Source organism: Neofelis nebulosa, assembly GCF_028018385.1.
Source record: "Neofelis nebulosa isolate mNeoNeb1 chromosome Y unlocalized genomic scaffold, mNeoNeb1.pri SUPER_Y_unloc_1, whole genome shotgun sequence".
NCBI classification, from domain to species: Eukaryota; Metazoa; Chordata; class Mammalia; order Carnivora; family Felidae; genus Neofelis; species Neofelis nebulosa.
Genome location: NW_026691917.1, coordinates 371,627 through 659,984, shown reverse-complemented (window position 1 = coordinate 659,984; position 288,358 = coordinate 371,627). Strand labels below are relative to the sequence as shown.

The following is a 288,358-nucleotide window of genomic DNA, read 5'->3' as shown; positions in this document are numbered from 1 at the left end:
TTTTTGCAAAGTGTTGCCTTTGGTGGAAACTCAGTAAAGGGTACACGGGGCTTCTCTGTATTATTTCTGACAACTGTGTTATTTCTTACAATCTCAAATGTACATGTATCTCAAATACAATTTTTAATTTAAAAAGATATATTGGGCTTTATCAGAATTAAGAACATTGCTTTCATAAGACACTATTAGGAAAATAAAATGTAAGCCAACCCACAGAGTAGGAGGAAGGATTTTCAAAACATTTACCTGACAAATTATTTGTTTCCAGAATACGTAAAGAATACTTACAATTCAATAATAACAAGATTAAACAAGCAATAAAGGACCCAAACAGGTAATTCACCAAAGAACATGTATATTGTTAAAGACACAGCTAAAAGAACATTCAACAGAATTGATCACTAGAGATAGGGAAAATGAAAACCACAATGAGATACCAGTGCACAACTAACATAAGAGCACCAAACAAAAAGACTGAGAATTCCGGATTTTGTAGAGTGTTGGAATACATGAAATTCTTAAATGTTGCCAGTGGAATGGAAAGCATGTCAGCTATGTTAGAAAATTCCTTGTCAATTTAGTATAAACATGCATTCAACCAATGACCCAACAATTCCATTTCTAGGTTTTTAAGAAAAATGAAACTGTGTGTCCACATAAAGAGTTCTACATAAATGCTTTATTCCTTAGAGTCAAAACTGTTCAGCAACCCAAATAGATGAATAAATTGTGGTTTATGTACACAATGAAAAACTACTCAGCAATAGGAAACTATTGACATGTGCAACACAGGAAGAATTTCAAATGCATATCATTAAGTAAAAGAATCTAATTTCGAAATGCTATATAGTGAATTATTCCATTTATATAATTTTTAAATGTATACATTTCAAAAGAATTAAATCATATAGTGTAGTTCTCTAACCACACTGGAATGAGGTTAGAAATTAATGTCAATCATGGATAAAGATGTGGTTTATATACACAAAGGAATACGACTTGGCAATGAGAAAGAATGAAATCCTGCCATTTGCAGCCACGTGGATGGAAGTGGAGGGTATGATGCTGAGTGAAATAAGTCAGTCACAGAAAGCAGCATATGTTTTCACTCATGTGTGGAACTTGAGAAACCTAACAGAAAACCATGGGGGAGGGAAGGGGAAAAATAATTTCAAACGGAGGGAGGCAAACCATAAGAGACTCTTAAATACAGAGAACAAACTGAGGGTTGCTGGGGAGTGGGGGAGAAAGGGAGAAATGGGTGATGGGCATTGAGGAGGGCACTTGTTGGGATGAGCACTGGGTGTTGTACGTAAGCAACGAATCATGGGAATCTACTCCCGAAGCCAAGAGCACACTGTATATACACTGTATGCTAGCCTAATTGACAATAAATTATATTTAAAACAGAAATTAATGTCAATCAATAACCTGATAAAAACTCTAAAATCTTATAAATTGGAGAACACACTTTGAAGCAAGCCAGAGATCAAGGAATAAATCACAAGTGAAACAGAGTATTTTGAATGATATAACACTCTACACCCACTAGGATGGCTAAAATGAAGAAGACAACATCACAAGCTTGGCCAAGGATATGGAAAAATTGGAACGATCAGACTTTGCTAAGTGATTGTAAAATGGAACCGCTGCCATCTTGGAAAACATTTTGACATTTTTCTCAAAATGTTAATCATAGAGTTCCTAAAGACACAAGCAATTAATTGCACTCCCAAGTATGTCTGAGAAAACTGAAAACGTATTTCCACACAAAAACTTGTACACAAATTTTCCTAGATGCATTACTCATGATCGCCAAAAAGTGGAAACAATCTGAGATGTCCATCAACATATCAGAAGATAGAGTGTGATTTCCATACAGTGGAACATAAAAAGAAATGAAGGGCTAATGAAGGAATGCAGGGCTACAACAACATGGATGGACCCTGAAAAAAGTATGTAAAAGAAAAGGCCACAGTTTGTATGACTATCATATGAAATGTCCAGAATAAGAAAATCCACAGAAACAGAAAGTAGATTGATTAGTGGCTGCCAAGGGCTGGTGGGAGGGGACCCATGGGGAGTAATTAAGGAAATCAATTGACTTACCTGAGGAAATTATAAGTAGGACAGCAATAATTAGTAAAATAGGAAATAGACAAAAGCAGAAAGAATTTTAACAAATTCAAAAGTTTTTCTTTGGAAAGAGTAATAAAATTGCTAGACCCCCCTATTAATACTGTATTAATTTATTTTAATTTAACTTTTATTTATTTAGTTTTTACTTTTAGAGAGAGAAACAGAGCATGAGTGCAGGACGGGGGAGACGAGAGAGGAGAGAGAAAGAAAACCTTAAGCAGGCTCCAGGCTCAGTGTGGAGCTCACTACAGGTCTTGATCCCACGACCCTGGGATCATGACCCAAGCCAAAATCAAGACTCGGATGCTCACCGACTTACCCACCCAAGTGCCCAATACTGTGTTAATTTTAAAAAGAGAGAGAGAAAGAGAACATAAGTTATTGACATAAGGAATAAAAATATGTACATCCTTACAGACCCTACAGACATTGAAAGGACAAGGAAAGAGTCCAAATATCCATCGATGGATGAATGGATAAAGAAGAAGTGGTATATATACACAATGGAGCATTACTTGACAGTCAAAAAGAGTGACATCTTGCCATCTGCAACTACGTGGATGGAACTGGAGGATATTATGCTAAGTGAAATTAGTCAGAGAAAGACAAAAATCACATGACTTCAATCATATGAGGACTTTAAGAGACAAAAGAGATGAACATAAGGGAAGGGAAACAAAAATAATATAAAAACAGGGAGGGGGACAAAACCGAAGAGATTCATAAATATGGAGAACAAACAGGGTTACTGGAGGGGCAGTGGGAGGGGGGATGGGCTAAATAGGTAAGGGGTGCTAAGGAATCTACTCCTGAAATCATTGTTGCACTATATGCTAACTAATTTGGATGTAAATTTAAAAAAATAAAAATAAAAAATAAAACACGTCAATAAAATAAATGAATGAATGAATGAATGAATGAATAAACAAACAAATAAATAAATAAATAAATAAATGGACAAGGAAATGTTTAAGTGGTTTTATACCAATAAATTTGACAACTTAGATGAAAAAGAAAACACAACCTACCAAATCTGTCACAAGTAGAAACAGAACGTCTGAATAGTCCAGCAGGACAGCAGTGCTACTTTTCCATCCAGAGGACCTGCGATTCCTCCCATTGAAGGTTTCTACCCAGCAGTGTTGTCAGAGCTGTGCGTTTGAATATCCTGGGAAGCTTTCGAAGATACCGAATGTGCGTGTCACCCTTAAAAATTCTGATGCAATTGAGCAGACTGGGCCCAGACATGGGAATTTTTAAAACATTCCAAGGTAATTCTCATGTGCAGCCAGGGTTCAGAACTCAAGTGTACAAAAACTTCCATCTCCTAAACAGTTCTGGGTCCCGGCCCGGCTCTGCCACTAATCACCTGTGATACTGACAACCTCCCTTTCCCTGTTCCCTCGGTTACTCTTCTGTATAAAACAAGGGAGGTGGATTCCATCCCTTTACAAAGTTGTTTGTGCAGTGAGACATGAAAACATCATGCCCAGGGGACCCCATCGTGGAGGGAGCTAAATTAAGAGTGTCTGTGATTGAGCAGAAACAGCCAGGAACACCCGTCCTCCCCCAATGCTCCCTGGAGGCACTTGTGCAGAGTTCTGGGGCCTTGGGCAAGTCATGGGCTTCGTGCCTCTGATGTGCCCTGTAGCCCCACTGTAAGTCTCCGCCCACCGATGGGGTTGACATTGTGGAATGCGCAGGCACCTCCAGCGCTCTCCACACTGCCATCTGCACCTGTCCATAGTGAGACCTTCTGACGCCTCCTTGTAGCTACTTAACTGATGGTCAAAGGGGGTTCCTCTCTTTTTCTTCCAGCGGCGCCCACAAGCCATGCTCAGAGGGTGCTTTTATTTATTTACTTACTTATTTGTTTGTTTGTTTGTTTATTTGTTTGTTTATTTTTAACATTTTGTTTACTTTTGACACAGGGAGAGACAGAGCCTGAACGGGATGGTCAGAGAGAGGGAGACACAGAATCCAAAACAGGCTCCAAGGCTCTGAGCTGTCATCACAGAGCCCGATGCGGGGCTGGAACTCACCGACAGCAAGATCATGACCTGAGCTGAAGCCAGACGCTCAACCCACGGAGCCACCCAGGCGCCCCTCAGAGGGTGCATTAAAAAAAAAAAGTTTTTGAGGGGCACCCGGATGTCACAGTCCGTCAGGCATCCGACTTTGCCTCAGGTCATGATCTCCAGGTTCCTGGGTTCGAGCCTTGCGTCCAGCTCTGTGCCAACAGCTCGGAGCCTGGAGCCTGTTTCGGATTCTGTGTCTCCTTGTCTCTCTGCCCCTCCCCCACTTTCCCTCTCTCTCTCTCTCTCTCTTGCTCTCTCTCTCTCACTGTTTTTCTCTTTCTCTCTCTCAAAAATACATAAACATTAAAAAAAATTAAAAATTGATAAAACAAATTGTTCACTAGAATGTCCTGGAAGAACAAGACGATGAGGTTTCAGGCCAGTGGGGAAATTTGGTTTGGCTCTGGCCAGCAGGGGTCAGGATGAGCTGTTCCACAGGGGCCCAGTGAGGATCCTGGTAAGTCCTGTGTGCTTCTGCTGCGTCCGGAGAAAGTGCGGGCTTTTAGTCAGCAGCTCGGTGTCCAGTCATCTGTCATGCGGAACGCTCACACAAGTGTGCGAAAGACAGAGAGGCAGGGATGCTCAGGCAGCCTCTGCCGCTATGCCCCTCCCATCGCCATCACCCACACGACCATGACCTTTCCCACCCTCAGCCTCCACTGGTTCTTGGCTGGAGAGCTCTTCTCATTCCTCATCCAGAGAGCATGTGTCACTTCCTCCAGGAAGCCCTCCCTGATATCCCCGACGAGGCCGTATCCACAGACACATCTAGCCTACAGACAATAGTGGAAGCATTAATATGCGACTCCCCTTCTGGGTAGAGGATTAGGAAGGATGCTGCCTCTGGCCAAACATAGCCCTGGGGACTTATGGCTTGGGGAGGGATGGTGGTGCCCCCAGTGGGTGGATACAGCCCTACATTAGGGCGCAGGGTTTGGTCAGCAAAGTGTGGGCTAGATTTCAGTCCCCTCTCATTATACCCTCTTGAGAAAGCCCTTGGTCAGTACACAGACCACACAACGGTGCAGGTGGCCCCCTTCAGAGCTTCCGTGATTCATTCCCATAGCACGCTTTTTGCGTGTGCTATGAACACCTATTTGCAGCGTCTTTGCAGGCAGAGACGTGTTTAATTTTGCTCATATTCTATTCCTAGCCTAGTTCTCGATTCTTAGTAAGTGCTCAAAGATGTACACTGGACAATCAGCAGACAGAAGGAGATTTGGAACACGAGGCATGTGGTAGTCTTGTCTGAACGAGCCTCTAACTTGTGGAGGCTGAATGATTTTCAAACCCAAAGGACAGGCTGTGTCCCAGAGGGAAGCCTCCTAAAGGAGAGCCTTTTCCTTCAAATATGGAGACAGGCAACAATCTACTCCATTTTGCTTCCAAAGCCTGCATAGCTCCTCCTTGTAAAAAATACCGACAGAAAGAGCTTCCGGGGAATCTCCTCACTGAGCGTGCACATGGCTTCACATCAGCCCCAACCATCCCCACGATCTCTGCCATCGGAGAGGTGACTTTAAATTACCTAAGAAAACTGGACATTCTTACGTTATTACAAGAAAGTAGTGAAAATTTGGAGGGGCTGGCTGGCTGGCTTAGTCGGCTAAGCATCTGACTTTGGCTCAGGCCACTATGTCACGGTTCGTGGGTTTGAGCCCCGCTTCAGGCTGTGTGCTGACAGCTCAGAGCCTGGAGCCTGCCTCGGATTCCGTGTCTCCCTCCCTCTCTGCCCCTCTCCCACTCGCACTCTGTCTCTGTCTCGCTCACAGAAATAAGTAAATAATAACAATTTTTTTAAAGTAGTGGAAATTTAAACAAAAGGATGAGTACCCCCAGCAGCTTTTCAAACATGCAAACGTCCCTTGTTTTCTTTCACAAAGTGATGGGGCTTGGTGATATTCCTGTATTGGCATAAATGCTTTTGCCTCATCACGGAGAGCTTACTTATTTGTACTTATTCATCTCATTTGACCTGGACTTGCCCAGTCTCCTGTGCATGGGGGTGGGGGGGGGCATGGTGGTGGCTATTACAACCGTGCTACGATAAACATCGTTGGCTACCCATCTTTGCATACATACGTAAGTATCCCTTTAGGACACATAACTGGAAGTAGAATTTCTGCATCTAACTGTGCAGATACCTTTACATTTGAAGCAATAGTAGGCAAGATCTACGGCTTTAAAGCACTAGCTTGACGCATACAATTATGCCGTGTGTGTCTGTGGGTGTCTGTGCATACGTGCTCACGCACCTACCTATTTACACACACAGTCTCCTTCCTCCTCCCCATCACAGGGCCTGATGCAGGCACCTGACCCCAGCACACTAACAATAGACACTGCCTCTCAGAAATGGGGATGGTGGCCTCTTTCCCTGGGCTCAGGGGACCCGTTTCCGCCTTCCTAAATGGTCGTAGGCAGCATCCTTCTGCCGTCTCAATCTCCACGGCCTCCATGTCTTCAAAAGTCACCCTCATTCTTCACAGACATTCTTGATCTTCAGCTCTCCTGCCCACCTTTACTCCACAGGGTTCACGCTCCAAAGGAGAACAATGTCTCTGCGGGAGAAATGCTATAAGCAGTTCAGAAGGGAGCAGGTGGAGAGGAGAGGGAAGCCCCAGGGGGCGTCCACTTCAGAGAGCAGGAAAGGGGGGACAGGGGGCGGGCCTAGAGGCACAGCCAGGGCAGGGCTGGGCTTCCAGCACAGGGGAAGGCTGAGCTATTCAAGGCAGAGGGAGGACACAGGAAGAGGGTCTCCAACCCACCAGTGCAGGGGACACGCAGGCACACCTGGGCACAGCTCCCAGGCCGATTTCGGTCTTCCCTCAGGAAAGAGCTCAACTCCACTCTCCTGGGAAGGCCCCTTGACTCCCTTGGCTGGAACCTGCGAGCTCTGATTGAACTTTGTGCATTCATTCACTCATTCACTCATTCAGTCCTTCACTCATCCTACCAATGCCCACTGAGCACCTCCTGTTTTCTGGGTGTCGACATCATAGATTGAAAACACAAGTGTATAAATGTGAGGGATTCTTACTCCAGGTGCAGCTGCACTCCAGCTGCACCTTCTAGAAGGGAAGAAGGGCAGGGGTGGAGCGGGCAGTGGGAGGAGCCAGGGATTGGGAATCACAAATAACGGTGTCCCCCTTTCTCCTTCCTCAGGCACTAAGCAGCACCCACTCACTGCCAGGCACGGTCTGGACACTGAGGACCCGGACGTGAACAAGCAATTTGCCCTTCCCCACCCTGCATGGTGTTCCAGTAGCTGACATGTGCAAAACCAAGAAAGCCTGTGTACCTGCAAGGACAGATACAGTCAAAGGTTAACAGAGCCGGAGAGTGATGGAGTGAGAGTGTCCCACGGAAAATAATAAGTAGGGAGGGCTTCCATGAGGGGTGCCTTTTGAGGTGAGAACAGAATAACTAGAGAGAAAATAACATCTGGGAAAAACATGCTAGTTAGAGAAGAGCCAACGCAAAGGCCCTGGGGCAGGAGGAAGCCCCAGGACAAAGTGCTCAAGGAGCTGAGTGGAGAGGAGGAGAGGGCTGGGCAGCAGTGAGACAGGGGAGAGAGCAGAGAGGTAGAGGATGGGGGGGGGAAGGAGGAGGAGCTGGTAGGGAAGGGGACAATGTGGGCCCTGCAGGCTGGCATAAGAATGTGGTTTTTGCTCTGAGTGATATCCAGCAGCCGGTGGTTTTAAGCACACAAGTGACGTGGTCCAACCCATTCTGAAGGACACTCAGGCTGCTATGTTGAAATCAGATCACAGGGCAGGTCAAGGATGTACCAAGTTCCTGCCTCCAGGGTGTTCTCAGGCTATGAATGGTGTTGGGTGGTTCCTTACATCCCCCCTTTCCAGACAGAGACATCCAAGACAGCCCCGTTTGTCCCAGGCTCCTGGCCCTCTGCACAGTGTTGGGTGAATCCGGGGTAAGTTTTGCTGAGGGAGCCGGGGAGGAGGAAAGGAAGGAGGTGACAGTTCCGCAGTCAGAAGGGGGCCGAGTCCGTAACATCACATTTATTTCCTAGATTCTGTTCAGATCTGCCTCCTGGTTTATCTTGCTTATTTTGCACATGACAAGCTGATAGCCATTTAGCAAACACTCTGCTCTATTTTGGGTGAGACCAGCATATGGCAGCAGGAACAACTGTGCCCAGAACCAGCTCCTGGAAGCCAAGCTCTGGCAAGGTCATGGAGACTCTGTTCCACAAAGAGCCAGGTGCTGAGAAACCACAGCTAAGAGCAGACGCAGTCATGGCCCTTTCCGTCAAAGCTCATGACTCCATGGCGGGGGATCGGGGAAATGCAGCTGCTACAACTCTCTCAGAGCGTCGACCCACGTCCACTGGCCAGACACACCAGTGGTGCAAACTTCAGGACAGAGAGCATGTCTTCTGTTAGAGAGTCACGGTTGTGGGGGGTCACTTACTTACCTACTGTTTTTGATATGAGTGTGTTTGGATGGGGGACAGAGGGACAGTCAGTGGGAATTCATCAGGGATTCTAAAGGATCTGAAAAAGTTTTTGACTCTCCATTAATATCTCTCTCTCTCTCTCTCTCTCTCTCTCTCTTTCTATCTCTATCGCTATCTCTATCTCTATCATCATCTATCTCCATCATCTCCATCTATATCTATATCTATATCTATCTATATCTATATCTATATCTATATCTATATCTATATCTATATCTATATCTATATCTATCTATATCTATCTATCTATCTATATCTATCTATGTCTATCTATGTCTATATCTGTCTATATCATCTATATCTATATCTATCTATATCTATCATCTATATCTATATCTATATCTATATCTATATCTATATCTATATCTATCTATATCTATCTATATATCTCTATATATCTCTATATATATCTATATATCTATATATCTATATCTATATCTATATCTATATCTATATCTATGTCTATCTATGTCTATATCTGTCTATATCATCTATATCTATATCTATCTATATCTATCATCTATATCTATATCTCTATATCTATATCTATATCTATATCTATATCATCTATATCTATATCTATCTATCTATATATCTCTATATATCTCTATATATATATCTATATATCTATATCTATATATCTATATCTATATCTATATCTATATCTATATCATCTATATCTATATCTATCTATCTATCTATCTATCTATATATCTCTATATATCTCTATATATATATCTATATATCTATATATCTATATCTATATCTATATCTATATCTATATCTATATCTATATCTATATCTATATCTATATCTATATCTATATCTATATCTATCTATGTCTATGTCTATATCTGTCTATATCATCTATATCTATATCTATCTATATCTATCATCTATATCTATATCTATATCTATCTATCTATATCTATCTATCTATCTATCTGTCTATCTATCTATCTATAACGAACACAGAGCTTGCATAAAAATTCAGAAAGTTCCTGAAGCCCTTGCATGATTCTCTGGAGAAGAACTCAGGCCTTCAGGACACCATCCAAGGCAGAAACCCACAACAGTCAACAAAATCCATGGTGCGAGATGTGGGAACGCGGTGTTTTCCAGCGGGACCTGGGAGAACTTATATGCCTTTGCTAAACCGATCAGCAAATATCAAGTGTGGCTTTGGCTTTATCGTTGCTTTGGAGGGCTGGCCTCTTTGTTTAATGGAGAAATCCTCCCGCTCCCCACTGGACAGGCTAGAGCACACACCTTACCGGCAGGGTGGAGGTCCCTGGGCGTGGCTGTCTAAATTTCAGCTGCTAAGCTGTGGGCAGGTGAGTACTGTGTGCACACTCTGATGGGCAGAGTGAATGGTCCACGGTGTAAATGGTCAGCAAAGGGAGAGTTCACAGCTCAGATCTGCTGGGGCCAAATTTAAAGCATGGGGAGGCTCAATTTCTATACTGCACACCTGGAAAGATGAGAAGATTTATTTCTGATTCACATGAGGACGGAGTCCGGAGAGCACAGAAGGACCAAGAGACACATCTCTACAAGGAAGTCCCTCCATGTCTGGACCCTTTGTTCTTGTTAGGACGTCCACAAGAGCCCCTTTGATAACCCTCATGTTAAAAGGTGGGGGTAATTCCTGTCTCCTTAAGCAAGGGGTGTACTTAGTGGCTTGCTTGTAATGAACAGAATGTGCTAGAATGTGGATCCTCCTGGAGGTGGCTGTGCGGTGAGGACTGGAGATGTTCAACTATCTGGAATCTCCTCCTTCTTGAGACACAGGCTCAGCAAACATTCACTGTGTACTGATCGTGTTCCAGGGATGTGCTCTAGGGACACAGAATCATGTGAGGCGAGGTCCCCGTGAGATGGGCAGGGAGACATGAGACAGACGCTGTCACTGGGCTAACCCTCTGGGTCTACTGGGGTTGCATTAGTCGGTGAAACTCCCCTGCTTGTCCCCCTTTTTCCAGGAGCAACACACAAGGACAGCCCAGAAGCAAACACTGGGCGCAAAGGGGACTTTGCCCTCAGGAGCTGGGGGACAACTCCGCATTAGGACCACTTACCAAGTAACAAGTCCCCTGGTTCCTGCTTGGGGAAAGGCCGGTCCTGACACAGAGAAGGCGGCCAACTCCTAAGATCCCAATTGGAAAAGACACTCCACTTGGTGGGAGAAGATCCCCACCTGAGCATTTGGGGCAGAACAGCCCCAAGGGGAACTTTCCAGCATCCACAGACACACAAGCAGAGGCCAGGTGACTGCCTGGCAGAGAAGACTTGATGCCATTCTTGCGGGGAAGAGGGAACAACTCTATAGTTGTCCTTTATGGGACACGACGGGATCCATGGCCACTGACCTTGAGGAGTGGAGCACTGGAAAAGGTCATGGCAACTGGTGACCTGGAGTTCTTTTGAGCCCCAACATTCTATTGAGATAACGTGGACCTGTGAGTCCACAAGTGGCTGGAGGTGTGCGGGGTGGCTTCGTGCAGAGCGCAGGAAGCAAGAGGAAGGAGGAACACAGGGTCAGTGCATGGGGACGGGGAGGGAAGGGAGGTGTACTTCGAGCAGGGATGGAGGGCCAGTTGGGGAGGCATGGACTATGTCTAGGACATGACGTATAGGGATGAGACTGCGCCGCATGTCCCCAGCACGCCTCTGGAGTGCCCCCGCCTCCCCCAACATGGCACTGCTCTCGGGGATTTTCTCAGTGAGCCCTCCACACACTAGTCCATGTAGCCACTGTACCCAAAGTGCTGAAACCCAAAACCTGGACGTCACGCTTGCAGGCTCTTCCCGCAGACTCGAAACCCATCAAATGCTGAGTCCAAGAATTCTGACTCCCAGAAGTCTGGGAAATGTGCCTCTTCTCACCCCCTGCCCCCCTCTCCCCCCCCGCCACGGCCACCTTCCAATCCAGAGGACCATCACGTCCTCCCCAACGGCACCCAACTTGTGCCTAGCTTCAATCCAGCCCCTGTGAAGCACCCAGGAAGTTTTCAGTCATGGGTTTGTCATGTCCCTCTGCTGCAGAAACTCCACTGTGCCCTTGCTTGTGGGATCTGAAGAGTGCCATCTGTGGGAGGAAGGGATTAGTGAGGTAGGACAACAAGTCAACATGGGGCTCTCCTCTGATGGAGAAAACCCTGGTCCATCATATCCTGGATGGAGATGCTCGTCAGTGGCGTTGGCCTGTGGCAGCCCAGTAGGGGATTCTGCTCTCGCCAGCCTCACCTCCCACACAGTGGTCTCCTCCCCTGACTCCTCCAGGTCTCCTGGCCAATCCCCTTCATGGCCACACACTCAGGCCAGGCCCCCATGAGCTCACTGCATCAGACCATAGTCACCTGTAGCTATAGCACCTGCCCTTCTCCATAGCACTTTGTCCAATTATCATTTTTTACATGAATTTGCGTGATTTCCTCAAAATTAATCCTTTCCCTTGCTCTGGACTGTATACCTCAGAAAGATGGGAGCTGGATCTAATTTGCAACTGGATCCCTGGGCCCCAAATGGACTGGCCAAGGGTCTGGAACGTCACAGAGGGTCTGGGTTGAGCTTTGGAGCCCTGACGTACCCACACACCTGCAGAAGGCTGTGGGTACATGGACGCTGAAGGCACGACAGTCAGGGGAACGGGGCGGGGGTTGTGGGGGCTCAGTCACGAGGTCCCTTCTCTTTCTCTCTCCAGCAGGAGGCCGGCTCAGACCTAGAGGGGAAGGCTGTGTGTCTGGGGCTGGGGGACAGCCCCCTGAGGTCTGAGGACAAAGTGCGACAGCACAGTCCTTAACCAAATGGTGTGATCTCAGAGGTGTGCACATAAAAGAATCTGAGGGGCAGCCTGCAGCAGTGATCATGACAGGCATCCGGAGGAGGCACCCAGGACCCCAGTGGGGGGAGACATTGATAATCCTTATCTCTAACCTGTGCCTCCTTCAGGCCCAGAGCCTTTCCAAAGGCCAATAAACCTTTTACATTCTCACTTCAACTCCAATGTGGGGGCATGTACTCCTTTTCTTTGGCTTTTCAAAGGGAGAAGGACAAGGCTTAAGATAAGGCTGTGGAAGCTGTGAACTTCCTCCAGGGTTAGCAATGACCAGCAGTATTTACTGAGCACTTACTAGGAGCCCACCCAGGAGTTACTTTCAGCTCCTGTGGCCACACAGGCATTGCAATTTTCCCAAGGAGGAAAGGGAGGGGTGAGAGTTTAAGCTTTCAGGATGCATGCACAGCTGGTAGGCGGCAGGACAGAAGCTGGAGCTGCCAAGCGGCTCCCACAGAACCTGCAGACGTGTGATTGGCCGCTTCCATGTTACCTGCCATGCTGTCCACGAGGATCTTGCCGTCCAGTGAGGGACACAAAAGAAGAAGGGTCACTGAGATTTCACACCAGATGATTCTCTGTCCTGGGGGTTGGGGGCGGGGCAGGGGGAGACTGTCACCATCCTGGGCACTACAGGGTGGTTATCAGCATCCCTGGTCTTTACCCACTAGATGCCAGGACCACCTCCCTTCCAGTTATGACCACCGGAAAGTGTCTCCAGACACTGTCACACATCCCCTGGGGCAGGGGCAGGGGCAGAGTCACACCCCGCTGACAGCCCCTGACACTGGGGACATGTGAGTTTTGCAAAGTAGAGACAAACTTGTAGAATGTTGTGCAAAGGAAGGCCCTGCCTTCTCATAATGGTGTGCAACAGCACACATTTTAAGAACCCTGAAACCTGAGCTCTCCATGCCGTCCTGGAAATTGACATGAGGGAACAGGATTTGGGGTAAAGAGAGTTGTTCAAAACGCAGATTAGTTTTCTCTCTCTGCAACCACATTCCTAGGGACTACTCCACGCCCTAAATAATTCAAGGTGTGCCCTCCGTCTGTTCCTTGGGGTCTCTTCCCATAATATGACTCCCATATTTAGGTGCCCACGTGTATTTCTTATCAATCCTGGGATTATGTATGCACGCAGGTACCTGTGGGCTTAATGTCTGTCTCTTCTCTCAAATGGAAAATCCATTGGGAAGAGCCCTGTGTCAAATCCTTTGTGGCCCACGGTCAAGCCTTGCACTGATCAGCTCCTCAGTAATATTGTTGAGTAGATCTCTGGGCATTGATTCTTTCAAATTCTTCCCCAAATCATCAGCATAAGTTAGAAATATCCAAGTGTACACACTCACAAGTCACAATGTGGTGAGTATTTGCAGAGAATTGGGTAAGAACCTCACACATGTAAAACCTGGGTAAATTTAGCTCCAACCTAATGGCGGTGTCATTGATTTTTGTCACACTTCACATCTTCTATTTTAGAAATAATAGTCATCAGCTCCTGTAATCAAAAGTCTCCCTGTAAACTTACTGATTTGGGGGGTACTTTTTGTTTTTGAAATAACACCTGCAGAGCAATCATTAGAACCTTGATTAATTCTGTGCGACACAAGGAAAAATAATGAAATACATCTTTTAAAAAGCTGCAGGGTTTTTGGTGTGAATACTTTTCAGAGAATATTCTAAGAAGGGAATATTCTGCTAAGTAGGAAACAGTACAAATATTAGAAGAGGTGGTGCATGCACTTGTGTGGGGGGTGCTGTGCGTATATAATGTGTAAATGTACGTGTTCACAAAAAAGTAGAGAAACTATTGCGGAGAAAAATCGGAAAACTCTTGGTATCTTGCAGAAGATGATCAGGTTGACGTCGGTTTAAACATTCCCCCAATTCAACAAGATGGTGGAGGAAAAACAAGAATGCCCAGGCCTTATGTTTAGATATGACAGAGAATTTGAATTTACTTTGTTCCTTCCAGCTTCTTAAGAAATACCCCAAAGCTAGGAATTAAAGTCATAAGGAGACTCTGTGTACAAAAGAAGTGGAGTCTTGAGTGTTGGCTCCATCGGGGAAGCCAGACCATCCCCTGCATAACCACAGGTGAAGGGGCGTCCCGGAGAGCCCCCACACGGAGGGAAGACCCCCTCTCCCTCAGGAGGCTGCCCGGAGTGGGGGCTGTCAATTATGCGCCAAATGTGTGTGGAGAGCACTCCTGGCGAGGTGGGAGCACTTCACACTACATGCTCCTGCTGGATACACACACACACACACACACACACACACACACACACACACACACACACACTTTTACTTTGGGTCTATTTTGGTCACTGTAATATTAACAAACTGACAAACTGGGAGAGAAAATCGGAGAGTGATTTCTCAGGACCTCTCTTCCACTGAAGCCCTCCCAACCCATTTCACGATGTGCCAGGGATTTCATCAAAGTTAATGAAGAAGCAGCATGAAGGGCCAGCTGGCTTCCGGACTTGGCTTCCACTCCTATCCAAGGAGCTTCAGCCTCTTAAGATCCGAAGGGAATCCTGTTTGGAGCATCCGACGGGCTGTAGGGCTGCACAGAGATTCAGCTTAATTAAGCCACATTCAGGTTCAATCACAACACCCCTTCTTTACCCATTTCACACACTTTAGAAAAGAAGCTTCTTGGGGCGCCTGGGTGGCGCAGTCGGTTAAGCGTCCGACTTCAGCCAGGTCACGATCTCGCGGTCCGCGAGTTCGAGCCCCGCGTCAGGCTCTGGGCTGATGGCTCGGAGCCTGGAGCCTGTTTCCGATTCTGTGTCTCCCTCTCTCTCTGCCCCTCCCCCGTTCATGCTCTGTCTCTCTCTGTCCCAAAAATAAATAAAAAATGTTGAAAAAAAATTTTTAAAAAGAAAAGAAGCTTCTTTTTTAATCACCAGAGGAAGGCTGCACAGAACCAGGGTATGCCTGAAGCATAGAACCTGCTCCCATCTCAGGTGTGACTAGGAGATTTGGGCAACAATGGGGCAGATTCAACACGAGGAGAGCATGTGGCCTCCCTGGTGAGAGGTCATGTGTTTACTTACCTGGAATGAGTTTACACCCCAGCCTGAGCAAGCGGTGTGATGCTCACCCCCATCAGGGACTCCGACTGTTATCCCCTCGTCAGGCAGATTCCCAGGGTCTGAGCCTCTTAGGTGGGAACAACGGACACTTTGTTCGTCTGTCCGGTAAGTTAATATTCCACAAAATGAACGTGGGAAATTAGGCCATCTCGCGGGTATTTTAGAAACCTGCCATGCCATGGCTCCGCACTCTTTCCAGTTCGTTCTGGTGCTAACTCAGGGTTTCCCTGCCACGGAGGGAATGCGTCTGTCACAGTGACAGCACTGCTAGCTGTGTCCTCTCACTCTGCAAGCCTCAGGGTGCTCCTGCGACCCACGGACTGTCCTCCCCGCCACCCCACACTTGCTCACAGCGTCGTGTTCCCCAACTCACCCTCGGAGTCCATCCAGGCCGACAAACGATGTCAGACGTGGGGATGGCTGCTCCCAAGCTACAGGGATTTGAGTCCCTGATGCTCAAGGACCTCTCCTCCTCCTCCTCCTACTCTGCCTTCTTTTTAAGAATCCACATGTAGGTGATACCATGCAGTATCCATCTTTCTTTTTCTGGCTTATTTCACCGATCATAATGCCTCCAGGTTCATCCATGTGGTCACACACGGCAGGATTTCCTTCCCTGTTATGGCTCCGCAAGATTCCATTGTGCATAATGGAATATTACATATGTCATATACAAAGAAATATTATATATCTGGAGATGCCCATTCATTCAACAGACACAGGTGGTTCCCTATGCATCCCAACCGCTGTGCATACATATTATCACAGAAACAGAGATTGACTGGTGGTTACAAGGGACCAGGGTGAGGGCGATGGGGAGAGGCCGGACAAAGGGTGCAGAGGAGTAAGTTCTGGGGTCGACTGCAGTTAACAATACCATATCCTATACTTGACACTTGTTAACAGAGTAGACCGTAAGCATCCCCATAAAGACAATGCTATGTGAGGGAGGTGATGGATGTGTTTGTTCACACAATAGGTTGTGGTGAATGTTTCTCAGGACGGAACACAGTCATGGATGTTAATGTTAAGAAAGGGCTATCCCCTCCCTGGAAGAAACAACCGCAATGGGATAGAAAGTCGTGTCCCCGCCCCGCCCTTGCCGTCTGTCGCCTACCTCTCTTCTCTCTTCTTTGATGTAAACCTGGGTGCATGAAGCTCTTCCTGGAGTAGGCACAGGGTGCCTGCTGCTAACTGACTAATCTGAATCAGCTACTCCAGGAGAGGAAAACAGTGGGTCAGCGCTCCCAGCGGTGGCGCAGGGACCAAGCCCCTGTGCACAGACCCTGCTCCTGAACCTGTCCCTTCCAAGGCTGGATGACACCCTGATCCAAAAGAAGCAGTGGGCCACAAATGGCCAACTGTGAGTGCAAACAGCACGAAGATCAGAGCTGGATGCAGGGCTTGAACCCATGAACCGTGAGCCGAAGTCAGATGCTTAACTGACTAAGCCCCCCTGGTGCCCCAGGCCTTGGCTCATTTTTAAGCACATGACATCAGAGTCCAGAATGCTACTAAAGACAACTGCACAGTGAAAGTTCCAAAACAGAAGAAACTTCTAGAGCCAGGCCTGGTGAGGAGGGCCCTGTTACAGATGAGAAGCTGGAGCGAGCCACTCTTCCTGGTATCTGTGGGCACAGTTCATCTGCACGTTCAGCCAGCAGACGCTCACTGACACGCCCCACCCGGCTAGGTCCTCGGCTCTGTGCAGTGGGAGGGACAAAGATGAATGTGACTTAGTGCCAGCCTTAAGGTGCCCCCCATCTAACTCGGCAGACACATCCTCAGGGTTCATGAAACCCTTGCATTAAACTACTCCTTTCTGTGGAGAACGATTTAAATGCTTACTCTATGTGTGTGTGGCATCCCTGTCTACTGGCTGTCATCTGAAGAGCTCACCTTTCTAGAAGAGCCCACTGTGAAGAGTAATGTGGGTGGGTTTCATTATTCCTATTATATCCCTCCCCAACTTCCCCTCCACCAACAGAATTGTGTTCTGGACACTGATGCTTGGAGAAGCATGACTTTGACACAGCCTGCCCACCAATGTGCAATCAATCCCCATGTTTCCAAGAGACTGGACATTGGGCCTGGGTGGAGCTGTGGCAGGGGGCTATCTTGAGCTACTTTATTGTTTTTTTAAAAAATATATCATCAAGTTAGCTAACATACAGCATATACAGTGTGCTTTTGGTTGGGGGGGTAGATTCCCATGATTCATCACTTACATACAACACCCAGTGCTTATCCCAACAAGCGCCATCCTCAATGCCCATCACCCATTTCCCCCCTCCCCCGCCCTCCCTTCATACTTCAATACCACCTCTCACCAGTCAGAGTGGCTAAAATGAGCAAATCAGGAGACTCTAGATGCTGGAGAGGACGTGAAGAAATGGCAACCCTCCTGCACTGCTGGTGGGAATGCAAACTGGATCACCCACTCTGGAAAACAGTGTGGAGGTTCCTCAAAAAATTAAAAATAGAACCACCCTACAACCTAGTAATAGCACTACTAAGAATTTACCCGAGGGATACAGGAGTGCTGATGCACAGGGGCACATGTACCCCAAAGTTTAGAGCAGCACTTTCAACAACACCCAAATTATGGGAAGAGCTCAAATGTCCATCAACTGATGAGTGGATAAGGAAGATGTGGTTTATATATACAATGGAATAATACTACTTGGCAATGAGGAAGAAAGAGCTGCTTTAAACAAAGCCTGGTCTTCAGTGTGTGTGAGTTGTTCTCTGGGACAGGAGGTGTGTAAACGTGGCCTCTGGCCAGACTCCAGCCTCGAGGCAATGAACACCCTACGGGGTTCCCAGAAGCCCACCAGGCTGTCACAAATGGCTACAGAAAATTAAGTGGTTCTAGATCTCCCAGAGGTTCTCCTTGTGGGTATACAAGAGAAATCAAGTGAAGATAATGTTGTTGTTTTTTTCCCCCAGAGATACATCGTTAGTAGAAATATTCCCTACATTTAATTTTTTAACTTAAATAGTTATTTCATGGCCATCAAAGGCTTCTCAAGCACTTTTTAGAGATGATTTTGTCTCAGAACGGAATTTCATGCCCCATTATCTTGCAATGATTGTAACTTTTACATGATCAGTATTCACTTTTTTTTTTAATGGGGGCATTGGGACACAGGCAGCATTGTGAAAACACTAAGTTGTTTGCCTTACAGATGGGTTCAGGGTTGAGTGCTGCTGAAGGTGCACCTATCCTGTTTCCAATGCTGGTAATGAGAATATTGTTAAATAAAGGTAGAAATTAGAAATTCAGAATATATTTTACATAATTAGTATTGTAAACTTGTGTGATTTATGCACCATTTTAAAGAATGCTTTGCCATACTGTAATTCCCACCATAAATCTCGCCCGTAATATATACATTAAAGTACTCTGAGATTGCTCTAGAATGTGAATCACTAAGTGTTGATGAATAATTTTGAATAATGTGACTGCTTTCACCATTGAGTGGAAAATTAAGATTGTGGTATTGGTCTATTTAGAAATGATTGCTTTTGGGGCGCCTGGGTGGCGCAGTCGGTTGAGCGTCCGACTTCAGCCAGGTCACGATCTCGCGGTCCGTGAGTTCAAGCCCCGCGTCAGGCTCTGGGCTGATGGCTCGGAGCCTGGAGCCTGTTTCCGATTCTGTGTCTCCCTCTCTCTGCCCCTCCCCCGTTCATGCTCTGTCTCTCTCTGTCCCAAAAATAAATAAAAAACGTTGAGAAAAAAAAAATTTAATAAAAAAAAAAAAAGAAATGATTGCTTTGCAAGAGTGAAACTCACAGCTGTTGGCCTCCTCTAAATGATGGTGCTTCCTTCCAGAACAGAGGAGTAGAAACTAAGACTCGCTTGCAGGGTTTATCACGCTAAAATGTTCCTACGGCAAAATAAAGTTTCCTTCTAGGTGCCCAGACGACCAGTAAATCTTGGACATCTCCAGGGGAAGGCTGGAGAGCCCTTGGCATGGTGTGTGAGGGTGTGTTTGGGGGGGCATATCCATGGGTGCCTGCCCACATGAACTCCATGATGATTCTCTCTGGTTTGTGATGACAGGCGGTGGGCACTAAAGCGAGGGCATGGCCTCGCATGACCCAGGGCTCCACTCTGGTCCAATGGAGTGCTTTCCCAGGACAGAGAGCTTTCCTGGGACCCCAGACTTTCAGTGCTAAAACCAGAGAAGAGTCTGGGCCCAGCAGGGACTACTGGTCACCCTAGATGACGATGATGATGTTCGTGCCAAAGACAACAGCACAATGATGGTTTTAATAATACTAGCGACAGCAACTGCTAATACGTGCTCTGGCTATGGGCTGGCCCTGTTCTAACATTCCAGAATGTTAACTGCTTCGACCCTCACAACGATCTCATGCAACACATATGACTGTTTCTCACTTTACCAATGAGGACACTGGGGTTCAGGGAAATTAGGTAACTTCTCTAAAGTTACACTTAATAAATGAAGGGGACTTGGTGCAAACTCTGATGGTCTGGGTCTAATGTCCAGGCTCTTGATCACTTTCTGATATATACATATATATGAATATATATATATATATATATATATATATATATATATATATATATATATATATATATATACACATATGAATATATATATGTATATATATATATCTTTTTTTAATGTTTATTTTTGAGAGAGAGAGAGAGAGAGAGTGAGAGAGAGAGAGAGAGAGAGAGAGAGACAGAGAATCTAAAGCAGGCTCCAGGCTCTGAGCTGTCAGCACAGAGCCTGACGCAGAGCTCAAATTCACAAGCAGTGAGATCATGACCTGAGTCATAGTCAGATGCTCAAGCAACTGAGTCACCCAGGCACCCCTCCCTTTGTTAATTTTAAACCAGCAAGAACCACCACTTCTCAACTGTTTCATATGAATCTGGTTCTTTGCTGGATATTTGATATGCTTTGCATGCTTAATGTTCACAAATGTTGTGTAAGGTGCAAATTTACGTCTCAGCATAGAAAGATGTGCCCAAGGTCACACTCTTGGTGAGTGAGGCCAAGACTGGACTCACACCTCATGGACTCTAACCAGAGGTGATCTGATGTGGCAGGGGCCACTCCTGATTGCACTGCCAGCAATCACTCCACATTGCCACATACTCACCGTGCAATGGCACACACAGCTGGTGTCTCTTGAAAATGTTCTTGAGAAAGGAGTAGAGATGATTAGTTTGGGGGTATATTAACTTTATGATATCTCAAAACTTGACTACATACCCTTTTGCTGCCCATGTGACAGAAAGTACTTCTGGAACACATCTGCAGCAATGGCAGCTGTCTAAGAAAACACATTTGTGTGATTGTGTGAATTGCTAATTAAACCGATGCCTTTTTGGAGACCACTATTCTTACCTGAAAAACAAAACAAACAAAAAAAAATGACTGAGAGACAAATTGTGGTGTTTCAGACCTAGGTCTATGGAACCGATATCAAAATTAGAATTTGGAACATGTTGGGGCACCTGGGTAGCTCAGCTGGTTAAGCGACCAACTTCGGCTCAGGTCATGATCTCGTGGTTCATGAGTTCAAGCCCTGCATCAGGCTCTGTGCTGACAGCTTAGAGCCTAGAGCCTGCTTCGGATTCTGTGTCTCCCTCTCTCTGCCCCTCCCCTACTCACATTCTGTTTCTTTCTCTCTCTCAAAAATAAATAAAAATGTAACAAATGAAAAAGTGAAGAATTTGGAAAACTTCCATTTTTCTCCATGAACTTTACAGCTTCTCAATACTGAATGATTTTTCTGAATAAGTCAGTGGTGATATTGGTGAATATGAGATTTTGATATTGCATAATGGTCCATGTCCACATTTGGGAGATCTGCCCCAAAACTCACCAGCACTAACGCACACAGAGTCCGACAGACATCAGCATGTTTAAATATGCCAGGGTACACTTGTGGGTTCATTACAACACCCGAGGTCATCAGTTTGGACACAGTTTGGGAATTGCAAAACCATCGAAATACATAAATGCATACTAGAAGATACGAGCAGCATTAGCGAACACCTTGACTTCATGGATCGTACAGAACACCACACTCAACAACCGCAGAAGGCATGTTCTTTACAAGGGCATGCAGTGAGCTCCCCGAGACAGACCCCACACTGGGCCACAGATTAAGTATCAGTTAACTTAAAAGTACTGAGATATACTGAGTATGTTCTCTGACTCCAACAGAATTAAATTAAAAATGGGGCGCCTGGGTGGCGCAGTCGGTTAAGCGTCCGACTTCAGCCAGGTCACGATCTCGTGGTCCGTGAGTTCGAGCCCCGCGTCGGGCTCTGGGCTGATGGCTCAGAGCCTGGAGCCTGTTTCCGATTCTGTGTCTCCCTCTCTCTCTGCCCCTCCCCCGTTCATGCTATGTCTCTCTCTGTCCCAAAAATAAATAAAAAACGTTGAAAAAAACAAAAATTTAAAAAAAAAATGAATAACAAGATTCCTAGAAAACACATTTCCATATTTGGAAATTTAACAACACACCTCTAATTAATCCATGGGTCAAGGGAAAAATTAGGAAGTATTTCAAAATCAAATGGAAACAAACATACAACCTATCAGATAAGGTGGTACTTGAGGGAAATGGATAGCCTTAAATGTTTATATTGGAAAAGAAGAAAGGTCTAAAATTGATGACCTAAATTTTCCACCTGGGGATACCCAGAAAACAGAGTGCTGGGCAAATATAGGAATTATAAGGATAACAATAAAAATCCAGGACGCAGGAACCAGATGAGCAATAGAGACATTTCATAGTGCCCAAATGTTGTTCTTTGAAAAGGTGAACAAAACTGGTCTTACCTAAACTGGTCCACAGAGAAAGAGAGAGACACACGCTCCTGATACCAGAGATACAGGGAGTGCCATCCTCACTTGTATTCTACAAGTGTACACGGGAAATACGGAATACTGGAAGTAACATTGCATGAATCAAATCTGAAAGCTTAGACGAATTGGACAAAGTCCCTGAAAATGCAAATTTAGCACAATTGAGGCAAGATGCAGCAGAAACTCTGGGTAGATCTCTGTCTTTTAAAAGGAACTGAATTTGTTAGCAAAACCATGTGTGAAAAGAAAACCTCAAGACCACATGGTTTCACTGGTGAATTTCATCAAATATTTAAAGAAGAGGGGTGCCCGGGTGGCTCAGTCAGGTAAGTGCCTGACTTCAGCTCAGGTCGTGATCTCACGGTTCGTGAGTTTGAGCCCCGTGTCAAGCTCTATGCTGACAGTTCAGAGCCTGGAGCCTGCTTTGGATTCTGTGTCTCCCTCTCTCTCTGCCCCTCCCCTGCTCGCACTCTGTGTGTGTGTGTGTGTGTGTGTGTGTGTGTGTGTGTGTCTATCTCTCTCTGTCTCAAAAATAAATAAACACTTGAAAAAGGTTAAGGGAGAGATAGCACAATTTGTACATAATTCTTATAGAAAATAATAATGTGAGGATATTAATTTCCAAATCATGTTATGAGGATAGCACAGCCCTGACATCAAAAATTGACGAAGATGATATAAACAAGGGAAATTACAGACCGATATCCCTCGTGAACTAACACTCCTTGGCCAACATGAACACCCTGAATGCAGAAATACACAAACTGGGAAGCATGTCACAACTAAATCCCTGGATCAAAATTACATGTTCACATTCCAATGTCAACATAATTTACCCTATCAGTACGATAAAGAACAAAACTTTTGTCAAAATTCAGTGCTTATTTACAATTGAGAAATGTCAGCAACCTGTCAGAAACAGAAAGGAGTCTCCTTGATCTACTGAAGAGCATCTCAGAAACCCTACTGCTAACATCATACCTGTGAGCTATGAAAGGCTAGCACACCTGAGATCAGGAGCAAGGCAGACATACCCACTTCTGCCAACTCTGCTCTACATGAGATGGCAGTGTTGGGCCAGGGAGTGGGACAAAGACTGCTTCAGAGACAATCCTAAGGAATCTACAAAACAACAACAACAACAACAACAACAACAACAACAACAAACCCAAACAAACCATTAGACCTAATAAGACAATTTAGCAGAATCACAGGATACAAGGTCACTACAAAAATAAATAAATAAATAAATAAATAAATAAATAAATAAATAATAAATAAAATCCATTGTACTTAGCAAACAAGTAGAATATTAAGTTTAAAACTTTAAATAACAAACTCACAATATTCCATTTACAATAGAAACATGATTAGAAATAAATTTGATGAAATCCACATGACATATGCACTGATAGCTTTCACATATAGCTGACAGAAATGAAGTAAGTCCTAAATAAATGAAAATGTATACCATGCACATGTACCTTGGAAGACTTGAGAATGTTAAGATATCAATTCTTTGTAAACTGATCTATAAATTCAACAAGATTTCAAGCATATTTAGAAGAATTTCTGAGACACTGACCAGCTTATTTAAAAATGTGTGTGCTTGGGGCGCCTGGGTGGCGCAGTCGGTTAAGCGTCCGACTTCAGCCAGGTCACGATCTCGCGGTCCGTGAGTTCGAGCCCCGCGTCAGGCTCTGGGCCGATGGCTCGGAGCCTGGAGCCTGCTTCCGATTCTGTGTCTCCCTCTCTCTCTGCCCCTCCCCCGTTCATGCTCTGTCTCTCTCTGTCCCAAAAATAAATAAAAAACATTGAAAAAAAAATTTATAAAAAAAAAAAAATGTGTGTGCAGATATGAATAATTTAGAATCACCAAAGCAATCTCAAAAAATAAGAACAAAATTGAAAGTCACCTGACTTCAAGGCTTATTATTATGAAAAACACAAGAAATAACGTGTTGGTGAAGATATGGAGGAAAGAGAGCTTCGTGCACTATTGGTGGGAATGCAAACTGGTGCAGCCACTGTGGCAAACAGCATGGAGGTTCCTTGAACAATTAAAAGTAGAACTACCGTGGAGTGCCTGGGTAGCTCAGTCGGTTGAGTGTCTGACTGGCTCAGGTTTGTGAGTTCGAGCCCCACATCGGGCTCTGTGCAGACAGCGCAGAGCCTGGAGGCTGCTTCGGATTCTGTGTCTCCCTCTCTCACTGCCCCTGCTCACACTCTGTGTCTCTTTCTCTGTCTCTCTCAAGAATAAATAAATATTAAAGAAAAATAAAAATAAAATAGAACTACCATATGATCTAGTAAATTCTACTGCTGGATATGTACCCAAAGAAAATGAAAAAGATACATGTTTATTGCAGCATTTACAATAGCCAAGATACAGAAGCAGACCAAGTGTCCATCAATAGATGAGTGGATACAGAAGACTTGGTCTATGTACATATATGTATACATGGATATATGTGTATATGATATATATACATACACATAGAATGGAACTTTACTCAGCCATAAAAAGAATGGAATCTTGCCATTTGCAACAACATGGATGGCGCTAGAAAGTATAATGCTAAGTGAAGTCACTCAGAGAAAGACAAATACCATATGATTCCACTCATGTGGAGTTTAAGAAAAAAACGAACAAAGAAAAAAAGAGACAAACAAGAAAACCAGACTCTTAACTTTAGACAACAAACTGACAGTCACCAGAGAGGATGCAGGGAATGGGATTGGTGAGACAGGTGATGGGGATGGAGAGTAAACTTATGATGAGCACGGAGTCATGTACAGAGATGTGAATCACTCACTCTATAGTACACCTGAAACTCCAATGGGAAAAGACCACACCCTCTCGAAATGACTACCACTGAAAGAATGGCAACATTACATGTCGATGTGTGTGTCGAAGGACTGGGGCTCTCACACGTTGTTGGTCAGTGTTTCATCCATCTCTCTCTCTCTCTCTCTCTCTCTCTTAAAATAAACTTTATATAAATTTTACTTTATATAACTTTATATAAAGTTATATAACTTTATATACACTTTATATACTTTATATACAAACTTTATATATAAACTTTATATACAAACTTTATATATAAAGTTTATATATAAACTTTATAAGCTTTATAAACTTTATAAACTTTATATAAACTTTACTATATATAGTAAATAAGTATATAAGTTTATATATATAAATTATATATATATTATATATATATTATATATATTAATTATATATAATAATATATATAATATATTTATATATTTATATATAATATATATATATTTATATGCATATTTATATAATAATATAAATTATATATATATAATATATATATTTATAATATATATAATTTATAATATATAACATGTTTATATATATATATTAAGTTTATATATATAAAATTTATATATAAAGTTTATTTTACTTATTTTGAGAGAGAGAGAGAGCACATGAGCAGGGGAGGGACAGAGAAACATGGAGACAGAGGACCCAAAGTCGGCTATGCCCTGAACAGCAGAGAGCTCGACGCAGGGCTCAAACTCAAGAACTGAGAGATCATGACTTGAGCCCAAGTCAGATGCGTCACCGACTGAGCCCTCTGGTGCCCCAACTGTCAGTCAGTGTTTCTAAAGAAGCTACACATGTACAGCATGACCTGGCAATTCTGCCGCCCAGGCGTTTTCCCAAGGAAAAATAAAAACAGGTGTCCACAAAAGACTTACAAACCCCATAGCTTTATTCACCGGAGCCAAAAACTAAAAATAATCTTGACATCAGTGAATGGGAGAATGGATAAACAATCTGTGTGTCTATCTACACAATGACTGGGGCTCAGTAACTTAATCGAACAGAGTAGGGACATAACCTGACTGAATCCTGAAAATCATTATGCCAAGTGAAACAAGTCTACAGAAAACAGCACGCAGTATGGTACCATTTATCCAAAGTTCTAGAACAGGCAAAAACAATCCACGGTGGAAAATAACCAGCAAGCGGCTGTTTCTGGGGAGTGGGAAGGGAGCGGGAGGTGATGGGAGATGGGCAGAAGGGAACGTTCTGTGGTGAGGGGGATGTTCAGCGTCTCGCCAGGAGTCTGGGTTACTTATACACGTGCATTTGTCAGAGCGAAATGGGATGATTCACTTAAAATGTGTGCGTTTAGTGTTATGCAAATTGTACCTTAAAAGAAAAAAATCTAAATCAATACGAAACTCTAGTTTATGACACGTATGTTGAAGAACCCAGGGAAATGTGCACTGACTTCCACAAGTGACTCCGAAATACATAAAAAGCATATGATGGTTTGATGCTTGGAGGGGATAGAGAGATGGATGAAGCTGTGATAAAACAAGAATAGTAAAAGCTACATGGAGGAATCTCATGCAGGCCTTCACTGTAAAATTCCGTCAGCTCTTCCGTACGTGTGAAGTTTGTACGGTGGAACGTTGGAGGGGAAACAAAGTAGTGGCTGAGTGCACACTGGGCTCAGGCACTTGTGTCCCACTCTGCTGGATGCAGCTGGCTCTGCAGACGGTGGCCCTGAGCCCTGAGCCCACCAGAGATGCCGTGTGGCTAGGCCACCTGCTCGGTGCTCCCTGGCCGTCATCCTCCCTCAGAGGGGTGCACAGGCACGGCAGGCAGGTGGGGTCCAGCCCGGACGCCAAGTCATGAGAACATGGGCTCTGAAATCTGATCTCTGGGGTGTGGACTTAGTTCCATTTCTGATGAGCTATTCAATCTCAAGCCGGTGATGTAAACCCTCTGTGCCAGAGTTTCACTGTCTGCAACGTGTGGGTAATACAGCGCCCTCCTCCTCAGGTTGTCACGAAAAACATACCAAACCCATGCTTTTAAGTGACTAAGAACAGTGAGTAGCACCATCGTCATTGTCACTGTCGCTCTGTGACTCTCATATCCTCTCTGTTCACCTCCGACACAAGGACATACAAGCACTCCCCAACTCCTTCAGCCAACATCCTAATTCCCCATAAAAGTAACCTCAGAAAATGGATGCCTGTCCCAGTAGCCAGCCCACCTCTGCCCTCAACATGCTCAAGCCACAGCATTTATGAAGACACTGGGTATAGCTCCTGGCTTCTCTCTTCCAGTAACCTCACCCTCCATGCCTCAGTCACCCATCCCCATGGCTCTCTCCTGACCCTGTGGCTGGTGAAGACACACCACCTCCATACAATCACGTCGAGCACAGCACTCTCAAAACACCACATGTATTTAGACACGTATCAGAGCGACTCACCCGCTCTGGTCATTTTACAGCCAAACCCCAGCCATTTCTGAGAGTCTCTGAGATGCAGATCTGGGGGCCTGTCTGGGGTCCCGCGCCTTCCTTCCTCATGCAGCTTGATCCCTCCTGAGCAGTCAACCCCCTTGGCCTCTGCCCACATGGCCTATGTCCCCAGAAGACCCTGCCCTGATTAACTCAAACGCTCTGCCTATGTGTGCCTGCACCCACCCAGCTGACCGTGGCAGTAGGCCAGCACAGACATGTGTCCAGGTCGCTCCAGGACTCAAGGCCACCCATCTTGCAAGGGCCGGGGGCTGCTGGCCTCCCCTCTCCCCATGACGGCCTTCCCTCCCAGATCACCAAGGGAGACAGAAGCAACAAGAAAGAGACACAGGTCCTCCCAGCCATCGCTCGCCTGGCACCCATGTCCCCATGTCTCCTCCGCCTGCTCACTCCTGCAAACACACACCCGTGTGCCCTGCAGAGGCTGGGGACCCTGTGTGGACACCAGAGCGCTGGGCCCCTCACAACTTCAAGGACACCTCTCAATCACGGTCATCTTGTCTTTCGTTACCAACTCTCCTCTCTACAGAATTCCTTCTGGCCACAGATGTGCCAAAAATACCTCCCACCTTGAACAAACCACGTAAGCTCCCTTCTCCCACAGCAGGTACCTCACTCTCTTCTCCCCTTTATGGAAAAGGTCTCAGAGGCTGTACCATACTCAATGTCATCACCTCTGTTCCTCCCATTTTCCCTGAAACCTTCCCACAGAAGGGCGTTCACATCCCCTACTCCCATCACCTCCTCCAGCAAGACCCGAGGGATCCCATCACCAAATCTCACAGTCAGACTGTCACCAGGGTGGCACCCTGCATGTTCTTTCCTCCGCCCCCAGGGCTCACGCTCACCTGGGACACCTCCTACCCTGACAGTCACTGTTCCATCCTCTTCTTGCACCACTGCTCATTCCCAGGTGAGCTCGCTCAGGCTACCGGCACCAGCTATGTGTCCATCTCTGTCCTACAGCTCTACCTGCAGCCCACATCACCGACGCCGTCAGACAAACATCCGGGGCACACTTGGCTGTCCCATTTTATTCCTCCTTTCAATTATACAACACAGACGGATTTAGTACCTACCACGTGCCCCACATTCTTCTGCACGCTAGACATGTATCAGAGAATAAAACAAACACAACTCCCCACTAATATTCTAGCAGGAGATTCTGTTCTGCTATGAAAGACAATTAACAGTGCAAATGACTAGGTTACACGATATGTTAGCGGATAACAAGTAGTACTGAAAACATACCGTGGCCATGGGGCAGGGAGCTGGGGGAGAGGGCAGTAGGATGTAGTTCTTTAGAGGATGGTTCAAGGAGCCCTCGGCAGAAGGTTACACTTTTTAAAAAATTTTATTAATTTAATGTTTATTTATTTTTGAGAGAGAAAGAGAGAGAAAGGGAGAGAAAGAGAGCGGGAGCAGGGGAGGGGCAGAGAGAGAGGGAGACACAGAATCCAAACCAGGCTCCAGGCTCTGAGCTGTCAGCCCAGTGCCCAACGTGGGGCTCGAACCCACCAGCCATGAGATCATGAATGACCTGAGTTAAAGTTGGACACTTATCCCACTGAGCCACCCAGATGCCCCATTTTACATTTTAGAAGAGACTAGTGAGCTGGCAGGAAGCTGGCTGGGGAGGAGTGTCGGGGGCAGCTGGAGGCTGCAGGGCAGGGAGGGGTATGGTGCAGAGGTCCAGGAGACTCATGGTCAGGATGTGGAGAGGATTGTAGGGACCCTGACTTCTGCTTGGGGTGACATGAGAGTCCACGGACGGGCTCTGTGCTGAGATACAATGTGGCCCTCGCTGCTCTGCAGGCTGATGGGACATGATCTTGGGTACAGGGGGCACAGTGAGGATGGCTGGCTGCCATAACCCAGGCAGGAGTGATGTTGGTGGCCCAGGCCAGAGGGGTGGCGCTGTGTGGGGACAGCACGGGGTTCTGGTCCAACCAGATGCGTTGAAGAATCAGCCATGGGAACCTCAGGGGCGTGTTTATTCTCAGCGTCCCGGTCAGCATCCTCGATCGCCCCTGATTGGCCCATATTGTCTCCAATCCAAATATCTGCCTTTATCCATCAATCGAGATTAATTTCACAAAAATATTCTACCCCCAAAAAAGAAAACTGCAGAACAACAGAGGATTCCATGTGTGTAAAAGAAAATATTGAGTTTTGGGGTGGGGGGAGTTGTATGCATATGTGATGAATTATAAGAAAAGCAAAGAGGGGCGCCTGGGTGGCTCAGTCCGTTAAACGTCCGACTTCGGCTCAGGTCACGATCTTGCGCTCCGTGAGTTCGAGCCCCGTGTCGGGCTCTGGGCTGATGGCTCAGAGCCTGGAGCCTGCTTCCGATTCTGTGTCTCCCTCTCTCTCTCCCCCTCCCCCGTTCATGCTCTCTCTCTCTCTGTCTCAAAAATAAATAAAACGTTAAAAAAAATTTAAAAAAAAGAAAAGCAAAGAAATAATTATAGCATTTGGGGTAACAGGAGAAGGGGTACAGTTGATGGGTGTTCATGGGCTTCCTTGTGTTACCTGAGTAGGGTAAAGAATCCACTCATTGCCATTCTTTAAGGAATGTACCCAGTATATGTACTCTTCTGTACATATGAAATATTCAAGATCGGATAAGGAAAAAGGTGCATTTAGAATGGGAAACGTTCATCTAAATCAGGCTTCTCAAATGTGCATATGTGTACATATGGAGATGCCTTATAAGTACCATAGAGATGTATTATATAGATGACATTGTGGTAAATGCATACATATTTCTATAAAGGTACATAAGAAATAAAGTAGCTAGCAGCTAAAAATACTACTTCTAGAAAATAAACTTACATGGCTTCTCAGCCTTGTGGCTAAGATCAAGTGTAGAAAATGAGTACACAGTGGAAGGTCAAGTGTAGAAAACAAGCACACAGTGGAAGGGGTGGAGAGAACCCTAACTTAGGCTTCTACATCCTCCCCATCTTTGAGATCCTACTTAGAACGGTAGAAACCACTCCTGTGTGTAGCATCTGTCTTCTACCTTCTTCTCTACATTTGACTTTGTAAAAGTCATATGTTGTATATATTACCTTTATAATATTTTTAAATAGTGGTGAAAAATGCCACACTAGGGCGCCTGGGAAGCTCAGTCAGTTAAGCGTCCAACTTCGACTCAGGTCCATCTCACGGTTTGTGAGTTGGAGCCCCACATCTGGCTCCGTGCTGACAGCTGGGAGCCTGGAGCCTGCTTCAGATTCTGTGTCTCCCTCTCTCTCTGCCCCTCCCCCACTTGCTCTCTGTCTCTCTCTCAAAAATAAATAAACATTAATTGTTTTTTAAATGCTACACTCAGCAACCTGAAGATTCTGCATCAATAATCACAATGAAAGTAAAGGTATTTGAAATTCCTTGGCCCCAAACCCTGCCAAAACCAAGAATCATCTCATCAATACCCCAGTGCTGGAGTAGAGCCTGTGAGCTGTCCCCTCTCATCAGCAACCATTGTGTGGGAGGGACAGCCTGTGGTCACTGCATCCCCAGACATAAAGTGTCAGGAGGCGTGTTCAGGCAGCTGTCCGTGGTACTGCACTGCTGGCCCCTTCCCAGACCTCAGATAAGGGCCGTCAGGGTCTCTTTATGTCCAATGTGCTATAAAGGCCAATGCTGAGACGGAACTTGGCATCCAGGTCACATTTGGCACAACAAATGAGACCTCGGGCCAGAAGCACCTGACTCCACTCATTTGTTGCAAAGAGGAGTGGGGACACATGAAAATGGCCATTTCAGATCACAAGTGTCATGAATACAAATGAAAAATAAACTCACAGTGTCTGTGGGTCGTGAAGCCTGTCATGCTTGGCAACTAGGAGGCAGGACTGAATTTAAAACCATAATCAGACCTGCTAATTGTTCACTCACTGCCAACCGTCTGAGAAAACAAACATATTAATATGGCTTTGACTTTTGATGAGTACTTGTGCGCATCGCCAGATGGGAGAGTACACAGAGATGAGAACACGGGAGGAGAGAAGTAAGGCAGTTTGGAAAACATCAGATGATGTATTGGTTTTGTACATAACATTTCCTACCTCTCAAAGAGGGCTGCTGGACTTTCACAGAGATTCCCAAATTTTTCATTAGAAAAACTTTTCAGGGGGGCACCTGGGTGACTCAGTCAGTTAAGCATCTGACCCTTGATTTTGGCTCAGTTCATGATCTCAGGGTTCGTGAGATCCCAAGGTTCAAGCCCCATGTAGGGCTCTGTGCTGACAATGCAGAACCTGCTTGGGATTTTCTCTTCCTCTCTCTCTGCACCTCTACTGCGTGCTCTCTCTCTGTCTCTCTTTCCCTTTCTCTATCTCTCTCTCCCTTTCTCTCTCTGTCTCTCTGTCTCTCTCTCTCTCTCTGTCTCAAAATAAACATTAAAAAAAAAAAGAAGACAAAAACTTGGGGCACCTGGGTGGCTCAGTCGGGTGAATGTCTGACTTTGGCTCAGGTCATGATCTCATGGTCCATGAGTTCCAGCCCCACATTGGGCTCTGTGCTGACAGCTCAGAGCCTAGAGCCTGCTTCAGATTCTGTGTCTCCCTCTTTCTCTGTCCCTTCCCCACTCACCGTCTCTCTCTCTATCTCTCTTTCTCTCTCTCTCTCTCTCTCAAAAAATTTTTAAAAAGTTAAATTTTTTTTAAAGTAAGACTTTTCTTAACACCTGCTGGCCTATAAAGAAGAGGGAATAATACAAATATTTTTAAGGATGCTGAACTTTTTTACAAAGCTTAATTTTTTAATTATTGGCTGCTTTGAGGAGCCTTCATAGGGCATATCAATTGGATCAGTAATTGTATAGCACCCTGAAAAAGTCGTTGCCTCAGAGTACTAATGTCAGAACAAATGATTTCCAACTCATTAGAACTCAACAGAGACCAGAAGAGTGTAAGAATGAACTCTCAGGAGCTGTGAGGCATTTACGTACAGCATGCCCAGTCTTAGACAACCCCACAGGTTGATTTCTCAGGGCGTATTTCCAGATGAAGGAGTCAGGGAAGTCAGCCAAGTTCTTGGAATATCTCAACTAGTAAGTGACCAACTTGGATTCAAACTCAGGTCAGCCTGTGCCCATCCCAGAAGTCCACACTTCCTTTCAAGCACAGTCTCCCAACATCTTTTTTCTCTTTATGAAACATTCCAGAATTGATGCAGATTCCTTTTGTCCCACAGTTCAATCAGTGCCAGCCCACAGAGTGATGGATTTCCTTAAGACACTAGAGCCCAAGATTCATCTTCTGGTTCAAAAAATAAAGTTTATGTGCTTCTAAAGCCCAGTGTGTATACTGGTAAGTGAGCTAGGTTGAACAGACTTGACTCTGACCCTCATCTTCCTCGTCCTTCAGTTCATGGCACCCTTGCCCGCCCATCCCACGCCTGGACCAGTTTGGGACCCTTGTGCTGCCACCTCTGAACTGTATCCACAGTGTTCACTTTAAACGTAAACCAGATGTGCGGGCAGAACAGTGCTCCCCACAAAGATGGCTCATCTGTGGACCGCAGGATATGGAGAGTACCCTGGGTCACCCAAGTGGGTCAGCCCTGAAGGTGGGAAAGGGAGCAGAGAAAGACTGACGGGTGCACCGTCATGGGTCTTAACCACCGAGCAGGCGGACTCCAGCCCACGAGGGCCGCTAGCGGCTGGAAGAGGCCAGGAGGTGGGAGTCTCCCTGGGAGCCTCCAAGACGAATGCGGCATGTGGGCATCATGACTTCAGCCCCGTGAGACCACAGGTGAGCCCGGAGCTGGGAAGAACAGTGTTGCTTGAAGCCACTGTTTACCGTCATGTACATCAGCTGATGCCACTCCCTGCTTAACAGGCCACAGCACTTTCTCACTGCTGTTGCAAAAATCTCAGCTCCTTGCTGAGCTCAGTGGCCCCAGGTTGGGGGACCTACCTGACACCAAATCCCCTGTGTGTCACGTCCCTCCTCCCCTCTCACTGGACGCCAGCCTCGGGGCCCCTGGTATTATGATCGGGTTGTTCCTACCTCGGGGACTTTGCCCTCGATGCCCCTCCCTGAAATACTCTGCCCCCTTCCTCTCCTCCAGGCCTCAATTTCCACGTCCCCTCCTCAGAGTGTCTTATGCACCGGCAGAAGCATCTCCAGGGATTGCTGCAAATGCACACTCTCAAACCCCGTGGCACGCCTGCCTGATCAGAGACTCTGGAGATGGTGGGTCCCAGGTGCACTTGTTGACTGAGCCTCCTTTCCTCCCCTCGTTCCCCAGGGGGTGTCAGCCTCAACTATCTCCATCTCTGGTACCTAGAATGAGGCAAGCTGCACAGCAGGAGCTCAGTAAATATTTGTGGGATGGATTACTGAAAGTATTTTCTAGAAGCCGCCAAGAAGGCACCATGCTATGTATAAAAAGATCAAAACAGCATGGCTCTGCCCTGCAGAACTTACAGTGGAGTGGAAAAGGTCTTTTCTCATACAGCGTGGTGCACACCATGACAAATGCCTATGACAGCCCGAATGAGGGCCCCTGAACCCATGTGTCGCCTGGCTTGTGCCAAGCACAGGACAGATTGTGTGTGATGCCTGTCCTCATCCATGAAACGTATACCGTCTCCCCTGCTTAGAACATGAGTCCCCCATATGGCTCGTTCAGAGACACACCTATACCTGGTGCCTCCCATCCAGAGGAAGTCATCAAAAAAATGGGTTGGGCGTGGGATGCCTGGGTGGCTCAGTCGGTTGGGAGTCCAGCTCTTGATATCGGCTCAGGTTGTGATCTCACGGTTCATAGGTTCGAGCTCTGTGTGGGGCTCTGCACTGACAGCGTGGAGCCTGCTTGGGTTTCCCCCTCTTTGCCTCATCCCCACTCATGTGCACTCTGATTGCTCGCTCTTGCTCTCTCCCTCTCTCTCAAAATAAATAAACTTTAAAAAATATGTGTCGGGGTACCTGGGTGGCTCAATCAGTTGTGTGACTTCAGGTTAGTTCATAATCTCATGGTTTCTGAGTTCGAGCCCCGCATCAGGCTGTGTGCTGTCAGCTCAGAGCCTGGAGCTTGCTTCCAATTCTGTGTCTCCCTCTCTCTCTCTGCCCCTCCCTGCTAGTGCTCTCTCTCTCTCTCTGTCTGTCTCTCTCTCTCTCAAAAATAAACGTTATAAGTATATGAATGAATGAATGAATGAATGGTCATAGATTCAGAAGGTAAAAAAGTCTTAGAGGAATGTGGACAAGGCAACCAGGCTTGGGGTGTTCCAGCTAAAAGGTGCAGTCAGAGCAAAAGCCCTGAGGGGTGGGCAGCTTGAAGAAAGGCCAGAGGGGTGGTGGTGGGGGCGCCTCCAGTGACCGTGGCGTCGGCAAAGCTGTGGTCCCAGCTGAGGCACGCTGACCCACACCAGGCAGAAGCCTGCGGCGGGTGGGGGAGAGGGCTTTACCACAACCCCCTCGGAGAGTATTCCTGTCCAGGATTCTCTACCCAGGTAGTGGTCCCCGGTACAGGATGGGGTCCTATAGCAGAGGAGTCACTGGCCGACCCAGCCTCGGGGGGCACACGGACTGTCTTCCCCACCCAGCAGCTGAAGACGCTGCTGGAAGGGGAGAAGAGACTCAGCCCAGAAGGCAAGTGGAAACTTCCCACCTGAACTCTGAAAATAAGGAATGGGTGGTTTGAACTCTGCTTGAAACTATGCATTGGGAGACACTTAGTCCTTTCAAGGCCATGGGCTAAATAATCTGAGGCATTTTCACAGAGCAGTGACTCATCTGAGATAGATTCACCACTTCACCTCATAGCTGGCCTTGTGGGGACTAATTTGATGACGTGTTTCCCTTTAGTGAATTTCCAAGAAAGTGTTTTGTGCGCCTCTATTTATTTAAGATGAAAAACACAATAAAGCTCTTTATTATCAAACCTATCCTGATTCAGTTGAAGCCCCACAGGTAAAATCTTCACGTGCCCCTGTGTGTAAACAAACACGGACACTGTGCACGGGGACAGGCACTTCTGCACACACAGGACACTGAGCACGCAACGTCGGCATATATAAAATTACACCAAAACCCAGGGTACTTTTTTTCTCCTTATCAAAAGTGTACTGGGCCATAGCTCTGTGAATATACTTGGTGATCTAAGCTATTCATTAAAGGTAATAGAACAGAAAAATAACTTTTGATACACAGCCACTCCAACATGTTATGTTTTAGAGTCTTTGCTAAATCACATTGTCAGAGTTCACTTAATTTTACTATTGAGTCAATGTGAAAGAATGAACCCTCTCTCTCAGAAATGTCTCTCCTTAATGCTCAGGACCTGCTCTGCTAAGTTTAATACACTGACAGTTCCAGGCTTAATTTACTCCTTGGAACAAGCCATTAAGTATGCATTGCAGCTCTGTGCCTGCTCTGTGAACTGTCCCCTTTTCTTAAATACACAGCCACGTAGTAAAGGTCCCCCAGGAGGGGATTTGAACTAGGTTTGGTAGTTAGCAGAAAATCAGTCTTAATGTGCACACATCCAGAATCTTTCATGTGACATCAGGAATTTTTCAATCATCATCAAGAATCATAAAATACTGAGGAATAAGCCTAACCAAAGATGTAAAGGATCTGTACACTAAAAACTATACAAAGCTTATGAAGGAAATGGAAAAAAAAAAAACAAATGGAAAAACATTCCATGCTCATGGATTGGAAGAGTAAGTACTGCTAAAATGTCAATACTACCCAAATCAATCTACACGTTCAACGCAATCCCAATCAAAATTGCACCAGCATTCTTCTAGAAGCTAGAACAATCAATCCTAAAATTCATATGGAACCACAAAAGACTTCAAATAGCCAAAGTAATATTGAAGAACAAGACCAAAGTAGGAGGCATCACAATGCCAGACTTTGGCCTTTACTACAAAGTTGTAATCATCAAGACAGCATAGTATTGGCACAAAAACAGACACATAGACCAATGGAATAGAATAGAGACTCCAGAATTGGACCCACACAAGTATGGCCAAGTAACCTTTGACAAAGCAGGAAAGAATATCCAATGGAAAAAAGATAATCTCTTTAACAAAGGGTGCTGGGAGAACTGGACAGCAACATGCAAAAGAATGAAACGAGGCCATTTTCTTACACCATTCACAAAAATAAACTCAAAATGGATAAAGGACCTGAATGTGAGACAGCAAACCGTCAATCCCTAGAGGAGAAACCAGGAGAAAACCTCTCTGACCTCAGCTGCAGCAATTTCTTACTTGACACATCTCCAAAAGCGAGGGGATTAAAAGCAAAAATGAACTATTGGGACCTCATCAAGATAAAAAGCTTCTGCACTGCAAAGGAAACAATCAACAAAACTAAAAGGCAACCGACAGAATGGGAAAAGATATTTGCAAATGACATATCGAAAGGGCTAGTATCCAAAATCTATGAAGAACTCACCAAACTCCACACCCAAAAAACAAATAAACCAGTGAAGAAATGGGCAGAAGACATGAATAGACACTTTCTGAAAGAAGACATCCAGATGGCCAACAGGCACATGAAAAGATGCTCCGCATCACTCCTCATCAGGGAAGTACAAATTAAAACCACACTGATATATAACCTCACGCTGGTCAAAGTGGCTAAAAATGAACAAATCAGGAGACTCTAGATGCTGGCGAGGATGTGGAGAAACAGGAACCCTCTCACACTGCTGGTGGGAATGCAAACTGGTGCATCTGCTCTGGAAAACAGTGTGGAGGTTCCTCAAAAAAACAAAAATAGAACTACCCTACAACCTAGCAAGAGCACTACTAGGAATTTACCCAAGGGATACAGGAGTGCTGATGCATAGGGACCCTTGTATCCCAATGTTTATAGCAGCACTTTCAACAATAGCCAAATTATGGAAAGAGCCTAAATGTCCATTGACTGATGAATGGATAAAGACATTGTGGTTTATATACACAATGGAATACTACTTGGCAATGAGAAATCTGGCCTTTTGTAGCAACGTGGATGGAACTGGAGGGTATTATGTTAAGTGAAATAAGTCAGGCAGAGAAAGACAGATATCATATGTTTTCACTCATATGTGGATCCAGAGAAACTTAACAGAAGACCATGGGGGAGGGGAAGGAAAAAAAAAAAGAGGGAGAGAACCAAACCATAAGAGACTCTTAAAAACTTAGAATAAACTGAGGGTTGATGGGGGTGGGGGGGGAGAGGAAGGTGGGTGATGGGCATTGAGGAGACCACCTGTTGGGATGAGCACTGGGTGTTGCATGGAAACCAATTTGACAATAAATTTCCTAAAAGAAAAAAAAAGGAATTTTGCAGTCATTAAAAAGTCAACCGTATGGGGGCGCCTGGGTGACTCGCTTGATTAAGTGTCTGACTTCAGCTCAGGTCATGATCTCATGGTTTATGGGTTTGAGTTTCGTGTCAGGCTCTGTGCTGACAGCTCAGAGCCTGGGTCCTGCTTCTATTCTGTGTTTCCCTCTTAGCGCCCCCGCCCACTTACGCTCTGTCTCTCTCTTTCTCTCTCTAAAAATAAATAAACATTATTTTTTTTAAGTCAACCATATGCCTGTTCAGGTATTTTCTCCTGCATAGATGGACGGAGAATTAATAACAGTGACTACATTATTTAACAGACTCAGTAAAGAGATCATCACCATGTGAGGACCATCACTGCCACCAACGGCTTCCCCAGCCAGATATGGGGACATATGGTGCCTTCTGAGAATGTGCAAATGCAGAGTATACTGTGCATACTGGGGCATACTGGGGCATACTGGGGGCAGACACAGGCTGGCAACTCTCATTCAACTTTGCAAACAACGAACCTGTGCGTTCTGACTCCAGGAATGCCTGGAATACAGACTGGCTCTAATTAACAACCGAGAGAAACGCAGTCATATAAAATTGATAGAAGAAATGGAAAACTGATCAAATGAATAATGATTAAATGGAAAAGCTATCTGTAACTCCCAGCAAATTATATTTTATGGCATCAAAAACATGTATTTTTTTTTCCCTGAAGAAAGGATCTAGAATTTCCAAGGTAAAGAAATTTGGCATAAAATATGAGAGGAAGAGGGTATTGAATTTAGAAGCATGTCAGGCCCAAGAGGCACAGATGCTAAACTAAACAGTCAGGAAAGGCCTCAAATCCCAAATCAGAGCACCCCCTCCAGCATGCTAAGGGCAGAGGCGCAACAGCGTGAGCTTCGGCCACCCGGCTAGCTTTCCTTCCTTCCTTCCTTCCTTCCTTCCTTCCTTCCTTCCTTCCTTCCTTCCTTCCTTCCCTCCTTCCTTCCTTCCTTCCTTCTTTCTTTCCCTAAATGCCCCTGCGACAGGACCTGTGACAGATGGCAGGATTCTGTCTTGAGGATGTAAGAGGCAGTCTCTATTCCCAGCGGGAATCGTGGCTCAAAGACAAAGTAACACCCCACCTCAGTGCGGTTTCCCCAACTCAAAACGCAGCCAGAATTCGTCAGTGCCCATGGGGTGAGATCCAGGGTCCCCAGCCCTCCTCTCTGGCACTCCCCCACCTGCCCCACCCCCGATCTTCCTTCTGGGCTCCCAACCAGCTTCACTCTAGCCTCAGGGCCTGCACCTGTGCCCTCCACCTGAAATGCTCTTGTGCTCCATCACTGAGTGGCCGGCTCTCTGTCTGTCACCTGCCCCTCCTTGACTTCACGCCAGGTGAGCTCCAGTCAAGGCAAACAGACAGCCTCATAGACAGAGGCGTCCAAGCAACTGCAGGACACGTATAGTGAGGGCAGTGGTCTGAGGAGGAGGTTTCGGCGAGCCCCGGCTCTGTCCACCCCTTGGGTGGCACTGCTGGTGCTCAAGGTCACCCAGAGTTGCAGAGCAGGAGCGATATGGGGAAAGTCAGAATTCTCACCATTCTTAACAAAATTCAACTGCTTTTCCTTGAAACAACAACGGAAAACCAGAACACAGAAAAACTTATGTTCCTGGAAGACTTTGATTAATTTCTAGAGTTGTGGAAAAGCTTCTTCTGACCATTTCGGCCATCTTTTCTTAGTGGGAGAGTGACATTCAGAGGTCGTTACTCTGTTGTTTCCCTTCTCTCTCTCCTCTCTCTCTCTCTCTCTCTCTCTCTCTCTCTCTCTCTCTCTGTCTCTCTCTCTCTCTCTGTCTCTCTCTCTCTTTCACATTTAAACTCCCCTCTTGGCTGCATCCACCTGTATGCAGCTTCAGTACTTCCCTTTGAAAACTCCTTCCACTTCTCTCGAGTGCTCCCCCAGCTACAGACTCTGGAGGCATCTGAGGGTGCCAGACCAGCTTCTCAGGTCATCCACTGCTGCATCCACTCCACACTGCTCCTACCCCTCAGCTGGCCCGGGAACCTCCCCAGGGTCTCCTGAGGCCTCCACCCGCCCACACCCAACCGCCATCCTCCATACCCTTGCTGGACCTCCCAGCACCGACTTCCTTCCAGAAACACTCCTCCCCTGGCTACAGTCTCCAGTGTCCTTCCCACTGCTCCTCAGCCTGCTGGTAAGGCATAGTCTCTTCTACCCAGCTGGCAGCCATGGCATTAATCAGAGACAGAAGAGGGGAGAGAGAGGAGAGACAGAGGGAGACAAAAGAGAGAGAGAGAGGCAGAAGACAGAGACATGGAGAGACAGGGGGGAGACAGAAACAGAGAGAAGAGTGGAGTGAGAGACAGAGAGATGGTGGGCCTCACTCCCTCATGGGTGACATCCTCACTGTTGCTCTGGAACCTCACCCAGGCCCTGGCCTCAGCCGCACAGGAATGTGTGATTTTCACATGATTTTCTCCAGTCCAGCCCCCTCCTCTGATCTGCAGCTGGCATCTCCCACTGTGCCCCTGACCCATCCTCTAAACACAGAACCAGGGTGTCCCCAGTAAGTACTGACCTCCTGAAAGCATTGACACATGACCTGGGCTGACAGACCGTCCACTCAGTCCCTGAGACCCTCTGGGACTGCTAGTGCCTACAACTTTTTCCAAATCCCCTGTAATTCCCCTTGGGGTGTGTCTGTGAGCAGTTGCAACATCCATCCCATTCGAAAGACAGGACCCCGGCAATAATCCCCGGAACACTGCTCACCTACACTGTCCTTGCCAGGCCCTTGCAACATGCTACCTGCTGACCATCCTGTCAGGGCACCTGCTCAGAACTGCTGACCATCCCAGTGGGTCACCTGCTCACACCTGCTGACCATCCTGACAGAGTCCTGCTCACACCAGCCCCCTGGAGCTGGCTGGGCACAATTTGTCTGAATCTGCTATCAGTGAAGTCAGCCTGTAGTTGAAAGGAGCAAACACTACAACCACTGTTGTTACACCTGAGAAGAGGTAGTTGGCACTTCCCAGTTGCCATCATTCCCCAAGCACCTTCAAATGTAAAGATGCTTCCTCGCGCTGACATAGCCATGCGGAGCACCTGCCTGGTTTCAACTCTGGAAGTCAGTCAGGAGAACCTCCCCTCTCTCTCATCTGGAAGTCAGTCAGGAGACCCTCCCCTCTCTGGTCCAGAAGTCAGTCAGGAGAAACTCCCCACTCTCTCATCCAGAAGTAAGACAGGAGAACCTCCCCTGTCCGGTCAAGAAATCAGTCAGGAGAACCTCCCCTCTCTCTCTCCTGGATGTCAGTCAGGAGAATCTCCCCTCTCTCTCCTGCAAGAGAACCTCCACTCTCTGATCCAGAATTCAGTCAGGAGTACCTCCCCTCTCTCATCCAGAAGTCAGTCAGGAGATCCTCCCCTCTCTCTCATCTGGAAGTCAGTCAGCAGAACATCCACTCTCTGGTCCAGAAGTCAGTCAGGAGAACCTCCGTCTCTCTCATCTGGAGGTCATTCAAGAGAGCCTCCCCTCTCTCTCATTCAAGAACCTTCCCTCTCTGGTCCAGAAGACATTCAGGAGAACCTCCCTTCTCCCTCATCCAGAAGTAAGACAGGAGAAACTCTCTGTCTGGTCCGGAAATCAGTCAGGAGAACTTCCCCTCTCTCTCGCCTCGAAGTCAGTCAGGAAAATGTCCTGTCTCTCTCATCCTACATCGGTCAGGAGAACCTCCACTCTCTGGTCGGAAGTCAGTCAGAAGAACCTCCGCTGTCTCTTATCTGGAAGTCTGTCGGGGGAAACTCCCCTCTCTCTCGTCCGAAAGTCATTCAGGAGAACTTCCCCTCTCTCTCGTTCAAGAACCTCCCCTCTCTGGTCCAGAAGTCATTCAGGGAAAACTCCCCTGTCTCTCATTCGGAAGTCCGTCAGGAGAACCTCCCCTCTCTCATCCAGAAGTCAGTCAGGAGAACCTCCCCTCTCTCATCCAGAAGTCAGTCAGGAGAACCTCCCCTCTCTCTTGTCCAGAAGTTAGACAGGAGAACCCTCCGTGTCTGGTCCAGAAATCAGCCAAGAGAACCTCCCCTCTCTCTCATCCAGAAGTCAGTCAGGAAAACCTCCCCTCTCTCTTGTTCAAGAACCTCCCCTCTCTGGTCCAGAAGTCACTCAGGAGAACCTCTCCTCTCTGCTGTCCAGAAGTCAGTCAGCAAAACCTCCCTTCTCTGTCATTCATGAGAACTTCCACTATCTTGTCCAGAAGTCAGTCAGGAGAAACTCCCATCTCTCTCACTCAATCAAGATTGTCCACTCTCTGGCCCGGAAGTCGGTCAGGAGAAACTCCAGTCTCTCACCCAGAAGTCACTCAGGAGAACTTCCCCTGTCTCGTCCAGAAGTCAGTCAGGAGAACCTCCCCTCTCTCGTCCAGAAGTCAGTCAGGAGAACCTCCCCTCTCTCGTCCAGAAGTCAGTCAGGAGAACCTCCCCTCTCTCGTCCAGAAGTCAGTCAGGAGAACCTCCCCTCTCTCTCATCTGGACTGTGGTCAGCAGAACCTCCCCTCTCTCGTCCAGAAATCATTCAGGAGAACCTCCAGTGTCTCTCATTCAAGAACCTCCACTCTCTGGTTGAGAAGCCAGTCAGGAAAACCTCCGCTTGCTCCCGTCCAAAAGTCAGTCAGGAAAACCTCCCCTCTCTCATCCAGATGTCAGTCAGGAGAATCTCCCCTCTCTCTCATCCAGAAGTCAGTCAGCAGAACCTCCACTCTGTGGTCCAGATGTCAGTCAGGAGAATCTCCCATCTCTCAACCAGAAGTCAGGCAGGAAAACCTCCACTCTCTCTCATCCAGAAGTCAGTCTGGAGAACCTCCCCTCTCTCTCTCATCTGGAAGTTGGTCAGGAGAACCTCCCATCTCTGGCGCAGAATTCATTCAGAAGAAGCTCCCCTCCCTCTCGTCCAGAAGTAAGACAGGAGAACCTCCCCTGTCTGGTCCAGAAATCAGTCAAGCGAACGTCCCCCCTCTCTCGCCTGGAAGTCAGTCATGAGAATCACCCCTCTGTCTCCTGCCAGAAACCCCCCCCCCCTCATCCAGAAGTCGGTCAGCAGAACCTCCCCTCTCTCATCCAGAAGTCAGTCAGGAGAACCTCCCCTCCGTCTTGTTCAAGACCCTCCTCTCTCTGGTCCAGTAGTCAGTAAGGAAAACCTCCCCTCTCTCTCATCCAAAAGTCAGTCAGCAGAAACTCCCCTCTCTCATCCAGAAGTCATTCAGGACCACCTCCCCTCTCTCACATCTGGAAGTCGATCAGGAGAAACTCCCCTCTCTCATCCAGAAGTCAGTCAGGAAACCCTCCCATCTCTCTGTCCAGAATTAAGACAGCAGAACATCCCAGCACTCGTCCAGAAATCAGTCAGGAGAATATTCCCTCTCTCTCATCTGGAAGACTGTCAGCAGAACCTGTACTCTCTGGTCCAGAAGTCAGTCAGGAGAGCCTCCCCTCTGTCGTCCAGAAGTCATTCAGGAGAACCTCCGCACTCTGTCATCCGCAAGTCGGTCAGCAGAACATCCCATCTCTGGTCCACAAGTCAGTCAGGAGAAGCTCCAGTCTCTCGTCCATAAGTCACTCAGGAGAACCTCCCCTCTCTCATCCAGAAGTCAGTCAGGAGAACCTCCCCTCTCTCCTCCAGAAGTCAGTTAGAGAACCTCCCCTCTCTCTCGTTGGGAAGTCATTCAGGAGAACCTCCCCTCTCTCTCGTTCAAGAACCTCCCCTCTCTGGTCCAGAAGTCATTCAGGAGAACCTCTCCTCTCTCTTGTCCAGAAGTAAGACAGGAGAACCTCCCCTGTCTGGTCAAGAAATCAGTCAGGGGAACCTCCCCTCTCTCTCGCCTGGAAGTCAGCCAGGACAATCACCCCTGTCTCCCCTCAAGAGAGCCTCCACTCTGTGGTCCAGAAGTCAGTCAGGAGAACCTCCATTCTCTCATCCAGAGAGAATCTTGTCAATCAGGGGAACATCCCTGTCACTCATCCGGAAGTCGGTCAGCAGAACCTCCGGTCTCTGGTCCAGATGTCAGCCAGGAGAATCTCCCCTCTCTCTCATCTGGAAGGTGGTCACCAGAACCTCCAGTCTCTGGTCCAGGAGTCAGTCAGCAGAACTTCCCCTCTCTCGTTCAGAAGTCATTCAGGAGAACCTCCCATCTCTCATCCAGAAGTCAGGCAGGAAAATCCCTCTCTCTCGCCCAGAAGTCAGTCAGGAGAGCCCTCCCTCTCTCTCATCTGGAAGTTGGTCAGGAATGCCTCCCCTCTCTGGTCCAGAAGACCAGAATCTTTTGGGTTTCCCATATCGAGTATCATGTCATCTGTGAAGAGTGAAAGTTTGACCTCCTCCTGGCTGATTTGGGTGCCTTTTATTTCTTTGTGTTGCCTGATTGCAGAGGCTAAGACTTCCAGTTAATTCTATGATGAATAATAGTGGAGATAGTGAACATCTCTGTCTTGTACCTGACTTTAGGGGAAAAGTTCTCAGTTTTTCCCTCTTGAGGATGATATTAGCGTTGGGTCGTTCAATATGGCTTTTATGATCTCGAGTTAGGCTCCTTCTATCCCTACTTTCTTGAGAGCTTTTATCAAGAAACGTTGCTGTATTTATTCAAATGCTTTCTCTGCACCTATTGAGAAGATCATATGGTTCTTGTCCTTTCTTTTATTGATGTGATGAATCACGTTAATTATTTTGTGGATATTGAACCAGCCTTGCATCCCAGGTATAAATCACACTTGGTTGTGGTGAATAATTTTTTTTTTAAATATTGTTGGATCGGGTTGGCTAATACCTTGTTGAGGAACTTTGCATCCATGTTCATCAGGGAATTTGGTCTATAGTTCTCTTTGTTAGTGGAGTCTCTGTCTGGTTTTGGAATCAAGGTAATGCTGGCTTCATAGAAAGAGTTTGGAAGTTTTCTGTCCATTTCTGTTTTTTTTGGAACAGTTTCAAGAGAATAGGTGTTAACTCTTCTTTAAGTGTTTGGTAGAATTCCTCTGGAAAACCATCTGGCCCTGGAATCGTGTTTTTTTGGCAGATTTTTTTATTACTAATTCGATTTCCTTACTGATTATGGGTTTGTTCACATTTTCTATTTATTCCTGTTTCAGCTTTGGTAGTGTATATATTTCTAGGAATTTGTCCGTTTCTTCCAGGTAGTCCATTTTAGAGGCATATAATTGTTCATAATATTCTCTTATTATTGTTTGTATTTCTGTTGTGTTGGTTGTGATTTCACCTCTTTCGTTCTTGATTTTGCTTATTTGGTTCCTTTCCTTTTTCTTCTTGATCAAACTGACTAGTGGTTTATCAATTTTGTTAATTCTTTCAAAGAACCAGCTTCTGGTTTCATTGATGTGTTCTACTGTTTTGTTTTGTTTGTTTGTTTGTTTTTGGTTTTGATAACATTAATTTCTGCTCTAATGTTTGTCATTTCCTGTCTTCTGGTGTTTTTGGGTTTTATTTGCTGTTGTCTTCCAGCTCCTTAAGGCATAAAGTTAGGTTGTGTCTCTGAGATCTTTCTTCCTTTTTTAGGAAGCCCTGCGTTGCTACATACGTTCCTCTTATGACCACCTTTGCTGCATCGCAGATGTTTTCGGTTGTGGTGCTATCATTTTCTTTGAATTCCATATACTTAACTTCCTCTTTCCCTTCTGTGTTAGCCCATTCAATTTTTGGTAGGATGTTCTTCAGTCTCCAAGAATGTGTTATCTTTACAAATTGTTTCTTGTGATTGATTTGAGTTTCATACCATTGTGGTCTGAGAATATGCACGGTATGATCTTGATCATTTTGTACTTACTTAGGGCAGATTTGTTTCCCAGTATATGGTCTATTCTGGAGAATGTTCCATGTGCACTGGACAAGAATGTATTTTCTGAAGCTTTAGGATGAGATATTCTGAATATATCTGTGAAGTCCATCTGGTCCAGAGTGTCATTCAAAGCCTTTGTTTCTGTGTTGATTTTTTGATTAGATGATCTGTCCATTGTTGCTAGTGGGGTGTTAAAGACTCCTCCTATTGTGATATTACTGTTGATTCGTTTCTTTATGTTTGTTTTTAATTGATTTATATATTTGGATGGTCCCACATTTGGCACATAAATGTTTACAATTTTTAGGTCTTCTTGGTGGATAGACTCCTTGATTATGATATAATGCCCTTCTGCATCTCTTGATACAGTCTTTATTTTAAAGTCTAGATGGTCTGATAGACGTATGGCTATTCCTGCCTTCTCCACCTCCTTATTTTAAATCTTAAGATATCTTTCAGTCTAAAGGGGGTCCTTTGTAAGTAACATATAGATAGATCTTGTTTTCTTTTTTTTTTTTTTATTTATTTTTGGGACAGAGAGAGACAGAGCATGAACGGGGGAGGGGCAGAGAGAGAGGGAGACACAGAATCGGAAACAGGCTCCAGGCTCCGAGCCATCAGCCCAGAGCCTGACGCGGGGCTCGAACTCACAGACCGCGAGATCGTGACCTGGCTGAAGTCGGACGCTTAACCGACTGCGCCACCCAGGCGCCCCAATAGATCTTGTTTTCTTATCCATCATATCTTTTGATTGGAGCATTGAGTCCATTGTGTGTTTAGAGTCAGTACTGAAAGATATGCATTTATTGCCATTATGATGCTTGTAGAGTTGGAGTATCTGGTGTTCTATGGTCCTTTCTAGTCTTTTGTTCCTTTTGGTATACACACACACACACACACACACACACACACACACACACACTAGCTGGCATTGAAAAGAGATGAGAATCACTTTCTTTGGAGATAAAAGAAGTAAAAGCTAGTTAGTATGAAATCAAAATGCTATATAACTCAGCTGCAATCTTGAATGGATGCCACCAAAGCAAAGATGGATGAGGCAGAACAGTGAATCAGCAATATAGAGGACAAACGTATGGAGAAAAATGGAGCAGAAAAAAAGAGAGATACTAAGGCAAAAGAGCATAATTTAAGAATTAGATAAATCAGTGACTCATTAACAAGGAATAACAACATAATCGTAGGGGTCCCAGAAGATACAGAGAGAGAAAAGGGGGTAGAAGAGTTATGTGAGCAAATCATAGCAGAAAAAGTTACTAATCTGGGGAAAGACACAGACATCAAAATCCAGGAAGCACAGAGAATCCCCATTAGATTCAACAAAACCCAACCATCCACAAGGCATACCAAAGTCAAATACACAAAATACCCAGGCAAGGAAAGAATCATGAAAGTAGCAAGTGGGGGAAAAAAAGTCCTTAACATACAGGGAAGACAGTTCAGGTTTGCAGCAGACCTATCCACAGAAATTTGGCAGGCCAGAAAGGAGTGGCAGGATATATTCAATGTGCTGAATTGGAAAAATATGCAGCCAAAAATTCTTTATCCAGTAAGCCTGTCATTCAAAAAATAGGAGATATAGTTTCCCAGACAAACAAAAATTAATGGAGTTCATGACCACTAAATCAGTCTTGCAAGAAATTTTAAGGGGGACTCTCTGAGGGGAGAAAACACCAAAATAAAAAGACCAAAAAAAAAAAAAAAAAAAAAAAAAGACCAAAAGCAACAAAGACTAGAAAGGGAAAGGACCAGAGATCATCACCAAAAACTCCAGCTCTACAGGTAACATAAGGGCAATAAATTTATATCTTTCAGTACTCACTCTAAACGTCAATGGATTCAATGCTCCAATCAAAAGACATAGGGTAACAGAATGGATAAGAAAACAATATCCATCTATATGCTGTTTACAAGACCCACTTTAGACCTAAAAACACCTTCATATTGAAAATAAGGGGATGGAAAACCATCTATCATGCTAATGGTCAACAAAAGAAAGATGGAGTAACCATACTTATATCAGACAATCTAGACTTTAAAATAAAGTCTGTAACAAGAGATGAAAAGGGGCATTATATCATAACTAAGGGGTCTATCTACCAAGAAGACCTAACAATTTTAACATTTATGCTCCAAATGTGGAAGTACCCAAATATATAAATCAATCAAAAACATAAAGAAACTCATTGATACTAATACCATAATAGTAGTGGACTCCAACATCCACTTACACCAATGGACAGATCATATAAACAGAAAAACAAAAGGAAACAATGGCTTTGAATGACACACTGGACCAGATGGACTTAACAGATAGATTCAGAACATTTCATCCTAAAGCATCAGAATACACATTCTTCTCCAGTGCACATGGAATGCTCTCCAGAATAGATCACATACTGGGACACGAATCAACCCTCAACAAATACAAAAAGATTGAGATCATACCGTGCATATTTTCATACCACAATGCTGTGAAATTATAAATCAACCACAAGAAAAAATTTGGAAAGATAACAAATACTTGGAGACTAAAGAACATCCTATTATCGAATGAATGAGCTAACCAGGAAGTTAAAGAGGAAATTAAAAAGTACATGAAAACCAATGCAAATTATAATACCACAGTCCAAAACCTCTGAGCGACAGCAAAGGTGGTCAATGAGGAAAGTATGTAGCAATCCAGGCCTTCCTAAAGAAGGAAGGAAGTTCTCAGATTAGCAATCTAACCTTACACCTTAATGAACTGGAAAAAGAACAGCAAATAAAACCCAAAACCAGCAGAAGATAGGAAATAATAAAGATCAGAGCAGAAATCAATGCTATTGAAACCAAAAAAAACCAGTAGAACAGATCAATGAAACCAGAAGCTGGTTCTTTGAAAGAATTGACAAAATTGATAAACCTCTTGCCAGTTTGATAAAAAAGAAAAAGGAAAGGACCCAAAAAGATAAAATGAAGAATGAAAGAAGAGAGATCACAATCAACACAGCAGAAATAAAACGGTAATTAGAGAATATTATGAGCAATTATAAGCCAATAAAATGGGCAAACGAGAAGAAAAGGACAAATTTCTAGAAACATACACTACCAAAACTGAAACAGGAAGAAATAGAAAATGTGAATAGACCCATAACCAGTAAAGAAATCGAATCAGTAATCAAAAATCTGCCAAAGAGGGGTGCCTGGGTGGCGCAGTCGGTTAAGCGTCCGACTTCAGCCAGGTCACGATCTCGCGGTCCGTGAGTTCGAGCCCCGCGTCAGGCTCTGGGCTGATGGCTCGGAGCCTGGAGCCTGTTTCCGATTCTGTGTCTCCCTCTCTCTCTGACCCTCCCCCGTTCATGCTCTGTCTCTCTCTGTCCCAAAAATAAATTTAAACCATTGAAAAAAAATTTTTTAAAAAAAATCTGCCAAAGAAAGAAGATTGCAGGGCCAGATGGCTTTCCAGGGGAGTGCCAGCAAACATTTAAGGAAGAGTTAACACTTATTCTCTTGAAGCTGTTCCCAAAATAGAAATGGAAGGAAAACTTCCAAACTCCTTTTATGAAGCCAGCGTTACCTTGATTCCAAAACCAGACAAACATTCCACTAAAAAGGAGAAAAATAGACCAATTTCCCTGATGGACATGAATGCAAAAATCCTCAACAAGATATTTGCCCATCTGATCCACCAATACATTAAAAAATTATTCACCACGACCAAGTGGGATTTATTCCTGGGATGCAGGGCTGGTTCAATATCCACAAAACAATCAATATGATTCATCACATCAATAAATAAAAGGGCAAGAACCACATGACCCTCTCAATAGATGCAGAGAAAGCATTTGACAAACACAGCATCCCTTCAACAAAGTAGGGATAGAGGATCACACCTCAGATCATAAAAGCCATATATGAACGACCCAATGCTAATATCATCCTCCGTGGGGAAAAACTGACAGCTTTCCCCCTAAGGTCAGGAACAAAACAGGGATGTCCACTCTCACCACTGTTATTCAACATAGTATTGGAAGTCTTAGCCTCAGCAATCAGACAACACAAAGAAATAAAAGGCATCCAAATCAGCCAGGAAGAGGTCAAACTGTCACTCTTTGCAGATGACACGATACTCTACATGGAAAAACCCAAAAGATCCCACCAAAAAACTTCTAGAACTCATCCATGAATTCAGCAAAGTTGCCAGGTATAAAATCAATGCACAGAAATGAGATGCATTCCTATTCACCATAATGAAACAACAGAAAGAGAAATCAAAGAATCAATCCCATTTACATTTGCACCAAAAACCATAAAATGCCTAGGAATAAATCTAACCAAAGAGATGAAAAATCTCTACACTGAAAACTATAGAAAGTTGATGAAAGAGGGGCGCCTGGGTGGCGCAGTCGGTTAAGCGTCCGACTTCAGCCAGGTCACGATCTCGCGGTCCGTGAGTTCGAGCCCCGCGTCAGGCTCTGGGCTGATGGCTCGGAGCCTGGAGCCTGTTTCCGATTCTGTGTCTCCCTCTCTCTCTGCCCCTCCCCCGTTCATGCTCTGTCTCTCTCTGTCCCAAAAATAAATAAAAAATGTTGAAAAAAAAATTTAAAAAAAAAAAGAAAGTTGATGAAAGAAATTGAAGAAGACACCAAAAAAATGGAAAAATATTCCAGGCGCCTGGATAGGAAGAACAAACATTATTAAAGTGCCGATACTACTAGGGCACCTGGGTGGCTCAGTTGGTTAAGCGTCCAACTTCAGTTCAGGTCATGATCTCATGGTTCATGAGTTCGAGTCCCACATTTGGCTCTGTGATGACAGCTCAATACAGGGCCTGGAGCCTGTTTCGGATTGTGTCTCCCTCTCTCTGCTCCTCCCCTGCTCACACTCTGTTTCTCTCTCAAAAATAAATAAAGATTAAAAAAATTTTTTTTTAATTTTTAAATGTCAATACTACCCAAAGCAATCTACATACTCAATGCAATCTCTATCAAAATAACACCAGCATTCTTCATAGAGCTAGAACAAACAATCCTAAAATCTGTATGGAACCAGATAAGACCCAAAATAGCAAAAGCAATCCTGAAAAAGAAAACCAAAACTGGAGGCATCACAATTCTGGTCTTCCAGATGTAATACAAAGCTGTAATCATCAAGACAGTATGGTACTGGCACAAAAACAAACCTGTAGATCAATGGAACAGAATAGAGAACCCAGAAATGGACTCACAAACACATGGCCAACTAATCTTTGACAAAGCAGGAAAGTATATCCAATGGAATAAAGACAGTCTCTTCAGCAAGTGGTGGTGGGAAAACTAGACAGCTACATACAGAAAAATGAAACTGGACCTCTTTCTTACACCATACCCCAAAAAATAAACTCAAAATAGTTGAAAAACCTAAACGTAAGACAGGAAGCCATCAAAATCCTTGAGGAGAAAGCAGACAAAAACCTTTTTGACTTTGGCTTAGTCTTTGAGTAGGTCTTTGAGTAACAGCAACTTCTTACTCAACATGTCTCTGGAGGCAAGGGAAACAAAAGCAAAAATGAACTATTGGGACTTCATTGAGATAAAAAGCTTCTGCACAGTAAAGGAAACAATCAGCAAAACTAAAAGGCAACCAACAGAATGGGATAAGATATTTGCAAATGATATACTGGATAAAGGATTAGTGCCCAAAATCTATAAACAACATATCAAACTCAACATTCAAAAAACAAATTATCCAGTGAAGAAATGGGCAGGAGACATGAATAGACACTTTTCCAAAGAAGACATCCAAATGGCTAACAGACACATGAAAAAAATGCTGAACATCATTCATCATCAGGAAAATACAATGAGATACCACATCACACCTGTCAGAATGGCTAAGATTAACAACACAGGCAACAGCAGATGTCGTGAAGGATATGAGGAAAGAGGAACCCTTTTGTACTGCTGCTGGGAATGCAAACTGGTGCAGCTACTCTGGAAAACAGTATGGAAGTTCCTCAAAAAATTAAAAATAGAAATACCCTAAGACCTAATAATTGCACTACTAGGTATTTATCCAAAAGATACAGGTGTACTGTTTCAAAGGCACACATGCACCCCAATGTTTATATCAGTGCTATCAACAATAGGCAAAGTGTGGAAAAAGCCCAAATGTCCATCAATGGATGAATGCATAAAGATGATGTGGTATATTTATAAAATGGAGTACTACTCGGCAATCAAAAAGAATGAAATCTTGCCATTTGCAACTAGATGAGTGGCACTAGAGAGTATTATACTAAGCAAAATTGGTCAGTGAGAGACAAATATCATATGACTTCACTCATATGTGGAATTTAAGATACAAAGCAGATGTACATAAGGGAAGGAAAGCAAAAATAGTATAAAAACAGGAAGGAGGATAAAATATAATAGACTTAAATGCAGAGAATAAACTGAAGCATTTTGGGTGGGGGGGATGGGCTAAATGGTCAGGGGTATTACGGGGACAATTGTTGGGATGAGCACTGGGTGTTATATGTAGAGGGTGAAATCTCTGAAATCATTATTGCACTATATGCTAACTGACTTGGATGTAAAAATAAACAAACAAACAGAGTTGGCTGGTGCCAGTCTTGATCATTGGTGAGTATTACAGGCAAAAACTTTTCTTTGAGGAAGCAAACAAAACTTGGAGGGTCAGCACCGTTCAAGAGGGGGTTCCTGATGGGTGGAGGGGAAGGGGAGTACAAACAACATCAAATGTGAAAGGGTTCTCTCTAGGTATATCAAGTCTCCTAAACTGAAGTTCTAATTGGACTTCTGTCTATTTTCCCCAGGTAGTCTTGGAAACTTTTGTGTGCAAAACTTCTCTGTCCATTTTGAATTGTAATGTAAAAGCTTGAGGAAACATTCTGAAAAAGACACTAGATAAAATAACATATTCAATTGTTTAAATATATCGTAAATGATTTCATTGTAGGGTTTCAGGGCCTCACACATCACATCCAATTTCTTTTTTTAATTATTATTATTTTTTTAAGTTTATTTTTATTCTCTTTTTTAAAATGAAATTTATTGTCAAATTGGTTTCCATACAACACCCAGTGCTCATCCCAACAAGTGCCCTCCTCAATGCCCATCACCCAGTTTTCCCTCCCTCCCACCCCCCATCAACCCTCAGTTTATCCTGTCTTTAACAGTCCCTTATGGTTTGCCTCCCTCCCTCTATAACTTTTTCTTTCCTTCCCCCTCCCCCATGGGTTTCTGTTAAGTTTCTCAGGATCCACATAAGAGTGAAAACATATGGTATCTGTCTTTCTCTGACTGACTTATTTCACATAGCATAATAGCCTCCATTTACATCCATGTTGCTACAAATGGTATATCCTTCTTCATTCTTCCTCATTGCCAAGTAGTATTCCATTACTAATAATAATAAACCACAATTTCTTTGTCCATTGGTCAGTTGATGGACATTTAGGCTCTTTCCATAATTTGGCTATTGTTGAAAGTGTTGCTATAAACATTAGAATATAAGCGCCCCTACACATCAGCACTCTTGTATCCCTTGGGTAAATTCCTAGCATGGCTATTGCTGGGTCATAGGGTAGGTCTATTTTTAATTTTGTGAGGAACCTCCACACAGTTTTCCAGAGGAGCTGCACCAGTTTGCATTCTCACCAACAGGGCAAGAGGGTTCCCTTTCTCCACATCCTCGCCAGCATCTATAGTCTCCTGATTTTGTTCATTTTAGCCACTCTGACCAGCATGAGGGGGTATCTCAGTGTGGTTTTGATTTGTATTTCCCTGATGCGGAGTGACGTTGAGCATCTTTTCATCTGCCTGTTGGCCATCTGGATGTCTTCTTTAGAGAAGTGTCTATTCATGTCTTCTGCCCGTTTCTTCACTGGATTATTTGTTTTTAGGGTGTGGAGTTTTGTGAGTTCTTTATAGATTTTGGATACTAGCCCTTTGTCTGATATGTCATTTGCAAATATTTTTTCCCATTCTGTCAGTTGCCTGTTAGTTTTGTTGACCATTTCCTTTGCAGTACAGAAGCTTTTTATCTTGATAAGGACCCAATAGCCCATTTTTCCTTTTAATTCCCTTGCTTTTGGAGATGTGTCAAGTAAGAAATTCTGTGGCTGAGGCCAAAGAGGTTTTTTCCTGCTTTCTCCTGTAGGGGTTTTGATGGTTTTCCTGTCTCACATTCAGGTCCTTCATCCATTTTGAGTTTATTTTTGTGAATGGTGTAAGAAAGTGGTCTAGTTTCATTCTTCTGCATGTTGCTGTCCAGTTCTCCCAGCACCATTTGTTAAAGAGACTGTCTTTTTTCCATTGGATATTCTTTCCTACTTTGTGAAAAATTAGTTGGCCATACTTTTGTGGGTCCAATTCTGGAGTCTCTATTCTATTCCATTGGTCTATGTGTCTGTTTTTGTGCCAATACCATGCTGTCTTGATGATTACAACTTTGTAGTAGAAGCTAAAGTCTGGGAGTGTGATGCCTCCCGCTTTCGTTTCCTTCTTCAATGTTACGTTGGCTATTGGGGGTCCTTTGTGATTCCATACAAATTTAAGATTCCTTGTTCTAGCTTTGAGAAGAATGCTTGTTTAATTTTGATTGGGATTACATTGAATGTGTAAATTGCTTTGGGTAGTATTGACATTTAACAATATTTATTTTTCCAATCCATGAGCATGGAATGTTCTTTCATTTCTTTGTATTTTCTTTAACTTCTTTCATAAGCTTTCTATAGTTTGCAGCATACAGATCTTTTACATTTTCCTTAGGTTTATTCCTAGGTAGTTTATGCTTCTTGGTGCAGTTGTGAATGAGATCAGTTTATTTCTCATTCTGTTGCTTTCTTACTGGTGTATAAAAATGCAACTGATTTCTGTACATTGATTTTTTACCCTGCGACTTTGCTGAATTCATGTATCAGTTCTAGCAGACTTTTGGTGGTGTCTATCAGGTTTTCCATGTAGACTGTCATGTCATCTGTGAGGAGTGAAAGTTTGACTTCATCTTTGACAATTTTGATGCCTTTGATTTCATATTGTTGTCTTACTGCTAATGCTAGGACTTTCCACACTATGATAAACAACAGTGGTGAGAGTGGACATCCCTGTCGTGTTCCTGATCTCAGGGAGAAAGCTGTCAGTTTTTCCCCATTAAGGATGATATTAGCTCTGGGCTTTTCACAACTGGCTTTTGTGATGTTTAAGTACGTTCATTCTATCCTGACTTTCCCGAGGGTTTTTATTAAGAAAGGATGCTGAATTTTGTCAAATCCTTTTTCTACATTGATTGACAGGATCATATGATTCTTATCTTTTCTTTTATTTTTTAAATTTTTTTTTTCCAACTTTTTTTTTTTATTTATTTTTGGGACAGAGAGAGACAGAGCATGAACGGGGGAGGGGCAGAGAGAGAGGGAGACACAGAATCGGAAACAGGCTCCAGGCTCCGAGCCATCAGCCCAGAGCCTGACGCGGGGCTCGAACTCACGGACCGCGAGATCGTGACCTGGCTGAAGTCGGACGCTTAACCGACTGCGCCACCCAGGCGCCCCTTATCTTTTCTTTTATTAATGTGATGTATCACATTGATTGATTTGCAAATACTGAACAAGGCCTGCAGCCCAGGAATGAATCACACTTGATTGTAGTGAATAATTTCTTTTTATATGCTGTTGAATTAGATTTGCTAGTATCTTGTTGAAATTTTTTGCATCCATATTCCTCAGGGATATTGGCTTGTAGTTCTCTTTTTTTTACAGGTTTCTGTCTGGCTTGGGAATCAAAGTAATGCTGGCTTCATAGAATGAGTCCAGAAGTTTTCCTTCCCTTTCTATTTTTTGGAAGAGCTTGAGAAGGATAGGTATTAACTCTGCTTTAAATGTCTGGTAGAATTTCCCAGGGAAGCCATCTGGTCCAAGACTCCTATTTGTTGGGAGATTTTTAATAACTGATTCAGTTTCTTCACTAGTTTTGGGTCTGCTCAAATTTTCTATTTCTTCCCATTTCAGTTTGGTAGTGTGTGGGTGTTTAGGAATTTGTCCATTTCTTTCAAGTTGTCCAGTTTGTTAGTATATAATTTTTCATAGTATTTCCTGATAATTGCTTGTATTTCTGAGGGATTGGTTGTAATAATTCCATTTTCATTCATGATTTTATGTATTTGGGTCCTCTCTCTTTTCTTTTTGAGAAGCCTGGCTAGAGGTTTATCAATTTTATTTATTTAAAAAAAAAAGTAGGGGCGCCTGGGTGGCGCAGTCGGTTAAGCGTCCGACTTCAGCCAGGTCACGATCTCATCTCGCGGTCCGTGAGTTCGAGCCCCGCGTCAGGCTCTGGGCTGATGGCTCGGAGCCTGGAGCCTGTTTCCGATTCTGTGTCTCCCTCTCTCTCTGCCCCTCCCCCGTTCATGCTCTGTCTCTCTCTGTCCCAAAAAATAAATTAAAAACGTTGAAAAAAAAATTTAAAAAAAAAAAAAAAAAAAAAAAAAAAAAAAAAAAAAAAAGCAAAACCCTTGCTTTCATTGAACTACTCTACTGTTTTGTTTTTTGTTTTGTTTTGTGTTGTTGGTTTGTTGTTGTTGTTGTTGTTGTTGTTGTTGTTGTTTTGGATTCTATATCATTTATTTCTGGTCTGATCTTTATTATTTCCCTTCTTCTGCTGGGTTTGACGTGTCTTTGCTGTTCTGCTTCTAGTTCCTTTAGGTGTGCTGGTAGATTTTGTATTTGGGATTTTTCTTGTTTCTTGAGATAGGCCTGGATTGTGCAATGTATTTTCCTCTCAGGATTGCCTTTGCTGCATCCCAAAGCATTTGGATTGTTGCATTTTCATTTGTTTCCATATATTTTTAAATTTCTTCTCTAATTACCTGGTTGACCCATTCATTCTTTAGTAGGAGGTTCTTTAACCTCCAAGGTTTTGGAGGTTTTCCAGATTTTTCCTGTGGTTGATTTCAAGTTTCATAGCATTGTGATCTGAAAATATGCATGGTATGATCTCAATTCTTTTATATTACTGAGGGCTATTTTGTGACCCAGTATGTTCCATGTGCACTCAAGAAGAAAGTATATTCTGTTGCTTATCTGAAAGATAAATATATCTTTCATGTCCATCTGGTCCAATGTATCATTTAGGGCCATTATTTCTTTACTGATTCTCTGTCTAGATGATCTATCCGTTGTTGTAGGTGGAGTATTAAAATCTCCTGCAATTACCACATTCTTATCAATAAGGTTGCTTATGTCTGTGATTAATTGTTTTATATATTAGTGTTCTCCCGAATTCAGTGCATAAACATTTATAATTGTTAGCTCTTCCTGATGGATAGACCCTGTGATTATTATATAATGCCCTTCTTCATCTCTTGTTACAGACTTTAATTTAAAGTCTAGTTGCCTAAGTATGGCTACTCCAGCTTTCTTGTGACTTCCAGTAGCATGATAGATGGTTCTCCATCCCCTCACTTTCAATCTGAAAGTGTCCTCAGGTCTAAAATGAGTCTTTTGTAGACAGCAAATAGATGGGTCTTGTTTTTTTATGCATTCTGATACCCTATATCTTTTGGGTGGAGCATTTAGTCCATTTACATTCAGTGTTTTTATTGAAAGACATGGGTTTAGAGTCATTGTGATGCCTGTAGGTTCCATGCTTGTAGTGATGTCTCTGGTAGTTTGTGGTCCCTGCCACATTTCACTCACAGAGTCCCCCTTAGGATCTCTTGTAGGGCTTGTTATGTGCTCTTCACTGGTAAGCACTGCTATATTAAAAGGGGAGTCATACATTGTTCAGGGCCTTGCTCTTCAGGAGGTGTTAAGAACAGGGAATGCTCTTTCTCTACCTGCCGATGGCATCTTGCCTCTTCATCCTTCCCCTCCCCCTCCTCTTATTTCTGCCTATTCCTATACGATCCTCAGGCACTATTGGCTTATCCTTGCACCCTAGATGTTGAGCAAAGAGCACCCCCTTGGAACACCCACTTCAGATTCCCCCAGTGGTGTCGCAAGTAAAAAGTGATGAAAAATTGACTTTTAAGTGGACACAGTTGAAACCATTTGGTGTTTAAACTAATTTAAGTTTGTTCAATTGTCTTTAGAGTTGGTAGCATTAAATATGAAACTTTTATTCTATCAAGGTATACTAAAAGTCAAAAGCTCATTTATCTCTGTTGCAACTTATTGGAAAAAAATGACTTAAAATAATTATGTCAGTCTCAAAGTTTTCATGGGTGGTTGTTAAGATAGCTTTTAAAGTCTTTGGTAACCTAAAACTTTAAACTTCTGCTTTAAAGTTTGCACAACAGAAATAAACACATGAAAATATGCTCAATATCATTAGTCATCAGTGAAATGAATTGAAACTATAGTGAGATGCCATACAGACCCACTATAATGGTTATCATGGAAAAGACTGACAATATCATGTGTTGGTGATTACGTATAGAAACTGCAACCCTCATCCATTACTGGTGGGAATGTAATGTACTATTATTTTGGAAAACAGTTGGATTTCTTTTAAAAGTTAAACATATACTTACATTGTAAACTAGCAAATCCATTCTCAGTTACCTACTTAAGAAAAATGAAAATATATGATATACACACAAAGACTTGTATGTGGCTCTTCATAGAAATTATTTATAAAGCACCCCCCCCCCCAAATAAAACCAATCCATAACTCGGAAATAGTTTAACAAAATTCATCACAGTGGAATGTAAATATTGTCAACGAAACTGTTAATATATGCTTTTTCAAAAAAAAGTTTGCACAACAAATGAGATTAACTTCTTTGGACATCTAGATCTTTTCCAAATGGAATGGTGTGTTAAGCATGGATTACTAAACATAAAGTTTATCTGCTTTTGTCTTTTGCACAGAGACTAAGGCTATCTGGGTCTATTGAAAAACATGATTTGTGCTTAATTGATTCATGAATTTGTCATCTAAAAAATTTTGGATAAACAGTTCTTAATTGGTTACTAAGTTTTCATTGGAGACTAGGGTTTCTAAGAGTTCAAATTCTGCTAGTATGATTAAGACTGATGGAAATAAAGAAAGCAACTCTGTATGCAGGAAAGTAGGAGATGTTTAAGAAAGATATAAGGAATGGAAATACAATTTTTTGTTGAGGGTAAATGAAAGTAATTTTGTCCTAATGGATACTGGTCATCTGGAGAGAAATTACTTGGGACAAAATTTGGAGGCAAAGCAAAGTTGTAGAAGGTTCATCAAGGGAAATATTTGGAAAGAAATTATATGTGTGGTCAGGATGTAACTGAGGTTTAGATGAATGGATTTTATTTTTTTTTTAATTTTTTTAACGTTTATTTATTTTTGAGACAGAGAGAGACAGAGCATGAATGGGGGAGGGTCACAGAGAGAGGGAGACACAGAATCCGAAACAGGCTCCAGGCTCTGAGCTGTCAGCACAGAGCCCGACGCGGGGCTCGAACCCACGGACCGCGAGATCGTGACCTGAGCCGAAGTCGGCCGCTCAACCGACCGAGCCACCCAGGCGCCCCTAGATGAATGGATTTTAAAAGTACACTGGTATAAGATTAAAATTCTGCTTTTCTCTCTATTCAAAAGACAAAGATTTTTGGAGTGCCTGGTGGCTCAGTTGGTTGAGCGTCTGACTTCGGCTCAGGTCATGATCTCACAGTCCAAGAGTTCAAGCCCCATGTCGAGCTGTCAGCACAGTGCCTGGAGCCTGCTTCAGCTCCTGTGTCTCTGTCTCTGTCTGCCCCTCCCCCACTCATGCTCTGTCTCTGTCTCTCTCTGTCAAAAATAAACATTAAAAAAATTTTTCAATATGAAATTTATTGTCAAATGGGTTTCCATACAACACCCAGTGTTCATCCCAAAAGGTGTCTTCCTCAATACACATCACCCACTCTCCAGTCCCTCCCATCTCCCGTCAACCCACAGTTTGTTCTTAGTTTTTAAGAGTTTCTTATGCTTTGGTTCTCTTCCTCTCTAACCTCTTTTTTTTTTTTTTAATTTCTTTTCAAAGACAAAGTTTTCTTGGACTGTTCATTTGCTCTTGATAAGAAAAGATAAAAGTTTTTTTTCTCTTTTGACTTCTGGGAAAACCAAAGCTTTATGTTTCATCTTTATCAGGTCTTTGATTACTTAAAGTTAAAACTTCTCAATGTTAAAGGACCTAGGTTTTGCCAACAACTATTTAATGCCACATATTTGCCTTTGGCATCTCTTATTGTCACCTTGGTTAAATAAATAATTTAAAGTTTTAAGATTTGTAATGATCTGTAATCCTATTTGGAAATTTTTCTATAACGTTCTATAACTTTCTAAGGTTTTAACAAACTTTCCCAAGATTTACATTGTAAAGGAAGTCTTTTTTTAAATTTTTTTATGTTTTTATTTGTTTTTGAAGGAGAGACAGACAGAACATGGGCGAGGAAAGAGCAGAGAGAGGGAGACAGAGAATACATAGCAGGTTCCAGGTTCTGAGCTGTCAGCACAGAGCCCAATGCGGGGCTCAAATTCACGAACTGAGATCATGACCTGAGTTGAAGTCAGACAGTCAACTGACTGAGCCACCCAAGCACCCCATAAAGGAAGTCTTTTTGACCAATTAGGTATGCTAAGTTACTTGGAAAAGCACTGTCATACAATGGTAAACCTTAGGTTGTATTGCATGGGTAAATGCTGTAACTGCTTAAATATAGATGTAATTCTACAGTTTTAATGTTTTAGTATAAGGTCCTCACTTGATATTCTGACTACTGAAGTGTTATGTGTCACAGATATAGCTGATTTCCTTGTCAATTGTATTATAATGAATCCTCATCAGATCTTTAACAATGTCCATTTCTGAGATTTTTTATCATTTATAATTGTTCTTATTCCCTCAGAAAACATGTTTCATCCTCAAGGAGATTTATTAAAAGTACTTTTAGGACAAATATAGGCATTTGACATCTTCAAGATTAATACTAAGATAGGTAAGAATCTCAAGAACTAAAAAACTGCATTTAAACTGAACAAGAATTAGAAACATGGGGCTAAACGAATTGAGGAGGATTATAGTTGGGTGATTTTTGGAAATATTGCTGGTTCTCAAATGTTTTTCTTCCAGATTAAGAAAACTTTCTCTTAAGATATCTGTAATATACAGAGGTGTCAAAAAGTATTCATTTGTAAACTGAAACATTTATCTTTCTCTCTACCTAAATCCTCTGAAATTCAAAAACTCTCAATGAGTATTCTTTCTTTCATGGCAATTACAATTGTTTGCATAAGTCCAATAAGAATCTGTTCATCTTGTAACACGTCACCACTAGATATACTGGTTATTTTACCAAGGCTTTGACTGGAACATCATATTTGAAGATGATATTCATAGACTCAGATACGACCACACAGTTTTAAGGAGCTAAGGTTGACTTTATGAAACATGGAGCCATAAAGCCCTTTGGAAATGTTGGCCTGATACCTTGCTTACAGAGTTCCCAGCAGTCTCCCCAGGTGAGTAAAGAATGTCACTTCCTGGTGGGTGCAGGAACCTCAGGATATCTTGGGGACATTGTGGAATTTGCCCAATTCTACAGGTATTGCAGGCCTGTCTGATGGCAAGTACTTGACTTGGCTTCTGGCCTGGAGAGGCTACTAAAAGTTCAACCTGGAGATTCCTTATGAAAGGTTTCAGCAAAGCAAATTTTAAAAGATCCTTAATGATCAATCACTATTCTTGCTGAATTTATGTAAACAGGCCACATTTGTTAAAACTGGACTTGTTTTTTAAATGAATTAGTTTTGATTTCACTGTTCTGGAAATGAGGGTTTTCAGAGAGAAAAAAAAAAACTGTTTCAATAATGCTCATTTATGGGTGTAAATTCTAGTTGTCTTTAAGTATTTACCTAAATAGACCACTTGAGGTAAACCTAAGTAATGGTATCACAATAGCACAGGTATGGATAACCTTCTTGTCATTTTGTGGGGATAGTAACAGGATGCCATGGGTATATTATTTAAACAACTGGAAAATAGGATGGATTCCCCCAACAATTTAACACAAAGGCTTTTCTCACTGCAGATCTATCAACAGATAACACTATAGTGCTTTCTTATTCACTTGAGCCTGGATTAATTCATAAATATACAAACCATGCCCTCCCTAAAGCTGATCTGACAGTTATAGAAGCCCATCTCATATAAGCCCAAAGACCTGTGTATTCAAAGGTTGGAAAATCTAATACAATGAAGATTTAACTCCAAAATAAAAGGGCCCCTGCTGGGTCATATTAGGTACTCCCACTGCAATAAAATTAGAGGGGCAGTCTTCATGGGTTTCTGTATCTACATAAAACCTGTACCCCCTTCACAGGAAATCAGTGTGCAAACCAAGGTGCCTTGTTTTCCTGTGAACCTGTGAAAGACCTCAAATTTCTCTTATGATGGCTGTACCTTTCTTTTTCATTTTCCTTTCCCCAATTTATATTAATAATTACTTTCTACAATGAGCCATTCAAAAGGATCACCACAGACATTACAAACTGGAAAGACCAATCTGATTCCTGCTGCCTATTCCCACTCCCATGTAACGATGCTTCAATGCTGACATCTAAAAATCTCGCTGGCAGCACTGGTAGACACTGGGTTTGTAATTTGCTCTAACAAAATGCTGTGTAAACATTCCAGATTACCACAGAAATATTTCTGGATTTGTCACTGACCTGAGTGCTCAAATGGAGGCTTTCAACAATCCCTGTCTTTCCTTTAATGATTGTTTTAAGCATCTAAAATGGAGGATTTTGTCAGCTACCAAAGGACTTTCATTTGGGCTTATCTTTCTAGTTATTCTAATTATGTTTTGCTGTTTTCTCCCAAAAGTCTGGTGCCAAGACTGCATCACTACAATAACTTCAAGCCAATAGATGATCCTTTCTACTCATGGAGGTTCATACACGTTCCCACCTTGGATTCAGCTGCTCTGCCTTTTGTAACTCCTCCATGCATTCCCCATCGGATCTATACTGACCCATAAGTAGGGACATCTCTCTATGCCCTTACTCAACAGGAAGAGGCTACAGAAAATGAGACCTTCCACCTTCAGCAACATTAAAGATTTAACAGTCACTATTTTTCAGGGGGAATATGATTGGTGAGTAGAAGACAAGCTGAGGGCAAAATACAGGCTGACCCCACCACCCCCAGGAGGAATATGTGTGATACTCCTCTGAAAATCCCGGCTACCCAAGAACAAAGGAAAGCGTTTTAAATGTTTGCCATGGTTAGTGGGAAACTAAAGCAAATGAAAAATTAAATTCCCTTACAACCTACAGCCCATTGACAAGTCCTTGAAACTGGCGAAGTGACCTCCCTCTAGGAGCTCAACTGCCTCAAGGATGACAGTTTGCTGGGGTCAAAAGTGAATATTAGTCTAGCATTATCCCAACCTCAAGGATCCTGCTTCCTTTATCTCAGCTGCCCTAAGATACATGCTGGCAATCATACTCCAAGCTTGTGATCCCCCCCGCCCCCCCCCATCTGAAGGGTCTCATGACTGAGGTGGTATTCAAGGATAATAAATGACATTTCCCTAGCAACAGCCCCTCAAGGTGCTAGAAACCTTGCTTCCAAAATATCTCAGAAACTTCCTCTATTTCTGACCCCCTCCCAACCAGAGGGTATGTAATGAGTTACCTGTCACAACCCCAGTGCAGCTCTTCCTGCCCTTGGGTCCTGTCTCAATTCTTTTTTTTTTTTAATTTTTTTAAACATTTATTTATTTATTTATTTATTTATTTATTTATTTATTTATTTATTTATATTTTTATTTTTAATTTTTTTTAATGCTTTTTATTTATTTTTGAGACAGAGAGAGACAGAGCATGAACGGGGGAGGGGCAAAGAGAGAGGGAGACACAGAATCGGAAGCAGGCTCCAGGCTCTGAGCCATCAGCCCAGAGCCTGACGCGGGGCTCGAACTCATGGACTGCGAGATCGTGACCTGAGCCGAAGTCAGACGCTTAACCGACCGAGCCACCCAGGCGCCCCAACATTTATTTATTTTTGAGACAGAGACAGAGCATGAACGGGGGAGGGTCAGAGAGAGAGAGGGAGACACAGAATCTGAAACAGGCTCCAGGCTCTGAGCTGCCAGCACAGAGCCTGACACGGCTTGAACTCACGGACCGCGAGATCATGACCTGAGCCAAAGTTGGCCACTTAACCAACTGAGCCACCCAGGCGCCCCTCCCCTCAATTCTTTAATAAAAGCATCAAACATGTCTTGAAGAATTCTTTCTTGGCCATCGGTCCTGGAACCCCCCCACCGTTGCCCAAAAACTTCATCAGAATCATACAGCATGTAGACATTTGTTTTGGCTTCCTTGGTTAACATAAAGGCTGGAGCTTAATTTTTGTAATTATAATACTGCGTTATGTAAATATATCAAAGATATCTATCTAATTACTATTGATGGACATGTGAATCATTTGCAGATTGGAACTTTATGAATCAACTTAGTGTGGATGTGTTTTCAGGGACCTATGTCTTTTTTTATTAGGCATATTGTAAGGGTTAAATTGCAGTGTAAGGCTAACCTGTAGCCTTAAGAAATAACAGCTTTGTCTTAACACTGTAGGTTAAGAGATAACAGCCTAATCCTATCAATCAAAGGAACAAAATTTCAAGGAAAATCAGCTGGATTAGTGTTTGACTGGTTTGGGGCAAGGGCATGTCTGAACTGTTTCCACCCCCATCTGGGAACTATTTCTTTGTTTTGTTCCCAGGTGATGATAAGATGATGTGGTTGGCTATAAAAACTCTACCCCGGCTGTTCGAGACTGCACTCTGGTCAAGAGTGTCGGTCCCAATCGGTTGGTCTTGCCTCTCATTGCAATAAATTTTGTTGTGACTGTCACTGGTGCCCATAGCATTCTGTTTCAGGAATCGTTTGGATACAACAATATGTGTATGAGTGGAATTCCTAGATTTTTTGAGTATGTATGTATTCATATTTAATAAATAAAGCAAAAAATTTCCCAGTGTGATTTTGCTTATTCAAATCACACATTTTCCATTTTCTGTATGTCAAAAGTGATGAGGGAGTGTGGTGAAGACTGTAGGCAAAATACAAGATAGCAACTCCCCCAGATGGGATATGTGTGATATTCCTCAGGTGCTCCTGGCTGCCTGATGACAAAGGAAAGGACAGACAATAAATGGTTTACTGATAAAGCTCGGAGTCATACAGGACATGAATCTCCATCAGTTTGCAAATATTTCAGTAAATTACAAGATAAAGATAATCTTATCAGGGTGCTGAAAGGGTGGGCCTACACCGGCGGACTCCATCTTGTTCTGTGTCCTCCACCTTGACCACGCCTCCTCCCCTTGAGTAACCTCCCGCTCACCAGTTCAAACTTCCCGATCAAAACACGCCCGGCGACCTGCATGACAGGACTCTGACCCTTCCCCAGCCAATCGGCTGAGGCCACAGCCATTACCTCACCAACTGCCCCTAGACCCCAATAAAACCTTTGTGCTTTTGAAACTTGCTCTCTCTCCCCAGTATCTCACCACTGCATCGGTGCAGGTAGGGGATTGAGCTCGAGCTAGCTCAAATAAAGGCTCTTTTGCTTTTGCATCAGACTCGGCTCCCTGGTGGTCTTTGGGGATCACGAATTCTGGGCATAACAGGTGCCTGGGTGGCTCAGTCAGTTAAGCATATCACTTCAACTTAGGTCATGATCTCAAGGTTCAGGTTCATGGATTCAAACCCCTTATCAGACTCTGTGCTGACAGCTTGGTGCCTGGAGCCTGCTTCAGATTCTGTGTCTCTCTCTCTGTGCACCACCCCTCCCCCTCCCCCTGCTTGCACTCTCTCTCTCTCTCTCTCTCTCAAAAATAAGAATTAAAAAAATTTTTTTTTAATTAAAAAAAAGTCAATTTTATTGATGAGGGAGAATAAGGCAGGCTGAGGGGGGCAAAGCACAAGCTAGCACCACCCTCTCCCCACCCCAGGTAGAATATGCATGACATTCCTCAGGCACCCCTGGCTACCAAAGAACAAAAGAAAGGGGATTAAATGCTTGCCATGGTATGTGGGAAACTACGGCAAATGAAAAATGAAATTCCCTTACTACCTACAGCCCGTTGACAGGTTCTTGAGACCAGAAGAGTGATCTCCCTCTAGGAGCTCAGCTGCCTCAATTGATGACACTTTGCTGAGGACAAAAGGGAACTTAGCTTAACATTATCCCAACCTAGAGGACCATGTAAGTCAATTTCTTTATCTCAACTGCCCCAGGATATATGCCAGCAATCATACTCCAAGCTTATATCCCCCTCCCCTCCCCATATTTATTTGAAGGGTCTTGTGACTGAGTTTTATTAAACAGTGATAAATGATGTTTCCCAGCAACAGCTAGCCCCTCAAGGTCCTAGAAACCTTGCTTCCAAAATAAGTTAGGTACTTACTCTATCTCTGATGCCCTGCCAGTGTGAGGGGATATAGAGTTACTCATCACAGCTCTTCCTGTCCACTGGTCCTGTCCCCATGCTTTAATAAAATCACCTTTTTGTACCAAAGACATCTTCAAGAATTCTTTCTTGGTTGTTGTCTCTGGACCACCCCACCATCACCTCAAAACATTATCATCAACGGCCTAATCTCCAAAACCCTATAGAGTCAGTTTCCCAGAACCCAAACATCACCTTCCCCTCCATAGTGATGGTGGGGAACTAAGCCAAGAAGGAAATAACAGGTAAAAATAAATTTCTTTATAACTTGCAGCCCTTGACAAATACTTGAGGCAAATACAGGGTATAATATCCCTCTAGGAACTCCCTACAGTCTTAATGTTTTGCTAGAGGGAAAAACAAGCTTAGCTTGGTAATAGCTAGGCCATCTGTACTGTGAATCTTTAGCTTATAAAAGTCTCTTTGGAAAGTTCCCTTTTGGCTTTACCTCCCCCAACTCCATAGTATATAACCAGTCATTCCTCACAACCCCAGTGCAGCTCACTCTGACCACAGATCCTACTCCTATCCTTTAATAAAATCATCTTTTTGTTAAAGATGTCCTCAAGAGTTCTTTCTTGGCCGTCAACGCTAGACCCCAGGGACCCTACCATCACCCCCAAAACTGTAATAGGTCAACTTATATCAGAAAGCTTACTGTATATAAGTTTGGCTTGAACTCACTTTTCATGAATAATTGAGATAAAAGGCTTATGTAGTCCCCTATTAGGGTTATCAGAAATTACTATCTGCCCTATCTCCCCTATCTCCTTTCTGTAGCTTCGCTTGCTTGCTTGCTAAATAGATAACAGGTGGCAAAACGCTCCCCCACCCCTTCTACCAAGATCTGTCTTAGGCAAGATCAACATGTAAAAAGTCACATACTCGCTGCCCTGCAGCACCTTAGGTGTCTATGATTGGTCATTTTAAACCCTCAGGACAAAGACCTTTAAATTGATAGGTTCCCGCCAAAACTTACATCTGTATGTCACAATTGGCTACCATGAAATGCTGTAAATTGTAACTGGTTAACTAAATTATGATGTATTCTGACTTACTAAAATCCATATAAGCTCACTGCTACCTTTGTTCAGGGCCATTCTCTGCACTTTTCTCCTTAAGATCAGGAGATCAGGTTTGGACCGGCTGTGAATAAAATCTTAGCTCGCTTCTATTTGGCATCTGATGGTCTTTCTCGACAGCACCGTTTCAAAAACCTCATCAAAAAGCAGCCAAACAATGATTAGTTTCATATGGTTTAGTCTTTATACTCCCATTAGCTGTCCCACATAAACTTATTAATCAAACTGAGTACACTAACAGTTGTTCTTCCTGTGCCATGGGGCTACCCACAAGCACCAGACTTTAAGACGGGCCCGGAATATACAGCTTTCTAATTTTAACATCTAGTTTAATAAAGAACATACTGATGGAGTTTTGGAATGATGGTGGGGCTCAGAGTCAATGGCCAAGAAAGAATTCTTGAAGACATCTTTGGTGCAAAAAGGTGATTTTATTAAAGCACAGGGATAGGATCCATGGGCAGGAGAAGCTGCACTGGGGTTGTGCAGAGTGGCTGGTTATATACTCTGGAGTCAGGGGAGGTAAGACAAAGGGAGGCTTCCAGAAGGACAGATATATTAAAGAGGGCTCCTAAGATACCAGAGGCCTTGCCTTACCCTCTGGCAAGTCATTAACACTACAACAATAGAGTGGTCCTGGAGAAACGTTATACCTTGTATTTGCCTTTGCCTCAAGTATTTGTCAAGGGCACCAGGTTTTAAGAAATTTAATTTTACTTGCCATTTCCTTCTTGTCTTTGTTCCCCACATCACTGTGGAGGGGAGAGTGTTGTTAGCTTTTGCTTTGCCCTTAGCTTGCCTTATGCTCCCTCATCATACCCCCCTGAATAATTTTGATCCTTAAATCTTTAAAGTGGAAGATCTCATCTTCTGTAGCTTCTTCCTGCTGGGTAGGAACATAGAGATATCCTTACCTATGGGTCAACATTAAGTTACATAAGTCAGGAAGGTATAGTGGAGTTATGAAAGGCATAAGCAGCTGAATCCAAGGTGAATCTTCTTGAGTAGAAAGGATCATTTGTTGGCTTGAACTTATTGCAGTGATGCTGGCTTGGTATGAGACATGGAGAGACATGAGAGAAAACAGCAAAGCATAATTAGAATTATAAAAAAGAGACATCCAAATTAAAGTTCTTTGGTAGTTGACAAATTCCTCCCATCTAGATGTTTAACCAATCATAAAAGGAAAAAGAGGGATTGTTTAAAGCACCATTTAAGTATTCAGATCAGTTAGAAATCCAGAAATATTTTCACTGTGATCTGGAATGTATACACAGCATTTTGTTTTTATGAGAGTACAAGTTCCACCTTATGCAGAGTTAAAACACCTAATAACATTCTATTTTGTAAACTGTTTTATGCAGTTGAGTTACTTTAGTATTTAATACGATGTTATTTTGAGGGTCATTTAAGGCCTTAACTCTGTAACAGGTGGTATATAGCCATCATATAGATGGCCTCTGTTCAGTAGGCAATCAAGTAATTAATAAGAGGTACTTTTATAGAAACAAGAAAAATATAGCTTAATGGCTAGAGCAAATTACAAACCCAGTGCTGTCAGTGAGATTTTTAGATGTCAGCATTGAAGCATCCTTAGATGGGAGTGGGAACAGGTAGCCAGAATCAGGTTGGTCTTTTCACTTTGTAACTCAAATGTCTGTGGTGATCCTTTTGAATGGCTCATTGTAAGAAGGATTGTCAGCATAAACTGGGGAACAGAGGATGAAAAAGAAAAGTGCTACCATCCATCTTAAGAGAAGTTTAAAGTCTTCTACATGTTTACAGGAATGAGAAGGTGAATTAGTTTGCTCACTGGTTTTCTGTGAAGGGGTTACAGGTTTTATTTTAGATAATGTCCCCATGAAGAGTGCCCCTCTAACCTTATCACAGTGGGAGTATATAACATGACCTGCTAGGGCCCCTTACATTTTGTAGTTAAAATCAGGTTTAAGGAGGATATGGTTTGTATATTTATTTAGAGATTTATAAATTAATACTTGCTCAAGTATATAATTTAATAAAGCACTATAGTCTTTATCTATTGATAGGTCAATAGTGAGAAAAAGCTTTTTATATACAATTTTTGGGGGAATCCATTCCATTTTCCACTTTAAATAATATACCTATGGGGTCCTGTTACTATCCCCACAGAATAACAAGCAAGAAGATTGTCCATACCTGTGCTATTGTGACAGTATCTCTTAAGTTTACAACAAGTTGTCTGGTTTAGGTAAGCAACAAACATTTAGACAATCAGAACTAGAATTTAACATCCATAACAATGCATTATAGAAATATAATTTTTCTTCAGGGGCGCCTGGGTGGCGCAGTCGGTTAAGCGTCCGACTTCAGCCAGGTCACGATCTCGCGGTCCGTGAGTTCGAGCCCCGCGTCAGGCTCTGGGCTGATGGCTCGGAGCCTGGAGCCTGTTTCCGATTCTGTGTCTCCCTCTCTCTCTGCCCCTCCCCCGTTCATGCTCTGTCTCTCTCTGTCCCAAAAATAAATAAGAAAAAAACGTTGAAAAAAAAATTAAAAAAAAAAAAAAGAAATATAATTTTTCTTCAAGTAATACACATTTCCAGAGACAGCCAAATCAAGATTAATTTGTTTATAAAACAAGTCTAATTTTAACAAACTTTGCCTAATTTTTTACATAAGTTCAGGAAAACATCCATTGTTCATATGTATGTTTTAAATTTGCTTTGCTGGAACCTTTTACAAGGAATCTGCAGATTGAACTTTTAGTAGTGTCTCCAGGCCAGAAGCCAAGCCAAGGTCTTGCCATCCGACATGCCTACAATACCTGTAGAATTGGGCGAATTCCAGTTCACGAGGTCCCCAAGATATCCTGAGGTTCCTGCACCTACCAGGAAGTGACATTCTTTACTCACCTGGTAAGGCTGCTGGAAACTCTATAAGCTAAGTTTCAGGCCAACATTTCCAACTGGCTTTATGGCTCCATGTTTCATAAAGTCAGTCTTAGTTCCTTAAAGGTGTATGGTCATATCTGAGTCTATGCAGGACTCTCAAATAGGCCTTTCCAGTCAAAGCCTTGGTAAAATAACGAGGATTTACAATGGTTCCTGTTACAAGAAGATTCTTATTGAACTTAATGCAAATAACTGTAATTGTCAGAAAGAAAGAATTCTTACTGAGAGCTTTTGAATTTCAGAAGGTTCAGATACAGAGAAAAGTTAAATGCCTCAGCTTGTTTACAAATGAATACTTTTATAATATTTCTGTAAAACATAGACATCTTAATAGAATGTTGTTGTTGTTTTTTTAATCTGGAAGAGAACCAGCAATGTTTCCAACAACAGTTACAAAAACTTAGTCTTTCTCAGTTCATGTAGTTCCATGTTACTAACTGTGGTTCAGTTTGAACGCTGCTTGTTAGTTCTGGCAATTTTCACCTGTTATGCCCAGAATTCGTGATCCCCAAATACCGCCAGGGAGCTGAGTCTGATGCAAAAGCAAAAGAGCCTTTATTTGAGCTAGCTCGAGCTCAATCCCCTACCTGCACCGATGCAGTGGTGAGATACTGGGGAGAGAGAGCAAGTTTCAAAAGCACAAAGGTTTTATTGGGGTCTAGGGGCAGTTGGTGAGGTAATGGCTGTGGCCTCAGCCGATTGGCTGGGGAAGGGTCCTGGGGAAGGGTCCGAGTCCTGTTAGGCAGGTGAGGGGGGGGTTACTCAAGGGGAGGAGGTGTGGTCAAGGTGAAGGACACAGAACAAGATGAAGTCGGCCAGCATAGGCCTGCCCTTTCACACCCAGTTTAGTATTAATCCTAAAGATGTCAAATACCTGTATTTGTCCTAAAAGTCCTTTTTATAAATCTCCTTGAAGATGAAACACGTTTTGTTAGAGCATCAGAACAACGACTATAAATAACAAAAGACTCAAAAATGGACATGGTTACAATATGATTAGAATTCATTATGATAGAATTGACAAGGTAACCCAGTTACTTCTGTGACACATAATACTTTGATAATCAGAATATCAAGTGATGACCATGTACCAAAACAATTTAAAACTTTAGGAATAACATATTTATTTGAGCAGTTATAGCATTTATCTGTGCAATACAACCTAATGTTTACCATCATTCTTCTGACATGGCTTTCCACCTAACATACAAAATAAAAAAGGCCTAATTGGTCAAAAGGATTTCATTTACAATTTAAGTCCTGGGAACCTTATTTAAAAAGGTATAGAGCACATCCTAAATAGGATTACAGATGATTACAAACTTTAAAACTTTAAATGATTTATTTAACCAAGGTGGCAATAAGAGCAAATATGTAGAATTATATAGTTGTTAGCAAAACTTAGCTCATTTAAAATTAAGCATTTTTTAACTTCAAGTAATCAAAGACTTGATAAAGATGAAACATAAAGCTTTGGTTTTCCTAGCAGACAAAAGAGAAAATCAACCTTTGCATATATTTTTATCCAGAACAATCAACAATCCAAGAAAACTTTGTCTTTTGACCAGAGAGAAAAGCAGAATTTTAATCTTATAGGAGTGTACTTTTATTTTTTTTCAACGTTTTTTTTTGTGTGTGTGTTTTTTTTTAATTTATTTTTGGGACAGAGAGAGACAGAGCATGAATGGGGGAGGGGCAGAGAGAGAGGGAGACACAGAATCGGAAACAGGCTCCAGGCTCCGAGGCATCAGCCCAGAGCCTGACGCGGGGCTCGAACTCACGGACCGCGAGATCGTGACCTGGCTGAAGTCCGACGCTTAACCGACTGCGCCACCCAGGCGCCCCTCGAGTGTAATTTTAAAATCCATCCATTGCAACCTTAGTCCATCCTGACCACACATAAAATTCCTTTCCAAAGATTTCCCTTTTCTGAACCTTCTACAACTTCCTTTGCCTTCAGATTTTATCCCAAGCCATTTCTTTCCAAATGACTAATCTCATTTAGGACTAAATTAATGTTCTTTTACCTTTAACAAAAACGTATTTCCATTCATGATATCTTTCTTACACATCTCCTATTTTTTTATATACAGCACTGTTTCCCTTATTTCCATAAGTTTTAACTACATTTGGCAGAATTTTAACTCTTAGAAATGTTAGTCTCCAGTGAAAACTAAGTGGTAATCAGTTGTGAACTGTTACACCAGAATTCTTTGTATGATAAATTTAGGAACCACTTAAACACAAAGTATGTTTTTGAATAGAGCCAAATAGCCTTAGTTTCTCTTCAGTAAGTTAAAAGCACAAACCTATGTTTAGTAATCAATGCTTTAGCACTCCATTCTATTTATACAAGACATAGATATCCAATGAATTCAATCCCAATTATCATGAAGTAAAACTTTAAAGTTTCAGGTTTCAAAGACTTTAACAGCTATCTGAATAGCCGTGAAAACTTTGAGACAGACAAAAGTAACCATTATTTTAAGTCATCTTTCTTTTTCATTTTTAATGGTTTTATTGAGGTATAATTGACATGAAATAAGTTCCACATATTTAAAGTGTACATTGTGATTAGTTTTGACATACATATATATATAGAGAGAGAGAGACTCAGGAAACCATCAACACACTGTCTTGGTTATGAAATTCCATATTAAGTCTTGAAATCAGGTAGGATATTCTTTATTCTTCTTTTTCAAAGAAGTTGGAACTATTCTAAGTCCTCTATGTTTCCATATGAATTTTAGAATCAGTTTGTCTATTTCCACACATAGATAAAGAATGCTGGGAATTTTGGGGCGCCTGGGTGGCTCAGTCCGTTGAGTGTCCGACTTCGGCTCAGGTCATGATCTCAGTCTGTGAGTTCGAGCCCCGCATCGGGCTCTGTGCTGACAGCTCAGAGCCTGGAGCCTGTTTCAGATTCTGTGTCTCCCTTTCTCTGACCCTCCCGGTTCATGCTCTGTTCTCTCTGTCTCAAAAATAAATAAACGTTAAAAAAAAAAAAAAAAGAATGCTGGGAATTTTGATTGAGATTGCACGAGACCCATAGATCAATTAGGGATAATTTACATCTTTTTTTTTATTAAAAAATTTTTTTTAACATTTATTTTTGAGAGAGAGAGAGAGACAGAACATGAGCAGGGGAGGGGCAGAGAGACAGGGAGACACAGAATACGAAGCAGTCTCCAGGGTCCAAGCTATTAGCACAGAGCCTTTTGTGGGGCTGGAACGCACAAATAGCGAGATCACAACCCGAGCCAAGGTCAGAAGCTTAACCGACTGAGCCACCCACATACATATATGTGTGTGTGTGTGTGTGTGTGTGTGTGTGTGTGTGTGTGTGTGTGTATGTGTGTGTGTGTATGTATATATATATATATATCTTCTTTATCCATTCCAAATGTTCATCAAAAATAAATATGTATGTATATATATACACGTACAATATGTATATGTGTATATATACACATGTATACATACACACACATTGGGGTATTACTCGGCAATCAAAAAGGATGAAATCTTGCCATTTGCAAGATGAACATTTGGGCTTTTTTCATACTTTGGCTATTGTTGATAGTGCTGCTATAAACATTGGGGTGCATGTGCCATTTTGAAACAGCATACCTGTAATCCCTTGAATAAATACCTAGTAGTGCAACTGATGGGTCGTAGGGTAGTTCTAGTTTCAGTTTTTTGAGGAACCTCTATACTGTTTTCCAGAGTGGCTGTACCAGTTTGCATTTCTATAAGTCATCTTTTTTGCTAATGAATTGCAACAGACACAACATGAGCTTACTTGACCTTCAACAAACTTCCATATTTAATGCTATTAACTCTAAACACAGGTCTATCTTAATTAAACCAACAAACTTAAGTTAGTTTAAATACCAAATATGTTCCCCCTGTGTCCACTTAAAAGTCAATCACTTGTTCCCCATTGTCTGTTTTTACCTGGGACACCAGTGCAGGAATCTGAAGTGGGCCATCCAAGTGGGTGTGCTTTGCTTATCTCCTTCATATCAAGGGTGGGAGGAGCCAATGGTGCCTGAAGTACTGAGGATGGTATAGGAACTAGTTATGCAGGCTGCACCCAAGGTGGTGCAGAAAGAGGGGGTGGAAAGGCAGAAGAGGTGAAATGCCAGCAGAAGGCAGAGAAGGATTTCTGGTTCTAAACCCTGTCAGCTGGGGCAGAGGAACAGATGCCATGTTTTTTGTCACCAAAGTGGAAATCTGGAAACTATGTAGGGCTGGAGCTGACAGGGAATTTCCCCAAAACAAATGGAGTTTTGGCAGCTGCTTGGGAATAGTCCTTAAAGTCCCTTTCCTGAGATAGACTAACCATAGTTGCCTCCAATTACATCCCTTAACCTGGAAAATGAATGAGGGAGAGGCCCCCACATCTATTACAGGGAAGAACAGACAAAGAGTCAACAGTGTCAGGAATGGCCTGTGTTTCCTCCAGTGTTCTATTAGGAGGAGGCCTGTTTAGCCATCCATTATGTCAGGAGGGAGTTTACTAGCCAAACTCATTTGGGCAATGAATTCTGCAAGAGACTTTTTGTTCTGGGTCCTGATTTGGACCTGTAAAGGACTGGACCTAGGGTATCTCTATCCATTGGCCCTGCCTACTAAGGCCATGCAGTGTTACAGGAGATCAGTCCTTTCTACGTTTTTCAAGCTAAATTGTTTCCAGTGGGTTAAAAAGGTTGAGGAGAAGCTCCCATGCTTCTCCTAGGGAGAAAAGTAGAAAGAAAAGAGAGAGAGGGTCCATTACTCCTCGACTCCCCCCAACTCCCTGGTGGTGTCCCCCACACAGGATATGTCAGAGGCTCCTGGTGTCAAAGAGACCCAAGGCGTCCCTTGAATGAAGTTGCTATGATCACCACTGACTAAGGACCCCTGAGGAGGGATCCTAGTGTCCCCCAACTTGCCTACTGCATTCGAGATTACAGAATGGACCGTATGGACCAAAATACCCTACCCTGAAGCCTGTGGCCTAAAAGGCCATGCCTCGAACAACGTGTCCTGATGGGTCATGCCCTGATTATCTAGTCTGTGAAGAGCATGCTGGGGAGGCTGAGATTTAGTTTCTTGAAGAACCTGCCCTTTTTAACCCATGAAAAACACTGGAAAAGTTTTACAAGGGGAAATTACCCAGTTTTATAACTTAAGTAGTAGTTAGTAGAGGACACTGACTGAAAATGGTAAAGGCAGAAATCCATCATGATCTAAGTGACATCCCAACACTTATAGTCTGTGCAGCCAACTTCCTAGAAAATAGTCCCCAGTTGGATTTTAATTCAATTGGGTACTGGTTTTGGCCGGCTGTCAGTGGAGGTCCTGTCGCCAGAAGTGGCTAGACCAGCGATATGGAGGGGTTCATGTTAGACCAATGAGGAGGAAACGTCACAAGGGAGTCTTAGGAGTGGCAGGCATCCTGGTGACTTAGGTGGCTGTCCTGTGCCACAGCCAGACAACTTTGTATAAGGACAGGAATAAAGAGGGGGCATCAAGTTTGTGGTTCTTATTACCACCATTCAAGCCAGGGAACTAACTTCCAGTCAAAAGACAGACTTTCTCTTCCCCGTAGAGTAGTCACAGGCTAGAGGATTACAGCTTGAGCAATCAACGTGAAAATGTTCCAATAAGACCATCCTCCTCAAAACACCTCTGAAATGAGAATAAAGGAGGAAAAGAGAAAGTATACTCACCATATTTGCACAGGCTCAGAGTCCAGATGAAAAGACTCATAGCCCCATGTTGGGTGCCATATGATGAATTTTGGGGTGATGGTGGGGGATGGAGTCAACAACCAAGTAAGAATTATTAAAGTTGTCTTTGGTACAAAAAGGTGATTTTATTAAAGCACAGGGACAGGACCTGTGGGCAGAAGAACTGCACTGGCGTCATGACAGGTAACTCATATCTCCTCAGGCTGGCATAAGCAAAGTATCTAACATATTTTGAAAGCAAGGTTTCCAGGACCCTGAGGGGCTAGCTGTTGCTAGGGAAACATCATTTATTACTGTTTAATAATTACTCTTCAGTCATGAGACCCTTCAAATGTATATCAGGGGCCATATGCTGGAGCATGACTGCCAGGATGTATCTTGGTAGGATATATATGTGCTGCACTGGCAGCATTTCTTGTTTTTTTAATTCACGTTAGTTAACATATAGTGGTGTATTGGTTTCAGGGGTATAATTCAGTGATTCGTGATTTACACAATACGCAGTGGTCATCACAGCAAGTGCCCTCCTTAATGCCCATAACCCATTTAGCTCATTGCTCCCCTCCAGCAACTTTTTATCTTTTCTATTTTTCCGTGCCTTCTCCTCTGTTCATCTGATGTTTTTTCTTAAATTCCACATATGAGAGAAGTCAAATATTTGTCTTTCTCTGACTGACTTATTTTGCTTAGCATGATACACTCTAATTCCATCTATGTTGCTGCAAATGGCAAGATTTCATCAATATTTTTATTGGTGAGTAATATTCTATTGTATACATACACTGGTAGTATTTTTTGTGAGACAGTACTCTATGGCTCTTGCGCTCCTCATTTGTTTTCCTGGATTTATCAACAATTAAATACTTTAACCCATGTCATTTGCCTTTTTTTTTTTTTATTCCTAAGTCATTTCTTAGAAACCTTGAATGATAAGGCAATATCCGTTCCTATCCCCTACACAGAAAGAGAAGCTTGCTTATGACAATAGAAAAATAAATGGAATTCTCACGCTCACTGTCCTTCAGCTGTTACACAAATACTATACCTGCGACATCCACAAATACCCCTTCGTATCATTTCTGTACATTTTAGAAAGGAAATCTGCAAACTTGGGTGTTCATAGTCTTGTTCCACAGAGTTAGGTAAAGTTATTCAAATCTGTGGAACAGTATAGACCTAGCTCAGGTCTAAACAGGAAGTTTAGAATATGATCTCTGAAATGTACTTACTTAGTAAAAACTTGAGCTGTGAACTTTACAGGATGTCTGTATATTTCAATAAATATATTTACCAAAAAAATAAAAAAATAAAAAGACTGGTGTCTAAGTATCACCCATATTCAAGACCCTTCATGGAAACAGTAAGGCAAGAAGCAGGAAGTAAAAATAAGGCCTCTAAAATGTTTTGCTTGTAATTATTACACGCAGGCAGGTTTGGGTCAAAAAGCACATTTTGCTAGGGATGAGATTTCCGTTTTCACTTCCTTTTTGATGATCTTGACCAACTAATCTACTCTCTAAATATTTTCTTTTCAGAATATCATTTGGGAGATATCTTTTGAAGACTTGATTATGGTAATAATTACTAACGACATCTCTATCAATAGCATATCTGCAGTCTTCCAGGGATTTATGCTAGTAGTTAGTTACATCAAGGAACAAATTACAAAGCGAAACAACCATTTACGTAAAGTTTTGTACGTATATATACACACACGTATACGTATATATATATACACGTTATACCATGGTGAAGTGGGAATCATCCCAGAAATACAAGCTTGTTTACACATTATGAAAATCAATGAAAGAAATATATTAATAAAGTACAAAATCCACATGGTCATCTCAATATATCAAGCGTAATGTATTGGACTTTCCTCTTATTCATAGGGCAAGGGGCCCTGAATCACTGAATCCTGTACAATTACCCCTTCTTCCCACCTCTGCGCCCCCAGGCATGGGCATCAGTACAGAGATGGTTGTTTATGAATGCACGGAGGAGGGAAACGGTGAGCCCAAAGTGTGCCTTGCTGATCGTCCACATACAGCGGAAAAGTCAGTGCTCAGTCTCAGCACCTCTTTATGGAGGTCTATCTCTCTCCTGTCCATTACGTAAAAATTTAGGACTGGTGGCGTTTTTATCCGTGTTAGCCGCTTGGGCATATTCATAATGCAACAAAACCCAGCGATGCAAGTGAAACTGTCTAGCGACGCCGCTGCGTCACCACACGCGATTAATCCTTGCTTCTAAATACGTAGTAACCCTTCTGTCCATTTTGCCTCACCTGTTCAGGCCACCCACTGCACCAACAGATTCCCAGTTTCAATATGCCCCCTTTTCCTTAGTCTGGCTCGTACTCGACCTAGCTCTTTCCCTAGGGCGGTCTACAACCAAAGAAGGTTGGAGAGCCGCGTTGTAGCCCATACTGAGGGTGGTGCGACAGCTAATGACTCGACGGCTGCCTTTATTCTGCGATCTTTCCCGTTTTTACCTCAGACCTTCCGGACCAAGAGTTATCAGCCAGGACGACACACCCGGATTGGCACAAGGATTTCTTAATTCCGGTGGAATGAGGAGAAAATGGGTGGGGCTAAAGGGAGAAAGCCGGAAGAGCTGAGGGAAAAGAGGCTGGGCCGAAGTCGGGGGAGGGCCGAGGGGCGGGACTTGGAAAGAGCGGGGGTCCTCTACGTTCTAAGTGGCGCTGGGGCTGGTGGGAGTGTGCGCCTGTTCGGTTGCCACTGGCTCGGCGGGTTGGTTTGTTTTTTGTTTTTTTTTTTAGGTTCGGCGGATCCGCCATATTGAAGAGGACCGGCCTAGAAGACTGCTTGACCCCCAACCTCCCGGAACCCCGCCCGTTAGGGGCTTTCTTGAGTCCAGCCCCTTTCAGCCTCAAACAGCTACTAGGCCTTTCGGAAGCTCGCCCCGGCTGCAGCCTCTCCCACACGGGAGGCGGCCGCCTCAGCACTTGGTGTCGGTGTCGGCGTCGGGAGCAAAGAGTCGCGGTGGAAAGACCAGGCCTGGATCTAGGAACGGTGAAGCCAACCCTGCAGTAGGACTAAAAGGTGACGCAAGACGAACGCACCACCTGGAGCTCATCTAAACCCAGCGAGAGACCCTGCCGGAAGGGGAAAAAATTAGGTAAGAGAACCACAGCGTACGTTGAACGGAGTGGGTGTTTTTTTTCCTCAGCGCCGAAGTCCCAAGCATGGCTGTAGCAGGTTTTTGTCTTTGCCAGACTTGGGATTCAACATTGCCGCTCCCTGCTGTTTTCGCGTACTCTGGTTTCAGGGTAAAGTAACGGTGTCGTACAGTGAATAGCTACCTGCCCCTTTCCGGACCCACAGCAGATTTGAAAGAGAATTCACGAACTAGGGGCTTGTATGTGTTTCCTTTTCTAGCCAAACCCATCGGCCCCGCAATTCTCCGCCCTGGGTAGGCGCTCGGTAGAGCGTTAATGGGTGCGGAGCCGGCTCTAGAATCATGTCGGTTTGGGGGAGGTAAGGGAAAATGGCTGACGGCTCTGACGCCTCCCCCAACCCCCCCTTCCCCAACGTTTACTGTAGTCCCCTGTTTGTACTACGGGTATAAACGCTCTCGATTATTGGATTTATATAGTACAGACTCAAGATCCCAAGCGGGTCTCCTCGCTAGACTCGACATCAAACGCCTCACTGAGGTGCAGTGATTTGGATCTACAGCTAGGCCACAGTTATTCCTGGCTATCGGGGTTACGTTTTTCCCCTTCCGCAGTAGCCAGAGACCGTGGGACAGTTTTTGCCTTCTCCCTTCTTTCAAAGTGTTGAGAGCTAACGGACAGTGAAAGATGTCTTCACGGAAAGGTCGATTCCACGTTATTTTACACGTCTTTTACGTGTTTGTTTTTCGCTTTTAATGTCGAAAGAGTGTTTTTGAGTTGGTTAGTAAAATCTCATTGTGATTTCGTATACGGATTTTTTATTATAAAATGTTAATTTGGGGTTATAGAATACATTTAGCATTCTGTGGAAAGTACGGTTCATTCAGACCATTTATGCTCTTGTGTGGATTTCCTTTATTACGCTACTTGAGTATTCCCATTGTGCAGTTTGTCCCACAGGTCTTTACAACTGAATAATTTTTAAAAATAGTTTCTGATTCAGTTTACCGGTTGTAAATGTGGGTTAAATTATTCATCTTGTAATTTTGGGGGGGGGTACACTGTAGTATTTTATTACCAGGAAATAGGTTCATTTTGTAAATGCGCTTAACATTTATATACTTAACGCTTTAAAAAAATAAGTTTAGATTCTTTGATCAGGAAACATTCGGTAAATGTGTTCTTGCAACTTATCATTACCAATTACATTGTGAATAAGAGAAAACTATAGGTTAAGGTGGCTATCTTAAACCCTATTTTTGGAGTGACTTAAAACTGACCGTAGGCTCTTATATTTTCCTTGCTGTCCTAATTTAACGGTCATTTTTGCCTGAACAAAACTGGAAAGTTGAAAAACATGTTATACAAAGAGGTCAGCATAATTTTTCTCAATTCAGAAACATGCCTGTAGTTTCAACTTAAACACTAAAAATTTTGTTCCAGTGTCTGGGAACATGGAAAGCGTGAAGTACTTGCAGTTAGTGTTCCAAGGATCACTTGAGAGGTTTTTTTGTTTCATTAATTTAAAAATAATATTTTTAGATTTTAGGTATTCCGTTTTTACATGAATGTGTAACATTATATTGTTTTAATGTTTACTTTCTTTTATTGGTTTACGCTAAAATACTTGGTCTAACTTACAGATAATTTCTGTAGCCACTAACCAGCAAACAGGTAATTTCTACCTTAAGACATATTACTGAACAGAAATTGTCAAATAGTATTTACCAATACTTTTTTTTTCTGGGATTCTGAAATACATTTTCAATATGTAGGTAAGAAACATTTGGTATCTATTTCAGATTTTTTTCTTTGATGAGATATTTATAATGTAGCTTATGGTTATTGAAACTGGATGTTTGCCAAGAAATTAAGCATTTAGTTGTTATTTAGCTGAACAGATATTTACTTTTTTAGCTTTCTAATATTTTTACCTTTGTTTCAAAATTTAATGTGGAAACCATCCTTTGCCTACACTGAATTAAAGATAATTTTCTTAATAAGAACTTTTTCTTGCTTTGATATATGTACTTTAAAGGGTATGCACTTATAAAGTGAAAAGGCAATTATGTCTTGGTTATCAGGTAAATTTTTCTGCAGCTTTTTTGAGGTGTAATTTTTACATGCTATAAAATTTATTCCTTTTTAATTCAATTTAGAAGTAGGAAAACAGTACCCAATTCCATTTTTATAATTTTTGCATCACCCCAGTTCCTCCTGATCATTACCTTTTATCTTATTTCCTTCCTCTGTAGCCACAGGCAATTTCTAATCTTCATATCTCTATAGATTTGCTTATCTTGAATATTTCATATGTGATCATGTAATATTTATTCTTTATATCTGGCTGCTTTCACCTAGATAATGTTTTTGAGATTCATTCATACTGTATTGTGGCTCTATTTAATACGGACCTAAAGCTAGTAGGAACATTACAAGTTTTGGTGGTACATGAATAGTATAGGTACATGCCTAGGAGCAAAATTGTTGCATTGTGAATTTATGTTTATCTTAAGAAACTTCCAACTCATTTCCAAAGTGTTGTTATTCCTACCAGCAGTTTATAAGTTTTGTAGTTCTCTGTTTGTATCCTGACTTTTGGTTACACCCACTTTAGTGGATGTGCAGTAGTATCATGTGGTTTTAATTTGCATTTGCCGATTGGGTAATGATGTTGTACGCTCACTGGCTATTTGTAAATCTTTGGAGAAATGTGTATTCATACTGTGCCTTTTTAAAAAATTAATATCTAATTTTTTGTTTAGGTTATATCTTTTATTTGACATGATGTGCAATATTTTCTCTTAGTAGTCTCTGTTATCTCTTTGCTTAATGGCATCTTTGAAGTGCAGATTGTTTCTTTTTTCTTATTTTTTAAATTTACATCCTAGTTAGTTAGCATATAGTACAGCAGAGTGTTCAGGAGTAAATTCCTTAATGCCTCTAAGCCATTTACCCCATCCCCCCCCCTCCTACCTCCCCTCCAGCAACCCTGTTTGTTCCCTACATTTAAGAGTCTCTTATGTTTTGCCCCCTTACTGTTTATATATTATTTTTGCTTCCCATCTCTTATGTTTGTCTGTTTTGTATCTTAAATTCCTCATATGAGTGAAATTATAATGATATTTGTCTTTGACTAATTTCGCGTAGCATAATACCCTCTAGTTTGATCCACATCCTTGCAAATGGCAAGGTTTCATTCTTTTTGATTGCCGACTAATACCCTATTGTATAAATATACTACATCATCTTTCTCCATTCATCCATCGATGGACATTTCGGCTCTTTCCATACTTGGGTTATTGTCGATAGCACTGCTATAAATGGTGCATGTGCCCCTTCGAAACAGCACACCTGTATCCCTTGGAAGAATACCTGTTAGTGCAATTGCTGGGTTGTAGAGTAGTTTTTTTATTTTTTGAGGAATCTTCATACTGGTTTTCCAGAGTGGCTGCCCCAGTTTGCATTCCCACCAGCAACGCAAAAGAGATCCTCTTTCTCTGAATCCTTGCCAACATCTGGGGTTGCCTGAGTTGTTAATGTTAGCTATTCTGACTGGTGTGAGGTGGTATCTTATTGTGGTTTTAATTTGAATTTCCCTGAGGATGAATGATGTTGAGCATTTTTTCATGTATTGGCCATCTGGATGTCTTTGAAGAAGTGTCTATTCATGTCTTTTGCCCATTTCATCACTGGATTATTTGTTCTTTGGGTGTTGACTTTTATGGATTTTGGATACTAATCCTTTATCTGATATGTCACTTGCAAATATTTTCTTCTGTTCCAGTTGCCTGTTAGTTTTTTTGATTGTTTTCTTCGCTGTGCAGAAGCTTTTTATTTTGATGAGGTCCCAATAGTTCTTTTTGCTTTTGTTTTCCCTTACCTCCTGAGACATGTTGAGTAAGAAGTTGCTGTGGCCAAGGTCATAGAGGTTTTTGCCTGCTTTCTTCTAGAGGATTTTGATGGCTTCCTGTCTTAAGTTTAGGTCTTTTATCCATTTTGAGTTTATTTTTGTGTGTGGTGTAAGAAAGTGGTCCAGGTTCATTCTTCTGCATGTTGCTGTCCAGTTTTCCCAGCACCACTTGCTGAAGAGACTGTCTTTATTCCATTGGATATTCTTTCCTGTTTTGTCAAAGATTAGTTGGCCGTACATTTGTATGTCCATTTCTGGGTTCTCTAATCTATTCCATTGTAATGACTGTCTGTTTTTGTGCCAGTATCTTACTGTCTTGATGATTACACCTCAAAGCTCGAGATTGTGATGCCTCCAGTTTTGCTTTTCTTTTTCAAGATTGCTTTGGCTATCAATTTCAAGATTGCTTTGGGTCTCTTCTGGTTCCATACAAATTTTGGGATTGTTTGTTCCGGTTCTGTGAAGAATGCTGGTGTTATTATTTTGATAGGAATTGCTGAAGTGCAAGTATTTTTAATTTTGTTGAAATTGTTTATTGTAATTTTTTATTTTTGTTTGTGGTTTTCCTAAGAAATCTTACATAACTAGATCACAAAGATTCACTTACAGTTTTCTCAAAGGATTTTATGTTTAAAGTATTTAACCTTTTGGTGTGCAGTTCATTTTGAATAAACTTTGTGTATAGCAAGAATTAAGAGATCTAAATTCATCTTTTGCAGGTGGACATTCAATTCTGTCCTTTTAGTTGAAAAGACTTTTTTTTCCAGTGAAGTCTTGATTCCCTTTTTGGGAACTATTTGACATGTTGAAAGAGGCTTATAATTAAGGGTCCATTTCAGGATTGTCAACTCTGTACTGTTGAACTATCCCTGTCCTTTTTATTTCAAATGAGAACAACCTTTAAAACTTTTTTAGTTGTGGTAAAGTACACATAAAATTAAGCATCCTAATTCATTATGAATTATGAATTCATAATTAATTCACTAATTAATTCATCAGTATTAAAAATAACCACATATTTTTGCAGCCATCATGAACTTAATACTTTCATGTTAACTTTCATTACATTTTTACTTCTCACTTCTTTATTACCGTTGTTAATAGATTTTTGTGTTTTTCATTCTTTCAATACTTGAGTAATAGATTTTTAGCTTTCATTTTTTCTTTCAGAGTTGTGTCCTCAAATGTCATCGTCTTAATTATTTGAACAGAGCCTGACATTAATGTTTGGGAAAGGGTTAATGCAGAGGTGTTTTTTTTTTTTCCTCAACCCTGATAGCACATTATAGTCACTTGGGGAATTTTGGAATAATACTGGTACTTAGTGTTCATTGCACCATTACCTCATCCTCCTATTTAATTTGATATAGAGTTAGATAAGCGATCTTTAAAATCACTGTGGATAAAAATTACTAGGTTGTTATTTTTAATCATGCGGTTCTAAATCTTTTAGATAAATAAGAGCGTGGCTTTTTTTGTTTTTGTTTTTATTTCATTTTTAAGTAAGCCCTTACCCAACATAGGGCTGAGACTTAATAACCCCAAGATCAGGAGTCTCATGCTGTCTACCAGCTGACCCAGCCAAGTGCACAGAACACTACTTTTTATGTTGATAACTTAATACCAAAGTCATTTGAGTTCTAATTATGTTTGTTATTAGCATTTTGTATTACTTTACATAGATATTTCTCAACGTTTTTTTTTTTTATTTATTTTTGGGACAGAGAGAGACATAGCATGAACGGGGGAGGGGCAGAGAGAGAGGGAGACACAGAACCGGAAACAGGCTCCAGGCTCCGAGCCATCAGCCCAGAGCCTGACGCGGGGCTCGAACTCACGGACCGCGAGATCGTGACCTGGCTGAAGTCGGACGCTTAACCGACTGCGCCACCCAGGCGCCCCTACATAGATATTTCTATAGCTAGATGTGAAAATTGAGACATAATAGGCTCAACTAGTAGTGATTAGAGCCACCGTACCTGTCATTGCCAATGTTCTATAATCACTGATTATATGTGCTTTTACATATTTAAACATTGAAATTTGGCTTGCTTGGGGCGCCTGGGTGGCGCAGTCGGTTAAGCGTCCGACTTCAGCCAGGTCACGATCTCGCGGTCCGTGAGTTCGAGCCCCGCGTCGGGCTCTGGGCTGACGGCTCGGAGCCTGGAGCCTGCTTCCGATTCTGTGTCTCCTTCTCTCTCTGCCCCTCCCCCGTTCATGCTCTGTCTCTCTCTGTCCCAAAAATAAATAAAAAACGTTGAAAAAAAAAATTTTAAAAAAGAAATTTGGCTTGCTTTAAATCTCAGAATAGGCTTAGGTTTGATTAAAAATTTTGGCTTGTAATTTTGTTTCAAGGATTAAGTATTTGGCTATATAACAAGTCATTAGCCACAGAAATTTTAAATTGCAGTGAATAAAGTTCTCTTTCATTTACCTCCCAAAATATGCCAGACTTTTTTTTTTTTTTAATTTTTTAAATGTTTTTGTTTATTTTTGAGACAGAACATGAGCAGGGGAGGGGCAGAGAGAGAAGGAGACACAGAATCCGAAGCAGGCTCCAGGCTCTGAGCTGTCAGCACTGAGCCTGACATGGCGTTCCAATTCACAGACTGTGAGATCATGACCTGAGCTGAAGTTGGATGCCCAAATGACTGAGCCACCCAGGTGCCCTGGTAGATTTTATTCTTTAAAAATGTTTTGAAACGGGCACCTGGGAGTCTCATTCAGTTATCTATTCACAGATAATTCTTACTACTTAACAGGTGATCCTAACGTATTAGAAATAGATTATGAATTTCTCACACCATTCAGTAATTTTGTTATTTTGCCATTAGGCAGCAGTATCTTCTTTTGAGTGGTTGATGTTAGTAGTGGTATCAGAAATCGCACGCCCAAACTCACAGATAGGTTTTCTCCAGAAACCTATTTTTTATTAAGTCAGTTAATTTTAGGAGGTCAGATCATTTTTCCAGCTTTGATTTTCTGTCATTTTATTCTACCTCAATAAATGTGCTATGATTAAAGTTAAATGTGATGGTGTTAAACTACTGGGATTTTTGCAACTCTTTTCAGTTTAAAAAAGTTACCAAAAAAATCATTCTGAACTTTAGCCTTCCCCAGTGCAATGTAAGTGTCAACTATAATAGAACAGGATTCTTTTTATGTATTGGCTTTAGGAATAATTTTGGACTTGGAGAAGTCATCATAATTTGTGTTTGGGTGATGTATTCTGGCATGATTCTTCTTCCCTTCAGTATGTGTGCTCTTACTAGTTGTCTTCATGTATATGTGTGCTGTTCTGATTTTGTTTTAATTTGTTTTGTTGAGGTGCTTTTGGGGTAATGTCTTCCTTCAGATTCTTTTAGGTTTAGTGGCATCTATGTGATTAAAATTCTCTAAGACACTGATATTTCTAGCATTGGAAAGTGTCTGGCAACAATAGCCAAATTATGGAAAGAGCCTAAATGTCCATCAACTGATGAATGGATAAAGAAACTGTGGTTTATATACACAATGGAGTACTGCGTGGCAATGAGAAAGAATGAAATATGGTCCTTTGTAGCAATGTGAATGGAACTGGGGAGTGTGATGCTAAGTGAAATAAGCCATACAGAGAAAGACAGATACCATATGTTTTCACTGTTTTGTGGATCCTGAGAAACTTAACAGAAACCCATGGGGGAGGGGAAGGGAAAAAAAAAAGAGGTTAGAGTGGGAGAGAGCCAAAGCATAAGAGACTGTTAAAAACTGAGAACAAACTGAGGGTTGATGGGGGAAGGGTGGGTGATGGGTATTGAGGAGGGCACCTTTTGGGATGAACACTGGGTGTTGTATGGAAACCAATTTGACAGTAAATTTCTTATCTTGAAAAAAAAAAGTAAAAAAAAAAAGGAAAGTGTCTGGCATTTAGGTTGTAATTATTTGTTGAATATTATCAGTTCATCATTCTCTGTTTGATTTCTCCTTTCTATTTTTGTTTTGTTAATAGTCTTCATTATTTCAAGTAGTTTAACTTTACTTGTTAATCATTTTAAGATGAAAAAGATGTCTCAAGAGAAGTGAAGCTCAGCTACAGTCATGCATTATCTTCATGAAGTTGCTGTCATAACTGCCATAAATAACAAGTTGACTAACGTTTGTTTTTTCTAATGCCTTTTTATTTACTTATTTTTTTAACATTTATTTATTTGAGAGAGAGAGAGAGTAAGCAGGTGAGGGGCAGAGAAAGAGAACAGAGGATTCGAAGCAGGTTCAGTGCTCACAGGAGAGAGCCTGATGCGGGGCTGGAATTCATGGACTATAAGTTCATGACCTGAGCTGAAGTCAGATGCTTAACCGACTGAGCCACCTCGTGCCCACCTTTTTATTTGTTTTTAAAATTTCTCAATATTATTTCCTGTTTCTTATCTTCTTAGAAGCTTGGCAAGGTCACAGATTCTCTCCTGCATTGTATTTGACATATTTCCATAATCAGCAGGTTTTGCAGGATTAACGTATTACTTAATGGTACTTTAGTTCATCCTTTTTGTATGCTGAATAAACAAACATACTGGAAAATCAAGTGTAAGAAGTCATTTTAGGGGGACCTGGGTGGCTCAGTCAGTTAGGTTCTGACTCTTGGTGTCAGATCATGCTTTAACCTCATGGTTTTGTGAGTTTGAGCTCCATATCGGACTCTGCACTGATAGCATGGAGACTGAGATTCTCTCTCTCCCTTGCCCTCTGCCCCTTCCCCACTCACTTGTTTCCGTGTCTCTCTTGCTGTCTGTCTCTCTATCTCAATAAACTTAAAGAAATTTTATTTTAGATGATTTTGAGCTAGTAATTGGAAGATGGATTTCATTTTCCATCAACATGTAAAGTGGAATGAGAAGATCATTTTTTTCAAATGTTCATTTTTGAGAGAGACAGCATGTAAACACAAGTCGGGGGAGAGGCAGAGTGAGTGGGAGACAGAGGATCCGAAGCAGGAGGGCATGGGGCTCAAACACATGAACCTCAAGATCATGACCTGAGCAGAAGCTTAACAGACTGGGGCACTCATGCGTGAGAAGGTAATTTTAAAAGAAAAAAAAGGAAACAGGGATGTCTATCTTTTCCATATTGTATGCCCATTTTGTTTCTGCTGGTTTATGTACATTTGCATTCTTAAATATCATTTCTGCTGATTTAAATGGTCATTGAGGCTCAAACATTATTGGCCACCTTCCCCTTTTTCTGGTCAGTTTCCTTATGTAGCTATTTCCTTGAACTTGTAAATTATCTTTTTAAATTTTTTTTTTATTTTAGTATTTATTTATTTTGATTTCAAGTTTTTATTTTAATTCTGGTTAGTTAACATACGCTAGATTTGGTTTCAGGTGTAGAATTTAGTGATTCATCAGTTACAAATAATACCCAGTGCTCATCACAGCAAATAACAGTTAAGTGCCCTCTTTAATACCCTGTCTAGCCTATCACCCACCCACCTCCCTTTCATCAATCCTGTTTGTTCTGTATAGTTAAGCTTCAGTGTCCTATAGTTTGCTTCCCTCCCCTTCCCTTTCTTTTCCCCTTACCATATGTTCTTCTGTTTTGTTTCTTAAATTTGACATCTGAGTGAAGACATACTTTTGTTGATTTATTTTTCTCAGCATAATACATTCTAGCTCCATCCACATGTTGCACATGGCAAGATTTCTTCCTTCCTTCCTCCCTCCCTCCCTCCCCCCTCCCTCCCCCCTCCCTCCCCCCTCCCTCCTCCCTCCCCCCTCCCCTCCCCCCTCCCTCCCCCCTCCCCTGTCCTCATCTTTCTTTTTTGATGGCTGAATTTATTCCATACACACCACATCTTCTGTATCCATTCATTAGGTGATGAATATTTGGGCTCTCTCCATAGGTTGGCTGTTGTTGATGCTGCTGTAAACAGGGGTCACGTGCCCTTTCAAATCTGTATTTTTATATTCTTTGAGTAAATACCATTAGTCTCATTGCTGGGTTGTGGGATATTAAGTTGTCTATTTATAATGTGACCATCAGAAATTACATGATGTTAAAGCAGTGTGCTACTTACTTGTGTCAGATATTTGAGTTTTTTTAATAGTGCCTTAGGAACACAGAAGTGGTTCTTAAATTTTAAATATTAAGAAAAATCTGAAGGCCTAGTTAAAAATACAGGTTGTTGTCTGCTCAGACTTTAAATGGTATAAACCTGGAATGAGACTCTTGAAAATTTGCGTGTCAGATAAGTTCTCAAGTGATGATAACACACGTGGCTGTTTTTAAGAGAGACGTGGAGAATCATTGGCTGACACTGTTTCCAGTGTAGCCTGCCTTTCTTTCAGATTAAACACTAAATTTATCTAAATTAAATTTATCTAATTTTTTCTTAAATCTCCATATTCGTGTGTACATTTATATACTAGGTGTGTATATATGCTAGGGACTGTAGCCGGCAGTAGGGAAACAATGTGAGTAAAAAGAAATTACATGAGTCATTTGATTTATAAGTTCAAAAATTGACTCCATTAGCCTTTTAAAGCTCAGAATCTGCGACATAGAGCACCATTTTCAAAGCAGAATATCATGAGATAGGAAACATTCATATTAAAAATAGACAAAAATTAAAAGGGGCATGGTCAAACTATAATAAATAACTTGGTATCAAAGGATAATTAGACATTAAGTTCTGGTTTATCATTCAGTGGAGAATTTGTGTTTCTCTGTATGTGTGTTTATGAGTGTGAACACTTGTGTATATGTGCGTATTCTTATGTGTATAGTTTTGTAAATGAAAATTATGCTTATTTATGTGGGGCAGAAAAGTTTGGAGATCATAGAGAAATAACAAGCAAAACAGTCATACAAACATTTTATTTCTCACAATACCACTATGTAGAAGCAGTCATGTTAGGGTTTTTTCCCCATTTTTTTGGATTCTCTTTTTTTTTTTTTTAATTGAGAGAGAGCATGAGCAGGGAAGAGGTAGAGAGAGAATCTTAAGCAGGGTCCATGACCAGAGCTGGGCTCAATGCTAGACTCAGTCTCACAGATCATGAGATGACCTGAGCCAACATCAAGAGTCAGATGCTTAACCTATTGAGCCACCCAGGCATCCCTGAATTCATTTTTTTTTTATTAGGTGTAATTTCAGACATTTATCGTAAGTATTGTGATTTAATCCTGTCCTTGGTGCCTCTTTCACATTATCAACACTTTTTGTTACTAATATGCTGTAATGAACATTTGGGGTTGATTTGAAAATTATGTTCAAAATTTTCATTAAAGTACATTTCAGTTTAATAAGGTTTTTTAATGTCATTTGCCCTTAAAATTTTTTTTTAAACGTTTATTTATTTTTGAGAGAACTAGAGTGTGAGTGGGGAAGGGGCAGGGAGAGTGAGAGACGTAGAGTCTGAAACAGACTCCATGGTTTGAGCTGCCAGCACAGAGCACGACATGGGGCTCGAACCCATGAACTATGAGCTCATGACCTCAGCCAAAGTTGTACACTTAACTGACTGAGCCACCCAGGTGCCTTAACTGACTGAGCCACCCAGGTGCCCTTCTAATGTCCTTTGCCTTTACTTACTGTTCTCCTAGAAGTTAGGTATGTTCCATTTGTTCATTCTACCGGGGAGACATTGTTTTCATGTTCCTTATTTCCGTGTCATATAGTTTTCACCAATCCTCAAATACTGCTCAAAACTAGCATCGTGGACTTAATTTTCGTATAGGTTTCTAACATATTTCCTGCCACAAAAATCACACACACAACAAAACCCCTCTCATGTCCTCCATTTATGTTGACTTTCTGGGTTCTTCATGTATGCCTTAGGCTTACAACTTTGCAACTTTACACTGTTTCTTTGGGAATGTTTTCCTTGTGATTTTTGATGTCAGTTACTTTTCATCTTTAATGACTGAGGTTTACGGGATGGTTTACATAGAACTATAAAGTGGTCTCTGGCTCTTTTAAATAAATCTTTTTAAAAGGTGTCTTCCTCATTTTTCTAAGGAGACAGTTCTGATTTGGAGATTTAGTTTCTCTTTTTAATCTGTGAACTGAGATGTATTATGTTTGCATGTAGAATAATCTCATTTAATCACTTAATAGGTTTATTATATTATTCCATTTATGAGAAACAGGCAGACTAGCAAGCAGTAAATGACTCCTTAAATATTTCATGTAATTCAGTATCAGAGTTTATATTAGTTCTCAACTTGGGCTAAACTTGTTTTTTTATCGGATATTCAGCAATGTCTAGAGGTAGTGTTGGTTGTCGTGTTTAAAGGCAAGTAGGCATGTAGTGGATGCCAGCGAATCATTAAAGAACAAGGATGGTGTTAACATCTGACAGTACACAGAACCAAGCAAGTTAGTATCTTTTTTTTTTTTTTTTTTTTTTTTTAATTTATTTTTGGGACAGAGAGAGACAGAGCATGAACGGGGGAGGGGCAGAGAGAGAGGGAGACACAGAATCGGAAACAGGCTCCAGGCTCTGAGCCATCAGCCCAGAGCCTGACGCGGGGCTCGAACTCACGGACCGCGAGATCGTGACCTGGCTGAAGTCGGACGCTTAACCGACTGCGCCACCCAGGCGCCCCAAGCAAGTTAGTATCTTCTCTCTCTGCCCATCAGCCTTCCCAAAGTTATCTGATCCAAAATGTCTACGTTGCTAAAGTTGAGAAAACTTCATCTACGGGATTATTGGTATTTCATTAAGGTCATAGTTTGTTTTAATATATTTTTTTAACATTTATTTTTGAGAGAGAGACAGAGACAGAGACAGAGACAAAGCACAAGCAGGGCAGGGACAGATAGAATCTGAAGCAGGCTCCAGGCTTTGAGCTGACAGCACAGAGCCCAATGCGGAGCTCATACTCATGAGCTGTGAGAACATGACCTGAGCTGAAGTTGTACACCTAACCAACTGAGCCGCCCCAGGTATCCCAAGTTCATACCTTTTTTATTAGACTTGGGTTCCATAGATGTGTATCTGGTGAACTAAAGGGAGAAGGACTGAGTGTAAAGAAGCCTAAAGTAGTAGTGTCCAAAGGATGTATTCTTTGCCACATATGAGGGGGTATTTATTATGTGAGACACATAAATATCAGCTGTTGAAATTGAGTTGCTGTTATTAGAGGATTATTTTAATAATCCTCAGTGCAGGCTTAGTGGGGAAATTAGTAATGAAAAGAGAATCATAGGAAACTTCCTTGGCTTTCTTTCAGCTACATGGCACCACAGATTCCTCAAGTGTACCTCCTTTTCTGTTTCTCCTCTTCCCAAATACTCTTCAAAATTCTTACCATGCTAATTCCACTAGAATGAAGTTATTTTGACATAGCTTCCATGTACTTTTTTATGGTTATTTATTCTTGCATTTAACTGAACTATCTGTCATTGATGTGAATGCCCTGATGTTTCCTGTTACTTTTCCTGACTCTTGTTTTTCTGTTCAAGTATCTTCCCTTCTCAGGTCTGATATACACTCCTGACTTCCTATGTCATCTTCAGCTACTTTATTTGAACTCCAGTAGCACTTTGTCTACTGAATTCAGTGTTTTCTGTTTCTTCTTGATACCTTTCATAATTTTGTATTTTCAGTATGTTTGTACTTTATAGTTTTTTGCTTTGTAGGTGTCATTGAATAATTCAGTTTTGCTTACTTATCAACATTTGTGCAGTGATTACATAGACTCTAAAGAATCATTACAGACTCTAAATTTATCACAGTAATATTGATTGATAAGTTAGATTTATTAATTGTTACAGAATCTAAAACAGTGCTATTATACATGCAATTTGTAGATTTTTCTGGGATGTCTCTTGAATGAAGTTGGTTTCTGAAGTGAAGCTCAATTTTGAATGATCGTATGGGATTTTTTGAGGGAATGTGGTGGTTAATATAAAGTGTTATGATGATTAAGAGACCTATTGCCATAGGTCTTCAGTCAACTAGTGAGCAATTTATTTAACCTCACTGAAGTTACAGACTTGAACCTCATAGACTTGAACTAAATGATTGTTCTTGAATTGTATTCATTGATTTAATACCATGCTAGTCTCTGGGAGATGCATGATTAATTTCCTCTTTAGAATGTAAATCTAATGGGCCAGATAGTAAGTGCTGTATTAAAATAGAGGTATAAAAAGTAGAATAGTAGAAGATGTGAAGGAAATCATTTCCATTTCAGGTTGTATACTGTTTGCTTGTCCTTAAAGCTGTAGGATTTGGGTGGCTGTACAGATTTGGTCAAGGACTTCCAGGGAGAATAAACATTTGAGACTGAAGAATGGAAATGTGTGGTATTAATTAGGAAAAGACTAGTAGTGGAATATGGAAAGAACACTGGGAATTATGGGATGAAGCTAGAAAGCTCATTTGAGTGAGATTAGATTATAAGTTATTTCATGTGCCATGTTAAGGTAGTTACATTTATTTTTAAACAGTGAAATGGGCCTTTTACTTTTAGGGGAAAGAGATATTATGAAATCTGTTTTGTAGAGATGTTGGAAATTCTGGTGACTATAGAGGTTAGGTTGCCGGTAAATTGGGTTCCTATAGAACTGAGACGTTTTTAGCTGTTTGGATAAACAACGTTTGGGGACCTGTTTTAAGAAATTAAATTAAGCATTGAGATTCATAGGGCTGCTGTGGTCTGGCAGAGGTGCTCCTGATGTCACTTGGACTTTTCCTGTTACTGAGTAGAATAACAGAATATCACAAAACTTGGCAACTGATAGTTCTAGTTTAGGGTCTCCTAGAGATTGCATTCAGGATGCAGTACATTGCAGTCATCCATCTGAGGGCTTGACTGGAGCTGAAGTATCCTGTGTCTATCAAAAACTTAATGACTTGTGGCAGACAACCTCAGTTTGTTGCCTTGTTGCTATTTCTGTAGTGTTGCTTCAGCTTTTTGGGGCAAATGATATCTTCCATCTTGAGAATATCTTTGTTAACAAGTAACAATATTAATACTGCTAAAGATTATTAGAGCCTTCTAGTGAAAATAATTTTAAGAGGAATTTTAGGTTTACTCCTATGAAGAATAGAGATAAGCAGTGATTAAAGTTTGGAGTTGATGATTTTAGATAACATTTTATCTGAATTCTTTGTTGTTTCTTTATTATATTAAGAAGAGATTTTTTTATGTATATATTTATTTATCTTGGGGAGAGTCAAGCAAGCAAGCAGAAGAGAGGGTTGGTGGGACAGAGAATCTGAAACAGGCTCTGTGGTGTTAGGCTTGACAGCAGAAAGTCCGATGTGGGCTTTAACCCATGAATCACCCCAGTGACCCTGTCTGTATGTTTTATTTTTAAGAAGCTTGCAATCCTCAGACCTTTTGGTTTCAAGGCTCCCAGTTTTGGGAATTTCATGAAGCTTCGGTTTATGTGTATTGTCTCAATATTCACCATAGTATAAATTAGAATTCGTAGGTTTAAAGTTATTTCCCATTTCATTTGAAGAATGTACAAGATCAGTTACTTACTAAATTACTTGTCAAAGATAATTATTTTCCAAGCAGAAAGTTATTTTACAATTTTAATAGACTTTTTAAGAACAGTTTTAGGTTTGCAGAAAAACCTCGTGGAAAATAGAGTTCCTCTAGTCCCTTCCTCAAAGATTCCTGTTGTCCACTTCTTGCACATTAGTATTGTAGATTTGTCACAATTATTGAACCTATATTGGTAACATTAGTGTTAAGGAGAGTCCATAGTTTATATTAAGGTTCACTTTTTGTACAGTTCTGCGGGTTGTGACAAATGCATAATGTCCTATATTTGTTATAGTATAGTATAGAATAGTTTTAGGTCTCTCAAAACGCCTAGTGTGCCACCTGTTCATCTCTCCTTCCCACTCCCTGAACACTTAAGAGCTACTATCTTTTTACTGACTATAAGTTTTACTGCCTGTGTATATGTTTACTGCATATACAAATTACATGTTTTACTGTCTGTGCCTTTTTCATATAGTTGGAATTATAACAGTATGGAGCTTTTTTAAAATTTTTTTTTCAACGTTTTTTATTTATTTTTGGGACAGAGAGAGACAGAGCATGAACGGGGGAGGGGCAGAGAGAGAGGGAGACACAGAATCGGAAGCAGGCTCCAGGCTCTGAGCCATCAGCCCAGAGCCCGACGCGGGGCTCGAACTCACGGACCGCGAGATCGTGACCTGGCTGAAGTCGGACGCTTAACCGACTGCGCCACCCAGGCGCCCCTATGGAGCTTTTTTAGATAGCTTTTTTTCACTTAGTATAAATTTAAGACTTCTGCATGCCTTTTTGCTGTTTGATAATTCATTTCTATCACCGAATAATATTTCATTGCATGAATGTACCAGTTTTTTCACCCCTTGTTTCCAGTTTTTGGCAAAAAATGAATGAGGCTGCTACAAACATTTGTGTGTAGGTTTTTGTGTGGATATAAGTTTTCATTTGCGTAAGTATCTAGGGGTGTGATTGCTGAATTTTATGGTAAGCCTATTTTTAGCTGTGTGAGATGCTGCCAAATTGGTGGACTACTGTTTTGTATTTCCAGGAATATACAAAATTCTCTAATTAAGAGTGTAAAGCTATTTGGCATCTGGGTATGAGAGCCAAAAGATTTGTGTGTGTGTGTGTGTGTGTGTGTGTGTGTGTGTGTGTGTGTGTGTAAGTAGACTAAATAAGGGTAATGATTTATTATTCCATTTTGGTAGCCATTATAGTCATGTTTCTAGATCTTGAGGAAAGAAATGAGTCAAAATGATTGGAGATAGTTTTTGATCACACATGACATTAAGATTTCTATTTATTTATTTTTACACTTGATCTTAACCAAAAGGCCAAGAAGCAGTTGTATTTATTTATTTTTATTTTTTAATTTTTTAAGTTAATTATTATTATTACAATTTTAATTTACATCCAAATTAGCATATGGTGCAACAGTGATTTCAGGAGTAGATTCCTTAATGCCCGTTTACACGTTTAGCCCATCCCCCTCCCACAACCCCTCCAGCAACCCTCTGGTGTTCTCCATATTTAAGAGTCTCTTATGTTTTGTGCCCATCCCTGTTTTTATATTATTTTGCTTCCCTTCCCTTATGTTCATCCGCTTTGTCTTAAATTCCACATATGAGTGAAGTCATATGATATCTGTATTTCTCTGACTGGCTAATTTCACTTAGCATAATACCCTCTAGTTACATCCATGTAGTTGCACATGGCAAGATTTCATTCTTTTTGATTGCCAAGTAATACTCCATTGCATATGTATACACCACATCTTCTTTATTCATTCATCCATCGATGGACATTTGGGCTCTTTCCATACTTTGACTATTGTTGATAGTCCTGCTATAAACATTGGGGTACATATGTCCCTTCGTAACAGCACACCTTTATCCCTTGGGTAAATACCTAGTAGTGCAATTGCTGGGTCGTTGGATAGTTCTATTTTACTTTCTTGAGGAACTTCCATACTGTTTTCCATAGTGGCTGCGCCAGCTTGAATTCCCACCAGCAATGCAAAAGAGATCCTCTTTCTCCACATTCTTGCCAACATCTGTTGTTGCCTGAGTTGTTTATGTTAGCCATTCTGATGTGTAATGTGGTATCTCTTTGGGGTTTTTATTTGTATTTCCCTGATGATGAGTGATGTTGAGCATTTTTTCATGTGTCAGTTGGCCATCTGGATGTCTTCTTTGGAAAAGTGTCCATTCATGTCTTTTGCACATTTCTTCACTGGATTATTTGTTTTTTGGGTGTTGAGTTTGAGAAGTTCTTTACAGATTTTGAATACTAAACCTTTATCTGATGTGTCTTTTGCAAATATCATCTCCCATTCCATTGGTTGCCTTTTAATTTTGCTGGTTGTTCCCTTCACTGTGCAGAAGCTTTTTATTTTGATGAGGTCCCAAGTTATTTTTCCTTTTGTTTCCCTTGCTTCTGGAGACATGTTGAGTAAGAAGTTACTGTGGCCAAGATCAAAGAGGTTTTTGCCTGCTTTCTCCTTAGGGATTTTGATGGCTTCCTGTCTTAAATTTAGGTCTTTGATTGATTGTGAGTTTATTTTTGTGTATGGTGTAAGAAAGTGGTCCAGGTTCATTCTTCTGCATGTCGCTGTCCAGTTTTCCCAGCACCACTTGCTGAAGAGACTGTCTTTATTCCATTGGATATTTTTTCCTGTTTTGTCAAAGATTAGTTGGCCATATGTTTGTGGGGTGCATTTCTGGGTTCTCTATTCTGTTCCATTGATCTAAGTGTCTGTTTTTGTGCCATATTTATTTATTTTTTAATATAATTTATTGGCATATTGGCTAACATACAGTGTGTAAAGCATGCTCTTGGTTTTGGGGGTAGATTCCCCATGGTTCATCACTTAAATACAACACCCAGTGTTCATCCCATCTATTGACCTCCTTGTGCCCATCATCCGTATTCCCCTCTCCCCACACCCCCACTAACTCCTCAGTATGTTTTCTGTGTTTAAGGGTCTCTTGTGGTTTGCCTCCCTTCCTCTATGTAACTATTTATCCCCCCTTCCCATTCCCCCATGGTCTTCTGTTAAGTTTCTGAAGATCCACATATGAGTGAAAACATAGGATATCTGTCCATCTCTGTCTGATTTATTTCACTTTGCATAGTACCTTCCAGTTCCATCCACGATGCTGCAAAAGGCAGGATTTCATTCTTTCTCATTGTCAAGTAGTATTCCATTGAATATATAAATCACATATTCTTTTTCCATTCATCAGTTGATGGACATTTAGGCTTTTGCATAATTTGGCCATTGTTGAAAGTGCTGCTCTAAACATTGGGTTAAACATGGGCCCCTGTGGGGGCGCCTGGGTGATTTAGTTGGTTGGGCAACCAACTTCAGCTCAGGCATGATCTCACAGCTGTGCTGACAGCTCAGAGCCTGGAGCCTATTCCAGATTCTGTGTGTTGCCCTCTCTCTACCCCTCCCCTGCTCACGTCCTGTGTCTCTCTCTCTCAAAAATAAAAAAATTAAAAAAAACAAAACATGAGCCCCTGTGAATCAGCACTCCTGTATCTCTTGGGTAAATTCCTAGTAGTAAAGTTGCTGGGTCTTAGGGTAGTTCTGTTTTTAGTTTTTTGAGGAACCTCCACACCGTTTTCCAGAGTGGCTGCACCGGTTTGCATATCCACCAACAATGCAAGAGGGTTCCCGTTTCTCCACATTCTCGCCAGCATCTGTTGTTTCCTGAGTTTATTTTAGCCACACTGACTGGTATGAGGTGACATCTTATTGTGGTTTTGATTTGTATTTCCATGATGATATGTGACGTTGAGCATCTTTTCATGTCTGTTGCCATCCGGATATCTTCTTTGGAAAAGGGTCTATTCATGTTTTCTGCCCATTTCTTCAGCGGGTTATTTGTTTTTTGGGTGTTGAGTTAGGTAAGTTCTTTATAGATTTTGGATTCTAACTCTTCATCCCATATGTCATTTGCAAATACCTTCACATTATGTCACTTACCGTTTGCAGTGCAGAAGCTTTTAGTCTTGATGAGGTCCCAGTAGTTCATTTTTGCTTTTAATTCCCTTTTCTTTTGGAGATGTGTCAAGCAAGAAATTGCTGAGGCTAAAGGCAAAGAGGTTGTGCCGACTTTCTCCTGTAGGGTGTTGATGGTTTTCCTGTCTCACATTTAGGTTTTTCATCCATTTTGAGTTTATTTTTGTGCATGGTGTAATAAAGTGGTCTAGTTTCATTCTTTTGCATGTTACTTTCCAGTTCTCCCAGCACCCATTTTCTAAAGAGATTGTCTTTTTTCCATTGAATGCTCTTTCCTGCTGTGTCAGAGATTAGTTGGGCATACATTTGTGGGTCCAATTCTGGGTTTTCTCATCTATTCCAGCAGTCTCTATATTGTTGTGCCAGTACCATACTGTCTTGAAGACTATAGCTTGTAGAAGAGGCTAAAGTCTGGGATTGTGATGCCTCCCACTTTGATTTTCTTCTTCAGTATTACTTGCACTATTTGGGGTTTTTTGTGGTCCCTGTATGGGACAGTTTTAGGATTGTTAGTTCTAGCGTTGAGAAGAGTACCAGTGCAATTTTGATTGGGATTGTGTTGAATTTGCTTTTGGGTAGTATTCACATTTTAACAATATTTATTTTCCAATCCATGAGCATGGAATGTTTTTCCATTTGTTTGTGTCTTCTTCAGTTTCCTTCATAATTTTTTTATAGTTTTCAGCATATACCTCTTTTATATAAGGTTTATTCCTAGATATATTATGGTTCTTGGTGTAGTTGTAAATGGAATCGATTTATGGATTTATCTTTCTGTTGCTTCATTATTGGTGTATAGAAATGCAGCCAATTTCTGTACATTGATTTTGAACCCTGCAACTTTGCTGAATTCAGGTATCATTTCTACCAGCCTTTTGGTGGAGTCTTTCAGGTTTTCCGTGTAGAGTCTCATGTTGTCTGCAAAGAGTGAAACTTTTACCTCTTCTTTGCCAGTGTTGATGCTTTTTATTTCATTTTGTTGTCTGATTGTTGATGCTAGGGCTTCCAACACTATGTTAAACAACAGTGTTGAGAATGGACATCCCTGTTGTGTTTCTGACCTTAGGGGGAAAGCTCTCAGTTTTTCTCCATTGAGGATATTAGCTGTGGACTTCTCATATGTGGCTTTATGATGTTTAGGTATGTTCCTTCTATCCCAATGTTCTTGCGGGTTTTTATTAAGAAAGGATGCTGTATTTTGTCAAATGCTCTTTCTACATCTGTTGACATTATCATACGGGTCTTATCCTTTCATTTATTTTTCTTTTAATTTTTTTTTTATGTTTTTCTTTATTTTTGAAACAGAGAGAGACAGAGCATGAGCAGGGGAGGGGCAGAGAGAGAGGGAGACACAGAATCTGAAGCAGGCTCCAGGCTCCGAGCTGTCAGCACAGAGCCCTATGTGGGGCTCGAACTCACCGCGAGATCACGACCTGAGCCAAAGTCGGATGCTCAACCGACTGAGCCACCCAGGCACCCATATCCTTTCATTTATTAATGTGATGTATCACATTGATTGATTTGCAAATATTGAACCAGTCCTGCAGTCCAGGAATGAATCCCACTTGATCATGGTGACTAATTCTTTTTATATGGTGTTGAATTTGATTTGCTAGTATCTTGTTGAGAATTTTTGCATTCTTGTTCATCAGGGATATTGGCTTGTAATTCTACTTTTTTGTGGGGTCTCTGTCTGGTTTGGGAGTCAAGGTAATGCTGGCTTCATAGAAAGAGTCTGGTAGTTTTACGTTTTTCTATTTTTTGGAAGAGCTTGAGAAGGATAGGTATTAACGCTGCTTTAAATGTCTGGTAGAATTCCCCTGGGAAGCCATCTGGCCCAGGACTCTTACTGGTGGGAGAATTTTGATGATTCCATTTCTTCTCTGGTTATGGATTGTTCAGATTTTCTATTTCTTCCTGTTAGAGTTTTGGTAGTGTGTGGGTATTTGGGATTTGTCCATTTCTTCCAGGTTGTCCAGTTTCTTGCCATATATTTTTTCATAGTATTCTCTGACAATTGCTTGTATTTCTGAGGGATTGGTTGTGATAAATCCATTTTCATTTGTGATTTTACCTGTTTGGGTTTTCTGTCTTTTTGAGAAGTCTGATGGGAGTTATCAGTTTTGTTTATTTTTTCAAAAACGCCAGCTCTTAGTTTCATTGATCTGTTGTGTTTTTTTTTGGATTCTGTATTGTTTATTTCTGCTCTGATCTTTATTATTTTTCTTCTTCTGCTGGCCTTGGGATTTGTTTGCTGTTCTGCTTCTTTTATGTGTGCTGTTGGATTTTGTATTTGGGATTTTTCCTGTTTCTTGAGATGGGCCTAGACTGCAATGTGTTTTCCTCTTAGGACTGCCTTTGCTGCAGCCCAAAGTGTTTGGACTGTTATGTTTTCATTTTCATTTGTTTTCATATATTTTTAAATTTGTTCTTTGACTGCCTGACTGATGAATTCATTGTTTAACAAGATGTTCTTTAACCTACATGCATTTGGAGGTTTTCCAAACTTTTCCTGTGGTTGATTTCAAGTTTCATAGCATTGTAATCTGAAAGTGTGCATGGTATGGTCTCAGTTCTTTTGTATTTAGTGAGGGCTGTTTTGTGACCCAGTATGTGATATATCTTGGAGAATGTTCCATGTGCACTTGAGAAGAATGTGCATTTTGTTGTTTTAGGGTGAAGAGTTATGAATGTATCTATACAGTCTGTCTGGTCCAATGTATTATCCTGCACTATTGTTTCTTTATTGATTTTCTACCTAGATGATCTGTCCATTGTTGTAAAGTGGAATGTTAAAGTCCCCTGCAATTTCCACATTCTTACCAATTAAGATTGCCTATGTTTGTGATTAATTGTTTTATATATTTGGGTGTTCTCAAATGGGTGCATAAACATTTGCAATTCTTGATGGCTAGACCTCGTATTTATAAAATAATGCTCTTCTTCATCTCTCATACAGCCTTTAGTTTGAAATCTGTTTTGAAATCTGCTACAAGTATGGCTACTCCAGCTTTCTTGTGACTTCCCAGTAGCATGATAGATAGTTCTCCATCCCCTCACTTTCAATCTGGAGGTGTCCTCAGGTCTGAAATGAGTCTCTTGTAGACAGCAAATAGATGGGTCTTGTTTTTTTTATTCATTCTGATACCCTGTGTCTTGATTGGAGCATTTAGTCCATTTACATTCAGTGTTACTATTGAAAGGTATGGGTTAGAGTCATTGTGTTATCTATAGGTTTCATGCTTGTAGTGATGTCTGGTCCTTTGTGGTCTTGGCAACTTTCGAAACTCACAGAGTCCCCTTTGGATTTCTTGTAGGGCTGATTTTAGTGGTGATGAATTCCTTCAGTTTTTGTTTGTCTGGGGAAACCTTTATTTCTCCTTCTATTCTGAATCACATGGTTGCTGAATAAAGAATTCTTGCCTGCATCATTTTCGTATTCAGCAGATTGAAAATTTCCTGCAATTCCTTTCTGGCCTGCCACCTTTCAGTAGATAGGTCTGCCACTACCCTCATGTGTGTGTGTGTGTGTATAGTAGTACAGATAGTAGTACATTAAAGATACACTTTCAGTCATCAGATGTAACAATTAGCTATTGAATTTAAATGCTTTTATTAATATTTAAAAATATACTGTTAATTCAGAAGCATTTTTGTACTTTAACTTACTTTACATAAGACTTTAAATGCTTATTGAACTGTAGTGCAGTGTAAACAGTTTATTGCATGCACTTAAACATTTTAAGTCACTGTGACTTATATTTTCTTTTTGTGTTTTTTAAAGTATTTTTCAAGTTCTATTTATTTATTTTGAGAGACCAGTGGGGGAGAAGGGAGAGAGGGAGGTAGGGTTAAATGCAGAGATAGGACTTGAGCTGAAACCAGGAGACAGACACCTAACCAGCTGAGCCACCTGGTGCCCCTATATTTTCTTTCTGTAATATTGCAAAATAGCTTACAGTTGCTATTAAAATTTACTGTATGACAGTCCTCTGTGAAAATAATGAGGTGAAAATCTAAAGCTTTTCAGTTTTACTCTTTGCCCATTTCCTTAGTCTGTATCACACAAGTGTTTATTTTAAATTGTAGTAAAACATAAGATAAAACAAAATTTGTCATTTTCCTGTTTTTAAGTGTGCAGATCATTGTAATTAAGTAACTAAGTAAACTCACATTGTTATGCAACCATCATCATTATTCATCTCCAGAGCTTTATTGATCTTAAAAAACTGAAACTGTATACATCAAATTATATGCATCACCATTGCTCCCAGCTCCCAACTGACCACTGCCTTTCTGTTGTCTTAATCTAGGTACCTCACATGAATGCAGTCATAAAGTATTTTATGAGTGACATATTTTATTTGACATAATGTACTTAAGGTTCATCCATATTGCAGCCTATGTCAAAATTCTGAGTATGTCTTAAGTCCATCTGGTCCAATGTATCATCCAGAGCCATTGTTTTCTTATTGATTTTCTGCTTAGATGATCTGTCCATTGTTGTTAAGTGGAGCCCCTACAAACATGGTATTACTAACTATACATTTGTTTGTGATTAATTGATTTATACATTTGGGTACCGCCACATTGGGGACCTAAACATTTACAAATATTACTAGCTCTTCTCAATGGATAGAAGCCTTCTCAATGGATATAATGCTCTTCTTAATCTCTTGTTACAGTCTTTATCTTAAAATCTAGTTTGTCTGATCTAAGTATGGCTACTCCAGCTTTCTTCTGACATCCAGTAACATGATACATGGTTCTCCATCCTCTCACTTTCTTTTTTTTTTTTTTTAATTTTTTTTTTAACGTTTATTTTATTTTTGAGACAGAGAGAGACAGAGCATGAACGGGGGAGGGGCAGAGAGAGAGGGAGACACAGAATCGGAAACAGGCTCCGGGCTCTGAGCCATCAGCCCAGAGTCCGACGCGGGGCTCGAACTCATGGACCGTGAGATCGTGACCTGAGCCGAAGTCAGACACTTAACCGACTGAGCCACCCAGGCGCCCCATCCATCCTCTCACTTTCAGTCTGCAAGTAAACTCAGGTCTAAAGTGACTTTCTTGCAGGCAGCATATAGATGGATTTTTTTTTTAATCCATTATGATACCCTGTGTCTTTTGATTGGACATTTAGTCCGTTTACATTCAGAGTGATTGTTGAAAGATGTATGTAATGCCTTGTGTTACCTGTACCTTTCATGCTTGTAGTGATGTCTCTGGTCCTTTGTAGTCTTTGTTGTTCTCTATTCAGAGTTCCCTTAAGGATTTCCCGCATAGCTGGTTTAGTGATCATGAACTCTCCTTTAGTTTCTGTTTACCTGGGAAGGCCTTTATCTCTTCTTCTATTATAAATGACAGGCTTGCTGGATAAAGGATTCTTGGCTGCATAGTTATCCTGTTCATTACATTGAATATTTCCTGCCACTCTTTTACCCTGCCAAATTTCAGTGACAGGTCTGCTACTACCCTTATGTGTCTGCCATGTAGGTTAAGGCCCATTTGTCCCTAGCTGCTTTCAGAGTTCTTTTATCTTTTTTATTTTATCTCTTTGTATTTTGCCAATTTCATTATGATATGTCATAGTGTTGACCTGTTTTTGTTTTTTGTTTTATTTTGAATGGAGTTCTCCGTGCCTCTCAGACTTGGATGCCTGTTTCCTTCCCCAGGTTAGGGAGCTTGTCGCCTATAATTTGCTCAGATAAACTTTTCTGCCCCTTTCTCTTTTTCTCTCTGTTTGTCTTCTTCTGGAACTCCTGTGATACAGATAGTATTTTGATTTATGGAATCACTTAGATTTCTAATTCTTTCCTCATGGTCTAGTAATTTCCCTGTTTTTTTTTTTTTTCCAGCTTCATCCTTTTCCATAATTTTATCTTCTGTTTTACCTGTTCTTTTTCCTGCATCTTCCAACCTCCATGTCACTGTAGCTAGTTTATTTCATCTCATTTATAGCATTTTTAAATTCATTCCTAAGCCTTTGATCTTTGCAGCAATAGATTCTCTGCTGTCTGGTATGCTTTTTCAAGCCCAGCTATTAATCTTATGAGTGTTATTCTAAATTCTTGCTCACGTGTTTTATAGATGATATAGATATAGATTAGATATAGATATAGATATAGATATAGATATAGATATAGATATAGATATAGATATAGATATAGATATAGATATAGATATATCTCTGTTTTGAGCAATTTTCTCTCTGGCTGTCATTTCTTCCTTGACTTTCTTTCTTCTGCTTTGTGTTTTTGGCTCAGTTTCTGTCTTTAATAGCTTGTGTGTGCTGCACCTGCTGCTGCTACTATATTAAAAAGGGGTCACACATTGTCTAGGGCCTGGCACTTTAGGAAGTATTTTTGGAGTGTGTTGTGTGCACTCTGTTCATGCGTATTTGGCTGCTCTGTTCCACTGGTCAGTCCTCTGCAAAGCTCCTCCTTACTTGTAGTGGTGGTGTGTTTGGACCTTCTACCAGGCGTGCTATGATTTGTTCTTCTAAGTAACCTTCATAGGGTTCTTATGATGATTCAATGAGTCATTGTTGCCCAGCATCAATTGTCTGATCAGTGAGATCTAGCTGTGGTTTGAAGCCAGCCCAATGGCTCCAGCATCCAACAGTGATTCCGAATCACCATTCTGTGCAGCCACTGGGCAGTAGTCTCTGTAGGATCTTTTTTCAGGTAGTGTTAGTAGCATCAAGAGACTTGTGTTCACCTCTTCCTTCTGACACACCACAGGCCTCAGAAACAGCCAGAAAGACCATGAACTCAAGAATTCTGGGGGCAGCAGAATTCTGTTTCTTGTTCCCAACTGCCAAAGGAGGTTAGCTTCGAATCCAGATTCATTGGAAAACAAAATTCAACCAAGTAAACTTAAAGATTTCATTAGCTTTATTACACGTTTCATAAATCTGGCAGCACTCCTCCCAACAAGTTTCAGGCATGTTTTCAATTAGAAAGTTTGACCTAGCCACCATTGGTACTTTTCAAGATTGTTTGGCTATTTGGAAGTTGCTTGAGATTCCAGAGGAATTTTAGGAAGGTTATTTATCTGCAAAGAAATGCTTTCTGGGACATTAAGGGATTGCATTGATTGTATAGATTGTTTTGGGTGGTAATGACGTATTAACAGTCATAAGTGTTTTAGTCTTTAACATGGGATGTCTTTTCATTCATTTATATCTTACTTAATTTTTTCCAGGAATATTTTGTAGTTTTCAGTGTGTAAGTATTTTATCTCTCAGTGAGGTTTATTCCTAAGCATTTAATTCTTGTTTGTGCTACTGTGAATGGAGTTGTTTTTGTTGTTGTTTACTTTTGAGAAAGAGTGACAGAATCCTAAGCAGGCTCCATCCACCCTTAGCATAGAGCTAATGTAGAGCTTGATCCCACCAGCTCGATATCATGATGGGAGCCAAAAACAAGAGTGGATCCTTCACAGGAGCCACCCAGGCGCCCCTGGAGTTGTTTTCTTAATTTTCTTTTTGGATTGTTAAGTGTTAAGTATGCACCTGATTTTTTTTTTTTTTTTTTTTTTTTTTTTGGTGTTTGATGTGGGAGACAGAGGCAAGAGGAAATACTACAACCAGTCAGAAAGACAAGAGAACTAATATCCCTTGTGAAGAGTGATGCAAAGTTAGCAACAAAATATTAGCAAACTGAATTCAGCAGCATGTCAAAAAGGTATACACCATGACCGAATGCAGTTTTCTTCTGGAATGCAAGCGTGACTCAGCATATGAAAGTCAGTCAGTATAATACACCAAATGAATAGAGTAAGGAGGGGAAATGCAGGATAATCTCAGTTGATGCAAGAAGCACTTGACAGCATTCTTTTCAGCATTTTGAATATATCCTTGATTGGGTTTTGGAGTAGGTGTCTAGAGCTGATATCCAAGAAAGAATTCTTGAGACATCTTTGGCACCAAAAAGTGATTTTATTAAAGCACGGAGACAGGACCAATGGGCAGAAAGAGTTGCACTGGGATTGTGCAGAGTGACTGGTTAGAAACTAGTTGGGAAAGGTAAAGTCAAAAGGGAGGCCTCCAGAGGATCTTTAATATGCTAAAGAAGACTCCTGTGACACCTGAGGCCTTGCTATTTGCCAAGCTAAGGTTGCCTTCCCTCTAGTAAGGCGCTAACATTATAACACTAAGGAATTCCTGGAGCATTTTTAATATTCTTCCTATTTCAGGTATTTGTCCATGGGCTGCAGGTTATAAGGAAATTTAATTTTACCTGCCATTTCCTTCCTGCCTTTGTTCCCCACATCACTGTGGAAGGGAGGGAGGGTGATGTTGGGGCTCCAGGAAACTAAAAGTCTATTGATAAGATTGCCTTTTTCTTATAATTTACCAAAACATTTGTAAACTGATGGAGAGCCCTATCCTGTGATCTCTGTCAGTTACCCCTTTGTCTTCAGTCCTTCCTTTGTTCTTGGGCAGCCAGGAGTACCTGAGGAATATCACATATATCCTACCTGGAGGCTAGAGGTGTGCTAGCTTGTTCTTTGCCCTCAGCTTGCCTTAGCATCCTCACACTACCTTCTGTGGGATAAGGTTTCTTTTTGAGAAAGGTCTGATTATCTTACAGAGGTTCCCTTGTATGTGTGGGACAAGTTATCTTTCTCCTGTCCCTTTTGAGATTTGTATACATTGTAACAGTTGGACTCCCAATATGCCTTTGCATGGATGTTTGCTTTTATACTCCTTGGAGTTCTTTGTTGATGTTCTGATTTTGTTTACTTACCTATATAGGCTAAGGGCAGGCCATCCCAACATGGCATATCTTGGCATAAATTATGTTTTGAGATAAAGCAATCAAAATCCAACAACTTCAAGAAAAGCTCTTTATCTCCCCCTCATCTGTGTGCCTGTACCAGGAAGAGAGCTATTAACCAAGATTCCTGTTTAGGTAAATTTTTTTTCTATAAGACAGCAACCTTTGTTTTTGAAACACCTCCTCTATCACCCTCCTGGTAATGGTTTTTCTCAACCCTCCTGTCTTCACACCATCGTCTCTTAGCTCCTGTAAGCCTCACATTTTCTCACTGTCTTTGGAATTTAATGTCTGTGGATTCCCCATATGTACAACATTAAATTTGGTTTTCTCCTTTACATCTGTCTCAAGCCAATATCATCATAGAAGGACTTTGAGAGAGGAAATACTTTTCCTCATCACTGTGTTCTATAGGTCATTCTGCATTTTTAAGCATTTAAAAAATGCTTCAGGCAGTTCAGATATTCTTCAGAATTTGTTTTGTAGACTGTATTTCTTTGATAAGGTTATATTTTCCTCTGTGACCTGTGTTGTTGTTGAGATTTGAGCATTTAAAAAAAAGGCAGTGGTTCCAGTCTTGATGACATGGCCTTGATGAAGTTTTGGGGTGATTGTGGGGTGGTCTGGAGCCCACAGCCAAGAAAGAATTCTTGGAAGACGTGTTTGGTGCAAAAAGGGGTCAGGACCCCTGGGCAGGAAGAGCTGCACTGCAGTTGTGACGGATAACTCATTATATACTCAGGTTGGGAGGAGGTCAGAGATAGAGGAAGTCTCCAAGGTGTTTTGGAAGCAATATTTCCAGGACCTTGAGGGACTAGCTGTTGCTCGAGAAATAACCACGTATTACTGTTTAGTAAAACATCACTCTTGAGACCCTTCAGATGCTTATCACGGGGACCATAAGCTTGGAGTTGGAATGCCAGCATAGATCTTGGGGCAGTTGAGATAAAGGAAGTAGACTTACAGGATCTTCGAAGTTGGGATAATGTAAAGCTAAGATTCACTGTTGCCCCCAGAGAAGTGTCATCATCAAGGCAACTGAGCTCTGAGAGGGAAGTCACTCTGCTAGTGTCAAGGAGTTGTCAATGGGCTGTAGGCAGTAAGGGAATTTAAATTTTCATTTACCTTAGTTTCCCACGTACCATGGCAAACACTTAAACTCCTTTCCTTTGTTCTTGGCTAGCTGGAGTGTCTGAGGAATATCACACATATTCCACCTGAGGGGGTGGGGGGTGGATTTTACACTCAGCCTGCCTCATGCTCCCTTATCATATGCCCCCTGAACATTTTGACCCTTAAATCCTTAACCCTCAAGGTTGTTGAAAGTGGAAGTTCTCATCTTCTGTAGTTTCTTCCTGCTGAGTAAGGGTGTAGAGATGTCCTTACCTATGGGTCAGTATTGATCAGGTAGGGAATACATGGAGGGGTTACAAAAGGCAGAGGCAGCTGAATCCAAGGTGGGCAATGTGTATGAACCTGCAGGAGTAGAAAGGATCATCGGTCCGATGATTATTTTCGTACTGATGGAGTCTTGGCACCACATAAAGAGACACGGGAGAAAACAGCAAAACAAAATTAGAATAACTAGAAAGATTAGCCCAAATAAAAGTCCCTTGGTAGTTGACAAAAATCATCCAGTTCAGGAGTTGAACCAATCATTAAAGGAAAGAGAGGGATTGTTTAAAGCACCAATTTTGAGTATTCAGTTCAGTTAGAAATCCAGGTATATTTTTTGCAGTAATCTGGGAACTGCACACAGCATTTTGTTTTTATGAGATTCTAAGTCTTGTGCAGCAATTAAAGGATCTGATGCCATTTTATTTTGTAGAACTGTTGTATGCATTGAGTTCCTTTAGTATTTAATAACAATGTTGTTTTGAGGCCTCATTTAAGGCCTTAACTGTGTAACAGGTGGTATATAGATTGTCCAGTAAGCAGTTAGGTAATTAATAAGAGATACTTTTATAGCAACAAGAAAAATATACCTTAGTGGTTAGAGCATATTACAAACCCAGGGTCTATCAGTGCTGCCAAGTGAGATTTTTAGATGGGAGCCTTGAAGCATCCTTAGATGGGAGTGGTAACAGGCAGCAGAAATCAGGTTGGTCTTTCTGGTTTGTAACTCAAATCTCTGTGGTGATCCTTTTGAAGGGCCCATTGTATGATCGTTAGTATAAATTGGGGGAAGGAAAAAAAAGGTACAACCATTTGAGATCTTTCAGAGGTTCACAGGAATAAGAAGGCACATTAGTTTGTTCATAGATTTCCTATGAAGGGGGTTCAGGTTTTACTTAGATACAGGAACCCATGAAGAGTGCACCTCTAATTTTACTGCATTGGCAGTTCATAATATGACCTGGTGGGGGCCCTTTTATTTGGATTTAAATCCCCTGTTGTATTAGACTGGCCATCCTTTGAATACACAGGTCTTTTGGGTTTATATGAGGTGGGTTTCTAGTAACTGTCAGATCAGGTTTGGGAAGGATATGGTTTGCATATTTAGAGATTTATGAATTAACCCAGCCTCATGTGAATAATAAACCACTATATTGTTACCTATTGATAGGTCTGCAGTGAGAAAAGTCTTTGCATACGGTTGTTGGGGGAATCCATCACATTTTCCAATTGTTTTTTTTTTTTTTTTTTTTTTTAATTTTTTTTTCAACGTTTTTAATTTATTTTTGGGACAGAGAGAGACAGAGCATGAACGGGGGAGGGGCAGAGACAGAGGGAGACACAGAAGCGGAAACAGGCTCCAGGCTCTGAGCCATCAGCCCAGAGCCTGACGCGGGGCTCGAACTCACGGACCGCGAGATCGTGACCTGGCTGAAGTCGGACGCTTAACCAACTGCGCCACCCAGGCGCCCCTCAATTGTTTAAATAATGTACCCCTGGAGTCTTGTTATTCCACAGAATAACAAGATTGTCCATACCTGTGCTTATAGTGACAGTATCTCTTTTTTTTTTTTTTTTCAACGTTTTTTAATTTATTTTTTGGGACAGAGAGAGACAGAGCATGAACGGGGGAGGGGCAGAGAGAGAGGGAGACACAGAGTCGGAAACAGGCTCCAGGCTCCGAGCCATCAGCCCAGAGCCTGACGCGGGGCTCGAACTCACGGACCGCGAGATCGTGACCTGGCTGAAGTCGGACGCTTAACCGACTGCGCCACCCAGGCGCCCCTATAGTGACAGTATCTCTTAAGTTTACCTCAAGTTGTCTAGTTAGGCAAACATTTAAGACAACTAGAATTTAACACCCATAAATATACATTATTGAAACATAGTTTTTCTCTCTAAACATCCTCATTTCCAGAGATATCCAGATTGAGACTAATTCATTTGTAAAACAAGTCCATTTTTAATAAACTTGGTCTAATTATTTACATAAATTCAGCAAGAATAGTGATTCATCATCAGGATCTTTTAAAAAAATATTTTCTTTGTGTTTATTGATTTCTGAGAGAGAGACAGCATGAGCATGTGTGTGTGTGTGGGGGGGGGAGACAGAGAATCCAAAGCAGGCTCCAGGCTCTGTACTGTCCGAATAGAGTATGATACAGGGCTCGAACCCACAGACTGAAATCATGACCTCAGCTGAAGTTGGATGCTTAACAGACTGAACCACCCAGGCCCCCATAAGGATCCTTTAAAGTTTGCTTAGCTGGAATGTTTTATAAGGAATCTCCGGACTTAACTTTCAGTACCGTCTCTAGGCCAGAAGCCAAGCCAAGTACTTAATGTCAAGCATGTCTGTGATAGCTGTAAATTGGGTGAATTCCACTTCATGAGGTCCCCAAGATATCTTGAGGTTCCTGCACCTTCCTGGTAAGACTGCTGGGAACTCTCTAAGCAAGGTGTCAGGCCAACATTGCAAGGGGCTTTATGGCTCCATGTTTCACAAAGCCAGCCTTAGTTCCTTAAAGCTGTATGGTCATATCTGAGTCTGCAGGACTCTCAAATACGACATTCCAATCAAAGCCTTGGTAAAAATAACCAGTATTTCCAGTGGTGTCCTGTTATAAGAAGATTCTTATTGAACTTATTCAAATAAGTATGATTGCTGGAAGAATACTCATTGAGATTTTTTTAATTTCAGAGGACTTACATAGAAAAGGTAAGTGCTGGGGCGCCTGGGTGGCGCAGTCGGTTAAGCCTCCGACTTCAGCCAGGTCACGATCTTGCGGTCCGTGAGTTCGAGCCCCGCGTCAGGCTCTGGGCTGATGGCTCGGAGCCTGGAGCCTGTTTCCGATTCTGTGTCTCCCTCTCTCTCTGCCCCTCCCCCGTTCATGCTTTGTCTCTCTCTGTCCCAAAAATAAATTAAAAAAAAAAAACGTTGAAAAAAAAAAATTAAAAAGAAAAAAAAAGAAAAGAAAAGGTAAGTGCTTCAGTTTACATATGAATACTTTTTGACATCTCTATATATTTTATAGATATCTTAAGAGAAAGTTTCCTTAATCTGGAAGAGCAAACATTCAAAGAACAGTGATATTTTCCTGAGTCACAAAACTAATTTTCCTCAGTCATTTAGTGCCATGTTCCTAATTCTTGTTCAGTTTGAATGCTGCTTTTTAGTTCTGGAAATTCTTACACATTTTAGTTTTAGGATTTTAAAGATTCAAATACCTGTATTTGCCCTAAAAGTTCTTTTTTTAAATTTCCTTGAAGATGAAACACGTTTTGTGAGAGATAAGAACAATTATAAATGACAAAAATCTCAGAACTGGACATTGGTAAAGATCTGATGAGAGTTTATTATGATGCAATTGACAAGGAAACCTGGCTATTTTGTGATACCTACCAAACTTCAATAATCAGAATATCAAGTGATGAACTTATACCAAAACATTAAAACTTAGGACTTACGTATATATTTGAGCAGTTACAGCATTTACCCGTGCAGTACAACCTAAGGATTTCTGTTATTTTTGTATTTCCAAGTAACTTAGTATACCAAATAAAAAGGCCTAATTGGTCAAAAAGACCTTCATTTACAAATTAAATCTTGGGAAAGTTTGTTAAAACCTTATAAAGTTATAGAGCAAATCCTAACTAGGATTGCAGATCATTATAAATCCTAATTTATTTACCTAAATTGGAAATAAGAATCCTAAAGGCAAATATGTGGCATTATATAGTTGTTAGCAAACATTGAGAAGTTTTAACTTTTAAGTCATCGAAGACCTGATTAAGATGAAACAAAGCTTTGGTTTTCCCTGCAGACAAAAGAGAAAAAAACTTTGTCTTTTCTTATCAAGAGAGGGAGACAGAATTTGAAGCAGGCTCCAGGCTCTGAGCTGTTAGTACAGAGTCCAACCTCATGTACTGCGAGATCATGATCTGAGCCAACCAAAGTCAGACACTCAACCAACTGAGCCACCTAGGTGCCCTGAAAAACCTTGTCTTTTGAATAGAGAGAAAAGCAGAATTTTAATCTTACATGAGTGTACTTTTAAAATCCATTCATCTAAGCCATAGTACATCCTGACCATATATAAAATTCGTTTCCAAAGATTTCTCTTCACGAACCTTCTACAACTTTTCCTTTGCCTTCACATTTTGTTCCAAACCATTTCTCTGCAAACAACCAGTCTCATTTAGGACAAAGTTACACTCTTTTACCCTCAGCAAGAAATCGTATTTCCATTCCTTATATCTTTCTTACACATCTACTTTCCTGCATACAGAGTTGCTTTCCATATTTCCATCAGTCTTAACTATAGTAGCAGAATTTGAACTGTGAGAAACCTTAGTCTCCAGTGAAAACTTTGTGAACTGTTACATCAGAATTTTTTTTATATGGCAAATTCATGAATCAATCATAAAGCATGTTTTCCAATAGACCCAAATAGCCTTAGTTTCTCTGCAACAAGACAAAAGCCTGGTAAACCTTACGTTTAATAATCCATGCTCTAGCACTCCACTCTATTTGGAAAAGACCTAGATGTCCAGTGAATTTAATGTCATTAGCTGTGCAGACTTTAAAGCAAAACTTTTTTCAGGTTGCCAAAGACTTTGAAAGCGGTCTTAAGAATTACCCACGAAAACTTTGAGATAGACAAAATTAACCATCCTTTTAAGTCCTCTTTTTGCTAACAAAATGCAACAGAGATAACGTGAGCTTATTTGACCTTTAGTAAACCCTGATAGAATAAAAGTTTCATATTTAATGGTGATAACTCTAAAGACAGGTCCAAGAAACTTAAATTAGTTTAAACACCGAATTGTTTCACCTGTGTTCTCTTAAAAAGTCAGTTTTTTCCCATTGTCACTTTTTACTTGGGACACCAGCGGGAGAATCTGAAATGAGTGGTCCAAGAGCACCTCCTTGGATCTCCTTTAAGCACTGAGATGATTTAGGAACCAGTTATGTAGGCCACACCCAAGATAGTGCAGAAACCGGAGGGGAGGGGAAGATAGTAGAGGTGAGATACCAGAAGAAGACAAAAGAATTCCTGGGTTTTAAATCTTGTCAGCTGGGACGGAGGAGCAGATGCTTTCTCTGTTTCTCTCTTTTTTTCCCCACCAATTAGTGAAAGTAGGCAGTCCATGCTTGGCTGGGGAAGACACAGAATTTCCCTGAAACAAATGGAATTTCAGCAGCTGCTTGGGAATTCTTCTTAAAGTTTCCATCCTGAGGTAGACTCAACCAATGTTGGCTCCAGTTATTGTAGCCTTTGAGCCCAGGAAATGAATGAGGGATCAGCTGTCACATCTGTTACGAGGGTAAACAGCAAGACAGCATCCCCTTTGTCAAGGATGGCCTGTGTTTTCTTCAGTGACTGAGTTCTATTTAGGAGGAGGCCTGTTTAGACAGTTATCGTCCAGTATATCAGAAGAGAGTTTACTGACCTGGTTGCTGACCAGACACATTCTGCAAGACGCCTCTGGATCCTGTAGCCATGACGGCTTGGACCTAGAGTACCTACATCCATTTGCCGTTTACTAAAGGCATGCAGTGTTACAGGATCAATCGTTTCTGCATTTTGCAATCCAGATTGTTTCCAGTAGGTTAAAAAGGCATCCCAAGGGAGAATCCCATGCTTTTCCTAAAGAGATAAGTAGAAAGAAAAGAGAGGAGGTCCATTACCCCTAAAATCCCCCACCCCCAACTCCTAGGTGGCATTCCACACACAGAACATAGCAGAGGTTCCTGGTGTCAAAGCTACCTAAGGCGTCCCCTCAAACAAAATTGCTAGGACCACCAACCAGCTGACAGACAGCTTCTGAAGGAGGGATGCTAGTGTCCCCCTACTTCCCCATTGCATTCTAGACTACAGGTGGGTGCCTGGCGTTTGAACAGAAATAATGTACCCTGGAAGCCATGCCCTAAAAAAGGCCATGCTTTGAAGAACATGTCCTGATGGTCATTCCCTGATTACCTAGTTCGAAGAGCATGCTGTGGAGACCATGCTTTAGTTTCTTGAAGAACCTGCCTTTTTTTAACCCATGGCAAACACTAGAAAACTTTTACAAGGGGGAATTACTCAATTTTGTAACTTAAGTAATAGTAGAAGACATTGATCAAAAACACTAAAGGCAGAAATCCATCATGATCTGAGCGACATTGCAACACATCTAGTCTCTTACAGCCAACATCCTAGGAGATAGTCCCTGGTTTTAATTCAGTTGGGTACTGGTTTCAGCCAGCTCCCAGTGCAGTTCTCCTGGACTGATAGGGCCTGACCAGAGACTTGGAGACTTAAATCAATGAGGAGTCTTAAGATTGGCAGTCATCCTGTGCCCAAGACAGACAACTTTGTGTAAGGCCAGGAATAGAGGGCATCAAGTTTCTGGGACTTACTCCCATTGTAGCCAGGATACTAATTTCCAGCCAAAAGGCAGGCTGTCTTCTTAGAGGCAGCCTAAGTAGTCAACATGAAAGTGTTTCAGTAAGACCATACTTCTTGAACAACCCCTGAAATGAGAATAAAGAAGCAAAAGAGAAAAGTATTCTCAACTATATTTGCACCAAGGCTCAGATTTCAAATGAACAGACTGAGTCCCACCTGTTTGGAGTCATGGTGGAGTGCTCCAGAGGCAGCAGGGGAAGAAAGAATTCTTGAAGGCGTCTTTGGTGCAAAAAGATGATTTTAGTAAAGCATGGGGACCGGACCCTTGGGCAGGAAGAGCTGCACTAGGGCTGTGATGGGTACCTCATTATATACGTTCAGTTTGGGAGGGGGTCAGAGATAGAATAAATTTCTAAGGAATTTTTGAAGCAGTAGTTCCAGAACCTTGAGGGGCTAGCTGTTGGTAGGGAAACACCATTTATCACTATTTAATGAAACTTCAATCATGAGACCCTTCAGATGTATATCGCGGATGGTAAGCTTGGAGCATGAATGCCAGCATATATCCTGGGACAGTAGAGATAAAGGAAGTAAATTTACAGGATCCTCAGGGTTGGAATAATGTTAAGCTAAGGTTCTCTTTTGCCCCGAGCAAAGTGTCATCATCAAAGCAGCAGAGCTCCTAGAAGGGGGTCACTCTCCCTGTTTAAAGGACTTGTCAGTGGGCTGTAGGCAGTAAGGGAATTTAAGTTTTCATTTGCCTTAGTTTCCCACATACCATGGCAAGCACTTAAACCCCTTTCCTTTGTTCTTGGGTAGCTGGAGTGTCTGAGGAATATCACATCTATTTCACCTGGGCTGGGACCTGGGCAGGGGTGGGGGCTGAGGGAAGGGGAGGGTTTGTGCCACCTGTGTTTTTCCCTAGGCTTGCCCCATGCTCCTTGATCAGCTTTGTGCAGGGTGGGGGGAGACTTTCCTTCACCATTTAGTGCAGTTGGACGTCTGGGTCAGGCCATCCTAGGAATGCATGTTTTGGGTGTTGTGTGTTTTCATAATGGTAAATGTGGATACTTTGAACTGTCTTCATTTCCTGTTTTGTTTTTCTTTTCTTTTCTCATCAGTTTTGGGCTTGTGTTATTTTTGACTAATCTATTGCTCGTCCTGGCCTGCCTGTGCCTATAGTGTCTGCTGCTATAACATGCTATACAGCACTTACCCTGTTTTCAGTGGCCTTCAACCTGTACTCAAACTATGCTGCAAATTTTAGATCTCTAGGATCTGAAGCTAGAAATATGGAGTTAAGTTCCCCATACTCCTGCTGATCTGAGTGAAGGATCCATTAGGAGCCATGCTGGAATTGGGTGTTATTTTTAATTTTGTCTTGAGCTACATTGGACTGGGGGATGGGCTAGTGTAAATAAAACTTGAGTTAAAAACATAAACTCCTAAAAGTCATCAGTTCTGTTAAATTTATTCACTCACCTGGGTCCTGAATCCAGTTCCTCACTTACCTGCGTGCTTAAAGCCAGTTACTGGCTTTCTCATAAATGTAGTTTTGTTTGCATAGTGCTGTTAATTTGGTGTCTCTGGAAGGTAGGGCCTGAAGTTTTTTATTCTGCTATCTTGCTGACATCACATTACTGATTTTTATCTTATTAAGAAAGGTGATAACTTTTCCAGTCCTAGAATATGTTAAGAGATGCTGGAGTTTGTATTGAAAAAACTGCTGCTGTGATCTAAAGGAATGTAGCATTGCTGTTTTAGATTACATTTTAAGTTATTTGAATAATTGCTAATTTTTTCAGAAACTGTCTTTGTAATGCAGGGTTTCTCCCTTGACTGATCTGATTGGTATACCTTAATAAATCTATATGATAACTTTAACAGTATTATTTAAAGTTTGAGACTCCTACATGAAGTCAAGTAAAGCACTAACTTCTACCTGTTTTCTCTCTAATTAAATGCAATCTAAGATATAGTCCCCAGTATCATTCTAGCCCCCACCCTCAGTATCATCCTTAAAGAACAGATATATGGCATAAGCTTTTCTGGTTTTGACTCAGATCTTTCCAAATTATATCTGAAAAGTTTGCTTTCCAAAATACTTCTCAAACATTCAAATACCTCACAGTACACTGTAGTGTTAGAAAGCAGGGTATTTGTTGAAAATTAGTTTTTGCCTAGTAATAGTGAGACACTGTACTGAAGTAATTACATATGTTTATGAGTATGGTGGTATTTCCATTTCCAAAAACAGATTGGTTATTCTGTCTTTTAAAATATGCAGGTATTTTAGTGGAAATGGTAACTTTGAGATCTGAGTTCAGGTTTGACTTTAGAAATGTATTTGCTCCATACATATTACTTGTTCATTTACCAAAATGAACCAGCCATCTCAGTGCTTACAGGTGTCAGAAGCCATCAATCTAGCATGCTTAGGAAAGGAGAATTTTATGTGGAGGCAGAGATGATGTGAGTGATAAGGCAGAAACAATAGAGTAAAGTCTGTAAGCTAAGACTTGATATACCCTATGATGGAAGTTTGCTCAGCCCTACTGAATAGCTAAGAGTGAAGCATATTAATGGGTAGTTAACAGGAAAAGACCAGAACTCCTAGAGAACTGTAACTGTGAGAAGAGAAAAAGTACTGTCCAGGTAAGGCTTTCTCAGAGGCAAAAGATCATTCTATGATATAGGAAAAACATACTTTGTTTGAGAGAAAGCAGAGATTATACTGTCAGGTTTTTTCCACTTATTCTTATAACAGCCTTTTGTTGAAAATGACTTAGAGCACCTGGATCAAGCAGCCGACATTGGCAGGTTATGATCTCACATTTCCTAAGTTCAAGCTCCGAGGCATTGGGCTTGCTTTGGATCCTCTATCCCCGTCCTCTCTGCCCTTCCCCCACTCTTGCTTGCTCTTCCTGTCTCTCTCCTTTCTCTTAAAAATAAATTAAACATGAAAGAAACAGAGAGAGAGAAAGAAAGAAAGAGAGGGAGGGAGGGAGGAGAGGAAGGAAAGGAAGGAAAAAAAACGACTTCGGCCTTTTGCTGGTTACTTAACTGTGTATCTCCAGATATAAGGATATGAGCAGACACAAAATGACAGGAAAACAATTTTAGGATATTTTGTTTCGAATATTCTCATACCAAAAGGAATTCAACTTGCAATGGAAAATCTTATGAAGAAAAATTTAAGTAGAAATAATATCCACCCATCCCTCCCTACCTGCAAAGAGATGGGATTAGTTCTAGGGTTGCATACTTAACATACCTGTGCTTTGGTCAAATAACTTCTTAGAATCTCAGGTTCCTAATTCATAGAATGTAAGTCACAAACTGCAAACTACAGAGTTATAGGGATAAATAGAATCTTGATCCTGAATCATACATAATCTCTATTACCCTCCCCCCAGAAAACATTTAGGAAGAGAGGTTTGCATGTTTGTTTTGAGAGAAACTGGTTTATTTCCAATGCCATATACGGACCTCCTTTAAAACCATCATGACAAATGCAGTTTTGAACGTGAATCAAATGAGGAAAAAGAAATAACGTAGACATTCTTTCAAGAAAATTCTGGAGAAGGACTGATAGGGCTTTTAATAAGAAGAATTTAGGCATATTTGTAGACTAAGGAAAAAAAAGAAATTCAGAGGATTAAGATTATGGACAAACTGGGATCAGGAGCCCATTAAAAGGACAAAAGAGAAGAGAACAAACTTGAAGTAGTGAACAATGAAAAGAAGATGTCAAGTTTTTTTCAAGTTGCATGAAAAAATGATTTTTAAATAGTTTTGTAAGCAGCGGGACTCAAATATAAAAAAGTAGGGAGTTTTAAAAATCATCTACTTCAGGAGCATCTGGGTGGCTCAGTCGGAACCGACTCTTGATTAAAGCTGAGGTCACGATCTCACAGTTCTTCTTGAGTTCAAGCCCTGCATCAGGTTCTTGGCTGACAGTGTGGAACCTGCCTGAGATTCATATTCATTCCCTCTCTCTCTCTCTCTCTCTCTCTCTCTCTCTCTCTCTCTCTCTCTCTCTCTCTCGTCCTGCCTTGCTTGTGCTCTTGCTTCTTCTCAAAATAAACTTTAAAAAAAAAGAAAAAGTTTAGTTTGTATAAAGCATGTTTATATGCTGGGGAAAAACGTACTTAATGTGATCTTATAGTAGTTGACCCTATGGAGGGATTGTGTGTGCATTTATGTGTATGTTTTGGGGTCTTTTTTTTAACCTACTTTCTCATTCTGCGTATAATAAGGAGTACTATTACTATTTGCTAACTTGGTTTTTCATTTTATTTGTTAAAAAGTAGTCTACATCTTATTTTTTTAGTATATTTCAGTGTATTTAAGAGAGTGGTTGATAGACATTTTCTGATTCTTTATTAAGTCATATATGATGAGTAAAAATCTTGTATTTTTTTCTAGTGCTACTATATATAATATTAAGAATATACTTTCTATGTTTTCGTGTTAGAACTACTGGTAGGTGCAGTAGGAATTTAGTAGGTTGAATAACAGTATTACTAAAGATTTTACTTCGGTCTTTTATAGCCGTCTGTTAATGACTATAGAGAGTGATACTACCACCATCACCATAAAATTGGAATGATTCATTATTTGCCTTTTTAATATTTAAAACAAATATGCCTTTTTTTCTTCTGTTTTTAGGTTATGAAATGGTCTCTGCAAGATGGTCTGTCCTTGAATTTGACATTTTTAAGCCTGACATATGCTGGTACTTATTCTCCTTTAACTGGACTATAATTTCTTCTGTTACAATTGCTATATAAAGCAAAGAAAATAGCAAAGATCTGTTCTGTGTCAAGTATGACAGCCACAACTCGTGGCTCTCCAGTAGGAGGAACTGACAGCCAGGGCCAAGCCCCTGATGGACAATCTCAGCCCCCCTTGCAACATAATCAGGTAGGACATGATGTGTTAAGGCTGTGTTGTTCTGAATTACAAAATAATGACAGATGTCCTGAATAATTTATAATCATTAGAAACTCATTGTCATTTTAAGTTACACTTAAGAACAGTCACTGAGACGTATAAGAAACCTACTGTAAATGGTTAAGAAGGTAAGGTCCCTTCCATTTTTTAATACAAGTCTCTAATGACAAAATCATTAAATTAGTTGTTTTGTAACTGTTAGAAGCATAGACTCAAGTCAGCTCTTTATTTTGGAATCCCATCTTTGTGCCATACTAACCTTATAGCTGTGGCTAAGCAAAATACCTATGCCTTAATTTCCGTATCTTTAGTTAGTTAGGGAAGTAATTATTTTTTAAAATTGTGAACTGTTTATTATAGCATGTACAAACCACCCATAGCCTGTATCTGTCAGAGACCTGAGGACACCTGCATCTTCAAGTCACTTTCCCCAAACTCTGCACATCTTCAGCACCTCCTGGCATTCCTGAGTGGCACAGCAGCCATGACCCCATTAGTGACTGTCCTGGAGGAATGTATGGCAGCACAGGGTCCACAGCTTACCCCCAAGGCTTTTTTTTTTTTTTTTTTTTTTGGCTGACAGTGTTCAAAATGTTTTTTCATTGGTTGCCAACAACTCAAAAATCAGAATATTTCACATAAATATCTGGGTTTTTGGCTTCTCCAGATTTTTCACATTAGACCCACACTCTCACTTTACAACAATTAGCTGTCATTGAATGTCAGCCACCAATTTCAGATGGGAATCTGCTTTGTCACTTGAAGCCAGTTGACATTAGTTTACTTAATCATTCAAATACTTATCACAAAGCCATGTCTCTTTATGTCCTATCCCCAGTAATAGAAGTCAAAGTTGCACTACAAAACCTCACAACTCAAAGACCTGCTTACATTTTTATAACCTTGCTGGCCCTGAGGACATATAAATTAGAGATCTGTGAACTACCAGTGTCTGTATATTTAAAGTGTGGATAAGTAAAATAGTGTATGTACAGGGCTTAACTCAGATTTGATTTTATTTTTATTTAGTTAGTTTTTTCATTTAAGAGAGGGAGCACATAAGTAGGGGAAAGGAACAAAGAGAGAGAGGGAGAATCTTAGGCTCCACACTGAGCATGGAGCCCAGCATGGGGCTCAGTCCCACAACCCCTGGGATTATGACCTGAGGCAGAATCAACAGTTGACACCCAACTGACTGAGCAACCTAGTTTAATGCTGGCCTATAATGGATGTAATTAATTTTTCTTTTCTGTGAAAGAATTTGTGTTAACAGAAATGTATTTCCATTTGATTAATAGAAAATAGTTGTTAAAGACTTAATGTAACATTAATTCTTCTTTATTTCTGAAAGTGGTAATATGCATTTCCTTTCCTTCCTCAGTTTTTCTAGGGGGTTAGTTTCATTCAACTTTGCAAAGTTTTGCAAGTATTGGCTTGGAATATGGGGTTTCTTTTTACATTAGGAATTTTATTATTTAATCTTCATTAGTTCTTTCCTTTTGCTTTTGTTGGGTTCCATTGCTGTGTATTTTCTGGTTTCTCGGTGTGGAAATTTAGACAGTTGTTTAGTACTTTTCTTTCAGTTTCGTTGTATTCTAAAACGTGCATTTTAGACTGTCAAATCATATACCACAGCTTTTAATGCATTTGTATCTATTGTCATTCTGCTAACATATTTTTTTTTAATGTTTAGTTATTTTTGAGAGACAGAGACCTAGCATGAGCAGGGGAGGGCCAAGGAAGAGAGAAACACGGAAACAGAAGCAGGCTCCAGGCTCTAAGCTGTCAGCACAGAGTCTGAAGCGGGGCTTGAATTCATGGACCTTGAGATCGTGACCTGAGCCTAAGTTGGACACCCAACTGACTGAATTAGCACCCTTCTGCTAACATATTTTAAAATTTGTGTGGTGATATTTTACATAAGAATATTTTTAGGAGGGCCTTGACAGTTCAGTCTTCAAGCATCTGACTCTTGATTTTAGCTCAGGTCATGATCTCACAGTTCATGGGTTCAAGCCCTGTGCACTGAACACCATACAGCCTACTGGGGAATCTCTTTTCTTCCTCTCTGTATGTCCCTCCCCCACTTGTGCATGTGCTCTCTCTCTCAAAATAAACATTTTTTAAGAAGAATATATTTAGAAATGTAGTGTGTGATATTCAAGCAATTGGAGGTTTTCTCCAATTTGGTCACTGGCTTATAGGTTAATTCCTTTATGGATAGACAGTATGTTCTCAGTGATGTCACTGTTTGGGAATTTATTGAGGCTTGATATGTTGCCCAGCATCTAGTAATTTGGAAAATAAGGGAACTTAGAAAAAGTCGATATATTTCATTATAGAATTCATTTGTCATTTAATTTACTTGTTTTATTAGTATTTGAGAGGTGTGTTAAAGTCTATTTGGGATTGTGGACTTGACCATTTTACTTTTTAAAAGTGAGAATAGTAGTGTTATCAATTATAGTGAAATAAAAGTTTGAACCTATAAGATGTATGCATATTGAAAATAGTGATAATTTTATTGCCCTTGTCCTTGGTTCCTTCTTTTGCCTTCAACTTTGATTCTACTTTTTGTGGTTTTGAGTGAGCATTTTATAGAATTCCTTTTTCTCTGCTTTTGTAACATCTTACAAATGATACTTTTTTTAATATATATTTTTAATGTTTCATTTATTTTTGAGAGGGGGTAGGGACAGAGAGAAAGAGGGAGACACAATCTGAAACAGGCTCCAGGCTCCAGACTCCGAGCTGAACCCCTCCTCCCCCTACCCCCACGGGCTTGAACTCAGGAACTATGATATCATTACCTGAACTGATGTCAGTTGCTCAACTGAGTCACCTGTTTGCCCCCTACCTTTTTTTTCTTTTGTCCTTTTATAGTGGTTGCCTTAGAGTTTGCAATACATTCTATCCACTTACAAATAACGTATACAACTTCATGGGAAATTCATATTCCTTACCACAATTTATGTTTAACTCCTCCCACTGCTGCTTTGTATCATTCTCCTCCTTTATCCTACCCATGTATTGAACACATTGTTGCTTTTGGACAGATTGTTGCATATTAATTCTATTAAGAATATGAAGGATGCACCTGAGGGGTTCAGTCAGTTGAGCAAGAGCTTCAGAGCTTTAAGCTTCGACTTTTGATTTCAAGCTCAGGTCATGATCCCAGGCTTGTGAGATCCAAGCCTACAGTGGGCTTCATGCTAAGCATGGAGCATACTTAGGATTCTCCCTCCCCCATCTCTCTCTCTCTCTTTAAAAAAAAAAAAATATATATATGTGTGTGTGTGTGTGTGTATATACATATGTATATGTGTATATATACATATATACATATGTATGTATATGCTAAGCAAGGAGCGTACTTAGGATTCTCCCTCCCCCATCTGTCTCTCTTTCTCTTAAAACAAATATGTATATATATATGTTTATATGTATATATAATTATATTTATATAAATGTATTGTATATTTACATAATACATATATTTATTATATTAATATGTTACATACATTAATATATATATATTAAGAATAAAGGTCCTTATTTTATCTTCTCTTACTCCTGGCTGTAATACTTTTCTTTACACATACTCAAATTTCTGACTGTTTTCCTTCTCTTGGAAGATCTTGACATTTCTTGCAGGATAGGCAATAAATTCCCCCAGTTTTTATCTGAGAAATTTCTTCTTCACTTTGAAGTATAATATTCAATTATAGGGAATTCTAGACTGATGGTTGTTTTTTCTCAACACTAAATGTTGCAGGGTTTTTGTTTATTTTGTTTCTCCTTCCCCTTCCCCACATGGAAGTCTGTAGCAGGCTGGAGTTTGGTATTTCCCTTCTAGGTTGGTTAGGTTCTGATAAAAATCTAGAAAATTAGAACCTCGTAAAGTAGCCTCTCTTGAGGGTATGCTTTTTTTTTTTTTTTAATTAAAAAATTTTTTTTAATGTTTTTATTTATTTTTGAGAGAGAGAGAGACCGAGCATGAGCATGAGCAGGGAAGGGGCAGAGAGAGAGGGAGACAGAATCTGAAGCAGGCTCCAGGCTCCGAGCTGTCAGCACAGAGCCTGACGCAGGGCTCGAACTCACAAGCTGTGAGATCATGACCTGGGCTGAAGTTGGATGCTTAACCGACTGAGCCATCCAGGCGACCCAATGTTTATTTTTTAGAGAGAGAGAGAGACAGACAGAGGGTCAGCAGAGGAGAGGCCAAGAGAGAGAGGGAGACACAGAATCTGAAGCAGGTTCCAGGCTCTGAGCTGTCAGCACAGAGCCGGGTGCGGGGGTCGAACTCACAGATGGTGAGATCATGACCTGAGCTGAAGTCAGATGCTTAACCTACTGAGCCACCCAGGCACCCCAAGGGTATGGGGGTTTTTTTTGTTTTTTTTTTTAAAGAAGAGCTGAATGTTGTACCATCGTTCATAATGGCTACATTGCATCTTCTCCTGGAAATGGAATTCTCTGTGAACCTCACTGTGACAATTTGACAGGATTTCTGCAGGTAAAATCACAAAACTTTGAGTGTTCTCTTCAGTCTAGACCCTCTGTGGTTTTAAACTCAGACTTTTCACTCTTTGCTTCCAAGCAATTAATCAAGTGCAATATAAGTTTTCCTCTCCCAGTCCTTATTCCCATGGAGATTTTGGTCACGGTTTTCTGCTGGTTATTTTTTTACTCTCTTTGTCCCTGAGACGCTCTTCCGGTTTTATAGGCAGCAGTTTCCTTAGGACCTTCATTCTCCATCAGATCTGTGAAGAGTTGTTACTTCAGTTTATTCAGTTTTTTACTTGTTAGGAAAGAGTAACAACTTCAAAGCTGTTTATATGCTGAACCAGAAACCAGAAGTCTCCTCCTGTCCTTTTACTTTCTTCTCCTTTATGTCCTTATGTTTAAGCATCTATATTTTATGTAGCTTGTAGCTATGTTCTGTGTTTTTGTCTTGATTTTCAGTTGTATTTTTAGTTCTTTTAATATAAATGCTGAAATATTTGGGATATTTGTCTTTTATGGTGTATGTGCCTTAAGAATTTGGGAATGGCTTAACTCATGGTTCTGACTTTTTTTGTGTGGTTGTAGTCAGCATCTCAACTGGGATTACAGTCATCTGAAGGCTTGACCAGAGTGGCTCCCTCACATGGCTTTTCATTGGATGCCTCCGTTTCTCACCACATAGACCTCTGCAAAGGGCTACTTAAGTGTCTTCAAGTCATGACACTTAGGTTTTTCCAGAAAGATTGTTCTAAGAGAGGAAGAAAACAAGCATAACTTCTATGGCGTCACCTCAGAAGTTACACTGATATTTCCACAAGGATATATAATTAAGAAAGTTTGGCTCCTGGGTGGCTTAGTTGGTTGGGTGTCTGACTTTTGATTTCAAATCAGGTCATAACCTTATAGTTTGTTGATTTGAGCCCTGAGTATGGGGCCTGCTTGGGATTCTTTCTCCCTCTCCCCCGTCCCCGACCCTCACATCGTCTTGATCTCTCTGAAAAATAAAAAAGTAAACTTAAAAAAAATACTCATTACAGCTGTTTCATTAGCAGTAAACATTACAGAAACTAATGTTCTCTAATTTTAGTCTGCTCAATCCATACAATGCTATATGCTCAATTTTTCAAAAATTCTTAATCTTTTAAATACAGTAAGTGTGCAAAATACCAGTTTATAAAAAAAAGCAGTGTGATCACAATTGTATTAAATATTTATAGATAATTGCTAAGTGTCATGCAAATGTCATAGAAATTTAAGTCTGGCGTATTTAATTTTTCAGACCTCATCGGCCAGTTCCTCCAATGAGAATTCCCCGGTATCTCCTCCAGATGAACAAGGTCAGGGAGATGCTCCACCACAGCATGAAGATGAAGAACCTGCATTTCCACATACTGACCTCGCAAAGTTGGATGACATGATCAACAGGTGAGTTGGTTTTTTTGTTTATTTGTTGTTTTAAGTTTATTTTGAGAGACAGCAAGCAAGAGCTCATACCATGGGGGAAGGCAGAGAGAAAGGGAGAAAGAGAATCTCAAGCAAGGCTTCATGCTGTCAGCAGAGAGGCCATTGTGGGGCTCAGACCCATGGACTGTGAGATCATGACCTGAGTTGAAATCAAGAGAGAGACGCTTACCCAACTGAGTTACCCAGGCACCCCTTGTTAACCAAAAAAAAAATTTTTTTTTGAGAGAGCAAGTGAGTGAGGAGCAGAAAGAGGGAGAGAATCACACAAGGGGCAGAGGGAGAGAGAGGAGTGGGGCTCGCCTGGGGCGGGGAGGGGGGGGGTTGTTTGTTTGTTTTTGTTGTTTTTTTACCTGAAGCAGGGCTCCAGCTCTACCATTGTGGGACTCATACTCATGAACTGTGAGATCATGACCTGAGCTGAAGTCCAATTCTTAACAACTAAGCCACCAGGTGCCCGATAACCAGATTTTTAAGCATTGCCACTGCTAAAGAATGAAAAAAAGACTGGATTGCAGTGTCACAAAAGAAATTTTGCTCTTTCCCTAATAACATTAACGCTTTAGACATTGCCAGATAGTTTGTAATTCATTGCTAATGCAGGCATTTATGTGAATTTTTAAAAATTAAAAGATGATATGAAAAAAGATTTTAAATTAATAATGCTTTGTGATCTTAATGGATATGTTTCTAGCCTAGAACCGTAGGTGGGAATTTCCTTTTGAGTATTTATAAAGGTTATGTCTCCTTGGTATTTTGACTACTAGACTTGCTCGATGACCTTCTTTCTATGTCCATTTTCTATTTAGAGAAATCATTGTGAAAGATTTTGTTTTGTCTGGTGGTTGTTGATTTTTATTAGGACTGGAGGACTGAGTTATATTAAATCTTAAGTTACAGGGAAATTTTTAAAAATCGCTTTTGCATAACCTATAACAAAAGTATCTGTTACATTTTTTGTAATAGGCTATCTTTTTATTAAAACAGGGTATTCAGGAATTTTGTTGTCCTTCTGAAAAGGACTTAGGGACAGACAGAATACAGTTCTTTCTAGGAATTAGAGAGTTAGTCAGTGGAATGTATTCCTAGGTAACTGAGGGAAAATCCTAGCCTGGGTATGGTGGCATCTATATTGCTTTTGATACAGGAGTGTACTTAGTATGGTACACAGGCTCAGAGGCTCTGTAAGTCATACAGTTTTCAGGAAAAGTTGGTAAATGTCATGTTGAGATGAATTGAAGTAGAAATCAGCCATTTGTCTCCACATTTATTTTGTCTTTGTGAAGATCAACAGAAAGGGATGTTGTGTTGTCTTCTCTTAATGTATCTGAACCTCAAAAGAACAGTTTGCTACTGACTTTTAACAATGAGTGTACATAATTGATTAATTTTAGTTTTAGGGGGCTGTGAAAGTTACTTATTGAATTCTCCTTCATTGCTATATCTCTAGGTATACAGTGCTTTTAAAAATTGTGTCTGTAATATCTCAGTTCACAAAGCAGGTAATTTGCCAATCTCTTCTTTCAGTTTGTGGTGAGTGTTTAATGTAGTCAGATTTTTCACTTTTTCATAGTAAAATTAATTTTGTAGGTAAGTTATCTTTGGTATTTCATTTGTGGCCAACTAATACGGCATTTTAAAACTGCATAATAATTTTTAGGCCTCGATGGGTGGTTCCAGTTTTGCCAAAAGGGGAATTAGAAGTACTTTTAGAAGCTGCTATTGATCTTAGTAAAAAAGGTGAGTACATAGATTATTATGTTTTCCATAATGCATTATTGATACTTGCATATTGTTCTTGAGACTTTTGTTTTTCTCTTTTATAAAAAGTTGCTATATATTCTTAGACCACACTGTCTTCCTAAACTTTCTGTTAGGGCTTATATGTATGCTAAGAACAAAGATTTTGTGTATCTTTGACAGTCTTTAAAGACCTCTGAATTCTTTAAAATTTTATGCAGAATTTTGTGTATATATTAACATTTCTAAGTGCAGGATCTGCTTGTATATTTTTAAAGGCACTGTTAATTAAACATTAAAATATTTTCTAGACTAATAATTTTTTAAAAATCTGATGTGTGAAGTAGTATACATTAAAGAGTGTTTCACAGTTTAAAAAATACTAAATGACCATAGATTTCAGATTTATCTGTTGACTTTTTTTGCATGTAAGGCATTTATAATTGGGAGATAATGTTAATTTGCAAGTAATTTCAGTAAAACATATTTAAATTTACTATTTGAGTGACTTACTGAACAGCCAGTGAACCAAAAGATACACTAATCTTATATTTTTATGAAAATTACTATTTCATTAATATTTTGTTGTGAAAACTCAAGGTTGTATTTTGACTTTTTAAAAACTAAATTTTTTGGAAAAAGTATCTTGAGAAATGAGGTCTTTTACTAATTTTTTTTTTAAAGCAACCAGTAAATAATCTGGTATTTTTCACTATTTACCCAAAACTAAAAGTATCATACTGGAGTCCATCACGTTTAAAAAAAAAAAATTAATGTTCATTTATTTTTGAGAGAGAGAGTATGAGCAGGAAGGGGCAAAGAGAGAGGGAGACACAGAATCTAAAGCAGGCTGCAGGCTCTGAACTGCCAGCACAGTGTCCTGAGCTGTCAGCACAGAGCCTATTGCGGGGCTCGAACTCACAAACCATGAGATCCTGATCTGAACCAAAGTCGGTTGCTTAATTGACAGCCACCCAGGCACCCCAAGAATGTTTCATTTTTAATTTTACAAACTATAAAAGTATTTTACCAACACTCAAGTTTCTTTTGTTTTGTGCATTTGTTCATTAATTGAAGGACTTATGAACTGGGCATGTTATCAATCTAAAGGTATAGAATGAACAAAAATTGAAATGCTACTTTGTTTAAATAAAGCATTGCCATTCAGTTGCAGAGGCTTTTCTCTCCCCATTCATTTTCTGTGGGATCCTATTTTTGCAACACAAAATATAAGTTTTTTTTTAAGGGAAGTCCCAGGTATAAATGATCTACCAATGTGTAAATGATCTAAACCAAACCAAACTGTGCAGATTTAATGTTTGAGTTCTTATGAAGTATTACAAATTTTCTTTTTGGCACTGAAGGTACTTTTTAAATCATAAGAAATAAAGGAAGTACGCATGCCTAGATGCCTGGAAGTGATGAAAGGACTAATTAATTATGAAGATGATACAGGATTCATGTGTTAAATTTGGTATTAAACAGATAATTTAGAGCCAAATGAAATTTTTGAATGGTTACTTTTTTTTTTTTTTTGAACTGTAATTTCGGTGAGTAAAACCATGTGAAATGCTTTCATTCTCTATTTCCCCAGTAACTTTTTTGTTTAAAATGTAGTTTCATGTCTTGAAGCATTTTCAGTTAATCATCACATGACTTGATTTCACATACACAGCATTTATACAACTTGGTATTTTTAAAATTGAATATAGCATTTCATTTTTCTGAACCTTTTTTCTTTTTCATTGTAAAAAAGTTACCTTTTACCCTCTTGCAGAGACAAGTCATGTCTTATTTCAAAAGCTGCAGTACTGTTTGTGAGAGAAACTATCAGTACTTCTAACAGTTTGTCTTTAATGGTCTAATTGGCTAGAGAAATGTTTTTTTCTTTATGTTAAATTCAATTTTTTTTATGTCTTCTTAGGTCTTGATGTTAAAAGTGAAGCATGCCAACGTTTTTTTCGAGATGGTCTAACAGTATCTTTCACTAAAATTCTTATGGATGAGGCAGTGAGTGGCTGGAAATTTGAAATTCATGTGAGTCTAATATTTTGGAGACTCATATTTATATGGTGATGCCTATAGATTTATCTCTGGAAAACAGTCCTGTGAATAGTATATCAAGTCTGCTGATGTATTTGACAGAATTGAAGGTCTTTAAGAACAGTCTTATCTTTTAGAATGAATTTGAGATTTGAGTTATGAAATCTTGGTTTAAGCTCTTCTGGAATCCCAAGTACCTATAACCATATGCAGGTCCTACATTTCATCGAATGTGTCATGTTATTGATTGTAAGATTTGACTGCTCTATATACCTTTAAGAAAGAAAAACACCCAAGATGACAAATAAAAGATTCCCAATATAGATAGCACTGTATCAGATATAATTTTAGAAGAGACACAGCTGATAAATTCATTGACATGCAAGAAACCTTACAAGCTTTAACTTTGGTAGAGTGAGAAAAGAAAATCTTACCTGGAAATTTAAACCACAAGCCAGTATTCTCACAAGGTTTTGGTATGAATTCAAACTACAGTTTTTTAGTAATTAAAAAAGTCCCAACAAAATCTAAACAGTTCTCAAATTGGAAGTGTCTCTGAGTGACTGCAGAAAACTTGAGTACTCAGTAAATACCTTTAGTCTAGAATAGTGCAAGCAAATGCAAAATAATGCAAGCTACCATTGATTCTTAGATACCTTTGTGTTCCAGAGATTTTGAAAGTGAAATAATACGCACCTGACTTGATTCATTGAATTCTGTAACCTGGTTCTTGTGTATAACACAGAATAAATCAAGAGTTATGGTGTGGACTTCAGCTTGGAAAATGTAACATACCTGATTTTTGAATTGATATTTAGATGACAGATCTCCTAATCTTAGATACTGACATAACTTTGAATGTTTAGGGTGTAGAATTACTGCCTCTAGAGTACAAATTCCAAAGAAAGAAAATGGTAATTTGCATGGCTCCTTTGTGCACACAGAGTAGAAATGGACAACGTATGGTGCCTACTTCATCTGTAACTTTTCTCACATAGCTGTTGAAATTAGATGCATTACAAATATGAAGTAAATAATTACTGATTTATTTTTATTGTCTGCTCGATCACAGTATTAGTGAAGTTACACAGAATTCAGATGACCAATATAGAAAATGGAGAAAGTGAGCATTAATAACAAGATTAGAATGTTTCTGTGCTTGAAATTACAAATCTCTTTTAAATGAACTTCTCTTGTCCTTGTCTCCTTTCATATGACAGAGGTGTATTATTAACAATACTCATCGTCTAGTGGAGCTTTGTGTGACCAAGTTGTCCCAGGACTGGTTTCCACTTCTAGATCTTCTTGCCATGGCCTTAAATCCTCATTGCAAATTCCATATCTACAATGGTACACGTCCGTGTGAATCAGTTTCTACAAATGCCCAGTTGCCTGAAGATGAACTATTTGCTCGTTCCTCAGATCCTCGATCACCAAAAGTGTGTTGGTTTTTAAAATTAAATCTGTTTTTGTGTTTGTTACAAAACTTGTGACATGAACCTTACTTTAACATAATGATCAGTGTATAACTTTGTTTTGTATGGGTTTTTGCTTAAAAAGCACGTTATTTAATATGTATAGTTGATTCATTGAGCCAGGGGCCAGCATCACAATAATTCATGCCTGAACAAGTTGTGTATTGATCAGTTAATGAATATCTTCATATTGGAAGCTTTTTCTGTATCTCCCCTAGTAGCAGGATACAGTATTTGCTCCTTCAATGTTCAGAATGACTTTAGAGAATATAACTGCTATAAGCCAAGGGCGTGAACTGTACTTTGCACTTAGATGTATATTTAATAGCATATATTTATGTATAGGCGATATAAACAGATTTTTGAATTTTAATTTTTTTTGTAACATGCTGTTAGTCATTTCTTAAAATACATTTGATTTCTTATGAGAGAATCTTAGTATTGATTAGCATCTGAGTTTTGAGTCCAGTAAATAATTTTTCAGTTTGTATTCATTTTACAGAGAAGATACAGTCTGCCCAAATTATAACAAATTTCAGGGAAGCACAGCAGAAAAATTTAAAAACTAATGATCCATCAACAGAGCTGAGAAATCACCCAAAAGCAGTGTATTAGACCTGGCTATATAGAGAGAAGCTCTGTTTTGTATGTGCTCATTCTCAAGTGTCAGTAACTTACATGTCATTTTAATGGCTTTTTCTCAGAGACAACTTATTATATTCATTTTGATTAATATTTGAACATGTTGAAAGAACATAGCACTAGAAGCAGAAAACAAACTAAGTTTTATTGGGTATTAGTGCACACACACAAATAAAAAATAACAGAACAACACAAAATCCCTGTAAAGAAATGTGAGATACGTAGATAGATGATTTTTCCGTTTTAATGCTGCTCATTTCTTTTTCTAGCCTGATTTTCATGGCTGGGACTTTAGTACCTGGCTGAACAGGTTTGGTCAAGGCAAGCATCCTTGTTTGTTCCTAGTCTTGGAGGAAATGCTTTCATTTTATCATTTAGTTTGATATTCGATATGGGTTTTCCATATGTAGCCTTTCTTATTTTGAGGTAATTTTCTTTTGTTTTTTTGGTGTTTTTATTGTTACAGATTGTTGAATTTGCCTAGTCCTTTTCCTTTATGAATTCAGATCATGTGAGTTTCTTCTTTCATTATGCTAATGTGTGTTACATTAATTTTGTATATTAAGACATCCTTGCATTCTAAGAAAGAACATCCCACTTATTCATGTTGCTAGTATGTTATTGAGTGGTTTTATATCCGTATTTGCAGGATTCATCTCTAAATAAAATCTTTGTCGGGCTCTGATATCACAGTAATCCTGGTCTCTTAAAATGAGTTTGAGTATATTCCTTCCTCTTCAGTTTTTTTGGAAAAACTTCAGGAGATTGGTGATAACTCTTTAATGCTTGTTAGATTTTTTTCAATGACACTGTTTGGTCCCTCATTTTCTTTGTTGGAAGGTGGTTGATTCCTCATTCAGTCTCTTCCCTAATTATAGGCCTGTTCAAATTATTTCTCCTGACCAACTGTGGTATATGATGTGTGTTCTAGAAATTTGTCCATTTTATCTATGCCACCTTTTATTGACATGTATAGTACTTTCAATACAGTTAATCATAGTGCTTTCTAATTTCTTTTATTCTTTGTTAACTCTGTAGTCAGTTCTCTCTTGTTTCTGATTTTGATTGAGTCTTTTTTTTTTTTTTTCAACTTAGTTAACCTGTCCAAAAGCTTATCAGCTTTTTTATTTCTTTTTCCAGAAAACAATTTTGGTTGATTTTTTTCCCCTCTATTTCTCTTTTACTTTTTTCTTTTTCAGGTTTTGTTTTTGTTTTTGAGTGTGTGTGTGTGTGTGTGTGTGTGCAAAATAGGGGAGAGGATCACAGCAGGATAGAGAGAGACAGATGGAGAGAATCTGAAGCAGGCCACACACTTAATGCAAAGCCCAACACAAGGCTTGATCCCATGATCCTGGGATCATGACCTGAGCCAAAATCAAGGGCCCTCTATGCACTGAGCCACACAGGCGCCCATCTAGTTCCTTTTAAAATGTAAAGTTACATTGTTGCCTTCAAAGCTGTTTTTTAAAAACAGGTTTGAACGTATAAATTTTCCTTTGGGCATGGATTCATATTTGATCAGTCAGATAAAGAGTACTTTGGGTATTTTCTGCATATTTTGTGGGTTTTCCTGATAGTCTTCTATTACTGATTTCTAATTCCATTCCATTGTGTTCTGAAAAGATGTTTTGTATGATTTTACTGTTATTTAAAGACTTGCTTCTGCAGAATGTATTCTTATAAAGAATATGTATTCTGCTCTTGTTTACAATGTTCTATATGTCTGAAAGGTTTGGTTCTGTATTGTCATGTAAGACTGCTTTTTGCTTATTTTCTTCTCTTTAGTTTTTCTGTTATTGAAAATGCTGTATTGAAATCTCCAGGTAGTGCTGTAGAACTGTTGTCTCCAATGTCAGTAGTTGTTTCATATATTTATGAACCCTGAAGTTCTATCTTCCTGGTTAATTGACTCTTTTTATCAAGTTTTGTACAGTTGAGTTTGTAGACTTTTCTCTTTGGGTTACTATTTGCATCGAATATATTTTTCCATCTTTCTCCTTCTAAGCTATACATATCCTCAGATCTAAAGTAACTCTGTTAGAAGACAGTGTGTCATTGGATTCTGGTTTCCCATCCATTCTGCTGATCTATATGCCCAGATTGGAAGGTCTGTCTTTTTAAATTTTTTTATAATGTTTAGTTATTTTTGAGAGAGGGAGACACAGAATCCGAAGCAGGCTCCAGGCTCTGAGGTGTTAAGACAGAGCTGGACACAGGGCTGAAACTCACAGACCATGAGATCATGACCTGAGCTGAAGTTGGAGGCTTAACTAAAAAAAGTCTGTCTTTTTACATTCAGTGTTGTTACATTGATAAGGAAGGATGTGCTAGTACCATTGTTACTTGTTTTTCATATATCTTATAGTTTTTGATATATCTTATAATTTTTGGTGTATCAGTTTCTTTCTTACTGACTTTCATTTATTACGTTGATTTTTTTTGTACTGACATGTTTTCATTCCTTTCTCATTCTGTTTTGGGTGTAAGTGTTCACTCTAGTTACAATAGGGGTTAAGTGTAACATTCTAGGGTTAAAAGAGTTTGGTCTAATGTGATACCAACTTAAGTTAGTTGCATACAGAAACTACTACTTTATAGCTCCGCCACTTCGTTGTTTATGTTATTGATGTCATAAATTACTTCTTTGTATGTTTACATCTTTATAATTTTTATTCAAATTTTCCTTTTAAAAATTTTGCAAGGGATTAAAAAAATGAAGTTGTGTGCCAAAATCAGATGAAACTGGTTAAGTTGGTCCATTTATTTACCTTTTACATGCTTTTTATATGTTACCTTGAACATTGAGTCACTGTCAAGCATCCTTTCAACTTCATATTCTATTTAGCATTTCTGTTCGAGCAGGTCTAATGGTAATAGACTTTGTCAGCTTTTCTCTGAGAATGTCTTGATTTCTTCCTCATTTTTGAAGAAATGTTTTACCAAATAGACTTCTCACTTGACAGTTTTTCTTTTAACAATATAAATAATATTCATCTGGCCTGTGTGTTTCTTCTGAGTAATCAACTGATTACTTCTGGGTGTAATCAGGATCTTCTGGGTGTGAAGAATCATTGCTTTATTGTTCTTTGTAAGATTCTTTCCATGTATTTGATCTTAGTTTGATTATAATCTGTCTTGGTGTGAGTCTCTTTGGGTTTATCCTCTTTACAGTGTATGGAGCTTATATATTTAGATTTGGGAAGTTTGGGCCATCATTTCTTCATAAGCTTTCTGCTCTTTTGTGATTCCCGTAGTGTCACTTTTCACAGTTGATGATGTTAAACCCCCTAGGCACTGTTCACTGTTTTTTTAGTGTGGTTTGGTTTGGTTTTCATTTGTTTTTTGTTCTTTTATTCCTTAGACTTGATCTGTCTTCAAGTTGTTACTTTATTCTGCCTGTTTGAGTCTGTTGAACTGTTTAATGAATTTTTTCATTTTAAGTTTTTATATTTTCATCTCCATAATATCCTTTTTGATTCATTTTTACAATTTCTATCTCTTTTTGGTATTCTCATTTTGTTCATATACATATTCCTTGTTTCTTTTATTTTATTTTTGTGTGTCTTCTTTAACGCGTTAAGCACATTTAGGCAATTTTAAGGTTTTGTCAAGTAAGTTCAGTGTCTGCTTCTCCTTGGATGGTTTCTGGAAGTTTTATTTGAAAAGTCACCTGGTGCTCTTAGGCTTTGCAGAGTGATTACTTGGAAGGGAAGACTTTCATTAATGAGCCTTTTCTGGGCATGTGTCTTCACCTGCTTTTTCCCATTCTAGTTCCTCTTTGTACACAATTGCTTTTAAATGCCTTCATTCCCTAAAGTATCTCACCCTTGCTTGTGGGAGTTTTAGGAGTTCGCATTGTATTTCGCAATCAGTAATTTGCCTTGGCAGTCTTGCAACCTGTTTCTTCTTTGCCATTTTCATGAACTATGCCTGCTCCTTTCCATGGCTTTTCCCTAGCCTGAGTTCCAAACTACTTTTGTTTTTCTGACCTGCAAAATCAGTGACACAGACTAGTGTCTCAGGCAGCTCAGAAATAGATTATAATGGTACAGATTTAGTCATCTTCAGTTCATGTAAGGGAATTGAGGATAAGACTCTAAAATGTGCTGCTCTCGGCAAGTTAGGCATCGGTAAGTAAAAACACAATGGAATTGCCTAACTACTTCAGTGAAAATAGTAAAACTTTTGTTTTCAGTGAAAACAGTAAAACTTTTTTTTTTTTTTAATGTGTATTTATTTTTGACAGAGAGAGACAGAGCATGAGCAGGGGAGGGGCAGAGGGAGAGGGAGACACAGAATCTGAAGCAGGCTCCAGGCTCTGAACTGACAGCACAGAACCCAATGCAGGGCTCGAACTCACAGACCGTGAGATCATGACCTGAGCTGAAGTCGGATGCTCAACCTACTGAGCCTTGGTGACTGTTTTTGATTCAGTGCTTGTTTGGTTCTTATAAATTTTTGACGCTGGAAATAGTTATTTCACAATAAAACGATTTTTGAGCTTCTTAATTTGACATCTTGCTTAAATCACTCCCCAGTTTGACATTTTTTAACATAACATTTTTTAAATGATATGTAAAGGTCAGAAAATATTATACTGATTTTATTCAGTAATTAAATAATTGTTTACTGGAGGTTTTAAAATTTTAGGGTCCCATATCAAATTTAGCATTTGGTGTATACCAGTGTATTCTTCTTATAACAGTTTCCTGTTACTTAGCATTTCCTGTGTATCCTGAATAATTTTTTTTGTTTTTACATGTAGAACTCATTTCTATCTCTAATCTGTTTTCTATTTTTGGTTTTGGTTTGTTTTTTCCTAAAAGTTGGCTTTTTAGTCTTAAGGTAAGACTTAAAGATTTTGTGCATTTGTTTATACATTTGATTTTTATATTTATATAAAAATAAGTTTATTTTACATTCTTACATATAAAAATTTTTTAGTTAGGTACACAACCTTTGCCTGATTTCTGTTCACCAGATATTTGGGACATGAATAAATAACAACTGTGCCATTCTGTAGTCTGTAGCTGCAACCTGTGCTGATTTTGACTCAGGGATACAGAGAACAAAATGCTATAGAAGAAATCTTACATCTCCCTAAATAGTAAATGACTATATGTTACAGATAGTTTTAATTCTTTTGAAAAATAATTTTGTGTGATTATTTTATTGAGCTAGTTCTAATTTATATGAAATACATATTTCAGGTATAACTTCTAAGATTTTTATTACAGGAAAAAATTAACTCCCAGCATTAACTGTGTTGCAGGGTTGGCTAGTGGATCTCATCAATAAATTTGGCACTTTAAATGGTTTCCAGATTTTGCATGATCGTTTTATTAATGGATCAGCATTAAGTGTTCAAATAATTGCAGCCCTTATTAAGTAAGTTATATTTTAAATTTAATATTTAGGGGGTACCTGGGTGGCTTAGTCATTTTAGTGTTGAACTCTTGATCTCGCTCTGGTCATGATCTTACAGTCGTGAGATAGAGCCGAAGTGGAGATCTGCGCTGACAGTGCAGAGCCTGCTTGGGATTTTCTGTCTCTTTCTCCCTCCTCCTCTTCCCCTCCCCATTTGTGCTTTCTGTCTCAAAATAAATAAATAAACATTAACAATTTTTAAAAACAATAGACTTAATTTTGTTACCTTGAAAATCATGAAATGTTACTTTTATAGTCTGCTTTCTTATGTTAAATTGCTAATGTGATGTTTAAAACTTTGGAAATTTCGTTTTGGTAAAATGCAGATATTAACAGAAATTTTGTCTTTTTCTTTTTTTAGACCATTTGGACAATGCTATGAGTTTCTTAGTCAACATACAGTGAAGAAATACTTTATTCCAGTTATAGAAATAGTTCCACAGTTTTTAGAAAATTTAACTGACGAAGAACTGAAAAAAGAAGCAAAGAATGAAACAAAAAATGATGCCCTTTCCATGATTATTAAATCTCTGAAGAATTTAGCTTCAAGGATTCCAGGACAAGGAGAAACTGTAAAAAATTTAGAAATTTTTAGGTTGAAAATGATACTCAGGTAAGATACTTCCATCTTTAAATATTTTCCTGACTTTTTTTTTTTACACTTAATCAAAGTTTCTCTTGCAGATTGTTGCAGATTTCTTCTTTTAATGGAAAGATGAATGCATTGAATGAAATTAACAAAGTGATATCTAGTGTATCGTATTATACTCATCGTCATGGAAATCCTGAAGAGGAAGAGTGGCTGACAGCTGAACGAATGGCAGTAAGCCCCTTTGATTCTTTTATGAATAAGAATCTGCTTAAGGAAAACTAGATTGGCACCAATTAGTGTTAGAAGCAATATAACAAAAATAATTCTGGTATTGGGAGATTGATGTATAACTATTCTAAAACTGTTCTTATAATGGTAATAGCAAACAATCTGTTACTTAGAAATTTATAGGTTAACTTATTGTGTCTTTGGTTAAGTTTATCATGGTTGAATGAAACAGTATACCAGAGGTACTTCTATATATTTTGGTGTTAAAATGAATAGTAGTAGGCCTTGTAAGTTACTTGCTTGGTAACATATTTTGAGTGTATATGTTTGCCAGTACTGGGAATATATCTGTGAAGAATGATCTCCACCTTAAAGGAGTCTTTGGTTTAATAGTGAAAATGATCAAAATGTGGTAAAAGGTCTTTGAGGACTCTTTGTTATTGTCAAATGGTATGCAACCTAGACCCAGGTGTTCTGACATAGTGTTAGGAGTCAGGTGTCAACTATACAATGTGTCTGCTCTATGAAATGCCAGTATAATAACTACTTAATTCACTAGTTGTGAATTATTACAAGTCCTTGAAAGGTGCAGAATAGGAGAGTGTTAAGAAACTTTTGAAGCACTTTGTCATCACTGTGGCATTTCTAATGATTTTTCTCCCACCAAAAATATGACACTAATTATTCTTCACAGATAGTATAAGAAATGTGCTATGGTACATTTTAATGGGGCCATTCCTGAATGTGGAAAAAAAAATTCAGTACAACTATGTTTTATAGTAATTTTCATTAAAAACAACAATAAGCACATTACATTTGTGATTTATAAGTTTTAAATTTAGTGTATATGTGAGCATTTGCGTACAAATTTGGATTCTAATACTGTAATATTGAATAGTTCTGCACTAAAATATTTAAACACATTACATTAGTATGTTATGATTTGTAAACATAAACACGATTTAGGCTTCTAATTAATGTTAGGTTTCTAACATTAATTAACAATAATGTTAATTCAGAATCTGAACTAGTTTTTTTTTCCCTCCAGATTTTGAGGTGTAATTGATATATATATATATATCTATATAAATTTAAGTATACAGCATAACCAAGGATTGTGGACATTGACCCCCAGCACAGTTGGAAATCCTTATAGAACTTGAAACACCAAAAGCTTATCTACTGAAAGCCTTCTATTGACTAGAAGCCTTATTTATGACACAAGTCAATTGAGTATTTTATGTAAATAATACATATTCTTAAAATAAAGTTATCAAAAAAAAAATTAAGAAAATCGTAAGAAGAAAATATATTTATACTACAATAGTGTATTTATTTCAAAAATTTGTTTATAGGTGGACTCAACACATTTCAAACCTGTGTTGTCAATGATTAGTACAATAAATTTAGTTAACATGTATCTCTCATATAAGTTTTTTTTTAAATTTTTATCCCATTGAGACCTTTAGAATGTACTATCTGTATCACAGCAGCTTAACTATTGATGTCATGTACATTATATTCCCATTACTTATTTACCTTACAACTGGAAGTTTTTACCTTTTGGCCCTAAGTTGCCCACTCTAATATTTTAGTTCTGCTTTGAAACAAATTTTTGTATTACATTTAGGAGTGGATACAGCAGAACAATATCTTATCCATAGTCCTGCGGGATAGTCTTCATCAGCCTCAGTATGTGGAAAAGCTAGAAAAGATTCTTCGTTTTGTGATTAAAGAAAAAGCTCTGACATTGCAGGATCTTGATAATATCTGGACAGCACAGGTAAGGAATTTAAGATGGTAGCTATTTTATAAGAAAGTGGGCTCCTGGGTGGCTCAGTTAAATGTCCAACTCTCTGGGCTCAGGTTATGATCCCCCAAGTCATAATTTCATGAGTTTGAGCCCTGTGTTGGGCTCTGTGCTGGCGGTGCAGAGCCTGCTTAGGATTCTCTTTCCTCTCTCTCTCTCTCTCTCTCTCTCTCTCTCTCTCTCTCTCTGTACCACCCCCCCCCCCGATGCTGCTATCTCTGTCTCTCTCTAAATAAATACCTTTAAAAATTTTAAAAAGAAGATATTAAAAGTTAAATAATCATTGGTAGTAATTATATATTGTGATGTGAATTTGTATTACTCGACTTTTTGGAGTTTAACTGTAGTTTTCCAGGGTGACTGGGTGACTCAGTTGCTCAAGCATCTTGATTTCAACTCAGGTCATGATCTCATGGTTTGTGAGTTCAAGCTCTATGTCTTGCAAGATTCTCTGTCTCCCCCTCTTTTCTGCTGCTCACAGGCACTTTCTCTCTCTTTCTGTCAAAATAAGTAAATAAACTTAACAAAACAAAACCTCCCTGATCTTGATACCCTTTGTTAATGGTATAGATCATAAATTTTACAATTGTATATATTATGTACTTACAAGAATAAATTTGATTTTCAAATCAATAGTAAATTTGTTTTTTCTTGCAAATTGTGTGAGGAAGCAAATGTTACAGGAATATATTATTTATTTTTTGCATGAATAAACCGGGGAGTGTTATTAACCTCTAGATTACAAAGTCCTGCCCACTCTACCCTTTTTTAAAGAGAAACTAACAAAATACTGTCTTCCGTCATTGAGCACTTCAGTCCTCAGTTTTGAGATGATTCGCTATTTTGCCATATTTCCTCTTCATTTTTTTTGAAAATACCTGTAATAAATCTTCATTTGAATTCTGGAAGTGCATTATCATTAATACCAAGAAATTGAGTATAAAATGAATGTAACTGGCCCCTCTTCAGCATTTAAAATATTACCATAACCTCGGGGCGCCTGGGTGGCTTAGTCGGTTGAGCAGCCAACTTCAAGTCAGGTCATGATCCTGTGGTTCACAGGTTTGAGCCCCGGGTCAGGCTCTGTGTGGACAACTCAGAGCCTGGAATCTGCTTCAGTTTCTGTGTTTCTGTCTGTCTCTCTCTGCCTCTCCCCTGCTCATGCTCTCTCTCTCTCTGTCTCTCAAAAATAAATAAAAACATATCTCAAAAAAAAGGGTTTTTTTTCCCCCAAGTAAAAAAAAAGAATTCTCCATAACCTCAGATGAACCATGTGGGAATATTTTATTAATGCAAGTAGACTCAGTAAAGCTACTTAGTTCACATCTTTATTTAAACCTAACTCTACTGCTTATTCTTTATGTTTTACTTTTACGTATTTCATATTTGTTTTTCAACAGGCAGGGAAACATGAAGCTATTGTGAAGAATGTACATGATCTGCTGGCAAAATTGGCTTGGGATTTTTCTCCTGAACAACTTGATCATCTTTTTGATTGCTTTAAGGTAGTAATTCAAGTAGTAAAATAGTACCACTTCATTTTAAGTAAACTTGAATTAATTAGATATATTTGAGTTTACCCAATCAACATTACTTACTAACAAATTTCACCAAACAATCTTTCATGAAGAAAAATTGGTCTTTGTTTCATATTCTGGTCAGAATTTAACAGTAGTTTTTATTGTATTTCTGATTTCCTTTACAGAATAGTGCTCTTTTTTACTCAGTTTATTTCAGTTTCTTTAACTTTCTCTGGCAACTTTTATTTTTGCTTTAAGTTAAATAAGGTGGAATTGCAGAGGAGTGTTATAATAAATAGACATTTTTAACAAATGTGAAGATTAAAATGATACACTAACTGCAAAGAGTTCTCTAGGATAACGTATAAAGACCTAGAAGTGAGATTCAGAAAGAACTCCCAAGAATCTCTATTACTTGTCTTCATTTATCTAATGGGGCACTTTTTTGTGTTCATTCTCTGTGGTTGGTAAAGTTGGTTGGAGAATTTGTAGATCAGAAATAAAAAATTATATGTTATTATTTATAAATGAGTATTCAAGTAACCATAGGCATTAGAACCCCAGGATTTCTTGCTAAAAATAATTTGCATTGTTCCTGGCAACTTTAGTTGCTACAACCAATGAGAAAAAGCAGTTTGGCATTATCTGTTATATGTGTATTCTTGTGTCCCATGACACAACTGTTGTATTTCTGTAGTGTATCCTGGAGAAATACACTATACATATATCAGAATACATGTTCATTGGTGGAGCATGTGACTCTTAATCTCAGGATTGTGAGTTTCAGCCCTACATTGGGTGTAGAAAGTATTTAAATAAATAAAACCTTTAAAAAGGTAAAAATAAAATAAATAAAAGTTAAATTCTGAGATCACTTCTGAAATGGTGATATATCTATAAAAGCCATAATAGAAAGATGGAGGGGTATCAGTTTTTCCTCTTTTTAATTCTAATATTCTCAAGATTCTATAACTATAATCATAATAAAAATTCCGTCATCTTTTCATACTCCTTTAGCTTACCAGGTGTTTGCTGAATACCTGTTGTTCAGTTAAAGGCATTGTATTTTAAGATGTAGTATGGTATAATTTATTGTGTCTTGAAAGGCCTTTTACTAAAAAGAGAAATGTCTTACTAAAACCACTGAAAGAAAGCATAAAGTGTAAGTGACTTAACTTTTTTTTAAAGGTTGTAACTAAATGATCCTGGCTTTCTCTAAATACTTATTCTTAGTTGTATTTCCTTGTGTTATTGCTCAATTGGTGGTCTATAAGTAGTTCAGTTCCTTTTAAGTCTTCATCTACCAGATCATTTGTACTAATTTACATTCCTTACCAGCATTTTTTGTCAGAATTAATTTTTCACATCTCATGAGTTTGAAATTGTTTTTGTGTTAGTGTTCTTTTTAGTCTTTTATGAGATTGAATTTTTTTTAAAAAAACAGGTTTTTGAACTATGTGTCTTCTTTCTGTGGTGACTGGTTACTCCTATCTTTTACCTGCTTATTTTCCCTATTTGATTTCTCCTCTTTTTTACTCATTCCTAAGTTTTTTGTACATCTGATTGCTCAGTCATTGCCTATAGGGGCTAAAAATAATTTCTTACAGTTTTATTAGCACTTTGTTATCTTCCTGACTGTATAACTGGTTGATGTATTTTAATCCTCTTTGATTCTGCTCCCTTTATCTACTTTGTTTTTGTCACATACATGGTTATAATCATTTTCCTAAATCATGAGCAGTTTTTGTATTCCTTTCATCATTTTCAGAGGGAATTTTGTAGGGTATAGAACAGTTTAGAAGGAAGCCTTCAATTTGTCTTCCTAGAAGTCCCATATTTGTCATTTTATCTTTTCCCCATATTTATCATTCTAAGTTGTATAATTCCATTAACAGTTATTCTTTTCTCTAATTATTGGATATTTAGGTGGCTAGCAGTTTCTTACATTCTAGTAACCACTGAATACAAGAGAATACATAGCACTTCCCCTCAATGTTGTATTAATGAGCCTTATAGAACACTTTTATTTTTATTTTATAAACTAACTTTATTTTGGGAAAATAATAGTTTCACATGAATTTTAATAAATAATACAGATTTTTTTTTCATATATTTCTTCTGAAAACCTCTTCCAGAATGATATTAGCCAAGATAGTGACATTGATACTTTATGATCTATTTCCATCACCATATGGATTCCACATTAGTTCTTCCATGTCCACACTCTGTCCTGCCCCTGCTTTATCCTAACCCCTGGCAGCATGGTCTCTATTTCCACAGTTTTTTTCATTTTGAGGTTTTTAAATAAATGGAGTAATATAGTATGTAGCCATTAGAGATTTGGGGTTTTTTTCCACTCAGCATAATTTTGTGCAGGCTCATACACATTGTTATGTGAATCTGTGGATTGTTTTCCTTATTGCTGAGTAGTATTCATGATACAACTTTAACTACTTATGGTTTATTTAACTGTTCCCCCATAAATAAATGTGTTTCTCATTTGGAGCTCTCACAAATAAAGCTGCTGTGAACATTGGCGTGAAGATTTTTTTGTACGTGAACCTAATCTTTCCCTGAAATTGCAGTTGCTCTGTTGCATAGTAGTTGCACGTTTCGTTTATTTAGTTTTTTTACAAATGAGTTTTAGAAAGATACAATTTACAAACTGTGGATTCACACTGATTCGGTATATCTTAGTATGTTCACAAAATTATGCTACTACAACCACTAATGTCAGAATATTTTCATTATCACAGCAGAAAATTTCAGTTGTTATTCTGTCCATCTTCCAGCCTCCGCCCCTACTACTTCTGTTTTTATGGATTTTCCTATTGTGGACATTTATCTAAATATGTGGCCTGTTTTGACCTGATATATGGCTAAGCATAAGAGTTAATTTCTGTTATATCATGTATTAGAGTTCATTCCTTTTTTTTGATACCTTCTGTTCAGCAGTGTGGATGTATTAATTTTGTTTATCGATCAATGAACTTTTGAGTTGTTTCCACTTTTTGTTTGGTGTGAATACTGCTACTCGAAAAATCCACGTACAGGTTTTTGTTTGCATATCTGTTCCTTTGTATTACCAGATAATGTTTTGTTGTATCAATTCATTAGTTATGGATGGTTTGGGTATTTCACACTTTCTGCAAAGTAAATAATGCTGCTGAGAACAGTTTGGACATATATATTCAGGTCTCTTGGGTATATATTAGAAATTGAATTGCTAGGTCACATGGTAATTTAAAGTATAACATTTTGAGGACTGACAGGCTGTTTTCCAAAATAGCAATACCTTATATTCCCAACAGTGTATGAGGGTTGCTGTTTCTTCTTGTCCTTGTTAACTCTTGCTGTTGTCTTCTAATTATTAGCCATCTTAGTGGAGTTAAAGTAATGAATGTCTCATTGTGGTTTTGGTTTGCATGTTCATAATGGCTAATAATGTTGAATATATTTGCTTAAAGACTATTTGTATTTTATCCTTGAAATTTCCTTTCAAATTCTTTTTTTTTTTTTTTTTTTTTTTTTAAATTTTTTTTTTTTTTTTTCAACGTTTTTTTTATTTATTTTTGGGACAGAGAGAGACAGAGCATGAACGGGGGAGGGGCAGAGAGAGAGGGAGGCACAGAAGCGGAAACAGGCTCCAGGCTCTGAGCCATCAGCCCAGAGCCTGACGCGGGGCTCGAACTCACGGACCGCGAGATCGTGACCTGGCTGAAGTCGGACGCTTAACCGACTGCGCCACCCAGGCGCCCCATCAAATTCTTGACTGTAGGTCTTAATTTTTGATTTATAGGTTGTTTATACATTCCATATGCAAACCCAATATCAAATTATGTTTTGCAAATATTTTCTCTTTGATAGGTTACGTTTTTTCTCATTCTTCATGGTATTTATAGCACAGTTCAAAATTTTTTTTAATTCAGGTGGATTTGACATAACGTAAATAAAATAAACCAATTTAAAACGAAAATTAATGTGGTTAGTCTGTTAAGTGTCTGTCTGACTCTTGGTTTCACCTCAAGCTATGATCTCACGGTTCATTAGTTTGAGCCCCCATGTCAGGGTCTATGCTAACAGTTTGAAGCCTTTTTGGGATTCTCTCTTTCCTTCCCTCTCTGCCGTTCCACCTCTTGCCCTCTCTGCCTCAGTCTCAAAGTAAATACACACACACATACATACATACATATATACATACATACATACATACATACATAAAACTTAAAAACAAAATTTAAAACTAAAGTTAGTAATTTTTTTAGTACATTCAGTGTTGTGCAACCACTACTTTTGTGAAGTTCCAAAACACCTTCATCACTTCAGTTATTTCTCTTCTTAACCCTTCCTTGCTGCACCCTAGAAATCAGCCTGCTTTCTGTCAAAGACATGTCTATTCTGGCAAAGTTTTTTTTTTTTTTTTTTTTTTTTTAACGATATTTATTTGAGAGACAGAGCATGAACGGGGGAGGGGCAGAGAGAGAGGGAGACACAGAATCGGAAGCATGCTCCAGGCTCTGAGCCATCAGCCCAGAGCCCGACGCGGGGCTTGAACTCACGGACCATGAGATCGTGACCTGAGCTGAAGTCGGATGCTTAACCGACTGAGCCACCCAGGCGCCCCTCTGGCAAAAGTTTTTAACTTTGTAAAGTCCAGTTATGTATTTACTCATTTTATTGATCACTTATGCATCGTTTCCTATTTTAGAAATCCTTGCCTAATTGACAATCTCAGAGGTTTTTATTTTTCATGTCTTCTTCCTAGTATAAATGCATACTTACAAGTACAGTTTAGGTGTAACCATATAAGTTCATACTTAGATCTGCATTTCATTTTGAATTACTTTTTTGCAGTGTTGTGATGTAGAGTTCGAGTTCATTCTTTTTTATGATGTTTAGTTGTCCCAGCAACATTTGTCTAAAAGACTACTCTTGGGGTGCCTGTTTGGCTCAGTCGGTTGAACATCTGACTTCAGCCTAGATCATCATCTCACGGTTCATGAGTTTGAGCCCCACATTGGGCTCTGGGCTGGACAGCTGAGAGCTTGGAGCCTGCCTTAGATTCTGTGTCTTTGTCTCTGTCTGCCTCTCCCCTGTTCATGCGCTGTCTCTCTGTCTCTCAAAATAAATAAACATTAAAGAAAATTATAAAAAGACTATTCTTGGGATGCTCAGGTGGCTCAGTCAGTTAGGTTCCTAACTCTTGATTTTGACTCAGATCATGATCTTACCGTTTGGGGGAATCAAGGCCCACGTGGCCGGGGGGACGGGGGCTAGGGGTCGCATGAGATTCTCTCCCTTTGTCTCTCTGCCCCTCCCCAGTACTTACCTGTGCATGGTCTCTTGCTCTCTCTCTATCCCCCTCCCTCAAAAATTGCACACATTATTAATAATTAATTAGTTCTTTTTATGCAGCTGTCCTGACATCATCTGGTCTGTTAATCTGTATGTGATTATGTCAGTACTACTTTGCATTGATTACTATAACTTTTACAAATGATTTTCTAGTTAAGAAGTAGGAGTCCTTTGGGGAACCTGGGTGGCTCAGTCAGTTAAGCGTCCAGCTTCAGCTCAGGTCATTATCTCATGGTTTGTGAGTTCGAGCCCCACGTTGGGATATGTGCTGACAGCTCAGAGCCTGGAGCCTCTTTAGATTCTGTGTCTTTCTCTCTCTCTCTGTCCCTCCCCTGCTCATACTGTCTCTCCCTGTCTCTCAAAAATAAATAAACATTAAAAAAATCTTTTTTTAACAAAAAAGTTAAAAAAAGAAGTATGAGTCCTTCACTATTGCCTTTTAAGATTGCTTTGGATGTTTGAAGTCTTTTGACTCTGCTTACAAATTTTAGAATGTGGTTGTCAATATCTGCAAAGAAGTGAGATTTTGATACGAGATTGTGGGGTATTTGTAGATTATTTTATATTATATTATTATCCCAACAGTATTAGTCTTTCAGTCCTTGAATCTGAAATATCCTTCAATTTATTTAGAGATGTCATTACATTTATTTAGGTACCCTTTAACTTCAGCAGTGGGTTTTTTTTTCCCCTTGTATTTATTGCATTTTTGGTAAATTTATACCAAAGTACGGTGTGGTTTTTGATACTATTGTGAGTGTAACTGTTTTATTTGGGGGCTGTTCTTACCTAATATATAGTAAAACAACGTTAATATATCTAACAATTTATTAATACTCATTTTGTATCCTAAAACTATTATATTTGTTACTTGTATGTATATTTTTTTCTAAGGTATCCCAAGTACAAGATCATATGATTTGCAGATATAGTTTTACTTCTTAATGTCATTACCCTTTTTTTTTTCCACTTTGCCTTAATGGCCCTGACTACAACTTACAGCAAACTATGGAAGGATATGTTCAAAGTGGGTATTATCAGTCTTGAGTGGAAAACTTTGTTTCATCATTAATTATGATGTCAGTTGTTGGGTTTTTGTAGATGCCCTTTATTGGATTTAAGAAATTCCCTCCTTTTCCATATTTATTGAGTATTTTAGTTAAGAAAGGGTGTTGGACTTTGTCAGTTGCATTCACTGGGTCTATTCAGTGTTACAGACTTTTTGTTCTCTGTTGCATTGATTGATATTTCTATGTTCAGATAGTCTTCCACTTTAGGAATAAATTCCACTTATTGTGATGTATAATTACTTTATATATAATTCTTTAATTTGTACAAATTCTTTGTGTATTGCTGGATTTATTTGTATTTTGTTGACAATATTTTTAGGCTTTTAAGAAGCTGCCAAACTGTTTTCCAGAGTGACTGTAATATTTCACATTCCCATCCACAGTTATGAATAATTCCTTCTTTTCATATCCTTCGCAGATTTTGGTGTATTTATTTATTTATTTTTAATTCTAAAGGTGTGCAGTGAACTTTCTTCATGGTTTCAGTTTATATTTGGGCTAATTGCTATGTTACACATCTTTCATGTGTATATTTGCCATGATACAGTGAAATGCCTGTTCATGCTTTTTGCTTATTTTCTAAGGGAGTTGTCTATTTTTTAATTATTCAATTTATAGAGTTCTGTGTATTCCAGTTACTAGTTGTTTGTTAGATATGTGGTTCTGGTCTTTAGGTTGTGTTTTCATTCTGTTAATAGGACCTTTGGCCAACAAAGGTCTTAATTTTGATGAGTCTAGTTTATTTATTTCCTGTATGTGTCACTCTTTTGGTGTCAAAACTAAGAACTTGTTGCCTGTCTGTAGACTCCCAAAGAATGTTTCCTACATTCTTTTTTTGGGAAGTTTTATAATTTTGCAGTTAAGTATGATCCATTTTGAGCTAGCTTTGTTTAGTTGTAAGACATAGATTCCAGGGGTTTTTTACTTTTTGTTTTTGTCAGTGTGTATGCCCAGTTCTAGTACTTTTTAGTGAAAGGCAGTCTTTTCGTCTTGCCCATTTTAGATTACTTTTGCACCTTAGTCAAATACCATTTAGACATGCTTGTTTCTTTAAGTAATCTCAACACCCAGTGTGATTATCAGTTACTCTGTAATGGGAGAATATTCAATCTTCTCAAACACAGAACTGTTTTAGTAATTGAACTCAAACCATGAGATGAAGAGTTGCAGGCTCTAGTAACTGAGCCAGCCAGGTTCCCCAGTTTGATGTATTTGTACAAATCTTTTTCTGGGTTCTCAGTTTTGTTCCATTTGTCTCTTCCTTTGCCAGTTCTACCCAGTTCTGTACAATAATTGAATAGACGTAGCTAGAGCAGACATCCTTGTTTTAGGGAGAAAAATGCATCAATGTTTCACTGTTAAGAATAACGTTAGCTTGGGGCGCCTGGGTGGCGCAGTCGGTTAAGCGTCCGACTTCAGCCAGGTCACGATCTGACGGTCCGTGAGTTCGAGCCCCGCGTCAGGCTCTGGGCTGATGGCTCGGAGCCTGGAGCCTGTTTCCGATTCTGTGTCTCCCTCTCTCTCTGCCCCTCCCCCGTTCATGCTCTGTCTCTCTCTGTCCCAAAAATAAATTAAAAAAAAAAAGTTGCAAAAAAAAAAAAAAAAAGAATAACGTTAGCTGTATATTTTATATAGCTGCCCTTTTATCAGGATTGAAAGTTTACCTCCATTCCTGTTTTTCTTATTATTTTTATGAATGGAAGTTGAATTCTTCAGTTGTTTTATATGACATTGATGTTACTATACCATTTATGTTCCTTACTTGTTAATGTGATATGTTAATAATTTTCAATTGAATCAGCATTACATCCTAGGATAAACTGTACTCGGTTATCTATTATTTTAGTATTTTCCTGAATTTCATTTACTAATATTATGTTCAGTACTCTATATGTATTCATGAGGGATATATAGTCTGTAGTTTTCTTTATTTTTTGTAATTTCAGAGTGTTTCTTGTTTCATAAAGTAGATTTTGTGTGTTCTCCTTTTTTCTGGAAGAAATACACTATTGTTATTTCTTTAAATGTTGGGATTATCCAGTGAAATGCATCTAAATCTGGCAGTTTCTGTTTCTGGGAGTTTTAAAATCATTAATTAAATTTTATAGTAATTATATTCTATTCATATTGTCTATATTGGCTGAGTTGTAATTTGTGTTTTACATGATATGGTTCATTTCATGTAATTGCTCAAAGTTATGTGTGTAAAATTGGTTTTGGTATTTTCTATTATCCTTTATGTCTATAGTGAAGTCTCTGTTTTGTTCTTCATCTTAGTAATTTGCACATTCATATTTTTCCTTTTTGGCTGTGCTAGAAATTTGTCAGATTACTGATCTTTCAAAAGAACCAATTCTTCATTTGATTAATTCTCTGGTTTTTTTTCCTGTTTTCAGTTCTGTTAGGTTTTCTTTCTTTGTTTCTTTCCTTCTTTCCTTTCTTCTTTATTTCCTTCCTACTTCTTGTCTCAGGCTTTATTTTGCTCTTCTTCTGGTTTCTAAAAATAGTTTTAGAGGTACCTGGGTGGCTCAGTCATTTGAGCATCCAGCTTTGGCTCAAGTCATGCTCTCATGGTCTGTTAGTTCGTGTCCCCCATCTCACTCTATGCTGGCAGCTCACAGCCTGGAGCCTGTTTCAAATTCTGTGTCTCCCACTTTGCCCCTCCCTCTGCTGTTGAGCTCTTTCTTTCTCTCAAAAAATAAATAAATATTAAAAATATTTTTAAAAAATACTTTGAATTACTCATTTGAGCTTTCCCTGTTTTCTGATTGTGCATTTAGTGCTATGCATTTCCCTCTTGACATTTATTGTTATATATACTTACGTAAACTTTGGAACATGTGGTTTTATTTACATTTAGTTGATTGTATTTTTAATCTCTTTAGGGTCTCTTCGACAACATAAAACTATGTTGTTTAGTTTCCAAGTACTAGTAAATTTTCTGACATCTTTTGTTACTGGGTTACAGTTAGGCTTGTTTCTATTGTGGTGGGAAAAATACTCAGTTTGATTTCCATCCCATCACTTTGCTGATGTTTGTCTTATGGGCCAGAAAATGGTCTATCCTGGTGTGTGTGTGTGTGTATATATATATATGTATGTGTATGTATTTTTTATTGTTTTTTATTTAATTCAAGTACAGTTAACATTCATTGTTGTATTGGTTTCAGATGTACAGTATAGTGATTCATCTCTTGTACACAATACCCAGTGATCATCACAAGTGTACTCGTTAATCCCTTTCACCTATTTTCTCCTTTCCTCTACCCATCTCCCCTCTGTTGACCATCTTTTTGTTCTCTGGAATCTATTTCTTGGTTTGTCCCTACCCCCCTCCTTTTTTTTTTTCCTTTGCTCATTTGTTTCTTAAATTCCATATATGAGTGAAATCATATGACACGGTCTTTCTCAGATTTTGCTTAACATTCTATTTTCCAGCTCCATCTGTGTTGTTGCAAATGGTAAAATTTCATTTTTATGGCTGAGTAATACTCCATTGTGCATTTATTATCTTGGGATTTTTCTGTGGGTATTTTGAAAAGAGGGTGTATTCTGCTGCTGATGGCGAATGGTACTATAAATGTCAGTTAAATCCTGTTGATGGTTTTTGTTGATTTCAGAATTTTTCTGATTTGTCTCTAGTTCTGTCAGTTGTTTAAAGATGGATGTTGTGGAACACCTGGGTGGCTCAGTTGGTTGAGCATCCAAGTTGGGCTCACCTCACAATGTCACAATTTAGGGTCTCGACCTGTGCTGACAGCTCAGAGCCTGGAGCCTGCTTCAGATTCTGTGTCTCCCTCTCTCTGTCCTTTCGCCTGCTCACACTTTGTCTCTCCCTCTCAAAAATAAAAATAAAAAATAAAAACATTAAAAAAATTTTTGTTAAATAAAGATGGATGTTGATGTCTGCATATGTTACGGATTTTCCTATTTCACCTTTGAATTCTGTCAGATTTTGCTTTTCAGTTTTTATAGTGTACACATACTTGATCATACGCATTTAGGATTGCTGTATTTTAGTGGTGGACTGACACTCAATAAATGTTTCATACATTCTGAAATCTGTTTTAACTATTACTACTATGGCCTTTCTTTCTCACCTTCAGTATTTGCGTATCTTTTTGCTTTCACCCTGCCGACTTTATATCTTAATATATAATTTCCGTAAGCTCTGCTTTATAACTGGGGTAGCTAAACCATTTATACTTAGTGTGATTTTTGAAACATTAAGGTTTAAGCTTGCTCTTTTATTTATCATATTGTTCTCTTCTGGTTTTCTTTTTTTTTTTTAATTTGAGTAGGTTTCCACTGAAACTTGGATGTTTTATTATGTTATGTTTAAGTCTTGGGATTATTTAAATCTTCTGCTTTAGGGGAACCTGGCTCTCTCAGTCAATAGAGCATGACATTCTTGTTAATGGGATTATAAATTGGAACCCCATGTAGAGATTTCTTAAAAAACAAACTGTTTTACAGAATAAAAGACAAAAGGGAACCTGGGTGGCTCAGTTGGTTAAGAGTTGAACTTTGGCGCAGGTCATAATCTCACAGTTCATGAGATCAAGCCCTGGATTGGGCCTCGTGCTAACAGCACAGAGCCTACTTGGGACTTGCTTTTGCTTTGCCACTCCCCTATTCACACTCTTTCTCAAAATAAATAAATCTTCTGTTTTAGCCGGTTTTGCCTGGTATGCTTTTCATGGAATGAAACAATGCTCCTTTTTTATTGCCTGCTTCAAATGGAACCATAGTTTCTGCTTTAAGTCTTTCTGTCTCCCAAACTGGAGCATTATTGATTGTTGGGTAGGAAGGAAGTTCTGACACTTCATGTTTTTCATTCTGACCCCTAGGGATGGGGCCTTTATTACTGATTGGCATAGTAAATTCTGATTTTCTATCAGTCATCCTTTAGCACCACTTAAGTAGTGGCTGCTTTAAAAAGAAAAAAAAAAAAAAGGCAGTGGCTCCTCACTACACTTGGCAGGTGATTGAAATCCCAGCTCCCTACTTGATCTTCTTTTTGTATCACCTCAGTAAGGTATTGGGATGCTTTATTACAGCTTACTGAAGTGCATGCAGGCTTCCCACTCAATTATTTGGTTTGGGTTCATATAAGCCATAATTTATTCTGCACAGTTGTTTATGTTTTTGTTTGGAATAGGTCAGTTGTTATAAGTTTTTGTCTTGCTAGCTTGTCCTTTTCCTGGTTCTTTGACTACTTAGTCGGCCTTTTGAGATGCTTTCTTTGTGCCTGTTAGTGCTTCCAGATTTCTGGATCCTCAACTTCAAGTGTGGGATATATAAAATTTTAAAACAGAATCTGGGGAATTTTGAAGTCCCTAGCAGTTCTGCTTTCCTCTCCTATTTTTAGTTTTCATCTGTTTATGTATAACATCCAGAGTTTACTTATTCTGTATTGGGAGAATAAATAGCAATCTTCTCAACCACAGAACGATTTTACTTTTGGGTTTTTTTAATGAACATTTTATTTCCTTCTAAGTTTAAAAGTGCAGATTTAAAAAATTTGTAGCCAACAATTTAGAATTTGTCAAAATTTTTTCTCTGCCCTTTTGCTTTTTGTTTTAAAAATGTTGAAAACACATTAGTTGATGGCCTGCTCTCTTCATTTATAATGTCTTTCCGCCATTTTTTAAAATGTGGTAAAATACACATGGCATAAAATTTAGCCTCTTAACCTTTTTTTTTTTAGAGAGTGCATGTGTGCCCCAAATCATAGCATGGGAGGGGCAGAGGGAAAGAGAGAATCTTAAGCAGGCTTCACACTGAACACAGAGCCTGACATGCGGCCCAGTCTCACAACCTGACCTGAGCCAAGAGTTGGATGCTTAACTGACTAAGCCACCCCAGATGCCCCTACCATCTTAAACCATTTTTCAGTGTGTGTTTCATTGATATTAAATATGTTAATGATGTTGTGCAACCATTACCAGCAGTCATCACTGTAGCTCTTTTCTTCTTACAAAGGTCATGTTCTATACCCATTAAACAATGTTGCTCATTCCCAATCTCCCAGGCCCCTGGCAGCCACCATTCTACTTTCCATCTATATGATTTTGATTGCTCTGTTACCTCATATAAGTGGAATCATACAGTATTATCTTCTAGTGACTGGCATTTCACTGCTATTCTGTTCTCAACTTTCATCCATATTATAACATGTTTCAGAATTTCCTTTCTTTTTAATTGAGTAATATTTCACTGTAAGGATAGGCCACATTTTGTTTCTCCAGTTTTTCATTGATAGACATTTGGGTTGCTTCCGTATTTTAGCTATTGTGAATAAAAATGCTGCCTTGAACATGAGTGTACAGATAGCTCTTTGAGACTGTTTTAGCTTGCTTTGGGTATATATGCTTACATATACCTACAAATAGAATTGCTGGATGATGTAGTAATGTTACGTTTAATTTTTTGAGGAGCTGCTGTACTGTTGTCCATAGTGGCTGCACCAGTTTTTCCCTTAAGGAAACAGTGCACAAGTTTCCCATAAACAGTGCACAAGTTTAAATTTTTCTACATATTCACCAAACACTTAATATTTTCTGTGTGTTTCATAATAGCCATGCTAAAGAATGGGAGTTAACTGTTTCGTTGTAATTTTGGTTTGCATTTCCCTAATAATCAGTGATGTTGAGCATCTTTCCATGTGCTGTTGGATAATTTGTGTATCTTTAGAAAAATGTCTGTTTAGGGGTACCTGGATAGCTCTGTCTGTTGAGCCTTTGATTTCAGCTCAGGTAGGATCTCAAGAGTCCAGGTTTTCAGCTCTGCTCAAGATCTCAGAGTCCAGGTCGGAACCTGCTAATTTCTTGCTGTACGTCTCTCTGTCCCTCTACCCTACTTGCATGCGCACATACACTCCCTCTGACTCCCTCTCAAAAAGAAAGGGAGGGAGGGAAGAAGGAAAGGAAATACATCTATTTAAGTCATTTGCCGATTTTTTAATTGTTTCATTTTTGAATTTTCGGATTTCTTAGTATATTTTGTAACTGATTTTAAAGTCAGTAGAGTTATTTGTAAACATTTTTTTCCTTGAGTTTAGATTATTCTATCCCATGAATACTGTTTGTTTTCTCAAATGAGACATGGTTTATTAAGTACTCTGTTAAGCCAAGCTGTTCGTTTGTATATCTGGCTGTGATGAATTGAATCTAGTTTATTGAAAGCCATGTAATTAAAACAGTGATGACTTAATATAAATGTATAAATTGTGATGTTTACAGAATTTAAATTTTCTTTTAGGCAAGTTGGACAAATGCAAGTAAAAAGCAGCGTGAAAAGCTACTGGAGCTGATTCGTCGTCTTGCAGAAGATGATAAAGATGGTGTGATGGCCCACAAAGTTTTGAACCTTCTTTGGAATCTGGCCCATAGTGATGATGTGCCTGTAGACATCATGGACTTAGCCCTCAGTGCCCACATAAAAATACTAGATTATAGTTGTTCCCAGGTATGAGAGTTCTTCCTTAACTCATTTTTTCTTAAATTTTGTCCTTCACTATTAGGATGACTTAGTTGTAGGGTAATTCCATTATTTTTGTTTTTAAAGTAATCTTGAAAAGTTGGCATTTCTTTGTTTTTTCCCACATTTTTCATATCATTTACTACATTTTTACTTCTTTACAAAAAAAGATTTGCCTAGGTAAAACAAGGCATTACAGTAGTACTGTAGTTGAGTATATGAAGATAAAATAGAATCATAAAGTATCCTAAGCTAGAAAGGATACTTACATTGTTTTGCTTAATAGAAGTTAATAAAACTAACAGAATTTCCTAAATAGACCTTTTATTACAAGTAAATCACATCTTCCCTGTATTTAAACTCTATTTATGTTTACTGATTAGGAGTGTATATTTTTATATGAATATTATTTATATTCTTAAACGTGTTTCCAGATTTTTATCAGTGCCTTCCCATACTTCTAATAGGTTGATTAAGGATTTAAAAAAAAAAAAAAAAAGACTGGGCAGGGTTATTAGTTTGACTTTTAGGTTTTGGAAAGTATGTAATTGTGAAGGCTTAGAAGTATTAGCTATACTGATTACCTGAATCAAAAAAGTACCATCATACATACATAGAGAGAGAGCCCAGTGAATAAATTCAGAGGAGAGTAGCTTTACCTGGGTTAAAAAAATGATGATGGACCAGTTAGTTGCAAATGTCCATATAAAACTGATTTTTAGTTCTGAAGAAGACACAAATTAAAATTTATCCAACTATTGTCCGTTACAAGTAGATTAAAAACATTGAGTTTTTTTTTTTTTTAATTGTAGTTGCAGTAATGCATTGGATCTGTAGTGATCTGTAGAAGTAATCTGTAGAAGTTTCAGATTTAAAAGCGGAGGGAAAAACCTAGTTCAGTTATTTGATTAAATGACAGTGTTATATTGTACTTGATCCTCACAAAGGAATAATTATTCTTTGCCCTGTCAACTGAAAGCATTTTTTAAGAGTCCTGACATTTTTAGTATTCATGTATCCACTTTGTTTCCATTTATTTATTTCCAGAGAGAGAGCATTGCATGAATGGGGGTGGTGGGTAGAGAGGGTGATGGATGGGAATCCCAAATAGGCTCCATGCTGTCACTGCAGGGCCCAACACACAGTTCAATCCCACAAACCATGAGATGGTACATGACCTGACTCAAAGTCAAGAGTTGTACACTTGACCAACTGAGCCACCCAGACACCCCTCACATATAAATATTTTTAAAGCCTTGAAAATGTGCATAGAACTCAGCCCAGGAATATCACATGTAGAAATATTTTCCTAAGGAATAGTAATGAAACCATGATATTTACAAACTAGACTTACCTTATTGTTTAAATAATTCAAAGTGGAACCACTTAAATTCACAAATACACTTTACAGCATGTCATGCAGTCAGAAAAACTTTTAAGATGTCACAGAAATGGAGAATAATTAAAAGGTTTTCTGCTTTGTAATTGTCAAAATAATTTGAAGATAGAATTATATTGAATACTTGTCCATGTAACCATTAATTTTTTGTATGTGTATTTAAGGATCGAGACACACAGAAGATCCAGTGGATAGATCGCTTTATAGAAGAACTTCGTACAAATGACAAGTGGGTAATTCCTGCATTGAAACAAATAAGAGAAATTTGTAGTTTATTTGGTGAAGCACCTCAAAATTTGAGGTAAGATTTTTAATACAGAAAAGTATCTAATTTTCACGTACATACTATGGTGAAGACAACATACAAATAAAAGTAAAGGTTAAAGAAAACTAGAGTGAGAAAACAAGAGGAGGGTTTGGAACAAAATGAGTAACCTTAATTTTATTCATTTCCTTTATGTTTTATGACACAGAATTTAAGTTAACTTGTGCAGTGTCATATTGCATTTAAGTATCAGTCAAGTTGTTGCTTTCGTGTCATAGTTCAGAATTGTCTAAGACTTCTAGCAGATCTACCACACATTTGTCTTAGCTAGAATTTTCTTAAACAGCTAATTTTATTTGTTTGGTCTTGATGCTAAATTGTGGTTATGGGAATAATTTACCTTTTATTTTCTTGTAATGTATTTGCAAATAATGACATACAGAGAAAATAAAACATGGAAAAAAGGCTTAGGTAAACAGTGTTTACAACACATTGGGATTTCTGAAGTGAGCTCTAGTTTTGTCTATCAGTAATCAGGGATAACTGTTTAAGAAGTAGTTTTCTTATAAGATAGATACATGATTGTCAAGATGTTTTTTACAGCTCTAGATTGATATAATTGTGTATACCAACAAGATTCCTCTTCAAACTGAATTGCATAATGCCACTTTTTGCTTTTATTTTTCAAGTTGTTTTTTTTTCTAAATCTGGGAAAATTAACATGAAATTAGGAAAGTCCCTGGAGAAAAATACTAGGGTAAATCCTGAAACAATCTAATCTATTGATAATATTTATTTACATTTATTTACAAAGGGCATGTTTTGCTTTGTTTGATTCACTATACTTGTCTTTTATCAAACGCAACCATTTTCTGATTGCTTATTTATGCATGCAGTATTACACATAGTCTTCAAGAGCAGGTGATTTAATCACCACTGAATTAACACTGATGTGAGGATTGGGTGGTTTCACTGAAGATGGCAAAATAGAAAGGGAACTAGGGATCCTTTTGGTTATGTTCATGGACATAATTGGCTGTGAATTGAGTGTTCCAGAATGAACTTTTAATGGCTAATATACTTGCCCACGTAACCAGTTGTGTTTTGATACTTCTGTAGAATTAATCTTGGTAAAGTTGAAGAACATTAATAGATGATTTTTCATGTAAGGTATGAATATTAGAATAAATATGTTTTGAGGTGTTGGTTTTTTCTCTTTAAAATGCTTGATATTTGCTATTCACCAGAGGATATTGAGCCAAATTTTATTATGAATATAAAACTTTTTAAATTTCTGAATTAGCAGCTAGAATTTAATCTGTGTAAACTGTTAGTTACAACAGTGTTCATTTGCCTAATTATACTGTAATTACAAATTACAGTAATTGGTAATACTAATTAATTACTTCTTGTTTTAGTCAAACTCAGCGAAGTCCCCATGTATTTTATCGTCATGATTTAATCAACCAGCTCCAGCACAATCATGCCTTAGTTACTTTGGTAGCAGAAAACCTTGCAACTTACATGAATAACATTCGACTATATGCTAGAGGTATGTATTCTAAACTAAAATTAACTAAAATCAGTGTAGGCTTCCCTTACCTGGTTTTTATTTTGTCCTCTAATGTTAATTACCTAAGAAATGAAAACATATTTGTTTTTACAAGGACCAGAAAGTGCAAGTGAATTTGTGTATGAATTACATACTTATAAATGCACTCAGACTTCCAAATCTTATACACACTAAACTTTTTAAGTCAGTTTTTCAAGGCCCATTACTAAGTGCTTATGTTCCTGGTCATCCTTTTTAAATTGGTTTCATTTTTTTCTATATCTGGGAGCTCATCTCCTTTTACCCTACATTGGTTACTACACTTTTAGATATATACCCAACTCATTTTAAAATTTTACATTCCTCATGCTGCCACTTATGTTGCCTTTTCAAGAAAACTTGATTAATAATTCCTCTGTTAATTTTGCCCATGTCTGTTTTGGAATAACACATTACACTTGTTTTTAATGACCCTGAATTAATATTTTTCATTTGTTGAAAATAATGCTCAGCACTTTACTGAATGAGTTCACATTGGTTCACAGAATTTGAAACTATTTAAGTATATTACGATAAATTTCCTATGTTCCAACAGAAAACTTTTGATATTTACTATACGAGAGGCTTGGCTCACTCCTTGGTACTTTAAAGATCAATTCCTTGTTACTTGTCCTTTAAGAGTTTTATTAAAATCTGTGCGTGCTGGAACACAAAGCATTCTTTTTATTTTTTATTTTTTTAATGTTTATTTACCTTAGAGAGAGAGACAAAGCATGAGCGGGGTAGGGGCAGAGAGAGAGGGAGACATGATCTGAAAACGGCTCCAGGCTCTGAGCTGTCAGTACAGAGCCCGACACGGGGATCAAACCCACAAACTGCGAGGTTGTGACCTGAGCTAAGTCTGATGCTTAACCAGCTGAGCCACTCAAGGGTCCCTCAAAGCATTCTTTATATGTCTGTAACTCCTTTGTATTACACCAAATTCATACACCAACAAAATCCTGGCTGCCTAGTAGGCCCAATTGTATATTTGAGAATAGAGAAGAAAAAAAATTTTTGTGCATTGAAAACAGGAATGAGCATAATATGGAACTGAAAAATACTCTGTTGACATCCTACATCAGGATGTGTGAAATTGAGTTATATATATTTAACATGTGGATATTTGTAATACTCATTATCTGACTGGAATAGTAGGCTCTTTGATTGTGTTTGTGTCTTAGATGGTTGCAGTTTGGTGTGGTTGAGTAATAAGGTTTGTAAAAATCCCAAAGTTTTTGATAATTTATACTTCCCCATATAAAAATTAAAGAAGTTTTGTATATGGTTCTTTTGAGATTTTTATGATACTAAATATTGTATCTATATCATTGACATACCTCACTTTCATGATCTCGTGTCAGCATTTTTCATAATCTTTTTATAAATTTATATTGCTTTCTTGCAAGATTAGAAAGAAGAGTACATAGCCTTTAGAGTTAACTGTCTATATTAAAAGCTTAGTTCCAGCACTTGATTAAGCCTTCTATAGTTAAGATTTACCAAATCGGTAAAATAAAGATAGCAGGAGTATATGTCTGCTTCTTAAATGATTAGATAGTTGAACATTAAATTATTTGTATGATATAGAACTGACCAACACAAAATGTAGTGATTGCATCTCTATAAGAAGCATGTTTCGTATGCCTTCTCAAGGATGTGACAAAATATGCTACCAGATGATGTAAGATTCCAACAGTTCACTGATTCCTTCTGTTTCATTTCATTGGTATTATGCATTTGCCCACACTTTATTGCATAGTACACTTCAGTTTAGTTCATTAGAATGGGACCCTTTGCACTGATATGCACTTAATGAAAGTTTTAAGTGTCATTTTCTTTAATTTCTGGATGAGATTTATAACAACTTATTCTGGTTATAGGACACATTGCAATTCATTTAGGTCTTTGTTTTCTAAGTACTGACATTGCATTACCTTTTCCTATACTCTTTGGTTTCATTGTGTCACCTGATTTTTTTCAGGACTACTTGCTAACATAAAAAGTTCTCTTTACAAGTGTCATTCAATAAAAGTGCTATGGCAGAATGCATATCCTGATTCAGTTCACTTGTTCTACACGTGGGTCATAAAGAACTGTTAGATATTTGTGGGTTATTGTAATTTAAAAAGTACTCCTACCTACTACTCATTTTATTAAGCTAATCATTCTTTGGAGAAGAGTCATTTTAGGTAGGCCTACAGCAGGAAAGTAAGTACAGGATGAGACTTTGGAACATTATTGTGTCAAAGTGCTTGTAAAGTGTTTTTAAAGAATCAATAGCATATGAAAAAGATAAGTCATCTCTTACTAGGTCAATTTGTAATACTTGGAGCATTAAAATGATATTCTGGATCACAACATTTTCAGTGTGTTAGTGCTTGAGTTCACAATGATACTAATAAATGAAGGAGAATGTCAACTAAGAATGTAGGAAAAAATAGTAGATGATAAAAACTAGCGAGTGAAATTTAGATGAGGACCACAATAATGACATAGTATTGGAGAATCATTCCACAAATTATTAATACAAAGGAAAGTAACCCTTCAGTGGAAAAACTTGGTAGAAACACCTTAACCAAGTAATCTATGTAAACATTATTAATATCAGGACAAATTGACATGGTATCAGATAACAGTATTTGTCAAACATACAGCTTTACTTTTGTGTTATTTGTTAATTAAAAATGGATAACCTGAATGTTACTAGAGGAAACATGAACGCAGATTAGGTGGCATTAGACTAGTATCTTTTTATTCTTTAAAATGGTCAAGGTAAGGGGCGCCTGGGTGGCGCAGTCGGTTGAGCGTCCGACTTCAGCCAGGTCACGATCTCGCGGTCCGTGGGTTCGAGCCCCGCGTCAGGCTCTGGGCTGATGGCTCGGAGCCTGGAGCCTGTTTCCGATTCTGTGTCTCCCTCTCTCTCTGCCCCTCCCCCGTTCATGCTCTGTCTCTCTCTGTCCCAAAAATAAATAAAAAATAAATAAATAAAAAAATAAAATGGTCAAGGTAAGAAACACAAAAAAGAACTAAAGAAACTGTAGCCTTAAGGAAACAACTTTACGTGATGTATGAATCCAAACTTGATTCTGGACTAGGAAAAAAGGAGATCATTCTGGGGGTAGGATATTAATGTGATGAAATTTAAATATAGGCTGTGGGTCAGATGATACTCTTTTATTAATCTAAAAATCAGATGAGTATATTGTCATTTATGACTTTCTTTCTTTCTTTTTTTTTTTTTTAATGTTTCTTTGTCTTTGAGAAGAGGGAGACAGAGCATGAGCAGGGCAGGGGCAGAGAGTGAGGGAGACACAGAACCCAAAGCAGGCTTCAGGCTCTCAGCTATCAGCAGAGCCCAATATGGACCTTAAACCCAAGATGGGCCTTGACCTCTTCAAGGTCATGAGATCATGACCTGAGCCCAAGTCAGACTCTTAACCGACTAAGACACCCAGGTGCTAAGGACTAAAGGGACTTCTGTACAATTTACCTTCAGATGGTTAATAAAACTGATACAACATGTATAAATGGAAATACTGATAAAAGAAATGGATAAAATGTAAACAATTGTGTGTATCTGGATAAAGAATAATTTCTTATATTAGTTTTGCACTTTGAAATTATATCAGAAAACGAAGTTATACAAAGCTGTCCTCTCTGGCCCTCAACTGATCCTGGGAAGTAATCACACACATTTTTAGACAGAAATCTATGGTATTTAAAAAAAGCAGTTAACATGGCAGTCCAGACTTTAGTCATAATATTTCAAGTTTAGTTTCCTGAAAAACTAGAAAACTTACATGTAGTAGGAAAAATTTTTTTAGCATTTTGGAAACCCATGGTTTGATGCAACTGATGACACTTTAAAGAAGTGCTAAAATTGCTGGCAGTTGCTCACTCAAATGTAAAGTACAAAAAGTCATAATATGATGGTCTCCTGTCTTTACAGAACTCAAATCCAGATAACATTGCTAAATATTCTAGATGATTTATCTTTATAAATCAAGTCAAATGTTACATCCAATTGCAGTTTTTCTGATATGGAAAAATCTTGGCATTTGGAAAACTTGGGTTGCCTTCACCAATTTAAAAGGATTAGATAGATGATAACCCAAATGACCTGATCAAGTTCTAAAGCTACATAACTGATAAATATCAGAACATTTTACTAAAAAGGAGTTGTATAATTTCTAAATTCTCTATAATTTGCCTCAAAATTTTGAAATAAATGTCATTGATTCCTGAGTGGCTGAGCTGTTGGAGGCATTTACTTATTACCCTTTGTTCCACCCACAACCCAACTTGGTCATTTCCATGCAGAGGAGTTATCCAAAACTTATAATTTTTTGTGAAGTTTTTTTGCCTGATACTGAGATAATCTCAAGATTTTTTTTTTTTTAAAGACAGGCTGTTATAGTGTAGTAGGTCTAAATTCTCATTGTCTTCTGCTTTTTAAAAATAAACTTCCCATACGTACACATAACAGTATACATACCATTTTTACGATGTTTACTTTTAATTTTTTACTTTGCGTTGTCATTGACTCTAAGGATTTTTCACGCAGCATGTATGTTAATAAAGGAAGTCCATAGTACTTACTAATTTTAGTTTTAAAGTTAGGATCTCCTGAGCACCTGGATGGCTTGCTCAGTTAAATGTGGGACTCTGGATTTTGGCTCAGATCATGATCCCAGGGTAGTAGGATTGGGTCCCATGTTGGGCTCAACACTGGGCAAGGAACCTGCTTTTAGAGTCTCTCTGTGAGCTCTCTCAACAACAACAACAACAACAAAAATCAACAAAAAAAAGTTTTAAAAAATAGGATTTTCCCACCGAGGCTAAACCTCATTACTAATTTGTTTTCATAATATTGTGAGGGTAGGTCTTTTTTTTAATATCTGAGACAAACATTCATAATCTGGTGATGGTGTACTTTGATAAGTATCAAATACAGTAACTTCTCTGTCACCCTAGTATTTCTGAATGAAGTGCTCTTAATATTTTTTATGCAAACATACTATTCCTTGTAAGGTAGTATTAGTATTAAAAAAATTAAGACAGGGGCGCCTGGGTGGCGCAGTCGGTTAAGCGTCCGACTTCAGCCAGGTCACGATCTCGCGGTCCGTGAGTTCGAGCCCCGCGTCAGGCTTGGGCCGATGGCTCGGAGCCTGGAGCCTGTTTCCGATTCTGTGTCTCCCTCTCTCTCTGCCCCTCCCCCGTTCATGCTCTGTCTCTCTCTGTCCCAAAAATAAAAAAATAAAAAATAAAAAATAAAAAAAATTAAGACAAAAAAAATCATAACCTGTATTCACAAATTGCTTCAGTATATATAAAGAGTGAAATAGGGAGTTGTGCTAAAGTTTTAATTGCATATTTAACAGATTGTATTTTCCTTTGGGCTGTCTAAATTGTTTATTTTTGTGGGGAAAATTGGATATATGTAAATATCACTATTATAGGTTGCATCATAATGATAAAGTGATTATTGACTTTATAATTTCTTTAAGGTTAGTGCTGATTTGGATATACATACACATTATGCACTGTTAATTGTTGTTAACTTACAGACAATGAAGACTATGACCCACAAACTGTGAGGCTTGGAAGTAGGTATAGTCACGTTCAAGAAGTCCAAGAACGGCTTAACTTCCTCAGGTTGGTTTTAAATAAATAGCACTGTTCCTTTTAAGAACATAAATGCAGTAATGTTAATATTCACTATACCTGCATTTCTGTGGCCATTCCACCCTGCAGCTAAATACTTCCCCACATAAAAAACATTGACAAAAGTTAATGTGACATTTCCTGTGTTCATTATTATATTTAAAATTATTTGCTAAACCTTAACTTTTGTCTTTTTTTTGAATTTTGAGGAAAATGCATTTTAAATTTCAGAATACAGTTTATATTTTTTTATGTTAGAAATAAAAGTTGATTCATTACACATTTTCATACCTTAAAATTTAAGGCACTAAACAGCTCAAGGGGACTTAATGTTGTTGGGGCAGTAAGGGACAGTGTTGTTGATAGGCTTTTGGTGCTTTGTTTATAATAACAATGGCTAATAAAAATAATCTAAAGTTCTATGTAATATATTCACATAGGGTTAGAAATGTAATGTTAGGCTGAATTTGTTCAGTAATGTTTAGCTTTTAATGACATGTATGTGTGTGGATATGTATATGTGGCTTAAATAAATGGGACTTTTTTTTAGGAATGCAGTTTCCATCCTAGCAAAACATATTTGAATCATAAATATTGTAAGAAAAAATACAAGACTTAGTTTTTCATAAAGTCTGTTGCATTTGTTATTTTCAGGTATATTAATGTTGGGGGATTTTCTGTTTGGGGTATTTATTATATACCGTATTTATGTTACTGAGCCATGTAATGATTTATCAGGAAATATTTAGATTGATACATAGTCTGTTTCCACATCGTCCCATGGCTACATTTAATAATTTTATAATATACCAAATTGATCTGATCTTTTCAGATAGAAGTGTATATCATTTCAACTTGAGAAGAATTCTGGTTCTCAAATTATGTAATATTTATTTAAAGTGCCTTTTGGCGGGGGGCGCACCTGGGTGGTTCATTCAGTTGAGCATCCAGCTTTGATGCATATCATGATTTCATAGTTCATGAGTTCGAGCCCCACATTGGGATTGCTGCTGTTAGTGCAAGAGCCCTCTTACGGTCCTCTGTCGCTCTTTCTCTCTGCCTCTCCCCTGTGCGCTCGCTCGCTCTCTCTCTCAACAATATATAAAAACATTAAAAAAAATAAAGTGCACTCCCCTTTTTCAATCACCTGGAAAAAAAGAACATGCCTCCCTATATAGACACTTTCCCAAAAGCCATTTTGTTGATGAGTGTACTGTGTCACTTAGATCTATTGGAATAGAAAAAAAATGTTGTAGAATTTATTTACTCTATTAATAAAGTTTAGAATCTAGAGTCCTTGTATAGTTCTTGCTCTGTAAATTCTTAGTAGTACAATTCATTAAAGTCAGAGAGGAACTGAGAGTTAATGCCTACTGCATATTTGGATTTGCACTAATCCTTTTAATCATCATAGCAACTCTGTGAGGCAGTGTTATTCCAGTTTGAAATAAGACTGTGATTCAGTTGGGGGAAGTAACTTGTTTGAAATGACACAACTGCGTGTGATAGAACTGAACTACTAATATTTAGTGTATCTCACTTTAAAATGTCTGCTGTTTCTGCAACATCCAGTAATTTACCAAACTTACCTGGGGGCCATATTTTGAAAAGTTTTGCATTTTACTACAAACAGTAGTGCATTTTTTGTGTTTTATTATTCTGGATCCCATGTTCATGTATATATGAAGGTGTGAAGGATTAGATAAGGATTGAAAGTTACAAGGCCTCTTCATATTCAGTCCTACAATTACGGAGATATTGGAAACTACTTAAGACATATTGAAATAAATTGTGTTGGAGGATTACATAGACCTAATTACTGTTGTTGTTGTTGTTTTTAATTTTTCCAAGATTTTTATTGAAGGATGGCCAACTGTGGCTCTGTGCTCCTCAGGCAAAACAGATATGGAAGTGCTTAGCAGAGAATGCAGTTTACCTTTGTGATCGTGAAGCCTGTTTTAAGTGGTATTCCAAGTTAATGGGGGATGAACCAGACTTAGATCCTGATATTAATAAGGACTTCTTTGAAAGTAATGTGCTTCAGCTTGATCCCTCCTTGTTAACTGAAAATGGAATGAGATGTTTTGAACGATTCTTCAAAGCAGTTAATTGTCGTGAAGGGAAACTAGTAGCAAAAAGAAGAGCCTATATGATGGATGATTTGGAACTAATAGGATTAGACTACCTCTGGAGGGTAAGTGAGAAATAGGAACTCTTGTTCACAATTATTGTATCTCGGGTTGTTTTTAAATACACTTATGGAAATCAGAATTTTACTTGTAAGTTATATGTACTGATCCTGCTTTGCTGTTTGTCATAGAAATCTGGAGGGAGAGATTGTTCATCTTTACCTTCTTGTTAACATCACTTTTGTTTGCCAGTGATTTGCAGTTTACCCCTCAATTTTGTCTTTTATCATTTGCCACTGGTAATCTATTTTAACTTAGACTGAGATATATATGAATGTACTGTTCCATTGTCTACCTACACATTTTTCATCCCTCCCTCATGAAAGTTACTGTCTCGTATTTAAGTTAGGTCTCCAGGCTTATTGTATATTTAATGCAAAATGAATAATGGAGAGAAGGGAGAATTATTTTTACACAAGAATTGTGTTTTAATACCTTTATTTACACTGTTTAATTTTGTATGTGTTTAAGTACCTGGAAGAGAAAATGTTAACTGTTTTCATTTAAGGTTAACATTTCCATTTTGATAGTGTAAATAAATCTTGTCATCTTAAATCTAACCTGTTATATCGTTATATTTTTCAGCTTCCATATATTTTTGTTATATTGAGTTTTTGTTCTTGCTTGTAGTTTTTGCAAACTGTATGTAGACTAAGATTTGCTGGGTTTTTTAATTAAAATCAAAGGTTTTTAAACAGTTTTAAACATCAGTAACCGCCATAATGAAAATTTATATAATGCTAGTTGAAACACTCCTTGAAAATCTCACAGCTTGTCTACCAAATTGCTGAGTTAAATAATCCTGATTAAAATATATGTTATCTGAAGGCGGGGAGGAAGGTGTATGTATATATAAATAATTGCACTATCAGAGCACCTACATTTTGCGTCTATTAATCCTTCATTTTAGGTTATTTAATTTTACATTATTTAAGTGCCAAATAAAATAGTTCTTGAATATTACTAATACTCTAATTTTTGGATCTAGGTTGTGATTCAGAGTAATGATGACATTGCCAACAGAGCTATAGATCTCCTTAAAGAGATATACACAAACCTCGGCCCCAGGTTACAGGTCAATCAGGTGAGGTTTAAAGTGCATAAAAACTTTCACATGAGCTAAGTCAAAAGTATTCTTCTGTTTAGAGGAAGCTTTTTAAATTTAAAACTAGAATTTAATTTTTTTAGCTCTTGCCAAATATTTAAGTACTTGATCCACATTTGTCCCTTATAAAAATTCTAACTCAGAGAGTGTTGGCTTGGTAATTATCCTGAGGTGGTTAGTATTATTTTGAATAAAGCTAATTATTGTTGAGATAGCCAAAAATTTGACTGACTTGATACTTCGTCCTAAAGGTTTTTTGTTGTGGTTGTTTTCAATAATTGGTTTAATTGCTTGTGTTCTTACTGTCAGCCTTCTTTTGTGTATTATTAGTGAGTAAATATGTGATTGATAACTAGATACAAGTCGAAATTTTATTTTATTTTATTTTATTTATTTTATTTTATTTTATTTTATTTTATTTTATTTTATTTTTTTATTTTATTTTATTTTATTGATTGTTGTCATATTTGATTGTGAATCAACTTAAATTGTCTTTCTTTGGTCTGTTATTTATAGGTTGTTATCCATGAAGACTTCATCCAGTCTTGCTTTGATCGTTTGAAAGCCTCATATGATACATTGTGTGTTTTGGATGGTGATGAAGACAGTATTAATTGTGCAAGACAGGAAGCTGTTCGAATGGTTCGAGTATTAACTGTTTTAAGGGAATACATAAATGAATGTGACAGTGATTATCACGAGGAAAGAACAATTCTACCTATGTCAAGGTTTGTAAGAAATTCATTTAGTAGTTAATTTGTAGTCATTTGTTATTTTCCTAGCCAGTGAATTAGGAAAGTAATGACATATAGGTAAAAAGGGCTGTAAAGAATTTTTCCATTTCTAGATTTCAGTGTCCTGTCTTTTAAAAACATTATTTGCATTCTCAAGTTTTTTTGTTTTTTAAGTAGAAAGTTCTGAGTTTCATTTTCATTACATATCATCAGTCATTAACTATAATTTTTCTTTTTCTTTTTTTTTTTTTTTTGCCTCATTTCTTTCTTTTCTATTCCTTTTCTTTCCTTCCTTCCTTTCTTCTTGATTGGTTTGGTTCTAAGCTATTATCACTTCCTAAATGGGAACGGTATTTCATACCAGCTGTGTATTTTATTTTGTCGATAATATTGACTTACTCTAATAAAAATAAAATTCTTGAAAGATACATATTTAATAGATACGATGAACAAGAATGTTTTTAAATGGTCTTTGCCAAGTTGTCTTTAGATTTGGAAAGTACTAAAAAATAAAAAATTACTAAATCATGTTAGTATAATCATAAATTATAAATAATTCCAGTATTATGCAGTATAAATCAGATAATCATAAACTACACAAGCTCAATTAATTAAAAAACATTTAAATGGCAATTTTAGATTTGGGTAAAGTTTGTAGAATTGGTACTGTCTGGTTTTTAATTGTGATCAATTTTAAAGTTAAAAATGTAAAATGATTCTTGAATATAATTTTTGTTTTGTATCTCATCTATAAGAAGAGAATACTGAAAGGTAAATATTTTTGAGTGACTTTTCTTTTTAAGAATTTCTATAAAGTGTAATAGAAACATGCACTTTATTTTGATACTTTCAAGTTGTGTATGTTTTCATTTGAAAATATTCTTAGTGAATTGAGATCTTGTAGCTTAAAATAAACTGATGTCTCTTTATCATAAAGTAGAGATTTTTCATTTTGCAGCCATAGAAACAAAGATTAGCCACAGTGGGATATAATTATATTGTAGTTCCAAAATTTAATGTTTATAATTTAAAGAAGTTATATTTAATATTCTCAAAACAAAGTAAAACTGTCTTCCTCTTTTAAGAAAATATTAAAATCCCAGTTTCATGTTGTTGGTAATTGCTGAATATGATTGTTCATTTTTTTAATTTTTTTTATTTTAAAAATTTTTTAGGGCATTCCGTGGTAAACACCTCTCTCTTATAGTTCGATTTCCAAACCATGGCAGACAGGTTGATGACTTGGACATATGGTCTCATACAAATGATACAGTTGGTTCAGTACGACGATGTATTCTGAACCGTATTAAAGCAAATGTAGCCCATACAAAAATTGAACTTTTTGTGGGTGGTGAGCTAATAGATTCCGAAGATGACAGAAAGCTGATAGGACACTTAAACTTAAAAGATAAATCAGTAAGTACATATGTAATTTTCTTTTTTAATTTTTAAAGTTTATTTATTTTAAGAGACACAGCATGAGTGGGGAAGAGACAGACAGAGGGGGACAGAATCCTAGCAGGCTCCATGCTGAGCACAGAGCTTGACACAGGGCTTGAATTCCCAAATCATGACCTGTTCCTAAACCAACAGTTGGATACTTAACCAGCTGAGCCACCCAAGCTCCCCAATACATATATAACTTTCAAATATTCCCAAAGAATTAAACATCCAGGCTATTTTTCACTCATTCAGTGATTGTTTAACGAACTTTGTGTGCACTCTTGTCTGTTAAGTTTCTGGATTATAACCCTGTAAAAGATAAGTATCATGACACTAGGATAGTGAAGAAAGTACCCTATTAAAATGGTTATTTTGTACAGTACTTTTTTAGTATATATCTAAAATAAAGCATGATACATTTTTTTAGTCTTTTGGTATATCAAATTTATGTATTTTGGAAAAGTATTTTCCCTTGTCTTTGCAACTAATATATTCTATCTTTTTTAGGTAATTACAGCTAAACTTACACAAGTAAGTTCCAACATACCTTCAAGCCCTGATAGTTCTTCTGATTCATCAACTGGATCTCCTGGCAACCATTGTAATCACTACAGTGATGGTCCCAATCCAGAAGTGGAGAGTTGTTTGCCTGGCGTGGTGAGTCAGCTGTGTATGCAAAACATTACATGTTTCTTGGAATGGTCCTTTTTCTAAGGAATTAAACAAGTTTCATAGATGGGTCAAATGTCAAGTAAATATATACAGTTAACTGTAACTTTTGGATGGATTTCTTAATTGTTGGAATTTAAAATAAAAATTTTCCATAGAGGGACGCCTGGGTGGCTCAGTCTGTTGAGCGTCTGACTTCAGCTCAGGTCATGATCTCACAGTCTGTGAGTTCGAGCTCTGTGTCGGCTCTGTGCTGATGGCTCAGAGCCTGGAGCCTGTTTTGGATTCTGTGTCTCCCTCTATTTCTGTTCCTCCCCTGCTCATGCTGTTGTCTCTCTCTGTCAAAAATAAATAAACATTAAAAAAAAATTTTCCATAGTTACGGTATTATTTTTGGGTAGAATTAATCTATTACAGTTGAATTAGAGTATACTATTACTTATGAAAATACTATATTGTCAGTCTTTTCTTTGAACCTCTTTTTAAGGAAATATATAATCTGTCTTCAGCAAATTTTTAGTAGTATTTTTCATATCTAAAGAAACAACAACTGTTCAATTACTTACACTTTCTCTTCCCTCTACCTTTTAAGAATTGTTATAGCTGCAGTAATACCAGCTGCTTCAGTGTGAAGTCATTTGAGATTGCCAACAATGAGATTAGGGATTTACCAGCAACCCCTCAAGGGGCGAAGTCCCTTTTGTATAAACAGCACCTGAGTCCTATGTAAAATTTCTGCTTTATAAAAACAGTACAACAAGCAAAGAAATTACACCAGGTAGTTCAGAAAGCTTAATGAGTTATTAAGTTTGCATCATAATGGAATCATTGGATTTGTAAATGTGAAAAAATGGGAAAAGAGGTAATTTCATGTAAGATAGTTAGAAAACTTTCTTGGAGACAGTAAAGATACTAATTCTAAATAACAAAACCTTTTTAAACTTATTTTATACATAAACCTTCTTGTTTTCTGTATTCCAGATAATGTCACTACATCCCAGATACATAGCTTTCCTCTGGCAAGTTGCTGATTTAGGTTGCAGTCTCAATATGCCATCTCTTAGAGATGGAGCAAGAATACTTATGAAACTCATGCCACCAGGTAAGAAAATTGCCTGACCTTTTCTGCCAACACTCTCCCCTTCAGTGTTGACAAGTACATGATAGATTCTGTTCCCTATGATATATACTTTGGTATAGTTTATAATATGGATCATGTGTTACCCACAACATTGTCACTGAGAGATTTTTCATGGATAGGTAAGAATATTTTACATAGGAGGTGCCTGGCTGGCTTAGTCTTGATCTCAGAGTCATGAGTTCAAGCCCCACATTGGATTTAGAGATTACTTTAAAAAATAGTAATAATATTTAGCATAATTTTAAAATATTCATAGTAGGGCGCCTGGGTGGCGCAGTCGGTTAAGCGTCCGACTTCAGCCAGGTCACGATCTCGCGGTCCGTGAGTTCGAGCCCCGCGTCAGGCTCTGGGCTGATGGCTCGGAGCCTGGAGCCTGTTTCCGATTCTGTGTCTCCCTCTCTCTGACCCTCCCCCGTTCATGCTCTGTCTCTCTCTGTCCCAAAAATAAATAAAAAAACGTTGAAAAAAAAAAAATTAAAAAAAAAAATAAAATATTCATAGTAAACTAATTCACACAATTTAGAAAATCAGGATTCTTCAAAGGCCAAAATGAATAACAATGATCTGGTACCGCACCCATCCCCACCTTCCGTTTTCTTTTCAAAGAAATGACCATTTTCAGCATTTAGCTCTTCTTATTGTTATGCAGTTTACCTCTAAATAATCATATCACTTTTATGTCAGTTACTGTATACTGATTTCAGTATAGACAAAAACACATTTCTTACTCCCATTCTTTTTTGATCATTAATGTTTTTTGCTTAAATTTGTATCAATCATTTACATTTTCAAAACTATGTAAGTAGGTGTATTTTGGACTCAATAAAATATATTATATTTTTACAAGACTGTTAAAATATTTTTATTTTATTATTTTTTAAGTTTGTTGTTTTAAGTAATCTCTGGCATGTGGGGCTCAGTCACACTCCCAAGATCAAGAGATACATGCTCTTCTGACTGAGCCGGTCAGGTGCCCATGTTTTTTTTAATTCTTTCTTAATTCCAGTTTATACATTGTTATTTTAGTGTACATGTACCATACAGTGATTCAGCAGTGTATGAAAGACTTTAATTTCCTAGGCTACTCACACTTGTTTATTCTAGATGTAAAAATTTCCCTTTGGGTGGCCTGGATGGCTCAATCAGTTAAGCACCAACTACTGATTTCAGCTCAATTCATGATCTCACAGTTCGTGAATTCAAGCCCTGCACTAGCAGTGCAGATAGAGCCTTCTTGAGATTCTTTTTCTCTCAAAATAAACTTTAATAAAATAAATTCTCCCCTTCTGTTCATTTGATTTTATATGACATTTATTATTATTTCTCACATTCTCTTTAATAATTTTGTAAAACAATTTTCCACATGGTCAAATTCATTGTATTATATTTTTGGGGTGTTTCCTCCTTTTCTTTTAGTGTAGTTCTTCTCTTTGATATATTTACTCTTCTGGGCCTCCCCCCCTTTTTTTAATGTTTGAGAGCGACAGAGCATGAATGGGGGAGTGGCAAAGAGAGAGGGAGACACAGAATCCAAAGCAGGGACAGCATAGAGCCTGAGCTGTCAGCATAGAGCCTGATGTGGGGGCTCAAACTCAAACTATGAGATTGTGACCTGAGCTGAAGTTGGATACTTAACTGATGAGCCACTTGGGCATCCCTTTCTGGGACCTCTTTATAACATACTTTTTTACTGTGAATCCTGCTGTAGTCCTTTGTTGAGTCAGTCCTCATTTTTGCTGAAGCATATTCTTCTAAAAAAGGGGTCCATGGGGAGTAGATTTTTTTTTAATCACTTAGCTGAATACAACTAAACTCTCACTTGCAGTATTACATATTTTTTTGTTCTTGTTTTTCTTTTACAAGCAATATTTTAAGCATAGTGTCTTTGATTGAATGTCTGTTCCATTATAGTGCCATAAGAGTGTTGGCTGGTGGGAAAACTGAGGCTGTTTGTATGTTGTATATTTTTAAACCCTTAAATTCTGAAATATGTTGATGAAGTGCCTTGGGGTAGATTTGTGTGTGTGTGTGCTATTGATGAAGGTTCAGTGGACCTTATTGGTAAAAAGGTTATTTTTTTCCTTTTCTTTCCTCATGGCTATATTTGTGCTTTTGAAAAATTTTTCTTTTTTTTTTTTTTCCTTTACTTTAGAATATACTGTTATATATTTGTGTTAGGATGTTGTTAAATCCCTTAACAATTTTGCCTCTGTTACTCAATCTTGTAGTTTTCTTTTGGGGCCTTTTCTTTTCAGCTTTCTGTAGCATTTTAATGTTATTTTTTTCTACTGCTTCTTCATAGCCTTGTGTTTTATTTTATGAACGTTTTACAGGGTTTCTGCTATATATGATCACCTAAACTTTATGTTCTACAAAATCATGTGTGTATTATTTATTGAGGTAATGCAAAAATAAAAAAATGGATAGTATAATACAAAGAACTGTTTATTTCTTAAACCATATCACAGTTATTTGTTGGCAGGATGTTTTTATTGTATCCCGAAACAGTAAGCCATGTTTTTTCCTTCAAACGAGGACATTCTCCTATGTAACATCTAAATCAGAAAATTAACATTGACATATTCTTTTTTTTTTTTTTTTTAATTTTTTTTTTTTCAACGTTTTTTATTATTTATTTTTGGGACAGAGAGAGACAGAGCATGAACAGGGGAGGTGCAGAGAGAGGGAGACACAGAATCGGAAACAGGCTCCAGGCTCCGAGCCATCAGCCCAGAGCCTGACGCGGGGCTCAAACTCACGGACCGCGAGATCGTGACCTGGCTGAAGTCGGACGCTTAACCGACTGCGCCACCCAGGCGCCCCAACATTGACATATTCTGCTATATAGTTGACTGACCCCAGTTAAGATGCACCAGTTTCTCCAGTAATATCTTTAGCAAAGAGATAGAAAAACTTTTTTTTATAAATGGCCAGATAGTAAATTCTAGGTTTTGTCAACCAAGAGGCATGATAAATAAACATTGAAAAAAAAATTATGTAGGAATTTACATAATGAGAGTGAAAAATATTTTTTCACAAACTTTGTATTAGTAAAATTCTTCCTATAAAAATAATAAGTGTTGGGGCGCCTGGGTGGCTCAGTCGGTTAACCAGCCGACTTCGGCTCAGGTCATGATCTCGCGGTCCGTGGGTTCAAGCCCCGCGTCCGGCTCTGTGTTGACAGCTCAGAGCCTGGAGCCTGTTTCGGATTCTGTGTCTCCCTCTCTCTCTGACCCTCCCCCATTCATGCTCTGTCTCTCTCTGTCTCAAAAATAAATAAACGTTAAAAAAATTAAAAAAAAAATAATAATAATAAGTGTAGTTTTTTTATAATACATGTTTCCTAATGAGAATTAATGTAATTTTTTATGGTGGGGTATGACTTTATTCCAGGAAAGGGCTGAAAATTTGTATTCACTATCATTAAATTAGTTGTAAACACTCATTTGTTATTGCTGGGCTTTAAAATATAAATTTTGTAGCATTGCCTGGGTGGCTCAGTTGGTTAAGAATCTGACTTCCGTTCAGTTCATGATGTCATGGTGCATGAGTTTGAGCCCCAGTCAGGGTCTGTGCTGATAGCTCAGAAGCCTGCTTTAGATTTGTGTCTCCTTCTCTCTCTCCCCACCCTGCTCGTGTGCATGCTCTTTCTCTCTCTCTCTCTCTCTCTCTCTCTCTTTCTTTCTGTCTCACAAAAATAAACATTGAAAAAAAATTCAATAAATAAAATAGAATTTTGTATATTTTATCTTTGACATGGTTTTTCCACAAACAGGTACTGCTGGTTATCTCATTTCATGAAAGAAATTTATAGAATTCTCCATCCTTGTGTCAGTATTCTTTAATTTTTTATTTTTAGCATGTCCTTACATTACAGATTAATCCCCTTTGAAATTTAGGCTGGATGGGGGCACCTGTGTGGTTCAGTTGGTTAAGTATCTGACTTCACCTCAGGTGATGATCTCCCAGTTTGTGAGTTTGAGCCCTGCATCAGGCTCTGTGCTGACAGTTCAAAGCCTGGAGCCTGCTTCGGATTCTGTGTGTGTGTGTGTGTCTCTCTGCTCCTCCCCTGCTTGTGCACGTTCACTCACTTGCTCTCTATAAAATAAATAAATAAACATTTAAAAAAAATTTAAAAGGTCAGGATGGAAGTTTCTCAGTTGCACAGTTAAATGCATTCTGAAATAGTGAAATCTTCTTTGCATTTACATCAGGGTTTGAAAATTATACAGCAACTACATTTACAGTTTGGAAAGTATGTCAGCTGTAAATTTGTATAGAAATGGAAATCACTTTTTAATTTTGATTGGAGTGGGAAATGTATAATGCTTGACATTTCTTGTGAATTAAAACGTGTTAGCATCTAAATGACTCCACTGCAGCATTTTTCATTTAAAGTACTCTTTTGCCTTAGGATTACAGGCTGAATTTATTAAGAAGCGTCAAGTCTGCAGCAAAACCTAAATTTCTAAACCTTTCAGTGTTTGGTAACACTAGTTGAGGATCTTTCTTCTTGTTCAGAAGTTTCATTCTCAACCCTGTAGTTTAAAAATCAGAATTATATTGGGTGCCTAAGTGGCTCAGTTGATTATGTCTGACTCTTGATTTAGGCTCAGGTCCTGATCTCATGGTTCATGGGATCAAACCCCACTTGAGGCTCTGTGCTAACAGTGCTTAGCCTGTTTGGGATTCTCTCTCCCTTTCTCTCTGCCCCTATCCCACTCACGCTTGTGCTCTCTCACTCTCTCTTTGAAAATAAATACATAAACTTTTTAGAAGTGAGAGATAAACTGAGACACCTGGGTGGCTCAGTTGGTTGAGTGTCCAGCTCTTGATTTGGGCTCAGTTCATGATCTCAAGGTCATGAGATTGAGCCCCACATCTGGCTCCATACTGGACATGAAGCCTATTTAGGATGATCTCCCTCTCCGCCAGTGGTGTGTATGTGTTCATGCTCTCTCTATTCTCTCTCTCCTTAACAACAAGAACAAAATCACAGTTGTACTTTATTACTGCTAAACTATTAAACTGCTGTATAGTAAGGCAAGTTAAGATACCCAGATTCTATTTCCAACAGAAATTCATGAAACTAATGAATGATGTTAAGTCCATGAAAGTCAATGAAGTTTACTATTGGCACCGCTGGTTTAATAACAGGTGATAAATTTTCACATGTTTTCCACAGAATACTTGATGGTGAGTAATACAGTGAATGACTGACCATGGATGAAATGAAACAAATACGTTTAATATATGAAAATGGACAAATGCATGACTATATAAATCTTTTCCTCTTAAGGCTTTTTCTGTTCCACACAAAACTACAATGAGTTGTAATACATTTTAGCAGGTTCTACTAGATTGCACTCAATTATGTTTTGTCAGCTTCTTTGAAATTTTGCTCTGCAGTTGTTCAATGGGGATGTTATTCTAGGCCAATTCCTCAATTACTGAATGAAAACTTGAGATTGACTGAGGCTAAACAATTATTAAGCTACACTGATAACCATTACCTTATCGTGGGCCTAGCAAAAATAACTCAAATTTATTTATTGAATTGCTTTTGCATTCACTTACTGCAGTACTTTTGTATTATTATTTTGGTAAAATATAAATAATTAAAAATTTGCCACTGTAGCCATTTCAAAGTAACATTAATTATATGCACAGAGTTCTTTGTATCCTTATGCCATATCACCACTGTTTCCAGTGCCTTGTTTTTTAATTGGCTGTGTGGTTTACAGTGCTCTCAACCCTTAAGGAGACTTCCTTGTAAAAGACATTTATTTTCTCTGAACACATTTCTGTTGCTCCTGCACTCAAGAGACCTCATCAGAGTTAAATGTCATTTATATCTTGGCCAGTAGATGAAGTTTTTTTGAGCTCTGCAATCAGCCATTTCCTGAGCCCCAACTACTTTTAGAGTAAAATGGTATTTAGAAGCTAAGATATGGATGCTAAGTATTGATTGCCTTAGATGTGTACGTATATGTACTTATACACATGAGTTAACAATAGTGCCTCCAATTGCAGTCTAATCTACATTCTTCCTTATGCTTTCTTCTTGTCAGTACTTTAGATTTACTTACCTGACAGTGACAAACCTGGTTTGATACTACGTTTGATACATGTGCTTATGTAATTAATCCTGTAATGCACCAGTCCCTTGCTTTACTACCACCCTTTTCCATATACTGGAACTTACTTAGCCTGCTCTCCAGTTCTAGAGGCCAGGCTGTTCTTCCACATAAAATTTAAACAGAGCACTATAAGAAACCATAATTGGTATCTTTGGAGATAACCTGTACAATTCTGGCAGGTATCTTTGCATACTAGATCCTGTTGGGGTATATATATATATTAAATGTTTTAGAAAAGAAAAAAAAGAAGAGATACTACCAAGACAGCTTTGAGATAAGGCTGGCAAAAATAACTTCCAACATTCAGTTGGAAGAAGCGGTATGAAATAAAAAAGATTTCCAAAAAGTGGACATAAACAAGGAAATGGAGCCTACTTAGACGGCTGAAGCATGGCAAAACCTGTGAATAGTTTTTACTTTAATTGTTGTTCTTTTTTTTATCATTTTATTTTAACATTGATGTATAGTTGACATATAATGTTACCTTAGTTTCAGGTATACAAGGAAGGGATTCAGCAAAACTGTACATTATGCTGTCCTCATCAAAAGTAGTTACCATCTGTCATTGTACAACAGTATTTCGGTCCTGTTGACTATATTTCTTATGCTGTACCTTTCATTCCTGTGATTTAACCTGTTTCTGTCACTTCCTGTCACTCATTTTGCCCATTTTATCTGCCCCCCCCCCTCAGTTTATTCTGGTGTCTTTTTTATTCTAGCCATTCTGACTTGTGTTAAGGTTCTGATTTCCCTGATAATGTTGAGCATCTTTTAATATGTCATATTATACTAATACACATATTATACATATATTCTCCTTTTTGGCAGTTGAATATGAGCTTACTGGTGTTACAGAAATATGTTCTTGTAGGACAGACTATACTCATTTTTCTTATGCTATAATTGGTAGTGAGTTTTTTTTTTTCTCCTCTTTACTGCATTGTCTTATTCTTTTTTTCTAGTTAGACGGTAGTTTTATTGCTTTAGTGCATACACAAATTTATGCAACGAGGGCAGAGACTGTGGATGACTTGTATTTCCAATAGATAAGGACGACTCATTTGGTCTTACAGTGTTAAGCCAACTGGTGATTACAGCAGTTCTCAGTCAGAATCCATTGGCATTTAGCATCTTTCCTGTCTGTTCCTCTCAAGATGCTTTCAAACAGCAGTACCTTTCTTAAATAACAGAGATCCTCAGAAAGATCAGGAGCAAGTCCTTTCAACTTAAGTATTTTCAGGATTTTATTGCCTGCTCACAAAACGTGCAACACCATGGGAGTCTTATAGGGAGAGACTGAGGCAGTCAGGCCCTTCTTAGCCAATTTGTACATCAGTTCCTTCATATTAGCAGCCATCAAGTTCAACTTCAGCCACTGGGTATGTACATGTGACCCATGATGGCATTGGCAGGCAGAGAAACAAAATGTCTTCTTTTTCAATTAAAAATCATTTGTTGGGGCACCTGAGTGGCTCTGTCGGTTTAAGCACCCGACTTCCAGCTCAGGTGCTGATCTCTCAATTCGTGAGCTCGAGCCCTGCCTCGGGCTCTGTGCTGACAGCTCAGAGCCTGGAGCCTGCTTCAGATTCAGTCTCCCTCTCTCTCTGCCCCTCCCCCACTGGCACTCTCTCTCTCAAAAATAAACGTTTAAAAAAAATTTTTTTTTAATTATTTAAAATTTTTTTTAAATCATTTGTAGTGGGGGACAGGGGCTGCATGGCTTTGCCACTTGATCACTGGACTTCTGATTTCAGCTTAGGTCATGACCTCACAGTCGTGAGATTGAGCACCATGTTGGACTCTGCACTGATGGTGCAGAGATTCTCAACTTGGGATTCTCTCTCTCCCAGTCCCTTCATCTGTCTGTCTCTCAAAATAGACTTTAAAAAATCTTTTTTTTTTCTTTCTTTCTTTTTTTTTTTTAATTTTTTTTTTTCAACATTTTTTATTTATTTTTGGGACAGAGAGAGACAGAGCATGAATGGGGGAGGGGGGAGGGGCAGAGAGAGAGGGAGACACAGAATCGGAAACAGGCTCCAGGCTCCGAGCCATCAGCCCAGAGCCTGACGCGGGGCTCGAACTCACGGACCGCGAGATCGTGACCTGGCTGAAGTCGGACGCTTAACCGACTGCGCCACCCAGGCGCCCCTCTTTTTTTTTTTTTTTTTTTTTTTTTCTTAATTAAACCCACTCCTTTTCTTTGTTTGTATTTTAATTTTTATTATTTTTGAGAGAGAGACAGCGTGAACAGGGGAGGAACAGAATCTGAAGCAGGCTCCAGGCTCCGAGTTGTCAGCACAGAGCCTGATGCAGGCCTCAAACCCACTAACTGCGAGATAATGACCTGAGCTGAAGTCAGATGCTCAGCCAACCCAGGCATCCCTGTTTTAAGTAGGTTTCGCACCCAGTGCAGAGCCCAACAAGGGCCTCAGACTCACAGCTGTGAGATCAAGACATGAGCCGAGATCAAGAGTTCAACAGCTCACCTGACTAAGCCACCTAGGTGCCCCCAAAACCCACTCTTTATATTGTAAGATTTTTTTTTTTTAATGTTCATTTTTGAGAGAGCAAGACAAAATGTGAGCAGGGAAAGATCAGGGAGAGGGAGACACAGAATCCAAAGCAGGCTCCAGGCTCTGAGCTGTTAGCACAGAGCCCAATGTGGGACTTGAACTCATGAAATGTGAGATCATGACCTGAAACAAAGTCGAATGCTTAACCAACTGAGCCACCCAGGCGCCCCTATGTTCTAGGAATTTTAAAACTACATAAAATGATAAAAAGAACTTCCAAACACTGTTCACAATTCAATAATTGTTAACATTATGGTACATTTGCTGTATTAGTCTTCCTTCATGTAATTTTCTAACTTAAGAGAAAGGGGTATAGCACCTATGCTTTTTTTGTTTATTATTTATTTTTTGAGAGAGAAAGCACAAGTGGAGGAGGGGCAGAGAGAGAGAGCGAGAGAGAGAATATCCCAAGCAGGCTCCATGCTGTCAGTGCGGAGCCAATTGCGTGACTCACACTCATGGACTGTGAGATCATTACCTGAGGTGAAAAGTTGAGACCACTTGTTTTGCAGACTACATCTCAGTTTGGACTTCTGTATGCTTTTTTATAATCTGCACTTTACAAAATATACAAAATTTACAAAATATTTACTATGCAAAATACATACATAAAACTGGCCATCTTGGGGCGCCTGGGTGGCGCAGTCGGTTAAGCGTCCGACTTCAGCCAGGTCACGATCTCGCGGTCCGTGAGTTCGAGCCCCGCGTCAGGCTCTGGGCTGATGGCTCAGAGCCTGGAGCCTGTTTCCGATTCTGTGTCTCCCTCTCTCTCTGCCCCTCCCCCGTTCATGCTCTGTTTCTCTCTGTCCCAAAAATAAATAAAAAACGTTGAAAAAAAAAATTAAAAAAAAAAAAAACTGGCCATCTTGATGTGTTAAGTGGTGTTAACTGTATGCACAGTTGTGCAGCCAATTCCAGAACATTTTCATCTAGAAAAACTGAAACTCTGTATCCATTGAACAGTAACTATCCATTTTACCTTCTCTTCCCAACTACATTCTACTTTGTTTATTTGAATGTGACTCTTCTATATACCCCATAAAAGTGGATTCATACAGTATTTGTCTTAATGCGACTAGCCTACTTCACTTAGTGTAAAGATATGTTCTTCCATGTTCTAGTGTTGTCAGAATTGAATTTCTTTTCTTTTTAAGACTAAATGTATATTTCAGTGTATGGAAATCACAGTTTTGTCATCCATTTTCTCTGTCAGCAAATGCTTAAGTTTTGTACAGTTTTTTGGCTGTTGTGAATAGTACTGCTGTGAACATTTCAGTACTAGTTTTGGTGTGAACTTTGTGTGTGTGTGTGTGTGTGTGTGTGTGTGTGTGTGTGTGTGTGTATGTGTATGTATCTGGGAGAAAAGTTGCTGGATGAGGAAGTAACTCCATGTTTAACGTAATGGGGAACTGCCAAACTGTTTTCCAAAGTTGGTACACCACTCCTAATTCCACAAGTATAAGGGTCCCAGTTTTTCCACATTTCATTGATAATCTATTACTGTTTTTCCATTTCATCTTGCTAAGTTGTATTAAAGGGGCATTTCAATGAGGCTTTCATATGCATTTCTTTGATAGTTAATGATTGTTTCTTCATGGGCTTACCAGCCATATGCACGTCTTTGGAAAAATGTCTATTTACAGCTTTTGCTTAGTTTTTAATTGTGTTGTTTGTCTTTCTATTGTTTTTTAAGTTTATTTTGAGAGCAAGAAAGAGCAAGATCAAGCACAAGCATGGGAGGGGCATATAGCAGGGGATGGGGGAGAAGAGAAAGAGAATCCCAAGCAGACTCCATGCTGTCAGTGTGGAGTCCTACATGGGGCCCAAACCCGCAAACTGTGAGATCATGATCTGAGCTGAAACCAAGAGTCAGAGGTGTAACTGACCGAGCCGCCCAGGTGTCCCTCTCTTTCTGTTATTGAATTGTAAGTGTTCTTGGTACATTCAAATAGATGTCCTTTATCAGATATATAGTATATAAATATTCTTCCCGTTTTGTCCCATTTTCTCTTTTATTTCCAAATCGTTTACTTTTATTCACAGAAGATTAATTTTGATGTAGTCCAGTTAATGTTTTTCCTCTTGTCACTTGTGCTTTTGGCACCATACATAAGAAATCATTGGGGCGCCTGGGTGGCGCAGTCGGTTAAGCGTCCGACTTCAGCCAGGTCACGATCTCGCGGTCCGTGAGTTCGAGCCCCGCGTCAGGCTCTGGGCTGATGGCTCGGAGCCTGGAGCCTGTTTCCGATTCTGTGTCTCCCTCTCTCTCTGCCCCTCCCCGTTCATGCTCTGTCTCTCTCTGTCCCAAAAATAAATAAAAAACGTTGAAAAAAAAATTTAAAAAAAAAAAAAAAAAAAAAGAAATCATTGTGTAGTCTCAGATCATGAATATCTACTGCTATGTTTTCTTTTAAGTGGGGATACTCTGGTTAACATCATGTATCTTTTTTTTTTTTAAGTCTCTGTTGATAATATGACAACAATGCAAAGGGTTTGCACTGTCTGTACATCAGGAAAGTTTTCTCTGTTGTCTTAAATTGTGACTTAATTTTAAAAACAAACCGTTCTTCATGTGAGGCAAATAATTAAGCAGTTGGTGGGAGGAGATTGTGTTTTAAGGAGAATAATTCCTTTTGAGTGTTTGGGGGTTTCTTCTGTCTCCAGTGGGTGTGGGAGGACATGTTGATTTGCCGTCTCTGAATAGGAAATTGCTCCTTTCATATTTTGGGTTGACAAAGAACTGTGGTTGATTATTAATCAGTCCAGGTCTGATTATATCTTAACGTTTGATCTTATAGGTCAGCTTTGCTAATATTTATTGATGGTGTTTTATAATTAAGATAATATGCTCTTCAGTATATTAAATGTCAAATGTTAAGAACATGTGATACATTTTACTTTAGTCTGTGTTTTTTTGCAGATAGCACAACAGTAGAAAAATTAAAAGCTGTTTGTTTGGACTATGTAAAACTTGGAGAAAATAACCTTGGATCATCTCTTGATTCACTTTTCCTTGGTCCTTCTGCCTCCCGAGTGCTATATCTAACAGAGGTTTGTTTTATTTTTCAGAATGTGATTTTCATATCATATGGTAATGGAAATAACATGCATTAAGATTATAATCTTTGGAAATTTTAACATCTTTTAATACAGCCCCCTCTTATTTTTTTTCCCCAGGTAGTTTATGCCCTGTTGATGCCTGCTGGTGTACATTTGGCAGATGATTCCTCTGACTTTCAGTTTCACTTTTTAAAAAGTGGTGGCTTACCCCTTGTACTGAGTATGTTAACAAGAAATAACTTCCTGCCAAATACAGATATAGAAACTCGAAGGGGTGCTTACATCAATGGTCTTAAGATAGCCAAACTATTGTTAACTGCCATAGGCTATGGCCATGTTCGAGCTGTAGCAGAAGCTTGTCAGCCAGTTGTAGAGGGTGCAGATCCTGTAACACCGGTAATAAAACTTTAAAAATCTTTAATAAGTTTTATGGTGGATGTTTAATTTTTAAAGCTAAACTGAATGATTAAGTACAGAATGCAAGTTCAATTGAATCTATTAAGTTATATTTGTATTGTAAATGTAAATACTCTCTGGTGATTATACTGATGTCACTAATCCTTAAGTCCCTTTTGAGTGTCAGTTGTTTAGGTCTCAGAAACTTCACCTGAGCCTTTATTAACTGATACCTGAAAAATATAACGATATATAAAGGTAGAAAAGAAAAGATCTAATTGGCATATTGCCCACCTCTTCTTCCAGTGTGGCCATTGTAACAACCATTATTGACAAAAACTCTTCTCTCCTGTGGTATCATCCTGATACACTGAGATTTGATGCAAATGGGGTTGAATGGGGGCATTTACTTCACACCGGATTTTAGTTCATCAGTGATGGTTACTTATGATTGTTTTATTAAACACCAGCTAAAGATAAAAATGGGTTAGGGATATAGATTTTCTTTATAAATATGTTGGTTCTTCATCACAGAAATTTGAATTACTACACATTTGATACTTACACATCCCCTTAATAACATGAGCTGAGTTAATAGTATTATGGATATTACTTCAAAGAAGACTCATATAATAAAATATAATGTCTGAGATTTTTCTCTAACATATTTCTGGAGGTGTGGTCAGAACTAGACTTTTGTTTTTAATTATTTTTAATTTTTTATTTACTTACTTTTGAGAGAGAGAGTGGGAAGGGGCAGAGAGAGAGAATCCCAAGCAGTTTCTGCACTGTCAGCTCAGAACTCCATGTGGGTCTTGAACTCCTTAACTGTGAGAGCATGACCTGAGCCAAAACCAGAAGCCGGATGCTTAACCAACTCAGCCACCAAGGCACCCCTATATTCTTTCACTTTTATATAATTTTGCAATTTTCTGCATATAAATGGATGAAAAGAAAAATGGTGGCTGTGTACAAGAAAATTTTAAAAAGAAAATTACAATAACTTTACTCCAAGTGTGATGCTTTATTTGTGGGTTCTGTACATATTCATATATGTACAGAGAGGGAGGTTTTTGTCGTGATCCTTTCCATACTAGCTTAATGAAGTACATGGGAAGCAATGTTATGTATCTCTTTATACCTTTAATATTTACTGTTTAGAAAATGTGCGATTAAAATACCAAGGTGTACTTAATACTGTCCAGTTGCAGGTTGCTCACATTCTAATAAGGTACCAAATACAAAATTCATTTTAAAAATATGTTTATTATAGGGGTGCCTGGGTGCCTTAGTTGGTTACGCATCCCACTTCAGCTCAGATCATGATCTTATTCATGGGTTCTAGCCCTGCATTGAGCTCTGTGCTGAGAGCTTGGAGCCTGAAGCCTGCTTCATGAATTCTGTGTCTCCCTCTCTCTCTGACCTTCCCCTTCTCATACTGTTTCTCAAAAATAAATAAAATCATTTAAAAAATTAAAAGTTTTCATTGTATAATTACCAATAATATAAAGAAGAGGGTTATAATTTGAGAACTAGAATAACTATTGAATAAAATTAATTCTAGGAATTTTTCCTTTTAGATTTAAGAGCTTGTATATACTGTTGAGTAAAATTTTGTGACCTTTCTTTTTTTATTTTTCCTTGTTTTAACTTCTTTTTCCATGAAGCATTTGAGGCCTTTTTTTTTTTTTTTTTTTTTTTAATTTATGTTTGAAGGAGAGAGAGACAGAGTGTGAGTGGGGAAGAAGCAGAGAGAGAGGGAGGCACAGAATCTGAAGCACGCTCCAGGCTCCAAGCTATCAGCACAGAGCCCGACACAGGGCTCAAGCTCACAAACCGTGAGATCATGATGTGAGCCGAAGTCAGACGCCTAACCCAACTGAGCCACCCAGGCGCTCCTGAGGCCTTTTTTTTTTTAATAGAAAAATATTTAATTCCAAAGGTAGCATAGGGAGAAAAAGTTATTATTATCCTGAAGAATATACCTAATCTTAATTACAGTTTATTGGGTTGAATTGGAAATTAATACCAATGCTGACCTTAATAAGAATAGTTGCAGCATAAGAAAAGTGCAACAAGATTCTACTGACGTAAAAAATAAAATCTAATTGGTTGTTAAAATTGAATTAGCATTTTTTTAAGGACAGTTTTTTAAGTTTATTTTGACAGAGCACAAGCAGAGGAGGGGCAGAGAGAGAGTACAGAAGACTGAAGGGGAAATAATTGAGTGGTTATAAATTTAAAAGTTAGAAAAAAATTGAAGGTGTATTTATGTAGTTTGAAGGTGTATTTATTCATTTCTCTCAATGTTATCTTGACAGGAATAGCCAGAAGGGTGGGAAAAGGTTTTACCTGGAAATTTGTAAAAGATTACTTAAAGCCATGTCATTTATCTTCTGCAATTAAAAGTGAACTCTGGGGCTCCTGGGTGGTTCAGTCAGATAAGTTTCCAATTCTTGATTTCAATTCAAGTCATGATCTCACAGTTGTGAGAGACCCACATTGGGCTCTGTGCTGAACATGGAGACTACTTATGATCTCTCTCTCTCTCCCTCATTCTCACTCCCCACCACTCTCTCTGTCTCTGTCTCTCTCCCTCTCTTTCTCAAGAAAAGAAAGATAGTGAGTTCGGGTGTAGAAACAATGTTCATCTAAGAGTGGAGTTTACAGTAGAGTATTGTCACTCCTAAAGGTAACTAAGAGAAGTCTACCGTGTTGGCAATCTGAAATGCTTTTTATGAAGATCACTGAAAATCGTACAGTGGATAAGTGGAAGGATTACATTCTAAGAGAGGTGATAAATGAATAGCAGAGAGTTAGGTTTTTGTTACGTGCAGATTTTTGAAACTGTGCTTACGTATAAGATTTTTCTCCAAGTAAAAATGTTAATGTTTACAGATCAACCAAGTAACTCATGATCAAGCAGTGGTGCTACAGAATGCTCTTCAGATTATTCCTAATCCATCATCTGAGTGCATGCTTAGAAATGTATCTATACGTCTTGCCCAACAAATATCTGCTGAGGTTAGTATCAGATTTTGAAAGCTCTAGGGTTTTGAATGGTTTATTTTTTTTTCAATATATGAAATTTATTGTCAAATTGGTTTCCGTACAACACCCAGGGCTAATCCCAAAAGGTGCTCTCCTCAATACCCATCACCCACCCTCCCCTCCCTCCCACCCCCCATCAGCCCTCAGTTTGTTCTCAGTTTTTAAGAGTCTCTTATGCTTTGGCTCTCTCCCACTCTAACATCTTTTTTTTTTTCTTCCCCTCCGCCGTGGGTTTCTGTTAAGTTTCTCAGGATCCACATAAGAGTGAAACCATATGGTATCTGTCTTTCTCTGTATGGCTTATTCACTTAGCATCACACTCTCCAGTTCCATCCACGTTGCTACAAAGGGCTGTATTTCATTCTTTCTCATTACCAAGTAATACTCCATTGTGTATATAAACCACAGTTTCTTTATCCATTCATCAGTTGATGGACCTTTAGGCTCTTTCCATAATTTGGCTACTGTTGAGAGTGCTGCTATAAAAATTGGGGTACAAGTGCCCCTATGCATCAGTACTTCTGTACCCCTTGGGTAAATTCTTAGCAGTGCTAATTGCTGGGTCATAGGGTAGGTCTATTTTTAATTTTTTGAGGAACCTCCACACTGTTTTCCAGAGTGACTGCACCAATTTGCATTCCCACCAACAGTGCAAGAGGGTTCCCGTTTCTCCACATCCTCTCCAGGATCAGTAGTCTCCTGATTTGTTCATTTTGGCCACTCTGACTGGCGTGAGGTGATATCTGAGTGTGGTTTTGATTTGTATTTACCTGATGATGCCTGTTGGCCATCTGGATGTCTTCTTTAGAGAAGTGTCTATTCATGTTTTCTGCCCATTTCTTCACTGGATTATTTGTTTTTCAGGTGTGGAGTTTGGTGAGTTACTTATCGATTTTGGATACTAGCCCTTTGTCCGATACGTCATTTGCAAATATCTTTTCCCATTCCGTTGGTTGCCTTTTAGTTTTATTGGTTGTTTCCTTTGCTGTGCAGAAGCTTTTTATCTTCATAAGGTCCCAGTAGTTCATTTTTGCTTTTAATTCCCTTGCCTTTGAGGATGTGTCAATAAGAAATTGCTACGGCAGAGGTCAAAGAGGTCTTTTCCTGCTTTCTCCTCTAAGGTTTTGATGGTTTCCTGTCTCACATTCTCCATTTTGAGTTTATTTTTGTGAATGGTGTGAGAAAGTAGTCTAGTTTCAATCTTCTGCATGTTGCTGTCCAGTTCTCCCAGCACCATTTGTTAAAGAGACTGTCTTTTATCCATTGGGTATTCCTTCCTGCTTTGTCAAAGATGAGTTGGCCATACGTTTGTGGGTCTAGTTCTGGGGTTTCTATTCTATTCCATTGGTCTATTTGTCTGTTTTTGTGCCAGTACCATGCTGTCTTGATGACTACAGCTTTGTAGTAGAGGCTAAAGTCTGGGATTGTGATGCCTCCTGCTTTGGTCTTCTTCAAAATTATTTTGGCTATTCGGGGCCTTTTGTGGTTCCATATGAATTTTAGGATTGCTTGTCCTCGCTTCAAGAAAAATGCTGGTGTAATTTTGATTGGGATTGCATTGAATGTGTAGATAGCTTTGGGTAGTATTGACATTTTGACAATATTTATTATTCCAGTCCATGAGCACAGAATGTTTTTCCATTTCTTTATAACTCCTTCAGTTTCCTTCATAAATTTTCTATAGTTTTCAGCATACAGATCTTTTACATCTTTGGTTAGGTTTATTCCTAGGTATTTTATGCTTCTTGGTGCAGTTGTGAATAGGATCAGTTTCTTTATTTGTCTTTCTGTTGCTTCATTATTAGTGTATAAGAATGCAACTGATTTCTGTACATTGATTTTGTATCCTGCAGCTTTCTAAATTCATGTATCAGTTCTAGCAGACTTTTGGTGGAGTCTGTCGGATTTTCTATGTATAATATCATGTCATCTGCAAAAAGTGAAAGCTTAACTTCATCTTTGCCAATTTTGATGCCTTTGATTTCCTTTTGTTTTCTGATTGGTGATGCTAGAACTTCCAACACTATGTTAAACAACAGCGATGAGAGTGGACATCCCTGTCGTGTTCCTGATCTCAGGGGAAAAGTTCTGTTTTTCCCCGTTGAGGATGATGTTAGCTGTGGGCTTTTCATAAATGGCTTTTATGATCTTTAAGTATGTTCCTTCTATCCTGACTTTCTCAAGGGTTTTTATTAAGAAAGGTTGCTGAATTTTGTCAGAGGCCTTTTCTGCATCGATTGACAGGATCATATGGTTCTTCTCTTTTCTTTTATTAATGTGATGTATCATGTTGATTGATTTGCAAATATTGAACCAGCCCTGCATCCCAGGAATGAATCCCACTTGATCATGGTGAATAATTATTTTTATATGCTGTTGAATTTGATTTGCTAGTACCTTACTGAGAATTTTTGCATCCATATTCCTCAGGGATATTAGCGTGTAGTTCTCTTTTTTTACTGGGTCTCTGTCTGGTTTAGGAATCAAAGTAATACTGGCTTCATAGAATGAGTCTGGAAGTTTTCCTTCCGTTTCTATTTTTTGGAATAGCTTGAGAAGGATAGGTATTATCTCTGCTTTAAACGTCTGGTAGAACTCCCCTGGGAAGCCATCTGGTCCTGGACTCTTATTTGTTGGGAGATTTTTGATGACTGATTCAATTTCTTCACTGACCATGTGTCTGTTCAAGCTTTCTATTTCCTTCTAATTGAGTTTTGGAAGTGTGCGGGTGTTTACGAATTTGTCCATTTCTTCCAGGTTGTCCAGTTGGCATATAAGTTTTCATAGTATTTCCTGATAATTGCTTGTGTTTCTGAGGGATTGGTTGTAATAATTCCATTTTCATTCATGATTTTATCTATTTGGGTCCTCTCTCTTTTCTTTTTGAGTAGCCTGGCTAGAGGTTTATCAATTTTGTTTATTTTTTCAAAAAACCAACTCTTAGTTTCATTGATCTACTGTATAGATTTTTTAGATTCTATATTGTTTATTTCTGCTCTGATCTTTATTATTTCTCTTCTGCTGGATTTGGGCTATCTTTGCTGTTCTGCTTCTGTTTCTTTTAGGTGTGCTGTTAGATTTTGTATTTGGGATTTTTCTTGTTTCTTGAGATAGGGCTGGATTGCAGCGTGTTTTCCTCTCAGGACTGCCTTCGCTGCATCCCAAAGCGTTTGGATTGTTGTATTTTCATTTTCATTTGTTTCCATATATTTTTAAATTTCTTCTCTAATTGCCTGGTTGACCCATTCATTCTTTAGTACGGTGTTCTTTAACCTCCATGCTTTTGGAAGTTTTCCAGACTTTTTTCCTGTGGTTGATTTCAAGCTTCTTAGCATTGTGGTCTGAAAGTGTGCATGGTATGATCTCAATTCTTGTATACTTATGAAGGGCTGTTTTGTGACCCAGTATGTGATCTATCTTGGAGAATGTTCCATGTGCACTCGAGAAGAAAGTATATTCTGTTGCTTTGGGATGCAGAGTTTTAAATATATCTGTCAAGTCCATCTGATTCAATGTATCATTCAGGGCCCTTGTTTCTTTAATGACCGTGTGTCTAGATGATCTGTCCATTTCTGTAAGTGGAGTGTTAAAGTCCCCTGCAGTTACCACATTCTTATCAATAAGGTTGCTTATGTTTGTGAGTTATTGTTTTATTTATTTTTTTTTAATTTTTTTTTTCAACGTTTATTTATTTTTGGGACAGAGAGAGACAGAGCATGAACGGGGGAGGGACAGAGAGAGAGGGAGACACAGAATCGGAAACAGGCTCCAGGCTCTGAGCCATCAGCCCGGAGCCTGACGCGGGGCTCGAACTCACGGACCGTGAGATCGTGACCTGGCTGAAGTCGGACGCTTAACCGACTGCGCCACCCAGGCGCCCCTGTGAGTTATTGTTTTAAATATTTGGGGGCTCCCGTATTCGGTGCATAGACATTTATAATTGTTAGCTCTTCCTGATGGATAGACCCTGTGATGATTATATAATGCCCTTCTTCATCTCTTGTTACATCCTTTAATTTAAAATCTCGTTTGTGGGGCGCCTGGGTGGCGCAGTCGGTTAAGCGTCCGACTTCAGCCAGGTCACGATCTCGCGGTCCGTGAGTTCGAGCCCCGCGTCAGGCTCTGGGCTGATGGCTCGGAGCCTGGAGCCTGTTTCCGATTCTGTGTCTCCCTCTCTCTCTGCCCCTCCCCCGTTCATGCTCTGTCTCTCTCTGTCCCAAAAATAAATTTAAAACGTTGAAAAAAAAAAATTTAAAAAAAAAATAAAAAAAAAAAAATAAAATCTCGTTTGTCTGATAGAAGTATGGCTACTCCAGCTTTCTTTTGGCTTCCGGTAGCATGATAAATAGTTCTCCATCCCCTCACTTTCAATCTGAAGGTGTCCTCAGGTCTAAAATGAGTCTCTTGTAGACAGCAAATAGATGGGTCTTGTTTTTTATCCATTCTGATACTCTATGTCTTTTGGTTAGCACATTTAGTCCATTTACATTCAGTGTTATTATAGAAAGATATGGGTTTAGACTCATTGTGATGTCCGTAGGTTTCATGCTTGTAGCAATGTCTCTGGTACTTTGTTTCACAGGATCCCCCTTAGGATCTCTTGTAGGGCTGGTTTAGTGGTGACGAATTCCTTCAGTTTTTGTTTGTTTGGGAAGACCTTTATCTCTCCTTCTATTCTAAATGACAGACTTGCTGGATAAAGGATTCTAGGCTGCATATTTTTTCTGTCATCACATTGAAGATTTCCTGCCATTCCTTTCTGGCCTGCCAACTTTCAGTAGAGAGATCCGTCACGAGTCTTATTGGTCTCCCTTTATATGTTAGAGCACATTTATCCCTAGCTGTTTTTAGAATTTTCTCTTTATCCTTGTATTTTGCCAGTTTCACTATGATAGGTTGTGCAGAAGATCGATTCAAGTTACATCTGAAGGGAGTTCTTTGTGCCTCTTGGATTTCAATGCCTTTTTCCTTCCCAGATCAGGGAAGTTCTCAGCTACTATTTCTTCAAGTACACCTTGAGCACCTTTCCCTCTCTCTTCCTCCTCTGGAATACCAATTATGCATAGATTATTTCTCTTTAGTGCATCACTTAGTTCTCTAATTTTCCCCTCATACTCCTGGATTTTTTTATCTCTCTTTTTCTCAGCTTCTTCTTTTTCCATAATTTTATCTTCCAGTTCACCTATTTTCTCCTCTGCCTCTTCAGTCCAAGCTGTGGTCCTCTCCATTTTATTTTGCAGCTCATTAATGGCATTTTTTACCTCCTCCTCGATGTTCCTTAGTCCCTTGATCTCTGTAGCAATAGATTCTCTGCTGTCCTTTATACTGTTTTCAAGCCCAGCGATTACTTTCATGACTGTTACTCTAAATTCACTTTCTGTTATGTTGTTTAAATCGCTTTTAATCAGTTCGTTAGCTGTCGCTATTTCTTGGAGATTCTTTTGAGGGGAATTCTTTCGTTGTCACTTTGGATAGTCCCTGGAGTGGTGCTGAACTGCAGGGCACTTCCCCTGTGCTGTCTTGAATAACTTGCGTTGGTGGGCGCGGCTGCAGTCAGACCCCATGTCTGCCCCCAGCCCACCGCAGGGGCCCCAGTCAGACTGGTGTGTAACTTCTCTTCCCCTCTCCTAGGGGCAGGATTCACTGTGGTGTGGCATGGCCCTTCTGGGCTGCTTGCACGCTGCCAGGCTTGTGGTGCTGGGGATCTGGCGTATTAGCTGGGGTGGATCCGCAAGGTGCACAGGGATGGGAGGGGCAGGCTCAGCTCACTTTTCCTTCGGAGGTCCACTTCGGGAGAGGCTCTGCGGCACCTGGAGGGAGTCAGACCTGCCGCTGGAAGGATGGATCCACAGAAGCACAGCATTCAGTGTTTGAGCGGTGCAAGCAAGTTCCCTGGCAGGAACTGGTTCTCTTTGGGATTTTGGCTCGGGGGTGGGCGAGGGAGATGGCACTGGCGATCGAGCGCCTTTGTTCCCCACCAAGCTGAGCTCTGCCGTCCGGGGGCTCAACAACTCTCCCTCCCGTTGTCCTCCAGCCTTCCCGCTCTCTGAGCAGAGCTGTTAACTTATAACCTTCCAGTTGTTAAGTCCCACTTGCTGTCCAAACACACTCCGTCTGGCCCCTCTGCTTTTGCCAGCCAGACTCGGAGGCTCTGCTTGGCCAGCGGGCTGCCCCTCCACCCCAGCTCCCTCCTGCCAGTCCAGGTAGTGCACACCACCTCGCTGCCCTTCCTACCCTCTTCCGTGGCCTCTCGTCTGTGCTTGGCTCCGGAGACTCTGTTCTGCTAGTCTTCTGGCGGTTTTGTGGGTTATTTAGGCAGGTGTAGGTGGAATCTAAGTGACCAGCAGGACGCGGTGAGCCCAGCGTCCTCCTACGCCGCCATCTTCCCCCTTTGAATGGTTTATTTTTTATTATTCTTGACACAGTATCTACTTACTCATAAATAAATGAAGATTATCATAATTTAGGATTAAATACTGAGACTATAACCTCTTATTTTAGCGTAAGTTTCATGAAATTGTATTTAATGTTCTCTATTAATAATAGTACTTTAGAAAACACTTTTTAAAACATTTAAACACGTTACTTGAGGTATAATCTTTATACTGTATAAACTAGGTCAAAATAAAGCATATGGTGAGCATATGGTACAGTCAAGAAAATAGGCTTTTCATCAGCCCAGCAGTTTTCTACACTGACCTACAGGGAATCGCTGCTCTGCTTTTTGTCATTATAGAGTAGTTCTCGGTTTTTTAAATTTTGCACAAATGCGGTCATATTGTGTAGTATTGTGAAAAGTAACCAAGTCACACATGCTTTGGTAGGCTTATTTTTCCTTATCCATGTACACACATAGAAATTAATGGCTGGGTGATTTTGTTTTCCTGTGTTTAAAAATTCTTAAAAGTATGTAATGAGCCAGATTACATTTTAACCTAAGGCATACTTAGTCTGTAGCAGATAAACATGTTTTTGCTTCATCTGCATATATTTTATGACTTGAGGTGAAGAGGTAAAAAAATGGTACCAAGGCTACTTTTAGACACTAGGTAGTGTGTAGCATATTTGTGTTATTTACAGTCATTTATACTACTACTTGCACAAAGAGAAATATTTTGTTTTCTGATTATTTCACTTCATATTTTGTCAGCATTTTTAAGTATTCATTTTCTTTCAGGCTTCAAGGTATATGCCTGATACTTGTGTAATTAGAGCTATACAAAAAATCATCTGGGCATCAGGATGTGGGGCCTTAGAGCTGGTATTTAGCCCAAATGAAGAAATCACAAAAATGTATGAGATGGTAAGAATGATTACAAAACTGTGTTTCTTTTATGTTAATTGTGCACATAACTAAGTTTTCATCATCTCTGACATCTTTAAGACCAAGTCATTTGTACCTAATAGTTTAAAGTAAGCTTATTGCTATAATTAACGTAACAATGTATAATTTTATCTTGAAAGGAAAACACTTCAGTGTATCTTAAATTAATGAGTAATTTATTCTTGATTCCCTAACTTTACAGACATCCAGTGCAAGCAGTGAGCCAGAACTGGAGGATGAACAGGTTTGCTGTGAAGCATTGGAAGTGATGACATTATGTTTTGCTCTAATTCCGACAGCCTTGGATGCACTTAGTAAAGAAAAGGCCTGGCAGACATTTATCATTGACTTATTGTTGCACTGTCCCAGCAAGTAAGTGATTTTTTTTTTTATTCTAAAAGAAAGCTGACCTTATTCTTTTAAACAGAAATGAATTAGTTTTTATCATAATTTATCAGAAGTTAAATAAGGAAACTTTGGTTGTTTACTTAGCACTTTTATGTATAGGAAATATTTATTTCATGTTTCACTTAACCCCGGTGGACAGTTCAGTGACCTTTAGGCTTTTAAATAAAGTGGTGTGCAATTATCACCACTATCTCTTAAATTTTTTATCCCCCTAACAATTTGTTTTTAACTGATGATTCCCATTTTCCAAACCTCTAGCTCCTGGTTACTTCTGACCTACATACTGTCTCTGTGAACTGGCATCTTTTAAGTATCTCTCACATAACAGGAATCACAAAGTATTAGTCCTTTTGTGTTTGTATTGTTTCAATTAGCACGATGTTCTCAAAGTTCATCCATGTTGGAGCATGTTGCAGAATTTCCTTTTTAAAGCTGAATAATCCATTGTCTGTATATATGCCATGTTTTTACTTATACATTCATCAGTTGATGGATAATTGGGTTGTTTCTACCCATGGCTATTATAAATCAATAATGCTACTATGCTAATTGCTATGAACCTGGATATCTGTTGGGGTACACATGCTCAGTTCTTTTAAAAATGTACCTGAGAAATAGTTATGCTAGGTGAAATGGTAATTCTATGTTAAACTTCTTGAGGGTCCACAAAACTGAATTCCACAATGGTGCACTATTTTATATTGCCACCAGCAATGTACAGAGATTCCAGTTTCTCCATACCCTCTCCCATGCTTGTTATTAGTTAACTTTTTCAGAATAGTAGCCCTTCCAGTGGATGAGACAACATGGTGTTTTATCATGGTTTAGATTATTTCTGTAGCAAAGTTGAGATTTTTTCATGTGCCTATGTATATCTAGTGTGGAGAAATACTTTCCTACACTCATTTTTTTTTTTTTAATTTTTTTTTTCAACGTTTTTTATTCATTTTTGGGACAGAGAGAGACAGAGCATGAACGGGGGAGGGGCAGAGAGAGAGGGAGACACAGAATCAGAAACAGGCTCCAGGCTCCGAGCCATCAGCCCAGAGCCTGACACGGGGCTCGAACTCACGGAATGTGAGATCGTGACCTGGCTGAAGTCGGACGCTCAACCGACTGCGCCACCCAGGCGCCCCCTTACACTCATTTTTAAATTGGATTGTTCAGGGATGCCTAAGTGGCTCACTGTTAAGCATCCAACTTTGGCTCAGGTCATGATCTCGCATTCTGTGACTTCGAGCCCCATGTCAGTCTCTGTACTGACAGCCCAGAGCCTGGAACCTGCTTCAGATGCTGTGTAACCTACCCCTGCCTTGCTCACACATGTGCACTCTTTCATGAGCTCTCTCAAAAAAAATAGTAACATTAAAATTGTTTAAGTAAATAAATAATTTGGGTTGTTAATGTGAATTTTACATAGGTTCTCCCCATTCAGCTATAAGTACAGTTTGAATCTTGAGCAAGATTACATGAAATCTGTAGATCACTTTGAGTAGTATTAGTATCTTAGTAATATGAAGTCTTTCAGTACATCAACACATGTTGTATTTTATTTAGATCTTCCATTTTTTTCAACATCTCCTTGTACCTTCTTAGTTACGTTTATTTATTCCTGAATGTTTTATCCTTTTTGCTGTTTTTGTGGGTAGTACTGTTTTCTTAACTAATTTCTTGTTGTCTCTGGATATTCATTGCTTAGTGTATAGAAATGCAGGTAACTTTTATATATTGACTTCATAGTTTACAGTTTTGCTGAATTCAGTTTCTTGATGAATTCTTCAGTATTGTATTAATATATAACATTGTGTCATTTACAAATGGAAATAGTTTCACTTCCTCCTTCCCAATTTTGGTATGTTTCATTTGCCTTTTCTTTGCATATTTTGAGTAGAACTGGTGATAATGACATCCTTGTGTTGTCCTGATACAGAAAGATTTTAGTCTTTAGTCACTGGTTAGGAGGTTAACTCAAAGATTTTTGTGTATGATCTTCATCCTTTTGAGAAGTTTCCTTTTTATTCTTTGGTCGATAAATGAATTTATCATAAAAAGGTTGGAATTCAGTGAGGTTTTTTTTTTTCTGAATCCATTGAAATGGTAATAGGATTTTTCTCTTTATTTTATTTATGTGATGTATTAAAAAAATACTGATTTATGTATTAAATCTCTTGCATTACTGGAGTAAATCTCACTTGATCATTACATAGAATATTTTTAATACACTTACGAATTTGTTACTAATTTGTTGAGGATTTTATTTTTATTATGGTACAAATATATGACATTAAATTTTGTACTTTAAAGACCATATAGCTAATTAATATTAAATCTATTTATAGTATTGCATAATAGAGCTCTAGAATTTTTTCATCTTGCAATAGTGAAACATCATACCCACTAAATGCTAATATGTCCCCCAGCACATCACCACACTCTGCTTTGGCAAACACCTTTTTACTTTCTGTTTCGGTGATTTTTTAACTACTTTAGATACTTTGTATGATTGGAATCATGTTGTGTTTGTCTTTATGTCAATGGATTATTTGTTTAGTGTGTTATCCGGAGGTTTTTCCATGTCAAACCACTTGACAGGATTTCCCTCCTTTTTCAGGCTACATAAAATTGCACTGTATGTATTGTCACATATTTTTTATTCATTCGTCTGTTGATAAACATTTCTGTTGCTTCTGTCTCTTGGCTATGGTTAACAATTCTGTGATGAATTTGAATGTGCAAACATCTCTTCAGAGCCTACTGTTTGAATTATTCTGCCTGTATCCAGAAGTAGGATTACTGGGTTATAGTTAATTCCCTTTTTTTAATGTTTAATTATTTATTTTTGAGAGAGAGAGGGAGCAGGAAGCGTCCACACAGGGGAGGAGAGAGAGAGAGAGGGAGACAGAATCCAAAGTAGTCCGTGTAGAGCCCAACACAGGGCTCGAATTCACAGACTGTGAGATCATGACCTGAAACGTCAGACACTTTACTGCCAGTTAATTCTGTTTTTAATATTTTGAGGAATCTCAATACCGTTTTCGTAGTGAGAGCGGCTTTTTACATTTCCACCAAGATGGTGCAATTTTTCCAATTATTTCACAAGCTGTATGACACCTCTTATTTTGATAGTGGTCATCCTAATGGGTGCAGAGTGACATTTTGTTGTGTTTTGATTGACATTTCACTTTTGAGTTTCTTCTCATGCTAGTTGGCCTTTCTGGGAATATTTATATATTTATATTCTTATGGGGTTATTTAGGGTCTTGGTATATCTTTGTTGGGCTTTGTTATCAAGGTGATTTTCATGTTAAGGAGTAATTAGGAAGTCTCTCCCTTTAAATTATTCACTAAAAATTATTGATTTGTTACATTTCTTCTTTAGTATAATTCACCAGTGAATTTTTCTATTCCTTGGCTTCTTTTGTTGTTGTGTTGGGGAATGTTTTTTGATAACTGTTTGGATTCCCTTCCTTGTTACAGATCTATTCATTGGTTTTGAATCTAATTTACTGTTCTTCTACTACTTTTTTCATGTTGGGAGCGTAGGTTAATCATTGGAGTAGGTCTTCCTTTCTTAGTATGTATTTGCTGCTGAGCACACTGCTTTTGCTATACCCTAAAAAATTTTGATGAAGTATATTTTGTTTGTGTTTTAAATGAATAGTTTTTAAATAGCTTAATTTTTTCTTCCTTGACCCATGTGTTACTTAGAATTATGTAGTTTCATCTCTCTATTAAGCATATGTTAGGGTTTTCTAGCCATCTCTCTGTTAATTGATTTTTAATTCCATTGTGATCTGAAAACATACTTTGTATGATCATTCTTTTAAATATTTTAGGGGCGCCTGGGTGGCGCAGTCGGTTAAGCGTCCGACTTCAGCCAGGTCACGATCTCGCGGTCCGTGAGTTCGAGCCCCGCGTCAGGCTCTGGGCTGATGGCTCGGAGCCTGGAGCCTGTTTCCGATTCTGTGTCTCCCTCTCTCTCTGTCCCTCCCCCGTTCATGCTCTGTCTCTCTCTGTCCCAAAAATAAATAAATAAACGTTGAAAAAAAAAAATTAAATATTTTAAGATAGTTTTATATCCCAGAAATTTCTATCCTATTGATAGAAAATTCTGTCAGTGTCAGTCTGAGATGAATATACATTCTGCTTTCATTAGAGGAAGTACTTTCTAGATGTTCATTATATACAGTTAATTTGTGGTGCTCTTCAGTTCAGCTGTGTCATTATTCATTTTCTGACTGATGGATCCGTCGGTTACTGGTAGTGGGGTACTGAAGTCTCCAACTGTAATAGTGAGCACTTCTCTCTCTCCCTGAATTTTTATCAACTTCTACCTCATGTAATTTTGTGCTATTGATAGTTGCATAAATAGTGTTCTGATAACTTTCCTTGCTCTGTAGTCTGCTCTGTGAAATTATAATTTTGTCTGAATTATCACTTCTCCAGCTTTCTTATGGAGTAGTATAGAATGTCTTCTCCAGCACTTTAATTTTAATCCGTGTTTTTAATAGGGGTTTCTTTCAGTAATATATACTAGTCTGTAATGTGCTAAAATATGTATTTATGTGTATTTAGACCTTTTAATTTTAAAGTGATTATTGGTGTCTTTTGAATATTATCTACCATATTTCTACTCATTTTCCATATTATTGATTCTTTCATGTTTTATGCCTTTTTATATTTTTCACTTAAATATATAGAACTATGTAACTTGTTACTACATTTCCTGTACAGAGTTTACCTGTACTAATGTTTGTTTTCTAAAATTTGCAAATTGGTCACAAGTGCTAAGATTAACGTTGGAAAAGATTGGTATTAAGGTTTTTTTTGATACATTATAATTTTAAAGAAAAATTGTCTTCAGAAAACAAAATCAATTGTTTAATATTGTATACTGACCTATTTTTATTTTTAAAAATTTTCCCAGCTTTATTGAGGTATACCTGATAAATAAAAGTTATGTGTATGTACAGCATATACTGTGAATTTCTTAAATATGTAAATTGTGGCATGGTTACTGAAATCAAGGTAACTAATACATCCTTTGCTTCATACAGTTCATTTATTTTTTTTTTCTATTTTTTGCAAATTTGCAAACTTGAGATCATCTGTTAGCAAATTTTAAGCACTAAATATAGTTACCAAATTGTACTTTATTTCTACAAAACTTGTCAAAATTCTGAATAATCAAAATTTTGTGCCCTTTAACCAAGATTTTCCTAAATGCCATTCTACTCTCTTCTTTTAAGAATGTGAGATTTTTCGGGGCGCCTGGGTGGCGCAGTCGGTTAAGCGTCCGACTTCAGCCAGGTCACGATCTCGCAGTCTGTGAGTTCGAGCCCCGCGTCAGGCTCTGGGCTGATGGCTCGGAGCCTGGAGCCTGTTTCCGATTCTGTGTCTCCCTCTCTCTCTGCCCCTCCCCCGTTCATGCTCTGTCTCTCTCTGTCCCAAAAATAAATAAAAAACGTTGAAAAAAAAAAAAAAAAAAAAAAGAATGTGAGATTTTTCAATTCCATATTTATGTGAGATTGTGCATGCATACTTGTCTTTTGTAGGTCTGGCTTGTTTCATTTGGCCTCTTGCCCTCCTGGTTCATCCATGTTGTCACAAATGAAGAATTCACTTCTCTCGAACAGCTGAGCTGTTCTCCACTGTACATACATATCATGTTTTCTTTGTCTAGCCATCTATAATAAACACTTGGGACTGAATTGGAGAGTAGATCTTAAAGATTAATTTCACTCAGTTGGATATATATGCAGAAATTGGACTGCTGGATGATATGCTAGTTTTATTTTTAGTTTCTTTTAAGGAATCCATAATAGATTTACAGATTTACATTTCACCAACATTGTGCAGTGTGTTCTTTTTTTAATCCACATCCTTGCAAACACTGGTTATCTCTTGCCTTTTTGAAAATAGGTCTAATGGGTCTAAGGTGATACCTATCTTGGTTTTAATTTTATTTCCTGATGATGAGTCACAATGTTCTTGTTACATATCTATCAGCCTTTATATATTGTCTTTGAAAAATGTGTCCGTTAATGTCTTTTGCCCATTTGAGGGATTTTATTTTTTTTATGTTAAGCTGCATAAGTTCCATACATTTTGGATAAAAACTTCTTACCAGAATCATGGTTTCCAAATAGATTCTTTCATTCTATAGGTTGCCTTTTCAATCTGTTGTTTCCTTTGCTTTGCTGAGGCTTTTTAAAAAGTTTGATGCAATCCTGTATCTATTTTTGTGTTTTGCTGTACTTTTGGTGTCATATCCAACAATGTATGATACCTCTATCTTTGTTCTTAATTGGGATTGCTTTGATTATTAGGGGTATTTTGTGGCACCATATGAATATAGGATTGTTTTTCTGTTTCTGTAAGCATGCGATTAGTATTTTGACAGGGATTATATTGAAGTAGATTTTTGTTCGAATGAACATTATAACCATATTAATACTTCTGATCCATAAGTATGGGATGTCTGTCTGTAATTTCCTTCATCAGTTTTAAAATTTTCAGTTTACAAACCCTACACCTCTTTAAGTTTATTGTAAGCATCTTATTTTGTTCATATTGGTAACAGGCTTGCTTTCTTAGTATCTTTTTTTTAATCCTTGTTTGTTTATAGAAATACAACTTTTATGTTTTGATTTTGTATTCCACAACTTTAGTTCCAACAGATATTTTTTGTTATTGAGTAAAGTTTCCTACATATATTTTCATTTTTCTGTAGTCAGTTTTACTCTTCTGGATCCATTTTATGTTTTGTCTAATTGCTCTAGAAAGAATTTTTACTTCTGTGATAATAGAAGTGGTGAGAGTGGGTATCCCTTGCCTTATACTGTATGTTAGAAAGCTTTTCAGGTTTCCACCATTGATTATGATGTTAACTATTGGCTTTTCACATTAATTGTATTGAGGTAAGTTCCTTCTGTTTCTTTTTAAATTTTAATCACAGATGAATATTTAATTTTACCAAATGCTTTTCTGCATGTATTGAGCTGATCGTTCTATTACTACTACATTTTGTTAATGTGACGTATCACTGACTGATTTATATATATTGAGTCATCCTTGCATTCCAGAGATAATTTCCACAAGGTCATGATGTAACCCTTTTTATGAGCTGTTAAATTTGGTTTGTATAATAGTTTTGGTGATTTTTATATCTGTTCATCAGGGATATTGGCCTGTAGTTTTCTTAACGTGCTTTTAGCTAGCTTTGATATATATATAGAGATGATGCTATCCTCATAAAAGAAGTTTGAAGCTGTACTCACTTACTCTGTGTTTTTGGAAAACTTTAAAAGAATAGGTATTAATTGCCTGTCGGTGGTAGAGCCATGAATTACCCATGAAACTCTCTGTATTGGTTGGGAGTTTTTAATTGTTAATTCATGCTTCTTAATTTGTTTCGGTTTGTTCATTGTTTCTCTTTCATGATTCAGATTTGGTAGATTGTATATTTCTAGGAAATTACCAGGTCTTTTTAGATTTTTGTTAGTATTTGATTGTAACACTACAATAACATTTTTTCATAATTCATTATCCCTCTTATTCCTGAGACATACATTACAGTGTTTCCCCTTTCATTTTCAGATTTTATTTAAGTTTCCTATTTTTCTTAGTCTAGGTAAGGGTTTCTCAATTTGAAACTTCCTTTTGAGATTGCTTTTCCTGCCTTCCACAACTTGTGGTATGTTCTGCTTTCATTTTCTCAAGATATTTTTTAAATTCCGTTTTTGTTACATCTTTTATTTGTATCTTAGAGAGCAGGAGAGAAGGCGGGTGGAAATAGAATCTGAAACAGGCTTTCCACTCAGCATGGAGCCTAACACAGGGCTCCTTCTCAGACCTGGGATCATCACCTGAGCCAAAATCAAGAGTCAGACACTCAACTAACTGAGCCATCCAGGCACCCCATAAGTTCCCTCATTTTGATTCTCTTACTTAATGCTTGCTCAGAAGCATGGATGAAAAGTTCTGAATATATCTAGTTAGGTCTATTTAGTCTATAGTGTTGTTCAGTTCTGCTGTTTTCTTACTAGTTTTCCGGCTGAGTAATCTATTCTTAAGAATGGCGTATATTAAGTTTCTTTGTATTATCGTATTGCAATATTTGTACCTTCAAATCTGTATTTGTTTTAACTTTTTTTTTTTTTTTTTTTTGGGACAGAGAGAGACAGAGCATGAACAGGGAGGGGCAGAGAGAGAGGGAGACACAGAATCAGAAACAGGCTCCAGGCTCCGAGCCATCAGCCCAGAGCCTGACGCGGGGCTCGAACTCACGGACCGCGAGATTGTGACCTGGCTGAAGTCGGACGCTTAACCGACTGCGCCACCCAGGCGCCCCTGTATTTGTTTTATATTTAGGTGCTTTGGTGTTGGTGTTGAACATCCAGTTGAATTGACTCTTTGTCACTATTTAATATCCTTCCTTGTTTTTAGTGAGAGTTTTTGACTTAACGTTGTTTTGTCTACCCTGTTCTCTTTCGGTTACCATTAGCATGGAATAATCTTTATTCTTTTCTTCAGCGTCAGCCAGTGTCACTTTATTGTAGGCAGCAGATGGTGAGATCTTGGTTTTTTTTCTAATCCATTATCTACTCAGGGTGGAGGTTTTTTGTTTTGTTTTTGATTAGCAAATTTAGGCCATTTACATTTAAAGTAATAGATATAATAGTTTGTTAATAGATACAAACTTACTCTTGCCATTTTCTTAATTGTTGACTATTCCCTCCATCTTTGCTATTCTATTTTGTGATTTGATTTTTTTGTGTAATGATACACTTTGATTCATTTTTCTCAAGTATGGCTTGCACTTACGACCTGAGCTGAAAACAAGATTCAGTGCTTAACTGACAGAGCCACCCCAGCATCCTTGATTTTTCTCAGTAGTATCTGTTGTTTTTGACATAAAGTTGTATCTCCTTGTGGGTTTGATTTGCATGTCCCTAAACCATTAGGGCATTTGTTCATGTGTATCCCTCCCACAATTTGGAAGTTCTATCTCAAAATAAACCCATTTGTTTCTTCTCCTTCGGTGACTCCCAACATGTATTTATTGGTGTTTCTTGATGTTACAAGACTTTTTATTACTATTTTTCTTTTTCTCTCTTTTTTTCCTCCACTAACTGGACAATTACAAATGATATCTCTTAGTATTCACATATTCCTTCTTCTATTTGATTTCTGCTGGTGAAGTTCTCTGATGAATTTTTTCATTTTATTCATTGTATTGTTCGGCTGCAGAATTTCCCTTTTGTTTCTTTTCAAATATTTCTGTTTTCAGTCTTCATATATTCATGTATTGTGTTCTTGGGTTCATTGAGTTGTGTATATTCTCTTGTACTCATTAATCTTTTTTAAACAATTATTTTGAATTCTTTGTGAGGCAGTTTGTAGTTTTCGTTTCTGTGGAGTCAGTTACTTAAAGATTATTTTATTCATTGTTGGTGTCTTGCTTCCTTGATTCTCCATATTTTAGTAGCTCTTAGTCGTGTGCATATTTGAGGGAGCAGTCACCTCTTCCAGACAGAAAGATCTTTAGCTGTGTGTTAATATATTGGTGCTGGATGATGGGATGTGCAAGCTCCTGCTTCATGAGAGTATAGCAATTCTGAGAAGTTAAGGTCAGGGTTGAGAAGGATACAGGCCCTATTCTGAATAACCAAGGCCATAGATAATTAGTTGTCAAAAGCAGAAATTTTAAGTCACTGGAGAAGTAGAGAGCATGGCTGCAGCAGTGACAAGGTTATCTGGGTTCCTTCTGTTTTCATTTTCCTCCATGAGAGAAAATTGCAACTGAGTAGATCTCTCTTTGCTTTGAGTTGCATTTTCCTCAGGGATGGGGTAATTAATGTACACTTTTCTTTGTGGCCATTCTCAGTTTCTGTGCCCTGATTTTTATGTGCTGCAGCCTCATTCAACTCTGAATCTGTCCCAGGGATATTTTTGTGGATGCGTAGTGGTTTATTAATTGTTTTTGTTGGAGGAACAAGCATGGAAACCTCCTATCGATAATCTGGCTAATGTGGGTTCACTGATCTGGTTTTAATTCAGCATTTGATCTGATTCTGTTCTTCCCCATCTTATCACTTATACTCCCTTAATTACTTTTTAATGTGGTTACTCTTGAATCTGCAAGAACACTGCAGGTTCAAGAATGAGGCAAATTCCTTATAACTTAGAGTTTCCAAATCGCCTTCTTTTCTTTGTAACATTGCTGTCATTCATTTCATATATCCATAAGCTGTACTCAACAAGTTACTGTCCCCATTATTATTTTGAATAGACTATTATCTGTTAATAGTAAGAAAAGTAAGATTTTCCCCCTTAATATAGTACTTCTCTAAAACTCTGTATTTCTTTGTATAGATTTAAGTTTCAGACCTGTATCATTTTCCTTTCTTCTGAAATATTTCTTTTAACATTTTGCAGGATAAGTCTACTGACAATTTCCTTACATTTTGTTTGAGAAAGTGGTTTTTTTTTTTAATTGTTTTTTGTTTTTTGTCTTTCATGTTTTAATGATAGTTTTGCTGTGTACAGATTTCTAAGTTGATGGGTTTTTCCTTTCAATACTTTAAATATTTCACTCTATTTTCTTCTTGCTTTCATGGTTACTGAAGAGATGTCAAAGGTAATCATTATTGCTCCTCTGTATAGGTAAGGTTTTTTTACTCTCACTTCTTTCAAGATTTCCACTTTTTCTTTGATTTTCTGGACACATAAAAAATGCCTATGTGTACATGTTTTGGTATTATCTTTCATGGTGGCCTCAGTTTTCTTGATCACTGATTTATAGTGTCGTTGATTTTGGACAATTCTCCATTGCTTTTGCTTAAAATAATTTCCTTGTTTTGTTTCTTTGTTATATACCCATTATCCATATGTTTTACTTTCTGTAGTTGTCTCACAATTCTTGGTATTCTGTTTCATCATCTTTTGTCCTTTGCATTTTCAGAGTTTCTATTGCCATTTTTTCAACTTCACCAGCTATTTCCTTCAGTTGTGTAATCTTTTGATTACACCACAGGCATTCCTTTCTGTTACAGTGACTTATATATATAATTAGCATTTATTTGGTTGTTTCCTAAAATTGCCACTGTTGTGTCTACATCACCCCCATGTTCATACATGTTCTTTGTTTTACCTGTTAGATCCCTTGGTATATTAATTATACATTTTCAAATTCCAAGTCTGGTATATTTGCTCTGTTTCTTCAAAATTTGTTTTTTTCTTTCTTTTAGTGTCTTTTATATTTTGCTGAAAGCTGAACTTGACATTATTAGGTAAATAGACCTTATTGGGGAGGAACTTGGCTGTGTTTATTGTCTGTTATAGATACTAGTCGTAGAGGCTAAAATTTCCTCTGGTATCCTTGTTTTTTCCTGTGTTGAGTTACATTTCTCTAGAGACATCTTCTTTAATAAGATCTGAGAAGTTTAGTTTTTTTCCAGTGAATTCCATGTTATTATAAGGGCTGCCTATTGATATGAGTTAGAGGAAGTTACCATATAGTTTCATCTTTACATTACAAACTGAGGTTTTGCTTATCTGTGTACAGCTCAATTTCTTCCTCATATTTGAAATACAGTTTTGTCAGACGTAGTATTTCTGCTTGGTAGGTTTTTTTTTTTTCTTTCAGCACTTGGAGTTTTTTGGACCATAGCCTTCTTGATGAGAAATCCACTGATAATTTTGGTGAGAATCCTGTGTGCCTGATTTGTTGCTTCTCTTGCTGCTCTCAAGATTCTTCTTTTGTTTGGCTTTTGATAATTCAGATATATTACATGTGTATATGTGGGTCTGTTGGATTCATTTAGGTTCTTAAATTGCATGTCCACTTCACTCCTCAAATTGAGGAAATCTTTCAGTCTTTTTCGAATAATCTCTGCTGCTTTCTGTCTCTTTTCCTCTACTTGGACTCTTTGTTCACTTTCAGTTATTCTTTCTGCTTCTGACACAATCATTACAATTGTTCTATCTTCACATTTGATGATTTCTTTAATCTACCTATTAAATCTACTTACTTAAATATTTCTAAAATGGATTTTTCATTTAAGGTATTATACTTTCCAGCTGCATAATTTTTTAGGGGATTTCTTTTTTATGTTTTCTGCCTCTTCATTGTTTTGTTTTTAATTTTATACATACCTCCTTTCTTGATGTTCTCATTCTTTTCATTCTTTGAGCATCCTTAAGACAGTTTTGTTTTGTTTTGTTTTTTTTCTTGAAGTCAGTATCTGATTGTTTTCAGGGACATCTTTGTTGACTTGTTTTGTTTTGTTTTTTTTTCTTGACTGGACTATAGTTTCTTGGAAATTTATGCATTGTATGTTCTTTGATGAAACCTGGACATTAGAAATATACAGTGTTGTATTTCTGAAAATCAGATTTTCCCTTTCCCACAGTTTTGCTGGTGTTTGATGTTGTCATTGCTGTTATTATTGTACGCAGTCTCTGCTCTCATAATCAACCTGGGGTGTAAACTGTACGTTTTCATAGGTATTTTCTGAACCTTTTCCCTTCCTTGAGCACATATAGTGACTTTTCTAAATTCCCCCATATATGTGTTTGCTATTGAATGTCCTAATCCTGAAATGTGAGAAGAGAAGAGAAGAAAAGAGAAGAATCAGAATCATAAGAGAAGAATCAGAAAAGTTAGTGACAAAATCCATCTGCCCTTTTTAATGCTATGGAAGTGCTAAGCCAGAGCAGAATGGTTTCCCCAGTGGGAGTGAGAGTTGAATGATGACTTCCCGCCTCTATATTTACACTGTATTACCAGGAGCAGCAACCAAAAATCAAAACACGTATCTCTGATATTTGGAGGACATAGTGCCTAACTGACCATTCTGACTCACATGTGTTGCTGCTAGAATATTTGCTTTTGTTACATGACACAACTTTTGCTTGGAGATGGAATCTTGGAACTCTATTCAGCTATCTTCCAAAATTATCTTTTACTTTTAATTATGTGTCTTTGTATCTAAAGTGAGCTTCATGTAGATGACATAAGTGATTCTTTTTTAAGTCATTTTGGCAGTCTTTGCCTTTTAATGGGAGAGTGTAATCTCTTTAAATTTAAAGTAAGTGAATGACAGGCACCTCTCTGGCTCATTTTGTATGTATAACATGCAATGTATGAGTCTTGATCTCAAATTTGTGGATTTGAGCCACAAATGTTGAGTGTAGACATCACTTAAAAATAAAATCTTTTTAAAAAGTAAATAAATAAAGTAATGACTTAATAGTCATTGATTTATCTTTTATAGGCTCTAAGTTGTTATCCCAAGAATATCAGTTAATACCCTAAACTTAAACAGTCCTAGTTTGAATAAGAACAGTGTGTTTGAAAAATGCCAAGTTAGTTTTACTAACATATAAATACTGTTGTCTCCATTTTAGTCCTTTTCCTTTGTATATTTATTGTTGAAGATCACATCTCTAAACACTAGTGTGACCATTCACATAGATGTAAAATTGTTTCTTACATTTGCCTTTTAAATCTCATAGTAAGGGGAGGCTGGGTGGCTCAGTCGGCTGAGGGCCTTACTTTTGACTTAAGCTCAGGTCATGATCTCATCATGTTCATGAGTTTGAGCCTTACATCTGCCTCTGCTCTGACAGGATTCTCTCTGTCTCTGTCCCTCCCCCCTGTTTGTGTGCTTGCTCATGCTTTCCTTCTCAAAGTAAATAAATAAACTGCAAAATCCATGAGTATCATAGTAAGAGAGGCTACATGCTCAGAGCAGTGCCGATTTTTGTATTTCAAATATAGTTAGGGGCGCCTGGGTGGCGCAGTCGGTTGAGCGTCCGACTTCAGCCAGGTCACGATCTCATGGTCCGTGAGTTCGAGCCCCGCGTCAGGCTCTGGGCTGACGGCTCGGAGCCTGGAGCCTGTTTCCGATTCTGTGTCTCCCTCTCTCTCTGCCCCTCCCCCGTTCATGCTCTGTCTCTCTCTGTCCCAAAAATAAAAAAAAATAAAAAAAATATATATATATAGTTAACCGTTACCAGTGTTGTTTACAGAATATGGCTTCATATAACTGGTTAGTGTGTTTTCATTTCGTTTGTAGGATGCCCTTTTAGGACAGCTCTTCATCACATTCCCTTAACTTTTTCTTATCTTGAAATTTCTTCATTGAAGATGTTTTGTACTGGTTGATAGTTTTTTCTTTTGTCACTTTATATCTGTCATTCTGCTTTCTTGATTGGGAGTTAATGATGAGAAATCATCTGTAAATCTTACTGAAGATTACTTAGGTATGACAAATTGCTTCATCCTTTCAAATCTAGTCTTTGGCTCTCAATAAATTGACTATAATGTATTTCCCTGTGACTCTGTCTCAGGTTTTCCAGTTTCAAGTTTGTGGCCTTTGTTGGGTGTGTATTTTCATGTCTTTCATCAAAATTAAGAATGTTCAGTCATTATTGTTAAAATATTCTTTCTGTCTTCTGGGACTTTTACTTCATGGTATGTCACATGTTCCTTGGACATTTTAAATTTTTCTTTATGTTCCTCATACTAGATTGTATCTGTTGTTATCTTACTCTTTTTCTCTGCCTCCTCAAATCTAGTCTTGAATGCCACTGTGAAGTTTTTTATATCTGTTGTTTATTTTTTGTGTCTGGAATCTCTATTTAAATCTTCTAACACTTTCTATCTCTTTCATAAAACTTTGTCATACATTCTTGTTTTTCCTTTGTACCCCAGTGGTTTGATGATGTTTATGAGTGTTTCAAATCTTGTAGAAAGTTCAACATTTAGCTTCTTGAGGTACACTGTTAATTTATTTCTTTTCTTTGAATTCTCCATACTTTTTTATCCCTTTGTATAATTTTTTATTTTTCCCCCTGAAAATGGTACATATCAATTTTACAGTTCATGTAATAACTGGAAATTAGATCTGTCCTCTTCTCCAGACTTGCTCTTCTTGATGTTGGAGAGTTAATTATGTAGTGCCAGGGATGCCTGCTGGCTTAGGCTTAATTGAGTGGAGCATGCGACTTTTAATATGGGAGTCATGAGTTTGAACCCTACATGGGGTGTAAGTTGCTTAAATAAATGCAGCTTTTTAAAAAAGATTTTGTTGTGCCAGTATTTTGGCAAAGTACAAAGAAAAATCTGTTTTACAAATTGGAACTGTATTAATAGTACATTCCTTTAGTACTTTATGCAAACATTTGTGCAAACATTTGTAACCATGCTTCATCATTCACTCTCTGATCATACTATCCTACATATTAGCCTGAGGTGAAAGCTTAACTGTCATGTATTTTTTAGTATTTGTCCCATCCTATTAATGTGACTTTTCTTTCAGTGTTTTTGGCTGCTTTTCAAAGTCCTGACTTCCTCTCCCCAAAAAAACTCTCTAGGTCTTGCTACTTTGTCAGTTATAGGTTTCAGTTATAATCTTTGCTCGTAAGAGCTTTGGGTTTTTCTGTTGCCATAGGATGTTTTTGACCATTACATTGTCTTTTCAACCATAAGTGAGTTCTGAAGAAACAGAAATTGAGTGTTCTCTGTGTACATCAGTTCTGCAGAAGCCTTAGATAAACTAGCCACAAACACAATAGTTTACAAATAAGGTCTTCTTTGCTCCATCCAGAAGCAGGAACAAGATCTCACATTGTGAATGTGGCTTGCCATCTTGAAGGACTTATACCACAGAGTAGATGGTGGGGAGAGCACCAAAAAACTTTCCTATCATTTTTAAGTTGTGATTTTTGTGATATGGTGTTTGTTTGATTGATACAGATTGGTTTTTCAAGAGTTCTGTAAGTTTTTGATTGGTTTCTGATGTTTCCATAGAGGAACAGGAGCTTGGAACTGGCTGCTGTGCAATATTGCTTCTATCCTTTTTGAGCATTATTTATTTTTAATTTCCAAATTTTCATATAAGAAGTTTGTTTTAACCCATTAAAAACCTGATAAAAATACTTAAATAGGATATTAACCTCCTAACTTGGTTTCACTACTGTTGAGCTTTTGTTTTGTTAGTGATGTCAGTTTTTTGTTTGGTTTGTTTTTAAGTGAATCCATGTACTGCATATAAAATTTGATACTTTAGATAGGATAATTAGGAAATAAATATTTCACTAACTAATTGACTTTCATCTAAGTACCTGAAAGAAATACTAAAGGAATGAACACATAGGTTTAGAGAAGTGTCGGCATATGTAAAAGTTCTGGACACGTCTTCTTGACCTCCTAGTAGAAAAACAAGGTCATTGTTACTAGAACTGAGTGAGTAAGGGGGACATTTTTAGAGATGAGGTAAGAGATAACTAGCAATGTGTGTGATTATGTAAAGCTATCCGTCATTGTAAGGACTTTGGATTTTATTTTAAGTCCGTGGTAACAACTGAAGGTGGAATTGCAAATATATCTACAATTTGCAGAGCTGTTCTCTTGCACCTTGACTTATGTGAAATAGGAAGTGATTGCTGTGTTTTGAGTGGAGGTGATATGTTTGACTTAACATTTCAAGTTATTTTCTTGGGCTGTTTTTTTTTTCCTTCAGAAAAATGACAAGTATCAGATATTTTCAGTGTGTACTCATTTTTTCTGAGTTTGAGCAGTGTACTATGAGACACCTGCGAATTCTTTAAAAGTATTAAACCACTTCTGCAGAAAATTTGGAAGGAAGTTATATATGTGGATGTACTTAGATGTATTTTGGAGGTTTTTTTGAATCCCATCTTTGGTATTTGTAAATCAGAGGAACTTTTAATTTTAAGATCCTTAAAAGTTGTGTGAGTTTACATTTGGGCAGACTACATAAATTGAAGTCTGGCTAGTAATCTGGCTTACTAAAACTGAACTATATATTATTTCCTCTTCTCCTTGTCTTCTTTTTTATTTATTGCTTATTAACACTTTTGTGAAACCATAATATGTGTGAATAAGAGCTTCCGTCTCTAAGGTAATTGAAGGAAGAGGAGCACAGAACTAGATCCTTGGTTGGTATTTGGGGAACTAATCTGGACTAGAATTGGAATACATGTCTATTCAAACACCACACCACATCATTCATATTCTGATGTTTATGTTTTCCTCTCCCAATACATAATTGCTCTTGTGATACAACAGGTGCTAATGATTTTCCAGCAAGCAACCCAAAAGTTTTTCTCAAGAATTATAGTAGGGGTTGGCAGAATTTTCATTCCTAAGACATTAACTTCAGTAGTAATTTTTACCAGTTGAGAAAATACTTTAAAGTTAGAATATGGGCATTAATTATGTTCTGTTTCAAATTTGAACCACAAATTTGAATCTAGCAGCTGTCAAGAAGAAAGAAATGTGGCATTTATCCACAAATACAAGTAATTTATAATGCCCTTTTACCCACCAGTTAACACCTAAACATGTGTTAGGCTATTCATACCAGGATATTTCTCTTCATTTATAAAGCCTGAAAGACTTTGCTTTTGTCAAAGATTAAAGAGATCACCATTTAACCTGAAATCAAAAAGACAGAAGTGGATTTATCACTGATAAACTGATAAAAAAAAAACAACAACTTGTTTTTGTCTTGTTTTGAATCTTATCACTGAGGATAGTAAGGGAGAACTATGCCAATTAGGCACATTTTCTGAGTAAAGCAGAATTTATGGAGTTCAGGCACTGGCAGATTTGCACAGGCATCAGTAGGTTGATGTTTTTTTGTACATTCACATATTCAGGTGAGACTGGGTGTTGCTGGATGGGTGCTTTATTGAAGTCTTTTTCTGATCTGATTTTGTTAACACGCTCTTTGGTTGTTTCCAAAAGCTCAAAAGTTGACTGAGGCATTTGTGCTTTGTTGATTTCATAGATTTTAAGCTAATTTTGTTGCCTTCATTTTATCCCAACTAACGGTAAGGCTTTTCCCAAATTTGTGAAAACTTTAAGGTCTCATTTCTAATGGGAATTGCAGACAGACCTCTAGCTTTTAAACAAGTAGTCTTTACCAGCGTGGTAACTATAGAATATTCCTCTTATGTAGGTTTCAGAATCATCATCATAAACACAATATTCCAGAGAGATCAACATATTATTCAACATTTTTGAAGATATAAATAAATAAAAGTTACATGAAATTTTTGGTACTGAAATTACAGACTGTTTCTAAAAATCCTCAATGAGATGAAAATATATAATCAATATAGTATTCAAATGATCCTTAAACTTTGGTGTATATCAGAATCCTTAAGATTCCTTATTAAAATGTAGATTGCTGGACCTCTCTTTCTGAGTTTCTGAATCAGAAAGTATAGATTGGGCTGAAGAATGTGTATTTTTAAGAAGTTCTCTATTTCCCAGGTAACACACCTGCGTCTCATCTGATGATCATTTTGACAACCATTGAAAAATGACAAGTGGCTTCATCTGTTTTGAGTTACTTGCTTCAAAGTACAGATCGTTGAAACAGTTCTTCACGAGGCCAAAAAAATAGTTTTCATTACTATATGCCATGTTCTGTTGAGGCTCTGGGTTATTGCAAGATTTTGTTGTTGTTTTTTTTTCCAAGGGACATTTTCAAGGATATCCTGTGGGCACCTGGGTGGTTCAGTCAGTTAGGCGTCCTACTTTTGATTTCTGCTCAGGTCATGATCTGATGGTTTGTGAGGTAGGACCCACGTCAGAATCCCCACTTGTACACTCACTTGCTCTCTTTCTCTCTCTCTGTCTCAAAATAAATAAAATAAAATTTAAAGGATATCCTGCAGATAATGGTTTTATTCATGTATATTTGCCCTTTTCATTTTTAGCAAACCTTATTACCCCCACATCATAATGCAAGAAACTTTAACCAGTTAATTTCCAAGCTGTGGTTATAGGTTGAAGTTTCACTCTCTGAAAAATAGTTTATTTTTATCTATTCTGTGCTGCTATCTCATTTTTAGAGTTACAAGTCACTGCCTTGTATTTTCCAATTAATTCATCTCCCCTGCTAAAGATAAACCAGTGTCAGAATAATGTATTGGAGTTTTTTTTTTTTTCATTAATGTAATACATTAAATAAAAAATGTTTTCATTTCAGAACTGTTCGTCAGTTGGCGCAGGAGCAATTTTTTTTAATGTGCACCAGATGTTGCATGGGACACAGACCTCTACTTTTCTTCATTACTCTGCTCTTTACCATTTTGGGGGTAAGACATTTTTTAATGGACTTAATATGATTCATTCTTAAAACCAAGAACATTCAGGAAATTACAGTTTTAAGTTTTATTAAGATTTGGTAGGCAAGGCACCTGGCTGGCTTAGTCAGTGGAGCATATAGTTCTTGAACTCAGAGTTTTGATTTCAAGCCCCATATTGAATGTATAGATTGATGTTTTTAAAAAATCTTTTTTAAAAGATTTGGTTTATGCTTAGTAAATAAAATAATATTTTCTAATTTCTGTAATGTTTGTAAACTGACTTTTACTTTTTATAAAACTTTCTTGGAAAAAGGTAATTCAAACTCCTTATGTTTTATGTCTTTGCTAGATAGATGTTCCTACTCTCTGATCTGGATTTTTTTTTTAATTAACATGAATTTTTAACATGACTTTGCAAATTCATAGTACATAATTATATTGCAGAACACAGCAAGAGAGAGAGGTAAACATTCAGGTGACTATTTCACTCTTCTGCGGCATCTTCTTAACTACGCTTACAACAGCAATATTAATGTACCCAATGCTGAAGTTCTTCTGAACAGTGAAATAGATTGGCTCCAAAGGATTAGGGTAAGTGGTATAATATTCTGCTTTATTAAAAGTGGGCTGATAGTTTTGAGTATGTTAAACAAAAAATCCTTGGGAATAATAAAAATAAGAGTATACTTTTCATTACTAGGTAACTCCTAATTCACAGAACATAAAACTAGTTTTATAGAAATGTTTTACTTCAGTTGGGAGACAGAGAGCTAATGTTCAGTGTTTTTCCACTTTGATATTTTTGGCCTATTTTATCCATTATTGTATTTAATGAACAGTCTTGATTTTTTGTTTCTAAATAATACAGTCTGATAAGTTGCCATTTACATTTAACCACTTGGTACCTTATACCAGTTTTACCAGTTCTGTGAGAGTATATTTCTGAAGTGTATAGCTTTTGGCTGCAGATTAGCATTCTCTTAGAGGCTTGTGAAGCCTATTTCCAAAATAGTATTTCACAACCTTGAACCATTGACATTTTAGACCAGGTTATTCCTTGTTTTGAGGAGCTGTGCTGTGCATTATAGGATGTTGACCAACACTTTAGCCTCTGATTGTTAGGTGGTATCTTCCCTTCCCAATTGTGAAAACCAAAATGATCTGCAGACATGGCCAGTATCTTCTTGGGGCAAATTTCCACATTTACTGTTCAAAGAGTGCTGCAGTAGGAAGAAGAAATCACATGAATGGAAAGGTTGGGAGTAACTGCATCTGAGATCCCACTTTCCTCCAGCTCCCTTTTGTTCTTTCTTTTTTTTTTGTTCTCCTTTACTATGAGTTAGATCTCTAACATTTTTATTTTGGCAGGATAATGTTAAAACCACAGGTGAAACGGGTGTTGAAGAGCCAATCTTGGAAGGTCACCTTGGGGTAACAAAAGAGCTACTAGCCTTTCAAACGCCTGAGAAAAAGTATCATATTGGTTGTGAAAAAGGAGGTGCTAATCTCATTAAAGTAAGTTCTAAATTTTAGCACTATACCTACTTATCATGACCTTTTAACAAACATTTGTTTGTTAGCAAATCTGTCTGGTTGAGCTCTACAATAGTTTCTTTGAGATACCATCTTTGTTACTTACCTTATAAAAACCTTGATCTCAAAGTTTACATGGATTTGTTTATTTTTTAAGTTTTTATTTAAATTCCAGTTTTAACCTAAAGCGTAATACTAGTTTCACATATATAATATAGTTGATTCAACACTTTGTACAACACCCAGTTCTCATCATAGGAAGTGCTCTCCTTAATCCACATCACCTATTTCACCACCCCCATGTTTCCCTGCCCCTGCTCCTCTGGTTACTATCAGTTTGTTCTCTATACTTAAGAATCTGTTTTTTGGTGTGGGCTTTTCTCTTTTTTCCCCTATATTCATTTCTTTTCTTTCTCAAATTCCACAGGAGTAAAATCATATGATACTTGTCTTTCTCTTATTTTGCTTAGCATAAAATGGTGATTTTTAAATAAATGTGTGCCGCCTTTAATTCAAGAGATTTTAAAATTATAGTTCACCTTTCAACAATGCAAGGGTTATGGGCACTGACCCCTGAGGCAATTGAAAATGCACATGTACTTTTTGACACACTAAAAACTTAACTACTGATAGCTTATTGTTGACCACAAGCCATACCAACAACATAAGTACTTGATTAACATTTATTTTCTATATTGTGTGTATTATATACTGTATTTGAAGAAAATACATTTTCTTTGTCTCTTTCTCTTTCAAAAAAAAAAGGGTGAGAGGTTTTGGTGTGTGCCTGGGTGAGTTAGTCGGTTAAGCATGCAGCTTCTGCTCAGGTCATGATATTGCAATGGTTTGTGTGTTCGAGCCCCACATCAGGCTCTGTACTAACAGCTCAGAGCCTGGAGCCTGCTTCAGATTCTGTGTCTGCCTCTCCCCCTCTCTCTCCCCTTCCCCCACACACACTCACCCTTTATCCAAAATAAACATTAAAAATTTTTCATTAAAGATTTTAGTTCATATTTATTTAAAGGTGTAGGCTTATTTAGAATGTTTTTCTTGTAGTCAGCTTTTTTGTTCCTTAAAATAGCTCTAAAATTGTGTGTTTAATAGTGCTTTGAAAACTTTCATTTTGTTATTTGAAAATCCAAAATTGTTTTCAAAATGTAAAAAGATTTGGGGCGCCTGGGTGACTCAGTCTGTTGAGTGTCCGGCTTCGGCTAGGGTCCTGATCTTGCAGTTTGTGAGTTCAAGCCCCGTGTCGGGCTCTGTGCTGACAGCTCAGAGCTGGGAGCCTGCTTCAGATTCTGTGTCTCCCTCTCTCTCCGCCCCACCCCTGCTTGTACTCTGCCTCTCTCTGTCTTTCAAAAATGAATAAACATTAAAAAAAAATTTTTTTAATATAATAAAATGTAAAAAGATGTTTAATTTTCTCAAATAGTATAAAAATACTACCTTCCAAGGGAGGTTTTTTTTTAGAATATATTATTGCTAATAATATGTCATCTATTTTTTTCACCTCTTTAGGAATTAATTGATGATTTCATCTTTCCTGCTTCCAAAGTTTACTTACAATGTATGAGAAGTGGAGAACTGCCAGCAGAGCAGGCTATTCCAGTCTGTAGTTCACCAGCTACTATCAGTGCTGGTTTTGAGTTGCTTGTAGCCTTAGCTGTTGGCTGTGTAAAGAACCTCAAACAGATAGTTGACTCTTTGACTGAAATGTATTACATAGGCACAGCAATAACTAGTAAGTATTTAAAGTTGTTTTGTTGGTTGAGATACCTCTTTGTTTAAAATTAATGGGTTTTTCTTTCCTTTAGAAAATGTTTAATTTGTGTGTTTGTTTTTAGCAACTAGTAAGTAGTTTAATAAGTTTAATAATGTGTATAATTAATACTATTATAAGTATAGAAACTTCATACAGAAAAGTTCTCAAATTCTATTTAAATGCCTTCATTTAAGTGTTTCAGGTAACTTTGCAAATTGTTTTATTTTATCAAATGTAAAATGATAAAATGCAAAATGATGTTATGGAATACTAAAGGTTATGAATGGAAAGATTTGCAAGCCCTCACTTTGAGATTTTTCAGTGTTATTTTGATCTGAGTTTTAAGAAAGTTAAAGTTTTGAAAATGAGAATGTAAAAAGATAACATTTGTGTACATTTTAGTCAATTAATGCCCACATCAGTCTGATGACATAGTAAGTTATCTCTATTAGATAGGTTTATTACAACTGAAATGCAAAGGGAAAGGAGTAATAAATAAAATAACAAATAATAACATAGTATCTAATTTAAGAGCAAATCATGGATTTGCGAACACAACATACTTCAAGAATGTCTTCACTGATTTATTTATTTATTTATTTGCATCTGAGACTATCTTGGCCTTGCTGAGTGTAAGAAAGTTTGCAGTCACATTGCAGAGTTTTTAGCTAAACTTTTTGTACTATGAAATCTATATAGAGAAATGTTTGGAAACTTAGGTTTGTTTTTCTAAATTTAGCTTATGAAACTTCTGGTTATTTCATTCACATATAAAAGACTTACCATGGGACGCCTGGATGGCTCAGTCAGTTAAGTGTCTAACTCTTGGTTTCAGTTCAGGTCATGATCTCACAATTTGTGAGCCCTAGGTGGGGCTCTGCAATGACAGTGAAGATCCTCCTTGGGATTCTATCTGTCCTTCTGTCTCTGCTTCTCTCCCACCCCCTCTCAAAATAAGTAAACATTACTTATTTTGTAAACATTTAAGTAAACATTAAAAAAAAAAAAAAAAGACCACAACTTAACACTGGAAGTGCTAACTTTCTTTGTGTATGTGTTTACATTTTTCCTTTCTAACACAAATTGGGATATACTTCACACATTGTTCTTCACTTTCTGTTGTTTGGTTTTACATTTAATAATATATCTAACAGCACATCAAGATCCATCTAATTCTATTTATTCTATATATTTATTCTATATAATTTGCAGTTTAATATACTCTAATCTATCACCCAGATAATGATTAATGTTCAGGATTTTTTTTGTTTTTGGAAAGTAGTGAATAATGTAAAGTGATTTACAGTTCTGACAGACCTTTCAAATAGACTGTCTTATTAATTCCTCAAGATGAAACTGTAGGCTGTCTTTACTCATGGTCCTAGAAACAGCATCAATAAAATACAGACTCAGTACTTCTTAGAATGGATCTGTGTAGTGGCACACACATTAGTGAAGTAACAATTTGGAGTACTCTTTAAAATGGCTTGTAGTAGTGATAGAATTGTTACCAATGTTAATTTATCAGCATAACACAGCTGTCAATGAACAGAGTCATTATTTTCATGTTATGAGAATCTTTTTTTCTTTCAGCTTGTGAAGCACTTACTGAGTGGGAATATCTACCACCTGTTGGACCCCGCCCATCAAAAGGATTTGTGGGACTTAAAAACGCAGGTGCCACTTGTTACATGAACTCTGTGATCCAGCAGCTCTACATGATTCCTTCCATTAGGAACAGTATTCTTGCTGTTGAAGGCACAGGTAGTGATGTAGATGATGATATCTTTGGTGATGAGAAGCAGGACAATGAGGTAAATTTTAATTACACTGTATTATCCCTAAGTAACAAAGTCTTGATTAGCATATATACTGTTGTGGTGGTGGTTGTGGTTGTGGTTGTTGTTTGTAGTGTTTTTTTGTTGTTCTCGTTTTTTGTTTCTGAGAATATTGTACTTGTAGAATCTTTTTGATCACACTTTTGGTGGTAGGACAAAGACCTCTGAGCTACTCTCTGTGGCTTATCCTAGTGCTTATCATCTAACAGACTTAAAAGTGAAGTTGAAATTTTCTCTTTTTTAATAGGGTTTTGGTTTTGTTTTGGTTTTTTTTTTTTTGGCTTTTAATTTTTGTTAATGTTTACTTATTTCTGAGAGAGGGAACAAGCAGGAGAGGAGCAGAGAGAGAGGGAGACAGGTACCCAGGATACCATGACGTGGGCTGAAGTTGAACATTTAACCAACTAAGCCACCCAGGTGCCCGGTGGAGTTTCTTTTAGAGCAGTTTTAGGTTTACAGAAAAATTTCCCAGAAAATACAGAGATTTTTTTTCTTTTTTTAAAAATTTTTTTTCAACGTTTTTTATTTTATTTTTGGGACAGAGAGAGACAGAGCATGAACGGGGGAGGGGCAGAGAGAGAGGGAGACACAGAATCGGAAACAGGCTCCAGGCTCCGGGCCATCAGCCCAGAGCCCGACGCGGGGCTCGAACTCACGGACCGCGAGATCGTGACCTGGCTGAAGTCGGACGCTTAACCGACTGCGCCACCCAGGCGCCCCCAGAGATTTTTTTTCATACCTCTGCCCCTCTCAGTTTCCCCACTATAAGTATCTTTGCATTAGTTTCATACAGCTGATGAACCAATCTTTTCGCATTTATTTACTAAAGTCCATAGTTTACATTAGGGATCACTCTTTGTGTTGTATGTTGTAAGAGTTTTTACAAAGGACTAATGTTATGTGGTCATCATTAAAGTATCATACAGAATAGTTTCTTGGCATAAAAATCCCCTCCTTTCCACCTGTTTGTCCCTCTCTTCCAACCCCTGGAAACCACTGATATTTCTGTTCCTCAGTTTTGCCTTTTCAGAATGTTACATACTTGGAATCCTGCAATGTGTAATCTTTTCAGACTGCCTTCCTTTCACTTAGCAGTATGCATTTAAGTTTCCTCTATGTCTTATAGCTTGATAGATCATTTCTTTTTAACTTCATCCCACTGTGTTTGGAGGAGATATTTTGTACAATATATTATCTTTTTAAAATCTGTTGACTTAATGTGTGTCCTAACAAACGGTTTTTTGTGGAAAATGTGTCTTGTGCACCTCAAAAGAAGGTACATGCTATTGTTGAGTAGAGTTCCACGTCAAATCCAGTTGGTTTTTATATTGTTTTTGTTTTGTTTTGTTTTGAATCTTATTTAAATCCACGTAAGTTTACATACAGTGTAGTAATGGTTTCAGCAGTAGAATTTAGTGATTCATTAATTTAGCACCCAGTCCCATCCCAACAAATACTCCCTTAATGCCCATCACCCATTTAGTCCTCCCCACCATGCAACTTCCCTCCCACAACCCTCAGTTTGTTCTCTGTATTTAAGAGTCTCTTATGGTTTACCGCCCTCTCTGTTTTTATCTTGTATTTCCTGCCTTCCCCTCTATGTTCATCTGTTTTGTTTCTTAAATTCCACATAGTGAAATCGTAAAGATTTGCCTTTGATTTATTTCAATCAATGTAAAACACTCCAGTTCCATCTACATTGTTGAAAATGGCAAGATTTCTTTCTTTTTGATTGCTGAGTAATATTCCATTGTGTGTATCTTCTTTATCAATTTGTCATTCGATGGACATTGGCTCTTTCCATAGTTTGGCTATTTTCAGTAGTGCTGCTATACATTCAGTAGTGCTGCTAAATACTGGGGTGCTTATGCCCCTCGAAACAACACACCTGTATACTTTGGATAAATACCTTGTATGCAATTGCTGCTTCATAGGGTAGTTCTATTTTTAATTTTTTGAGAAACCTCCATAACGTTCCCCAGAGTGGCTGCAGCCACTTTGCATTCCCACCAAAAGTGCACAAGGGTTTCTCTTTGTTCACATCTTTTCCAACATCTGTCAATTCCTCAGTTAATTTTAGGCATTCTGACTTGCTAGAGGTAGTATCTCATTGTGTTTTGGTTTGTGTTGCCCTGATGATAAGTGATGTTGAGGATCTTTTCATGTGTCTGTTTGCCATCTGGATATCTCCTTTCAAAAGTGTCTGTTCATGTCTTTTGCCTGTTTCCTCACTGGATTATTTGTTTTTTGGGTGTTGAATTTCAAAAGTGCTTTAGATTTTGGATACTAATCCTTTATCCAATAAATATGTCATTTGCAGATTATCTTCTCCTTATCCCATTGGTTGCCTTTTAGTTTTGCTGATTGTTTCCTTTGCTGTGCAGAAGCTTTTTATCTAGATAGGGTCCAGTTTGTTCATTTTTGCTTTTATTTCCCTTCCCTTGGGAGACATGTCTATTAAAAAAATTGCTGTGGCCAAAGTCAAAGAGGTTGATGCCAGTTTTCCCTTCTGGGATTTTTATAGTTTCCTGTCTTATATTTAGGTCTTTCAGCTATTTCTTCATTTATTTTTGTGTATATGGTATAAGAAAGTGTTTAGTTTCATTCTCTTACATATTGCTGTCCAGTTTTCCCAGCACCATTTGCAGAAGAGACTGTTTTTTCCATTGGATATTCTTTCCTGCATTGTCAAAGATTAGTTTACCCATACGTTTATGGGTCCATTTCTCACTTCACTATTCTGTTCCATGATCATTGTGTCTGTTTTTATGCCAGTACCATACTGTCTTGATAATTTCAACTTTGTGATACAGCTTGAAGTCCAGAAGTGTGATACCTCCAATTCAGTTTGCTTTTTCAACATTACTTTGGCTCTTTGGAATCCTTGCTGTTTCCATTCAAACTTTAGGATTGTTCTAGCTCTCTGAAGAATGCTGTTGTCATTTTGATAGGGATCACATTGAATATGTAGATCGCTTTGGGCAGTATCGACATGTTAACAGTATTTGTTCTTCCAGTCCGGGAGTATGAAATGTTTTTACATTACTTTTTATCTTCAATTTATTTTATAAGCTTTCTATAGTTTTTAGCATACAGCTCTTTTACCTCTTTGTTTAGGTTTATCCCTAGGTATTGTAAATGCAGTTGTAAATGAAATTGATTCCTTAATTTCTCTTTCTACTGCTTTATTATTGTTGTATAGAAAGGCAGTTGAGTTCTGTATATTAATTTTATATCCTACAACTTTTGCTGAATTCATCTATCAGTTCTGGCAGTTTTTTGGTGGAGTCTTTCAGGTTTTCCATATATAGAATCATGTTCTCCTCAAAGAGTAGAAGTTTGACTTCTTTGTTGCTGATTTGGATGCCTTTTATTTCATTTTGTTGTCTGATTGCTGAAACTGGGGATAATGTCTATTGCAAGTTCTGTGTTTTTTTAAAAGCAGGATGTTTGTGCCGTGTGTTAAGTAAAATTTGGTGTTGTAAAGTGACAAGTATCTTTATTTTAAAATAATTTGTATTTTGATATTTTTAACCTTTGATAGTATATTGTTTTATTTAGTGTTCCTTTTATATTATCAGTTTTACCATCTGTGTGTATTTTTAGAATACTCTTAATAAAGTTTTTCTCACTTTATTGCTTTTTCTGGTACAAAATCAAACTTGTTTGCTACTTTAAATAACACCATATGGTCCTGTTAATAATATTATTAAACAGTGATACATTATCATGCTACCAAGAGTATTCAGTGTATAGATAGAAAAGTTTTAGTGGCAGATCAGAGTAAATAAAACTGGGATGTAGTTTTTTTTGTTTTTTTTTTTTTTTAATTTTTTTTGTTTTTTTTTTATGTTTATTTACTTTCGAAACATAGGGAAGAGCATGAGCAGGGGGGGAAGAGCATGAGCAGGGGAGGGGCAGAGAGAGAGACACAGAATCTACAGCAGGCTCCAGGCTCTGAGCTGTCAGCACAGGGCCCAATGTGGAGCTCAACATGGGGCTTGACATGGGGCTCGAACTCACCAACCGTGAGATCATGACCTGAGCCGAAGCCAGATGCTCAACCTACTGAGCCACCCAGGCGCCCCGGGATGTAGTTTTTTATACATTAATGTGGAGGACTTAACTTTAGTTTTTTATATCAAAAATGTTTATTTTTCTTTTACTTTTTCCTTTCTACAAGTTTCATAGGAATTAGTAGAGAAGATAGAAAATATTCTATTTATAGTAAGTGGATGGGTCATCCTTATTCCTACACTTCTTTCCTTCACTGACCAAAACTAGTTTAGCAGTCTAGGGGTTGTGGAGATTCCAAAACATACCTGCCTACTCTTCTCATATCCAGTAAAACACTCCCCAGGCATTAGTGTCTGAATTTGTTTAGTTTTTTTCCTTTTTACCGTTTGTTTTTTTTAAGCCCCCATATGAGGTGCTGACACCAATACCTGGTTAAGAACCAGTGTTTGAAAGAAAATTAGAATTTAAATCTTAGTTCTGCAGCTTATGTTACTGCTAAGATGTTGAATTAAACATAGAGATGGCTAAACATACTACCAAGAAAAAAATAATAGTGAGAAAATACCAAATTTGTTTTTACTGTTTGATAACCCTGTGCTTTATGTTGTTTCAGCAGTACAGTGTGGTTGTCTGCCTGTTTACCAGTATGCTTTCCTAGATAGCGAACTTCTGAGGGGCAGGAACTGGATGTTGTTTACTTCTATCATAACCCTCTGACACAGAGGAAACAATATAAAATGGGTATTCAGTACTCTGTAATAACTAAAATTTGCTTTTGTAGCATAATTAAGACCTTTAGATGTTCTGTTTATGCTGCTGTTTCTACCAAAGGTAGTCTTAACTGTGTATATTAATAATCCTGATCATGTCACATAAGTTATTTCATGTAATTTATAAAGAATGTGTTAATCTCTGGAGGAAAAATTGAATCCTGGGAAGGTTAAATAACTCATTTCACAAAGTTATTTATAACAAAGTACTCCTTTGTCTCCAGTGTAGGATACTAAATTAAATCTTTGTTTCTTATATACCACCTCCAGTGGATGTTCAGGATTATTCCTTTTTGATTTTTATATGATAATTCATCTGTGAAATTATGGGAATAAGCACTAATATTAATAAACTAAAAGTTGTGTGCTTTGGAAACAGGAAGTGTAAAATAATGCAAATTATTCATTCACTATTTTTATTTGTCTCAACTTACTTTACTTCTAAAGTTAGATTAGATCATCAGTGATCTTTTTGTTTTGTTTTGGGGGGGTTTTGTTTTATTTGTCTCCAGAGTAATGTTGATCCCCGAGATGATGTATTTGGATATCCTCATCAGTTTGAAGACAAACCACCTTTAAGTAAGGCAGAAGATAGGAAGGAGTACAATATTGCTGTTTTAAGGCACCTTCAAGTCATCTTTGGTCATTTAGCTGCTTCTCGACTACAGTACTATGTGCCCAGAGGATTTTGGAAACAGTTCAGGTAAATCATTAATAGGGGATAATTTTGATTCAGTATACTAACTTTAAACTAAAATGTTAGAATGTCTTATTGTGTGTGTGTGTGTGTGTGTGTGTGTGTGTGTGTGTGTGTGTGTGTGTGTGTGTGTATACATATATATATGCGTATACATACATATGTATACGCATATATATATATAATGCTTCCTTCTGATTAACGCCTTTATTCTTTCAGTTCTGTCACTTGCGAATACCTTTCTCTTATCTCTAGTTATTTTCGGTACTTATGTTTTCCCATCATGTGTCTGACTCAAGACTTTTGTCAGTAGTCTAGTCATATTTCTTGTTTTTCCAAATTACTATAGTATCCTATACTTTGACCTTTTATCTTAAAATCTTTCACTCAGTTATTTGTACTCGTGTATAATGTATCTTATGTGCATGTATGTATTTCTTCATATACAGCAAGATTTATAGACAGGTTTAGTTTTGACCCTGAATTATGGTGTGTTTGAATTTATTTTTTTTTAATTTTTTTTTTTTTTCAACATTTTTTTATTTATTTTTGGGACAGAGAGAGACAGAGCATGAACGGGGAGGGGCAGAGAGAGAGGGAGACACAGAATGGGAAACAGGCTCCAGGCTCCGAGCCATCAGCCCAGAGCCTGACGCGGGGCTCGAACTCACGGACCGCGAGATCGTGACCTGGCTGAAGTCGGACGCTTAACCGACTGCGCCACCCAGGCGCCCCTGGTGTGTTTGAATTTAAATGTGCTAAATTGTAATATATTTGTACTTGAATATATTTATGTTTTTCTCTTCATAGTTTTCTTCTTTTAATAGACAAGCTTACAGTTTGTCTGCACTTTTGTATTACTTATGTTCTAGACACATAATATGCTGTGTTTGTTGTGTTTTTTTTCTTTTTGGTAAAGTTGACATAACATGAAATTAACCATTGTAACTATTTAAAAATGTATACAGTTCCTTGGCAGCTTAGTGCATTCAAAATGTTTGTGCCATCATTACACTACCTAGTTCCACAAATTTTTCATGACCAAAAAGCAATGTTAAATACTTATTCCCTAGTTTTCCTTTCTTCCAACACAGGCAGCACAAAAAGCCAGTGTTCTTTCCATATGAATATGGCATTTTCATCTAGCTTCTTTCATCACAAAGTGTGTATTGGAATATGCAGTATCCCATTGTATGGATATTCCACATTTTGGTTATCTGTTCATAAATTGATGGCCATTTCAGTAATTTCCTTCCTTTGGCTGTTTCAGTAGTACTTCTATCAGCATTCATGTTGTATAAGTTTTTGTGTAGGCTTATGTTTTCAATTCTCTTGGTATACATGATAGGAATGTAGTTGCTGGCTCACATGGTAATTGTTTTAAGTGTCAGGAACCCCTCAAACTGTTTCACTTCCTCTATCATTTTACTTTGCCACCAGCAAAGTGTGTTTTTCAACATCCAGTATTTTATTTTTCATTTTTTCTTTCTCTTTTTCTTTTTTTTGTATTTGTCACAACCTTCTGAGTTGGTTGGAGGTGACATTTCATTGTGCTTTTAATTTGCATTACACTAATGAGTAGTAGTGTTGAATATGGATTCATATGTTTCCTGGCCATTTGTTTTGTTTTTAAGAAAGTGTCAGGGGCGCCTGGGTGGCTCCGTCGGTTAAGCGGCCGACTTCGGCTCAGGTCATGATCTTGCAGTCCGTGAGTTCGAGCCCCACATCAGGCTCTGTGCTGACACCTCAGAGCCTGGAGCCTGTTTCAGATTCTGTGTCTCCCTCTCTCTGACTCCCCTGTTCATGCTCTGTCTCTCCCTCTCTCTCAAAAATAAATAAAACGTTTAAAAAAAAAAAGTGTCTAATCAAGTACTTTCTCTATTGTCTTTTTGTAGTTGTGTTGTAACAGTTCTTTGTATATTCATCATACTAGGCCCTTATAGATGATGTACACCTATTTTCTTCCATTGTATGGATTTGCTCTCCATTCATTTGGTAGTATCCTTTGATATACAAAACTTGTAAATTTTGCTGAAGGTTCATTTAGGTATTTTTTCTTTTTCGGTTTGTATTTTAATGTATTATTTTTTTATTGTAGAACAATATATGTTACATATAGCTTAAAAACTTCCCATTTTAAATGCTTTTAGGTTTGGGGCGCCTGGGTGGCTTGGTCGGTTAAGTGTCCGACTTGGGGACTTTGGCTCAGGTCATGATCTCACGTCCCATGAGTTTGAGCCCCACATCGGGCTCTGTGCTGACCGCTCAGAGCCTGCAGCCAGTTTCGGATTCTGTGTCTCCCTCTCTCTCTGCCCCTCCCCTGTTCGTGCTCTGTCTCTCTCTGTCTCAAAAATAAGTAAATATTGAAAAAAAATTTTTTTAATAAATAAATAAATTAAATAAATGCTTTTAGGTTTACAGTGCAATGGCATTGAGCACATTTATATTTTGGTGCACTATCACTGAAATCCAGAACTTTTTACCTTCTAAATTGAAACTCCATATTCATTAATTAGTAACCCCCATACTGGGTTTTACATGTTGATTTTTATATCCTGCAACTTGGCTGTATTTTTGCTGAATGCTAAAAGGTGTGTGTGTGTGTGTGTGTGTGTGTGTGTGTGTGTGTGTGTGATCTTTTGGTAGACCTGCCAGTGCTGTGTTGATAGAAGTGAAGAAATAGGCATCCCTGACTCACTCCTGATCTTAGAATGAAGTTTTTGGGACACCTGGGTGGCTCTTTGGTTAAGTGTCAGACTTTGGCTCAGATCATGATCTCCTAGTTCACAAGTCTGAGCTCATGTTGGGCTCTGTGCTGACAGCACAGAACCTGGAGCCTGCTTTGGAATCTGTGTCTCTCTCTCTCTGCCCCTCTCTCAAAACTAAACAAGAATTTTTTTTTTAAGTTTTTTTAATAGAAAAGAAACAAGCATTCATTTTTACCATTTGACCTTTACCTTACATCATATGTACTAATATTGACCCCAAATGGATGAAATACCTAAACATACCAAATAAAATTATAAAATATAAAACTTTTATAGAAGAAAGCAAAGGCAGAAAGCTTTAGTACATTGGGTTTTGCAGTGATATCTTGGTATGACACTAGTAGGAAAAATAGCCTAACATTCTATATCCAGGGAAAATATTCTTCGGTAGTGAAGGGGTGATAAGTACATTCTCAAACAAAGAGAAGTTTGAAAAAACCAGTATATTCATTGAAGTAGAATTACATAACTAAGTCATGCTCAAAAGGATAAGGAAGAAAAAACTGATAGACAAAAAATAAAATAATAGAATTCTATGCTTAAATTCAGTTATATTATTAGTAATATAAAATGAAATTGATCCAGTTAAAAGCTGTAACTTGTCAGATCAGAACTCCAATTATATGCATCCTGTATATGCAAATTTAAATTTAATGCTGTGGCTTGAAAGTAAAGAGATGTGGGGCACCTGGGTTGCTCAGTCAGCTAAGCGTCTGACTCTTTGATTTCGGCTCAGGTCACAATCTCTAGGTTTGTGAGTTTGAGCCCCTCTGCACTAAGAGTACAGAGCCTGCTTGAATTCTCTCTCATCTCTGTCTCTGCCACTCCCTTGGTCCCATTCATTCTCTCCCAAAATAAATCAGTAATACTTTTAAAAGTAAAGAGATGACAGTACATGAGATACCAGTACACATATATATTGATAAAATTACAATTACTGGAAACATCAACTACTGGCTAGGATGCCAAGAAATAGGGTCACCTATTGTTGCTGTGAACGTAAAATAATACAGTTATTCTGAAAAGTGGTTTGGCAGTTTCTTATATATCCAGGAGTTGCAGTCATGCACAATTTTCCCAGAGAAAAGAAAACTTAGGTTGACACCAAACTTGTACACAGTAATTCGAAGCAGCTTTAAATAGCCATAAACTGGGGGGGGCGGGGGGGGGGGGGGACAAGCTTTCTTCCAGAACTCAGTAAGTTTAATGAATTGGTACATCCATATTAGGTACCAGAAAGCAATGAACTATTAGTACCTTCAACAACTTGAGTGAATCTCAGTATTATGCTGAGTGAAAAAGATGTACACACTATATAATTTTCTTCATATAAAAAAATTTTTTAAGTTTATTTATTTGGAGAGGTGGAGCAAAACAGGGGCAGAGAGGAGAGAGAAATTCCCAGCAGACTCTGCGCTGTCAATGCAGATTCCAACACAGGGACTGACACGGGGCTAGAACTCACGAACTGTGAGATCATAACTTGAGCCAAAACCAAGAGTCGGACACTTAACCAACTGAGCCATCTAGGTGCCCCTTCACATAAAATACTTGAAATGACAAAGTTTTAGAAATGAAAACATATTACTGTTTGCCAGACATTAGGAAACAGTGGCAGATAGATTGGTGTGATTGTAAATTAGTGCTTCAGAGATCGTGATAACTGTTCTGCAATTTGACCATAGGGTGGACACAACAGATACATAGGGAAGTAAAAAATTGCTTACTGATGCACATGGGCAGCTCAGTAGTTTAAGTGTTCAACTTCAACTCGGGTCATGGTCTCATTACTAGGAAGTTCAAGCCCCCACATCAGGCTCTCTGCTGTCAGCACAGCCCGCTTCAGATCCTCTGTCCCCCTCTCTCTGCTCCTCCCCCTGCTTTCGCACGTGATAACATGCTCTCTCTATCACAAATACAAATGGATAAACATCTAAGAATTTTTTGTGGGGCACCTGGGTGGCTCAGTGGGCTAAGCGTCCAACTTTGGCTCAGGTCATCTCACAGTTCCTGAGTTCAAGCCACGTGTTGAGCTCTGTGCTGACAGCTTAGAACCTGGAGCCTGTTTCAGATTCTGTGTTTCCCTCTCTCTGCCCATTCCCGCTTGCTCTCTGTCAAAAATAAACAAATTTTTTTTTTCTTTTAAATTTTTTTGTTGTTGCATATAGCTTGGAGCACCTGGCTGGCACAGCCAGTAGAGCATGCAACTCTTGGTCTCAGATTCATGAGTTCAAGCCGCACATTATGTGGAGAGATCGATTCAAAAATCAAATCTTTAAATGTTTTGTTTTGTTTTGTTTTGTTTTGTTTTGTTTTGTTTTGCATATAGCTAAATACCACAGAGATATGAGTAGAAGTACGCCTAGAGAAATCTTAGTAAAATTGGAGTTTGTACTACTATCCATATCCTGATTGTGACATTCTATAGGCATAGATGGCATATTTCATGTTATTTCTTAGAACTCTGTGATTCTACAGTTGTCTCAAAATGATCCAATCACTTAATATAAGAAAAGTTGAAAGAACAAATTCAAGTAACTTTGGAGAACAGTACTTTGAATACTGTAAAACTAAAAAAAAGTTGGTTTTAAGAAATTAAGGCTATGGCAGAGTTTGACTACTAACACAGTAGCTTTAGCAGATTTCGGTGGGTAGAGACTGAAGTATTGTTGGTATCTTGATTGTGGTAGTTATAACTGTGCTCCAAAAAGATTGACTGTTATTGTATGTAAATTTAATTTTTTTTTTAATGTTTATTTTTGAGAGAGAGAGAGACCATGCAAGCTAGGGAGGGGCAGAAAGAGGGAGATACAGAATCTGAAGCAGGCTCCAGGCTTCTGAGCTCTCCACACAGAGCCCGACATGGGGCAAATCCACAAACTGTGAGATCATGATCCAAGCTGTAGTCAAGTGCTTAACCACCCAAGCACCCCCAAAATTAATTTTTAAAAATAAGCATCTAAAAATAAAAAATATCTAGTTTTTAAGTTACAAAAGTACACCACACACAAATGAAACACAATAAACTTCCTTAGCAAAGTTAATATTTTACCATGTTTTGGTCAAATGAATATATTTTATCCTCTTAACATATATTATTCTATAACTGTTAAAAAGTATTAATACCATCCAAGATGAAATGGGTGTTAACAGCAAATAGTTTTCTTTTTTTTTTTTTTTGTTCACACTATTGGTATTTTTCTCAGGATTGGTTGCCTAAATTGTGTTTTATTTTATATTATCTTTTGATTGTATCTGTTGATATCAATTTGTTGATTGAGCCAGCGAGTCATTCCTTGCCTAAATTTTAAATTCATTGGGATTACTGGGAATACATTAATTCTAGAACATTAACTCTTCTCTGTTTTCATTTGGAAAAAAAAAAATCCCTTTAGTTAATAATAAATGTCTATGGACTTTACAAGATAGCATGTAAGATTTAAGCAGAATTAAATGCCAATCTAGTAATTGTGACAACCCTGGGGTTGTCATTTTCATGTTAATGGTATCTTTACTTGAATTCAGAATGCCCAAATACAGTGTTTTATAAAAAGGACATGATTCTCAAAGCCTGCTACCCATAGTTTCATGATAATCCTTTCATGAAGCATAATTATTACTGTAAGCTTCACTTTCAGTAATCATTGCCACTCAAGAGATAGTGTTTATTTCTTTATTTCCACTTTCTGTCTAAGGCTCAACTTACATTTCTGACATTTTTCTTGTGGTTATGAAAAATAAAATATGGATATTCTGGGGATATATAATATAGTACTTAAGTTTATTCTGTTTTTTCCTCAGACTTTGGGGTGAACCTGTTAATTTACGTGAACAACATGATGCCTTAGAGTTTTTTAATTCTTTAGTGGATAGTTTAGATGAAGCTTTAAAAGCTTTAGGACATCCACCTATGCTAAGTCAAGTCTTGGGAGGTTCCTTTGCTGATCAGAAGATTTGTCAAGGCTGCCCCCATAGGTAAGTGGTAATTAAGATTTTTATTGTTCTAATTTTAGAATATGTGCTGCCAAAATGAGCACAATTAATTAAGGTTTTTAGTATCTGCTTTGCATTAGTCCTTTTTTTCTTTTCTTTTTTAATAGAATAAATGAAATTTTTACTTTTGCTTATGTAGGAAAGCACAATGTACCAAATACTACTAAATGCCTAAGATTGTGAATGAGTTACAATTCTATATTATAACCAAGTGTTTGTCTTTTCACTTTTTATCCTATTGAATATCTCACTACTTTCTCTTACATTTTTGTATCTTTTGTTATGTCATTTTCCCTACATCTACACTTAGAGATTTATGTCATCATCAAAATTAAAATTGAAATATCTTAAATATAGTAAAGTTAGAAGGTAACTGGCAGGTGTGGGGCATTATTTCCTGTACAAATATAAAAACTAACTTTTAAATTACCATGATCCTTGTCATTCTTGAGATAGGTTCATTATGTTTGCACATCAAACCATTAAGCAACATTTCACAAGGCATTATTTTGTTTGGGAGTTAAAAAGAAATTGATTTGGGGCACCTGGCTGGCTCAGTCAGTAGAGCATGTGACTCTTGATTTTGGTATTGTGTGTTTGTGTGTTTGAGAGACCACTCAAGAGCAGGACTGGGCAGAGAGAGAGGAGGAGACAACCCAATGTGAGGCTCAAATACACAAACCATGAGATCATGACCTCAGCCAGAGTTAGACACTGAACTGACTGAGCCACCCAGACACCCCTAGGGTTATGGTTTTAAACCCAGATAAAGGGCCAAGATTATGTTTTTAAAAATTAATTTTAAAAAGAAATTGATTTATCAAGAGTTTCTAATGGAAATAAGCAGTGACCCTTGGTTAGCATTAATATTTCAGAAAGTTCACTGATGGATATGCATTTGTGTCTGTGGTGTATAAGCTTTAGTTTGGGGCTTAACTGCTGTTTTTATAAGTGTTGATTTCAAATCCTTTCTCACCAAAATAATCACAATAAGAGTGTTTTCTGTAGTCTATTATTCTACAAACTATATGCCATTTTGTTACTCTATAAACATTAGCTGCGTATAGTAGGTAAAGCAGATTCTTTTTAACATAGGGAGATGTTTGGAGAAAGATAATATTACATAACTGAGAAATTTTTATCATGTCCTAGTGCCATTCTTTTGGAAAAAGGTTGGTGGGGAGCAAGACATTTATTCACCTGGTTTAGCCAATGTTTCATTCTTATGAAAGATATTTTACATCAGATGGGCAATAAGTATCCAGCAGTCCTCAGTGTTTTTTTTTAATCAGTTCTCAAACTTAGTTGTAAATTATTGCTTTATTAAGTAAAAGTAAAGTGCAAATTAAGTAAATTTGAAACTAATTCCAACTAAAACTAATGTTACTATCACTAGATAAATTAGGGGGTTTCATGCTAGAGTTCCAGCTCTTTTCAATATTATAGAGCACTGGTTTCTTAGAGAGTCCTGTTTTTTTGCAGAAACACTCCATTCCATTTATTCTCTAAAAGTTTTTTTTTTCTCCTTGTGTGCAGTTTCTATTACAATAGTAATGAGTCATTCATAGATACTTGTACACTTGTTTTCTCTTTTTAAGTTACAGGCTTCTAAATCTGAAGGACTGTGTCTAAAACATAATATCCCCTTGTGCTTTAATACATGAGGCACCCTTAATATATCTGTTGGATGAGTAAATGTAATGGTTGAGAATGTATTCTCAAACTACCACTTCCTGAGTTTATTTAGTGTGTGTCATCAGGTATTCCTGCAAGTTTCTTTTAAAAAATCATGTGGCATGCTGATTCCATTCCCTATTACTTTTTTTTTTTTTTAATTTAAATTTTAGTTAGCCAACATATAATTCAGTATTGTTTCAGAAGTAGAACTCGGTGATTTATCACTTACATACAACACTAAGTGGTAGTCACAAGTGCCTCCTTAATACCCATTGCCCATTTAGGCCATCTCCCCAACCACTCCCCTCCAGAAACCCTCAATAGGGGATTAACCCTCTATAGTTAAGAGACATTACTTGTTCTCTACTGATTTCTATGACTTTGTAGAAGAGAACATCTAAGGTAACAAGCATGTTGGATGTTTGAACTTACAAATTCTGTTAGAACCTGATATCTCAGTGCTGTAAATATTAAATGTTATTATCAGAGAAGTGGAGGAACATTTAAAATTTTTGTTCATGATTAGCCTTATTGAATCTTTCCCGTTACCTCTCCCATTGCCATAAATTACTACTTAAACAGCACAAGTAGTAAGCAGTATGAGAGACTATAAGGAACTTAACCAGTAGTGAGGTTAGAAAAGCCCTGACTTCAAGTCACCCTTCTGCCTAGTAAAGTGCACCAAATTAATCTACTTGACTCATTACTCTCTTTGACACCCCCACCTCCCATCCCACTCCAGTTTCCTTATCTGTGAAATAGGAATAGATACGCCTCTCTGACAGGTTTCAAGAAGGTGAAGCAATGGTATGTATAATTTAATACATGGGGCGCCTGGGTGGCTCGGTCGGTTAAACGTCCGACTTCGGCTCAGGTCACGATCTCACGGTGCGTGAGTTCGAGCCCCACGTCAGGCTCTGTGCTGACCGCTCAGAGCCTGGAGCCTGTTTCCAATTCTGTGTCTCCCTCTCTCTCTGCCCCTCCCCCGTTCATGCTCTGTCTCTCTCTGTCCCAAAAATAAAAAATAAAAAATGTTGGAAAAAAAAAAAAAATTTTTTTTTTTAATTTTTTTTTTTAACGTTTATTTATTTTTGGGACAGAGAGAGACAGAGCATGAACTGGGGAGGGACAGAGAGAGAGGGAGACACAGAATCAGAAGCAGGCTCCAGGCTCTGAGCCATCAGCCCAGAGCCTGACGCGGGGCTCGAACTCACGGACCATGAGATCGTGGCCTGAGCCGAAGTCGGACGCTTAACCGACCGAGCCACCCAGGCGCCCCTAAAAAAGAATTTAATACAGTGTTGCCTGGCTGACTCAGTAGAGTGGAAGACTCTTGATCTTGGGGTCATGAATTTGAGGCCTGTACTGGGTATAGAGATTACCTACAAAATTAAAAATTTAAAAAAAAAAATCTGTATTGCCTACAGAAAAGTAAGTGGTAACTGGAAACTTACTAACAACTATGGCTAATGTATCTGACATTACATAATAAATAGTTGAAATGTATTTTGTATCAAGTGTACAACTAAAAATTATTAGAAACCCAAGGAATAAATTCTTTTGTCTCTTAAAATAATATCTTTAGGTACGAGTGTGAAGAATCTTTTACAACTCTGAATGTAGATATTAGAAATCACCAAAACCTTCTTGATTCTTTGGAACAGTATATCAAAGGAGATTTATTGGAAGGTGCAAATGCTTATCGATGTGAAAAATGTGATAAAAAGGTATGTATTGTATAATAGTTTCAAATCAAGAATTAACATTTAACAGAACTGGAAGATGTCAGAGTTGCTTCTATTAAACCTCAAAATTTACATCTCTCCTGTCTCTACTTTGTAGCAGTGATGGCAGAGAGGCAGTTGAGATGATTTACTTAAGGGTTTGACAGGGAAAAAAAAAAAAAAGATTTATCAGGGGAACTACTGAGAGAAAATAATGCCAGGACTAGGAAAAATGTGTTCATTTGGTTGATTTATTTTTGCTGTTACAATTACTGTTGAATTCTTCAAAGCAGAATTGCTGATAATCAAAGACACTGTTCCCTTTTATATTCTAGATTACTCTTCATGTTTAGAAGAACATGTTTAAAAGAATATGTGTGCTTATTTTATTTGGTTACATCAGATTTTCAGAACCACTTGCATCTTTAAACACCAGATTGGATTTTTCAGCCCATCCAACTGATTTTATTTTAGTCTATTAAACAGTTTATGAGATGGAATGATAACATGTTTTTGAAGACACATATTATGGAAATATTTTTCTGAGCTCCACCTTGTCATCTCCCTAATGACCTGTAATTTTCTGACATTAAAACGCATTTAGATTATGGCCTCTGAAGCCACAATATTTTCTGCTACCTGCAGATCTCAGATAGTTTTGTCTGAAGCATTTTGTTTTTCACACATCCTGCCACTTTTTTCCCCCAGATACTTTTTAAACTAAGGACCTTTTCAGAACACAGAATTAACACATTACTATGTGTGCAGCATTTAGCACATTATGTGGCATCTAAATGTCATATGTATTAGATGATATTATACGCACAGTTTCTTGGGTTTGTTCATACCAGATTCTGTTCATTAACATAAAAATAAACATCAGAAAAGTAACATGAAATATGGAAACAGCCATTAGTTTCTATATCACTAATTTTCCGTTTCACATAAGACCATAATTACATATTTTAAGGTTTGATTTAAATGTTTTGAAAAAGTAGTAACAAATGATATTCATTGTGTTCATTACTATTTACTCATCTATTTGTAAATAAATTTAGATCATAAAGTCTCATTATGTTTTTTTATAGGTTGATACAGTAAAGCGCTTGCTAATTAAAAAGTTGCCTCCTGTTCTTGCTATCCAATTGAAACGATTTGACTATGATTGGGAAAGAGAGTGTGCAATTAAATTCAATGATTATTTTGAATTTCCACGAGAGCTGGACATGGAACCTTACACAGTACCAGGTGTTGCAAAGCTGGAAGGAGATAATGTAAAACCAGACAGTCAGTTGATAGAACAGAATGAGGAGTCTGAAAGTGAGAAAACAGGAAGCACAAGATACAGACTTGTAGGTGTGCTTGTACACAGTGGTCAAGCAAGTGGTGGACATTATTATTCTTACATCATTCAGAGAAATGGCAAAGATGGTGAGAGAAATCGCTGGTATAAATTTGATGATGGAGATGTAACAGAATGTAAAATGGATGATGATGAAGAAATGAAAAATCAGTGTTTTGGTGGAGAGTACATGGGAGAAGTATTTGATCATATGATGAAGCACATGTCATACAGGAGACAGAAAAGATGGTGGAATGCTTATATACTCTTTTATGAACGAATGGACACAATAGACCAAGATGATGAGATGATAAGATACGTATCAGAGCTAACTATCACAAGACCCCATCAAATTATGTCACCAGCCATTGAGAGAAGTGTCCGAAAACAAAATGTGCAGTTTATGCATAACCGAATGCAGTACAGTTTAGAGTATTTTCAGTTTGTGAAAAAACTGCTTACATGTAATAGTATTTATCTAAGCCCTGTTCCAGGTAAGTTTCTGCAGTTCAGGTTCTTATCAGTAAAGTAATTTTTATTTCACTTACAGGATTTTTTATCAGCAATAAATACATATTTAATATTTTTCTTGTATCCTTTTATTTTCCCCCATAAAATATTAGGCTCATGTTATTTTAACTATGTCAGCATTTTTAGTTCCAGTTAAAGTCAAATATTTAAGATCCCTCTATTTTTGAATACTGATAATCATATCTAGAAACATTAGAAGAGCTTTTATCTGTAAGTGTTTTTTTGAACAAGCATTAGTTTGAAACATTGTTTGTTGAAGTGCTAAGGTAACCACTAAAGATTACTTTTAGTCTTTTTAATGTGGAGCATTTGTTCAAACAAATGTAAACAAAAATGTATTTGATTATATGTATGTTTCTTAAGGACAAGATCACTTGTTGCCTGAAGCAGAAGAAATCACTATGATTAGTATTCAGCTTGCAGCTAGATTCCTCTTTACCACTGGATTTCATACCAAGAAAATCATCCGTGGCCCTGCCAGTGATTGGTACATGGGTTTGGATTTTATTCATATTATTGTTAATAGTTTGTTTGAATCTTTATAGCACTGCTTAATTTTTCCCTAGCCATAAAAATCTTATTTCAAATACAGGATAAAGATTTGGTAGTAATGTTGAAAAGAATATTAAAATTAACGTGCCTTCTTTTAGTCATATATTGGCCCCTATTTCTGTTAAGCTGTATCGTATCTCTTACTGTTTCATCATAAAATTATCTTCTAGATGGAATTCTGGCTTACGTTTAAAAACAAGATGTTTTTAAGTATTTATGGTCTTACATTTTTAATTGTAAAGTTACAGAGAACACACTGATCTAACAGCTCTTTTCAGCATCTTTGAGAATATAAGACCACTCCATGAGGAACATGATGGATTTTGATAATAGATTTGGTAACAGATTTGCAAAAGCCTAGACAAGTTCTCATTTAATTCAACTATGACCATTAATTGTAAAGGCGAATTTTCTTTATTTGATTCATAGAAATCTGTTGGTTCACTGTAGAAATCAGAACAGAAGCACATTAATAAAAAATTGACATTCATGTATTTTTCTTGTTTTAGGTACGATGCACTGTGCATTCTACTCCGTCATAGCAAAAATGTGCGTTTTTGGTTTGCTCATAATGTTCTTTTTAATGTTTCAAATCGCTTCTCTGAATACCTTCTTGAGTGCCCTAGTGCAGAAGTGAGGGGTGCATTTGCAAAACTTATAGTATTTATTGCACATTTTTCTTTGCAAGATGGGCCTTGTCCTTCATCATTTACATCTCCCGGGCCTTCTGGTCAGGTAATTGAAAGTTTTTTTTCTAACAATGAAATACAATTAATTTGTATTTGATCTTTCCTACAAGATCAAATCACTAAACATCTGTTTAACATATATACCATATATGCATGTGTGCATTTTTTAGTTTATTACAGTTGTTTCACAGCAGTGAGTAATGATTATTGGGCACCTTCAAAATATAAGGAAAATTTTTTCTGTTCAGTTACTTCTAGTTATGCAATAGGTCTTCAGATTATATATGTTTTAATATGTTTAATGAAGGTTTAATTTTATAAATTGCTAAATTTAAATGTTTTAAATAGCTTGTTGAGCATAAATGTGTTGAGCATCTGCAATGAAGTTCTTAACTTTTTGTTCCCTCTCAAAAAGCAACTGTTTTTAGTAATTTCCTTTCTCATATTTCTGCTTAATGCAGTCATATGTACAAACATATCCATGATGCAAACATATATATAAGAATCCTTTTCTCCATATGGTGCTAATTAAATATTTGTCTTTTATAGGCATGTGATAACTTAAGTTTGAGTGATCACTTACTAAGAGCAGTATTAAATCTCCTCAGAAGGGAAGTTTCAGAGCATGGCCGTCATTTACAGCAATATTTCAATCTGTTTGTAATGTATGCCAATTTAGGTAAAAACTTTTCGTAACTTATTTAATGTATTATTTCATGTTTAATACTAAATGATGAAAGTATTTTAATGCAGTGATGAGATCTAATTCCTTCTGAAATAGAAGCAGTATTCCATGTTTATATAAATGTTAAAATCCATTGCAGACTTTTTGTATTTTTTTGTATTTTTTATTTATTTTTTTATTTTTAGTGTTTGTGTATTTTTGAGAGAGAAAACATGAGGATGGGAGGGTCGGACAGAGGATCCAAAGCGGGCTCTGTCCTCACAGCAGTGTCCAATGAGGGACTTGAACTCAGGAACTGTGAGGTCATGACCTGAGCCAAGATCAGATGCTTAAGTGACTGAGCCACCCAGGTACCCCTGATTAGCTTTTCAATAGCAGTCCTTATCTTGGACTGTAGTTCAGAAAATGTGTCTGGTTCATGTTCTTATCTCTTAATGCTGGTTTTAAAAAAATGATACACAGGCTATATCCTACATGATATGAATCAGAATTCCTAGAGCTAGGAAAAACTGTTTTCAAAGGAAAGTGGTTGTATTTGTCAGCTTTAAGAATCACTACCTAAAAACATTGGCCTATACCTATGTTTTTGTTAAAATCAATTCATTTCACTAAAACTGTGTATAAGTTATGCACTTAAATTCTGTTGAAATCAGTATCAATATCATTGTTGTCAAAATATACTTCTCTTCATTTCTTCTCAGTGGCTCCAGAGTGCTTACCTAAAATATTATGGTGTATGTTTTATTATACTCTGATGCTCATTCCATTTTTGTTTTGATTTGTTTTTAAGTCTAGTCTTGCTGCTCAACTAGATTATAAAATTCTGGTGATAAGGGCCTTTTTCACGGTAAACATGTTTTCTAAATGAATGGAAGGATCGTCAAGAAATTTATAAGAAATTTTCTAAAATTTTGTATTCTTTTAGATCACATTTATTAAGAGGAGAAAGAGTAGTGGCGCCTGGTTGACTCAGTCAATTAAGTATCCAACTTGTTTTGTTTTGTTTTTTGTTATTTTTAATGTTTATGTTAGAGTATGAGCCAGGCACAAACAGGGATGGGACAGAGGATCTGAAGCAGGCTCTGTACTGACAGAGATGGGGCTGATGTGGGGCTTGAACTCACAAATTGTGAGATCATGGCCTGAGCCAAAGTCAGATGCTCAATCAACTGAGCAACTCAGGTGTCCCAAGTACCCAGCTCTTGATTTAGGCACAGATCTTGATTTCACAGTCCTAAGATCAAGCCCTACATTGGATCCATGTTGGGTATAGAACCTCCTTGAGATTCCCTCTCTTTCTCTCCCTCTCTGCCCCTCCCACTCTCAAAAAAAAAAAAAGGGGGGGGAGAGAGAGAAGAGAAAAAGTAACTATGTTGCATTTACAAGCATAAAATTGCAGTGTTAGTTATTCAGGTGTTGATGCATCAATAGCTCAAAATTACTAATGTTTTCAGATGTAGTCTAGTTAAAAGTTTTGCAGTATTGGGGCACCTGGGTGGATCAGTTGGTTAAGCATCCAAGTTCAGCTCAGGTCACCATCTCACAGTTTGTGAGTTCATGCCCCTCATCAGACTCACTGCTGTGAGTGCAGAGCCTGCTTTGGATCCTTTGTCCCCTCTCTTTCTGTCCCTCTCCCGCTTATATGCATGCATGCACTCTCTTTCTCTCAAAAATATGACATTTAAAAAAAAATAAAATAAATCCTTGTTTTTATTCCTGTTTTTAATACAAAACTATCAAATTTAAGCCCTCACAGAAATCATATTTTAAACAGTTGGTCACAAGTCATTTATTATTGTTCCGTAGTATAATCTTTATTTCCATAAATATATGGATTGATAAATATTAACATTAAGTCATTAAAGCCAGATGTAGCTTAGGGTTCAATTTTTTTTGGATTTTAGCAAGGTAAAACAGTTCATTTGCCACACATTTGACTTTCTCAGTAAGGTCTCCAGCATCACCCTGTAATCAAACATGTGAGTATTTCAGTAATCAATACTCATTCTGTGACAGTGGCTAGTGGTCTCATAACAGGTCAAACAAATTTCACCAAAAAGGGTGTCATGGCACGAACATTATTTTTAAAGAAACTTCATCAGTATTTTCACCCTTTTTTTTAAGTGTGTTCTTTTTTGTTTGTTTGCTTTTAGTTTATTTATTTTGAGAGAGAGCACACAAGTGAAAAGGGACAGAGATGTGGGAGGGAGAATACCAAACATACTCCACAGTGCCCCCACAGAGCCTGATGCGGGGCTTGAACCCATGAACTGTCAGACGATGTCTGGAGCTAAAACCTAGAGTCAGACCATCAACCAACAGAGTACCCAGGCATCCCATGTTTATCAATCTTTTTGAATTTCACATAAAACAATGCAAACCTGTCTTTATTGTGGTCCTGGGAATGCTACAATGCATAAAGGAATTTTAATAGGATAGGAAACAAGGGAAAATACAAAATGCTAATATGTACATCCAAGGAATATCTGAACTACACTTAGTAAGAAAGGGCTTGCTGGAGAAAATGAATTCATTGGTAACGAGAGTGAAGGGCTCCTTAGATAATGAAATTATTCAGTCTGACTTCAATTGGTGAAAGATATGAGGTAGAAGAAGGAATTAGTAAGATACTGTAACCCCATGGTCTTTTGACAAGTCTTGTGAGAAAGTCTATAGTTGATGCCATTGAAAGTCATTATACCATAGTAGACCACCAGTAGACTGCTGCTCCAGTTTGCTCTGTGTGGTTTCAATATGTACACAGTCAACCATGGTCTGGAAGCATATAGTCCCCCCCGACTTGAGGGACTGTCAGAAGGTCAGTGGTAGCCTAACACTATATCACAGCATGATACACCTTGCTAGTTCTCATTACCCAGGCATTTTTATCATCTCATTTACATCATCACAAGAATGGTGAGTACAGCACAATAAGATGATTTTGAGAGAAAGACATCACATCCATATAATTTACTACATTATGTTATAATTCTATTTTATTGTTTTTGGTGTTAATCACCATGTCTAATTTACAAAGTAGGCATGTGAGTATAGGAAAAAAGTTAACATATATAGGGTTCACTACTAGTTCACTAGGAACCCACTAGAAGTCTTGGAACATAATCCTTGAAAATAAGGAGGGCCTACTTAATTAATCTTTATCTTAGAAAGATTACCCTGACTAGGGGTGCCTGGGTGGCTCAGGCAGTTAAGCATCCGACTTTGGCTCAGGTCATGATCTCACTGTTCATGAGTTTAAGACCCCTGTCGGTCTCTATAGAACCTGCTTCAGATTGTGTCTCCCTGTCTGTCTGCCCCTCCCCTGCTCGTGCTCTACCTCAAGAAATAAACATTAAAAAAATTAAGGTTGCAGTGAAAAATCTTTAAATGAAAATCTTTAAAAAAAAAAAAAAAAAAAAAAGACCAGAGGAAACCTAAGAGGAGGAACCCATTTGGGAAGGCTAATTTCTTTTTATTTTTTTAATACATTTATTTTTGAGAGACAGCAAGAGAGAGAGGAGAGAGAGAGAGATCCAGAGTATGAGTGGGGGAGGGGCAGAGAGAGGGAGACACAGAATCCAAAGCAGGCTCCAGGCTCTGAGCTGTCAGCACAGAGCCTGACATGGGGCTTGAATTCACGGACTGTGATATCATGGCCTGAGCCACCCAGGTGCCCCAAGAAATTTAATTTCTCATTTAATTTTGTTTCTGTCTTTATCACTTTACCATATGTTGATGAGAGTTGCTATCTAGGCCCCAAACACTATACTACCTTAGAGCTCAGTATAATCAAAATGCCACAATTTCACAGTTAGAATAAACTAAATCAATGTACTTTCAGCAGTTATGCAGTCTGCACTTCTTCAGCTTACACAATGAGCTTTAATCATAAAAATTATAAGCAAGTATATTAATTATTTTTTATTAGTTCAGTACTTGCCATTCTAATTGTTTTTTGTCTCTTTATTTCTTCTGCACATTATTCTTCTCCCTTTTATTTTATAGGTATGGCAGAAAAGACACAGCTTTTGAAATTGAGTGTACCTGCTACATTCATGCTGGTATCTTTAGATGAAGGACCAGGTCCTCCAATCAAATATCAGTATGCTGAATTGGGCAAGTTATACTCAGTAGTGTCTCAGCTGATCCGCTGTTGCAATGTCTCATCAAGAATGCAGTCTTCAATCAATGGTAAAGTAAAATGTTTTATTCTATACAATGATTTAAAATTAATGGTAGGCTACTATAGTACTTAATTAAAATTCTGAATATTTATAAAAATGAAGTAAGAGTCTGAAGGTCCATTCTCCTATGTTTTTAAACCATTAAGTTGTTGCACGTGTTAGAAGATTTTTTGAAAATTTACTCCCTAATGTGATAAATGCCTTATTTATGAAATGGTTACTTCAGAATTTTAACTTGGTAAAAAAACATGGTTTTTTGCATTTTCCCATCTTGGTATATATCTGATCGTTTTAATGAATGTTTTGTTGAGCTTAGGAAAGTTAATTTTTAATCAGTTTTTCATGTAAAAAAATTCAGTATTTTAATTTTGTATAGAAGTTTATTGGCTTTTCATTGATGACAAATCTATTCTAGGTAATCCCCCTCTTCCCAATCCTTTTGGTGATCCTAATTTATCACAGCCTATAATGCCAATTCAGCAGAATGTGGCAGACCTTTTATTTGTGAGAACAAGTTATGTGAAGAAAATTATTGAAGACTGCAGTAACTCAGAGGAAACCATCAAATTGCTTCGTTTTTGCTGCTGGGAGAATCCTCAGTTCTCATCCACTGTCCTCAGTGAACTTCTCTGGCAGGTTAATGGAAAATAAATATTGATATGTCCATAACTTGATTCATGATTCCTTTAAATTAGGAACTCAGCTATGTTGTATTGTTTTAGGTTGCATATTCATACACTTACGAACTTCGGCCATACTTGGATTTACTTTTGCAGATTTTACTTATTGAAGATTCTTGGCAGACTCACAGGTAGATACATACTTTTTGCTACCAGAATACTTACATTTTTTTTAGATTCTAAAAATAACTGAAATTGCTAGCAGCCAAATACATTTTTACTTCTTAAAGCTCTGTTTATATTTTATAAGTGGTAACTTTTTAGAACTAAAATTTTCATACTAACAAGTCTTTATATAAGGATTTTTTCTCCAAATTCCTGTCTTGGTTCTTTGCCATAAAATTCAGTCTACAAGTGATGATTTAGAATTGGTTCCCCAGTTCTGCCAGGTGATGCCTGCTTTTCTCCCCCCTGGCATTATTTTAGCATGGTTTCCTTAATGAAACAAATACAACAAATTGTCACCCACTAGTCATAACAGTGAAAGAAAAACCTCAAAATAACCTTACACTTATTAATAAATTTGTAGTACTTAATCACTACAGTCTTGAATTTAAGATTCAATTTCAGACAACTTTAAAATTGTTATGTAACCTAATTCACTATCATAGATTCCAAACAAATCAGTTAATGTTTAAATGCCATTATCTCAGTCACCGTGAGATAAAAGTATAACAAGCTCCAACCTACAGTCATTTATTACTCAGTACCTATTTCAGTATCATGAGGAAATTTGACTTTTTTTTTTTTTTTTTTTTTTTTGAGTTTATTTATTTATTTTGAGAGAGAGACTAAGACAACACAAGTCGGGGAGGCGCAGACAGGGAGACAGCATCCCAAGCAGGCTCCATCATACTGTCATCACAGACCCCGATGTGGGGCTCAAACTCACGAAACTGTGAGATCAGGACCTGAGCCGAAGCCAAGAGTCAGATGCTTAACCAGTTGAGGCACCAAGGCACCCTGGGAGTTTGAAATTTTAGAAGATGCTTATTTTAATGGGATGTAATTTTTACTTTTAGTGTAAAGAACTTAGTTTACTGTGTATATTCTTATGTATGCTTTAGACACATGAATCCTACTCAGCCATCTTGTTTCATCCAAGCAAATACAGTAAAAGTATAAATTCTGGATTAATACATAAAATAGTGGGCTTTGTGAAGAAATCAGTAAAGTATTTTTATTATGAGCCATAATGTTTCATTTAATGAACATTAGTTTTAGTTTATTCACTAAGCAATAGGTGATATTTACAAAGTGTCTACTATTGTGCCAAGACAACAGGACAAACACAATATGGATTAGTTATGTATAATAAACAGTTGAAGTAATGGTGGTGTGGCTTGGAATGCAACTCTTGATATTTGGGTTCTGAGTTCAAGCCCCACAATGAGGGTAGATATTACCTACATAAATAAACTTTAGAAAGTCACAATACCAAAAAATTGTTTTTGATTTGGAATATAATGATGTAAAATAAGTAAATAAGTAAAATAAATGATGAAAAGGAGAATTTTCTAGACTAGGTCCTCCATGACAAGAAATAAGGCATCTGTTTGCCAATAAATAATTTTTAGTTTGTTTTTGAGAAGAACAAGAAATAAGTGGTTGTATAAAATGTTATACTGAGATTTGGTTAGAACTGCATTGAAATCACTAATCATCCAAGTTGACTCTTGCCAAAAAGATTGCTTTATCCACTGTGCATATATTTTAATGGCGTAGATTTCAGGTTCATTTTGTACTGTCAGATTACTTCCACTTGCATAGTCACTGGAATCTGCAGTCTTAGAAAAAAATTATCTGGGGGCACCTGGGTGACTCAGTCAGTTGATTGTACTACTCCTGGTTTTGGCTCAGGTCATGATCCCAGCCAGGGCCATGGGTTTAAGCACAGAATGCGGTTTGGGATTCTCTCCCTGCTCATCTCCCCACTTGCTCTCACACACACACCCTCTCTCTTCTTTTTTTTTTTTTTTTTTTTTTTTTTTTTTTTTTTTTTTTTTTTTTTTTTTTCCAACGTTTTTTATTTATTTTTGGGACAGAGAGAGACAGAGCATGAACGGGGGAGGGGCAGAGAGAGAGGGAGACACAGAATCGGAAACAGGCTCCAGGCTCCGAGCCATCAGCCCAGAGCCCGACGCGGGGCTCGAACTCACGGACCGCGAGATCGTGACCTGGCTGAAGTCGGACGCTTAACCGACTGCGCCACCCAGGCGCCCCTCACCCTCTCTCTTCTTAAAAATAAATACCAGTTAAGCATCTGACTTCACTTCAGGTCATGGTCTCGACGTTCATGAGTTCGAACCTTTCATTGGGCTCTGTGCTGACAGCTCAGAGCCTGGAGCCTGCTTCACATTCTGTGACTCCCTTTCTCTCTGCTCCTTCCCAGCTCATGCTCTGTCTCTCTCCTGTCTCTCCTTACAAGTATAAATGAATGTACAAAAAAAATTTAGCGACAAAATCTGAAGCAGGCTCTAGTCTGTGAGCTGTCAGGAGAGAGCCCGGCATGAGGCTCAGACTCACCAGCCATGAGATCATAACCTGAGAGAAAGTTAGACGTTTAATCAACTGAGGCACCCCAACACATACACTTAAAAAAAAAAAAAGGATTCTCTCACTCTGCTCCCCTCTCTTGTGCGCTCTTTCTATCTTTCTCTCAAAATAAAATAAAATAATAAGTAAATAATAAAATAAATTTTAAAAATGATCTAACTCCAGAGTAAATTTCTCAAGTGAAGCAGTCATGCAGACATAGTTGTAGTTAACTTTAACAAAAATAATGTAATATTGATATCCTTAATTTACCACTGATAATGCACTTAAATTGTGAGATACCAAAATAATTTTGGATTGACAGTAATTTGGGTGAGACTTCAGACTCAGGTCACAATTTAGCAATCTTCCCAACTTCCTAGCTTTATGACATTAGGCAAGCTGAATGCTGTACTTATTTTCTCATTTATTAAGTGGGTTTATTTATAATGCTGCATACTCAAGTAAGTAACTCTAGAAGTAAATAGGTTAGATGCTTACATCAAAACATGTATTGAATGATGGTAGGCACAGTGTTACCTAGTAGATATTATAAATTTTTATATCTGGTTCTTTTTAGAATTCATAATGCACTTAAAGGAATCCCAGATGATCGAGATGGTTTGTTTGATACAATCCAGCGCTCTAAGAATCACTATCAAAAAAGAGCATACCAATGTATAAAATGTATGGTAGCACTCTTTAGCAATTGTCCCATTGCTTACCAAATATTACAGGTGAGAATTTTTTTCTTAAATCATGTAGTAATCTGTAAAAGACTGCCTTAAAAGACTTGTGAAAATTTGGACTTGAAATTTAAGTTATCATTGAAAATTATTCTAAATTTTTTCACACAGTTTTATTTTCTTTTGAAGGGTAATGGAGATCTTAAAAGAAAGTGGACCTGGGCAGTGGAATGGCTTGGAGATGAACTTGAAAGAAGACCATACACTGGCAATCCTCAATATGCTTATAATAATTGGTCTCCTCCAGTGCAAAGCAATGAAACATCAAATGGTTATTTCTTAGAAAGATCACATAGTGCAAGGATGACACTTGCAAAAGCTTGTGAACTCTGTCCAGAGGAGGTAAAAAAAGCCACCAATGGGCAGCAGATAAAAATGGAAGAAAGAAAAGTAATTTTTTATTTTTATAGGCCAGGGTTCATTGTATTAAAAAATTTGTATTGTTATTTTGTTGACTTTAATGTCTTGTTGCTTGATTTGTTTTTTAGTAATCAAAGGAGTTTATTCTTTGCTAGAATTTTTTGGAGGTATTTCTGTGAAATTATCAAAAAACAAAATCTATATGTGTGTGTGTGTGTGTGTGTGTGTGTGTGTGTGTGTGTGTGTGTATGGAAACAAATAGACTTTCCTATATATATTTTATATATATATATAAATATTTTATATATATATATATCTTATATATATATATAAATATTTTATATATATAAATATTTTATATATATATATTTTATATATATATATAAATATTTATATATATATATTTTATATATATATATAAATAATTATATATATATATATATATTTTATATATATATATATAGGAAAGTCTATTTTTTTCCTCTGTTAATTATTATATTTGCTTTAAATGAAAAAATGTTAATGAGGTCAGCCTTGTGGATTTTTAAGAAATTTTTTCCAGAAAGAGATTAAAATAAAGTTGCTTTCATAATCAAATTATTAATTTCTAAATATTTAAAATTAGGAGCCAGATGACCAAGATGCCCCAGATGAGCATGAGTCATCTCTACCAGAAGATACTCCATTATATCCTCATCCATCTGGATCTCACTGTCAACAGGTGACTTTTTTGTGTTTTTTGTTTTCATTTTTATTCACCAAATTATTTTTCTTTATCTAAAGAGGATTTAATTATTTTTCTTAAATATTTTATAAATTATTGGTTGTGAGTATAAAGTAATAAGGTGATTATCTAGAATAGCTTTGCCAAGATGATCAGAGGAAGAGTGGTTAGAGTTGAGGTCATGTTGCAGCATGTTTCAGTCTATCCTCATGGTATTTTTCCTTGTCACATAGCCCTCTTCTACTAATTGCAATAGTTAATTTAAGTGTGTGACATTTCACATTAACATAAATTTTGTTAACATTAAATTAATAACAATCAGAAGAAATGTTAAGACGCGAATGTCTTGGTTACTTTTGCCCCAGTATTCAGGTGCAGTAACGATGTTCTTAAAATCAGCAGTTAGACAGATTTCAATAAATGAGTCACTGGAAAAATGATAGATTTCTGACAAGAAATATCCATAAGGAAACCTTCATTCAGAAACAAGAATTTGGACAAATCTTTCTGGAAAGATTGTGGTTTAAACCACAAACATGACTAATTGAGGCCTTTTAAGGCAGTGGTTCTTATATTTATATGCCTCAGAATCCTATAAAGGTGCTTTTTAAAACAGGTTGCTAAGTTCCGTGCCTCTAGGATTTCTGATTCATTAAAGGTGGGACTTTACATTCCAAAGAATTTTCCAGGTGATGCTGTTGCTGCTGGTCTAGGGAATACTCTCAGAGAACCAGTTCTTTTAGGTGTAGCATTTGGGTCTTAAACACTTTTAAAATACCTCCTTTGTGAATATAGAATGAAATTTTATCATGAAGTCACATTTTCAAAACAGTTTATCATATTATGCTTACATTCCTTACAATATCAGAGTTGATTTGTAGGTTATTTTGTAACTATTACATGACTGTTTTTAAAAGATAAGTCCCTAGAAGAGATGTGTCTACTTTTAGACAAACTTTAGCCCATGATTTTTAATTTTAGTATGTGAAAAGTTTGACATGCAAGTCTTTTTCACCCTCTCAGAATAATCATGTGCATGGACAGCCATATACAGGGCCAGCAGCACATCACTTGAACAACCATCAAAAAACTGGCCAGCGCACACAAGAAAATTATGAAGGCAATGAAGAAGTACCCTCATCTCAAATGAAGGATCAGTAAAATGCCTATCATTAACTGCTTCCTTTAAGACCATGCACTCAGGCCTTATTATCCAAACTTTTTCTGTGTCTGGCTATTATTCAAAACTAGAGAAGCTGTTCAATATAGAGCGGAGATTGTATTCACTGTCATTTGCAGAAATTTTCCGTCAATATATATAAGCCACCTGCAGGGGAAAGTGTATAGTGTTTTGTATTAAATGGCTGACACTAATCTGTAAATGGCAAAGATGTATATAGTATATTAATGTTTGACTGTTAATTCTTAACCAAGAAAATTTTTTTTTTGATGAAGAGTTAAAGATCTACAAAAAAACAATTTTCTTGTTACGTCTGCTGCATTCTGCATTCAGTATTGTCTGCTTCATGGCAGTTGGATCAAATTCTTTACCAAAAAAAAAGAAGAAAAACAAAAACATTCTATAAAACAGCCCATCCGTTATCAATCACACCCCATTGGTTTCTTGTTAATTCTTAGTTACTAGAGCTATATAAGGCTGATTGGTAACCTTTGAAATATGTGGGTGATGTGGAAAAATTGGTGATGTAACATTGTTTCTGGATATTTCTCATTACCTTTTTATTCAGGTTAATTCAGTTTAAAGCTATAATTATGCTTTAACATTTAGCATGGCCTCACACTAAGTTTGTGTAGCCAATAAAAAGCAAAATTACCAGTATACAGCAGTTTCTCCACAGTGACAGTCGTGTTACCCAGAGGTTTTGTTACACCTAGAGTAAATATAAAACAAGAGGAGAAATGTGACAAACCAGAGGTTTTTAGTTACTCATTTATTCATTGTGTTTAAAGTTTGACAGTTCAGTCTCTGGATGGGATAAACAATGTGAAAGTAATGATAATAGGAATTTTAAAACAAATATACAGATACGCAAATATGCCAGAATGTATGGAGCGTAATAGACGACTGTATTTTGTGTGCTTGTTTTGTTTTATGATAGAGTTTATAAGGTGAAACTTCTAAAGAACCCCACTGAATTGGACATCATCAGAAATCCACAATATTTTGAAGTACCATTGCACCTAGATACCTGGCTGGTTTTCTGGTCAGTCACAGTTTTACTTGAAAGCAAGAATTGTCCCAGTTCTTTTTCCATTCCAAAATTCTTATTGTTGTGGGGTTTAATTAAAGCATAAACTTCTGGTTAATATAATTCTGAAATACTATTTTAGAATGAACATTTGTTTCAGGATTCTTCAAAACTCATGAGTTAATACTATATTTAAAAAAGAATTGGTAACTTTGGAATGTGTGTAATATTTTGGAACCGCCTAAAAACCAAATATTCCTGCAAACAGATATGGCGTGTCCTATACTATTTAAATATTTTGCTGTTTTGTTTTATAGAAATTATTTTGCTGAATTTACAAATAGAATTTGATTTAAGAAGAATTTTGTTTCTTTGTTTTTGTTCATTATTCTTTTGTTCTTAAGCATTATACTTTCATTAAAATTAATTATTTGCATAGCACAGCTTGGCATAATGCTGAATTCAGCATTTCCGACATTGAGTTTTTGTGCTTAAAATGGTTTTTTCTTTGCTCTTTATGGATTTGGAGAAAAGAAAAACTATTTTTCTTTTGAAAAAATCCAATATTAATCAGCCTTCTACTTTTGTCACATTTTTGTAGTCATTTCTTATTGTTTACAGTTGTTGTCTTCTCTGGAGTCACTAGGAACACTGAGTTTACAAATACTGAACCTAGGTTCCTTAGAGAAATACTGGGTTAGAATCATGCAAACTGGTGCTTACAGTTTCATCAACCTATCAGTACATAACCTTGTTTTGTGTTTCTCTTGAAAGATTCTTCATTTAATATATACTGCTGATTAACACTGAACTCAATGCCAACAGTACCAAAACTCATTCATAAGGCATCCTTAACTAAAATTTAAATTCTCTGGGCGCTTGGGTGGCTCTGTTGGTTACACATCTGACTCTTGATTTTGGCTCAGGTCATGACCTTACAGTCATGATGAGGAGACTGCCTGGGATTTTCTTCCTTCCTCTGTCTCTGATCCTGTCTTCTGCTCATGTACATATTCTCTCTCTCTCCAACATAAAATAAATTGTGATTTCTCTTTAAGGCATAAGACCACTGGGGAGCTAAGCACTTTTCCCATTTTTTAAACAGAATTACCACCGAACATAACAGAATGTGCCTGTCCAGGGGCGCCTGGGTGGCGCAGTCGGTTAAGCGTCCGACTTCAGCCAGGTCACGATCTCGCGGTCCGTGAGTTCGAGCCCCGCGTCAGGCTCTGGGCTGATGGCTCGGAGCCTGGAGCCTGTTTCCGATTCTGTGTCTCCCTCTCTCTCTGCCCCTCCCCCGTTCATGCTCTCTCTCTCTGTCCCAAAAAAAAATAAATTAAAAACGTTGAAAAAAAAAAAAAAATTTAAAAAAAGAATGTGCCTGTCCATAGATCCAAAGTCTGCAGCTGAAATACAGATGCAGATTTTCAGCTGTGTTTAGCTGTATCTCAACATTCACATCAAGCACCTAAAAAATTTTCCTGCTCTGTGGATGTCCATGAATGACCACACAAATACTGATTTTGAGTCATAAAAATCATAAATAAATTTTACTTGACAGGGCAAGTTCGTGAAGAGAGTCTTCATTTCTATAAATTAACAAGCACAGTTCAATGGTATTGCAGTTGGATTAGTAAGGAATTCTTTGACAAAAAGCCTATATTGAGCTGAACTAAGAAATATACATACTTGGTTATTTATTTATTTATTTATTTATTCATTCATTTATTTATTTATTTATTTATTTTCAGAGGTAGTATGAGCATGGATGTGACACAGAATGCTAAGTAGGGTCCACACTGAGTAGAGCCCAACATAGGGCCTCACTCCCATGAATCATGAGATCATGACCTGAGCAAAGATCGAGAGTCAGATGCTCAACTGACTGAGGTGCCCCTGAACTAAAAAATACACTTGTGATTAGGTGTGCCTGGGTATTTCAGTTGATTAAGTGTCCAACTCTTGGTTTTAGCTAAGGTCATGAGTTTCATCTCACAGTTTCATGAGTTCAAGCCCTACATCGGGCTCTATGTTGACAGTACAGAGCCTGCTTGGGATTCTCCCAAATCTCCCTTTCTCTTTTTCCCTCCCCTGCTCACACAGTCTCTGTATTTCTCAAATAAACTTTTTAAAAAACATTTTAAGAAATAAACTTAGGATTAAAGGGGAACATTTGTTTCCACTATATATAATTTGTCTGTTCTTTTAGGTTTTTCGTAGTAACTAGCAAATTTAAAACCATAGAGATTATATTTCTAACTTTTTTTGTATTACATCTGCATTTGTTGAGAAAAATTGTAGCATATGAAATTCAAGTTGGTTCTTTAAATTTTTTTTAATGTTTGTTTTTGAGAGTGAGAGACAGCACATGAGTTGAGGAGGAGCAGAGAAAGAGAGAAAGACACAGTCTAAAGCAGGCTGACAGAGCCTGATGCAGGGCTCGAAGTCATGATCCCTGAGATCATGACCTGAGCCAAAGTTGGGTGCTTAACTGACTGAGCCACCTAGATGCCCCCATTGCATATCTAGCAGTAGAATCTGCCCCCACACACCAAGAATTTTATATTTATTACTATCTTAAATTTCCTTAAATACCCAGTAGCCAATAATCTAGGACTTGAGTCAAACCATTTCTAAATTACATTGATAACTTTTACCTTTAGTGAGCAATGTCTCGGCAGCAGTAATCCTACTCCATCGGTGGCTGTGTTATCTCCCAGAAATAAAAGGTTTGTTAACTCCTGCCTTCTTCCTCTATCCAAACCAGTTGTTTCATTGAGAGCTATTCTTGCTGATCATTTCTGACAACAGAAGTATCAGTTCCAAAATCATCCCAGGATTCAATTATTTAATAATTCACTGTGAAGACTCTCAACTCACTGAAAGTTCTTACAACCTCATTTATGACGTATTACAATTAAAAGATATGGATTAATACCCACCAAGGGAAGACTTATGTGGGACACAGTCTTGGAGAGTACATTATGAAGCTTTTGTCCTCAGGGTGCCTGGGTGGCTCAGTCAGTTAAGTGATCACAGCACAAATAATGATCTCAGGGCTGTAAGTTCAAGCTCAGAGTTGTGCGTGAAGTCTACTTAAAAATAAAGCTGTTGTCCTCTGTCATTGGAGTTGTGGACAGCACTAACTTCTCCCAGCAATGTGCACACAGAGTACACACAGAACTGCATGAGCAGCAAAGCTCATCTGAGCCTTACTGTCCAGTTTTTATTGGGATTCAGTCACTTAGATATAGTAGACTACTTACATGGCCGAAATGATTTGCAGCCTCTCTAGAGGTCAACTAATACCATACGGAGCAGACACCCCTTTGTAAATCACATTTAGCATAGGTTGTCTGGCATGACTCCAGGTTCCCTGTGTAAACACATTGTTTGCAGGGCACTATATGGCTTAGAAGTTCTCTCCAAGGAGGGGCACCTGGCTGGTTCATTTGTTTAGCATGCAGCTCTTCATCAGCAGGTTGTAATTTTGAGCCACATGTTAGATATAGGCATTACTTAACAATGAAATTGTTTTAAAAATGAGAGAGGAGGAGAGTAAGGTTAATTCTTTCCAATTTGGGTCTGTATTTTGAAGGTACTACATTTTAACAACTCACTGTCCATGGTTGTATAAAATTTAAATGGGAAATATTCTTTTTTTTTTTTTTAATTTTTTTTTTTCAACGTTTTTTATTTATTTTTGGGACAGAGAGAGACAGAGCATGAATGGGGGAGGGGCAGAGAGAGAGGGAGACACAGAATCAGAAACAGGCTCCAGGCTCCGAGCCATCGGCCCAGAGCCTGACGCGGGGCTCGAACTCACGGACCGCGAGATCGTGACCTGGCTGAAGTCAGACGCTTAACCGACTGCGCCACCCAGGCGCCCCTAAATGGGAAATATTCTTATACCACTGAAACTTATTTTTCAGCTGCACCAAAGGCATAGCCTAGCTTTACTAAGAGCTGCAATGCAGAGCTAATATAAAAACACAGAATGTGCCATCAGTTTAATAATAATAAAAAATGAAAAACTGGAAAACCAAGGTGGTAAAAACAAAAAACAAAAAACTGAAGGAGCAGAGAAAAGGCCCATGGTCCAGAGGATAGGGAATACCACAGCCTGGTGTTGGCTGTTTCTACTGGGGAGGGAGGGGTGGGGGGAGATTGTTACTATTCACCTGGGCCAAAGACCCTTATTTTCTGAGTTGTCCTCAGCTTCTGCATGCCTCAGATCTTGCACAGCAGGCCAGAGGTGAAGACCTCAGTTGGTTTATAACAACCAGCAGCTTATTGACCGTAGCCACCTAGGCATCATCACTGTGCATGTCCAGGAATTTGTACACGTCAGTCTCCAGCTCCAAGATTTCTTCTTCCTGCCAGTAGTAAAGGCAAGAATGCTGCTCCAGGGTCGTACTTGACCATGACCTTCTCTTGGCGCTTCATTGGGCCCTCACCTGCAGCTTCAAGGGGCCTGTGAAAGTCTATGCCAGGTCTTGGGTCAGGGCTGCCAAACCTGGGGACCCAACTGCCAACAATGTACCCCTGCTGGTTTGCTGTCAGCCAGATCAGATTCCTCATCACTTGTGTGACAGGCCTTGTCCTGCACTTAACACTCCCTGACTGACTCCGGAACACTGGAAAGAGTTAGGTCACTAGCTTGGCTCCTCTCAGGTCTTAAGGGGCAGGGAACCAGTAGAGTAGCTGCATCATGGGGGGGCCCAGGCCTGCCTGTCTCATTCTGTCTCATATCTCTCTGTTCTGTCCCCTGAACCTGCTGTCTGAGCTCTAAGAAACTTTGCAGAATGAAAGTTTTGAAGAGATTCCTTAAATGTGCAAAACTTTAACATCTCCTATAAAACAAATGTAGCCCACAGGAGGGCTGGGTTGGTTAAGGTGGGACTCTTCAGTTAAGCTCAGGTCATGATCTCAGTGTTGGTGAGATTGAGTCCCAAGTGGGGACTGACCTCTGGGCTGACAGTGCACGGCCTGCTTGGAATTCTCTCTCTGCCTCTTCCTCAAATAAAAATAAACATTTTTTTTTAAATAGCCCAATTCCACTAGCTTGTAAAGAAATTACTATATTTTGTCAAGACAAGATGCACTAGTAAGAACAAATTTGTGTACTAAATTCATGTATAATTTTTTTTAATGTTGAGTTTTTGGTTTTTTTGTCAGAGAGAGAGGGCCAACAGGGCATGAATAGAGATTTTTAACTAGTAATCTCTTTTCTGTTTATGTTTATTTATTATTTTGAGAAAGAGCTTGAGCAGGGGCAGGGCAGAAAGAATCTGTAACAGACTCTGCAGAGCCACACACAGGGTGCAGGGCTCTATCTCACACCCTGAGATTGACACCTGAGCAGAAATCAAGAGTTTGAAGCTCAAGCAGATGAGCTACCCAAGTGCCTCATCAAAATGACATTTTTTCAATATAAATCTCCTTTGGTCCATTTTCAACAACAAAACTGGCAACCATGAAGGGTCCCTGGGGATAATCCCCTGCAGAAACTTTGTGGCTTCATTGGAGCTTCCTAGGGCAGTTTTCCACCAGGTCTCCCTTGAGGAGTGGAGGGATGGAATCACTCTGTGGAGACCAGATCTTCAAACTTGAGAAAGTGGTATTTCAAGAGCTTCTCCCAAACTGTAGGTAAGGTTTAAGGCCCCAGTTTCTCAAGTGGCAGGTGCTACACAGGTGGGTATTGGCTTAGTGGGACAGAGGAAATCGGAGATTTCTTACTCTGATTTCATCGCCAGAAAACCAGCTTCCATTAAGAGGGCAAGGTTTGGGATTTGTTGAACAGCATGCAGTTTTTGTATGTGAAATAACATGGGAGGTATCCTTTCTATTCCATGTAACAGGTCCCTAGGGAGAATTTTGGCTGGTTGGTTGACTATGTAAGTGTATGTCAGAAAAGGTCATGGTGTTTTATATAATTGTGACTGGCTTCTGGATTTTTGGAAAAGGGAAAGAGGATGATATTCTGCATATACAGGTCTTTGTGCAGTTGCATAGGAGGGATGGTATACAACTAGGCAGTAAATTGATGGTGCAGTGGAAATGTCAATGGCAACATCCTGTGTTCCACTCCTCTAGAACCCTGGAAAATAGTGAATGAGGACATGTTAACTTTTTTTTTTTTTTTTTAATTTTTTTTTTTTTCAACGTTTTTTATTTATTTTTGGGACAGAGAGAGAGACAGAGCATGAACGGAGGAGGGGCAGAGAGAGAGGGAGACACAGAGTCGGAAACAGGCTCCAGGCTCCGAGCCATCAGCCCAGAGCCTGACGCGGGGCTCGAACTCACGGACCGCGAGATCGTGACCTGGCTGAAGTCGGACGCTTGACCGACTGCGCCACCCAGGCGCCCCGAGGACATGTTAACTTTGACGGTAGTGAATCTCTTTAATCCAACTTATAATAACTAGGGCAGCTCCTTTTTGGTAACAGAAAAAACACTGCAGTTGAGTCTGTTTCTCTCTCATCCCTCTGCCTTTCATTGCTAAGTGGAGGAGTGGAGAGAGGTTGCCATCAATGAAAGAACTTCCAAGTCATGACCCAGAAGCAGGCATGGGCCCCTGTGCCCAAGAGGGCACACAGTTTCAACAGGGTCCACCTGATAAGGGCATAAGGCAATTCCCAATGTGCCGACTACCCATTGGAGCAAACAGAAAAAGTCAAATAACCACTTACTACTGGGCTTACAAAGTCCATTCTGTGCCTCAGATTTGTTGAAATCTAAAAACTCTTCATGTAGAGATGATCCTTAAAAAATGGTTGAGGGTGCCTGGGTAGCTCAGTTGGTTAAGTGTCCCAACTTTGGCTCAAGTCATGATCTCGCAGTTAATGGGTTTGAGCCCCATGTCGGGCTCTGTGCTGACAGCTCAGAGCCTGGAGCCTGCCTGAGATTCTGTGTTTCCCTCTCTTTCTGTCCCTCCCCTGCTCACACTTGTCTCTCTCTCTCTCTCTCAGAAATGAATGAACATTAAAAAAAAATTTTTTTTTTTAATACACTGATTTACATGAAGAGGGCCCTGAGAATACACGGCTAGTCAAAATGTTCTTCACTGGGCAGAGCGCTCCTGACGTCAGACAAAAGCTAAATAAAGTTGAGGGTGCTGTGTCCAGCCTGTTTGGTGGAGATTATATACAAGACTTATAATGCTAGGGAAGACAAAAGGTGAGGCTGATTTGAGTTTTGCTTTTGTCATCTGGTGAAAGAGACCAACCAAAGGGCAGGTCGGGACATCCCAGGTTGAGCAAAGACCAATGTGTCTATTGTAAAAAAGGCATAGGAAGTGAGATTGCTCAACGTTTTCTAGACAGGGAAAGGAAGGCCACATTGAAACTTCTGGGAAACAGATGGTCCTTCAAGGGGAAGGATGGGACAAGGATAGTGAATGAAGGGACCCAGCGCTTAGAGCCATATCAATGACCCCTATTAGAATAGCCCCACAAGAACCCCACATGCATTTAACGTGGAGTCTGGGTTGATAAACTATTTGGTAAATACTGGAGAAATCTATGCGGTCTTAAATAGTAGCTGACTTCATTAAGTCCTTCTACTCTGTCTATGGTTAGCATCACTGGTTGGGTACAACAGTGTCCTCTTACAGCCACTGTAATGTAAATGAGGTAAACAGAAGTTGAGACATAGTTTTTTACACATGCCTGATTGTCCAATTCCTCTTGTTCTGCAAGATGTTTTATAAAAAGCAATTTAAATGCTCAAATAACTTTCTCATCTGAGAAATGTCAATCACGATTACAAGATCCCCCTGAAAATGCCATAAGGCTTCAGCTGATGGTATTGAATGCAGAAGACCGTAAGGCGGCCTGGGACCACCTGAGTTGTGTGAACAAGTGAGTACCACTGTTTGGGCAGGTGGGATACCTGGGTGAATTAAGTCAGCCACTCCAATAGTTGCACTGTTGAAAGAAGAAACAAAATTTCTTCATGTTAAACAGTGGCTTTAAAGGAGGAAACGGGGTATCTGGCCAACTCAAACAGACAATGCAGCTTTTGATCTCAGGGACATGAGTTCAAGCCCCACATTGGTCATGGAGGCCACTTAAAGATAGGTAGGTAGATAGACAAAGACAAGACAGACTGGATGGATGGATGGATGGATGGATGGATGGATGGATGGATCAATAGAAAGATATATAGATACATAAAGAAGTATTAAGAGCCTACAACTAGTTTTCAATCAGTTTTAGTAACATGGACTGATTCACCCTTACCAGTTTCCCTGTAACCCTACCATTTCACCAGTGAGGAAACCCCATTTGGAGGAATATGTTTTTGTTCAAGATTTAAGGGTTATAAAGTTTAGGATATCCATCCCACAATCTATACAAATGACTAGTGTGCCATGACACTATAGATGGTTTATAGTGTTGGGAGTCAAAAGATGTCTTCTTTGATATTCTTTTGGAAGGGAAGTCTCAATTGCTGTTTGCCTTTGAATGACAAGACCCAGACATGGGTCATTATCCAGTATTGTTGAACTGTACTCCCTCAAGTCTTCAAAAATTTACTTACTTAATTCAAGTAAGGAGCTAGGTAAGGACTTCTACAGACTACATGTAAACCAAGATATATTATTGCAATATGTTGATCTGTTAATAGCCAGCCCTGATTATGAACATTGTCTAGAAAATGCCATCAGTGTGTTTAATCACCTGGGCTGGTATGGGTACAAGGTTTCCACTAGGAAGCTAAAATTTGTAAACAAGTCTCCTATCTGGATTTCCTGTTAAATCAGGGAAACTGAAGTTTAATGGCTAGTGGAAAGCAAGCCATTTGGGATTTGAATATTCCAAGAAATCAGAGACAGTTATGCAGGTTTTGGGTATGGCTTGATTTTGCAGAATCTGAATACTGAATTTTGGCCTTATGGCTAAGCTCCTTTATGAAGCCTTAAAAGGGCTCAATTTAGAGCCCCTAGTATGGTCTGGATTGTCAAAAGGCCTTTGAGACAAAATGGGCACCTTAGTCCACCACCACCTTAGGACACTCTGATATGAAAAACACTTTTTTTTAAACATTCATTTATTTTTGAGAGACAGAGAGAGGCAGAGGAGGGGGACAGAAAGGCTCTGAGCTGTTTGTTAGCACAGAGCCTGATGTGGGGCTCGAACTCATGAACCACAAGACCATGACCTGAGCTGAAGTCAGATGTTCAACCGACTGAGCCACCCAGGTGCCCCTGAAAAACAATTTTAAATTGTGTATTCCTGAAAGGCAGAGGCTGGCCTTGGGAGTGCTAATACAAATGATGGGAAAATGCCATGTCCTGTCCCTGGACTGTGTGGTAACGGTATATTGCCCTGTGCTAATGTGCACTGGCTGCCACCTGTGACTTACTACAGGAAGCAGAAAAATTCATATTATGGTTAGGACAGTCCATTGTTATATAGGTGCCCCACCAAGTGTTGGTACTATTAGAATAAAGGGGAAGCTATTGGTTGACCCCAAGCCCAAGCAATACTTTCTGATAGCCCAAATGTCACTTTAAAGATTGTGAGCTCTTGGGATACCCAGGTAGCTCAGTCAGTTAAGTGTCCAACTTGATTTCAGCTCAGGTTGTGATCTCACAATTCATGGGAACGAATTTCACATCACAATGTGCTGACAGTGCCAAGCCTGCTTGGGATTCTGTCTCCCAGTCTCTGCCCTTCCCCCAGTCACTCTGTCTCTTTCTCTAAAAATACATAAGTAAACTTAAGACCATGAGCTCTTTAAATAAACTGCTGTGCTGCTTTCTGTTTCAAACAAGTCTTTTCCATAATGGTTTGGAAATTCTTGAAACTATGTACTCTAGGAAGCTTGATTTATGTGACCAGCCATTGACATAGGCTGACTCGCACTTGTTTACTAATGGTGGTTTTCTTGACCACAAACACTGCTAAGCACGTTATGGCATGGTGAATGGCCAGGGGGTTGTGAAGCAAGAGTACTTCACAATCTCCCACCCCCAGGGCACATGAGCAAAAAGGCAGAATTAAACCCCCACAAGCTTTGCAACTTTCCCTTGGGGAAAAAATGTCTATATAGATTTCTAAATACAGTTTATGGTGGTGCAGTATCAACAGGGTAACATGGGATGGGTGGGGTTTGCTGACAGCAGGAAATCAGGATATTAAATATATCCCAGAGATATGTGCTGTCATGCAAACTCAATCTGAGCCAAAGGCCATGGCTAGCATGCACTACCTGGGACATCAAAAATTAGACTCCTGGGGCACCTGGGTGGCTCAGACAGTTGAACATCTGACTTCAGTTTGGGTCATGATCTCCAGGTCCGTGTGTTTGAGCCCCACGTCATGCTCTTTGCTGACAGCTCAGAGCCTGGAGCCTGCTTCAGAGTCTGTGACTCCTCTCTTTGCCCCTCCACCTTTCACGCTCTCTCTCTGTCTCTCCCTCAAAAATAAACATTAAAAAAAAAAAAAAAAACAGACTCGTGTGGTTCAAGGTAATCAAGCAGCAGATAGAGCAGACAAATGAGCAACAGCCAGTCATCAGTTTGAAGGAGCCTATTGCCCCAAGTGGATTTGATCCAGTTTACTCCTGTGTAAGATGAGGACAACAAAAGGGTAGAGGAATACGAATTTGACTGGTGGTACCCTACTCATTAATGGGAATCAGTTCTCATGGTCTTGTGATACTGCTTGATATCACATTTGCCCTGTCTGCCTAAGGAATAATCTAAAAGTTAATAAAAGAAATTTGCCAGTGGGAATATAACATACGGGAGAATGCACTTATTATGACTGGCACACTGATTTAACCCAAATCCCACAAACTACTGGAGACTCTTCATGCTTACTAGTCTCTGTGTATATCTTCTTGGGCTATGTGGAGGCTTTCCCCACAGGAAGTGAAAAGGCAATTGAGAAGGTTGTCAAAGTGTTCCTTAAGGAAGTTAAATCCAAGTTATAGGGTCCCTACCTCTATCCAAAGTGATAATGGACCCTCCTTTACTACAGTAGCAACTCCATGAATAAGCAAGGTTTGGGCATTCAATGGAAATTACATGCATCATGGAAGCCCCACTCTATAGGAAAAAATAATAATAATAATCATCCTACTTAAAAAAAAAAAAAAAATGTTTACTGTTCAGAGACAGAGTGTTAGTTGGGGAGGGGCAGAGGGAGACCGAATCTGAAGCAGGCTCCAGGCGCCAAACTCAGCACACAGCCCTACCCAGGGCTTGAACCCATGTATTGTGAGATTGTGACCTGACCCAGAGTCACTTGATTGAGCCACCCAGGCACCCCAAAATGAATCCTACTTTAGAAAAGACAAAAAGCTCTAACGATAAACAACTGAAATGGGATCAAGTCCTATCAATTGCCCTTCTCTGCATCTGAATGACCCCTAGAAATGGGCTCCAACTAAGCCCCAAGAGATTATGTATTATAGGTCAGTCCTAACACCCCAAGGTAGGAGGGAAAATACACATTTGGTTCAATAAATAAAACTAAAATGATATATTCAACAATTGAATCAGTTACTAATAATAACTATGCACGAGTTTGTTTCTTTCAGAAATCCAGCCCAACCAGAAGCACCACAAAATTTTTAAGGCTTGCAGCTAGGCTTCCTCATTCAACATGAGGAAAGAACAGGGCCCAGATCATCAGTTGGAAGAGAAACGGAAAGGACCATACAATGTTCTCTTGACAACCCACGTATCCCTCAAGTTGGCTGGAATAAATTAACCTTGGTGCACCATATTCAGGTTAAACGGAACCAGTCCCAAAGAAAAGTCAACCCTTGGGAGATTTGAAATACTTATCTAAGAAAATAAAAATGAGTAACGGTGCAATGATACTTTACTTTCTATTTGCCTTCTCTTTAGGATGGAGAGATAATTCCCAAGTTCACCCTATTCAGGCCTTGTACTCATCCAAATGGGCCACTGAGTGCTGGATTTGCCTTCTGAGAGCACAGTGTGCACTGTATTACTGTGACGCACTTGTACATCCAGTAAGGAAGTTTACCCAGTCACCCTAATGGACAAGGGACTACTGCTGAAGCTTCCCGATCCCGCACAGTGATTATAGGTTCAGGATAATATATTATCCTCACAGAAGTAATTCGGAATTGCATGGCCTCAGATTATATGTTGGCCAACCAAGGAGGTGTTTGTACAATTGCAAATACATCCTGCTATGCATATGTAAATACTTACCAAGCTGAGACTGGTGTGGGAAAAATGCAACATTAGGTTACAACCTGGATGCAACAATCTCTAGCTCATCAAACTCCTATATTGGAAAGAATGGACAAGTTCTGACCAACTGGTTCTCAGGTCTATTCTCATGGATCCCAGATGGAGTTAAATTCTTGGGGATTTCTTGTTTTCTTCTAGAAATCCCAGGAATGTATGCACTGCTAAAGGTTATCCTTTGTTCTGTGCCTTATGTCTGTAAACATACCCTATCCATCTTAAAAGCCAGAAAGGGTAACTGGGAAAAGCAAATTCAAGTTTTCCACCATGAAAGTCCCCTGACAGGAAGCAACCAGATGAGTATGATGCCCCTCTTCCATAGAAACGGAACACTTAAAATAACAGTGGTATACTGAAACCATATAAATGCATAAAGCTGAACAAAAGTAAAATGCACTAATGCTACAGCAAATCTCAATTTTAAAGTAACCTTTTTCTTCTCTTCCTCTCCTCCCTTCTTAGCCTCTGTTACAAGAACCTGGTAACACCGTAAAGAAGTGAAGAAGAAGGGTGGCAGCACAGACACAATTCCTGTCAAAACTGGACAGATCCCATATTTTCCTATAAAACAATCCAGGCCCTTCTTCCACAAAGCCTTGCAGCTTTTTGAAGACCACTGTCTGCTGCACTGTCTTGCCGGGCAAAGCAATAAAGCTATTCCTTTTTATCTCAGACTCTGTCTTTGCATTATATATTGACTCTAAAGTATAGAGGTCAGTTTTCAACATTAATTCTGATTGCATCATGGTCAGTGAATCTCTACCTAGAAAGATAAGAGAATGTTAAAAATAATTACTTTCAGCATATTTTTAAACTATTCACTAAGGTGAATTTTTTTTTCTTTGAGAACAAGGGCACACACACACAAACCAGGGAATGGCAGAGAGAGAGGAAAAAGAATCCCAAGCAGGTTCCAGGCTCTCAGCGCAAAGCCTGATGCGGGACACAGTCTGTGAACTGTGAGATCATGGCCTGAGCCAAAAGCAAGAGGAGGACACTTAACTAAGTCCCCAGGATCTCCTATAAGGTGAATTTTAAATCCACTTCAAATTACTATTTTCGTAGGGCTATTATACTTAGGCCAGCTGAAGAGTTCACTTTGAAGTACGTGAAGGACTACCTGGAGAGTTTTTAAGGCAAAGTTTTTTTCCTCTCCTAGAGACTAAGTCTATAAATGTAGCCTATGACCCAGAAACCTGTAAGTTATGTGCGTAACCTTTGTTGAGTTAAAAGCCACTTCAACTGCATCATGCAAAACAAACAACATGATTTTGGTGAATTTAAAATATTGAGAAGTACAGTTGTTATGATTTCAAGATGTTCTTCCAGTTGCTAAATGCTGAGAGATCAGCCCTGCTGTAAATGCCAAAAATTTTTCCTTGAAGACCCCTAACTACATTTCCAGGAGCATTCTTTATAAAAATGAAAGGTACTTTAGAACTAACAGACATTTAGTTAGTTCATTATTATATTAAGAAACTTGCTTAAAGATGCAAATAAAAGGAAATAAATCGTTAATATACATTCTCATTTCTTGTGTACTGCATCTTTTACCATATTATTAATGATGTCTCCAGTGTTGACAATATGACCGATCAAAATATGCCACCCAAAATGTACCACCCAGGCATGAGGGTTATGAGTTGAAGTCAACAGACAAAAGGTAGACACAGTATGAGCTCTCACATTCCCTATATCTGCCTGAAAACATCATAAATCCCCTTTGTGATCCTGTTCCTGTCACTCCTTCACACTTATCACTGAGAAGAGTTGGCACTGAACAAATCTACAGAGACAAACTACTAATGAGCCCTTATCTACTATTGTTTACCCATGTATTTGCCCTCCCACAAGGTGCCACCCTTTGAAGCTCAAAGTCCTTTCCCTTGGTCTTGTCACTTTTAATTTACCTTGGGTCAACTTGCTGGTTCAGTGACTCTTCATCTAAGCATCATGGGTTCGAGATCCACACTGGGTATAGAGATAACTTAAATAAATAAACTTTAAAACAGGGCCCCTGGGTGGCTCAGTCAGTTAAGCATCTGACTCTTGATTTCAGCTCAGATCATGATGTCATGTTTCGTGAGTTCAAACTCCACGTCGGTCTCTGTGCTAAGCATGATGCCTCGTTGGGATTCTTTCTCTCCTCACTCTGCCCTTCTCCGTTACACACAAATGCACACACATGCGTGCACTTGCTCGCTCGCTCTCTCTCTCAAAATAAACATTTTTTTAAAAACTTTAGGGGCGCCTGGGTGGCTCAGTCGGTTAACCATCTGAGTTTGGCTCAGGTCATGATCTTGTGGTCCATGAGTTTGAGCCCTGCGTCAGGCTCTGTTCTGAGAGCTCAGAGCCTGGAGCCTGCTTTGGATTCTGTGTCTCCCTCTCTCTCTGATCCTCCCCCATTCATGCTCTGTCTCTCTCTGTCTCAAAAATAAATAAATGTTAAAAAAAAATTTTTTTTAACTTTAAATAAAATTTATCCTCTTTTGCTCTAATGGTGTATAAAAATCTCCAAGGCTTCCCACTGGGAGGGGATCGTTGTCTTTCTATGAAACATGCCATGTAAAATTCTTAAGAGTAGGAGAGAGAAAGTGTGTGTGTGTGTGTGTGTGTGTGTATGCAGAAGAAGGGTAGTCAGGGAAAGAGAATCCCAAGCCTCTCTGTTGTTAGTTCATTTCACAGACCTAGCAGAAGAACCTAAGAGAGTGAGGAAAATATTCTTCCCACACAACAAACTTCACAGGTTGTTTTGGTGTTTCTATTCTAGAAGCAAGAAACTTTCTCAGAGTGTGTAGGGTGTACTTTAGAATGCCGTTTACTTACTTTCTTGCCCTAATCCAAAATCATCATGAATTAAGAACTATGGCTTTATTTTAAAGTCAGTATATATATTATATTATAAATAATAATATAAATTATAGTATAAATATATAATATATTTTATTATATTATTATTTATTATATATTATAAAATATAATATAAATAATTATGTAAATAATTATATAACATATATTTTATATATATTTTATATATATTATATATATAATATATATATATATTTTTTTTGAGAAAGAGAGTAGGCAAAGGTCAGAGGGAGAAGAGAGAATATCAAACAGGCTCTGCTCCTCTGAGTGCAGAAGCTCAATACAGGGCTTCAACCCACGAACTGCAAGACCATGACCTAAACCAAAATCAAGATCCCAACTCTTAACCACCCAGGCACCACTAAAGTCAGTTAAAAAAAAAAAAAAATGCAGTCAGGCACACTGAGTGGCTCAGTCAGGTGAGTGTCTTAATTCTTGATTTGGCTCAGGTCAAGATCCCAGGGTCATGGGATAGATCAAGGTCAGCATTGGCTCAATCATACTTCATAGTTCATAGTTATTTGGTAAGAGCATAACCATAGCAGCTCTACCATTTACTCTCTATTTGCCTTTGGAAAGTCATTTATCCATGTGTTTCATTTGCTTCATGTGTAAAATGAGGAAAATGTATGAGGATTAAATAAATTATTGTATCTAAAGAGTCTAGGCAGTACTTGGCATAAGATGAACTCCTGAATCTTTTTACTGTATGTAGAGACACATTTACCCTAAAGATAGCTTGAAGACCCAGACAACTGTGTTTTATTTCTACCAAAACAACAGCAACAACAAAACTTTTAACAATAAATTTTAGTTCTCCTTCCAGATTTGAAGAAGATGTGCAGAAATGGCATTGTGAGGAAAAGCAAAAGAATGAAGGATGGGTCATTGGCCTTGGACTGAAGGTAACTAAAGGAAAAAATGTGTCTGCCACATTTCTGCATCTTTCAGTGACACTTTTGTCTGTATCACTGATCTTTCTGGCAAGGAAACGCTCTGCCATGTGACTGGTAAGATAAAGATAAAGTCCTCTCCCTGTGCTGCCATATTGGTGCCCAGTGTGTAGCCCAGAGGTGCAAGTAGCTGGGCATCACTGTCCTCCATATCAAACTCAATGCCACATTAGGAAATAAAACCAAGACTCCTAGACCTGTGGCTTAGTCAACGCTTAGAGCCACTCAGGAATGAAGGTCAGGCTGATTTGAGGATGTCATCCCCACCACACATAAAGAAGGTAAGCTCCACAAGGTCAAAGGTTCAGTGTCTTGTTTATCACCATATTCCCACTACCTAGGAGCGTGATGTGGATTTTTTTTTAATCTTTATTTTTGAGAGAAAGCGCATGTGCTCACACAGGCATGACCAGGGAGGAGTAAAGAGAGGGGGACAGTGGATCGAAAGCCCAAAGTGGGCTCTGATCTAAGAACAGAGAGCCCAATGTAGGGCTCAAACTCAAGAACCATGAGATCATGACCTAAGCCAAAGTTGAACACACAACTGACTGAGCCACTCAGACTCCCCAGTGTGGATTCTTACTGATTGCTTTGAGTGAATAAATGAACTGTCTCTCGAAACTTTCCATTCATTGTGTAATTGTTTATAAAATATCTTTGATTTTTTTGTCAAACTTCTTTACAATTCAGTGTATGCTCCCTTATTCTCATTGCTACACTTCATAAAATGTCTTTCCTGTCCCCCTTAATAAATTGAATCATCTTAATGTTTCCAGATTTGACCCAAAATCCAATAACTGTGACAGCTGTCTGAATTTCCTAGCCCATGGATGTATCTTCCTCCTTTTAAGAGCTCTAGCATTTCTGGGCACCTGGGTGGCTCAGCTGGTTAAGTATTCCACCCTTGATTTTGGCTCAGGTCATGATGTTGTAGTTCATGAATTCCAGCCCCTCATCAGGCTCTGCTCTGATAGCAGTACGGACTCTGCTTGAGATTCTCTCCCTCCCTCTGTCTCTGCCCCTCACCTTTTTATGATCTCTCTTTCAAATCTCTTTAAAAAATATTTCAAATCAGGATTTGACTAAAGCAGGATAATAATATTTCTCTTTGCATTGTGAAAAAGAACATATGATTGATTTAAGAACACTTCAAGAATGGGTTGATGGAGGTACCTTGGTGGCTCAGTCAGTTAAGCATCTGACTCTTGGTTTGGGCTCATGTCATGATCTTGGTTTGTGAGTTCGAGCCCTACGTGGGTCTCTGTGCAGTGTAGAACCTCCTTGGGATCCACTGTCCCCTTCTTTCTTCCTTTCGCCTGCTCATGCTTTCTAAATTTTGAATTTTTAATTTGTTTTAAAAATAAATAATTTAAACTTAAAAAAAAAAGAATGGGGTGGCAGTCTGTGAATTCCATTTTCCCTTTTCTAGCACTAGTATGATGAACAAAAGAGCTATGATGATTTTTTCTGTCTGAAGCATACATTCTTAAGTAAACATTCAAATTAAGGATTAAAATCACAAACCTTCATTTAATCTACAAATATTGCAACAAGAAAAGCCTGAAAAAACAAAAAACCTCCAATCTAACACACAGAAGAAGATACAAACTGAAGGCTTACTCACAAAATTAAGCACACAATGGATTGAAAGATTTTTTATTTTTAAATTTTGAATGTTCAAAAAATTAATATGCATGCAAAGCATTCATAGTACAAAAAAATACATATATTTATGCAGTCATTAACCTAGCTTAAAAATAGTCATACCACAGAGATGAAAAACTAAAGATATTCTCTGCTTTCAGTCAACATGTAATTTTGCAGAAATTGAGGTGTGTGCGTGTATGTATGTGTATGTATGATATACATGTATAAATATAGAAAAATACATGTGTACATATATTTATATTTGTACATATATACACACACAAATATATGTAAAATATATATAAATCACCAATATAATTGTATACTATTACATATAATAAAAGACAAGCTAGATGAGAAAAAAATCTGAAGCAAATGACAAATGCAGAAAGCATGACTAATATCAGTTTATCTGAAGCAGAAGCTGCTAGAACCATGAATTTGGGAGGTTCCTTCAATGGTAGTTTTAATGTATTGTTGGAGGCTGAATGTGGACTGTTGTGTCAGAAACCACTTGAAGCCACAGTATTAGCGAAAGTGAGCTACACTTTCATGGTTTTTAACTCTAGGAATCACACCAAGTTTTGTAAATTAGGAGTAAGGAAAAGTCATCTATTTTTGGCAAAAGTATGGAAAAATAACCATTATAAAATACATCACATACATACTCCATGACAAATATCTAATCTCCAAAGAAAAAGACTATCAGAATCTCAAAATCTACAATTTATCTCAATTGTATGGGAATACAATTACCCATATCTAACATCCTCCAGCTGTCCTATCTCATCTAAGAGCGAGAAAAAAGGCAGAAAGAAAAGGAACACTTACACATTTGTGAAAATCAAAGCCCAGGAATGGGGTATTTGAGTGACTCAGTTAAGCATCAACTAGTGACTTCAGCTTAGGTCATGATCTCATGGTTCATGGGTTCCAGCCTCACATTGGGCTCTGCAGTGATAGTACAGACCCTGCTTGGGATTCTCTCTCTCTCTGCCTCTCCGCCCCTCTCCCTTGCTCGCATGCTCTGTCTTTCTCAAAATAAACTTAAAAAATAAATAAATAAAAAAGCCCGGGAACATAGACCTACAAAGATCAATTTAATCATAACATTTTAGGCTACTTTAGCTCCCCAACTCCTTACTAATGCATCAACAGGGGCCAGTTAAAAATACTGAATTACAGATGAAAGAGCTGCAAGACACATTCTACTTAAGAAGGAATTCTTATGGAAACCCAAAGGCAAAAGAGGGGTGAAATTTAAAGACAGGACACTAGGAGAACTTTAAGTCTCTGGCATTAAAAGCACTGAGGTTCTTGGATGGCTCAGTTAATTAAACATCCAACATCAGCTCAGATTGTGATCTAATGGTTCGTGAATTCAAGCCCCATATCAGGCTCACTGCTGTCAGCATGGAGCCCACTTCGGTTCCTCTGTCCTCCTCTCTCTCTCTGCCCTTCCCCCACTTGCACTTTCTCTCTCTCAAAAGAAATATAATATTTAAATTTTTTTTTTAAATCTACCACAAACTATTTAAAATAGCCCAACCATATCTAGTTTAACGGTTTCACATTTAAAGGTTTATTTTCTTCAGTCTTATCATTCCACATATCATGCCTGTCTTTCAACAAAAATATCAAGGCAGACCGAAAAGACAAGAAAAAAATGTATTTAAAGAAAAGCAAGAATCAGAACCAGACTCTGATGTAATACAAATTTTGGAAGTATCAGGCAGGAAATTTAAATGAAGTAGATTTAATATGTTAGCAGTTTTAGTAGACAAAGTAGACAATATACAAAAACAGATGGGTAATAAAAGCTGAGAATAGAAACTCTGAGAGAATCAAAAGCAAAGACTAGAATTAATCAATAAGCTTGAAAATGTATCAATAGAAATACATAAAGTAAATAGAAATTGCCAAACTGAAATACAAAGGCAAAAAACTCCAACAGCTAAGAAACAATTTCAAGACATACAACATATATGAAATTAGAATACCAAAATAAAGATAATAGAGAAGAAATATTTGAAATATTAATCCCAAGAATTCTTTTTTAAGATTTTATTTTTAAGTAATCTCTATACCCAATGTGGGCCTTAAACTCATGACCCTGAAATCAAGAGTTGTATGCTCCAATGACTGAGCTAGCCAGGTGCCTTTTTACAAGCAAGAGCTCTTAAAAATTGATAACACCAAGCCATAATCCAAGAATCTCAATGAGCAGCAAGCAAGATAAATACACAATAATTACACATATGCATTAATATATTCAAACTGTGGCAAATCAAAGACAAAAGAGAATATCTTGAAAGATGCCAGAGAGAAGAATACCTTACACTGAGATAGAAACAAGGATAAAAACACATTAGACTTCTTGTCATAAACAATAAAATCAAGAAGAAAATAGAGTACAATATTCAAAAGGCTAAAAAAAACCCCACAAAAACCTAGAATTCTGTATCTAGTTAAATTCAGAGTTTAAGGAAAATGCAGATTTTCTCAGCTAAACAAAAATTAATGAATTAATTAAGCAGATTTGCCCTGGCAAAAAAAAAGGGGGAAATTTATATACATCAGAAAATTGATAAAGAAAGGACAAGCAAAAAATGGCAACTTAAAAAAAAAAAAAAAAAGAGGGGCACCTGGGTATTTCGGTTAAGCATCTGACTGTGGCTCAGGTCATGATCTCACAGTTCATGAGTTCGAGCCCCACGCCAGGCTCTATGCTGACAGCTCAGAGCCTAGAGCCTGCTTTGGATTCTGTGTCTCTCTTTCTCTCTCTCCCCACCTCTCTCTCTCTCTCTCTCTCTCTCTCTCTCTCTCTCTCTCTCAAAAAAATAAGTACACATAAAAAAAAATAAAGTGTATTTATTTTGACAGAGAAAGAGAGAAAGGGTGCACGTGCCACACCCATAAGGGAGGGGTAGAGAGAGAGAGAGGGAGAGAGAATCTTAAGCAGGTTCTGTGCTGTCAGCACAGATCTGATGCAGGACTGGATCTCACAAACTGCAAGATCATGACCTGGAGGCTTAATTGACTAAGCCACCCAGGCACCCATCTAGAATTTCACTGTAAATGATCATTACACCCAGCATGGAGCTCATAACTCACAACACTAAGATGAAGAGTCACACGATTACCCACTGACCCAGCTAGGTACCCCAGGAACTTTACTTTTATTTTTTTGAAGGTTATTTTTTCTAGGATTTTATTTTTAAGTAATCCCTATACCCAGGATAGGGCTCAAACTCACAACCCCGAGAGCAAGAGTTTCATGTTCTACTGACTGATCCAGCCAGACATCCCATGAAGTTTTTATTTTTTAAAAAAAGAGGAATAGGGGCGCCTGGGTGGCGCAGTCGGTTAAGCCTCCGACTTCAGCCAGGTCACGATCTCGCGGTCCATGAGTTCGAGCCCCGCGTCAGGCTCTGGGCTGATGGCTCGGAGCCTGGAGCCTGTTTCCGATTCTGTGTCTCCCTCTCTCTCTCTGCCCCTCCCCCCGTTCATGCTCTGTCTCTGTCCCAAAAATAAATTTAAAACGTTGGAAAAAAAAAAAAAGAGGAATAATTAACATACTAAGAGAGATCATACTAAAATGATCAACTGATATCAGAGGAGAAAGAAAGAAAATGAGGAAGTGCAACAAATAGAAAATGTGACAGATAATACACAGTAGATATTAATCCAACCATGTCAATTTCATGTTAAATAAAATTGGTCTAAATAAACCAGTTAAAATAGATTGTTTCAGTGAATTATAATAAAACACCAAAAACAACAAAATCTAATTGCATACACATCTTTTTTTATTTAAATAATTTTTATTTTTTAAATAAAATAAAAATAAAATAACTTTTATTTAAATAATTCATCTTAAATATAAAGACATAGATATGTTAAAAGTAGAGGGATGAATGAAGATATGTCATTATAACACATTAAAAGAAAGCCAGGGGAGCTGTGTTAATTTCAAACAATTTGACTTCAGAACAGGAAAATTATCAAGGATAAAAATGGTCATTACACAGTTATAAAGGGACCAATTCTCCAATAATTATCCAAGAGCAATTAAAAATCCTTTATATGTATGCACTTAAAAAAGAGATAGTCAAAAGTTCACAGAACCACAAGAGAACTACACCAATCACTGTTACAGGTGAAAATCTCAATACCACTCTTTCAGCAATTGATAATCAAGCAGGCAAGGTATAGTTTAGGCCTGAACAGCACTATCAATGAATTTTATCTTATTGACCTTTACAGAATACTACAGCATGTACCAGGTGAGTATACATTCTTTTCAAGTGAATATACGTGTATATTTGCTAACACAGACCACATTCTAGGTCATGAAACACACCTTAACACATTTAATAAAATAGAAATAAAAGGAAACTACAAAACTCTAATTAAAGAAATCAAAGGTATATAGAAATAAATATGGATTAAAAAACTCAATCTTATTAAAATAGCATTTCTTTCTCACTTCATTTATAGATTCAAAGCAACCTCAAAGAAAATAAAAATCGCAATCAAAATTCTAGCAAACTCTTTCATATATATTAAGAAGTTGATTCTTTTAAAAAAATTTTTTTTAACATTTACTTGTTTTTGAGACAGAGACAGAGCATGAGCAGGGGAGGGGTAGAAAGAGGGAGACACAGAATCCCAAGTAGGCTCCAGATTCTGAGCTATCAGCACAAAGCCTGAAGCAGGGGTCAAACCTATGAACTATGAGATTGTGACCTGAGCAGAAGTCAGACACTCAACCAACTGAGCCACCCAGGCACCCCAAAAGTTTATTTATTTTGAGAGAGAGAGGGCATATGCACAAGAGCGGGGAAGGGACAGAGGGAGAGGGAGAGAGAGAGAAAATTCTAAGCAAACTCTGTCTGCACTAGACTAGGCTCAAAGCCACAAACCATGGGACCATACCCTGAGCCTAAATCAAGAGTAGGTCACTTAACCAACTGAGCCACCCAGATGCCTCTAGATAATTTATACTACCCAACCACAAGGCAAATTATAAAGCTACAGTAACCTACAAACTTCAAGTTGTGTTACAAAGCTATAATCATCAAGACAGTATGGTAACTGGGACAAAAACAGACAGAATAATGGAGCAGAATAGAGAACCCAGAAATGGACCCACAAATGTATGGCCAACTAATCTCTGACAAAGCAGGAAAGTATATCCAATGCAATAAAGACAGTCTCTTCAGCAAGTGGTGCTGGGAAAATTGGACAGCAACATGCAAAAAAAGGAACCTGGGCGACTTTCTTACACCATACACAAAAACAAACTCGAAATTGATGAAAGACCTAAATGCAAGACAGGAAGCCATAAAAATCCTAGAGAAGAAAGCAGGCAAAAACCTCTTTGATCTTGGCTGCAGTGACTTCTTACTTAGCACATCTCTGGACAAGGGAAACAAAAGCAAAAATGAACTATTGGGACCTCATCAAAATAACAACCTTCTGTCCAGAGAAGGAAACAATCAGCAAAACAAAAGGCAACCAATGAAATGGGAGAAGGTATTTGCAAATGACATATCAGATAAAGGGTTAGTATCCAAAATCTATAAAGAACTTATCAGACTCAACATACAAAAAACAAATCAACCAGTAAAGAAATGGGCAAAAGACATGAATAGACACTTTTCCAAAGAAGACATCCAGATGGACAAATGACACATGAAAAATGCTCAACATCACCCATCATCAGGGAAATACAAATCAAAACCCCAAAGAGATACCACCTCACACCTGTCAGAACAGCTAACATTAACAACTCAGGCAACAACAGATGTTGGTGAGGATGCAGAGAAAGAGGATCTCTTTTCCATTGTTGGTGGGAATGCAAGCTGGTGCAGCCACTCTGGAAAACAGTATGGAGGTTCCTCAAAAAATTAAAAATAGAAGTACCCTATGACCCAGCAATTGCACTACTAGGTATTTATCCAAGGGATACAGGTATGCTCTTTCAAAGGGGCACATGCACCCCAATGTTTACAGCTGCACTATCAACAATAACCAAAGTATGGAAAGAGCCCAAATGTCCATCGATGGATGAATGGATAAAGAAAATGTGGTATATATACAATGGAGTATTACTCAGCAATCAAGAAGAATGAAATCTTGCCATTTGCAACTACGTGGATAGAACGGGAGGGTATTATGCGAAGTGAAATTGGTCAGTCAGAGAAAGACAAATATCATATGACTTCACTCATATGAGGACTTTAAGACACAGAACAGATGAACACAAGGGAAGGAAACAAAAATAATATAAAAACAGAGAGGGGGACAAAACAGAAGAGACTCATAAATATGAAGAACAAACTGAGGGTTACTGGAGGGGTTGTGGGAGGGGAGATGGGCTAAATGGGTAAGGGGTATCAAGGAATCTACCCCTGAAATCATTGTTGCACTATATGCTAACTAACTTGGATGTAAGTTTTAAAAAGTAATAAAATAAATAAATCTAAATCTAAATTTTAAAAAAAGCTACAGTAACCTAGGCAGCATGATTTTGCAAAAGGATACAAATGTAGCTCAATGGAGCAAAAGAAAGAGACCCACTCCTAAAATTAATATTGCCCTATGATAACAAACTAGAATTAAAAAAAATTTTTTTTAATGTTTATTTTTGAGAGAAAGAGACAGAGAGTGATCAGGAGAGGGGCAGAGAGAGGGAGACACAGAATCTGAAGCAGGCTCCAGGTTCTGAGCTCTCAGCACAGAGTTTGACAAGGGTCTTGAAATCATAAACTATGAGATCGTGACCTGAGATGAAGTCAGATGGTTAACCAACTGAGTAACCTGGCACCAATCAAAAATTTTTTCTAAAAGACAGGAGGTCAAAGGGGAGAAGGGAAACTCAGAAAAATGGAAGAAATTTGGAGGCTAAGTATAAAATAGGTTGAGTGTAAATATCTATTTGGCAAGGGGAGTACAAAGGATCCATAGTGGGTTCCACGCTAACAGCAGCGAACCCGATACAGGACTCAAACTGATGAACTGCAAGATCATGACAAAAGCTTAGATGCTCAACTGACTGAGCCACCTACGTGCCCCTGAAACATTTTTTTTTTTACTTTTTTCCCCTACATGATCCCCGAGAATTCAGAAACTCTTAAGTATTCTTTTCATGACAAAATAATTCAATCTGAGTTCCCTTATAAAAATTTCCAGGGGCACCTGACTGGCCCAATTGGAAAAACATACCACTCAGAGTCATGAGCTCAAGCTGGGTGTACATGTCACCTAAATAAATAAAAACTTAAAAAAAAAAAAAAAAAAAAAGTCCAGGAAAGCCATCTTTAAAATAGCTTATATGGTCCATTACTATTCCTTTTTTTTAATGTTTACTAATTTTTGAGAGACACAGAGCATGAGGAGGGAGGGATAAAAGAGAGGGAGACACAGAATCTGAAGCAGGCTCCAGGTTTGGAGCTGTTAGAACAGAGCCTGATGTGGGGCTCAAACTTCACAGACCGGACAGTGAGATCACGACCTGAGTGGAAATTGGATGCTTAACCAGCTGAGCTACCCAGTTGCCCAGGTCCATTGCTATTCTTGCTGCACTATGTAAATAGTCAGGCAAGATTAAGGCAAACAAATTTATTTTACTGTGATTTTCTTTGTTAAAAGAAGTGTGGATAATTGTAGGGACACCTGGCTGGCTCAGTCAACAGAGGCTGTGACTCTTTTTTTTTTTAATCTTTTTTTTTAATGTTTTCATTTATTTTTGAGACAGAGACAGACAGAGCATGAGCAGGGGAGGGGCAGAGAGAGAGGGAGACACAGAACCTAAAGCAGGTTCCAGGTTGTCAGCACAGAGTCAGACACTTAACCAATGAGCCACCCAGGTGCCCTAGAGCCTGTGACTCTTAACCTCAGGTGGTTGGTTGAGTGTGCAACTCTTAGTTTTGACTCAGGTCATGATCCCAGAGTTGTAGGATCAAGTCACATGTCAGGCTCTGCATTGAGCATGGAGCCTGCTTGAGATTTTCTCTTTCTACCTCTGCCCTCTTCCTTGATTGTGCTCTCTCTAAAATAAAGGGGAAAAAATCACAGGGTTGTAAATTCAAGCCACATGTTGAATGTAGAGATAACTTAAAAATAAAATTTATTTATTTATTCATTTATTTAAAATTTACTTATTTATTTTTGAGAGAGAGTGAGAGAGAAAACAGGAGAGGGGCAGAGAGACAGAGGGTGAGAGAGAATCCCAGGCAGACTGCATGCTGCCTGATACGGGGCTCAAACTCACAAGCTATGACATTACAACCTGAGCCTGTCAGGATATGCACTGAGCGGGGAGCCTGCTTAAGATTTTCTCTCCCCCTCTGCCCCTTTCCCCCATTTGCATGTTCTCTCTCTCTCTCTCTAAAATAAAATAAAATAAAATAAAATAAAATAAAATAAAATAAAATAAAATAAAATAAAATAAAATAAAATAAAATAAAATAAAATAAAATAAAATAAAATAAAATAAAATAATGATGATGATGATGATGATGATGATAATAATAATAATAATAATAATAATAATAATAATGAATTGACAAAGAATAGAAATAGCTGATATTGTTGTAGATTGTCTCCTCCCAAGAGATCAGATCAAGACTTCCTATTTTAGGGGCTTCTGGGTGGCTCAGTCGTTGGGTGTGCAACTTTGGCTCGGGTCATGAGCTCATGGTTCATGAGTTCAAGCCCTTTGCAGGACTCTGTGCTGACAGCTCAGAGCCTAAAGCTTGCTTTGGATTCTGTGTCTCCCTCTCTGTTCCTTCCATGCTCATACTGTTTCTCTCTCAAAAATAAACGTTAAAAATTTTTTTAAAAAGAAAAGACTTCCTATTTTAACTAAACATTAAATACTTCCTTCTTTTCTTTCTTTCTTTACTCTGACATTGGCTTGGATTTTCCAGGCCATTATGTATATCTTCCAGGCCATTGCTGGGGTGAAGGGGTGGGGAGAGGAGGGGACCATTCAGATTCATATATTTGTCATCAAAAAGTGATTTGTCCATTAACACTGCTACTTAGCAGGAGTGGTTTGTGCCCTGACAGGGTTAATCTTCTCTGTGATTGTAATAATTTTCCTTGGGTCTTTGAATGCCTAGATGGCTGGCACATAGGACAAGCCTCTTGGGGTTACCTAACTATGCCCTTAAATGTTCAAAAACAGACTGAGAAACCTTATTGGTTGACTTTCCTGAATTTATAGCATCAAGAAAGGACATTCTAGGAGGCTTTCATAACTCAGGATTTCATTCCTTTTGCCAGGTTCCTAGTTCCCTGGTTAGGGATAAATGGAAATGAGACTATAATCAATAACTACTTTTTTTAAATGTTTATTTATTTTTGAAAGAGAGAGACAGAGTAGGGAGGGGCAGAGAAACAAGGAGACAGAATCCAAAGCAGGCTCCAGGCTCTGAGTTGTCAGAACAGATTCCAACACGGGGCTCGAACCCATGGACCGTGAGATCATTACCTGAGTCGTAGTTGGACATTTAACTGACTGAGACACCAAAGTGCCCCTGTAATCACAAACTTCTCAACTTTTTTTTTTTATGTTTATTTATTTTATTTTGAGAGAGAGAGACAGTGAGCATGTGAAAGCAGGAGAGACACACAGAGAGGGAGACAGAATCCCAAGCAGGCTCTACTCTGTAAGCATGGAGATCATGACCTGAGCTGAAGTCAGATGTTTAACCAACTGAGTCACCTAGGTGCCCCAAGAACTTCTAAACTTTTGAGAATATCCAGAATCTGCTACAGAGGCTATAACTAACCAACAAAGATCCTTAGAATAATTTTGATCTGGATGCTAAGAGCCATTGATTATCTTTTGTTGAGCAGGGAAGTATCTGTGCTGTTACCAGAACCACCTGAAATACCTGAAATACCACTTCTGAAGAGGGTGAAACTCAGTTACAGACCACTGAGATGTTAAAGGTAACTTAAAAAGGTGATTTGGGTTAAAAAAGATAACTCCCTTAGGAGGGTCTTCTTTTACTTACTTGATTTTAATGGTTTGGGTTTTGTGCACTCTAGACACTGGGTGATAACCATAGTTGTAGTGATGATGGGAGTACAAATAGTAGCATTAATAATAGTAACAATGTTATAATAATAAAATAATCATAGTAATCTCCCCAGTGCACTTTATTCTCTCAAAGATTTATTTTTTATTATTTTGTATTTTTTACATTTTATTTATTTTTGATAGAGAGAGACAGAGCACAAGTGGGGGAGGGGCAAAGAGAGATGGAGACACAGAATCTCAAGCAGGCTCCAGGCTGTCAGCTGTCAGCACAGAGCCCGATGTGGGGCTAGAACTCACAACCTGCGAGATCATGACCTGAGCCAAACCTGGACGCTTAACTGACTAAGCCACCCAGGTGCCCCTATTTCCTTTTTTTCTTTTTAATTTTTAAATGTTTAATCTTTGAGAGAGAGACAGACGATGAGCGGTGAAGGGGCAGAGAGAGAGGGAGACATAGAATTGGAAGCCAGCTGCAGCGTCCATGCTGTCAGCACAAAGCCTGACATGGCACTTGAATTCATGGACTGTGAGATCATGACGTGAGCTGAAGTCAGACGCTCAACTGACTGAGCCACCCAGGCACCGCTCTCTCAAAAGCTTTAAATGTGTGTTTGTAGCTGCTGAATACCAAGCAAATGATCTCCCGAAGACTATCAGAAAAGAAATGAAGAGGATGAGTGACTTAAAAATTATGAATCTAGAGGGGCACCTGGGTGTTTCAGCTGGTTAAGTGTCTGATTCTTGGGGTTGGCTCAGGTCATAACAACCTCCCAGTTTTGTGAGGTCAAACCCTAAGTCAGGCTCTGTGCTTGAGCACGGATGCTTCTTGGATTCTCTCCCTCTCCCTGACACTCCGCCACTCAAGCTGTCTCTGTCTCTCTTAAAATAAATAGATAAACTTATTTTTTAAATGTAAAAAAAAAATTGTCAATATGGAGGTGGCTCAGTAGCTCAGTTGGTTCAGTGTCCAACTTTGGCTCAGCTCATGATGTCCAGTTTGTGAGTTCAAGCCCTGTCGGCTCTCTAATGTCAGCATAAAGCCCACTTCAGATCCTTTGTCTCTCTCACTCTCTGCCAGTCACTCACATGTGTCCTCTCTCTCTCAAAATTAAACATATTTTTAAATTATGAATCTCAAGTCATCACCTGTGAATATCATAGAAATTAAGCAAAAGCATGATGAACTTGAATATGACACCGCAAAGAATCAACCTGAATTGAATAGGTAAGAGTAGTACTAATGCTTTAAATGTTGGTCACATCTGAGTGAAACTGACGTTCTAATCAAAAAGGGGAAATTATAAAAGCGAGGAAAAAAAAACTCAATAGAAGTCATTTCTGCTAAGCCCCACTTCAGTAAATCAAGACCTATTATCTACCCTAACTGTTAAGTTTCAGCCTCTCCCAGGAATGTGTCCTTAAACCAGTCCATCAGGAAGTACATGATCAGTACAACTGATGTAAGCTGCACAGCACACTCCTGCCTTCCCCAAAGGTGGGTTACTTTTCCTGAAACAAGCCACTCAATTTTTCTGCCCACTTCTGCATATAAAAGCCTTCGAGCTTGTCCAGCTCCTTGGGGTTTCTTTATATTTGCTAGATGGTATGCTGCCCAATTCATGAATCACTCAGGCCAATTAAACCTTCAAATTTACTCAGTTGAATTTTCTTTTAAACCTCTTTTAAGTATTCCAATGCCAGTATCTACACTCTATCACTACTCAGAAGTAAGATAAGGCACAGAGCCTCAGTCATTATTCTTATTATTGCTAAAGCACATACAGCCAGAAGAGCTGTCAGAATGCAGAGCAAACTCAGACTCAGGTTTGACCTGCTAAACATGAAAAGGAAATGAGGGGAGCTGGCGCCTGGGTAGCTCAGTGGGTTAGAGCATCTGACTCTTGATTTCAGCTCAAATCATGATCCCAGAGTTGCTGGATCCAGCCTTTCATCCAGCTCTGTGCTGAGCTTGCAGCTTACTTAGGATTCTCTCTCTCCCTGTGTATCTCTCCCCAGCTCTCTGTCAAATAATAAAAAGATACAGAGAAAGAACAAACAAAACACACCTCACCAGTGCTCTCTAATTTGAATTCACAAATCTCAGAGTTGGAAAGACCCTAAAAATCATCATGGTTACTGTTTCTCAAGAGAGCATTTTGCAAATCTGTGTGAGCAGCTTGATTCTCACAGCAACTGGCAAAGTCTACTAGCATTGAGTAGGCAGGGGCAAGGCATGTTACATGTTCTACAATGCAGTGGACCATTATTTACAAAGTTCATTCACATGGATGAAAATACTGTTTGTTAGACTCTGCTTTACATACAAAGTATTTCTTACTAGTCTCCACATGTTGTATGTAATTCAAGGTAAATTCGCATTTTCAGTATTTTCTAATATTACCAAAATCAGTTTATTTTCTTGAGTTGTGACCACATTGTATTAGTAGCTAAATGAGGAAGCCCTTTATTATTAGTGTGGTAGCACAGGATATTTCACATGTTACTATGTGTTATGTTTATTTGTGTTAGATAGTTTGGAGCATAACGACCACTAGGTTTAATTTATACCATGGATCTGTTTAATTTCAGAATCATAAAAGTGTCTTACCAAATATTTCCTATACACAAAGTTATCAAATTTAGCTTATAAGGTAACAAAAAGCAGTAAAGCAACTTGTACTAATCACCTTTGAACGTTTAAGTTTTGAAAAGGAAAATTTAGAACGTCTTTTTTGTGATAAATGAGAACGGAGCCATTTAAATTCTAGCAGCAAATGACCTACGAAGATGGGGCAAAACCTTTTCATACGTCTTTTTCGCTAAAAGGCACGGAAGGGTGCACGCGAACCAGGATACACGTTTTTCCATTTCAGAGGCCTATAATACTGAATCTGGACTAAGTGATCTAGAGGACAGCCAAAGGAAGCAATTCTTTACACAGCAACTAGCTCATGTCCTTCCCATCCTACCACCCCCTCCCCTCCCACCCCAGTATGGCCCGAGGGTCATTTTGAACGTAACTCAAGACAAACTTCACAGTTCCTTTATCAGGTTGATTCCGTGAAGCGATAAACAGTCCCGAAGGCTTTTGGACCTTAGGAGAATACACAATTTCCAGAGCCCCATTTCATTGGGTAAACAGTACGGCACAAATGGCTATAATTTCTCTGGGGAAAGGAGGAAAAGCTCAACGGGATGTGAGTGACGGGGCGGGGAGAAGGGGGTTGGGAAGCAAGGTCTCCCCAAAAGTGCTTTCCAACAGCGTCATTGAGGGTGTAATTGTTTCATTGTTTCCTCACTACGTGACGCAGAAGCTGCATGACCCAGAAGCGTAAACTCGCTGCTAGGAAACGGGAGGGACCTTTGAGTTCCTGGCCAAGCCCCCGCAGCCTAAGCTCACGCCGGGAGGACCCGGCTGCCCGCACGTGTTGCGATTTCCCCTCCGCTGACCGCGACTGGTCCACCTTTTGCAGATCCCGTCTGGCCACCTTCTCTCCTTCCGTTCCTCCAGCCAGAAGATTCTACTCAACCCATCGTTGACCATTCTACAAAATGGTGCCCTCGATCATCTCGGCTTCAGGCTTCTTTTAAACTAATTCCGGCTTTGATGAATCTCCCAAAAGCTGGTGGGGAATGGTTAACACAGATTTTACGATCCCAGTAACTGAAAGGGAAGGGAAAGGGAAAGCGCTAGAGAAAAACGGAGGGAAACTAGGAGGGTGAGGAGGCGGGAGGGTGACGTAAGGGATATACACTGGAGCTATGTTTAAGATCTCCCAACTTTTGAAAAGCGGGAGAGGGCGGGTTCTCGCTAGCTTCCAAAAATTCCAAGACTTTGGGAGAAGGTGGAGGAAAAAAGCTTTCGCAAACTATGAAAGCGTTTTAGCTATCAGTCCGACTAGAAGATACCGCGATGTTATGACTAAACGAACGCGATTTAGCGAGGCAGAACTAACGGTACTGATAATAGGTTGCTGGGGGCGGGGCGGGGAGGAGGGGGGGCAGAGGAGGAAGTCGTACGACTTACGTGCTGACGTACAGTCGTGGCTATATTACGGCTGTGGTCAAACCTTGTGCTTCAAAGGGCTTTTAGTTCTCTTATGAGACTGTTCCTGTTCCGCTACTGTAGACTTGCAGTTGGGAAACTCCGAGTTCTCCTTTCCTTTCAGGCATGAGTCATGTGGTGGTGGAAAATGCCCTCGGGCTGGACCAGCAGGTAAGTCGAAATAAGCCTTCCCGGGTGTCTCCGTGGACTTCTTTCCTAGTTTAACGTGACTCGTGGCGCAGTAGTAACTAGCCGCCTTTCGTTTCCCTTCTGTCCCCGTGGTTTTTGGTGGGGGAACTGTGAACGGAGAGGGAAAGCAACTGTCTTAAACCATTGGCCATAGGGAAGAAGATGAGGGTGTAACATTAATGTCGATAGTAGCTGTTACTTGGCCCGGGTTCAACTTAAGGGATTGTAACTCGGCGGGCGCACAATGGCGGCTATTGTGTGTTCGCGCTGTCTCAGAGACGCGCATGTGCGAGTACCCACTCAGTAGTAACCGGACAGAGGTCCGCAAATGGGGACGTTTTTTGGTCATACGGCTTTGGTTTTCACTGGTTGACCTTTTCTGGCCCAGAGATGCCGTTGGTATGTAAGGGAAGAGTTGGTTGTAGCCAGGGAATGGGGACGGAGCAGGGGGAAGGCATGGACCTTTTTTCAGGGTAATGGCGGCGGTCTCCTTTGTTCATGCTGCGTGGCTGTACAGCGTGCACCCTACTAAGAGAAGGTGCAGGCCTGCAAGACCTGAACCGGCAACTGGCTTTATAAAACTCTTTACGAAATGGCTGTCTTGTTACTTTGCGGGCCCATATTGGCAGCGTATCTCAGCCGAGTACTAAGGACGGCGGGTGGCGTTTCCGGACTGGAAAGTTTTGTGACGCAGAAAAGCCGGAAAGGGAGACTGGGGAAGGAAGGGAGGAATGGCCGCCACGTGTTTCCCTTGACCGGTGTCCGGAAATAATGGAAGTTAGACGCCGGGTAGCTCTTTCGCAGGTTAGTGGTCTGGAACTGCCATATTTCTTTCAGTTAATACAGAAAGCCACTGATAGCCATTTAGCCATTGATAGTGGATTTTTTGTTTTTGTTTTGTATGTCCATAGGTTAGGAATAGGACGTTGGAGTGCAGACTGGAAAAAAAACCCGAAAAGTGGTTTGGTAGGGCAGATGAGCTTATTGTTACTAACTTCGATACGCGTGAGGAGAAAGACATTGAGCTAGGGCAAAACCAGGGCCTGTCTTTGAGAGTTTAGGAATGCGGAAAAGGATACGTGATCTGTGAGAGGTAATAGGTTCGTTTTCCGTGGCAGGAATATCCGTTTCATTATAGCGGTATTCATCCAGAGAAAATCACCAGTGAGTCGTGGGGACTCATGTGAACAGTTTGCCTCGTCTTTTGTCTTCCACGTTTTACGTAGTTGAATTAGGACATAAACCGTTCACCAAAAAAAATACTTGGGGAAGTCCTGCTAAATTCTGAAACAAACCCCACTGACAATAATGGATTCCAAATTTCCGTGTTGTTTCTCAATATATTGGAGAGATTTGATGGTTTGCTCCTAACGTTACACTTGTGTAAAGGACTGCAATTTGCTGTGAGCCTGGATAATGTTAAAAAGTGCATTGAAATTGAAAATCCGATAGCAAAAACAAAATTGTATTTGTAACCTTTTCTTTGTGGCTGGATTCCCTTTAAACTTTTGATAAAACCGTTCTCTCGGTTAGCATTTAGTAGTAAGCAAATTAGGCCTGGTAAAGTGATAGTATCTTAACTGATGGTGTGTGTAATTGGTGACATCTTGGACTTTCAGTATAGTGTTTAAAAATTATTGCACAGTGTATTTTGCAAATATGCAACACTGGCCTTCGCTTCGTTTTTGTGTGTTTTTTAAGTTTTATTTTGACATGTAATTCCTATTTGAAAGTAGTTCTGAGTTTATTGTTTCATGAAACATGATAAAGCAAAATAACTTTTTTTTCTATGGTATTGAAACCCATTGGTGAGGGGACAAGTAGTAATTTGAAATTGAAGACAATTTTCTTCAAAAAGCCTTGGATATTAGTTGTACCACTTAATAGCTTTGTAACCAACAACCTCCCTGAATTTGTCCCCTCTCTGAAATGGTAGAAATAAATACTGCTTTCAGTGTAGCCAGCGTTAAATGATGGAGTCAAAGGGACACGGTATTATTCATCACCTATTAAGTGGTGGTGGTGCTGCTGCTTAGGAATTATCCAAAATTAAACCCGTTTGCACCGTTTTAGGAATAAATTAAGGAATCTTAAAACTTGTCTTAGCATTTTTTCAGGTTTAATTTTTAGGTGGTTGGTTTTGTGTTGTTTTGTTTAAAGAATATTTAGATTTAAAATAATATAAAATGGGAAACCAGTGACTTTGAGAAATTGGTGTAACAATTTAGTTTTGTGATTGAAGAGCATTTTGCTAGGAAAATTGTTACAGGGAAAACTTGTTTGGGATTCATGTGTTTGAATCATCTGGGAAGTTTTTGTTTTTGGTTTGTTTTTTTGTTTTTTGAGGGGGGCGGGGAGGGGGAGGCAGGGCAGAGAAAGAGGGAGACACAGAATCTGAAGAAGGCTCCAGGCTCTGAGCTGTCAGCACAGAGGCCAGTACAGGGCTAGAACCCACAAACTGCAAGATCATGAGCTGAACTGAAGTCCAGTGTCCAACCAAGCCACCCAGCTGCCCCATGTTTGTACCATCAACAGATTATACTGCTGGCATCTGGGTCTTGCCTTTTGTTTTCCGCACTTTTTACACGCTTAAAAGCAGACAGGGAAGCTAGCTGGTAAATACTACAGAATAGGACTGGAGTTTAGAACTCATTTGTCTTTTGCAGTGCTGTTTCATTTCCTCCCCCTTATTGTAGTGTGTCAGCATGTAACGTGTTAATATCTCTCTTCTAGTTTGCTGGTCTAGACCTGAACAATTCTGATAATCAGAGTGGAGGAGGAAGGACAGCGAGCAGTAAGTTTAAAAAAAAAAAAACAACTTTTTTTACTTGAATCTGTTAAGAACTTAATATCTTACTGTGTTTACTAATTTTAAATTGAAATTTTTCCTTTTTCACTGTATAAATAAGTGTTTTGGCATATCTGTATAATAAAAGAGATTGGTTCGTTCTTTTTGAGTTAAAGGCAATGTCATAGACCCATTTTTAGGAAACACATTGGGATCAGTATGGATTCTGGCATGAAGGAGGTGGGGATACTCATCCCTCTTGTGAAACTGACCTGAACTATGTTAAACTAATAAAGGGAACCTGTACGTTTATATATTACAGCTATTGCTACCAATGATGCATAATGAAACAGACTTAAGGGTAGCACTAGGCTCTACTGATTCCTGGGTTGTAGTTAGAATTGTAAATGTCTGCCATATTAAATTGAAAAGAGTTCTTTTAAAATGGTATTTTGTGGGGCTTTTGTTTTATTTTTTAAATTTTTGGGGGTTTTTTTTGAGACTTGATAGAGTTTACTATCTTAGATAGAAGTTGATAGTTTATTTGGCAGCAGATCTATATGTATGGTTAATACATATTTAGTTGTCTTTGCTACTGTATATATATTATTAAGATGTCATTATACTGATAATTTGGGACACTTAATTAAATCCAAAGGCTAGAGAATTGGTTAAAATTTGGATATTAACCCTGGTTGACTTAGACTTTGTAGGTTAAATGCTTTTATTTTTTTTCCTAATTTTTAAAATTATTTATTTATTTTTTGAGAGAGACAGAGACACAATGTGAGTGGATTGGGGCAGAGAGAGAGGGAGACACAGAATCTGAAGCAGGTTTCAAGGTTCTGAGCTGTCAGCACAGAGCCCGACGTGGGGCTCGAACTCACAAGATCATGACCTGAGCCAAAGTCGGACACACTCAACCGACTGAGCCACCCAGGCGCCCCATTTTATTTCTTAATCACAAACTAGGCTGTTGACTTAATTTAGGAAGCTCAAGGTTAAAAGTATCAGTTCCTTCTTGGAATTCTTTAGCTTTCAACTGTTTATATAGTATGGTTTTCCTTTTAGAGAAAAGAAACAGCCCTTTTTGGATAATTTACTGCATATTCTTTTTTTCCTTGTTATTTTTGTTACAGTAACTATTATCCTTGTTAAGAGCTGTAATTAATAAAACTTTCTGAAATAGGGGCTTGTGTGTATGAGAGCTCTGTGCTCAATGTTGGGCTTGAACACAAGACCCTGAGATCAGGAGTCATGGCTCCACTGACTGAGCCAGCAGGCACCACCAATTTGTATTGAGAAATTTTCTTAATGTGTTCCCAAATTTGCCTAATTTATGCTGCTGTCCCTTGCCTTTTCCTTTTTGGTTTAGGATAAAGACTGTTATGTAAGATATTACCCATTTTTATTTAGATTTCCCCATTGTGTGTTTTTTTGTTTTTGTTTACATTTATTTATTTTTAAGAGACTCAGAGAGACAGAGCACAAGTCGGGGAGGGGCAGAGAAAGAAGGAGATACAGAATCTGAAGCAGGCTCCAGGCTCTGAGCTGTCAGCACAGAGCCTGACACGGGGCTCGAACTCACAAACTGAAATCATGACTTGAGCCAAAGTTAGACTCTTAACCAACTGAGCCACCCAGGTACCCTCCCCCCCCCCACTGTAAGATAACTCAGAGAATAGAACTTTTGTTTTGCTTCAAGTTTTTATGAGAGAAAGGGAGAGAGAGCATGCAGTTAGGGGCTGAGAGGAGAGAGAAAATTCCAAGGACGCTGTCCAACCCAGGAAGCATGATACCACCACCTGAACCAAAACCAAAAGCGAAAGATGCTTTACTCACTGAGCCACCTAGGAACCCCAGGAGAATAGAAGTTTTAAAAGTTTGTTTTCGGGGCACCTGGGTGGCTTGGTCAGTTAAGCGTCCAACTTCGGCTTGGGTCATGATCTCACAGTCCATGAGTTCAAGCCCTGCATCAGGCTCTGTGCTGACAGCTCAGAGCCTGGAGCCTGCTTCAGATTCTGTCTCCTTCTCTCTCTGCCCCTCCCTTATGCTCTGTCTCTCTTTCTCTCTCTCTCTCAAAAATAAATAAACATTTAAACATAATTAATTCTGGTACCAGTATTTATTTTCTTCTTTCCCCCCTACTACCCCTCCTCCTCTCCACCCCCTCCCAAGTGTATTTATTTTTGAAAGCGCACACAAGCACCCATAAGAATACGGAAGGGGTAGAGAGACAGGAAGGAGATTCAGGCAGGCTCCAAACCATCAGCACAGAGCCCGCTTGCTGGATGGCTCAGACATAATGAACTGTGAAATTATGACCTGAGCCAAAATCAAGAGTTAAGTGCTTAACTGACCATGACCAGTGTTTTAATAGATATTTTTGCAAAAAGTTGTGTCTTTGAGGATATGATTTTAGTTTTCTCTTGCAGAAGGACGCTATATACCTCCTCACTTAAGGAACAGAGAAGCCTCCAAAGGTGGGTGATTGTGCAACTTTATGTCCATCTTTTCTGTGTTTACATTAGATAAGTTAGTCAAAGCCTAGGGAAACATGAGGTGTAACTTTAAGGAGTATATTATACACATTTTTGCCCTTAAGCTTCTGTTTTCAGACACTTAGCTTTGTAAACATTCAGCTGCTGTTGAGTAATGGATATTTCATTTCTTCTGACCTACTTTGAGCCCAAAGTTTCACTACTTTTTATTGCTCTGTTTTTAATGTTGAAAACAATTTCAGTTTGAAAGGAGAATGTGCCCTATTTTGTAAAACTAACTGCAGGACAATAAAGTCCTCCATGAAATGTTACCACACTGAAAATGAGCTATTGAACAGTATTTAACAATTGAAGAATTGCAATTATGGCACAGTCAGTAGGATGGAGTGTTGTCTGATTTGTTGTTGTTTTTTGTGTTTTGTTTTTGTTTTTTCCCTCAACTGCTTCATTTGAAAGGCTTTGTCTGAAATGTTTTGAAAACACCTGATAACTCTTAGCACTGAGTTTTTTCACGTAGAGGGATAGTGTTAGGATGATATTGAGTGTTGTATGTTCACTATCATGAATGATCTGAAATTATCAAGAGAGAAAAGGTCAGGAAAAGTCAAAAGGAAAGATGGTGGGTAAATGGGGCAGGTATTTGGGGAGGGGGAAAATAAACTGGCTTAAGGATTTGGTGGGTGCTTTTATATATCGTCTGTAGTTTATAAAACTATATATATAATACCACAGGGTCACTTACAGCTAATAATAGGATTTTTCTTTCCAAATTGCAGAAATTATTTCATAATGTGTATTCATTTCTCAATGTATGTGTCTAGAATTGCGTCCAGTGTATATTAAATGCTTCAAAGAGAGTGACAACATGGCAAGAAATGGAAGAGACCTTAAAACATCTTTTTCTTGCTAATAAAGGCCATGGTCAACTGGCTTAGGAGTTAACTATAAAGCAGAGTGAAAGTAATGTCATTACTTAGGGAGCTTCAAAACATGAAAGAAAATGTCTGAATCTAGCTGAGTTCTCAACTCCAGTGGGCTTACTCTTGTTACCATTTGATGAGTCTGTAACTTGCCTTAGAGGTATGTCCATGTAGAAATTAGGAAAGGATGATAGTTTC

The 288,358-nt window shown here is 38.5% G+C and overlaps 2 protein-coding genes and 1 long non-coding RNA gene across 7 annotated transcripts in view; 2 read left to right on the top strand and 1 right to left on the bottom strand.

Moving 5' to 3' along the window:
* Positions 1-67,365: 67,365 nt before the first annotated feature.
* On the bottom strand, positions 67,366-78,885 carry LOC131503578 (uncharacterized). The gene is made up of 3 exons (XR_009257463.1): positions 78,703-78,885; positions 70,432-70,623; positions 67,366-68,590 (listed from the first exon to the last, which is right to left on the bottom strand). It is a non-coding gene; the product is annotated as an uncharacterized LOC131503578 (long non-coding RNA).
* A 126-nt stretch (positions 78,886-79,011) lies between these two features.
* Positions 79,012-262,864, top strand: LOC131503577 (probable ubiquitin carboxyl-terminal hydrolase FAF-X). 5 transcript variants are annotated; one of them, XM_058715034.1, is made up of 46 exons: positions 79,012-79,349; positions 79,447-79,589; positions 120,013-120,267; positions 126,083-126,228; positions 127,925-128,004; positions 129,929-130,041; positions 131,268-131,486; positions 137,437-137,552; positions 137,953-138,204; positions 138,276-138,414; positions 140,042-140,194; positions 141,622-141,726; positions 155,430-155,636; positions 157,212-157,348; positions 158,731-158,864; positions 164,474-164,561; positions 166,422-166,764; positions 167,748-167,843; positions 168,381-168,592; positions 169,774-170,014; positions 170,549-170,698; positions 171,692-171,812; positions 183,485-183,615; positions 183,742-184,020; positions 186,919-187,044; positions 194,249-194,374; positions 194,598-194,767; positions 213,838-213,946; positions 214,382-214,528; positions 215,306-215,452; positions 216,989-217,211; positions 218,826-219,046; positions 224,370-224,560; positions 231,124-231,297; positions 234,578-234,719; positions 235,805-236,552; positions 236,953-237,076; positions 237,651-237,876; positions 238,380-238,509; positions 242,521-242,706; positions 243,115-243,335; positions 243,422-243,510; positions 246,495-246,651; positions 246,790-247,002; positions 247,646-247,741; positions 262,655-262,864. In XM_058715034.1, exons 3-46 carry the CDS (start codon positions 120,172-120,174, stop codon positions 262,691-262,693), a joined length of 7,563 nt encoding a protein of 2,520 aa, XP_058571017.1. In that variant the 5' UTR covers positions 79,012-79,349; positions 79,447-79,589; positions 120,013-120,171; the 3' UTR covers positions 262,694-262,864. The 5 variants fall into 5 exon arrangements, with proteins under 5 accessions (XP_058571017.1, XP_058571016.1, XP_058571012.1 ...); XM_058715033.1 differs by having other exon boundaries at positions 246,790-247,050; XM_058715029.1 differs by lacking the exon at positions 262,655-262,864 and adding an exon at positions 248,768-250,316 and having other exon boundaries at positions 246,790-247,050.
* Positions 262,865-281,085: 18,221 nt separating this feature from the next.
* Positions 281,086-288,358, top strand: part of LOC131503557 (ATP-dependent RNA helicase DDX3X-like) — an 18,796-nt gene continuing 11,523 nt past the window's right edge. Inside the window, exons 1-4 of the mRNA XM_058715006.1 lie at positions 281,086-281,343; positions 281,887-281,933; positions 284,685-284,745; positions 287,175-287,222. Coding sequence (XP_058570989.1) covers positions 281,325-281,343; positions 281,887-281,933; positions 284,685-284,745; positions 287,175-287,222 — 175 coding nt within the window. The 5' untranslated portion in view covers positions 281,086-281,324. The remainder of the gene's footprint in view (positions 281,344-281,886; positions 281,934-284,684; positions 284,746-287,174; positions 287,223-288,358) is intronic.

Excerpts from the sequence above, each read along its gene's own strand:
- LOC131503577 (XM_058715030.1), top strand. The coding sequence starts at position 120,172 with ATGACAGCCACAACTCGTGGCTCTCCAGTAGGAGGAACTGACAGCCAG. Across the intron at positions 138,205-138,275 it reads AGGTTGAAAATGATACTCAG|ATTGTTGCAGATTTCTTCTT; the intron begins GTAAGATACTTC and ends TTTCTCTTGCAG. Across the intron at positions 158,865-164,473 it reads CATTCGACTATATGCTAGAG|ACAATGAAGACTATGACCCA; the intron begins GTATGTATTCTA and ends GTTAACTTACAG.